Source organism: Neoarius graeffei, chromosome 3 (assembly GCF_027579695.1).
Source record: "Neoarius graeffei isolate fNeoGra1 chromosome 3, fNeoGra1.pri, whole genome shotgun sequence".
Classification (NCBI taxonomy): Eukaryota; Metazoa; Chordata; class Actinopteri; order Siluriformes; family Ariidae; genus Neoarius; species Neoarius graeffei.
In genome coordinates, this window is record NC_083571.1 from 58454140 (window position 1) to 58742497 (window position 288358).

The 288358-nt window shown below is 42.3% G+C and overlaps 4 protein-coding genes and 1 non-coding gene across 5 annotated transcripts; 3 read left to right on the forward strand and 2 right to left on the reverse strand.

The window, feature by feature from the left end:
* Positions 1-9106: 9106 nt before the first annotated feature.
* Positions 9107-58211, reverse strand: drap1 (DR1-associated protein 1 (negative cofactor 2 alpha)). The gene is made up of 7 exons (XM_060917051.1): positions 57976-58211; positions 39977-40049; positions 30299-30392; positions 30097-30219; positions 26840-26930; positions 14902-14993; positions 9107-10567 (listed from the first exon to the last, which is right to left on the reverse strand). The coding sequence occupies exons 1-7, from the start codon at positions 58015-58017 to the stop codon at positions 10399-10401; spliced, it is 684 nt and encodes a 227-aa protein (XP_060773034.1). The 5' UTR covers positions 58018-58211; the 3' UTR covers positions 9107-10398.
* Positions 57834-61954, forward strand: c3h11orf68 (chromosome 3 C11orf68 homolog). Its single transcript, XM_060917050.1, has 2 exons — positions 57834-58441; positions 60896-61954. The coding sequence occupies exon 2, from the start codon at positions 60938-60940 to the stop codon at positions 61658-61660; it is 723 nt and encodes a 240-aa protein (XP_060773033.1). The 5' UTR covers positions 57834-58441; positions 60896-60937; the 3' UTR covers positions 61661-61954.
* A 5248-nt stretch (positions 61955-67202) lies between these two features.
* Positions 67203-112298, reverse strand: rela (v-rel avian reticuloendotheliosis viral oncogene homolog A). The gene is made up of 11 exons (XM_060917052.1): positions 112132-112298; positions 105915-105950; positions 104898-105034; positions 95266-95411; positions 92321-92412; positions 85788-85922; positions 85529-85633; positions 78350-78565; positions 70900-70977; positions 70715-70798; positions 67203-70353 (listed from the first exon to the last, which is right to left on the reverse strand). Exons 1-11 carry the CDS (start codon positions 112136-112138, stop codon positions 69569-69571), a joined length of 1821 nt encoding a protein of 606 aa, XP_060773035.1. The 5' UTR covers positions 112139-112298; the 3' UTR covers positions 67203-69568.
* Positions 112299-153741: 41443 nt separating this feature from the next.
* Positions 153742-244400, forward strand: LOC132883422 (serine/threonine-protein phosphatase PP1-beta catalytic subunit). The gene is made up of 8 exons (XM_060917053.1): positions 153742-153869; positions 224348-224479; positions 232550-232780; positions 233034-233138; positions 234506-234577; positions 236361-236512; positions 241768-241902; positions 243711-244400. Exons 1-8 carry the CDS (start codon positions 153818-153820, stop codon positions 243813-243815), a joined length of 984 nt encoding a protein of 327 aa, XP_060773036.1. The 5' UTR covers positions 153742-153817; the 3' UTR covers positions 243816-244400.
* Positions 205183-205297, forward strand: LOC132883911 (U5 spliceosomal RNA). The gene has a single exon (XR_009654412.1). It is a non-coding gene; the product is annotated as a U5 spliceosomal RNA (small nuclear RNA).
* Positions 244401-288358: the final 43958 nt, after the last annotated feature.

Sequence of the window (288358 nt, forward strand, 5' to 3'; positions counted from 1 at the left end):
AAGAGATACAGAGAGAGAGAGACACATTGTGTAATCCAAAGAGATACAGAGAGAGACACGTTGTGTAATCCAAAGAGACACGAGAGAGACATTGTATAATCCAAAAGACACAAAAGAGACACAAAAGAGAGAGACGTTGTGTAATCCAAAGCGATACAGAGAGAGAGAGACGTTGTGTAATCCAAAGAGACATGAGACATTGTATAATCCAAAAGACACAAAACAGACACAAAAGAGAGAGACGTTGTGTAATCCAAAGCGATACAGAGAGAGAGAGAGAGACGTTGTGTAATCCAAAGAGACATGAGAGAGACATTGTATAATCCAAAAGACACAAAAGAGACACAAAAGAGAGAGACGTTGTGTAATCCAAAGCGATACAGAGAGAGACGTTGTGTAATCCAAAGCGATACAGAGAGAGAGACGTTGTGTAATCCAAAGCGATACAGAGAGAGACGTTGTGTAATCCAAAGAGATACAGAGAGAGAGAGACGTTGTGTAATCCAAAGAGATACAGAGAGAGAGAGAGACGTTGTGTAATCCAAAGAGATACAGAGAGAGAGAGAGACACATTGTGTAATCCAAAGAGATACAGAGACAGACACGTTGTGTAATCCAAATAGACACACGAGAGAGAGAGACGTTGTGTAATCCAAAGAGACATGAGAGAGACATTGTATAATCCAAAAGACACAAAAGAGACACAAAAGAGACGTTGTGTAATCCAAAGCGATACAGAGAGAGAGAGAGAGACGTTGTGTAATCCAAAGAGACATGAGAGAGACATTGTATAATCCAAAAGACACAAAAGAGACACAAAAGAGAGAGACGTTGTGTAATCCAAAGCGATACAGAGAGAGACGTTGTGTAATCCAAAGCGATACAGAGAGAGACGTTGTGTAATCCAAAGCGATACAGAGAGAGACAGACGTTGTGTAATCCAAAGAGATACAGAGAGAGAGACGTTGTGTAATCCAAATAGACACACGAGAGAGAGACACGTTGTGTAATCCAAATAGACACACGAGAGAGAGAGAGACGTTGTGTAATCCAAAGAAATAGAGAGAGAGAGACGTTGTGTAATCCAAAGAGATACAGAGAGAGACAGACGTTGTGTAATCCAAAGAGATACAGAGAGAGAGAGACACATTGTGTAATCCAAAGAGATACAGAGAGAGACACGTTGTGTAATCCAAAGAGACACGAGAGAGACATTGTATAATCCAAAAGACACAAAAGAGACACAAAAGAGAGAGACGTTGTGTAATCCAAAGCGATACAGAGAGAGAGACGTTGTGTAATCCAAAGAGACATGAGAGAGACATTGTATAATCCAAAAGACACAAAACAGACACAAAAGAGAGAGACGTTGTGTAATCCAAAGCGATACAGAGAGAGACGTTGTGTAATCCAAAGAGATACAGAGAGAGAGAGAGACATTGTGTAATCCAAAGAGATACAGAGAGAGAGACATTGTGTAATCCAAAGAGATACAGAGAGAGACATGTTGTGTAATCCAAATAGACACACGAGAGAGAGAGACGTTGTGTAATCCAAAGAGATACAGAGAGAGAGAGACACATTGTGTAATCCAAAGAGATACAGAGAGAGACACGTTGTGTAATCCAAAGAGACACGAGAGAGACATTGTATAATCCAAAAGACACAAAAGAGACACAAAAGAGAGAGACGTTGTGTAATCCAAAGCGATACAGAGAGAGACAGACGTTGTGTAATCCAAAGAGATACAGAGAGAGAGAGACGTTGTGTAATCCAAAGAGATACAGAGAGAGACAGACGTTGTGTAATCCAAAGAGACATGAGAGAGACATTGTATAATCCAAAAGACACAAAAGAGACACAAAAGAGAGAGACGTTGTGTAATCCAAAGCGATACAGAGAGAGACGTTGTGTAATCCAAAGAGATACAGAGAGAGAGAGAGACATTGTGTAATCCAAAGAGATACAGAGAGAGAGAGAGACATTGTGTAATCCAAAGAGATACAGAGAGAGAGAGACGTTGTGTAATCCAAAGAGATACAGAGAGAGACAGACGTTGTGTAATCCAAAGAGATACAGAGAGAGAGAGACACATTGTGTAATCCAAAGAGATACAGAGAGAGACACGTTGTGTAATCCAAAGAGACACGAGAGAGACATTGTATAATCCAAAAGACACAAAAGAGACACAAAAGAGAGAGACGTTGTGTAATCCAAAGCGATACAGAGAGAGAGAGACGTTGTGTAATCCAAAGAGACATGAGAGAGACATTGTATAATCCAAAAGACACAAAACAGACACAAAAGAGAGAGACGTTGTGTAATCCAAAGCGATACAGAGAGAGACGTTGTGTAATCCAAAGAGATACAGAGAGAGAGAGAGACATTGTGTAATCCAAAGAGATACAGAGAGAGAGAGAGACATTGTGTAATCCAAAGAGATACAGAGAGAGACATTGTGTAATCCAAAGAGATACAGAGAGAGACGTTGTGTAATCCAAAGAGATACAGAGAGAGACACGTTGTGTAATCCAAAGAGATACAGAGAGAGAGAGAGAGACATTGTGTAATCCAAAGAGATACAGAGAGAGACATGTTGTGTAATCCAAAGAGATACAGAGAGAGAGAGAGACGCTGTGTAATCCAAAGAGATACAGAGAGAGAGAGACGTTGTGTAATCCAAAGAGATACAGAGAGAGAGAGACGTTGTGTAATCCAAAGAGATACAGAGAGAGAGAGACGTTGTGTAATCCAAAGAGATACAGAGAGAGAGAGATGTTGTGTAATCCAAATAGACACACGAGAGAGAGAGACGTTGTGTAATCCAAAGAGATACAGAGAGAGAGAGACGTTGTGTAATCCAAAGAGATACAGAGAGAGAGAGACGTTGTGTAATCCAAAGAGATACAGAGAGAGAGAGACGTTGTGTAATCCAAATAGACACACGAGAGAGAGAGACGTTGTGTAATCCAAAGAGATACAGAGAGAGACGTTGTGTAATCCAAAGAGATACAGAGAGAGAGAGACGTTGTGTAATCCAAAGAGATACAGAGAGAGAGAGAGACATTGTGTAATCCAAAGAGATACAGAGAGAGAGAGAGACATTGTGTAATCCAAAGAGATACAGAGAGAGACATTGTGTAATCCAAAGAGATACAGAGAGAGACGTTGTGTAATCCAAAGCGATACAGAGAGAGACGTTGTGTAATCCAAAGAGATACAGAGAGAGAGAGATGTTGTGTAATCCAAATAGACACACGAGAGAGAGAGACGTTGTGTAATCCAAAGAGATACAGAGAGAGAGAGACGTTGTGTAATCCAAAGAGATACAGAGAGAGAGAGACGTTGTGTAATCCAAAGAGATACAGAGAGAGAGAGACGTTGTGTAATCCAAATAGACACACGAGAGAGAGAGACGTTGTGTAATCCAAAGAGATACAGAGAGAGACGTTGTGTAATCCAAAGAGATACAGAGAGAGAGAGACGTTGTGTAATCCAAAGAGATACAGAGAGAGAGAGACGTTGTGTAATCCAAAGAGATACAGAGAGAGAGAGACGTTGTGTAATCCAAATAGACACACGAGAGAGAGAGACGTTGTGTAATCCAAAGAGATACAGAGACAGACGTTGTGTAATCCAAACAGATACAGAGAGAGAGACGTTGTGTAATCCAAATAGACACACGAGAGAGAGAGACGTTGTGTAATCCAAAGAGATACAGAGAGAGACGTTGTGTAATCCAAACAGATACAGAGAGAGAGACGTTGTGTAATCCAAATAGACACACGAGAGAGAGACACGTTGTGTAATCCAAATAGACACACGAGAGAGAGACGTTGTGTAATCCAAAGAGATACAGAGAGAGAGAGACGTTGTGTAATCCAAAGAGATACAGAGAGAGACAGACGTTGTGTAATTCAAAGAGATACAGAGAGAGAGAGAGACACATTGTGTAATCCAAAGAGATACAGAGAGAGACACGTTGTGTAATCCAAAGAGACACGAGAGAGACATTGTATAATCCAAAAGACACAAAAGAGACACAAAAGAGAGACGTTGTGTAATCCAAAGCGATACAGAGAGAGACGTTGTGTAATCCAAAGAGACATGAGAGAGACATTGTATAATCCAAAAGACACAAAACAGACACAAAAGAGAGAGACGTTGTGTAATCCAAAGAGACATGAGAGAGACATTGTATAATCCAAAAGACACAAAAGAGACACAAAAGAGAGAGACGTTGTGTAATCCAAAGCGATAGAGAGAGACGTTGTGTAATCCAAAGCGATACAGAGAGAGACGTTGTGTAATCCAAAGAGATACAGAGAGAGACGTTGTGTAATCCAAAGAGATACAGAGAGAGAGAGACGTTGTGTAATCCAAAGAGATACAGAGAGAGAGAGACACATTGTGTAATCCAAAGAGATACAGAGAGAGACACGTTGTGTAATCCAAATAGACACACGAGAGAGAGAGACGTTGTGTAATCCAAAGAGACATGAGAGAGACATTGTATAATCCAAAAGACATAAAAGAGACACAAAAGAGAGAGACGTTGTGTAATCCAAAGCGATACAGAGAGAGACGTTGTGTAATCCAAAGCGATACAGAGAGAGAGAGACGTTGTGTAATCCAAAGCGATACAGAGAGAGACGTTGTGTAATCCAAAGCGATACAGAGAGAGACGCTGTGTAATCCAAAGAGATACAGAGAGAGAGAGAGACGTTGTGTAATCCAAAGAGACATGAGAGAGACATTGTATAATCCAAAAGACACAAAAGAGACACAAAAGAGAGAGACGTTGTGTAATCCAAAGCGATACAGAGAGAGACGTTGTGTAATCCAAAGCGATACAGAGAGAGACGTTGTGTAATCCAAAGAGATACAGAGAGAGAGAGACACATTGTGTAATCCAAAGAGATACAGAGAGAGACACGTTGTGTAATCCAAATAGACACAAGAGAGAGAGAGACGTTGTGTAATCCAAAGAGAGACAAAAAAGAGAGAGGGATGTTGTGTAATCCAAAGAGACACGAGGCATATGAGAGACAGGAAGACACACACAGAAAGACACACATGTAATCCAAAGAGACACGAGAGAAAATAAACACTTCTCAGCGTGTTACTCTTCTCACACAACATTGTTTACCAACTATTTCAAGTCAATAATTCCTATTCATACTTTTAGTTACATAGAAAATTATTACTACGTCCTGAAGACAGCTTTACTTGTTATAAAGCACGCACACTGGATGTGTTACACATGAAAAAATTATTTATCAAAAATCGGTTTATTATTTGACTTAAACTCCATATGAATGAGCTTTTACTACAGAAACAATCACACATCAGAACAAGCACATTAATACAAACCTGCTATTTAAATTACAGCCAGAACTTGCATCTGAGCTGCGGTTATAGAAAACGAAAATCATCCTAGCAATCAGATGTGAGAATTTACCAGCACTGTGGTATAACTGTCCTCCTGCTTCATCAAGAAGTAAAGAAAACGATACACGAGCCTTCTAATCAGCCCGGTCCTGGCTGGAAGTCATACATGGGGTTAGTGATGAAGTGATATTTTGAAGTGTCCAAGATCAGAACCGTCTTCAACACATCTTCACTTGTGCTGGAACATGACCTGCATCCTGCATTTGAAGCTGTATTATAAAATAATACTGGTCATGTACAACTACCGTTATGAAATTCTCCATTTCTGCTTAAAATTTTACAACCCCGAGTCCAAAAAAGTTGGGACAAAGTACAAATTGTAAATAAAAACGGAATGCAATGATGTGGAAGTTTCAAAATTCCATATGTTATTCAGAATAGAACATAGATGACATATCAAATGTTTAAACTGAGAAAATGTATCATTTCAAGAGAAAAATTAGGTGATTTTAAATTTCATGACAACAACACATCTCAAAAAAGTTGGGACAAGGCCATGTTTACCACTGTGAGACATCCCCTTTTCTCTTTACAACAGTCTGTAAACATCTGGGGACTGAGGAGACAAGTTGGTCAAGTTTAGTGATAGGAATGTTAACCCATTCTTGTCTAATGTAGGATTCTAGTTGCTCAACTGTCTTAGGTCTTTTTTGTCGTATCTTCCGTTTTATGATGCGCCAAATGTTTCCTATGGGTGAAAGATCTGGACTGCAGGCTGGCCAGTTCAGTACCCGGACCCTTCTTCTACGCAGCCATGATGCTGTAATTGATGCAGTATGTGGTTTGGCATTGTCATGTTGGAAAATGCAAGGTCTTCCCTGAAAGAGACGTCGTCTGGGTGGGAGCATATGTTGCTCTAGAACCTGGATATACCTTTCAGCATTGATGGTGTCTTTCCAGATGTGTAAGCTGCCCATGCCACACGCACTAATGCAACCCCATAACATCAGAGATGCAGGCTTCTGAACTGAGCGCTGATAACAACTTGGGTCGTCCTTCTCCTTTAGTCCGAATGACACGGCGTCCCTGATTTCCATAAAGAACTTCAAATTTTGATTCGTCTGACCACAGAACAGTTTTCCACTTTGCCACAGTCCATTTTAAATGAGCCTTGGCCCAGAGAAGACGCCTGCGCTTCTGGATCATGTTTAGATACGGCTTCTTCTTTGAACTATAGAGTTTTAGCTGGCAACGGCGGATGGCACGGTGAATTGTGATCACAGATAATGTTCTCTGGAAATATTCCTGAGCCCATTTTGTGATTTCCAATACAGAAGCATGCCTGTATGTGATGCAGTGCCGTCTAAGGGCCCGAAGATCACGGGCACCCAGTATGGTTTTCCGGCCTTGACCCTTACGCACAGAGATTCTTCCAGATTCTCTGAATCTTTTGATGATATTATGCACTGTAGATGATGATATGTTCAAACTCTTTGCAATTTTACACTGTTGAACTCCTTTCTGATATTGCTCCACTATTTGTCGGCGCAGAATTAGGGGGATTGGTGATCCTCTTCCCATCTTTACTTCTGAGAGCCGCTGCCACTCCAAGATGCTCTTTTTATACCCAGTCATGTTAATGACCTATTGCCAATTGACCTAATGAGTTGCAATTTGGTCCTCCAGCTGTTCCTTTTTTGTACCTTTAACTTTTCCAGCCTCTTATTGCCCCTGTCCCAACTTTTTTGAGATGTGTTGCTGTCATGAAATTTCAAATGAGCCAATATTTGGCATAAAATTTCAAAATGTCTCACTTTCGACATTTGATATGTTGTCTATGTTCTATTGTGAATACAATATCAGTTTTTGAGATTTGTAAATTATTGCATTCCATTTTTATTTACAATTTGTACTTTGCCCCAACTTTTTTGGAATTGGGGTTTTATATATATATATATATATATATATATATATATATATATATATATATATATACACACACATATATATATACATATATATATATACACACACACACACACAGTGGTGCTTGAAAGTTTGTGAACCCTTTAGAATTTTCTATATTTCTGCATAAATATAACCTAAAACATCATCAGATTTTCACACAAGTCCTAAAAGTAGATAAAGAGAACCCAGTTACACAAATGAGACAAAAATATTATACTTGGTCATTTATTTATTGAGGAAAATGATCCAATATTACATATCTGTGAGTGGCAAAAGTATAGGAACCCTTGCTTTCAGTATCTGGTATGACCCCCTTGTGCAGCAATAACTGCAACTAAATGTTTGCGGTAACTGTTGATCAGTCCTGCACACCGGCTTGGAGGAATTTTAGCCCATTCCTCCATACAGAACAACTTCAACTCTGGGATGTTGGTGGGTTTCCTCACATGAACTGCTCGCTTCAGGTCCTTCCACAACATTTCGATTGGATTAAGGTCAGGACTTTGACTTGGCCATTCCAAAACATTAACTTTATTCTTCTTTAACCATTCTTTGGTAGAACGACTTGTGTGCTTAGGGTCGTTGTGTTGCTGCATGACCCACCTTCTCTTGAGATTCAGTTCATGGACAGATGTCCTGACATTTTCCTTTAGAATTCGCTGGTATAATTCAGAATTCATTGTTCCATCAATGATGGCAAGCAGTCCTGGCCCAGATGCAGCAAAACAAGCCCAAACCATGATACTACCACCACCATGTTTCACAGATGGGATAAGGTTCTTTTGCTGGAATGCAGTGTTTTCCTTTCTCCAAACATAACGCTTCTCATTTAAACCATAAAGTTCTATTTTGGTCTCATCCATCCACAAAACATTTTTCCAATAGCCTTCTGGCTTGTCCACATGATCTTTAGCAAACTGCAGACGAGCAGCAATGTTCTTTTTGGAGAGCAGTGGCTTTCTCCTTGCAACCCTGCCAACACCACCATTGTTGTTCAGTGTTCTCCTGATGGTGGACTCATGAACATTAACATTAGCCAATGTGAGAGAGGCCTTCAATTGCTTAGAAGTTGCCCTGGGGTCCTTTGTGACCTTGCCGACTATTACACGCCTTGCTCTTGGAGTGATCTTTGTTGGTCGACCACTCCTGGGGAGGGTAACAATGGTCTTGAATTTCCTCCATTTGTACACAGTCTGTCTGACTGTGGATTGGTGGAGTCCAAACTCTTTAGAGATGGTTTTGTAACCTTTTCCAGCCTGATGAGCATCAACAACGCTTTTTCTGAGGTCCTCAGAAATCTCCTTTGTTCGTGCCATGATACACTTCTACAAACATGTGTTGTGAAGATCAGACTTTGATAGATCCCTGTTCTTTAAATAAAACAGGGTGCCCACTCACACCTGATTGTCATCCCATTGATTGAAAACACCTGACTCTAATTTCACCTTCAAATTAACTGCTAATCCTAGAGGTTCACATACTTTTGCCACTCACAGATATGTAATATTGGATCATTTTCCTCAATAAATAAATGACCAAGTGTAATATTTTTGTCTCATTTGTTTAACTGGGTTCTCTTTATCTACTTTTAGGACTTGTGTGAAAATCTGATGATGCTTTAGGTTATATTTATGCAGAAATATAGAAAATTCTAAAGGGTTCACAAACTTTTAAGCACCACTGTGTGGATATATATACCCACTCAAACATAAGGTGGGAAAATAAATAAATAAAAAGATCAAGGACATTATACCGAAATTTGCACTTTATTATTTCACTCATACAAAATAAGAATGTTAAAAGTTTCACATACAGCCTCTGAGCAGCCAAACTTTACACACCTGAAGAGAGACAGCCACAAAAAAAAAAAAAAAAAAAAAAAAAAAAAAACACAGGTAGGAGGAAGGGAGAGAATGTTCCGGCTCGTCTCGGACCTCGCAAAGAACATTAAAACAATTTAAAAAGATACAAGATCACGATAGACAGCGCTGATACAAAGGTGCATTTGGTTGTACGGTTGGTTTTTAAAGACAACGAGGCTCATGATTCTGTTGTTTGCGCGAGTTCGATTTTTCGAGAGCTTTCGATCTCAGCCAAGAGGAGCGCGATTATGCAACGAGGTCAAAAACAGAACTAAAGTCCACATGGGGTGGGGGAAAGAAAAAAAAAAAAAAAGTGAATAGTCTTGTGCATTATTAAAATGTTCTAAGATAAGTTTAATGGAAAAATCTTGGCTTGGTAAAAGTTGTGTTACATGGTTAAAGGAAATAAAACTTGAATTTTTAAAAATGGTGTTCAAAATGGAGGGAGGGTGAAAAAAATTTATTTATTTATTTTATTTTATTTTTTTACACAGCTCTACAAAAAACCTGACACAATTAGCATGATTGTTGACCCAAAGTTAAACGTGCAGTTGATTTCCTGACTCATTTTCTCTTTTGACGGTTTTCATACACGACATGCGTCACGTTTCTTCATGGTGCATACGTCCTTCATCTTTCTGTCGCAGTGATGGATCACCGAGATCAATCGGAAGAGTTTCTAACACCACAAATCAAACTGAACGAGTGAACGGCGGAAAGAATTTGTGCTACGTCGGACTGAACAAAAGAAGAATGACAGCCTAAAATGACAAAAAAAAGTGCAAAAAAAAAAGACTACAGGGAATATCTATTTTGGGTTTTTAATTTAAAAAAAAAAAAAAAATTAGGGCTATTTTCCAAATGAGACTGCGAGCCAAGAATGCAACAATTTTTGTTTTTCTGTTTTTTTTTTAAAAATAGCCTAAACCAATTGTCCCATTTTAATCTGGACAGTAAAATAAGAATTCTTAAAAAAAGAAATTAAAACACAGAGCTAATATACAACTCATTCTTCTTCTTGCGTTGTGGCTGCAGCCTTGCTAACGCCCTTCACCGGTATCTGGACGTTAACTCGTCAAGTTCTGTGGGTTTCCATCCATTTGCACTCTGCAGCTTAACAAGAACAACTTAAGAAAACGAATGTAAAATGGTTCGACCGGGGGTGGGGGACAAGGAGCTAAGAGTCATAGTCTTCGTCGTCGTCGTGTTCTTCTTTGTGCAGCGCCGTGGCGGGAGGAGGTGGGATCATCCCCATGACTGAAGGCTGGGAGCTGAAAGCGCTGATGGGCATGGAGATTGCAGCCTGAGGGGCACCCATGGGCATGTATGGAGGAGGCATGTCTGGGCTGGTTTGAGCGGGGGAGGAAAAAAATAAATAAATAAATAAAGTTAGAAGTCATCTCTGCGTTAAATCCAAGCTAACAGCTATTGATTCTTCTCCTGGGGATTTACACCTTAACAGAAAAGCGCTTAATCTAACTCAGTCTGATGTAGTGGATATGTAGGGGGGGGTGTAAATATTACATCCATCAAATATACCATGCACCTAGAGGCTCCAGCTGAAATTATGGATTCCCTGAGGTGACTGGCACCCCGAAGAAAATCCATAATTACTGGAGCCTCTCAGTGCATGGTATATTTCATTTTTATTCTATCCACATTCTCTGGATATGAGCAATCACACACTCTGATTGGCTACTCTACTACTAGGCTATCAGCTCATATACCGTAAGTAGAATGGCGGAGCGCATCAAGTCAGATAGATCACTTTGTTATGAAGTATTTAAACGAAACAGAAACAGCTAAAAGCAATATCTCCTGTTTGTTCCACGCTCCAGCCCAGTCAGTGGCGGTAATACACCTTTAAGTTGGTTTGCCAACCACCAAGAAGAAGAAAATGGCGACGTGTGTTGCTGAACCAACCAAGGACGAAATAAAAACTCGACTCGAAAACAAAACCCCCAAAATACAAACAAAATACGGAATGAAAAGTATTTGATGGTAAGAACATAGCGTTTTTTTATTTTTCAAGAATTATTATTGCCTTTTTCGCAAACTGCCACAGTCATGTCGCCGGTTTGTTTACGTTCTAAGCGGAAATTATTTTGTCATACGTTTTGTATAAAGTTTTTAATTTATGGAATTTGCAAGCAAAAAAAAAACCCCTCCGTTTCTCAAAATCCAGTGAATGTGGATAGAATAAAACAGTTATTCCACTCACTCATCGTACGTGGCTTATAGCCAACTCGTCGAAACGTGCCGCGTCGGCCATCAGCTCCTGTACGACTTGATTTCGTGGAATAACTGTTGTTAAATATCGCTCATCAAAAACTTCCAAACCACAAGTGTTAAGTTTGAACCTTGGCATAAACTCACTGGAGGCAACCATGTTTGTTGTGGAATCAGGACACTTCGTCCAGTGACCGTTTGGTCCAAAGCCTTTTTCATACGCACCATCAATTATTTTATAAGTGGTGACAATATGTGTGAGACAAGATTTGGAGAGGAAAAAAAAAAAAAAGAGCAGGAAACAGAATCGGAAAACCAGGGAATCTACACGGGAGAATAAGGCTCGGTAATGCGCGCTGACGTGGTGCAATACTTTGCAATGAACGTGCCTTTTCGCAGTCTTTATATTGGCACGCTGATGCCTCTTGATCATGTGCAGGCGAGCCTCATTAACAACGCGTGTGCGAGAGTCCGCTCGGCGTGTGCGTGCAGTCCGGAGCGCGCCCGGGACTCCTTCGGATGCGCATAGGACTGCCGCCCACATAAAAGTTGGAGCCCCAAGAAAGGATATCTGGCAAGTGCGAGTATGCACGAGGAAGGAGTTTTTGTCGAATACTTCTTGGATTTTACACGAATACTAGGTAGGAACCCATCGTTTTGAACACACTTGCTGAGAAAGGAGAGTCTGGGGGCGATCTTTACTCGGCATTAGATTTCACAGCTCGCGTTTGGCGAATGGTTAAACTACACGCTGCAAAAATGTGCTTTGCTTTGGTCAAATTCCATTGAGAATTCCTCCTTTTTTCGAACAAACAAATACCTGAAATATAAAATAAGTCAAGTTTATTTGTATAGCGCTTTTAACAATAAAAATTGTCGCAAAGCAGCTTTACAGAATTTGAACGACTTAAAACATGAGCTAATTTTGTCCCTAATCTATCCCCAGTGAGCAAGCCTGTGGCGACGGTGGCAAGGAAAAACTCCCTCAGACGACATGAGGAAGAAACCTCGAGAGGAACCAGACTCAAAAGGGAACCCATCCTCATTTGGGCAACAACAGACAGCCTGACTATAATATTAACAGTTTTAACATGAAGTCAGTTTTGTTGATGTTGTAACTCTTCATTGATGGAAACTTGAGTGCAAAATTGATGGTGCGTATGAAAACGGCTTTGGACGAAAACTATCGGACGAAAAAGCATTGAACAAAATGACCTGTGCATCCTTTGTTGTTTACGTCAGCGCGACCTTCAACCTGCGCATGTGCAATGCACCATGCTATCGCCTGCCTCTCTAAGCACGATCATGATACGCGGATCTACACACAGAAATGCTCGCGGAGCCACAGCTGTGACTCGAGTCGGCCGTGTAGCTTGAAATTGTGACGCCAGTTCATGGTATATCCAGGATACACCATGACTGACTCACACCATATCCTTCTTTTTTAATGTCACGATATACATTGCTTAATCAATACTGGAGCTATTTTCGGTCATGTGAGCCACCCTTGGTCAATCCCTGCATGGAAATTTTTTGATGAGGGATATATTATTAAAAAAAACAAAACAAAAAAAGCACTATACAAAATTACATCTCTAAACATTTATTCAAGAAGTCGTTTAAGAGAATTTTGCTGGACTGTGGTTTACTGAGGAACAAATCTTTGACAGGAAACGTATTCTAGCTATAGATGGAAGGTAATTCGTATTTCACCGTCATTTGAACACCTCTGCTCAGAGCCGTTCTCTCACCTGGAAAACTAAACACCATCACGGAGTCCTATTAGAATGGACCGTGCACATTTCTTAAAGGGGTACCAAATATAACATATAGAGTTGCTGATGTGACAAAGTAACGTATTCTTAAGTATTCTATCAAATTTATATACTAGAAAACAACGAAATATCTTGGTAAATATAATACTTTATACGCTAAACCGCACAAGAGTCACCATTTTTAAAAGACCGTGACGTCAGCGCTACCCACTGCACTAGCGGAACTCTCCGAAATAGAGGCGATAAGCATGTAATCATGGCGTCGGGCGCATCAAGTGAAAGTGACAGCTCTGTCGAATCATACGACGAGACCCCGCAAGACACACTGCAAGCAGGCTATGGCTTAGAAGGGTACCAGTTTGAACCTAGGAGAGGTACTATGTAGTGGAAGTTCATTATGTCTAACTATTAAAGCCATTTTAAGTTCGTTTCTTAAGACAAGGATTTTTTAAGATGTTACCTTGTTGACAGTTTCGGCGAGAATCTTCCGCCTTCTTCAAAACAGTCACCAGATGTCGAGTGGTGACGTGCCTTATCAGCTGATGTTGCGCTACGGAGGCGTGAACGTCCCGCCCAATTTGACAGGTAGTTCACGCCTCCTGCTGTCAGGTCGCTCCCCCAGGACACATCTGGTGACTGTTTTGAAGGCGGCGGAAGATTCTCGCCGAAACTGTCAACAAGGTAACATCTTAAAAAATCCTCGACTTAAGAAACGAACTTAAAATAGCTAGGAGAGGTACTCTCGACTCCGGTGATGAAATAAGAGAAGAAAGCTCGGATGACGGCGAGGATGAGACTGATGCTGACCATGGGCATGGCGAGCGTGGGGCAGAGCGTCTGCGTGCAGGTGACACGGCGTGGTGCTCGTGCGGAAAATGTAACGTGGAGTTGCTCACGAGTCCAGCAGAATTTATTTGCTGCAATGAGATAGGCGCCACCCGTGGACTTGCGAAATCGTCGCAAGAGGCAGAAACAGGTATTTCACACGTGCTATTCCCAACCTCAATGAGCCGACACAACTGGGCACATACATACGTCATGAGTGTTACGCAGAGAAAATGAACGTGCATTCTGATTGGATAAAATTAATATCATGGCGGGCTGTTCAAACTGCGGAAATAGTTTGCTCGAGCTACTTTCAAAACACTATAACTTTCCAACCTTAGAACAAAAAACTTTTGTAAGTCTTGAATAAGGTTCGTTAATGTGCGTTTTATTGTTATATTTACTCTATATATTGCCCTCTGTTCCCCTTTAAGCCTAAGTCACAACCGGCCGTACGTGCTCCTATGGCCGGTCTACGTGCAAAAAACGCAAGAAACGCACGGAGGGCGTGTGTGTGACGTGCTGATTACGTTTTTTTCAGGTTGCAAGACAAACTTACGGCCAACGTGCGTCTTTCTCCATGAACAAAAAAAAAAAAAAAAACGCAGCGATTTGGGAAACGCCAAAAACCGCACGGCCAAAAAAGAAAAAAAATCGTACATCCGGTTGTGACCTAGGCTTTAAGCACTACCCTTAGGTTAATTATAGTGTTTGGGACACTTCCAGCTCAACTTCATTTATGAACCAAACTGAGCACATCTGCTGCTTCGCTTCTATCCTGCTGCTCAAGACTGGAGCTATACCATGAAACACAGCAGAGAGTGAGCAAGTGTGTGTTTACACACACACACCTGTGAAAATGGGGCGCTGCCTGATGGTGTGTGTTGCTGGGCTGAGAGATGTCCTCCTCGTCTCCATCTGTCTCGCTGTCTTCAGAGTCGTCCTGACAAATGAAACAGAAACAGCCTTTATTTGTCACATGCACACTTGAGCACAGTGAAATTCCTCCTCTGCGTTTAACCCGACTGTGGGGGAAACCCACGCACACATGGGGAGAACATGCAAACTCCACACAGAAAGGCCCCTGTCGACCGCTGGGCTCAAACCCAGAACCTTCTTGCTATGAGGTGACTGTGCAAACCACTACACCACCGTACCACCCAATTTTTTTTTTTTAAAAGCTCAAACAGCAAGCTCACGCTTAGTGAGCAAGTCCTCATACTAAACCATTAAACAGGATATACGTTAAATTTCTATTTCAAATCCATAGATGGGTTTGACATCCAGTACATTCCCAAAGCTCCGCCCCCAGGATCTACTACAGCCCATAGAGTGCTTCTAAAACGACCGACAGGAGGCGTATCCGAACACGAGGTCCGTTTTCCAAACAGGTTTTCACAGCAACTTCAGAAATCCTGACTGTATCCCACAACTCTTAAATCATCACTTCTGACTGGTCAGAGCGTGTTGATCACCTTTCCATGAACGCACTTATTTTTATAAACCAACACATCGTGGTTTCTATAGCAACAACTTAACCACGGGCTTGGTCATACGGTGGTGAAGGACCGAGTGCAATCATGCAAACGATAACAGGAAATAAGTTGTTCCAGGAAATATTAAAATAACTAAACATGGATTTAAAAAAAAAAAAAAAAATTATATATATATATATATATATATATATATATATATATATATATATATATATATATATATATACACACACACACACACACACACATATACACACACTAGCTAACCACTGTGGTTTAAGAGGAATAAAACTGTGGCAGCGGGGGCGTGGTCAAGCGCCGGTCTGTGACCGCAGGGCGGAGTCAGGGAAGGTAAGTGGCAGAATCACTGCACCTGATGTCAGTTAACCTGTGTTTGTGTGTCTTCCCAGTGACCGCGCCCTATATAAAGAGAGAGAGTGCAGAGGAAGAGAGCTCTCTCCAGAACCAGACGACTTGTGTGTGTGCCTGGAAGAGAGTAAATATTGCATGTGAAAAGAGCAATAAAAGAGTATTGAACTTTATTCTGGCCTGCCGTCTTTCTGTGCTTCTCCCCCTCCTATGAACTGCTACAAAAACATTTACAGGGATGTGCTGTAACAGGAAATTAATCATCCACATCTCTTATAAATTCTTCTCATATTTCAATAATTTTCCTTAATCAACTTGCTCTACTATCGAGAAGTAGTTCATACTATGGTGTACGTCCACAAATTGAGAATTGGAGGCGAAAACGTTCAACAAAAACGTATCCAAAGCGACGAGAATCTTTCATTCAGACAGCAGCCTTAAAGGTCTCATTGCACCCTTTTTTCATTAATTGTGCGGCAGTGGCGGCTGGTAGTCTTTCAAACAGGGGAGGCTGGTCGGTTACGATATTTCCAGATTTTAAAAGAAAAAACATCAATTTTGCCCATACTCTTGCCTCTGATCTGGCTGATTGTCGGCAGCGTCACAAACTGTGAAATAACAGGTTCTTTTGGACCATTAGCCTACTGTCCAATAAACATGATGGTGGTGTTGGGGGGGGGGATATTTTAACATTTTATATTTTAAAATTGTGGCATGTTGTTTAAAAATTGATCATTATTGAAAGCAGCTCTTTGTCAGGAACCTCAGCAGTAGAGCTGGGTGCCACACATTTCATTCAATGACACTTTCCCTATATTTTACTTATTTTGACTGAGAAATGTTTTGTTGACAATTTTGATAACCCTTCACTTTTAATCCAGGTCTGTAGTGTGAAATGTTCTCGGCTGTGTTTTTGTTTAAAAATGTTTTCCAAATTGTAGCTGTGTTTAATTCATATCCAGAGAAATATATATTCCAATATAATATACTCAGCATAAACATTTTAAATAGATTCTATATTTTTGGTCCATCCATGACACATTACTAAAGTAGCCTATTTACTGTTGTTGATGTGGGTCACTTGCTGTTAGCCAATTCACTTTCTCGTACCAGGAGAGCTGAAAGGAACGAGTATTATTCCCTACCTTTTTCACCAAGTCAATTTGAGGCGTTGGTCTATCCTGCTCTTTAATTTTAATTTTTTCCTCGAAAGGAAGACTGGCAAATGGCTTCGCCAAAATTAAATCAGCAATGCTTGGCATCCGTGCGCAGCTTTCTTGCTAGCTGACTAGCCGCCTCAAGTTCAAGTTCAGTCACTCAAATAAACGAAATTTCTGGAACTAAGATAGCAAACTTGACAACACTATATTTACACTTTATTTACAATGAAAATATATACAAACTAAAAAAGCTGGTAGAAACCGTATGTAATGAATAAAATCGAAATGTAAGCTGATCTCTTACAATACACCACAGCACTTCCGAATCCACATGGGACTGAACTGAGATTCACCGCTGCCTGTCTATAGTTGAAACGAGCTGTCAATCAAAGAAAATATCCGGCCGCTTTCACCAATCACCAGTCTCCTCGCGGAAACTGCCATGTCCCTCCCATGCGAGGCTTGGAGTCCGTAGGCGGGCATTTTCACAGTATTTGTCCAATAATCGTCTTGCATTTTGAGATTGAAAAGCGCAGAGCTCCCAAATGCCATTAAAGTCCACTGAGGCTGGGAGTCCGTGGGAGTCCGTAGGCGGGCATTTTCACAGTATTTGTCCAATAATCGTCTTGCATTTTGAGATTGAAAAGCGCAGAGCTCCCAAATGCCATTGAAGTGCACTGAGTCTGCGCTGCATCGCGCTGTCACGAGGGGGAGAAACTCACACGCACATTAAAGTTATAAGGGCATTTTTAGAGGAGGCTGAGCCTCCCTCGTTGTCTTAGAGCAATCGCCCGTGTTGTGCGGTGGTCTCTAGTATGAATGAATGCCCCGTGAGCCGGTTTTGGTGAAAAAAATGCTGTGGTTCTCCTGTTTCAGGCTGTTCTAGTTTGGTGGAGGAGCGGGTGGCGGGAGAACGACAGGATTTCAGCTCTTACTCATTAATATTCATGACATGTAAACGTGTTACCTCTGATTGGCTAACAGCACTGTGACGCTACCTCCAGCGAGTCAGAACAAGCGGATGTGGGTGTCTTACTATGGCGAGAGAGAAGGAACAAACCGCGAAGTGAAAAATACCGCGCGCGGACGTCATTGAGGTGCGACGCGAGGAAATAAGAAAAATTCAACAAATGTTTGGGTTTTTACTGAACAAACAAACGAATAAAATGAACGAGTGACTTAAAAAAAGAATATGGGTGTCTTTGTAAAAACTGTTTTGATTGGCTATTATGGTCTCGACATCAATGTTTTGACCAATAACAATGGAGATAACACGAATTTTACATCACATTCAACGAGATTTAAAACGAGACTAAAGATGGCGACTTACAAATAATGTGTAAACATCGTTGGAGTTAATAAAGTTTGAACAGCATGAAGGAACATACCCCAACCCCCCGAAATTATTAATAATAATTAAAAAAAAAAAATTCTCAATGGATTTGGCATAATATAAAAAGGTCGTTTTTTACAGAATCAATTTGGTGCCAAAATATTAATACAATACTTTTGAAATATCAAACAAAAACGACAAATCAAAATACAAAAAAAAGTCAATTTTTTTAGACTGGCAAACAAATTATTCGTGTAATCGTGCAAAATATCAGTCTATTACTCTTCAGAAACCTTTTATTTTTGTTCCGCGTCTTTCTCAGTTTTGTTTGACGTAATTTATTTTGGTTGCGATTCCAGCTTTCTCGTTTGCGCTGCCTTTTTGGCACAAACATCCCATGTGGGCGGGCTGTCCAGGAATGCATTCCCATTGGCTAACTTGTGTTTGACTGACAGCTACGTTCAGCCATTCCCTACTCGGATTCTGGCGGACTGTTTGACGAGTGACCGATCCATTGACGGTAAACAAGGATCGAGTGGACTTCAGTGGCGACTATGATATTGAATTAATTCAACAAAGTGTAAATTCAATATCATAGTCGCCACTGAAGTCCACTCGATCCTTGTTTACCGTCAATGGATCGGTCACTCGTCAAACAGTCCGCCAGAATCCGAGTAGGGAATGGCTGAGCGTAGCTGTCAGTCAAACACAAGTTAGCCAATGGGAATGCATTCCTGGACAGCCCGCCCACACGGGATGTTTGTGCCAAAACTGCAAGCAAAAAAAGTCAGGGAGCGCAAACGAGAAAGCTGGAATCGCAACCAAAATAAATTAAGTCAAGCAAAACTGAGAAAGACGCGGAACAAAAATAAAAGGTTTCTGAAGAGTAATAGACTGATATTTTGCATGATTACACGAATAATTTGTTTGCCAGTCTAAAAAAATTGACTTTTTTTCTATTTTGATTTGTCGTTTTTGTTTGATATTTCAAAAGTATTGTATGAACATTTTGGCACGAAATTGATTCCATAGTTTTTTACTCAGAAAAAGTGGAAATCCGCCGAAAAGCGGAAAACTCTCATCCCTGCCTAGCTTGTGACCATGTCATGCATGCTAACGTGGAGAATATGAACATGCTATTTTGTAACAAAAACCTTCCAACAAAAAGTTCATGTTTTACTTATGGCTTGTGAGCTGGTGGTCGATCGTCCTGACAGCACAGATCCAGGGATTAAAAACAACCTCGAAGCAAAACCACTACTGAAGGCACCGAAGTTTGAAAAGTCACTGTGGTTGAAATGATCAGAACACAGTACTAACACTGCATTATACTTCATTGGTGGTGTTCCAAAGATAAATTCCAACCATTTCTTCTTCACCTCTTCTATCTTGGGCAAGAAATGCAACGATGTGTTACTGCCACAAATAACACAGGCATGAACTTGTTCAGACATGTTTTCAACTTGCTGTTTGGTCCTCTTCGTTAGCTACTGACGAGATGGGCTCTGCTCAGTGTTGCCAGATACTGCTGACGTCTTCTAGCTAAAATATGTTCAAAACCGCCAAAATGCACTTAAAACCGCCCAATCTGGCAACACTGGCTCTGCTATCTCTCCTTGCGCTTAAATCCAAACTTCCTTCCCGTGGGCGGTCGCAAGCCAAGGTGGGCGAGGCCATGAATACTAATTTACGAAGTGACGCAAGATCGTAGGGCTTTTTCAGATCCGCTCGTTTTTCCGACTATTTTCTTTCATAAGCTAATACAGGGAATGGGAGTAGAATTACATTTTCACATGCAGCATGCATATGCAACTTGGAGTGAACTACGGTATTTCAAAAAGAGCCAGTATTAAACGTTTTTGGTGGAAGGGCAACTTTAAGTATAGTGAAAGATTAACCAAAAAAAAAAAAAAAAGCCCATGGCTCTGAAGCATAAAGAGAGTTCGAGCAAATATTTCCCATGTGATTGATTACAATACAGCACTCATAACCGGAGAGTTAAGCCTCCCAGACTGTGGCTGGGACACAGCAAACACAACCCTGACACACAGGAGGCAACAGCACCCAAACTGACGTGACGTTTAAACAAATGTGTGTTTGCACTCGGCTAAAACGTCTGGCGAAGCACAATGTTAGGGACTGTCTTTACTGGGTGGGTTATTTGCAGAGCAAAAGGAATTTCTTGTTTGGTTTAAGCACTCCAGTTAACTGAGGTAGCCGGATTCAAAGTGTACACTCAGGACGGGACGCCAAGAGGCAGTCTGTGACTGAACACTGCGACTATACCAGCCAAGATCCACGTACACAAAACTGCACATTATAATGCAAACCGATAGGTCAAACCTCGTTTGTTTGTTGGTTTAATTATTTAATGCAAGATGTTCTGAATGTCAGATTAGTGACATGTAAATATTATAATAGTGGGAATCTTTTATTCATTAAAAGAAAAGTTTCTTTAGTCTTGATTAGAATCAACGTCACTTGAATTCTCATCATATTTACGTATCAAATGAAAAATACAAAATCAAATGTTTAAAGATTGCACATGCTTCTTTTAAAATCACTCAGAAAATGTTTCCTAATATTTTTCGATTAATAATTTGAGACAAGTTATTAATGAACATCAAATGGCATTCTTTGGAGCAAACAGTGCACACGGGAGGATTTTCAGATCTTAACTCACTTTAACAAGAGCGCTCTGAGAGCACAATATCCCCCGCTGGCAACTTGGCCATAACTCTGGTAAAATGCGACTGAATTGAACGAAATTACAATATGCGTATTATTGACATATAACAAAGAATCCTGCCAAGTTTCGTGAAATTCCTCCAAAAATTGAGAGAGGAGTTGATTTCAGAATGCGAGTGCCCTTCCCGGGACGGACGGACATCGCCACGACATAATCCCCCTTCGGACCTTTCAGCCAGTGGGGCATAAAAACTTTTTGCCAAATTACATAAAATTCCTCCAAAAAGTGAGGGAAGTTGATTTCGGAAAGCAAGCACACCTTGATGAAATTGCCAAAGTACAAGTTTGTTAATAATCAAGGGCATAACTCTGGGAAAATTTGACCTAGGGCTGTGCGATATGGGAAAAAAAATGAATATCCCGATATATTTTCTCCATTTCACGATATATATCTCGATATATTTAAATCTCCTCTAAAGGACCCCATGAAATCTAACTTTTACTCTTTACTGTTTTCACTACAATCCCTGCAGATTAAATAACATTCTTGGTTAACTTTACAGGTGGTTTTCAACAACACATTTTAAATTTTCATGTTAGTGATTAATCACAATTGAATTGAAATAAGACTATTTTTATTCAACAAAGATGTGGCACAAACTGCAAAAACAATCTTGAAAATTGCAACAAAGTGGCAATACAATATAGAGCTTACAATATGGGGTGGCTTTGGAGAACGAGGCCGCTATGGTCATTTGTTGCTTGTGGGGGGGGGGGGGGGGGGGGGGGGGGGGGTTTAGCTTGTGGGCAAGTAGTTGGGAGTTTAAGAGACTCTTCATACTGTACCGGGTGAGTTTTCAGGTGATGGAACATATTTGTAGTGCTGCTGCCTTTCGTGATGACAGTTTTTTTTGCACACTTTACAAACTGGCATTTGCTGTTCCACGTCCTCCTCACGATATCCAAAAAAATGCCAGATGACTGACCGCTTATTAGTTCTTTTAGGAACCAATTCATCCGCTTCCATTTTTAATTTGTCGCTGAAACTGACAGAGCTTACACGGTAGCCTATGCAGCACCAGCGATTGCACGAACTGAGTCAGCGCTGTAAACCGAAACTAGGAAATCTTTCCGCCGGCAGTGTTGCCGGATACTGCTGACGTTTTCCAGCCCAAAATATATTCAAAACCCGCCAAAATGCACTTAAAACCGCCCAATTGGGCGGTAAACTGCTCAATCTGGCAACACAACCGAAACTAGAAAATCTTCCTGGAAGTTCCTTTCAGCACCGAGATGTCGCCCGGGATTGGTTGGCGAGTGTGTGACTTTATTGTTTTTTTTACCCTTAGACAGCCTCTCACGTTACTGCCTGAGGGACAGGGAGAAAACCACCGGGAAATGTTTTAAACAAACACAACAAACACAAGTCGGAAGATGACCATAAAATACTCGATAGTTACGATATAATAATTTTATGTATCGTACACAGAATTTTCGGCGATATATCGAGTATATTCGATATATCGCACAGCCCTAATTTGCCCAAATTAAACGAAATCTCAATGTGTCTATAACCGTCATATAACAAAGCCTTTTGCCAAGTTTGGCGAAATTCCTCCACAAATTGTGAGAGGAGTTGATTTCAGAAGAACGTACACTCTCATGAAAGTCTCATCTCATCTCATTATCTCTAGCCTCTTTATCCTGTTCTACAGGGTTGCAGGCAAGCTGGAGCCTATCCCAGCTGACTACGGGCGAAAGGCGGGGTACACCCTGGACAAGTCGCCAGGTCATCACAGGGCTGACACATAGACACAGACAACCATTCACACTCACATTCACACCTACGGTCAATTTAGAGTCACCAGTTAACCTAACCTGCATGTCTTTGGACTGTGGGGGAAACCGGAGCACCCGGAGGAAACCCACGCGGACACGGGGAGAACATGCAAACTCCACACAGAAAGGCCCTTGCCGGCCACGGGGCTCGAACCCGGACCTTCTTGCTGTGAGGCGACAGCGCTAACCACTACACCACCATGCCGCCCTCTCATGAAAGTGTCAAAGTTATTTAATCAAGGGTCAAAACTCTGGTAACATTTTCACTAGTGCTGTCAAGCGATTAAAATATTTAATCGCGATTAATGTCGCGACTGTCATAGTTAACTCGCGATTAATCGCAATTTAATCGCACATTTTTGTCACATGAAAAACCATTGTAATTCTCTTATCAGCATAAAAAAGTGAATGGGCTTGCTTTGTACCAATGTTTTTTTTTTTTTTATTGCAGAGCATAACACATCTTGTCACAGCCACTGACATCCATAACTTCCATATTAGATGAGAAAACCAAGGGATGAAAAATAGAGTGCATATCACTGTGAAAATAAAAAAATGTTTTATTTTACTCTTCATTAGTTTCTTTTGAAGAGAAGTATTTGCCATAAAAGAAGAAAAAAACAGATAACAAAAATAAAAACATTCATCATACGTTCAAAAACGTTCATCATAGTGTGGCGCTGTATTATCTAATTCTCACTGCTTATAACTATACACCTACCCGGTGGAGATGAGCTGGGAAACTGAAGACTGAAGGAACAGTATTGAAAAGTATTTTTCCAGTCTCACCTGTGAAACGTAATCCCATGTGATCTCGTTTGGACGGTAAACCTGTTGGTACAGTTAAACGCAGCACATGAATGAGGCATCTTTATTCTCGGCTACTGTCTAGACGCTATACCAGAGACGGTTGAACAATCTCCACTTTGCCCCATCCAATATGGCGGCGAGGATGTTTATATGTCTATGTCTTTCTCCATCACTCACACATACTCTTATTGAAGCAGCGTGCGACAAGCCTCAACAGGAACTACGGGTGACTCGCAGGGCCAAATTAGAATTTGCGTTAACGGCACTATTTTTTTTAACCGCGATAAATTGAGATCGCATTAACTTTGACAGCACTAATTTTCACAAATGAAATTAAAAATCGCAATATGCGTATTACCGTCATATACCAAGGCCTTTTGCTAAGCTTCGAGAAATTCTTCCAAAAATCATGAGAGGAGTTGATGTCAGAAGGCAAACACACCTTCATTAAATTGTGAAAGTACAAGGTTGTTAATCAAGGGCCGTAACTCTGGTAAAACGCGACCGAATTGAACAAAATAATATGCGTACTACTGACATACAACAAGGCCTTTTGCCAAGTTTGGTGAAATTCCTCCAAAAATTGTGAGAGGAGTTGATTTCAGAAGGAAAACACACTCATGAAATTGTCAAAGTATAATTGTTAATCAAGGGCTGTATCTGGTAAAATGTGACCGAACTGAACGAAATTGCAATAATGCGTATTACTGACAGAGAATCCTGACAAGTTTCGTGAAATTCCTCCAAAAACTGAGAGAGGAGTTGATTTCACAAGCTGAGTACCCTTCCCGGGACGGACAGACAGACGGACATCGCCACGACATAATCCCCCTTCGGGCCTTTCAGCCAGCGGGGGATAAAAATGTAAGAGACCACGAATATTAACAACAGATTTAACCAATTAACACACCAGGCAATTCAGTCAAGACGCAGGACCATACACCTGGTGAATAGTATAGAATACTGAACAGAAAACAAAAGTAAGCTTTATTCCTCTAGTCTTTATGAAACCAATAACATGGTTCTTTACATTTTTTTTAATGAAATCTCGTGTTGAACGAAAGCCAACATTCCCTCACTTTGAGGTAGTAAAGAAATCAGTCTGCCTTAATCGACAGTCTTTAATTTTCAGGAGAGATTTTTCATACTGCACGTGTACAGTATACACACTCCCCGGCCACTTTAAAGGAACAGTCCACCGTACTTCCGTAATGAAATATGCTCTTATCTGAATTGAGACAAGCTGCTCCGTACCTCTCTGAGCTTTGCGCGACCTCCCAGTCAGTCAGACGCAGTCAGACGCGCTGTCACTCCTGTTAGCAATGTAGCTAGGCTCAGTATGGCCAATGGTATTTTTTGGGGCTGTAGTTAGATGCGACCAAACTCTTCCGCGTTTTTCCTGTTTACATAGGTTTATATGACCAGTGATATGAAACAAGTTCAGTTACACAAATTGAAACGTAGCGATTTTCTATGCTATGGAAAGTCCGCACTATAATGACAGGCGTACTAACACCTTCTGCGCGCTTCGGCAGCACATTGATATCTGAGCTCCGTCTCAATGCGCTGCCGAAGCGCGCAGAAGGTGTTAGTACGCCTGTCATTATAGTGCGCACTTTCCATAGCATAGAATATCGACACGTTTCAATTTGTGTAACTGAACTTGTTTCATATCACTGGTCATATAAACCTATGTAAACAGGAAAAACGCGGAAGAGTTTGGTCGCATCTAACTACAGCCCCAAAAAATACCATTGGCCATGCTGAGCCTAGCTACATTGCTAACAGGAGTGACAGCGCGTCGGACTGCGTCTGACTGACTGGGAGGTCGCGCAAAGCTCGGAGAGGTACGGAGCAGCTCGTCTCAATTCAGATAAGAGCATATTTCATTATGGAAGTACGGTGGACTGTTCCTTTAACCAGGAACTTCTTGTTGATTCTAAGGTTCCTGTTCTTGGCTGCAGGAGTGGAACCCAATGTGGTCTTCTGCTGTTGCATGCTGAGATGCTTTTCTGCTCATCACGGTTGTAAAGAGTTGCTGTGAGTTACTATATCCTTCCTGGCAAAAAAAAAAAAAAAAAAGCTCGAACCAATCTGGCCATGTTCCTCTGACCTCTTATCAACAAGGCGTTTGTTTCCATCCACAGAACCGTCGCTCACTCAGTGTTTTTTTTGTTTTTCGCACCATGCTGTGTAAACTCTCGAGACTGTTGTGTGTGAAAACCCCAGGAGATCAGCAGTTTCTGAAATACTCAAACCAGTCCATCTGGCTCAAACCAACACCCACAGTACCACAGTGAAAGTCACACCTTGAGACCGCAGTGTTTCCTATTCTGATGTTTGAAGTGAACATTAACTGAAGCTCTTGATTTGTATCTGCATGGTTTGATGCATTGTGCTGCTGTCAAGGGATCGGCTGATAAGATCACTGCATCAAACAGCAGGTGGACGTATGGGTGTTCTTAATAAAAGTGGCCAGTGAGTGTAATAGCTGCGCATCTATTAGACCAGGGCTTTTCAAAGTGTGGGGCGCACCTCCCCTAGGGGGCGCCAGAGTTCTTCAGGGGGGGCGCAACATGAGGCAAAATAAATCAGAATAAGTTACTATTGCGGACATTTAGCGAACTTCAGCTAGCCTTTGCCAGAGACAAACTGGATTGATTTTTAGTACCTAAAGCTACAGTGAGTGAGGAGACAGAGTCTGGGCCAGGCAAAAAAAGAAGGAAGTATGACCACGATTATTTAAAGTTTGGATTTTCATGGACTGGATCTGAAGATGCTCCACTGCCACAGTGTGTTGTCTGCCAAGAGGTGCTAGCTAACGATGCTATGAGATGTTTAAAATGTGTAAAACAAGATGTTTTAAAAAAGCACAGATGAAAAAAATAATGAAAAAAAAAATGTGTACAACAACCATTTTTTAAAAATACGAATGGAACATTAAGTATAGCAACAACAAAAATTGTAAGGGGGGGGCGCTGTTGTTTATTTGCTCTCTGAGGGGGGGCTGACTCTCCCACACTTTGAAAACCCCTGTATTAGACAGTTTTTTCTCCCATGTACATCACCACTTCGATTGATTATCCAGACTCACCTCTTGTTCAGACTCCGTGCCCGACAGCTTCTTGTCTTTGCCTTTGGCTCCTGCTCCTCCGTTCTTGCGTCCTGAGCCAGGCTTTCGCCCTCTGCGCCAAACACACCACAATCCTTGCTCACAAAAGCTGTTGGCTGTTCCAAGATCATGAATAAAACTGAACTCCCGAACACTTAGACAAATCTGCTCTCGTTCAGAATTCAAATCTTGTCTTCCACCCTCATGGCATTTAATCAGCTTTGACAGGCGATTTAAAACAAACAAACAAACAAACAAACAAACAAACAAACGCTCCATGTCCGACTGCGTTTTATATTTTGTATGTAATTTTATTTCTTGTACTGTCTTACTCAAGCGAGTTGTTTTAAATTTGCTTTACACAGTAGAAAGAAGCCCTATGCGCACCAACTCGTGTAATCACTGTTCCGTATCTGCACTGTTATAGAACACCACAGGATGTGAAACACAAAAGCTCTGGATTACAGATCCAAAAACTCGCCACATTAAAGAAAGACAAGATCAAGATTAACCATCAGGACATCGGTTACATCACCGTGCACATCTGTCACTCTAGCATTATGTACATACAAACAGCGAGGATTCCAGGTCTGAGTATTGGAGGGGGGGAAAAAGAAAAAAAAAAAACTTCTTGGACACAAATTTAGAAGACAATCAGATAATTTGGAGATTTCAGAAGACAACGCTGTGCATATTAGACTGGTACCAAAATTCAAAAAAGTGCTTATTTAAGGAGTTAAAGGCATTTTTGAGACAAAGTCGGCAAACAGTCTTATTTTGTCAATTTGGGTGTGCCGAATTCAAATCTGCAATATGCCGAGCTCTATCTGACCTCTGTTGACCTCTAGAGGTCATTGAACTTTGGGCCTGTAAACGTCTCAGCTGAACCCAGTTTCTCAGCTTTCTAAGGAATGAAATGTACTAAAATGATTAATGAAGTTAGCAAATGGCCTTGTTTGTTAAATGTTTGGGTGCTGAATTCATTTTTCATTTGTAAAACGACATATGACCTCTGATAACCTCAAGGTCATTAAACTTGGCCTATAGGCCTATGCATTTAACGGCATTTTTAAACTGACTTTACTCCCCCAAAAAGAATATGAACAGACAAAAAACAAATAGAAAGGAACAAATACAACATTAAATGCCAGTCCATGTACATGTGACTTACTTTTCACAATGAGAATGCCTCGGCGATCACCTTACATAACATTGCATTACATTTAGCGGTTATTGTTTATACAAAGCTACTGAAAAAAGGACAGATTCAGCAGCATACAAAATGTGGGGGCATACAGGGTATAGAGATCTTGCATGTGACGTCACAGCCGATCCAGATTGTGACAGACGCCATCTTGTAGGTCAAACGCCATATTCCGCCTTCTACTTCTGCTTTTACTTCTACCTTTTCTTCTGGAAAACCCTACTATATACAATTCTACTACAACGGCTGCGGCTACAAGCTCTCCCTACCTGTGCACGTTTTTTATGTTTTTTGTGTGTATTTTTGCGTGTTGTTCGTCTGTACCGGACTTCAATATCCACTACAACCGTATGGACTTACTGGACATTGGTTTCCAGCGGAAAGTGACGGTTTGCAGCGATTTCCATCGCATGCACAACATTCCGGACGAGAAAAAAAAAAAAAACATTCCGGACGAGATTGCGAGACCAGCGGGGTCTCCGTGGATTGTTATCGGAAGCAAAGCGAAGGAGGCGCGCCGGGAGCCGAAGCAAAAGCGAGGCTGTAGAGCCGGCCTGTTGACTAAGCTCAGAAAACAGCTACTCAAACCTCCACTGCCAAGCCTCTACCTCTCCAACGCCAGATCCATGTAAACAAGACGGACGATTTGGAATTACAGCTGGAATTACCTTATTCTATTCTATAATCGGCTGGTCAGTGCTATACTCAATACTTACTTACCCATCCAGTGAGGATCATTTTCTTGTTTACAAGATGCCACATCTGAGTCGCTGACAAATCCTGAATTTCTGTAAAGATAACGGTCCAGAGATTCATAAGCACGCAGTGCTTCACCACTGAACAGCGAGGGAAAGTTGATGAGGTAATCATACACGTCCGGGTATTCCGCTGGCAGTTCAAAATCCGGTCGTGAAAACTCCGTCCAGAAAGCCATAAGGGTCACAAATCTGTAGATCGTTTATTTTAGACATATATCTAGTTATCTGTTCATTAGAAAAATGAGCCGTGTAGTCCGTCGGCTGAAATTGATCCATTCTGCACACGAGTGCAGCAGTATTCAGCGGTGTTTTTGACCGACATGATGGCGGTTGTGTACTTTCCAGTCACGTGACTGCAAGATCTCTATACAGGTTAATCAGGGTTAGTATATATGAGAGTTTTTTTCTTTGTTTGTTTTTTGTTTTAAACAGGGTAAAGCCTTTACAAAAAACAAACAAAGAAAAAAACTCTCATATATACTAACCCTGATTAACCTGTATACCCTGTATGCCCCCACATTTTGTATGCTGCTGAATCTGTCCTTTTTTCAGTAGCTTTGTATAAACAATAACCGCTAAATGTAATGCAATGTTATGTAAGGTGATCGCCTAGGCATTCTCATTGTGAAAAGTAAGTCACATGTACATGGACTGGCATTTAATGTTGTATTTGTTCCTTTCTATTTGTTTTTTGTCTGTTCATATTCTTTTTGAGGGAGTAAAGTCAGTTTAAAAATGCCGTTAAATGCATAGGCCTATAGGCCAAGTTTAATGACCTTGAGGTTATCAGAGGTCATATGTCGTTTTACAAATGAAAAATGAATTCAGCACCCAAACATTTAACAAACAAGGCCATTTGCTAACTCCATTAATCATTTCAGTACATTTCATTCCTTAGAAAGCTGAGAAACTGGGTTCAGCTGAGACGTTTACAGGCCCAAAGCTCAATGACCTCTAGAGGTCAACAGAGGTCAGATAAGAGCTTGGCATATTGCAGATTTGAATTCGGCACACCCGAATTGACAAAATAAGACTGTTTGCCGACTGTGTCTCAAAAATGCCTTTGGGTGTCACAATTCTGGATTTTGGTACCAGTCTATTGTGCTAGATCATACCACCCTGCTTGGATTTTCATCTCCCACCATCGTCTTATTCCTTACATACTCGCGCTGAATCGTCCTTTAAATCCTACTTCTTTATACACGGCCTAATTCCATCACTCATACTTATGGAACGCAATACTTCAGTAAGAGCGACAGGAAGTGTGCGTGTGTAACCTGCGTGGGATCCTCTCCGCTCCCTCGGCGTGATTCTCGTCCCCCTCCCCCTGCATATCCGGCACTGTGGCCACCAGATCCTTCAGGAAGTCAAACTGCTGCTCCAGTTCAATGCACTGTTTCCTACACAAACACACACAAAGTCAAGCGCAAACATCTGCAGAACCATTTCTAGTATGCCAGGTCGATACTAGGTACTTACAAATGTGACGTCGTCATGGTTTTGGCGTTGCGCGACTGGGTAACGTGGCACGCTTTTGTCAGAAGAGACTCCAGGAAGAGTTCCAGTGCCCGCGCTCATACAAGAGTCAAGGACGCACCCAGAGCATCGTTAAAGGAGACATTACTTCATGCGAACGTTGCCGTTTTGAACGATAACTTAAACATGGATGTGTGTGGTGGACACGACACGTTATCCAAGTCTCATAAGAGGCTAAGTGTCCGTGTGGTCAGAGGTAAAGCAGATCCTTTAGGGTTTCCATCACAGGAAAGTCGAAGGACAGAGGATGTTTTTTTGTTTGCTTTTTTTTCCATTTTTTTGTGAAATGTTCCACGACATTAAATGTAACTAAATGGATAAACTGCACAATGTCATTCTTTAATAAAGAGGACGAAAACGCATTACGTCACATCACTCCCAATTCGTCATGTTTTATTCTTTACTTACTGCCTGAAAGGCACCTCGTACCTACACTGGGGGTGGGGTGGGGGGTTTGGGTGAAGGAGACAGGCATTAACCCATGTTTTTTCTTACAGAGCCACCCTAGATGGCACATTTTGTTGCACACTGGAGCACCTAGAGGCCAATTAATTCCATTTCCTTGCATGTAAAGGAACCTATAGGGCACTGCATCCCTTTTCCTCCAATGGAAAGGCACCCTAGAGGGCACTGCATCTTGTTACATCCACTAGAAGGGCATCTCTAGTAAAATTTTTTTCAAAAGGAGACCTTAAGCCTAGGTCACAACCGGACGTACGACTTTTTGGCTGTGCAATTTTTGGCGTTTCCCAAATCGCTGCGTTTTTTTTGGTCATGGAGAAAGACGCACGTTGGCCGTAAGTTTGTCTTGCAACCTGAAAAAAACAGAAGCGCCCGTAGAGTTTGTTTGACATGACAAAGAACCTCTGCGGCCGGTCTACGGCTCGAAAATCAGCACGTCACACACGCGCCCTCCATGCGTTTCTTGTGTTTTTTGCACGTAGACCGGCCGTAGGAGCACGTACGGCCGGTTGTGACCGAGGCATTACACACCCCATTTCCTGCAATCTGAGCTGTAGTTAATTAAAACACCTGATGCCTATTTTCATACTTACTGAAATAAAAACACTATTATATAGAACAATATGTATCAAAATTCAAAATAATATCTACATTTTATGGGGACTGGTTATTACTCACTGTCAACATCACTTGTTTTTCCTAAAAAATGTCCATTAAAATTCAGTTACTTACAGTTCCATTAATAATTCAAATTTTCATATATTTAAATATATTGAATTAAATAAAAACATTTATATATGTATATCTTAGGGGCGGCACGGTGGTGTAGTGGTTAGCACTGTCGCCTCACAGCAAGAAGGTCCGGGTTCGAGCCCAGCGGCCGGCGAGGGCCTTTCTGTGTGGAGTTTGCATGTTCTCCCCGTGTCCACGTGGGTTTCCTCCGGGTGCTCCGGTTTCCCCCACAGTCCAAAGACATGCAGGTTAGGTTAACTGGTGACTCTAAATTGACCGTAGGTGTGAATGTGAGTGTGAATGGTTGTCTGTGTCTATGTATCAGCCCTGTGATGACCTGGTGACTTGTCCAGGGTGTACCCCGCCTTTCGCCTGTAGTCAGCTGGGATAGGCTCCAGCTTGCCTGCGACCCTGTAGAACAGGATAAAGCGGCTACAGATAATGAGATGAGATATATATCTTATCGAGACTGACCTTTTCCTAATGTCCACATTACCTGTATATGATTTCTTCACAATGTCTATTTAAACTTTAAAGTTATACAGTTATCAACACTGTCAGCTATAAGTCAAATTATCATATATTCAATGTATTGAATCAAACAAATGCATATTTTATGGGGACCGTCTTTATCTTACTGTCCACATCACTTGTATGTTTTCTTCAAAAGGAAGAGCATGTGTCTATTCACACTTTTTACAGTTAAAGTTGTTTACAGTTCAGTTATTTTTGAAACAAATTTTCATTTGATCATTTAGAATTCTTCTTCAGCTTCTTGGCCAAAGCCAAAAGCTCACCAGTCCTCTCTTTTTTCCTTTTTCTTTCATTAGCCAGCGCCTCCTGGGTTTTTACATGCTCTAACCTGGCTCTCTTCTGCTCTCTCTCACACTCCTCTCTTGCTTTCCTTTTGCTTTGCTAAACTTTATACCAACATCAATTTCACGTACCTTCACTTCATCTCGCTTGTCAATAGTATTCGGCATCTTGAGAAAAAACGCCGATTAGAGGAGCGTATTTTTGATATGCAGCTCACGAACATGTGCAAGTTTTGATAAAAGAAAACGGATGTGGGTGTCTTTGTAAAAACTGTTTTGATTGGCTATTATGGTCTCGACATTGAAGTTTTGACCAATAACAATGTAGATAACACGAATTTTACATCACATTCAACGAGACTAAAGATGGCGACTTACAAATAATGTATAAACATTGTTGGAGTTAACCAAGTTTGAACAACATGAAGGAACATACCCCAACCCCCCGAAATTAATTAAAAAACTTCTCAACAGATTTGGCATAACACAGCCCTCTCAATATATTTCTGAGAAAGGGGCAAGTAAGAAAGAGTAGTAGGCAGAGGTTAAGCCAGGGATCCCAGCAGTAATTGAAAAAAATAGAGGAATGTAAGAAACTATCAGCAGGGGTCAAGGGGGCTGCAAGCCTTTTGCAGGGTGCAGGGGCAGCGCCCCTGCTGGGGGTACAGGCGAAGCCCCCTGAAGCTGTTGAGATTTTACCATTTAAAGATGCTATAGAACACATTTTTTACACAGATTTAACATAGAAAAGCAACAGAATTTAACAATAATGTGCATCTATTTGATGCCATATTTTGTAATCTATGACATAAGTGGCAAAAAAAAAAAATAGGGCTGTCAAACAATTGAAAAAAATTAATTGCGATTAATCTCGGAATTTCATATAGTTAATCGCGATTAATCGCATTTTTTTTTAAATCTATGTAAATGAATAAGGCTTTTAAAGTGGAATGTTACAATTAAAATGGTGAACACATTTTATGCTAAAAGTACTTGTTAAAAACTGCTGGGATGAGAGAAAATGGTAAGGGAGTTTATTCACTCACATACTAGGCAGTACTGAACATACAAAACACAAAATTGGATTTTGTGATGGATTAGGGAGCTGTAGTCTCAAATATAAAACAGGTAGTCACGTACTACTGTGTCTCAGTTCAGACATGCGTGACAAAAGAAAATAAAAATGAAATAAAACTTCAATTGTGCTGGAGTTGTATTCAGTCACAGCCTATGGACCCTTTTCACGTGACGTCACGACAAACGCGGCCGCCATTTTGGACATGAACTACCAGTAGTCTACCACAGCCAACAACGAGGAACGACGGCGAAGCATCGAAAGGAATATAGCCATCAAAGAAAGTTTTTACTTTCAGCAAGACTTCCATCATGCCGTTATATTGTTGTGCACCTGGATGTAGTAACCATCAACACACAAGGCAAGATTTATCATTTTATCGGATCCCGACAGATGCTGACCGACGGAGAAGATGGATGGTCTCTAAAATATTGGCAAAATGATGTTTATTGACATAGCAATCGTGTGTAACGGGAAGCATTTGCATATCCGAAGTGTTGTGTTTACATCAAAGATAAAATAAACCGATATGACAACGACTGCTGCTGCCAGGTTGGGGGGACAAACTAGTAGAAAGGAAGTGTGCCAACAGACTTCCTTTGTGGTCGATTCTGCTTTAAGGTAAGATGCATTTAATTATTCGTCTGCTGTGGGTTTGGAATCGGTAGCCTGACCGAGTCGTTCATGTTTGTGGTGCCATTTGTTTGACGACATGATTTCCAGTGATGCTTTGGTGCTGCTGTGGATCAGATGTGTTGAGTAGCCTGACTGTTTTTTTTTCTTGCGTGTGGTATCATTGTTGACGCGAGGTTGTTTTTTTGAACATGCCAATGCGGACACGATTTCCCCTGATGAGTTATGACTTCAGATGCGATGCGTGTGTGGAGTCCGTGTGATATGTGCGTAAGATAGGCTTCTCATGTGTTTGGAGATCCGCGCTCTGAGACAAGCGCAAGCACCCCCCCCAGGGAAAAAAAAGGGACCCCCCGAAAATATCGGCATAGTTCGAACACTGGGTTGGAGAAAGTAATGGCAAATAGTGAGTGCACAAACCATAGAAGGTAAACTGTACACAGCGCCAGGGCAGTGTGATGGTATGTCTACTTTTAGATTGTGTTAGCTTATCAATGAACACACTCGTCACTCGACGAGTTTCACGTCTTTACGACGGATACTTAAATGTGTGTTCGGTATTATTGTTGCAGTCTAAGCAGTCATTGTAGCAGCTAGATGAGCGAGAACCGAAAGGGTCTGCGCCATACACCGTTATTTCTTCATGTCCAAAATGGCAGTTGCGTTTACGAAGGTCACGTGAGTGAAAAGGGTCTATACACCCCTTCGCAGTAAACGTCATTCATACGCAAGAGGAAATTGCACGCACAGCCTGGACTCAAAAAAGACTCAGCGATGCCTAGTTGTTGTGTTGTCGGGTGTCAGAATCGTAGCAGTGATGGGGTTAAAATGTTCAGAATTCCAGCAGGATCTCACCCATTCCAAAAAAATCACCGACGTCTATGACTACAAGCCATCGAACGTGTAGACTGGGATGAAAGCACCATCAAAAATGCAGCGCCCACTTCATCACAGGTAAGATCAGGCTATTTATTAAATCTTTTTTTTTTTTTTATTCTTTCTAGTCTGCATTTATTGATGTAGCAAAACACTTTGGTAACGTTTGTCTGATTAGCTGGGTCATAGTTACACAATGTAATGAATATTGTTAGCATGCTAACTTAGCTTTGCATGCAATTTTGTTTGTAGGAGAGGTCTCGCTTGACTCAAGCAGTCCAGATTTTGTGCCATCATTATTTGTGTATGCCGAAAATCACAATTTTAAAGCAAGGATGGAAAGGTAAAATTGTGTGCCCTCACTCTAAATGCCAACTTACGTTGACTGCTCTAACCTACTGTAGCTCCCGCCCCGTTCAGTTTCATTTCTGCTCTCTGCCTCTCGCTTTTTACGCAGCTCTGATTTCTCTTAGCTGCACTCTTTACACTATCATTCCTTTCATGCCATTACCTCCTGCAAATTGCTGTTTAGTGTTGGGATTTGCTGTTGTAGCTAAAGCCACATTGCCATCACATCACTGGCATCATTTGATTAAAACAAAATGAATATGAATGTCCCATTGTTAATCAAGTTGTACATGCCCGCACATAATCATATGCGTCTAAAGACTTGTAGGCACGAAGTTTTTCGTGGGTGTACACTGAAGTCTTGTCAATAAGGTACGAGTATATATCTGGCCACTGTATACCAGGGAACTTACTAACATCGTCCGTCCACTCTTTAATTAAATACGGATCCGGTAGGCGATGTCCACTTGTTAGAGTTAACTTATTTATGTAGCATTCTCGATCTTGTAACGACAATTGTTTGGCATAATCTGACAGCTCATAATGCCGGTCTATGGGCAGCGCCATTGTTTCTGAGTCCAGGCTGCGCGCGCATCCTGGCAACCGTCCGTTTGTTTAAAGAAATGCGAAGGGGTCTATAACAAAATCAGTGGAATATTTAGGCAAGTATATTCTTCAAAGCTACATTTTCGTCTAATTTTTATAAATTTTTTTAGGGCCGTCGAAGTTAACGCGATAACGCATTAACGCGATCTCAATTTATCGCGATTTTAAAAAATGGTGCCGTTAACGCAAATTCTAATTTGGCCCTGCGAGTCACCCGTAGTTCATGGTGAGGCTTGTCGCGCGCTGCTGCAATAAGAGTAAGTGATGGAGAAAGGTCTGTTAAACGGGAAGTTTCATTTGAAAAGAAGAGTGTGACTGAGTTGGTTTTCGTATGCAATTTGCAGTTCTAAAATGCTTCTGTAAAGTGAGATTTCAGTATGCTGTAGCACTGTGATAGGACACTAAATGTCTTTATTGAAGTCCAACTGCAATTTATTTTTGTTTGCACAGCACTGTGAAGTCCTGTAGACCCCTTCGCATGTTTGTAAACAAACGGACCGTTGCCAGGATGCGCGCGCAGCCTGGACTCAGAAACAATGGCGCTGCCCATAGACCGGCATTATGAGCTGTCAGATTATGCCAAACAATTGTCGTTACAAGATCGAGAATGCTACATAAATAAGTTAACTCTAACAAGTGGACATCGCCTACCGGATCCGTATTTAATTAAAGAGTGGACGGACGATGTTAGTAAGTTCCCTGGTATACAATGGCCAGATATATACTCGGACCTTATGGCCCTTTTCCACTACCCTTTTTCAGCTCGCTTCAGCCCGACACGGCTCGCGTTTCGACTACCTCAGAGCAGCACGACTCAGCTCGCTTCAGCCCTGCTCAGCACCCAAAACTCGCACAGTTTTGGAGTGGGGCTGAAGCGAGCCAAACCGAGCCGAGTGAGGCTAGGGGCGTGAGCAGACACTCCCCTGTGCACTGATTGGTGAGGAGGAGTGTCCTCACATGCCCACACACGCCCCGCGAGCACGCTGGGATCTGTAAACACCGTAAACCCGGAAGAAGAAGAAGAATTAAGAATTACGGAAGCCTTATGTGCCTCGCCTCATCTATACGCTCTTGCCAGTATCTGTTGGCGTTGTCGGTGACAACAAGCCACAGCACCAAGACCAGCAACACTAACGACTCCATGTTTATCGTTTACTCTCCGGGTCGTGAGACTACCGCTTAAAAGCTCACTGATGTCACTGTTTGCGCCGCTTAACAACATCGCGTGACGTCCACCCACTTTCGCTAACTCCACCCAATGTGTCCACCCACTTCCAGCCAGCATGGTTCAGCGCGGTTGTATTCGAAATGCAACTCCAACAGCCCCACTCAGCTCAACTCAGCCCGACTCAGCACGGCACGGCTCAGCCCAACTCAGCCGCGTTTGTAGTGGAAAAGCGGCATTATTGACAAGACTTCAGTGTACACCCACGAAAAACTTCGTGCCTACAAGTCTTTAGACGCATATGATTATGTTATGTGCGGGCATGTAGAGAACGTGTTTTACACTGAAATTGATGAAAACTTCTGTGCTCTGAAGTCAAAAAACCTTACCAAGTCAGCGTCAAGGTCAGAAGGTTGCTATGTATGAAGCCTGGGTGGTATACAACAAGCTGGAAGGCTACGTTTTGACAGACAATTGCACATGTATGGCAGGGTAAGTAATCTCCTACAAACAAAACTGCATGCAAAGCTAAGTTAACATGCTAACAATATTCATTACATTGTGTAACTATGACCCAGCTAATCAGACAAACGTTACCAAAGTATTTTGCTACATCAATAAACGAAGACTAGAAAGAATAAAAAAAAAAAAGATTTAATAAATAGCCTGATCTTACCTGTGATGAAGTGGGCGCTGCATTTTTGATGGTGCTTTCATCCCAGTCTACACGTTCGATGGCTTGTAGCCATAGACGTCGGCGATTTTTTTGGAATGGGTGAGATCCTGCTGGAATTCTGAACATTTTAACCCCATCACTGCTACGATTCTGACACCCGACAACGCAACAACTAGGCATTTCTTCCAAATATTTCTTCTCGTCTCTACCGTCGCCAAAAGTCAGTCTGACCGTCGCTGAGTCTTTTCTGAGTCCAGGCTGCGCGCGCAATTTCCTCTTACGTATGAATGACGTTTACTGCGAAGGGGTTTATTTTTTTCTTTTGAGTTAATGTCAATCCTAGTCTAATATAAGCCACATTCATTTTTCAAAAATCATGAATATGAGCAGAAATCAGTGTTTCAGTAATATTAGATATATCCATATGTACAGCAAATACTGGAGATATTTGATTTAAACCTCTCTCTTTTTGAAAGGTTTCACTGCAGAGGAGTTTAATGCTCTTTTCTGGGGTGCATTCTGAGAGCTTTCCTCCAGTTTTCTCTGCTTTTGTTTCTCTGATCTTTCCTTCTGCTTTTTCTGATCTTCCTGCAGTGCTCTTTTGGATCGTTTCTTGGCTAATCTGTTCGCATGAGCTCTTGTTTCAAGTTCTGTATTCATCACATTCATTAATCTCTTCTTGGATCCAACTTCCTCTCTGGCTAAGCGCAACTACGCTTTCCACGACATACTGAATTAAGTTCAACGCGTTAGAAACAAAAGCACGAACGGAGTTAAAACACGTTTTCTAGCAAATGGGCGCAGCCATATTGTTTTCTCGTTCTATCGCGTACAGTCTCGCGGTATTTACATCAATTTAACTTCCGAGTGTTCCCGAATGTCAACGAGAACAAACGAAGCCGATGAAAACATCGCTAAACAGGCAAACCAAATCAGAACGTATTCTGCTGGTCAATTTACTTAAGCATATTTTAAAAAACAACACTTTGGCTAGAAAAATAGCGGAATTCCACTAAATAGCGGACGTCTGGGATCCATGTTAAGCGTAAGCTGAGCGGAGGCTGTGTTAGCTGCCGCCGCGATGTATAAAAGAAAAAAAAAAAGAGGGGGGTCCGGGGGTCCTTCCCCGGAAAATTTTGAAAATGTAGATGTTAAATGGTGAATTCTGAGTAATCCTGAATGCAAAATTTTATTTTTATGAAGTACAAATTTCAATTCTTTAAAAAACCACTGTGAGTAGCCGGCAATGGAGCGTTTGTAGGCGGCAAAATCGCCGGTTGCTGGCAGTTATTGAGAGGACTGATAATATAAAAATGTTGTTTTTTTACTCAGAAAAAGCGGAAATCCGCCGAAAAGCGGAAAACTCTCATCCCTGCCTACTACGAGTTTAAAAAAAAAGAAAAAAAATTACTTCAACTTGAATGAATGAATACATAAATAAAAATTGATAATAATAATAATAATAATAATAATAATAATAATAAAGTGGCCCACTAGATGGCAGCCCAGTGGTTGAGAAACACTGCTTCATGGTTTCTCCACTGGACGCACACCCTAGATGGCATTTTCTCATCTCATCTCATTATCTGTAGCCGCTTTATCCTGTTCTACAGGGTCGCAGGCGAGCTGGAGCCTATCCCAGCTGACTACGGGCGAAAGGCGGGGTACACCCTGGACAAGTCGCCAGGTCATCACAGGGCTGACACATAGACACAGACAACCATTCACACTCACATTCACACCTACGGTCAATTTAGAGTCACCAGTTAACCTAACCTGCATGTCTTTGGACTGTGGGGGAAACCGGAGCACCCGGAGGAAACCCACGCGGACACGGGGAGAACATGCAAACTCCGCACAGAAAGGCCCTCGCCGGCCCCGGGGCTCGAACCCAGACCTTCTTGCTGTGAGGCGACAGCGCTAACCACTACACCACCGTGATGGCATTTTGACATCATGAATTATTATTTGCAATAAAACATCACAGTTTCTTCCATTTGATGATCAGCCATGAGGGCTACATCACTTTTTCGCCAGAGTAAAGGAGCCTAATGGGCACGTCGTGTTTATCTCTAGTCAGGGCACTTTTACTGCAATCTAACAGGAGTAAGAAAACATTAAACATGATGCATCGATGCCAGTCTTCTCAATAGTTGGTGCTTAACTTCAGCTGGAAAATACAGCAAGAGAGCCAATAGAGAGAATTAAAAAAAATAACTGATTGCAAGGATACAGATTATGACAGGAACTGCAGCAGCTACTTTGCCTATTTCTTCATCCGTCTGCATGATCTTCTTAATTCTTGCCTGAAGCACGAGAGAGAGAGAGAGAGAGAGAAAGAAAGAAAGAAAGAAAGAAAGAAAGAGAGGGGGGGGGTCAGATAACATGATTTCAGTTAAGTTTCAGAAGCAAGGCAATATTTCAGAAAACTCTACCAAGACTCAGAGCCAATTACAGCACTGACAGAGCTTTAAACATCAGAAACATAAGAGAAATGTTAAATCTACTTGGTCGTTACTGCCAAGTCACGATGAGATGATGTTAAAGTGCATATCACGGGTAAATTCAGGAGCAAGATTAATGTAATTCTCCTATTTTATATTAAACTTTGGTCAACTATCGGTCACATTTTGCGCAATACCAGAAAAATTAAGTTGAAATCAAGCCATTTGAGGCGAATTGGTCCGCCTCTGAAAAAACTTGGCGTTTGGATTTCCTGGGAAACACTGATTTTCGTGACGTCGCGTGCGGGACGCCTCCCTCTGAATCCTACGTCAGCGCTGGTTTGTTTATGAGAAAACAACCTGGTGGTTTTCTGCAAATTTCTTCAACGTTATCACGTAATTATTAAAATGGTTAACAGATGTATTGTAGGAGGGTGTAGCAACACCAATCTTGATGGGATTAGTACTCATCGATTTCCATAAGACCGGACAATGAGAGAGAAATGGGAGCGCTTGGTCTACACAGGCTGTGCACTGAAACCGTGCAAAGCTCTCGCAGCCTGCTGGCGCTTCCGCAGGTGACATCACGAATCTGGCTCCAGACTCCCTTGGGATTTTTCCAGATGCGTTTTGTTATTTTATTTTTTTCTGCTGTAGACAGATGGCCTTGTGCAAAATTACCCTTCTGGATGAGTGTGTAAAGGGACATTCTTTCATATACATTGGTCCAGAATATGGACTTTAAGGGCATGCACTGAACAGATGATGCAACTGAATGCAAGAAAAGTTCACCTGTCATTAGTTTGTTGTAGGGGTCGACCGATAATCGGCCTGGCCGATATATCGGGCCGATATTCTGCATTTTTAGGGTTATCGGTATCGGCCATAATTTCCGCCAATAACATGCCTTTTTGCAGCCATTTCGCTCCTAACGCGACTGTCACTGCACGTCCTTTCCTGCACTCGCCTCTCTGAGTTCAAGAACACGGTCCCGCCCACCACAACATCCGATTTGTTTGGCACAAGAGATATAGCCAATCGACACGTGTAGCTAAACGCTGTGAACTGTTTCAAGGCGGCCATACGGGCACTCGGGCAGAAGCGGCACAAGGGATACAGCCAATCAACACGCGTAGCTAAACGCTGTGAACTGTTTCAAGGCGGCCGTATGAGCACTCTGGCAGAAGCAGATCCCACTTCAAGGTAAGGACACGCTGCTTTTGCCGCAATAAGTCACAAACACAAATTGCAAAAGCACAACATCATTATATGTTTACATTCTTCATCTACTACTTGTTAAAATTGTCCATTTGCATCTGTGAGCCAGGCAAACTTAGCTTACGGAAGGAAGCACTTGAATTAGCCTACAACCAACTAGTCTCGCTGAAACTCCATGTAATGCTTCCTTCACTACAGTATAATCCTCCTAAATTGGGAATATTAGGCTTGGGCATTAAAAGCATTAGAATGTAGATGGTTACTTGTTAAGTTGTTACATAATAGGGAGTGATAGCCTACTTTATGTTTGATTGTACTTTTTAAAAAATGCTGCAGGCAGCTCCCTACACTTGATTTGTTATTTAAAAACTACTTGAAGTTGGTAAGTCTTACTTAGTTCTTAGTGTAGAAGAATCCAGAGTGTATTTTCATTTATTTTCCACTGAAAATGGTGAGCTGTAATATAGTAGGGAGTGATTTATTTTTTTTAATCGGTGAATATTTATTTCATTATTATTTTATTTCTCATTTTATTCTAACTAATGTTTGACTTTATTGTACAAATGCTGCTGGCATCTCCCTGCACAAAATTTCATGTTCAATTTTACAATTAAACATACATTTCATGGATATGAAGGTCTGTGTCAGTGTGTGCTATGTTTAATTTCATGTGAATTATAATGCTTACATTTATCGGTTGCACATATCGGTTATCGGCATCCCAATTCCATAATAATCGGTATCGGCCCTGAAAAAAACATATCAGTCGATCCCTAGTTTGTTGGTTCTACCCTACATACACGCTGGCCTTGAACATTCATTTTACATGGTCTCCTGGAGCAATGTCCTATTTCACAGGATTTTACAGCGATTTCATTTCCACCCAGATCAGCCATGCCAACGTTTTCCTCCCTCCTTCCTCGTCCTCTGAGAAAATTACAGGCCTACTGTTTTTCACCAAACTCGGTTGTCATGTTAATTTTAGTCTGGATACATGTGTCCATGATTTTCTACACAGATGTCTTCTCACGATGTTGTTGTATTTAATCTCATCGTGCAGGCATCAGTGGCCTCCAGATATGAAACACTTTCCAAAATGGGAAACACAAAATGTAATATCAGTCTCCTTATTTGTTCCATTCAATTACTTAATAAAGAATAATATTAGAAATATTGAAGACGGATTTTGCGGGCTAAAGTTTTGAAATGCTACGAAGAGTCATATTCAGGCAAGCCACATTTAAATGAACAATTTAGACCAAAAAGGTATTTTAGTCTTTTTTTTTTTTCTTAAATACCATCCTGCCACCCTGCACTCCGATAGTTCTACCTCCACGAACCAAACTAGCGTTGCGTCTCAAATCACATACTTTGTATGTACTATTCTAGATCGCTACTGAGTACTAACACGAACTCAAATTCATTTTCCTATTAGGGTCAGTGTTTGAATTTTAAAAATCTCGTCACCAAAATGGCTGCTTTGCATAAGTGTCTTGTGCTTCTTCGAGATTAGTTTATGGGTCCGTCTCAGAAACCGGTCTCTCATTTGGGACATTATGGTCAAAAAATACATTTTCTAATTTTACTATTTTTTTTGCATTTCCCTAACACTCAGTGTTTCTTTTGTCATGTTTAATAAGAATAAAGATAGCATCTTGCTTTATCTGGCCTCCACTGTGGAAAATGTTTTTGATTACAATCCAAATGCTTTTGCAAAACTGATTTACATATAAAATAATTACATCATGAAGAATTAAAGCCCCTCCTTCACAGAGGAGTGAAAATATTAAATAAATTTCCTCTTTTTGATTGCTTGGGTTAAAAATGCCAAGTCATGATGACTGAATTGATTATTCACTTAAATATGATACATTTTGGGTATTTGATATGGCGAAATAGGACACAATGGAAAAATCAAGAACACACCGGAAAGATGAGAATAACGGCGGTGGTAAAAGAACAGTGACTGTACCGGCTGAAGGTCGCGCAACGGGACATCACTACCGCACCGGACGGAGCGCGAGGCGGGGGCGGGGCAAAATGACTGACTGTAGATTCTATCAAAAGTTCGATCTAAATTGACCATGGTTGCAAAATACTGGCCAAAAATACGCAAACACTACGATATATGAAAGTAAGATGAAAAAGAAACATTCTATTGCCTTATACTGCAGGACTAAAACAAAATAAAACTCTCAAAACTCACCTTTTCAGTGATAACGTCCGAACAGATCACCCGCGTAACAGAAAGACCGCAAATAGAAGCGCGATCAACTTCTAACTGCTGGAGTGGAAAATTTCATTCTACACATGCAAATTGTTAATGTGTGTCCTTCCCCGCACACAAATAACACGCTACGGTAAAAAATAGACCACAACTCATTTTATAGCTCAGAAATTCATACAAGACCAGCTACCATCGGAACATTCTGGAAGAAACATATTCTATACCTAACTTTCAGCTTTCGTTTTAAAAAACAAAATCGCAGATTTATAACTAAATGTTTATATGGCGTAGTGATTTTAAGTTCCTACTTTTGGTGAGGTAGTGACCTCGACCCTGAGGCTTTCTGTTTAGATCAAAACACACGATCGTATTGGTTTTGGGTTTGCGGAAAATGGAGTTACAACGGTGATCAAATATTTTGCATGATGTTTTATTACGGTTATGATTATTCTGTGAGCGCACCAATCCTTAGGTGTATAAAGTTACAACTTAAAATACAATTAGTGATAACTGTAGACTTTTCAGTGGACTACAACCTTTTTAAGGGAATGCGATGTAGTCGACCATTTATCATGTCCCAGATCAAGCCGCCATTTTTCCACAAATTTGCATAATTTTTGCCAAATTCTGAAGAGTATTCACATCAAAGATTTAGTTTTATCTGTATTATTTCTTTCATCATTTTATTTCAAATTAAAACCAACATCACCATTCAAAACCATATACCGTATTTTCCGCACTATAAGGCGCATCGGATTATAAGGCGCACCTTAAGTGAATGGCCTATTTTAAAACTATTTTCATATATAGAGCGCACCGCATTATAAGGCGCATAGAATAGAACCTACAGTAGTGGCTGGGGTTGCGTTATGCATCCACTAGATGGAGCTGCGCTAAAGGGAATGTCAACAAAACAGATAAGTTAGCAGTCAAACTTTATTAATATAATACAGACCAGCGTTCTGACAACTCCGTTCACTCCCACAACGAATAAAGTTTTATTGTTTTCCCCGAGGTAATGTCAGTGACGTAGTATATTCGCAAAACAGATTCTCTCTTAACAACAGCATGGTATAACAAGTAGTGCAACTTTTTTTTAATCACGTAGTGGAGGGGAACTTTTCCTCGATTCAGTAAACATGTAAAAGAAACCGATACCATTACGGTAAATCAAACGTTAGTGCAATCACAATATAGTAACTCTCAAAATAGTGCAAAGCAATAACAATACAACAATAAATCAATAACTCAACGTTGTTGAAACGTTAACGTTCATATTCACAATATGACCAACCTTGTTCAGTTGTGAACACACAAAAGAAACACGTAAAGCTCACTTTATCATTTCACTTTATCAGTTCATTCCTCATCCACGAATCCCTCGAATTCTTCTTCTTCAGTGCCCGAATTCTATTTCCATGTTCTACTGCGTGACTGATAGCCTTGAGTTTGAACTCTGCGTCGTAAGCGTGTCTCTTCAAAGGAGCCATTTTGGGGTCTTCAAACACACACAAAGTCAGCCTGTGTATATATATATATATATATATATATATATATATATATATATATATATATCCTCAAATAAAATCTCTGACACACACAAATGGTGTGGGACCGTTACCGCGTTCTTACCGTTGTTACTACGGTGACGCCCCCTGACTACGGTAGCCGTGATTAACCAATATTGATCCATATATAAGGTGCATCAAATTATAAGGCGCACTGTCAGCTTTTGAGAAAACTGAGGGCTTTTAGGTGCGCCTTATAGTGCGGAAAAAAACGGTAGTTTATTGACTGAGTATATTGAATGTAAGGTCAGAGCTTTCAATTTGAAACACAGTTCATGACGACAATCAAGACGATGGCGGAAATGTTTTAAGAGAGACAGAGCTCGTCAGTGTGTTGGACGTTGCTTTGCATGAAATTATTAACGTTTTACAGTTCGAATTGGGAACCTGACAAACCCTGATGCTTTGGCTTTAACATCTTGCTACTTTTAAATTTCCCAAATGTCGGGGCGAGTGTGTGAACAATTCTACTTCTACGCATGCGTAGAAAAACCATGCGTCCGGTATAAAATCAGGCTTCTCTGATTAACATCGGTCTGCATTACACCACCCCAGTGTGGATTATTTTCCTATAACACCTCCACCACAAACATCCTATTAAATTGGAAAGCCAGTGAAATGAATATTCACTTGGGTCATTATTAAAAAATGTTCTGTTTCCGGTCCACCGGCCAGGTGAGTGCTGTTTGTGCGGTTGAAATTTTTTTTTTCTTTTAAACGCCGGTTTTTCAACATTTTTAAGATATTTTTTGGGGCTTTTTTCACCTTTATTGGATAGGACAGTGTAGAGACAGGAAATGAGTGGGAGAGAGAAACGGGGAGGGATCGGGAAATGACCTCGGGTCGGAATCGAACCCGGGTCCCCGGATTTATGGTATGGCGCCTTATCCACCTGAGCCACGAGTGCGGTTCAGTTTGCCATTACTGTCAGTCCGTTAGATAAACATTTAATTTTATTAAAATCGAAAATTAATATTTAGAGCCTGTGGGCTACAAAAATAATAGTCATTAAAGTAGCCGGCTGGACTTAATTGTGTAGTCGGCTGTATGCCGGCAGCCGGCGCTTGTGGAAAGCCCTGCATTCCGCGCAGAATATAGAATCAAATCAGCTCTGCGCATGCGGCACAAAAAAATGTCAGCCACCATGAAGGAAGGAGATCTGGAGTTTTCAAACATTTGCTTAAGGCCCGGTCCCACTGCACTTACGGATGCAAAGAGGATGTAAAACGTAAAAAAATCTTTGCCATCCGTTGGAAAACGCTATGCATCCGTTGTGTACTCATTGCATACGTGCTTCATACGCTCTATCCATCGAGCATCCGTCCACTGTGATTTCATCCGCGCAAAAAGTTTTGAGCTGCACAAAACTTTTAGAACGGATGAACTTTCCGCCGTGTACGATGTAAATCCGCGACATATACGAGCAACAAACGTTCTATGTCCGTTATCATCCGTTAAACGTCTGCTGTATCCTCTCTGCATCCTCTGGGCATCCTCGCAACTCACATCCGCTGCAGCTGAAAACGGAAAGAGGGAGGAAAGATAAGGTACATGAAACGTCTATTCATCGTTAGTAGCACGGAAATAGAAAGGATGTAAGCGTATGCATCTCGTATATAAAGTATTCAAAACGGACAAAGCGTTTATATCTGGGATGTATCTCGTATATTTAGGATGTCTGGAGTATGTCTAGAGTATGTAGAAGGACACCTAGCGGACAATCGATATTTTGTATAAAAAGGGGGAGAAAATCATCTAGTAGTAGAGATGTATCGATGTAGCCGCCAGCACGTCTTTCCGCTTTATGCTGACGGCGTGCGTGCTGCATCCCTTTATATCCGCGGAGCAGACGCAATTCATACCCTCCGCATGCGCAGTGAACGGTCTGCATCCGATATACATCCGCGCAACATCCCCTTTGTTTCCGTTAGGCGTACGTGATGCATCCTCTTCATCCGCTATGCATCCGCTCTTTCTGCTATGCGTCCGCTTCTCAGTTATCACCGGTAACCCCTTCGGAGCTGTCATCCACTTCCATCCGCTAGGCTTCCTATGAACATGCGTTTAACATCCCCGCTATATACTACCCACGTCCGTTCTTTTCCGTTCTGTTTTCGCAAATTTTCGCCATTTTTGTCCATTTCTGGAGCGGATGAAAACGGATAGAGCCACCCCCGAAATTTTGCTCGTCCGCTGTGTCCTTTTTGCATACGTTTTGTGTCCATCGGCCAGTGGGACCGAGCCTTTAAGTGTGAAATCGCAAAATGGTATTCTAGCGAACAACAAAGTAGTAAAGATTCAGAAAAACAAATCATTCAGTGATCAGTTTAATAGTGTAATTTCATCCGAACTAGGCCTAACGGTCGATTTAGAACGACAAAAAGTCCGTGTGTCGGACATTTTAAGTACCTTTGTAAAAAAAAAAAGTTTTGCAAATGTTGCAGTCAGCATTTAAAATGCAAACTTAAAGTTTTTGTACAAGTTTCAGTTGATTAAATTGTCATTTTATTAAATGTGTCTGCTTTTGTAATAAAAAAAGTACTGAAAGAAAAAGCAAACACATGTACTGTAACACAAAAAAATGTTACAGTATTTTTATATATATACACACACACAGTATATTTAACAGTTATTCACCGAGGGGGTGGCATGGTGGTGTAGTGGTTAGCGCTGTCGCCTCACAGCAAGAAGGTCCTGGTTCGAGCCCCGTGGCCGGCGAGGGTCTTTCTGTGTGGAGTTTGCATGTTCTCCCCGTGTCCGCGTGGGTTTCCTCCGGGTGCTCCGGTTTCCCCCACAGTCCAAAGACATGCAGGTTAGGTTAACTGGAGACTCTAAATTGACCGTAGGTGTGAATGTGAGTGTGAATGGTTGTCTGTGTCTATGTGTCAGCCCTGTGATGACCTGGCGACTTGTCCAGGGTGTACCCCGCCTTTCGCCTGTAGTCAGCTGGGATAGGCTCCAGCTCGCCTGCGACCCTGCAGAACAGGATAAAGCGGCTACAGATAATGAGATGAGATATTCACCGAAGGTGAAGTGAATAATATCCGAGATGAAGTTGAGGTTATTATTCACCGATATTCACTGAGCCTGAGGTGGATAATTGTTTTAGTACACAGGTGATTATGCAAAAAAATCATTTATTTCAATCTTCAAAAAGCAGCGTGCAAATGTAATAATGGCACAGCACAGATGTGTCACTTATCTACACCGAGTCACATGAAATACTTCTGTTTTGAAATGGATAAAATAAAATCACGATTCCACCTTCCCTTTGAATAGTTTTAGACCAAACTTCATACCGTTTTTAGTGCTTTTAAGAACATTTTCCTTCCATAATTCCTAATTCTTCCTCACTTACGGTGACGAAGCGATTGGCTGCCATTTTGCCGAGTCGCTCGAGGTGATTCTCGAGAAACAATCCGAATTTCACGACCAATCGACGCATGCGAGTTTCTATAAATCGCCTCCGTATTTATACCCATAGACATTATTCAGTTCAGAGTGTGACTGGTCACTCGTCCAAAGCTTCAACAAGTCATTGCAAGTTTATCAGTAATATCAGTCTGGACCGAACTCACGTGCTCGTTAGTATAGCCAAAGATGTTTTGTTGAGTTTGTTACAGTTGTGGAAATCACAACTCGCAATATATCCAAGTTATTAGACGTGTTTTCGGGGTCCAAGCACCACAGTGGACCCAGACCTAATGTGCAAAAGAATAGAAAGTGCGATGGCTCGAAATATATTTGAAGATTTTAAACAATGCTTGTGAAATAAAACCAACACGGGGATCTGTGGATTTTTTTTTTTTTTTACACTTTAGCAAAAATAAATAAATAAATAAATAAATAATATAAAAGTCTTAAGCACCCTTCCACCCCCCCAAAACACACAAACTCATCTCATCTCATTATCTCTAGCCGCTTTATCCTTCTACAGGGTTGCAGGCAAGCTGGAGCCTATCCCAGCTGACTACGGGTGAAAGGCGGGGTACACCCTGGACAAGTTGCCAGGTCATCACAGGGCTGACACATAGACACAGACAACCATTCACACTCACATTCACACCTACGCTCAATTTAGAGTCACCAGTTAACCTAACCTGCATGTCTTTGGACTGTGGGGGAAACCGGAGCACCCTGAGGAAACCCACGCGGACACGGGGAGAACATGCAAACTCCACACAGAAAGGCCCTCACCGGCCACGGGGCTCGAACCCGGACCTTCTTGCTGTGAGGCGACAGCGCTAACCACTACACCACCGTGCCGCCCAACACACAAACTGTTACAGATTCCTATTTTATGACTTGTACATTATCTAGTCAGTACAGAAACATTTTAGAGTCCAAACATTCGTTTTCCAGCACAAAATTAAATGTTAGAGGGAAAAAAAAGTTTGTATCTGAGCAGGATATTACACAAGAGACGACTGTTCAGATTAAAAAAGAAAACATAATGAAGGCCGCTGGGTTTTGGTGCAAAATGAAGAAGCGAGTGTGACAGTTAAAGTGTCCAGAAGAACTGCGGTTGGTTCTGTAAGATGCTCAGTAAAACCTACAGCTCATTTCCGCATCAAACTGCACTCACTGTACCTCAGACTATTTTAAAGCAAAGGGTCGTCTCGCACCAAATATCGACTTTGTTTCATTTATTACAGCTTACTGCTGTTTATAGTATTTAATATTGAAACACTTAATTTTTAAGCCATTTTGGGTCGATAGCATTTCTTTACATGTGCCTAAGACTTTTGCACAGGAGTGTGTGTGTGTGTGTGTGTGTGTGTGTGTGTGTAGAGAGAGCTTTTTCTATAGCTTCAAGCCAAAATATCATATGAGTGATTCCACGCTTATGGGTACTGAAATGGGGACATGAACTTATTTTTAAAAATTCACCTAAAACCATTTCTTTTTTTACCATCAGGTCACAAAACATGTAATCTTTAATGAATGATATGTTAAAAGATAACTTAAATTTTCTGAGATGTAATAAAAACATATTTATATGCCAAAGTCAGAACGTAACAGAAGTGTTGTGGACATATATATTCTCAATTTTAACAATGTAGAATTACTTTTTGAAACATAGGAAGGTGATGTTTTAGCAAATATAATTAATAAACATGTGTAGTAGAATAAACATACACATTCTTTCAATAAGATTAACATGGTATAGAGCTAGATTGTAATTAATTTGTAACAGACGCGAGATGGACAATCGTAACAGAAGTAATGGAACAGACATCATTTTGGAACTCATAGGCTTGACTTTGGCATATAAATATGTTTTTATTACATCTCAGAAAATTAAAGTTATCTTTTAACATATCATTCATTAAAGATTACATGTTTTGTGACCTGACGGTTAAAAAAAGAAATGGTTTTAGGTGAATAAGTTCATGTCCCCATTTCAGTACCCATAAGCGTGGAATCACTCATATATAAAAAACAAACAAATAAAAAAGTCTGAGAAAACCTAGTGTTGTAACAACAACTTTGTATTTATTTTTAACTCTTTGGCTTTTAATGGACTATAATAAAAGTCTTAAGGTAGTTAACTTTGGTAGTCAATATGCTGTGTCTCGGACCGGAAGGCACTGCAGAGGGTGGTGAAGATCGCCCAGCGTGTCATGGGAACCTCGCGTCCTCCTATTGAGGATGTCTACAGGAAGCAATTGATGTCAAGTCAAGTTTATTTGTATAGCGCTTTTAACAATAAACATTGTCGCAAAGCAGCTTTATAGAACTTGAACGACTTAAAACATGAGCTAATTTTATCCCTAATCTATCCCCAACGAACACGCCTGTGGCAAGGAAAAACTCCCTCAAGGCCAATTTATGCTGACAACCCAGTCCTCGCAGATAGCGTCGCAGACAGTGTCTGCGTAGCCCCCCACCTTCGCAGATGCTCTGCGCGCACCTCCCAAAAATTGTGACCACCGCAGAAGCCTCGCAGACAGCGTCGCAGACAAGAGGGCTCTGATTGGTCCACTCTACATCCGCTGTACACGCACTTCCGCTTCCCTACTTTCCCGGTTTGGTTTGTTTTCACGACCGCCATTTTTAAAAACACGAGCGAAGATGGAGCAGCACGAAGAGCGGTTGATCGAGGAAGTGAGGAAGTACGTACATCTATACGACTCCAGTTCTAGTCATTATAAGTAACCGGAGGATAAACACTCCACTAACCACACCCACCAACTACTCCTAGCGATTTCGCGCCCCCTTGCGTTGTGGCGGTGAATAACATCGCGCACGCCTATTACTCCCCGCTCAACGATAAATTACAACTGTCTGCGAAAAGCTATCTGAGAAAGCCTGGTCGCAAGAGCATGCAGAGGCCTTCAGACGACATGAGGAAGAAACCTCGAGAGGAACCAGACTCAAAAGGGAACCCATCCTCATTTGGGCAACAACAGACAACATGACTATAACATTAACAGTCCGAACATAAAGTCAGTTTCGTTGATGCTATAAACCCCCTCACCGACGGAAACCCGAGCGCAAAACCGTTCATGACAACCGCAGTCCCAAAGTCAGCAAGTCAACTGCAGTCCCCAGCCACAAAAGCACCACTGCAAGAGTCCAGAGCGTCCTCCAGGCGCGACCCCCAACTGTCCACGTGGGGCCGTCCTCCACAGGAGCGATGCGATGAGACTCCAGACACATACCCCTTTTCCACCAAATCAGTTCCAGGGCTGGTTCGGAGCCAGTGCTGGTGCTGGTTCACAACTCGTTCAACTTGCGAGCCAGCTGAGAACCAGTTTGCTTTTCCATCGCTTGCGGTGCTAAGAGAAGACACGTCATCACGTCACTGTATACGTCAGTTACGTCGTTACGTCGCTGTATACGTCAGTTACGTCGCTACGTTTCATAAACCTTGGCGTGAATATCGAAGCAAAAACAACGTGGAAGAAGCAGCAACAACAACAACAATAATAAATGACTTCGCGTTTGTACAGCTGCTGCTTCTCGTCGCTTAAAAATGGCGATCTTTCGTGGTCTTGTTATTGTTGTCAGTCTTAACAACTCCGCCCCCCCGCTGACGTAAGCGGTTCTTTCCTCTGGCCCAGCAGAGAGTTGGTGCTAGCCTGGAACCGGTTTTTCTGGCCCCAGAGCCAGTTCTTTGTCAGTGGAAACAGAAAACCCGGTTCCAAACTAAGCACTGGCCCCGAACCAGCCCTGGAACTGCTTTGGTGGAAAAGGGGCAACAGAGCACCAGGATGGATCAGGCAGGTCCGAGGAGCAGAAGAGGTCAGCATCTCGATCCCAGGACCAACAATGTCTCAGGAGAGCCATAAACATCAAAGACTCCTGCCATCCAGCACACAAACTGTTGACTCTCCTGCCCTCTGGAAGGCGCTACAGGAGCCTTCAGACCAAAACCACCAGGTCCAGGAACAGTTTTTTTTTTCCTTCCGCTGTCTCACTACTGAACTCCGCCACCCAAAAAACACACACTCATCAACAAACACCCCCCAGAACTGACTTCACTGCACCATCACTATCTGCACTACTATTTATTCATATCGTGTTTTGTATCTTCTTTTGGCTGCTCCCGATTAGGGGTCGCCACAGCGGATCTTTCGTCTCCATTGCTCCCTGTCTTCTGCGTCCTTCTCTACCACACCTGCCACTTTCATGTCCTCTCTCACCACATCCATGTATCTCCTCTTTGGCCTTCCTCATTTTCGTGTGCCTGGCAGCTCCATCCTCAACATTCTCCTTCCAACATGCTCTGCATCTCTTCTCAGGATGTGCCCATACCATCTCAGTCTCATCTCTCTTAGCTTCATTCCCAAGCTCTCCACGTGTGCTGTCCCTCTGATGTGCTCGTTCCTTATCCTGTCCAACCTCGTCACTCCCATCGCAAACCTTAACATCCTCAACTCCACCACCTCCAACTTTGCCTCCTGTCTCTTCGTTGAGGGTACAATCTCCCATCCATACATCATAGCTGGTCTCACTACTGTCTTATACATCTTACCTTTCACTTTTGCTGGGACTTTCCTATCACAAATGACTCCCGAAATCCTTCCCCAACTGCTCCACCCTGCCTGCACTCTCTTTCTCACCTCACTATCGCAGCCCCCATTTTCCTGCACATATCGTGTTTTGTATATACTGCAAATATCTATGTATCATACCATTGCACTACAGAAAGAAAGAAAGCACAACTTTATTCATTCATCACACACTTGTGAAATTTCCTCTCTGCATTTAACCCATCTGAAGCAGTGAACACACACACACACACACGTGAGCAATGAGCGCACACACACATACATACCCAGAGCAGTGGGAAGCCATGCTAACAGCGCAGTTGGGAGTTAGGTGCCTCACTCAACGGCAGCTCGGCCCAAGGCCGTCCCATATTAACCTAACCGCATGTCTTTGGACTGTAGGGGAAAACGGAGCACCTGGAGGAAACCCACACAGACACGGGAAGAACATGCAAACTCCACACAGAAAGGCCCTCGCCGGCCGCTGGGCTCGAACCTGGAACCTTCTTGCTGTGAAGGTGCTGCCCAGTTTGTTCAGATTGCACATTTTGAACATACTGTAAATGTCCATCATCTCGTTCTACCATTCCATACCCTGTAATTCCTGTACATTTATGTATATTACACTTATTTACTGCTATGCACTTCTGGTTAGATGCAATCCGCATTTCGTTGCCTTGTACCTGTGACATATGCAATGACAAAGTTGAATCTAATCTAATGCTGTTTATTTTTACTATACTATATTCTTTTATTTCTCACTTTGCAGTAAATCCTGTGTCAGAATCAGAACCAAGTTCATTGCCAAGTCTTTACCATGTATACTAACTCAGGTGCAATATATGTATATAGGAATCAGTCAGTGCGTTTACATGCACATCCAAATCGAGCTAAGGGTCCCAGCAGGGGTGCCAGAGAAATCCAATCCTACATGCACACAAGGAAATCGAGCTATTGTGTGAGGTAAATTGTGCACCCGAGCCACAGGTGGCGCTACACGCCCCATCGTGTTGGTACACTTCCGGTTGTCGTCATGAAGAGCTATTCAAGCGTATAAACCAAGTTATCAGTTCCGTGTTCGTTCGTTCTCCTTGTTCCTCCTGACCTCTTCTGCTGCTCGCTACTACTACTGTTGTCATGCCGACCGAGGCTGTTGTGTTTCCCGCTTGTGGTCTCGTCACTTCCGGAAGGGGCAGTGCTGAAGTAAGTAGCTCGATAGGGTTTACATGCACTAAGTAGCTCGGCAAAAATCGCATAATCTAGGTCGCGTAGCTCGATTCCGAGAAATCCAGTTCGGTTCGATTTCAGCCGAGCTAAGGTGTTTCCATGGCATTTAGAACTTCGATTTCAGTCGAGCTACGGCAGAAATTCGATTGTGCATGTAAACGCACTGACTGTGTATAGAATCACTTCATTTTGCTTTTACTTAAGTTATTGAACTTATTTATATTTATTTTATTTTTTCAGACGATTTTATCTTCTATTTTTACACATCTTCTAAAACCTGTTGTTAAAAAGTGTGGTGAAGCAGCTTTTAGCTACTATGCACTACAGCTATGGAACCAACTCCCAGAGGACATCAAAAATAGCCTGGCTAACGCAACTTCAAAGCTCTGCGAGCATTTGGTCTGGCAAAGATATTAAGCCCAACCGTTTCCCAAAGCGCGTGGTTGACCCGCCTCCCTGAAATGCCTCAGTTTGCTACTGGTCGAAGCCAGAAAAGGCTGTGACGAAGCTTAAACCAATCACATCACTCTTTCCTCTGACGTATGTGACGCGACGGAAACTGCTTGAGTAATAGGAAGAAGATAAATACCTCCAGGGCTGCTCTTTGCCCCGTTTTCAATGAGAACTTCCCGTTGAATGCTTTCAATACAGCATCTACCGCTGTGTCAAAGGCTTGCCGCTGCTCCATGTTCGTAATGTTCCTAGTGAATGAAGCGCTTCCGGCATAGATTCTGTAAACAATCTATGGCTTCCGGTCGCAGTTCTACTACGTCACTGCCTTGAACACGCCTCTACCCAGGGCCGTTGGAGATGCTCAAAGGTGACTGGCTCCTGATTTTTCGGGAGCTTGGAAGAGCTGGAGATAGCTTGCCTTGCCAGACTAAAGGCCTCTGCATGCTCTTGCAACAAGGCTTTCGCAGATAGCTTTTCGCAGACAGTTGTAATTTATTGTTGAGCGGGAGTAATAGGCATGCGCGATGTTATTCACCGGCACAACGCAAGGGGGCGCGAAATCGCTAGGAGTAGTTGGTTGGTGTGGTTAGTGGAGTGTTTATCCTCCGGTTACTTATAATGACTAGAACTGGAGTCGTATAGATGTACGTACTTCCTCACTTCCTCGATCAACCGCTCTTCGTGCTGCTCCATCTTCACTCGTGTTTTTAAAAATGCCGGTCGTGAAAACAAAACAAACCGGGAAAGTAGGGAAGCGGAAGTGCGTGTACAGCGGATGTAGAGTGGACCAATCAGAGCCCTCTTGTCTGCGACGCTGTCTGCGAGGCTTCTGCAGTGGTCACAATTTTTGGGAGGTGCACGCAGAGCGTCTGCGAAGGTGGGGGGGGGCTACGCAGACACTGTCTGCGACACCGTCTGCGAGGACTGGGTTGTCAGCATAAATTGGCCTTAAGCTCGCAACAGCCCCCCGTGTTGCGTCACGCTTAGGATGGGCGGGCCCAGGCTACATCAAAAATGCTCCTGCTGTTGGCAGCTGCTTCAAATCTAGACTAAAGGGCCCCATACACGTTCAAAAAAGTCGTCAAAATTTTGTATCAAAATTTTGATAGCAAAATTTTGATAGCAAAATGTCCACACACGATTCAATGTTTTTTCTATCAAAAATTCAGTATTGTCAAAAACTTTGACATGGACGCAGCAGTGGCCGTAGCACTTGTGTTCGCTTTGGACAATGAACCGCCTCGGCATCGACGGAAATGGTCGAAAGACTGGTTTTTGAAACGGCAAATGTACGGTCACGTCAACCTCTTCAGAGAACTTCGTCTCAAAGAACCAGAGGACTTCCGTAATTTCCTTAGGATGGATGCCCCATCCTTCGATGAATTATTAACCCCGCCGACAGTAGTCGGAGGAGTTATTATTTTCACCTGCGTCAGTCTGTGTGTGTGTGTGTGTGTGTGTATCTGTCTGTCTGTGTGTCTGCAAGATATCTCAAGAACCAATGGATCGATTTGGACCAAATTTTGTACGTGTTGCCAATCACCCAGGAAGGAAACCATTAAATTTTGGAGGTCAAAGGTCAAGGTCATGCCAGAACTTCGAAATTTTCGCCCAATGTATTTTAATAGGGAAAAGGCGGGGTTTGCACTCGTTAGAGTGTCCCTGTCTAGTTGGACCTTATCAAGCCATTGATATTGAAAGAAGACACTGTGATGCGTTCATCTATACCACCAAGTGAACGCTCGTCCATCACACTGAGGTGCCTGGCATCTGGAAATTCTTTTGAAGACTTGAAATTCCTGACTGCAACGTCTCCGCAAGCAATTGGAAAGACAAGCCCCCCACACACGCATCAATAATTTGACGACTCTTCAAAAAATATCAAAGTGATTCGATATGTCAAAATTTGGGTTCAAAATTTTGACATCAAATTTTTGACATCAAAACAACCTACACACGATCAAACTTTGTATCAAAATTTTGATACAAAATTTTGACGACTTTTTTGAACATGTATGGGGCCCTTAAAGACCAAGCTGTTCTCAGATGCTTTCTGCTAACTGATAAATATCGTCATCTTGACATGTTTTAAACTTGACTTAACTTTTACAGTCTCTGCATGTTTTAAACTTTACTTAACTTTTATTCTATTTTATTCTGCTGTTTTTTTACTGAACTTTTACTTCATTTTATTATTAGTGATGCAGCGCAAGGCGCATCACTTATTTTATTTCTACTATTTAATTCTTTTTTTCTCTCTCTTCTTCCCCCTTTATTTTATTTTCTATTGCTTACTGTTTTGCTTTTACCTCTGTAAAGCACACTGAACTGCCACTGTGTATGAAATGTGCTATATAAATAAACTTGCCTTGCCTTCTCTGGTTCAGGAGCTTGGTAGCAAATTTGAGTTTCCTTCCAGGGATTAATAAAGTGATTCTGATTCCTGTTCTCACAGAATGTAATAAAAGTTATCTGCTGTGCTGCTTGAACAGTTAAGAGAGAAGAATTTAGCAAAAAGACAAAAGTGCATTTTGCGTTACAGAAATAAACTTAGCAACAATAATTGAAAAAAAAAACTCTGCTTGTCATGACAAATCTCTCATTTAACAGTGTATTAATAGAATAATAACAATAACAATACACCGAGTCTGTTAGTACTGTGTGTGTGTGCGCTTCCTAGCCAACTAGCTTAGCTTCCTCCTAGCTTAGCTTGCTCCAGCTAACTGCATTTCCTGAGGCAAAAAAATCCTAAAAATAAACCCCTTCCATCCACCAGGTGTATTTTTATCACCTAATAACTGCACTGTGAAACGAAAATAAGCAGCTATCTATCGAAAGTGTCGCTGGTGTAAATAGTTAGCATCGGCCTTGTCGAGCTCATTTGCATTGGTTTGCTAAACTGACGTCAAACAGCCATGTTGGATTGGAGCTCCAGGGATAAATGAGATATTAGTCGCACTAACTAGACAATAATAAGATGTTTAAACGCACTGATTGCTTTAAAAAAAAAAAAAACCCGGAAACTGACTATAAAGATTAAGCTTAGCTCGCTAATCCTGATAAAGCTAGCTGTCGGTAGCTAAAGCTAACCAACTTACCGGAGGAAACCTGGCGTTGTATTTCTTCTTTTTGCTTGGCATTTTAAAATTATTTTTCTAATCCCAGATTGAATTTATTTATTTATTTATTTACGTCTTATTATTATTTACAATCCTTCTTCTTTTCCCCAGGTCACTATTTCGGTCTGTGCGGCTTCTTTTTCCTCTTCCAGCCGAATTCACGCTAGCGCCGCTCAAGCCACATTCCAATACACTCACTTATCCACTCAATTGGGAGAAAAGTCCGTCTTCTGATAAACACAGAATCATGCACTAGCTAGGCGCCCTAGGCAGGACACACGCATGCGAATCGCAACACCACCCCCAATTCCGTTTTCCAGTGATTCTGAATCAAGCAAGTAGTGGGAGTGTTGTGGATTTTTGTTGTTTTATTTAAGTCGGCGGCTAATTTCTGTCTACAAATCTTGAGCAGTATGTAGAATCGGTTTCATATCGGTTCACTTGTGTAAGTTTTTTTTAAAATGAATATTAACGCGAATTTGTTTGTGACATGAAATAAAGTTTGGTATTGGAACTGTAGTGTGCTAGCCGTTAGCATTTAGCATAGTTAGGGGAGCTAAATGTAGATATAATGTAATACAATAAGAGCGCTTAGATTAGTGATCTCATAAACGTCTTTTTTAAGTATGTAAGGAAAGAAAAGTTGTACTATGAAATGAGTTGTTTGTTGTCTGTGACCTGTAACGGAAAATAAACATAGGAACGCAGTTTGTTAGCCGGTTGCTAAATCTCTAAAGTCCAGTTAGAGTTGTTTGTTTTGGTGACTTCCGTTTTCCTGTTTTAATATTTTTCTTTTTGTGTTGTATGTTTATATAAATCAAGACAGCTTAATGTTTAGCAATGAACTAGTCACCAGCATTGTATTCTATTGTATTGTTTGGCAGCATGTTGTTAATTTGTACCAAAATTAAGGCTGCATCGATACCGATACTGATCTCAGGTATTGTTTCGATACCGGACTAACTTTCTCAAACTCCGATATCAACACTTTTTACTATGTGGCAAATCTGGTCTAGGTTGTCATGCAAATCAATGATTTATATTCATAGATTAGATAGAACTTTATTGATCCCTTTGGGAGGGTTCCCTCAGGGAAATTAAGATTCCAGCAGGATCATTACAGATAAACAGAGAATAGAAAATAGAGAAGAAACTTCTAGATAAATTAAGTATTTACATATACAAATATAAAAAGAATAAGATATGGGGGGGCAGCAGGAGAGATATTGCACTTTATATTGCACATTGTCCGGTATTGCTTATTGTCAGGCTAGGCTACTGCTCCTTCCCGTCCTCTGTCCTCCCTCAGAGAGGAGTTGTACAGTCTGATGGCGTGAGGGACAAAGGAGTTTTTAAGTCTGTTCGTCCTGCACTTGGGAAGGAGCATTCCGTCACTGAACAGGCTCCTCTAATCTAATCTGTATCTCATCTCATTATCTCTAGCCGCTTTATCGCAGGCAAGCTGGAGCCTATCCCAGCTGACTATGGGCGAAAGGCGGGGTACACCCTGGACAAGTCGCCAGGTCATCACAGGGCTGACACATAACCATTCCCACCAGTTAACCTAACCTGCATGTCTTTGGACTGTGGGGGAAACCGGAGCACCCGGAGGAAACCCACGCTGACACGGGAAGAACATGCAAACTCCACACAGAAAGGCCCTCGCCGGCCACGGGGCTCAAACCCGACGGTTCAGCTTCTTGCTATGAGGCAAAGCGCTAACCACTACACCACCGTGCCGCCTTGTTGATTTGTATTTTGCAAAATATACAGAATCAATAGCTTTAATAGACTAGGACGAAGGCAAACCTGACAGCAGTGACCGTAAAAACTAAAAGGGCGCTCAGTAGAGCGATTACCTCCGCCAAGTCAAGTGTTCTCAACATCAAATCACTTGAACCTAAACAAACAGGTGAAAGCATACGTGTTGGGCTTGAGAGCAGTTCAGTTCTGTGAGCACTGAGACACGTGCTTCTTTTTCCCCCTCAAGGTGCAACGAATGATATCTTGCCCTCCCTTTTAAGGCCTATACTTGCTGATGCTGCTTTGCTCGTTCAGGTTGGCGACACTCAGACGCTCTGTTATGGATAACAAAACATTTTCTGGCGAGTACGCACAGAGTGATTTTGGGCTGACCAAATTTGGTTGCAGCTCCAAATCGGTGGCTCGACTGTGAACGTTAAAAACGAGGAAGGCTGTTGAAACAGTCTTGTGACCAAAGATGTCCTGAAAGCGGGGAAGCCATGGCTTAATGGTTAGAGAAATAGCTTTGGGACTAAAAGGTTGTTGGTTTGATTCCCTGGACCAGCAAGAATGCTTGCTTACTAACTAACTAACTGCTCCCAAGGCTGCTCTGTGTGTGTTATAAGTTGCTCTGGATAAGAGCATCTACTAAATGCCTGTAATGTAAGGAAAGTGTCAGAAATTTAAGATGACCATCTCACAACTGAAGTCGACAAACCAACCAATAGGAATGCAGCATGAAATGATGCACTGATCAACGTGATACTGACACTAGACCCCAGTGCTTCATTGTTGACCACTACAGCAGTGCGGATTGGTAACACGCACTGAACTGATGACGTTTTATTCGTATATATCGACTTGCGTTGTAGCCTATGATTCACTAGGTGCTCTCATTGTACGTTCTACATACATCAAATGTCCAAGTTCATTAGATCCATCCATGTTGCACAGTGTGGCATGCGGTAAACGTATCCGATTGCTGAGATCTGACCGTCTATAGGCGCCGTTAGACGTACAAAGCTAATTGATTGACTCGAAGTACTCCTTTTGGTATCGGTATCGATGAGTAACATCTTGATATCGCTGCATCCCAAAATTCACGTTAAGGAAAAGAAAGCCAAAAGGTGATTCCTGGAGTATTTGTTGTTCACAGGATTAAACGCCGCAGTCCACCAAGTCGCATCCAGAACAGAAGATGGAGGAAGAAGACGACCATCCTCAAGCTCTTTCAGCAGAGGATTATGCAGCCGAGGCTATGGCGGCCGATCTATGTCCTTGGATTGAATTCGACGCCCGTAAAACTCCCAGAGCCGAGTTCCCCAGTTGGTTGGAGTCCAATCGTCCCTCACAGGTGAGCCGCTTCGGGGACGACGTCTCGGGTCCTGTAGGGTGGATCGCCGTGTATGGCACCAGCCACTGCCCGAGCAACGGCGACGTCTTGGGCTTGCAGGAGAGCTGGGAAAGACTTCTCTCCAGCGGCCGAGCTGTCACTTTCCAGACCATTAAAGAGCTCGCTCTGAACCACAACGTGCTCTCGGGGAAATGGCTGATGCACCTGGACACAGGTTTCAAAGTGGACCACGCGTGGGAGTGTGTAGCAAGAGCCATCCTGGACGAGAAGATCTCCAACGCCAAAGTGAGCCCACGCGAGCCCAACTCGGACGGACGGCACGTCATTTGCGTCTACAACGATAACTTCACCGATGAAGAACAGGTGATGCAGCTGGACGCAGCCATCAGGGCGACCGGCATCAAGTGTCCTCTGTCTTACAAACCAGACGTCTACACCTATCTGGGGATTTACAGGAATAACCGCTGGAAGCTGTGCCCCACCATTTACGAGAGCAAGTTCGATCTAGAGTGCGTGCCCCGGCGCTCACACATCATCAACAAAATCACCAACTTGGAGGTGACATAAGCAGATGAAGAAAACTCCTCCAGCATTGAGGACTGTCCTGATGGTACTGATGCATGTGTGGGTGTGTGTGAGTGACCTCAGAACAACGTGAATCTTCTCTCTTTCACCTAAAATAGTTCCCTGTTTCTTTTTGTTTGGCTTTTGTTTTAAGCCAATTTTAAAGAGATTGTAGTAATTTACAAATAACTTCATCTCTTCCTTACCATGATGCCAATTACCATTAATCATTTGTGTTGACTGATGAGGAACAAAAAGATTACACATGTTATGTTCAATAAACAGGTGTGAAACACTGTTTGGAGAATGCTTCCATGAATTCTTCTTGAAGGTACTTCTATGTGTGTTTGAAGACACGATCACAGGAATACTGGCAGAATTCTGTAACTGAATAAATGCTGAAAAACTAAAAGTCCATGGGGTGGAGTCAGCTGATCCAGCTCCTCCTTCCAAGACAAGAGCGAAGCCAGAAGTCAAGGGGTGAGGTGTGTTTCAGGCTGGAGAAGTGTGTTCAGTCGGTTAGGGCTTAAGGCCAATTTATGCTGACAACACAGTCCTCACAGATGGCGTCGCAGATGGCGTCTGTGTAGCCCCCCCCACCTTCGCAGACGCTCTGCGCGCACCTCCCAAAAATTGTGACCACCGCAGAAGCCTCGCAGACAGCGTCGCAGACAAGAGGGCTCCGATTGGTCCATTCTACATCCGCTGTACACGCACTTCCGCTTCCCTACTTTCCCGGTTTGGTTTGTTTTCACGACCGCCATTTTTAAAAACACGAGCGAAGATGGAGCAGCACGAAGAGCGGTTGATCGAGGAAGTGAGGAAGTACGTACATCTATACGACTCCAGTTCTAGTCATTATAAGTAACCGGAGGATAAACACTCCACTAACCACACCCACCAACTACTCCTAGCGACGTCGCGCCCCCTTGCGTTGTGGCGGTGAATAACATCACGCACGCCTATTACTCCCCGCTCAACGATAAATTACAACTGTCTGCGAAAAGCTATCTGCGAAAGCCTTGTCGCAAGAGCATGCAGAGGCCTTTAGGCTTGTACTTGGTATTGGAGCAGATCAAGTTCCACCCCTTAGACTTTTGGTTCTCAAATTTGGAAGGTTTTTTTTTTTTTTTTCCATTTACTGTGGTGCTTGAAAGTTTGTGAACCCTTTAGAATTTTCTATATTTCTGCATAAATATGACCTAAAACATCATCAGATTTTCACACAAGTCCTAAAAGTAGATAAAGAGAACCCGGTTAAACAAATGAGACAAAAAACTGTGGGTGGTAAGAGAGAGCAACTGGACTTGCTTGAAGATTCTTGAAGACGTTTCACCTATCATCCGAAAGGCTTCTTCAGTTCTGTCTGACTGGTAGGGAGCATCAGATATTTATCCTCTCATGGATGAAAAGCTCATCTAAGGTGTCATTGAGTCATCCTGTTGGTGTGGGTCACTGGGGGCTGGTTGTGAACGGTCTCGAGAGTCGTTATGATGACCCACACCAACAGGATGACTCAATGACACCTTAGATGAGCTTTTCATCCATGAGAGGATAAATATCTGATGCTCCCTACCAGTCAGACAGAACTGAAGAAGCCTTTCGGATGAGAGGTGAAACGTCTTCAAGAATCTTCAAGCAAGTCCAGTTGCTCTCTTTTACCACCCACGGTTTACTATGACCTGGATGACTGAGAATCTTCACAGAAATGAGACAAAACCATTATACTTGGTCATTTATTTATTGAGGAAAATAATCCAATATTACATATCTATGAGTAGCAAAAGTATGTGAACCTTTGCTTTCAGTATCTGGTGTGACCCCCTTGTGCAGCAATAACTGCAACTAAATGTTTCCGGTAACTGTTGATCAGTCCTGCACACTGGTTTGGAGGAATTTTAGCCCATTCCTCCATACAGAACAGCTTCAACTCTGGGATGTTGGTGGGTTTCCTCACATGAACTGCTCGCTTCAGGTCCTTCCACAACATTTCGATTGGATTAAGGTCAGGACTTTGACTTGGCCATTCCAAAACATTAACTTTATTCTTCTTTAACCGTTCTCTGGTAGAACGACTTGTGTGCTTAGGGTCGTTGTGTTGCTGCATGACCCACCTTCTCTTGAGATTCAGTTCATGGACAGATGTCCTGACATTTTCCTTTAGAATTCGCTGGTATAATTCAGAATTCATTGTTCCGTCAATGATGGCAAGCCGTTCTGGCCCAGATGCAGCAAAACAGGCCCAAACCATGATACTACCACCACCATCTTTCACGGATAGGATAAGGTTCATATGCTGGAATGCAGCGTTTTCCTTTCTCCAAACATTTAAACCAAAAATGTTTGCTTCTCATTTAAACCAAAAAGTTCTATTTTGATTTCATCCGTCCACAAAACATTTTTCCAATAGCCTTCTGGCTTGTCTATGTGATCTTTAGCAAACTGCAGACAAGCAGCAATGTTCTTTTTGGAGAGCAGTGGCTTTCTCCTTGCAACCCTGCCATGCACACCATTGTTGTTCGGTGTTCTCCTGATGGTGGACTCATTAACATTAGCCAATGTGAGAGAGGCCTTCGGTTGCTTAGAAGTTACCCTGGGGTCCTTTGCGACCTCGACGATTATTACACGCCTTGCTCTTGGAGTGATCTTTGTTGGTCGACCACTCCTGGGGAGGGTAACAATGGTCTTGAATTTCCTCCGTTTGTACACAATCTGTCTGACTGTGGGTTGGTGGAGTCCAAACTCTTTAGAGATGGTTTTGTAACCTTTTCCAGCCTGATGAGCATCAACAACGCTTTTTCTGAGGTCCTCAGAAATCTCCTTTGTTCGTGCCATGATACACTTCCACAAACATGTGTTGTGAAGATCAGACTTTGATAGATCCCTGTTCTTTAAATAAAACAGGGTGCCCACTCACACCTGATTTTCATCCCATTGATTGAAAACACCTGACTCTAATTTCACCTTCAAATTAACTGCTAAGCCTAGAGGTTCACATACTTTTGCCGCTCACAGATATGTAATATTGGATCATTTTCCTCAATAAATAAATGACCAAGTATAATATTTTTGTCTCATTTGTTTAACTGGGTTCTCTTTACCTACTATTAGGACTTGTGTGAAAATCTGATGTTGTTTTAGGTCACATTTATGCAGAAATATAGAAAATTCTAAAGGGTTCACAAACTTTCAACCACCACTGTACTTATTGTCGACAGCAATCAGATACTGAGATTTTGTCGAGATTGGGTAACCAGAATTGTACCACAACCGTATTTTTAGCCAATGTTTGGCCACATCAAAAATGATAAACAGCACATCTTGCATGTATCTAGTTTGTTTTAACCCCGCCTTCCTATTTTCTGTTGACTCACAGGTCACTTGACTCGAACCAAACGTCACCTTTATTGCAAGCAAGGCTTTTCCACTTAGAGAATGTTAGTCACGTTTGTTCGGATGACCGTTTTAGCCACACACACAAAAAAAAATCAATATAGAATAACGTTTGTGTACCTCTTGTCAAATCAGAAATGCTGCAGCTAGGCTGTAAAATATTGGCACCTCTGTTCTCTGTCTTTACATCACTGAACTCCATGTCCATTGTATAGTTTTGCAAACAACAGAGAATACCTCGAAGTTAAACCAAAAAGCCAAGGAGGTAATACTGTTGATGAGGTTGGTTTTTCCATCTTTAGGCAGAATCATACAAAACCTACAAACCTGAGTTCCATGAAACTTGGTGGAATGGTGTAGCATGGGCCAAGGAAGGGACCCGGCAATTTATTTTCGTTTTCGCGATATAGCATTTGCCAACCATCTTAAAATCCAGTGACAAAACATAACCAGTGTAGAAATACCATGACTTCATACCACGTTCACAGGTACCAGTATTCCTCTGTGATACACATGCAGGCATGTCATTCTATACTAAGTAACTTTAAAAACGCACAATGGAATTCAACACGATATCACTTTAGATCCATGCATATATTTGAAATTTATGATATTGTATGTAATGCACACACATCTTGAAACATCGATGAAGGACATTTATTGTCAAACTCAAGAATTAATTCACAATAAAAAAATTCAAAGTGACAGTTGGTCCATGTTCGGACCGTCATGCTGGAGATTCTGGGTCTGTGTCGTCCAGGGGTCTCAGCAGCAGTGACTGAGGGTGTCAGGAATCTGTCACGGAGGTGAGCTAGCCTGATGTGCTGATCCTGAACTGGTGTCGTGACTCGAGGCTGACCAGGGCGTGGACGATCCCTGGTGCTCCCTGTCTGTCTGTAACGCTGACTCAAACGGGAAATGGTCGAATGATGAACACCGAAGTGCCGGGCGACCTGTCTGTCTGTATACTTCCGGCACGCAACATCCCGATGGCCTGTTCACGTTGATTTTGGCTTAGGCGTGGCATCTTCAATAATGACAATTTTCCCATCATTTCCCCCGGGTATTTATAGGCAAGATTGTGTGTGTACAGTGTATGCAAAATTTGTTTGAAAATTAAAGCCTGTCCATGTCATTGACTACCCGAGTCATATTGTACGTTATTGAGTACAACTCCCTTAAATTCTGATTTGAGCACAGATTTGGAACTTATTCGGGCGGAACGAAGTTATTTTTCCATTGTGATACATTTCTTTTCTTCTTGAGATAAACTCAGCACGAATTCAGCAAGTTTTATCAATGTGCATTTTAAAGTTACTTAGTGTAATAATTTTGGAAACATATCCAGACATATTAAAGTACATATCACGGGTAAATTCAGGAGCAAGATCAGTGTAATTCTCTTATTTTAAACTTTGGTCAAATATGTCACATTTTGCATTTTGTGCAATTTTTTTACCTTGCGCAATACCAGAAAAATTCAGTTGAAATCAAGCCACTTGAGGTGAATTGGTCCGCCTCTGAAAAAACTTGGCGTTTGGATTTCCCGGGAAACATTGATTTTCGTGACGTCGTGTGCGGGACGCCTCCCTCTGAATCCTACGTCAGCGCTGGTTTGTTTATGAGAAAACGACCTGGTGGTTTTCTGCAAATTTCTTCAACGTTATCACGTAATTATTAAAATGGTTAACAGATGTATTGTAGGAGGGTGTAGCAACACCAATCTTGATGGGATTAGTACTCATCGTTTCCCAAAAGACCGGACAATGAGAGAGAAATGGGAGCGCTTGGTCTACACAGGCTGTGCACTGAAACCGTGCAAAGCTCGCGCAGCCTGCTGGCGCTTCCGCAGGTGACGTCATGAATCTGGCTCCAGGCTCGCTTGGGATTTTTCCAGACGCGTTTTGTTATTTTATTTTTTTCTGCTGTAGACAGATGGCCTTGTGCAAAATTACCCTTCTGGATGAGTGTGTAAAGGGACGTACTTTCATATATAAAAAACACAAAATTGGTCCAGAATATGCACTTTAAGTGGTTTTGCACGTTAGAAGAGTGCCGCCCTAGTTTTCATGAATTTCGATGAATAATTCACCACCGTGACCAGTGCATGGTTTAAGTCCCAGACCAAACAATTCTATAAATAACACCAACACCAGTTTAGTATATTTAATGGAAATATATTTGTTTCTTCAGTGTCTACTTGATCAACGACACGAGTATCAAATCTACATACATCTTTTTACACATACGGATTACAAGTCAGTAGGTAATTATAAAAACATTTGACTATCAGAAATAATAGGAAAGTGAGTGGAAACAATCCCTTCATATTCTCATCACTAAACAACGATATAAACAAAAAGGATATTTGTATTCAATCGTAGAAAACTTGTATTGTAACGAGAATGGGCAAATTATACCAGTTTCAGCATTTCTGATTCCTTTCACGCTTACACATGTACTACTGATCGCATACTCAATCTGTGTGTGACAGAAAAACCTATACACTGCTGTTATTTAAGTGTACAAAATCTAATTTGGCAGAAGGTGTTGATTTTGTTTTCTGTAACATCCAGCATCAGTCGGTGCTGCCGTTATAAAAGTCAAATACAAAGAAAAAAACCTGACACGCTCATTTATTAGCCCTAACAAAAAAAAAAAAAAGATTCAATCTTATGCAAACTGCTGTGGTAGATACCAGAGGGGTAACTATAACTCTGCTTCATCACACCACCATACCGTTGCCTATTTTGCTATAACAGCACACCGCCCAGTGTTTCTTATTCCTTCCTTCTTATTCCTTATTCCATCGTCACGGCGTGTTTCGGACAGGGCGTCAAAACTTCTGCACACAGCCCACTTGGTATCATATGGCTTACTACATAATACCATGATATAGGCTATGTTGTGATATACTTCTGCTATATCACTTTCCTTTACTCACTATATACACACACCTTGCTTACCCTCGTTTCACGACGCACTTACTGTTTTGTCCAAAAGTATTGGCACCAGGCCTCGTCCTGTATCACAATTTCCAACATGCACCATTCGCCTGTATCTCATTTAAAGGAACCGACTTATGCGTAATTAGGATGCGATTTCAGGCAGCATTGCAAGAAACCCTGCTTATCGAGAACTACGTTAAAAGTCTGACAAAAATGGCAGCCAAAATAACTGTTCCACCTTTCACAATGTATTATATTATTTTAGAATATACATTTATCAAAAAGCGTGATAAAATAATATTTACGGCACCATGAAAATATTCCTCTTTTTAACCGTTTATTCATCTTTTGAAAATCAGACTTTGTAAGTCTTGGTGTCCAAAAAATAAAATTCTCAACCGTAATTTGACTCCTGTTCCATTTCTATGTCTTTCAGACAGAGACTGGACACTGTTCGATCTAACGAGTCTAAATGCAGGACGCGCGGGAGGCTGATGAGAATCAGACCTCGCCTCAAACGATAAAATCAAATCGATCATCTCTTCAGATAAATCGCTTGGACGAAGGCTAAATTTCGAACCGTTAGGTCACGTGATGTTTAGGCTGGAAATCGCCTGGGGTGCCATTACATTTGAGTAACACTGTACAAGCTGTTGATACGTCGTAAGATTGGATATATTGCCATAATCTGTCTTGCCTAACCTCTTTTTCTAATAAATATGGCAATATTTTATTACAAGCAATATATTCCCCTTCCACATACACAATCATTGTCAGCCAATTGTTTAAAAATAAAATAACAAGAACGTAAATTTTCTGACAAGTCCACGAAGTAGTCGAACAGCTCTGAATTATGGTTGTGATTTAAATGAGAACCGAACCCCAAAATCCCAACCACATAACCAAAAAACAAGCAAAAAAAAAAAAAATCACCATACTGCTCGACTTATGTCGATTACTGAGTAACCACTAATCACATGAACAGTCACATGGCTTTGCATCATATATGAAGAGGAACTAATGCCAGTGCCACGTCAGGGATGATTCTCCATCGTTATGACGTCAACATTTCCAAACCCATCAGCTTTCGCATGTTTTTCCCCTCAGTATTTTATAACATGTAACAAAAATACTTGAACTTGGTGGACCTTTAATGTTTACCAAGGTCTGTTTCGAAGGCTGGATCTAATTTGGATGACTTCATTCCGTTTTCGAAGAAAGGAACGGTCCGTCGAGTGGGTGTGGCCGATCCTTTACCGCGGCTCTGGATCGCTTTCAGAGCCGAGGCTCTTTACAAAACGCGAGCTATGCTTTCATCAAAGAGAAGTGGAACTGGAAAGAGCGAGGTCAATTTTAAAATGCTGTTAGGTATGCGTGAAAATGTATGTGTTTTGATTGGAGGAAGAAATAAAAGACAGGCATGAGATAATGAATGTGTGTGCGGAGATGGCCTCAGTAGGCATTGTGAAAATCTGGCCTCCATTTTGTCTTCTGTCCCACTCTTCCTTATTCTTTTTTAGTTCCAGTCTTGATATAAGGATGGTGCAGCAAACCCAACTGTCTAGAACCTCTAAGTGGAATGCCCGGACAGGAAGTTGGCTTGGCTGCTGCTGTTAAGGATGGACATGAGACGATCTTCATCCATGGAGTTCAGCATGTCCATCTCGTCAAGGCCGAGGGGAGGGGCGGATGTGCTGGGCAAGCCGGTATCCGTCATCTGCTCGTTCTGCAAAAGGTTGACGATGCTTGGTGGGAAACTCATCATCCAGTTCCCGTTGCCCACGTTTCTCGCCACCTGCTCCGCACCATTAGAACCCAGTATGTTATCGACGGTCATGTTTCCTGCCGCGCTGGCGTGACACACAGAAGCAGCCGAAGTGCCGTCTCCAGGAAGTCCGCTTTGCCCCAAAAGCGCCTGAAACTCGTCAGTGTTGATGTGCTCCATATCTGACGACTGATTTTCAGAAAAACTCGGGAACTCCGGAATCTCGTGCTCATCTATCAGGCCCATGGGAGTTGCGAACGGGGTTTGGGTCTCTGGGGCCACCGCAGTCCCAACCGCGTTAGCCCCGGTTCCATCCCTCCTGCTACCCGAGTCGGACTGATCTGGAACGGCGGGAGAGAAAGAAGAAAAGGTGGAGAAAATGTTGTCGTGCAGGTCGGAGAGGTTGACAGTGCGGAAATCTTGAGCGACGGATGCAGCCGGAGCAGCGGAAGGTTGCACGGTGACATTGCTGAAGAACTTCCATCCGTCTCCATTGGATGGCGCCGGTTCGGTTTTGGGCTGGGTGAACAGATGGCCTGGAGCAGGAGTGCTGTACAAAGGGGGCTTCACGCATGACACAGGATTCACCACTAGAGGGAGACACACAACGTCAGAGTTCGGAGAAAACTTTGCATACAGACACTGACGTATTTCAAAGTTTGGAGAAAACGAATGCTTTTTATTTATTTTTTTTTAAACAACACTCTGCATTTTTTCTGAAGAAAAAAGCAGCACATAGCAATAAAACCAGGAAGATAAAATGTAATACACAGCACCCCAACGTGTCATTTCAAGTCATTATAAATAGCCTAGACATTGTTTAATATAGTTCTAATGCCCCCCAAAAAAATACTAAAACTGACCCAGGAACATCTCCGTACCTCACACTCGGTTCAGTGTTATTGTCAATAAACTGGGCGCTTGTGTAAGGTGAGTGAAAGGCGTGTTTACCTGGTGGAGCGCTGGCAGAAGCTGAGGGTTTTGAAACTGTAAGTGTTCTTCTGGCAGGATTGAAAGGCCTCTGAGGGGTGGGATCTAAACACACACACACACACATTATAAAAAATGAAGGTTTAATCGTGAGGTGTGACTGATGTATTGCTCTTTTATTCCAGTGGACCACATGCACGACTCACCTGACATGATGCTGCCCAGTTTGAGGTTTTGGAGCATTCCCTCTGTTCGCTTCCTCTTCTCCATCAGCCTGTACTCATCTGCTCAACGGGCGATAAACAAATTACCCAGTCTGTCTGTTCAATTTTACTCAATCATCATTCTGTTGATTTTTGAGACTCAGCAGGAAACTGGAGGATTTTAATAATAAAATTGTCATAATATATAAGGACATACTTAGATCAGGCACAGACGACACACCCCTTCACCGCACCTGACACACACACAGAGGCCACACCCCTTCACTGCGCCTGACACACACACACAGGCCACACCCCTTCACTGCGCTGGACACGGACACACACACAGAGGCCACACCCCTTCACTGCGCTGGACACGGACACACACACACAGGCCACACCCCTTCACTGCGCTGGACACGGACACACACACAGAGGCCACACCCCTTCACTGCGCTGGATGGACACACACACACAGGCCACACCCCTTCACTGCGCTGGATGGACACACACACACAGGCCACACCCCTTCACTGCGCTGGATGGACACACACACACACACAGGCCACACCCCTTCACTGCGCTGGACACGGACACACACACACAGGCCACACCCCTTCACTGCGCTGGACACGGACACACACACAGAGGCCACACCCCTTCACTGCGCTGGATGGACACACACACACAGGCCACACCCCTTCACTGCGCTGGATGGACACACACACACAGGCCACACCCCTTCACTGCGCTGGATGGACACACACACACAGGCCACACCCCTTCACTGCGCTGGGGACACACACAGACGTGCAGAAGCCACACCCCTTCGCTGCGCCTGACACACACAAAAGCCACACCCCTTCGCTGTGCCTGACACACACAAGCTACACCCCTTCACTGCACCTGACACACAAAAGACACACCCCTTCGCCGCACCTGACACACACGCGCCACACCCCTTCACTGTGCCTGACACACACACACACACACACACACGCGCGCCACACCCCTTCGCTGCGCCTGACACACACACACACACCACACCCCTTCGCTGCGCCTGACACACACACACACACCACACCCTTTCACTGCACCTAACAGACACACACACGCGCCACACCCTTTCACTGCACCTAACAGACACACACACAAGCCACACCCCTTCACTGCACCTGACACACACAGACACACACACACACGCGCCACACCCCTTCACTGCACCTGACACACACACACACACAGGCCACACCCCTTCACTGCACCTGACACACACACACACACACACAAGCCACACCCCTTCACTGCACCTGACACACACAGACACACACACACACGCGCCACACCCCTTCACTGTGCCTGACACACACACGCGCCACACCCCTTCACTGTGCCTGACACACACACACACACGCGCCACACCCCTTCGCTGCGCCTGACACACACACACACCACACCCCTTCGCTGCGCCTGACACACACACACACGCGCCACACCCTTTCACTGCACCTAACAGACACACACACAAGCCACACCCCTTCACTGCACCTGACACACACACACACACACACACACACAGAGGCCACACCCCTTCACTGCTACTGATGGGCACAGTAGCCACACCTCCTTGTTTTAAACGTATTTATTTTCCATGTTAAACTGGTAATGATGATTATCAGCTACATTATCTCCAGCACAATTTTTTTTTAAAAGGCTAATCAACTACATTTGGGGTTACATTGAATTTTTTTGTCCCCACTATCGCTTTAAGTGAAGGAGGGAACAAAAAAAAAACAAAACACCACAATGCAAGCCTGTCATTCTGTTCGAGTGAATCACTGATGCCACTGAATCACTCCAGTGTTTTTCCCAGCATGAAAAATCCCATAACAAACAAAGCTCCGACTTCACACAATCCCAGAAAAAGAAGTGCTTACGGAAGTCTCTGTGGTTACCGTCGAGGTCAGTGGAGTTGTGCAACATTCCTGAAACATTACGTCTTACTCACAACATTAACACTGTGATCACAGCCTGCACTCTACACACTGGGGCTCGGAGAGCTGACCCGGTAAGACCACCGCTACAAATTCTGTCCCTTTGCACCCTTTCAGTCACCTATTTAACCAACACTAATCAAACCAGTTTAAACTGGATTTGTCTATCAGTGAGTAACTTGTCTAGGTCATGACTCAGGACGTGACACAGCAGTCACCTTTGCTGTAACAGGAAATACTGCTTCAACTCGTGCAATCACACTCGACCCCAGATCAGTTCTGCTCACTGGAGAACGTCACACACAAGCAACATCGCTGAACAGTCATGCTGTGCAGCTGCGCTCTACTACACACAGTTTGCATATTTGAAACACATGGTTAGCCACAGGAATTTAGGGTGTAGTTTAGAAATGTGATACAGTAACACACACACACACACCTACAGGCTGCATGTACACACAGACCACATGAATACATCTTAAATGACTGGTATAATTAATGGTTCTTCTGATACTTTGGCCTACTAGCTTTATTTAGCTTTTTTCTTTTAAATAAATACTGTAATTATTTTACAATGACAGTAACTAACTAGCAAGCTAAACATCGTTTATGTTCAGCTACTGCAATGACAATCCTCTGAGGTAAACCTAGTCAGCTAGCTATATTTAAAACTTTCTCTCCTCTCACTCTCTTTCCAGTGATAGAAGCTAACTAGCTTTGTTTCGCTATCCACCCATTCGTGGAACATTAACCAGCTAGCTTTATTTAATCTTGTTTTTCCAAATATGTCAAAAATAAACTTTCATTTTTGCTGAACTATGGCAAAAACGATCCTCTGAGGTAGCTCTAGGCAACTACAGTGCTGAGCGTAAATGAGTGCACCCCCTTTGAAAAGTAACATTTTAAACAATATCTCAATGAACACAAACAATTTCCAAAATGTTGACAAGACAAAGTTTAATATAACATCTGTTTCACTTATAACGGGAAAGTAAGGTTAATAATATAAACTTAGATTACACATTTTTCAGTTTTACTCAAATTAGTGTGGTGCAAAAATGAGTACACCCCACAACAAAAACTCCTACATCTAGTACTTTGTATTAGCCTGGGCCCGCCCATCCTAAGTGTGATGCAACACGAGGGCTTGTTGCGAGCTTAGTCTGGCAAGGCAAGCTGTCTCCAGCTCTTCCAAGCTCCCGAAAAATCGGGAGCCAATCAACTTTGAGCATCTCCAACGGCCCTGGGTAGAGGCGTGTTCAAGGCAGTGACGTAGTAGAACTGCGACCGGAAGCCATAGATTGTTTACAGAATCTATGCCGGAAGCGCTTCATTCATTAGAAACATTACGAACATGGAGCAGCGGCAAGCCTTTGACACAGCGGTAGATGCTGTATTGAAAGCATTCAACGGGAAGTTCTCATTGAAAACGGAGCAAAGAGCAGCCCTGGAGGTATTTATTGAAAGGAAGGACATTTTCGCCTTGCTCCCGACCGGCTTCGGTAAGAGTTTAATCTACCAGTTAGCCCCGCTGGTAGCCAAATCAGTGGGGCTCAGCGAGAATCCTATCGTTGTGGTCGTCTCACCTTTGATCGCGCTATTATCGTCCTCTTCCTCTTCAGCTCCTCCTTCTTCTTACTGTTACTCAAGCAGTTTCTGTCGCGTCACATACGTCAGAGGAAAGAGTGATGTGATTGGTTTAAGCTTCGTCACAGCCTTTTCTGGCTTCGACCAGTAGCAAACTGAGGCATTTCAGGGAGGCGGGTCAACCACGCGCTTTGGGAAACGGTTGGGCTTAATATCTATGCCAGACCAAATGCTCGCAGAGCTTTGAAGTTGCGTTAGCCAGACTAACTTTGTATGGCCTCCATGATTTTTAATGACAGCACCAAGTCTTCTAGGCATGGAATGAACAAGTTGGCGACATTTTGCAACATCAATCTTTTTCCATTCTTCAACAATGACCTCTTTTAGTGACTGGATGCTGGATGGAGAGTGATGCTCAACTTGTCTCTTCAGAATTCCCCAGATGTGTTCGATTGGGTTCAGATCAGGAGACATACTTGGCCACTGAATCACTTTCACCCTGTTCTTCTTCAGAAATCCAACAGTGGCCTTAGATGTGTGTTTAGTCATGTTGGAAAAGTGCACAACGACCAAGGGCACGGAGTGATGGTAGCATCTTCTCTTTCAGTATAGAGCAATACGTCTGTGAATTCATGATGCCATCAATGAAATACAGCTCCCTGACACCAGCAGCACTCATGCAGCCCCACATAAGGACACTGCCACCACCATGTTTCACTGCAGGCACCAGGCATTTTTCTTTGTATTCCTCACCTTTGCGATGCCATACAGTTTTGAAGCCATCAGTTCCAAAAACATTTATCTTGGTCTCATCACTCCAGAGTATAGAGTCCCAGTAGTCTTCATCTTTGTCAGCATGGGCCCTGGCAAACTCTAGGCGGGCTTTTTTGTGCCTGGGCTTTAGGAGAGGCTTCTTTCGTGGACGGCATCCATGCATGCCATTCCTCTGCAGTGTACGCCGTATTGTGTCACGGGAAATAGTCACCCCAGTTTGGCTTTCTACTTGTTTAGATAACTGCAGTGAACTTGCATGCCAATTTTCTTCAACCCTTCTCATCAGAAAACGCTCCTGTCGAGGTGTTAACTTCCGTGGACGACCTGGACGTCTCTGTGAGATGGCTGCAGTTCCATCCTTCTTAAATTTTTGTACTACTTTTGCTACAGTATTCTGACTGATAAGTAAAGCTTTGCTGATCTTCTTGTAGCCTTCACCTTTGTGGTGGAAAGAAATTATTTTCTTTGGGGAATTCTGAAGAGACAAGTTGAGCATCACTCTCCATCCAGTCACTAAAAGAGGTCATTGTTGAAGAATGGAAAAAGATTGATGTTGCAAAATGTCGCCAACTTGTTCATTCCATGCCTAGAAGACTTGGTGCTGTCATTAAAAATCATGGAGGCCATACAAAGCACTAGATGTAGGAGTTTTTGTTGTGGGGTGTACTTATTTTTGCACCACACTAATTTGAGTAAAACTGAAAAATGTGTAATCTAAGTTATATTATTAACCTTACTTTCCCGTTATAAGTTAAACAGATGTTCTATTAAACTTTGTCTTGTCAACATTTTGGAAATTGTTTGTGTTCATTGAGATATTGTTTAAAATGTTACTTTTCAAAGGGGGTGCACTCATTTACGCTCAGCACTGTGGCTTGATTTAAAACTAGCCAACTAGCATTTAATACTTTCTTTATAACGCTAGTCAGACCGTCAAGTGTGTCTTGTGTAATTAAAAATTATTTTTTCTAATATATTTTAGCATGGGGCGGCACAGTGGTGTACTGGTTAGCACTGTCGCCTCACAGCAAGAAGGTCCGGGTTCGAGCCCCGTGGCCGGCAAGGGCCTTTCTGTGCGGAGTTTGCATGTTCTCCCCGTGTCCGCGTGGGTTTCCTCCGGGTGCTCCGGTTTCCCCCACAGTCCAAAGACATGCAGGTTAGGTTAACTGGTGACTCTAAATTGACCGTAGGTGTGAATGTGAGTGTGAATGGTTGTTTGTCTCTCTGTGTCAGCCCTGTGATGACCTGGCGACTTGTCCAGGGTGTACCCCGCCTTTCGCCCGTAGTCAGCTGGGATAGGCTCCAGCTTGCCTGCGACCCTGTAGAACAGGATAAAGCGGCTACAGATAATGAGATGAGAATGAGATGTTTTAGCATGATCGTAGCTAACTGTTTAGCCAACTAGCTATTTAGCTAGTGTTTTGCTGCTACATTGAGAATGCCTTAGTGTAACACCTGAAAACGTTTCACCGCTCATTCGAAACACTTCTTCAGTTCTGTCTGACTAGTGGGGAGTTCCAGGTATTTATCCTCTAGTGGACCAAAAGCAACCCTAAGGAGTGTCGTATCTGCAATGTATCCCAACTAGGCTTTCTTCAAGACCAGAAAAAGAAACAGAATGGACGACAGAATACCCAGACACAAACAGGACCAATGTAGTGTACGCAATTCAGTGCAGTGAGGAATGCACAGACCTGTACATTGAGGAAACGAAACAGCTGCTTCACAAGCGCATGGCTCAACACAGGAGAGCCAGTTCCTCAGGCCAGGACTATGGAGTCTCTCTTTATCTCAATAACAAAGGACACTCATTTCAGGACTACAATGTATGCATTTTAGCCACAGAAGTCCGGTGGTTTGAAAGAGGAATAAAAGAAGCCATCTTCGTCAACCTGGAACGACCATCACTGAACAGAGGAGATGGTGGTCTGAGACACCACTTATCAGCCACCTACAATGCAGTCCTTGGCACACTTCCCAGAAAACTGAATACACATCCATACCAAGACTCAGCTGACTTCAATGACTCACATGATGGCAGAGAGAGCCAAAGACCCACAGATCACCCTAACGACCCTCTAGGCTGTTAACACCATTCACACCCGGCCTCCAGTGACCCTAACACCCACAGGGTGACTGTTGCTCCTTTTCCACCAAAGCAGTTCCAGGGCTGGTTCGGGGCCAGTGCTTAGTTTGGAACCGGGTTTTCTGTTTCCACTGACAAAGAACTGGCTCTGGGGCCAGAAAAAGCGGTTCCAGGCTAGCACCAACTCTCTGCTGGGCCAGAGGAAAGAACCGCTTACGTCAGCGGGGGGGGGGGGGGGGGGGGGGGGGGGGGCGGAGTTGTTAAGACCGACAACAATAACAAGACCACGAAAGATCGCCATTTTTAAGCGACGAGAAGCAGCAGCTGTACAAACGCGAAGTCATCCATTATTATTATTGTTGTTGTTGCTGCTGCTTCTTCCGCGTTGTTTTTGCTTCGATATTCGCGCCAAGGTTTATGCAAACGTAGCGACATAACTGACGTATACAACGACGTAACTGACGTATACAGCGACGTAACTGACGTGGCTTCCCTTAGCACCACGAGCTATGGAAAAGCAAACTGGTTCTCAGCTGGCTCACAAGTTGAATGAGTTGTGAACCAGCACCGGCCCCAAACCAGCCCTGGAACTGATTTGGTGGAAAAGGGGTATCAGAGGGTCAATGACCCATGTGACCTCAATGACTCTCCTTAGGGTTGTTTTTGGTCCACTAGAGGATAAATACCTGGAACTCTCCACTAGTCAGACAGAACTGAAGAAGCCTTTTGGATGAGAGGTGAAACGTCTTCAAGAATTTCAAGCAAGTCCAGTTGCCTTCTTTAGCACCTACGGTTTGCAATGACCTGGATGACTAAGAACCTTCAGAGATATGATTTAGCTAGCTTATTATGTTTAGCTACCATTAAATACAAGCTAATAAAACCTTACTCATCTTTTGTTCATGATTAAGAAATATTTTTCAGTTCACTTCAGGTGTGTCGAGTTATCAGTATATTACACAATGAAAACAACGCCTCAATTATGGAAATGACAGGAAACATCATAGGTCACCTGGGTCAGCGGGGAGGTACTGGAAGTCTATGGGCTCGCTGACCTCGCGGTCTGATGGCCTGCGGAGCTGCATCTTCACTTTCACGGGCTCCTTCAGGTTTGTATCACAGTAGGGCGGCGTGCGGAACACGATGGCAACCTGCCTGTGGACATCAGCCTGCGAGAACGAGCCTTTACTTTCCCAGGAGTCTCGGAAGAAGCGTACCTCGATGTCCTCTGTGGGGACATGTTGGGTAAAGGGAACCAATGAGCAAAGTTCTTACAGCATTCCACAGATGCCATTTCATGTGACCTATAAAGATACTATAATTGCACATTATCCTATCCACATTCACTGGATAGGAGTCATCGAGTGCTCTGATTGGCTACTCTACTACTAGGCTATCAGCTCATATACAGTGGGGCAAAAAAGTATTTAGTCAGTCACCAATTGTGCAAGTTCTCCCACTCAAAAAGATGAGAGAGGCCTGTAATTTTCATCATAGGTATACCTCAACTATGAGAGACAAAATGAGAAAAAAAATCCAGAAAATCACATTGTCTGATTTTTAAAGAATTTATTTGCAAATTATGGTGGAAAATAAGTATTTGGTCAATAACAAAAGTTCATCTCAATACTTTGTTATATACCCTTTGTTGGCAATGACAGAGGTCAAACGTTTTCTGTAAGTCTTCACAAGGTTTTCACACACTGTTGCTGGTATTTTGGCCCATTCCTCCATGCAGATCTCCTCTAGAGCAGTGATGTTTTGGGGCTGTCGCTGGGGAACACGGACTTTCAACTCCCTCCAAAGATTTTCTATGGGGTTGAGATCTGGAGACTGGCTAGGCCACTCCAGGACCTTGAAATGCTTCTTACGAAGCCACTCCTTCGTTGCCCGGGCGGTGTGTTTGGGATCATTGTCATGCTGAAAGACCCAGCCACATTTCACCTTCAATGCCCTTGCTGATGGAAGGAGGTTTTCACTCAAAATCTCACGATACATGGCCCCGTTCATTCTTTCCTTTACACGGATCAGTCATCCTGGTCCCTTTGCAGAAAAACAGCCCCAAAGCATGATGTTTCCACCCCCATGCTTCACAGTAGGTATGGTGTTCTTTGGATGCAACTCAGCATTCTTTCTCCTCCAAACACGACAAGTTGAGTTTTTACTAGTGCTGTCAAGCAATTAAAATATTTAATCGCGATTAATGTCACGACTGTCATAGTTAACTCGCAATTAATCGCAATTTAATCGCACATTTTTGTCACATGAAAAAACATTGTAATTCTCTTATCAGCATAAAAATGTGAATGGGCTTGCTTTGTACCAATGTTTTTTTTTTTATTGCAAAGCATAACACATTTTGACAAACCTAAGCCGAGCACCGGGGCTAGCAAAAGAACCATGAGTGAAGTGATCTACTGCTTGAGTTAGTCTACAACTCTAATCAGAGAGACAGGTTACACAGTGACGGTAGGCTTGACATGCTTGATTATAATATAAAGTACACTATTATATTAACTTTAAGTTGTTCGTTGATAAATATGGCATTGAATCTGATCTTTACTGTTTCAGCTCACTTAACACATTTTGTACTTTTACACTTTCTGCCTGTTGATGCGTCGCGCTGTCCAATCAGAGGCGGCCAAATTTGCATATTACAGGAAGGATTTCTGGGATAGCATTGAGTTTACAGTTCAGAGGGATCTGGCTTCTTTAGATGCTGTCTTCTTAAAACTGAATAAATATTTAAAAAGAGCCAAATGAGCCAGTCTTTTGAACGGCTCTTTTCAAAGAACGGATCACAAAGATGCGGATCCCATCAAAGAGCCATAAATCCCATCTCTACTAGCGCGCACTGCCCGCGCTGATTCTTTGGGGGGGAAAGGAGGGCAGAGGACTCTGGCTGTGCAGGGTGTGGCATTACAGTCTAGCTGCTATCGTTTTTCTAAGCAAAGTCTCTGTTCCAAGTTCCTGGCAGTTTCAAAAGCTTATGAAAAACCTACATCATGTCACAGAGCATTAATCTCACGATAAAAAAATTATCGCCATTAAAATTGAGTCAAGTTAACACGTTAATAACGCGACATTTTTGACAGCACTAGTTTTTACCAAAAAGTTCTATTTTGGTTTCATCTGACCATATGACATTCTCCCAATCCTCTTCTGGATCATCCAAAAGCTCTCTAGCAAACTTCAGACGGGCCTGGACATGTACTGGCTTAAGCAGGGGGACACGTCTGGCACTGCAGGATTTGAGTCCCTGGCGGCGTAGTGTGTTACTGATGGTAGCCTTTGTTACTTTGGTCCCAGCTCTCTGCAGGTCATTCACTAGGTCCCCCATGTGGTTCTGGGATTTTTGCTCACCGTTCTTGTGATCATTTTGACCCCACGGGGTGAGATCTTGCGTGGAGCCCCAGATCGAGGGAGATTATCAGTGGTCTTGTATGTCTTCCATTTTCTAATAATTGCTCCCACAGTTGATTTCTTCACACCAAGCTGCTTACCTATTGCAGATTCAGTCTCCCAGCCTGGTGCAGGTCTACAATTTTGTTTCTGGTGTGCTCTGACAGCTCTTTGGTCTTGGCCATAGTGGAGTTTGGAGTGTGACTGTTTGAGGTTGTGGACAGGTGTCTTTTATACTGATAACGAGTTCAAACAGGTGCCATTAATACAGGTAACGAGTGGAGGACAGAGGAGCCTCTTAAAGAAGTTGTTACAGATCTGTGAGAGCCAGAAATCTTGCTTGTTTGTAGGTGACCAAATACTTATTTTACCGAGGAATTTACCAATTAATTCATTAAAAATCCTACAATGTGATTTCCTGGATTCTTTCCCCCCATTCTGTCTCTCATAGTTGAAGTGTACCTATGATGAAAATTACAGGCCTCTCTCATCTTTTTAAGTGGGAGAACTTGCACAATTGGTGGCTGACTAAATACTTTTTTGCCCCACTGTATCATGAGTAGAGAATAACAAATTGGCGGCGCGTGTTGCTGAACCAACCAAGGACGAAATAAAAACTCTACTCGAAAACGAACCCCCAAAAAATACACAAAAAAAAGCAACAAAATATGGAATGAAAGTATTTGATGGTAAGAACATATCTTTTCTTTAATTTTTCAAGAATTATCATCACATTTTTCACAAATTGCTACGGTCATTTCTCCGGTTTGTTTACATTCTTCATCTTCAAGCATTAAAATTTGTTGACATTGTTTTAGACTGATCCGAAAGAAGCTTGAAAATTACAGAACTGAAATGTCCAAGGAAGAATTAAATAAACGTCTAAAGCTATTCTACACCTTGGCACGACAGCAAGATGGCACTTTCTGCGCAAAAAAAAAAAAGCCCCGCTCAAGTCAATTCGTGCAGCCATCGATAGGTTTTATAAGAAGTCCGCCTAAGCGGAAATGATTTTATCGGATGTTTTGTATCAAGTTTTTATTTATCAACTTTGCAAAAAAATACAAATAAAAATGCTCTGTTCCACAAAATCCAGTGAATGTGGATAGAATAAAACAGCTACTCCGCTCAATCTCGCCGTACATGGCTTATAGCTATTGGCCCATGGACGACTCAATTTCGTGGAATAACTTTTAATTATCCTGTTAACTACAGCGATAGTGCATGGGTTGAGCTTTTTACTCTAATACTAGTTTGTGGGTTAGCCCGTTTACTATAATACTAACTCCTGGTTCAGGCTGTTGACTATAATACTAGTTCCCAAGTTAGCAACTAGTTAGCTATAATAATAATAAAAAATGGATCAACCTGTTTACTACAATACTAGCTTAATTAACCTAATTACTATTATACTATGATATGGGTTAGCACAAATACTCTGATAACTCGAGTTAGCATGTTTCCTTTTTTTGCAGGTCAGTCTGGTCAGTTCTTGGGTTAGCCTGTTTACCGTAATGCTAATTCATGGACATGGGTTAGCATGTTTACTAGAGGAGTAGTTCTTGGTTTTGTGCGAGCTTGAGTTTGTCTATTTACCACAATGCTAGTTTGTGACCAGTTTACTACAACACTATGTCATAACCTGTTTTCTGAAATCATGTAGTCATATCTCTCATCTGTACACGAAGTCCAAAGTCCCGAAGTCCAAGTCAAATCCGGATTCTGGTGACCTTAATTCATACAATTTCAGTTGAGCAGGGAGTAAATGTTATTGAACGTGTTTAAAAAAAAAAATCCAGCATCTTTAGGCGACTCATTTTAGATTTTTCGGATCACGGATCCGCCGACGGCAGTTAAATACTACTGCTAGAAAAATAAAAATTCTGTGCGTATTTTTATTTAACCGCCGAAACGTACAAAAAGAAATGTAAAAAAAAAAGTCACATATTTTTCTTGTAACAGCACTGTATCCCTGGTACTAGGTCATATTTCTTTAAGTAAAAAGTATTAGAATCGCAAATACAAACGACAGTGTGTGTAGTATATATCCACTTCAGCCGAGTCCAAAAACGAAACTATTTACGACATTTTCACTTGAATGTTTTTATGGTATTTACGATCGCTTTACGACAGTGTCAACCTCGTGCTGACCATGGCTGACGCTGACAGCATGGATTCCGAGCTATCGCCGCAACTGTACGTAAGCATAAAGTGTGGTAAAGAAAAGTCTTTTCACTGTCTCACTAACCAAAACGTGGGCGATTTCGTCTCTCAAGCGTTGAAAGTAAACAATGAAAAGATGAAAACGATCTTTGGTTCTCAGAAAGAAGGCGGTGATGTAACGAGCGCGATGCCGAATATGCCTGCCATAACGTTAGTTCGTGATTTTGGCTGCAAGTATCTGACTGTGGAATTAGAAGAGGATGGTGCCGCAGAGAGTCCTATCGAATCAAGTAGCACGAACGTATCAGCCTTCGATGTGCTCATGAGAGCTCAACGGTTAGATGACCACATACCTTCAGAGAAGTAAATACTGGAATGCTAGTCCGTGTTATAAACTTATACAGTGGGGCAAAAAAGTATTTAGTCGGTCACCAATTGTGCAAGTTCTCCCACTTAAAAAGATGAGAGAGGCCTGTAATTTTCATCATAGGTATACCTCAACTATGAGAGACAAAATGAGAAATAAAAATCCAGAAAATCACATTGTCTGATTTTTAAAGAATTTATTTGCAAATTATGGTGGAAAATAAGTATTTGGTCAATAACAAAAGTTCATCTCAATACTTTGTTATATACCCTTTGTTGGCAATGACAGAGGTCAAACGTTTTCTGTAAGTCTTCACAAGGTTTTCACACACTGTTGCTGGTATTTTGGCCCATTCCTCCATGCAGATCTCCTCTAGAGCAGTGATGTTTTGGGGCTGTCGCTGGGCAACACGGACTTTCAACTCCCTCCAAAGATTTTCTATGGGGTTGAGATCTGGAGACTGGCTAGGCCACTCCAGGACCTTGAAATGCTTCTTACGAAGCCACTCCTTCGTTGCCCGGGCAGTGTGTTTGGGATCATTGTCATGCTGAAAGACCCAGCCACGTTTCATCTTCAATGCCCTTGCTGATGGAAGGAGGTTTTCACTCAAAATCTCACGATACATGGCCCCATTCATTCTTTCCTTTACATGGATCAGTCGTCCTGGTCCCTTTGTAGAAAAACAGCCCCAAAGCATGATGTTTCCACCCCCATGCTTCACAGTAGGTATGGTGTTCTTTGGATGCAACTCAGCATTCTTTCTCCTCCAAACATGACAAGTTGAGTTTTTATCAAAAAGTTCTATTTTGGTTTCATCTGACCATATGACATTCTCCCAATCCTCTTCTGGATCATCCAAATGCTGTCTAGCAAACTTCAGACGGGCCTGGACATGTACTGGCTTAAGCAGGGGACATGTCTGGCACTGCAGGATTTGAGTCCCTGGCGGCGTAGTGTGTTACTGATGGTAGCCTTTGTTACTTTGGTCCCAGCTCTCTGCAACTCATTCACTAGGTCCCCCCATGTGGTTCTGGGATTTTTGCTCACTGCTCTTGTGATCATTTTGACCCCACAGGGTGAGATCTTGTGTGGAGCCCCAGATCGAGGGAGATTATCAGTGGTCTTGTATGTCTTCCATTTTCTAATAATTGCTGCCACAGTTGATTTCTTCACACCAAGCTGCTTACCTATTGCAGATTCAGTCTTCCCAGCCTGGTGCAGGTCTACAATTTTGTTTCTGGTGTCCTTTGACAGCTCTTTGGTCTTGGCCATAGTGGAGTTTGGAATGTGACTGTTTGAGGTTGTGGACAGGTGTCTTTTATACTGATAATGAGTTCAAACAGGTGCCATTAATACAGGTAACGAGTGGAGGACAGAGGAGCCTCTTAAAGAAGAAGTTACAGGTCTGTGAGAGCCAGAAATCTTGCTTGTTTGTAGGTGACCAAATACTTATTTTACTGAGGAATTTACCAATTAATTCATTAAAAATCCTACAATGTGATTTCCTGGATTCTTCCCCCCATTCTGTCTCTCATAGTTGAAGTGTACCTATGATGAAAATTACAGGCCTCTCTCATCTTTTTAAGTGGGAGAACTTGCACAATTGGTGGCTGACTAAATACTTTTTTACCCCACTGTATACAAGAACACACATACATACACACACACACACACACACACACACACACATATATATATATATACACATATATATATATATATATATATATATATATATATATATATATATATATATACACACACACACACACATATATATATATACACAGTATATACATACACACACACACACACACCGGTATGTATGTAAAGTGTCTCTTGAATTTAAATTATTTTATCATCTTAATCCGACATTGAAATTTTGCCATGCAAAAAAAAAAAAAATTGGACAAGGACACTTTTATTTTTATTTCGACCGACATCAAAAATATGTTGAAAAAAATCCGTGAACCTAAAGATAAAAAATGGGTGGCCTTATACAGTTTCCTGCACTATTCAGTAAAATGTTAAAGTCTAAGTTCAAGTCCGAGTCTCAGAAGCTGTAAGCCATGTCCATTCTCAAGTCATGTGGTTCCAAGTCAAATTACAAGTCATGACTCAAGTCTTCCATCACTGGTTTACTGTAATTCTAGGTTCAGTGAGCCCGTTTCCTGGCTTTCAAATGAACTAGGGGGAAAAAAAATGAATGGACCCAGTGATGGCTAGTACGATCTGTACAGCATCTGATCAAACACACACCTTTTTGCACTTTGTCACACAGTAGGAAGATTTCATCTCCGCCCCGACATATGCCGGAGTTCCTGTTCACGCGACAGATCTTGAGCTCGGCTGTGTTCGGAGCTCCTGGAGTGAGGAGGATGGACACACAGGGAAACAGAGAGAGCAGTTCAGCACTCATTTCTCATTTGGAAAGTCAAAAGGAAACACGCCTGGGCTGTGTGTGCGTATCAGTATGTAAAATAGCTACAGATGAGTAGTGTTGCTTCTGCAGACTCACTGTTGTCATAGATTGGCTGAGAAACGACAGGCTCCAGGGGGTACAGCTCGCCAGTTGCCAGGGTGATGGTTGCTTGGAAACAGAGGCGGACAGCGTTCAGGTCGTACTCTTCCTCCCACACTTTGGCTTCGGGAACTGCAACACGAGACGATGGATGGGGAGTGAGACAAACAAGAATGTGTACACACACACTTTCGACAAACATAACACTAGAAACTAGGTCATAAGGAAGAGACCCAGTGGATAAAATCTAATCTTTAAACAGACTACTATATTTCCTGTAAGAGACAAAGAAACCAGTGTTCAGAGAAACAAGCAAATTACAGTTTCTTAGGGTTTCATCTCCTGCTGTGTTCTCTCTTCTCATGGACATACAGCTTTATGGCTTTTGTTTAGAATGTCTGTCTAAACGCATATAATTAATTCACTGACTAATTGGTAATTTGTTAAAATATTCGGACCAGCCATAGAGAGAAGAAAAAAATAAATAAATATGGATTAGACCATAAAATTGATGAAAAAAAATAAAAAATTCTCTCTGTCATTCTGTCACACATACCCACACACATCCACAAAGAAAGTTACAATCATGGTTAGCAGTGTTGTGCGTGTTTTTTTTTTTAATGCTGAATTGGACTGGTGAAAAAAGCAAGTCTGTGGGCCGGGTTAAAACCAGTCCACGGCTATGATGATGTTATTTTAAAGCAAATAATCTGGAATTACATCTAAACAAGTTTTTTGCAAATAACCACCATACTCTGTAACCAAATAACGTCCGTACGTTTTGCTGACAAAACGGAGCACCAATAAATGATAAATAAAAAAATAAAAATAACTTGTTAGTAACTACCTTTTCTAGCAAACACTAGCTAACAAACCTACTTACTTACAAACCAATATATTAATAACTAACTTACAAACTTCGTATGCTAATTGATGAACTTACATTTTAACTTAGTAAATAACTTAATAATTAACATAAAAACTACTACTTTGAATGAACCTACTTACCATTTACCTACTTAAAAACTAACATTAATTAATTTACTTATTAACTATCTTACTAAGAAATTTCATAACTAACTTTCAAACATACTAATTAACGAGTTTATGTATTAACTTAGCAAATAGTTTATTAATTAACCTACTTCACAAATGCTATTACTTAGAAATAACCTATTTGTTTACTTACAAACTAATATTCATTCATGAACATGGTTATTAACTTAATAACTAACTTACTGACAAACGTAGTAACTTTACTTACTCACTGAAGAATATAAATAATAACTAATAAATGTTAACTAACTAAATGATGAATAACTAAAATGGCAACTTGTTAGAAACTACTTTTGTTAGCTAGTCTTTGCTAGAAAATCTGCTTACTTACAAACTAATATATTAATAACCAACTTACAAACTTAACATACTAATTAATAAACTTGCATATTAAGTAAGAAATAACTTAATTATTAACATAAAAACTAGTGCTGTCAAGCGATTAAAATATTTAATCGCGATTAATGTCGCGACTGTCATAGTTAACTCGCGATTAATCGCAATTTAATCACACATTTTTGTCACATGAAAAACCATTGTAATTCTCTTATCAGCATAAAAAAGTGAATGGGCTTAAGCATAACACGTCTTGACACAGCCACTGCAAAGTGAAACCTAAGCCGAGCACCGGTGCTAGCAAAAGAACCATGAGTGAAGTGATCTACTGCTTGAGTTAGTCTACAACTCACAGTGATTTGACATGCTTGATTATAATATAAAGTACACTATTATATTAACTTTAAGTTGTTCGTTGATAAATATTGCATTGAATCTGATCTTTACTGTTTCAGCTCACTTAACACATTTTGTACTTTTACACTTTCTGCCTGTTGATGCGTCGCGCTGTCCAATCAGAGGCGGCCAAATTTGCATATTACAGGAAGGATTTCTGGGATAGCATTGAGTTTACAGTTCAGAGGGATCTGGCTTCTTTAGACGCTGCCTTCTTAAAACTGAATAAATATTTAAAAAGAGCCAAATGAGCCAGTCTTTTGAACAGCTCTTTTCAAAGAACGGATCACAAAGATGCGAACCCCATCAAAGAGCCATAAATCCCATCTCTACTAGCGCGCCCTGCCCGCGCTGGTTCTTTGGGGGGGGAGGGCAGAGGACTCTGGCTGTGCGGGGCGTGGCATTACAGTCTAGCTGCTATCAGTTTTCTGATCCAAGTTCCTGGCAGTTTCAAAAGCTTATGAAAAACCTACATCATGTCACAGAGCGTTAATCTCACGATAAAAAAATTATCGCCGTTAAAATTGAGTCAAGTTAACGTGTTAATAATGCGACATTTTTGACAGCACTAATAAAAACTATTACTTAGAACTGATTTACCCATTTACCTACTTACAAACTAACATTAATTAATTTACTTAATAATAATCTTACTAAGAAATTTAATAACTAGCTTTCAAATTAGCATACAAATTAATGAACCATTTATTGGTTAGATTTCTGAAACGTAGTTCGCTTAGAAGATTTGCGACAACCCTGGTTATAACTTGTACACCAGCAACGTGCAAGACATGCAGCAAGTACGTACAACTTGCAAGGTGACTACAGAAGGAACTGACTGAATTTGGTGGGTTTGAAAATTAAATGGTGATTATTATAATTTATTTATTTTACTCTGAAGCACTGTTCATTTTGCCTGATCATGTGACTAATGCTGCTTTTCCACTACAAACGCAGCTGAGTTGGGCTGAGCTGTGCCGTGCTGAGTTGGGCTGAGTCGAGCTGAGTGGGGCTGTTGGAGTTGCATTTCGACTACAACCGCACTGAACCGTGCTGGCTGGAAGTGGGTGGACACATTGGGTGGAGTTAGCGAAAGTGGGTGGACGTCACGTGATGTCGTTAAGCGGCGCAAACAGTGACATCAGTGACTTTTTAAGCGGTCGTCTCACGACCCGGATAGTAAACAATAAACATGGAGGACATGGAGTCGTTAGTGTTGCTGGTCTTGGTGCTGTGGCTTGTTGTCACCGACAACGCCAACAGATACTGGCAAGAGCGTATAGATGAGGCGAGGCGCATAAGGCTTCAGAAATTCTCGTAATTCGTAATTCTTCTTCTTCCGGGTTTACGGTGTTTACAGATCCCAGCGTGCTCGCGGGGCGTGTGTGGGCATGTGAGGACACTCCTCCTCACCAATCAGTGCACAGGGGAGTGTCTGCTCACGCCCCCAGCCTCACTCGGCTCGGTTTGGCTCGCTTCAGCCCCACTCCAAAACCATGCGTGTTTTGGGTGCTAAGCAGGGCTGAAGCGAGCTGAGTCGTGCTGCTCTGAGGTAGTCGAAACGCGAGCCGTGTCGGGCTGAAGTGAGCTGAAGTGAGCTGAAAAAGGGTAGTGGAAAAGGGCCAAAAGCTTGCAAAAGCTTTGTTGTTCAGGCACTTTTCATATTAAACTTGATGAAAAGTTGTAATCAGGGCCAAACTTGATCAAGCAGTCTCGCCTCCTGGTTTTTGATAATCAATAGAAGTTTTTCCTCAGGTCTAAATTAAAACAAATTGTGCTTATTTTATTCAAAAACAAGTGGTATAATATGTACAGAAGCTTATTCACCATAAATTCCAAATATACAATCAATCAATCTTGGGATAATGACAAGGAACTGGTGGTTGCCTAAAAGGTGAAATGCGACAACTGGTGAAAAAACATATTTTAAAACTGTTTTAAAAGTTATAATTTATTTATTTTTTTAATTTTTTTTTTTTTTTTTGGGGGGGGGGAGGCGGCACGTCATGGCCTGAAGGTTAGAGAAGCAGCTCAGTTCAATTCTCAGGACTGGCAGGAAAAATGTGAGGGGAGTTGACTGAACGAACAGCACTTTCCCCTCCCTCTGTATCATGGCTAAAGTGCCACTGAGCGAGGCACCTAACCCCCAACTGCTCCCTGGATGCTGTAGCATCGCTGCCCACTACTCTGGATATGTGTGTGCACTCATCGTTCACTTGTGTACGTTCACTGCTTCAGATGGGTTAAATACAGAGGAGGAATTTCACTGTGCTTGAGTGTACATGTGACAAATAAAGGCCCCTTCTTCTTCTTCTATAATTTATGCTATGCCCACACAGATCCATAAAAGGCAAAGTTCACAGAGTTGAAAATGACAACTCAATGGTCGAAAAGTGTTTCCCAAGCACTGCAAGCAATGCAGCTCAGGCTTACAGTGGTGCTTGAAAGTTTGTGAACCCTTTAGAATTTTCTATATTTCTGCATAAATATGACCTAAAACATCATCAGATTTTCACACAAGTCCTAAAAGTAGATAAAGAGAACCCAGTTAAACAAATGAGACAAAAATATTATGCTTGGTCATTTATTTATTGAGGAAAATGATCCAGTTTTACATATCTGTGAGCGGCAAAAGGATGTGAACCTTTGCTTTCAGTATCTGGTGTGACCCCCTTGTGCAGCAATAACTGCAACTAAACGTTTCCGGTAACTGTTGATCAGTCCTGCACACCGGCTTGGAGGAATTTTAGCCCATTCCTCCATACAGAACAGCTTCAACTCTGGGATGTTGGTGGGTTTCCTCACATGAACTGCTCGCTTCAGGTCCTTCCACAACATTTCGATTGGATTAAGGTCAGGACTTTGACTTGGCCATTCCAAAACATTAACTTTATTTTTCTTTAACCATTCTTTGGTAGAACGACTTGTGTGCTTAGGGTCGTTGTCTTGCTGCATGATCCACCTTCTCTTGAGATTCAGTTCATGGACAGACGTCCTGACATTTTCCTTTAGGATTCGCTGGTATAATTCAGAATTCATTGTTCCATCAATGATGGCAAGCCGTCCTGGCCCAGATGCAGCAAAACAGGCCCAAACCATGATACTACCACTACCGTGTTTTCACAGATGGGATAAGGTTCTTATGCTGGAATGCAGTGTTTTCCTTTCTCCAAACATAATGCTTCTCATTTAAACCAAAAAGTTCTATTTTGGTCTCATCTGTCCACAAAACATTTTTCCAATAGCCTTCTGGCTTGTCCACGTGATCTTTAGCAAACTGCAGACAAGCAGCAATGTTCTTTTTGGAGAGCAGTGGCTTTCTCCTTGCAACCCTGCCATGCACACCATTGTTGTTCAGTGTTCTCCTGATGGTGGACTCATGAACATTAACATTAGCCAACATGAGAGAGGCCTTCAGTTGCTTAGAAGTTACCCTGGGGTCCTTTGTGACCTCGCCGACTATTACACACCTTGCTCTTGCAGTGATCTTTGTTGGTCGACCACTCCTGGGGAGGGTAACAATGGTCTTGAATTTCCTCCATTTGTACACAATCTGTCTGACTGTGGATTGGTGGAGTCCAAACTCTTTAGAGATGGTTTCATAACCTTTTCCAGCCTGATGAGCATCAACAACGCTTTTTCTGAGGTCCTCAGAAATCTCCTTTGTTCGTGCCATGATACACTTCCACAAACGTGTTGTGAAGATCAGACTTTGATAGATCCCTGTTCTTTAAATAAAACAGGGTGCCCACTCTCACCTGATTTTCATCCCATTGATTGAAAACGCCTGACTCTAATTTCACCTTCAAATTAACTGCTAATCCTAGAGGTTCACATACTTTTGCCACTCACAGATATGTAATATTGGATCATTTTCCTCAATAAATAAATGACCAAGTATAATATATTTGTCTCATTTGTTTAACTGGGTTCTCTTTATCTACTTTTAGGACTTGTGTGAAAATCTGATGATGTTTTAGGTCATATTTATGCAGAAATATAGAAAATTCTAAAGGGTTCACAAACTTTCAAGCACCACTGTATTTGTCTTTGGACTGCTTTCTTGCAAGTCATTGATGTGAAACGACCAAGTTTTATTTTAAAATAAATCATTAAATAAGTAAACAGCAGTTTAAACTTGACACCATAATAAACAAACTGAAGCCAATCAATCGACTTTAACTTTCTTGAGTCTCCTTATGTGAATATGGAAATTTATACACTCAGGAGCTCTTGTATAATATGAAAAAGTTTTTTCCCCTCTAAAATTCACTGGATTTGAAAGAATACAACAGATTTTTGTGTAAATGCTCCTGCAAACAATTTACCATCTATATATATATATATATATATATATATATATATATATATATATATACATATATATATATATATATACACACACACTTTATATAAGCCTAGAATACTAATATCGAATGTACGAGAAAGTGTATACAAGATCCAGATTAGATCTAGATTACCTATTCCTTTGATCGTCTAACTATTCAACATGCATATTTCTTAAAATTTACCCAAAAATGTTAATACCTTTTTCTAAAAAGCATTTCTTTATAAACATGGAACAAATTTTGTTGTTTGTGCGATTGTTAGTGGTTACTATGACGATCTATATACAGTGTGGGGAAATGATGTGGGCTGTATGAGTCACACAGGGAAGCTTTCTTCTGCATGTTTGTGGGTGTACGTGTGAGCGCGAGTGTGAAAAGACACGAGTATCTCACTGTTATAAGGGTTGTTCTGTGTCTGCAGGCGACAGGAAACGGCTTCAGCGACATCCTTCTTCTTCACACACTGAATACCAAGATTCTGGAAACTGAGGGTGAGACAGAGAGGAAAAAAAAAAAAAGAAAGTGCCGTAAGAACGCAAATGCCGTATAAGGGCAGGCTGATGTGAAAAGTAAAAGTAAAAGCAAAATGTGACCATGTGCAGGAAAAGGTCCTGAACTCGAGACCTTTCTGCAATCTCTCAGACAGGAAGTTTGAACTGGACCACATATCCATATCATAATGCCATAGTATGGATTAAAAATATGGAATTGAAATGTGTTGTGAATTTTAATTATTTAGCATGAGCATGTACTTATAATGGTTATTAAAGGTGACATATTGTACCCTGTTTCCACAAGTGGACATACTTCCCTGAGGTCTTAATGAAATGTCTGTGACACGCTTTTGTCAAAATGCCACAAGGATAAAGCCCCACCGCTCCCTTCTCACCCTGCCTAAACAGCCCTGTCCAAAACGGCTGATTTGAGGAACGGCCTGTTCGTTTAAATGATAATGAGCCACTCATGAGCTCAGCCCTCCCCCTTCTTCCACCAGCCAATCTGGTAGCACTTTCCTCATGAATATTCATTCTCAAAAAGGTAGTCTCACGTTCTCGGAGATGCTGAGATGAGAGGGTGGGATATGTAATTTTAATGAGCTCCACTTGTCACATAGAAAGGGGAGGCAAATCTGAACGGCTCGTTGAGGCAGATATTTTCTAAAATTGGTGGCACCGGGGGCGTCGTGGCTCAGGTGGATAAGGCGCCATACCATAAATCCAGGGACCCGGGTTCAATTCCGGCCCGAGGTCATTTCCCGATCCCTCCCCGTCTCTCTCTCCTGCTCATTTCCTGTCTCTACACTGTCCTATCCAATAAAAGGTGCAAAAAGCCCCAAAAAATACAACCCAGATTCCCAAAAAGTTGGGACAAAGTACAAATTGTAAATAAAAACGGAATGCAATAATTTACAAATCTCAAAAACTGATATTGTATTCACAGTAGAACATAGACAACATATCAAATGTCGAAAGTGAGATATTTTGAAATTTCATGCCAAATATTGGCTCATTTGAAATTTCATGACAGCAACACATCTCAAAAAAGTTGGGACGGGGCAATAAGAGGCTGGAAAAGTTAAAGGTACAAAAAAGGAATAGCTGGAGGACCAAATTGCAACTCATTAGGTCAATTGGCAATAGGTCATTAACATGACTGGGTATAAAAAGAGCATCTTGGAGTGGCAGCGGCTCTCAGAAGTAAAGATGGGAAGAGGATCACCAATCCCCCTAATTCTGCGCCGACAAATAGTGGAGCAATATCAGAAAGGAGTTCGACAGTGTAAAATTGCAAAGAGTTTGAACATATCATCATCTACAGTGCATAATATCATCAAAAGATTCAGAGAATCTGGAAGAATCTCTGTGCGTAAGGGTCAAGGCTGGAAAACCATACTGGGTGCCCGTGATCTTCGGGCCCTTAGACGGCACTGCATCACATACAAGCATGCTTCTGTATTGGAAATCACAAAATGGGCTCAGGAATATTTCCAGAGAACATTATCTGTGAACACAATTCACCGTGCCATCCGCCGTTGCCAGCTAAAACTCTATAGTTCAAAGAAGAAGCCGTATCTAAACATGATCCAGAAGCGCAGACGTCTTCTCTCGGCCAAGGCTCATTTAAAATGGACTGTGGCAAAGTGGAAAACTGTTCTGTGGTCAGACGAATCAAAAGTTGAAGTTCTTTATGGAAATCAGGGACGCCGTGTCATTCGGACTAAAGACGAGAAGGATGACCCAAGTTGTTATCAGCACTCAGTTCAGAAGCCTGCATCTCTGATGGTATGGGGTTGCATTAGTGTGTGTGGCATGGGCAGCTTACACATCTGGAAAGACCCCATCAATGCTGAAAGGTATATCCAGGTTCTAGAGCAACATATGCTCCCATCCAGACGACGTCTCTTTCAGGGAAGACCTTGCATTTTCCAACATGACAATGCCAAACCACATACTGCATCAATTACAGCATCATGGCTGCGTAGAAGAAGGGTCCGGGTACTGAACTGGCCAGCCTGCAGTCCAGATCTTTCACCCATAGAAAACATTTGGCGCATCATAAAACGGAAGATACGACAAAAAAGACCTAAGACAGTTGAGCAACTAGAATCCTACATTAGACAAGAATGGGTTAACATTCCTATCCCTAAACTTGAGCAACTTGTCTCCTCAGTCCCCAGACGTTTACAGACTGTTGTAAAGAGAAAAGGGGATGTCTCACAGTGGTAAACATGGCCTTGTCCCAACTTTTTTGAGATGTGTTGTTGTCATGAAATTTAAAATCACCTAATTTTTCTCTTTAAATGATACATTTTCTCAGTTTAAACATTTGATATGTCATCTATGTTCTATTCTGAATAACATATGGAATTTTGAAACTTCCACATCATTGCATTCCGTTTTTATTTACAATTTGTACTTTGTCCCAACTTTTTTGGAATCAGGGTTGTATCTTTAAAAAAAAAAAAAAAATTGGTGGCACCAAAGAAACTGCCTGGGTGTCTTATTTCAGAGTTTGTAGTTTGTAGCTTAATAGGCACTCTAGATATCTATATGGAAAAAAAGTGAATTTTCATCATATCAAGTAATTATAAGTAAATGTTGTGTTTTTGCGGGATTTTAAATATCTCCAGCAAAATATGATCAATATTTCAAAACGTCGCTTCATTTCTGAACAGGAATTGCAGATCCGACTGCGAGGTTTGTGAAATGTGAGCAGTATGAAAATCTGCATCAGAAAATCTTGATTATTTGTTTTATCATGCTGCTTCTCTCAAATCGAAAGTAAACTGAGTGCAATGTCATAACCTTGTGTTAAACACCACACACATACACACACACCTGTGAATCCGTCTCTCGGGCAGATCAGCTTCGTAGTAGCCATGTTTACAATCTTTTCCCACCAGCTCGTGTGGGTGGGGCTTGTGCGGGTGGCTCTTGGTAACCAAGGAGATCCTCACTCTGATTGGGCCGCTGTAGTTATGCACCTGTCAGAATAAACACACCTCGGTTGTGATTAATATCTAACGTACCAGATGTAGCCGCACTGGTTCTGTGCTCGCGTCTACAACTTATCCGGAGTCCGCTCGGTCCGAGATTTATAGCTGAGTAAATTGAAACGCTTTTCAAATGCGGAATTTGCTCTGGAGTTGGAAGCGAAGTGACACAAAATTAAAGAAGCTCTTAAATACATGGTAATTTTTCTGTTTGGAGATGACTGACCATTCTGTTTGGAGATCGGAAATTGTTTTCCGGTTGTTTTGTATACGATCTGTGAGAGCGAAAACATGCAAATGAAATGAAAGCTGTGTAACTATCAGCACAATAAAATGCTTTTATAGGAAAATAATCCAAGACAGGGAGGTGTGATGCAATCCGACACACTGAAGTGGAAAAACGTTCTTTTTAAAATCTTTAGTTACATTCATTGTAAACAAGTTTTACTTACATTGTAACAACAAGGAAAGTCCATGTGCTGCTAAAATAAGGAAAATAATTTTGGTAGGGGGCGGCACGGTGGTGTAGTGGTTAGCGCTGTCGCCTCACAGCAAGAAGGTCCGGGTTCGAGCCCCGTGGCCAGCGAGGGCCTTTCTGTGTGGAGTTTGCATGTTCTCCCCGTGTCCGCGTGGGTTTCCTCCAGGTGCTCCGGATTCCCCCACAGTCCAAAGACATGCAGGTTAGGCTAACTGGTGACTCTAAGGCCAAGTTTACATTAGACCGTATCTGTCTCGTTTTCTTCGCGGATGCACTGTCCGTTTACATTAAACCGCCTGGAAACGCCGGGAAACGGGAATCCGCCAGCGTCCACATATTCAATCCAGATCGTGTCTGATCCGGTGCTGTGTAAACATTAAGATACGCGGATACGCTGAGCTGAGCTCTAGCTGGCGTCGTCATTGGACAACGTCACTGTGACATCCACCTTCCTGATTCGCTGGCGTTGGTCATGTGACGCGACTGCTGAAAAACAGCGCGGACTTCCGCCTTGTATCACCTTTCATTAAAGAGTATAAAAGTATGAAAATACTGCAAATACTGATGCAAATACTGCCCATTGTGTAGTTATGATTGTCTTTAGGCTTGCCATCCTTCCACTTGCAAGTGGTAAGTGACGCGCATGCCCGATATGCACTGAGATCACACACACAGCGGCTCAGTCCCAAATCACTGCTCGTGTGCTCCACTCGCGCGCTCTGTGAGCTGCGCAGGGCCGGAGTGCGCACCCTCCAGAGGGCACTCGCTGTTCAGGGCGGAGTGATTTGGAGCGCAGGATGCCTGCGGAGCCGAGCGTATCCGTGTATTGGTGTTGCTGTGTGCACGCAAATCATGTATTGGTGTTGCTGTGTGCACGCTAATCGTTTTAAAAACGTTAATCTGATGATCCGCTGATACGGTCTAATGTAAACATGGGCTAAATTGAGCGTAGGTGTGAATGTGAGTGTGAATGGTTGTCTGTGTCTATGTGTCAGCCCTGTGATGACCTGGCGACTTGTCCAGGGTGTACCCCGCCTTTCGCCCGTAGTCAGCTGGGATAGGCTCCAGCTTGCCTGCAACCCTGTAGAAGGATAAAGCGGCTAGAGATAATGAGATGAGAGATTTTGGTAGCTAACTGACAGATTTTTTTTTTCCAGTAGCTTTAGAAAGGCAAAGAAACTGTCCAAATGAGACAAAACTATGAGGAATACCGACATTTATGGCAGATATGTTGTTTAAATCACTAAAAAAAAAAATCTGGATAAAATAAGTTTAAAAATTCAGCTAGCTAGCTAGCAAATGGCCATTAAGGCATTTATAAAGGCAGAGAGACATTAGAAATGAGACAAAACTGTGAGGAATAACAACATTTACCTCATATATTGTTTAATTACAAAATAAATATTTTTTATGGCTAAAATAAGGTTAAAAATTCAGCTAGCTAGCTAGCGAATGGTTGTTGAGGCTTTTATAAAGGGAAAGAGACAATGTAAGTGAGATAAAACTATCAGGAATACCAACATTTACCTCAGATATGATGTTTAATTCCTTAAAAAAAAAAGATTATTTACGGCTAAAATAAAGGTTCAAAGTTCAGCTAACTCGCTAGCATATGGTTGTTAGACAATGCAAATGAGACAAAACAATGAGGAATTGCAACATTTACCTCATATGCTGTTTAATTACTAAATAAACATATATATTTTAATGGCTAAAATAAGGTTAAAAATTCAGCTAGCTGGCAAGCAAATGGCCATTAAGGCTTTTATAAAGGCAGAGAGACATTAGAAATGAGACAAAAGTATGAGGAATACCAACATTTACCTCATATGTTGTTTAATTACACTCTCTCTCTCTCTCTCTCTCTCTATATATATATATATATATATATATATATATATATATATATATATATATGGGTCCGTCTCAGAAACCGGTCTCTCATTTGGGACATTATGGTCAAAAAATACATTTTCTAATTTTACTATTTTTTTTGCATTTCCCTAACACTCAGTGTTTCTTTTGTCATGTTTAATTAGAATAAAGATAGCATCTTGCTTTATCTGGCCTCCACTGTGGAAAATGTTTTTGATTACAATCCAAATGCTTTTGCAAAACTGATTTACATATAAAATAATTACATCATGAAGAATTAAAGCCCCTCCTTCACAGAGGAGTGAAAATATTGAATAAATTTCCTCTTTTTGATTGCTTGGGTTAAAAATGCCAAGTCATGATGACTGAACTGATTATTCACTTAAATATGATACATTTTGGGTATTTGATATGGCGAAATAGGACATAATGGAAGAATCAAGAACACACCGGAAAGATGAGAATAACGGCGGTGGTAAAAGAACAGTGACTGTACCGGCTGAAGGTCGCGCAACGGGACATCACTACCGCACCGGACGGAGCGCGAGGCGGGGGCGGGGCAAAATGGCTGACTGTAGATTCTATCAAAAGTTCGATCTAAATTGACCATGGTTGCAAAATACTGGCCAAAAATACGCAAACACTACGATATATGAAAGTAAGATGAAAAAAAGAGACATTCTATTGCCTTATACTGCAAGACCAAAACAAAATAAAACTCTCAAAACTCACTTTTTCAGTGATAACGTCCGAACAGATCACCCGCGTAACAGAAAGACCGCAAATGGAAGCGCGATCAGCTTCTAACTGCTGGAGTGGAAAATTCCATTCTACACATGCAAATTGTTAATGTGTGTCCTTCCCCGCACACAAATAACACGCTACGGTAAAAAACAGACCACAACTCATTTTATAGCTCAGAAATTCATACAAGACCAGCTACCATCGGAACATTCTGTAAGAAACATATTCTATACCTAACTTTCAGCTTTCGTTTTAAAAAACAAAATAGCAGATTTATAACTAAATTTTTATATGGCGTAGTGATTTTAAGTTACTACTCTTGGTGAGGTAGTGACCTCGACCCTGAGGCTTTCCGTTTAGATCAAAACACACGATCGTATTGGTTTTGGGTCTGCGGAAAATGGAGTTACAACGGTCATCAAATATTGTGCATGATGTTTTATTACGGTTATGATTATTCTGTGAGCGCACCAATCCTTAGGTGTATAAAGTTACAACTTAAAATACAATTAGTGATGACTGTAGACTTTTCAGTGGACTTCAACCTTTTTAAGGGAATGCGATGTAGTCGACCATTTATCATGTCCAAGATCAAGCCGCCATTTTTCCACAAATTTGCATAATTTTTGCCAAATTCTGAAGAGTATTCACATCAAAGATTTAGTTTTATCTGTATTATTTCTTTCATCATTTTATTTCAAATTAAAACCAACATCACCATTCAAAACCGTATAGTTTATTGACTGAGTATATTTAGTGGGGAACCCCCACAGTACCCAGTTTCTGAGACAGACCCATATATATGTATGTATGTATGTATGTATGTATGTATGTATGTATGTATGTATGTGTGTGTGTGTGTTTATTTATTTATTTTTTATGGCTAAAATAAAGTTAAAAATTCAGCTAGCGAATGGTTGTTGAGACTTTTATAAAAGGGAGAGAGACAATGTAAATGAGATAAAACTATCAGGAATACCAACATTTACCTCAGATATGATGTTTAATTGCAAAAAAAAGATTATTTATGGCTAAAATAAGGTTAAAAGTTCAGCTAACTAGCTAGCATATGGCTGTTAGACAATCTAAATGAGACAAAACTATGAGAAATTGCAACATTTACCTCAGATACTTTGTTTAATAAACAATCAGTCTATCATTAACCTGTTTTTTAACTTCTGAATTTTAATGAGATTAAAAAAAAAAAAAGTTTGTCATGTTAGCGAAAAAACCCAGAAAGCATAATCTTAAGACCGACACTGGAGCCTCCTTCCATAAAAGTTAAATAAACACTGCCTTCACTGTTAAATAATACATTTTAACATGTTTATTCTTAGCCTTAGTGTCCACCATTACAATTCCAATTTAATGTGAACGACTTGCTACGATAGAAAAATTAATCCACCAATCAGAATCGAGAATTAAACAGTGCTGTGGTATGAATTATAATAAACCACCGACGGACTGAATCGCTCAAAGCTGTTGAAAGCTAAATGAAACACAAAACAAGCCTAGCTAAAAACAGCTATGTTTTGGTGTTTTGAAAACTGTGCACAAACTTTGAATAACATGTCTTCATATCGCCCACTCCTAACTGCAGCGCGTCTCAAGATGATCAAAGGACGATGACGTAAGAAATACAAACTGCCAAAACAGTCGAGCGGATTTTGAGTGCGTGTGGGAAGCCGTGTGGTGTTTCCATATTCCTGTCCTGTATCTTGGGCGAAATTAACGTTCAGAGTGCAAAAGAGGACTTCTTCTAAAATCAGTGCCAGAAGACGCAAGTCTCGCGCCACAGACAGAAACTCAACAGACTGCACAGGAATCGACTGTTACACTTTCTTCAAAGAATGGAGGGAAGAATGAGTCATTCAGAGCAGAGGTTCATGACGTTCTATTTGTCAAACACGTCAACTCCTGTATCAGTGAGGTTTCAAAGAAAGCTGGCAATCAAGTGATAACTTATCGTGAATGGTGTGAGTTAATGTATGACAAAGAGAGACTGCTCTGTTTATGGTTTTCACACTTTTAGACCAATCTCCACACGCAGACAAGGAACTTACACCATGGCCTTCAGAAATAGTCATTTCTGACTGACTAATATGCTTATTATTGACTAATGTGCTTATATTAGGACATCAAGTATATTCAGAATCATGGATATAAACTAATCTTCTTGATACAACAAAAGAGCATAATAGTCTAAAAGTGTCATCATCAAATTTGAGCATTGGTGGAACATTTTGTTTTCATGACCTGTTTCAGTACTGTACGTATGCAACCAACAAGAGGAAAAAAAACCCAAATGATTGAGATCTGAGATGACTTTTACTTTTTTTTGCGTGCTTGATTGCTTCATTTGTCCTCACCTATTATTTTATTGAATAAAATGTTACAAGTGAACTATGCAGGGAATAATAACACACCGTACTGTTATGCAAAAGTAATCCACACCACCCTGAAGTCAGATCTGGAGTGTGTTAATCTGCTTATAGTGCTGTCAGAATCAAGTATTCGACTGGTTAGTTACAACATTCTACAGTCTGTTATTTCTATCTAACAGACCGTTGCTATGGAACACATCATTAGTGGAAGCAATAAGTAAATCATTATTTAAATCAATATTTTGCACCAAATTACTGATTTCTCAAAGTTTGACTTGGCACGAGATGCTTTTCTTATCAACACGGGTGTAAAGAGTGGTTATTAACCGTTCTATCTAATTGAACCAGCCAGGCTTCTGCTTTACGTCGGAGTCCTGCATCACCCTGTCAAGATTTATTTCACACCAAGGTAAGTAAAGGAAACAATTCACCTCCATCTCATCTGTTACTTTGTTATACTGGGTGTTTAAAACCACGTTTTAAAAAGTCCGCATTTCACGGAACACCATCACACTAGATGTTCTCAGATTAAATATAGCATACACGGACAGGAAATATGATTTTTAAAATTACTTCCTTTTCTGTCCTAAAGTAACAATGTATTAAAACTGAAAAACAAATTTTGGATTCTGATTTGTCAAAAGGTTGTTCATATTAACCTGTTTGGCCAGTTTACCCCAATTCCAAAAAAGTTGGGACGCTGTGTAAACTGTAAATAAAATCAGAATGCGATAATTTGCAAATCATGGAAACCCTATATTTCAATGAAAATAGTACAAAGACAACAGACCAAATGTTGAAAAAAATACATGATCGTTTTGAATTTGACGTCAGCAACACATTTCAAAAAAGTTGCGACAGGGGCATGTTCACCACTGTGTTGCATCACCTCTACTTTTAACAACTCTGTAAACATTTGGGAACTGAGGAGACCAGTTGCTGTAGTTTTGAAAGAGAAATGTTGTCCCATTCTTACCTGATATACAATTTCAGTTGCTCAACAGTTCAGGGTCTCCTTTGTTGTATTCTGTGCTTCATAATGCACCAAATGTTTTCAATGGGAAACTGGTCTGGACTGCAGGCAGGCCAGTTTAGCACCTGGACTTTTTTACTACGGAGCCATGCAGTCTTAATATGTGCAGAAAGCGGTTTGGCATTGTCTTGCTGAAAGAAGGAAGGCCTTCCCTGAAAAAAATTTTGTCTGGATGGCAGTATATTGCTCTGAAATGTGTATACATCATTCAGCATTAATGATGCCTTCCCAGATGTACAAGCTACCCATGTCACATGCACTAATGCACCCTCATACCATCACAGATACTGGCTTTTGAACTGTGCACTGATAACAACTGATGGACCCTCTCCTCTTTAGCCTGGAGGACATGGTGTCCACGATTTCTAAAAAGAATTTCTACTTTTGATTCGTCAGACCTCGGGATAATTTTCCACTTCACCTCAGTCCACTGTAAAAGAGCTCGGGCCCAGAGAAGGTGTTGTTGTTTCTGGATACTTAGATCAAAAGGTGCAGGCTATCTGCTGGTACCTCGTATAGTGAAGGGTACATCAGGGGGGCAGAGCCTTTTCTTACAAAGCCCCACAGTTATGGAACAGCCTTCCAAGTAGTGTTCAGGAATCAGACACAATCTCAGTGTTTAAGTCTAGGCTGAAAACATATCTGTTTAGTCAAGCCTTTTGTTAATAGTGTTTATGAGGTAAAGGTGTAGATCTGGAGGGTCCTCAGACATAGTGTGTTTTGGTAAACTGGGATGTATGGATGCTGTCAGTCCCCCCTCGCTTGCTCACTCGAGTTTGTTGACGGTGTAGTGGCTGCTGCTTTATGTCCTGGGGCTCCCTCATGCCTGTGTTACCTTCTGGCTCTCCCCTTTTAGTTATGCTGTCATAGTTAGTTGCCGGAGTCCCTGCTTGTACTCAGTGCAATATGTATACTGTTCCTACTTATTCAGGAGACATTGGGCATGCCTAACAACCTGTGTTTTCTCTCTCTTCTCTCCCCCCCAAAATCTGTCCCTCTGAGTTACACGTCGGTCCTGGGATTGAGATGCTGACCTCTTCTGCTCCTCGGACCTGCCTGATCCATCCTGGTGCCCTGTGTCTGGTTGGAGTCTCATCGCATTGCTCCTGTGGAGGACGGCCCCATGTGGACAGTTGGGGGTCGTGCCTGAAGGACGGTCTGGACTCTTGCAGTGGTGCTTTTGTGGCTGGGGACTGCAGTTGACTTGCTGACTTTGGGACTGCGGTTGTCGTGAACGGTTTTGCGCTCGGTTTTCCGTCGGTGGGGGGTTTATAGCATCAACAAAGCTGACTTTGTTAGGACTGTTAATGTTATAGTCATGTTGTCTGTTGTTGCCTGGATGGGGATGGGTTCCCTTTTGAGTCTGGTTCCTCTCAAGGTTTCTTCCTCATGTCGTCTGAGGGAGTTTTTCCTTGCCACAGGCGTGCTCGTTGGGGATAGATTAGGGATAAAATTAGCTCATATTTTACGTCATTCAAATTCTGTAAAGCTGCTTTGCAACAATGTTTATTGTTAAAAGCGCTATACAAATAAACTTGACTTGATATCTGGTTTTAACTTGCATGTGTGGATGCAGGAATGCACTGTTTTCACAGACAATGGTTTTCTGAAGTGTTCCTGAGCCCATACAGTGATTTCCAGTACAGACACGTGTCTGCTTTTAATGCAGTGTTGCCTGAGGGCCTGAAGATCACAAGCATCCAATGTCAGTTTTCAGCCTTGTCTCTTGCATACAAAGATTTCTCCAGATTCTCTGACTCTTATATTATGTACCCTAGATGATGTGATCGCCAAATTCTTTGCAGTTTTACTGTACATTGAGGAATGTTATTCTTAAATTGTTGCACTGTTTGCCCACACAGTCTTTCACAGAGCGGTGAACCCGTCCCCATCTTTATTTCTGAGAGACTATGCCTCTCTGGGATGCTCTTTTTATACCCAATCATGTTACCAACCTGTTGCCAATTAACCAAACTAGGGTTGGTTGGGGTTTTTTTTTTTTTTAGCATTACACAACTTTTTGAGTCTTTTGTTGCCCCGTCCCAACAAAATTAAAACATCCCGACATCAAATTCAAAATGAAAATATATTTTTTTAAAAACCCAATAAAATTCTCGGTTTCAACATTTGATGTGCTTTTATTGTATATTTTCAATGAAATATCCATGATTTGCAACTTATCACATTCTGTTTGTATTTATGTTTTACACAGTGTCCCAACTTTTTTGGAATTGGGGTTGTATGTTTCTCCAGTAACAGCTTGAATAAGGAAATAAAAAGGTTTGTAATTGCTGATGAAGTTTTCTTTGAGGAAATGTTTTTGGAAGGGCTTTGTAGCAGCCAGCAGTAATACAAATCACTAAGTTTTCCCGATTCTTCATTCAAGCTGCCCTTTTTTTTTGGGACTTCTTAACAGAGAGAGAATAAAAGAAAGCGGCTATCAACAGTTGTCTAGCCTATCAATATAACCGATAACAGAAACTATGCATGTTCATGGATGTTTGCAACATATATATATAAAATCACGTCAAAATAGCTTGTGTGGTATAACTGGAGTAAAGCACAGGAACTCTTCACATGTACACACTGAGCGCGACAGCTTTACACTGCGACCATGGTCACAAATACAGTATTTGATTCTCATTAACTGATACGTTTGTGTTGTGAATGTGAGTAATGTTGCCTGGCGACACCCCTCACATAACCATGCAACTGAACGATAATAAGATAAAAGAATGATATAGATTTACACAGAAGACCAGGATACGGTCTTCTGTTGCTGTAACCATAGGGACAATTGTCCAAAGAATAATAGAAGTGTACATGTGTGCGTTGAGTAATAACACACAAAGTGGCAAGACCTGAATGGAATTAGTGTCACCACAACAACGTGAGTGTTATGGGAAGGGTGTGTCACAGTTTGTAGGAAGGTCTATAGGCAGCACACACGGCGAGGGCCGCACCTTGATGGCTGGGTGTGTTTTGGTGGAATCATTGCTCTTTTCTCCTGGAATGCTGCCAGCTGATCTCCCTTCACATTTGTAACGAAAGCGCATCCCTCTTGCCTTGGGCTGCTCGATGATCTCGATGTACGGTGTGCCTGGAGGGACAAAGCAGGAATGCAACGATGGAATAAAGATCGATCTTCCTGAATCTTACGTTTGTGCAAAAAAAAAAAATTAAAATACAATGACACAAAATATAAATGTTAATGATAAGATCATAAACTGTGCTGCAAAGTGATGTATGTAATCTAACATTGGCTCATGCCCAAATCAAGAACACTGAATAATTTATATGAATGATAGTCGCTATCAGTGATGTGAGCTCATGACTTAAAAATGCAATTCGTCATGTGTTCATAGATTTGTAATTATTAGAGATGTACCCATAAATACAACTATTTCGAAAGTATTCATATTATGTTTCACACCTAAAATGTTTCTCAGTATTATTTGTGGTCATCGCCTCAACGTAGGCGTGTGTGGCTGCCTGCACATGATGCATGCTTTTGCTCTTTGCTCATGTTGGTTTATCTGCAAGTCTAAAACCTATTCATTCAGACAGTTAGTTTATATTTCCGGATGCATGATCTCCATCCAAGATAAAAAGGCAGTTTTCAGGGTATCCTGCCATATCGGTTTTACTGCTAGCAGTCCGGTGTTACAGTAATCCTCTACTCGCTGACCGGCAAAAGTGGTCCGAATAAACAGGTATAGTCTTAATCCAAGGGGTGTGAAAACTTATGCAACCTATCTGCTGCATTGTTTAATTATAATAAATAAAAAATAAAGATGTATACATATTACACCTTCAAAATGTTAGATATATTGTGTAACTCAGATGGGAGGGGGATCCCAGATATGTCTATTTCATTCCACATTACAAAACGTGGAATTGTTCGGGGGGGGGTGTTAAATATTTACACAAGATCTCACAGCAGACAAGAAAAATCAATGGCAATGAATTTATACACCCACCTTGGGGCACGGTGGGCTGTCCCCAGCCGAACATATCTGAAAAGTAAAAGAGAAAGAAACAAAAAATTAATAACGCATTTTAATTTGTTGTACAATATACAGCAACGAGTACTTGTATTATTTTTAATACTGATACTCAGTGGCTCTGGACTTGATCTGTCCTCTCATCGTAATAAAAATATATTTCTAGCCAAACAACTAACATTCACTTACTGCCCAATTTATACGTCTGCATGAAAACATACCTCCTATTTATTCAGCCTATTTGGAATAATGCCGGTAGCAAGCATCATTCGTGCAATCAGCCAATCATATGGCAGTGATGATGTGAAGTGCGTGAAGTCATGCAGATACAGGTACAAATACTTTAGTTAATGTTCACCATTAAACATCAGAATGAGCGGAAACAGGATGTCAGTGCCAGACGCCATGGAAGCCGAATGATTACAGAAGCAGCTTTGGGACCAAAAGGTTGCCAGTTTGATTCCCTGGACCAGCAGGAATGGCTGAAGTGCCCTTGAGCAAGGCACCTAACCCCCCCACCCCCCCAACTGCTCCCTGGGCTGCTCTGGGTATGTTGTATGTTACTCTGGATAAGAGTGTTAAGATGGCCTAGTTCAAGTATTTCAGAAAGTCAGTGCGGTTACATGCACATAGAGAAAATCAAATTTCTGCCATTGCTCGACTGAAATCGAAGTTCTAAATGCCATGGAAACACCTTAGCTAGGCTGAAATCGAACCGAACTTGATTTCTCGGAATCGAGCTACACGACCTAGATTATGCGATTTCTGCCGAGCTACTTAGTGCATGTAAACCCTATTGAGCTACGTATTCGAGCTACTTACTTCAGCACTGCCCCTTCCGGAAGTGACGAGTGACGAGACCACAACCGGGAAACACAACAGCCTCGGTCGGCATGACAACGAATCATGACAACGGCATGAATCTTTTCTTTTTGTGGCATTGTTTGCACTGTTAAAACTTAGCTCACTTACTGTATCACCAAATACATCTGTACAGCTGTTGCATAGCTGTGAATTGTGTACATAAACAAGTCATTGTATTTGTGTGTGTGTGTGTGTGTGTGTGTGTGTATATATATGTCCAACATCTGAAGAATGTCAATAAAAACAAATCAATTGAACTTTTTGTGTTTATTAAGACACAAGTTAAATTGTAAGCAAAAAAAATAATTTTTTTGTAAGCAAAAAATGGACTTTAGAAAAATATACAATTGTGCAAAATAAGTTGTCTTACAAAACAGTGGTCTGCGCAGGACAGTTTGTAGCCATACAGTCTGTTAGAGCAAGCCGAACAGCTTGAGCACGGAACTTGTGAACACAGAACTGCCAGTGTTGCCAGATTGGGTGGTTTTAAGTGCATTTTGGCGGATTTGAACATGTTTTGGGCTGGAAAACGTCAGCAGTATCTGGCAACACTGCTGATAACTTTGTTTTTCTCTTGAATAGCTCTTCTTCATGATGACAACCGGAAGTGTACCAACACGATGGGGCGTGTAGCGCCACCTGTGGCTCGGGTGCACAATGCACCTCACACAATAGCTCGAGTTCCTTGTGTGCATGTAGGATTGGATTTCTCTGGCACCCCTGCTGGGACCCTTAGCTCGATTACCGACAGTAGCTCGATTTGGATGTGCATGTAAACAAACTGAGTGATGATCATCTGGGATTTTCTCAAGTATTTAAACAGAATGCTGCAGAAAAACTAAAAACATCCAGTGAGTGGCAGTTCTCTGGACAGAAACACCTTTTTGATGAAAGAGGTCAGAGGAGAACAGCCTGGCTGGATCAAATAGCTAGGATGACCGCAGTAACTCAAATAACCACTCTTTACAAACTTGGTGAGCAGAAAAACATCTCAGAACAAGTCAAACTTCAAGAAGGATGGGCTACAACAGCAGAAGACCACATCAGGTTCCAGCCCCGTCAGCCAACAACAGGAATCTCAGGCTACAGTGGGCACAAGTTCACACAAACTGGACAGCTGGGAGACACCATGGTCATTCTGGTGTTTGATGTGAAGCTTTTCACCCAGAGCTTCCATAGGATTTCTGTAAATTAATTGTACGCTTGCTCTCGAGCTGTTTTGCCTTTAAAAGCAGAAGAACACACGATTATGGCCTTTGTGGCAACAAGGGTTGTCGTCACAACGTTTACTGAAATGGAACTGCATATACAGTAGATGTTTTTTCTTCTTTCAGTCCTCTCTTCTTCCAGCAGTGATCATCAGCCCTGTTCCTGGAAATGGAGTGCAACCAATCAGGTGCATAAATCTAAAGCAGGAGTGTTATTTGGGTTGGAACTGAATTCTGTAGAAAGGTGGTCGCTGCCTTAATGAGAAATAACCACCTATGATCTGTTCTGTTCCGTCCCTTCTGTCAATTTGAAAAGTATGCTTCTTGGGAAGGGTTGCATTCGGGGGGGGGGGCATACAGGATTTAGTGTAAAAAGAGCTACTGATCTGAAAGTACTACCATTTCCTAAAAACATATCTTGTAGAAAATTAAAGGGCTGTCATCCAAGTACATGCAATTACACTGCAGATTCAGATTTTTCAGCCAACAGAACATCATGATTTGAGTAGTCAAAAAAAGTCACAATTTTCTTAAAACTCATTATGCATTGCAATATTAAAGTGGCTCTTCATCCTAAGCCATCATCTGAGCCTGACTCCACCCTCTATATAATTTTGGAAATATGATAAAATGTGGGCAAGGGGCCGCTTGGGGGCGGCGCAAGGAGGAGTTTGAGGAAGGGGGCGGGGTGGGGAAATAGCGTAAACTCCTGTGAATGAGAAGTCTCGATTTTGGAGGATGGGGGAGGTGGGCCATCCACCTTTGGTTAGAGGGTGTTAACATTCTTTTTTTTTTTCCCCAATAATTTAATAATGTAGAAAAGTCCCAAATGGTGACATCAGCAACAGCCTTGCAAGGCTCAGAATGATGAACCAGTAGATGGTGATTTCAGCCATTTTTCCACCCATAAAATGACGACATTTGTTTAAAAAAAAAAAAGGGTAGTTAATTTTGTAAATATTAACATGAGCACTGATGCGTTTCATTACAGTACTGTCATATCGTTTCATTAACAGCTCAAAAATCACATTTAAGTGGGCAGGGCGTCTAAAATTTTCAAACAATTTTTTTAAATTATTGCAAAGGCACTTAGAGCTCTGCAATTTGACATGTCGCGGGCGTGTGTCCGCCCGCGACCGGACAGCATTGCGGGCGTGTGTCCGCCCGCGACCGGACAGCATCGCGGGCGTGTGTCCGCCCGCGACCGGACAGCATCGCGGGCGTGTGTCCGCCCGCGACCGGACAGCATCGCGGGCGTGTGTCCGCCCGCGACCGGACAATCTTGTCGGCACTCAATGCTTTGTGGTTGAATGATATTGTAAGGTTTCTTCCTCACGTCGTCTGAGGGAGTTTTTCCTTGCCACCGTCGCCACAGGCTTGCTCAATGGGGATAGATTAGGGATAAAATTAGCTCATGTTTTAAGTCGGTCAAATTCTGTAAAGCTGCTTTGCGACAATATTTATTGTTAAAAGCACTATAGACCCCTTCGCAGTAAACGTCATTCATACGTAAGCGGAAATTGCGCACGCAGCCGGGACCCAAAAAAGACTCGGAAATGCCTAGTTGTTGCGTTGTCGGGTGTCAGAATCGTAGCAGTGATGGGGTTAAAATGTTCAGAATTCCAGCAGGATCTCACCCATTCCAAAAAAATCTACGACGTCTATGGCTACAAGCCATCAAACGTGTAGACTGGGATGAAAGCACTATCAAAAATGCGCGGGTTTGCAGCGCCCACTTCATCACAGGTAAGATCAGGCTATTTATTACAGCTTTTCTTTTTTTATTCTTTCTAGTCTTCGTTTATTGATGTAGCAAAATACTTTGGTAACGTCTGTCTGATTCGCTGGGTCATAGTTACACAATGTAATGAATATTGTTAGCATGTTAACTTAGCTTTGCATGCAGTTTTGTTTGTAGGAGAGGTCTCGCTTGACTCAAGCAGTCCAGATTTTGTGCCATCATTATTTGTGTATGCCGAAAATCACAATTTTAAAGCAAGGATGGAAAGGTAAAATTGTGTGCCCTCACTCTAAATGCCAACTTACGTTGACTGCTCTAACCTACTGTAGCTCCCGCCCCGTTCAGTTTCATTTCTGCTCTCTGCCTCTCGCTTTTTACGCAGCTCTGATTTCTCTTAGCTGCACTCTTTACACTATCATTCCTTTCATGCCGTTACCTCCTGCAAATTGCTGTTTAGTGTTGGTATTTGCTGTTGTAGCTAAAGCCACATTGCCATCACATCACTGGCATCATTTGATTAAAACAAAATGAATATGAATGTCCCATTGTTAATCAAGTTGTACATGCCCGCACATAATCATATGCGTCTAAAGACTTGTAGGCACGAAGTTTTTCGTGGGTGTACACTGAAGTCTTGTCAATAAGGTACGAGTATATATCTGGCCACTGTATACCAGGGAACTTACTAACATCGTCCGTCCACTCTTTAATTAAATACGGATCCGGTAGGCGATGTCCGCTTGTTAGAGTTAACTTATTTATGTAGCATTCTCAATCTTGTAACGACAATTGTTTTGCATAATCTGACAGCTCATAATGCCGGTCTATGGGCAGCGCCATTGTTTCTGAGTCCAGGCTGCGCGCGCATCCTGGCAACGGTCGGTTTGTTTACAAACATGCGAAGGGGTCTATACAAATAAACTTGACTTGACCGCCCGCGACCGGACGGCGTCACCGGCGCTCAATGCTTTGTGGTTGAATGATATTGTAAGTGTTTAGCGCTCTGAGACGGGGCGACTCGGCGCGCCCTCAGCGCTCTGAGACGGGGCGACTCGGCGCGCCCTCAGCGCTCTGAGACGGGGCGACTCGGCGCGCCCTCAGCGCTCTGAGACGGGGCGACTCGGCGCGCCCTCAGCGCTCTGAGACGGGGCGACTCGGCGCGCCCTCAGCGCTCTGAGACGGGGCGACTCGGCGCGCCCTCAGCGCTCTGAGACGGGGCGACTCGGCGCGCCCTCAGCGCTCTGAGACGGGGCGACTCGGCGCGCCCTCAGCGCTCTGAGACGGGGCGACTCGGCGCGCCCTCAGCGCTCTGAGACGGGGCGACTCGGCGCGCCCTCAGCGCTCTGAGACGGGGCGACTCGGCGCGCCCTCAGCGCTCTGAGACGGGGCGACTCGGCGCGCCCTCAGCGCTCTGAGACGGGGCGACTCGGCGCGCCCTCAGCGCTCTGAGACGGGACAAGTGTTTATCCCTCCGTGATATAACAATGTCATACGCATTTAACATGCTGTGATTTCTCAACATTTTTGATCTGTGATTGGGCAACGTCATCAGCATTTAATGCTCTCTGGATGACATCATCAGTATTCGGTACTGTGATTGGACGACGCTGAAGGCGCTCTTCGAGTTGTCATGACTCATCCCCCGCTCACGGACAGAAACAACCACCAACAAGAAACTAGCACCATTTTGTGTCCCGTGTCCCAGTCGCTTCTGCGCCACGCATGCGCCGATCGGGTTACAACCCAGCCTGGTGGAAGCCCTTTCTACGTCACATCCGTTCGACTGGAAAACAAGCTGGAAATACAGCTTTACTGTTTGCTTACTTTCAAAAATAACTAGAGTATTTTGAAAAATTTGCTTTAATTAATTAATTAACGTGTATCAAAATATTTCGTATATATCAGAAATAAACTCATTTACAAGACGATTTATTCACAGCCATAAAACTACGTAGTCTAAAATAAATAACGCCCATTTTACCGAGACTCCAGGGCCTGGATAAACTAAAACACAGACCATTGTAAATGTTTACGAAGGACTATTAATATATTTGTACAAAAATAAAAATATCCTACTGCCTTTATATATATATAAAATAAAAACTTTAGCATTCTGCTGCTAAATTTGTAGCCTTACTTCCGACAAGATATAGCAGCACCAGGTCTGCAACCCAAATGACTCCTGTTTGAATAAGGAGTGCACTAGGTCAGGTGTGGAACGCTATTGGATATAGTGCGCCTATGTAGGGAATACAGTGCCGTTTGGGATTCGCACGCTTGACCTGTACTGAAAGCGTTGACGTTTGGGGGCTTCCCCCCCCCGGTAGACAAAAACAACAACTTAATTGAACACACACGGAACACTTTCAGCGAAACTTACCAGCCATTTCGGCTCCAACTCTCACTGGGAAAAAAAAGCGTGTAAAATCCACAGAAACGCAGCAATCCGTCCGTTTTGCACTGTTTTTTTATACTGTAGAGTATTTGTTGCCAGGTTTTGTTCTTCCTCGCTTCACCAAGACGAAAGTAAGTTTACGGACCGCCCTCTTTCTTGCAAAGCGGAAATGACGTGATACAGTTTAAAGAAACAACGTTGTGTTTCGCATCCCATGATGAAACCAAACCACAGGTTGACTGTAGCATAGAGTCTTTTCAGAGTAAAAAAAGAAACCATGAATACTTTTAAACTGGGACATGGGTAATGATAATTATCAGGATTATCACGTGGAAACATTATTTAAAGGTGTAATCATTAATTTTTTTTTTATTTTAATGTGTGTGTGTGCCAGTCAAAAGTTTGGAAACGCCTCTAATTCAGTGGTTTTCCATTATTTTAAAATTTTCTGAATTAATAGTTAAGTCATTGACATTATGAAGAAATATATAGAGAGAATTATTTGGTAAACAATTATTATGTGCAATAATATAACCCCTAAACTATTTTTATGCATACTTATATATAAAATTTATGTATATATACAGAGTCTACCTGTAATGTGCAATTTTTCCGAGCCTCTCAATAAGGCAATTTTTCTATATTTTTTCACGGTAGATAATGCAAATAGCCCTCTGTATTTCATCCTTCGTTTGTTTAATTTTTATTTCAGTTTTATTTGTTATCTGTTTGAAAAGTGTGGCAGCATGGTGGTGTAGTGGTTAGCGCTGTCGCCTCACAGCAAGAAGGTCCGGGTTCGAGCCCAGCGGCCGGCGAGGGCCTTTCTGTGCGGAGTTTGCATGTTCTCCCCGTGTCCGCGTGGGTTTCCTCCGGGTGCTCCGGTTTCCCCCACAGTCCAAAGACATGCAGGTTAGGTTAACTGGTGACTCTAAATTGAGCGTAGGTGTGAATGTGAGTGTGAATGGTTGTCTGTGTCTATGTGTCAGCCCTGTGATGACCTGGCGACTTGTCCAGGGTGTACCCCGCCTTTCGCCCGTAGTCAGCTGGGATAGGATCCAGCTTGCCTGCGACCCTGTAGAACAGGATAAAGCGGCTAGAGATAATGGATGGGTGGATGGATGGCATTGAGTGGTATATCGGATACATTCCATTCAGCTAGCATGATATTGAATGAGTTGAAGACTAGTTGCTAGCTGAATGGAATATATCTGATATACCATAAAAAAAGCCAGCCAATATTATTATTATTATTATTATTATTATTATACATACACATTCCTTTCAGGTGTTCAGCACATATTTCTCTTTCAAAATTCTCTCAAAATTTTCCGTATTTAATGAAGCAAACCTGGCGGCCATGTTTGTTTACAAATCGTCACAGTCGCTCGCTAGCATGGAAGTTTTACGTCTCCGACGTGTGACATCATGTTGCCTTGACAACCATGCAATATCCTAAACCATATTCAACACTCATTCTTCATCAGGTAGAGTGATGCAATCCACGTAGGATAAATGATATGTTAACAATATTGCATGCTGTCAAACCAAATGAATGAAACCCACTAGAAGGGAATAGAACACATGTTTTTATCCCATCGAAAAAGTGTCCTGTATGTATAATAATCACCGATGTTCACTGAGCCTGGGACGAATAATTGTTAAATAATCCACACCGTGGTGGTGTGATACAGCCCGACGTGAAGCTGTCTGCTTTATATTTGACATGAAGTGTGTGTTTGTGCAGAATCAGTGGTAACACTATCTGCATTATTATTCAGACACTTGCTGTATATCTTATATACTACATCAAGAAGCTGAAACATCCCCTTTTGTCAGGTTTCCAATTCAAACTGTAAAATGTTTAGCAATTTCATGCACAGCGAGGATAAATGGACCCACAAACATTTTGCAGTCACCTTGATTGTTGTCATGAACCAGATCTCAAATAAAAAATTTGGCCTTACATTATAAATAGATTTATTCATCTCATCTCATTATCTCTAGCCACTTTATCTTGTTCTACAGGGTTGCAGGCAAGCTGGAGCCTATCCCAGCTGACTACGGGCGAAAGGCGGGGTACACCCTGGACAAGTCGCCAGGTCATCACAGGGCTGACACATAGACACAGACAACCATTCACACTCACATTCACACCTACGGTCAATTTAGAGTCACCAGTTAACCTAACCTGCATGTCTTTGGACTGTGGGGGAAACCGGAGCACCCGGAGGAAACCCACGCGGACACGGGGAGAACATGCAAACTCTGCACAGAAAGGCCCTCGCCGGCCACGGGGCTCGAACCCAGGACCTTCTTGCTGTGAGGCGACAGCGCTAACCACTACACCACCGTGCCGCCCTAAATAGATTTATTACTGTAGAAAATCCAGGAGACTGGTACACAAAACAGACCTTTTGGCAGGTTTGAAGGTGACATGAGAGGTTCTCAAAATTCAGTTAATAACTGTAATCGGAGAATCGGAAAGTGTTAGTGCTCAATAACAATCGAGAATTGCATTATATTCTAGGCAGTATATAAGGATGCTATTTGAGACTCAACACTAGTTCATTTAATGGAGGTAAATGGACAGGGAAATTCCCCCCTTTTAAAAAAAAAAAGACTAAAGTACTGTAACATCTACCCTGTTATTTAAACGTGGCTTGTCCGAATGTGATTCCCAGTAACATTTCAAAATATTAGCATGCAAAATCAATCTGTCTTCGATATTTCTTATATGACTTTTGTAAAATTACTGAATGAAACAAAGGAGATTGTGAACTTGTAAATCAAATGACCCACATATGGCATCATGACTTTTAGTTTGGGAAACCCTGTGGTCGAAGTGCTCAGAAGAACATCCTGATTCAGAAAGCTCCAGAGTGGTTTCGGAGATTTAGCTTCAGCATCGCTGTGAAATGCCATTATTATATGAAAGCTTTGAAAGATAATCTCCTGTATGATCTTACATCTGAATCACAAGAAGCAAATTATATTCAGGTAAATGAGAAAAAAAAAAGCTCAGCAGAAACCACGAAGAAGAAAAAGCTTTAGCTGAAGAAACAGTCGAATCACATTGCACTCATTTTACACTTTTGAACTGAGATAAAGGAAACTCAGGGAGATTGAGTGTTGTTTTAGGGAATGCTTTTTTATCAGAATGACTGAAGAACTTTATCAGGATGCATCATGTTCATCATAAACAACAGTGGTGATGTAGCTATAATATTTTAACATGGTAGGAACATGATTAAGACTGAAGAAATTCAAAGTTGTTATTTTCAAGCTGTGTTGGAAGAAGCTTGTCATTAGCTTCTCGTACACGTTTTGAGTCATTTGTCGACCCTGCAATGAAACACCACTCCTGTTCACTTTCGTTTGTATTTCTCCATCTAGTGGATGATTAGCTTTCAGCATGAGCAAGAAAAGAAATAGGAAATTCTGATACATTTATTGTGGTTAATATGTTCCTACTGTACATCTCAGAGCAAATCCAAATATTTCAAATACGAATAATATTTCACCAGTTTTCATGTAGTCACATTTTCCTCCAGCACATCTTCCTAAGATGGCTGAAATACTTTTCTTTGCAAAACTATGATGAGTTCAAATATCTGGGGTCAACTGTACAAAGTAATGGGGTGTGCAGAAGAGAAGTGAAGAAGACAGCGCAAACGGGTTGGAATGGATGGAGGAGGGAACCAAGAGTGATTTGTGACAGAAGGTTGCCAGCAAGAGTGAAAGGGAAAGTGTACAAGACAGTAGTAAGAGCAGCGATGGTGCACGGCTTGGAGACAGTGGCACTGACAAAAAGACAGGAGGCTGAACTGAAGGTAGCAGAGTAGGACGACTTGGAGACAAAATGATAGAGGCGAGATTGAGATGGTTTGGACACGTACAGAGGAGAGATCCAGGGTATACTGGGAAAAGAATGCTGGAGATGGAGTTGCCAGGTAGAAGGAAAAGAGGAAGAGCAAAGATGAGATTTATGGATGTGGTGAAGGAGGACATGAGGATGATTGGTGCTACAGAAAAAGATATGAAGGACAAGAGGAAATGGAGGGACATTATCCGCTGTGGTGGCTCCTAACAGGAACAGCTGGAAGAAGAGGAAGTAGTTGTTGTTTGTAAAACTATTAATTAAATGAAATTAACTCGATACTGTTCAATTTCTGAAAACTGAAATAGAGACATGGTACTTCTCACAGACCTGGTGGATAAAATGTGTAACTTTCCAGACCATTCATATCCCAGCCTAACTCTAGGTTACATTTATTTCAACATGTTTGTAAACTGCATCATAAATCCTCAGGTGGATGGATGGATTAACATACAGAAAGATGAATTCAAAAGAAGAAACATGAAGCTTTTCCTTCCATCCCAGAAGCCTTTTTTTCTGCCCTGATACTCAAAATACAATGGTGCTTAAAAGTTTGTGAACCCTTTAAAATGTTCTAGGTTTCTGCATAAATATGACCTAAAACATCATCAGATTTTCACACAAGTCCTAAAAGTAGATAAAGAGAATCCAGTTAAACAAATGAGACAAAAATATTCTACTTGGTCATTTATTTATTGAGGAAAATGATCCAATATTACATATCTGTGAGTGGCAAAAGTATGTGAACCTCTAGGATTAGCAGTTAATTTGAAGGTGAAATTAGAGTCAGGTGTTTTCAATCAATGGGATGACAATCAGGTGTGAGTGGGCACCCTGTTTTATTTAAAGAACAGGGATCTATCAAAGTCTGATCTTCACAACACATGTTTGTGGAAGTGTATCATGGCACAAACAAAGCAGATTTCTGAGGACCTCGGAAAAAGCGTTGTTGATGCTCACCAGGCTGGAAAAGGTTACAAAACCATCTCTAAAGAGTTTGGACTCCACCAATCCACAGTCAGACAGATTGTGTACAAATGGAGGAAATTCAAGACCATTGTTACCCTCCCCAGGAGTGGTCGACCAACAAAGATCACTCCAAGAGCAAGGCGTGTAATAGTCGGCGAGGTCACAAAGGACCCCAGGGTAACTTCTAAGCAACCGAAGGCCTCTCTCACATTGGCTAATGTTAATGTTCATGAGTCCACCATCAGGAGAACACTGAACAACAATGGTGTGCATGGTAGGGTTGCAAGGGGAAAGCTACTGCTCTCCAAAAAGAACATTGCTGCTCGTCTGCAGTTTGCTAAAGATCACGTGGACAAGCCAGAAGGCTATTGGAAAAATGTTTTGTGGACGGATGAGATCAAAATAGAACATTTTGGTTTAAATGAGAAGCATTATGTTTGGAGAAAGGAAAACACTGCATTCCAGCATAAGAACCTTATCCCATCTGTGAAACATGGTGGTGGTAGTATCATGGTTTGGGCCTGTTTTGCTGCATCTGGGCCAGGACGGCTTGCCATCATTGATGGAACAATGAATTCTGAATTATACCAGCGAATTCTAAAGGAAAATGTCAGGACATCTGTCCATGAACTGAATCTCAAGAGAAGGTGGGTCATGCAGCAAGACAATGACCCTAAGCACACAAATCGTTCTACCAAAGAATGGCTAAAGAAGAATAAAGTTAATGTTTTGGAATGGCCAAGTCAAAGTCCTGACCTTAATCCAATCGAAATGTTGTGGAAGGACCTGAAGTGAGCAGTTCATGTGAGGAAACCCACCAACGTCCCAGAGTTGAAGCTGTTCTACACGGAGGAATGAGCTAAAATTCCTCCAAGCCGGTGTGTAGGACTGATCAACAGTTACTGGAAATGTTTAGTTGCAGTTATTGCTGCACAAGGGGGTCACACCAGATACTGAAAGCAAAGGTTCACATACTTTTGCCACTCACAGATATGTAATATTGGATCATTTTTCTCAATAAATAAATGACCAAGTATAATATTTTTGTCTCATTTGTTTAACTGGGTTCTCTTTATGTACTTTTAGGACTTGTGTGAAAATCTGATTATGTTTTAGGTCATATTTGTGCAGAAATATAGAAAATTCTAAAGGGTTCACAAACTTTCAAGCACCACAGTACATCCCTAACTGAAGCATATCCCTCAATATTATATTGACACGAGTGTTTTACTGGGAAATACACCACTCATATTTCTCATATGAGCTACATCCGGGACATGGAGAACCAATACCGTGGCATAAATCTCTATGTGTCACTTGTGAGGAAATCAATGAATTGTTTTGATAAATTTGGGTACTTTTTGTTTGTGAATGTGTCTATATAATAAAATAAAAATCACACATTGGCTAGAAGATATGAAGTTTATCTTCTCATGTTGAAAAACTTGCATTTTTCAAATGAAATACATCGCGGATCTGAGTGACATATATAAATAATATTGGCTGGCTTTGAGTGGTATATCAGATATACGGTATTCCATGCAGCTAGCTCGATACTGAACAAATTGAAGATGAGTAACTGAATGGAATATATCTGATATACCATGAAAAAAGCCAGCCAATATTATTATTATTATTATTATTATTATTATACATTTCTTTCAGGTGTTCAATGCATCTTTTTCTTTCAAAATTCTCTCAGAATCTTCCGTATTTAATGAAGCAAACCTGGCAGCCATGTTTTTTTACAAATTGTCACAGTCGCTCGTTAACGCGGAAGTTTTATATCTCCAACATGTGATGTCATGTTGTCTTGACAACCATGCAATATTGTAAACCATATTCGACACTCTTTCTTCATCAGGTAGAGTGACGTAATCCACGTAGGATAAGCGATATGCTAACAATATCGCATGCTATCAAGCCAAATTAATGAAACCTGCTAGAAGGGAATAGAACACATATTTTTATTCCACTGAAAAAGTGTCTTGTATGTATAATAATTAAATAATATTGGCTGGTGTTGAGTGGTATATCAGATATATTCCATTCAGTTTGCATGATATTTAATGAGTCGAAGAAGAGTTCAATATCATGCTAGTGTCAGATACAAGGTAGATGGACGTATGTGGAGAAGTGATGCTTATTTACAGTGATGAAAACCCACACAGGCAAACAGTCCAAATTGGCAGGCAAAATCCTAATCGTGAAACAAACAAAAGGTCAGGCGAGGCGCAAACGGGATATCAGAGGCAGAGCGAAAATGGGAACGAGGAACAGAAACAACAATCAGGAAACCAGGAAATCAGACTCTGGTAGAAAGGCTCGGTAATGTGTACTGACATAACGTAAAACTTCGCACCGATACTGAACAGTCCTTATATAGGTGCACATATAGCTCCTTAATTATGTTCAGATGCGCATTGTTAATGGTGTGTGTGCTAGAGTCTGCTCAACGCACGTGCAGCCCGGGACACACCTTCAGGTGCACGCGCCACAGTGCACGGGACTGACAGCTAGCTGAATGGAATATATCTGATAGACCATGAAAAAAGCCAGCCAATATTATTATTATTATTATTATATACACACGCTGTATTCATATCAGCATTCTCAAAGGCCAACGCTAGCTTACCTGTGACTTGGTGCTATTAGCACGGCAGTGCAGTTACCTTCTAGCCGGTGCATTGTTAGCGAAGGCCAATGCTAGTGCAGTCAAGCTAAATATTATTATTATTATTTTTCCTGTGTAATTTACTTAGTTATTTTTAAAATCAACATCGACAACTACACACAACGGAGCGACCTCGCAGCCAAAATTCTCTCAAAATCTTCTGCTTTTAACAAAGCAAACCTCACGGACATGTTTGTTTACAAACTGTCACAGTCACTCGCTAGCGCGGAAGTTTTACATCACCGACATGTCTCTTTTCCAGTTTTTCGATGTCCGTTGATGTGTTTTTCTCTTGTAAATATGCGTGAAGAATATATAATTAAGTTTTGGTAGCCTTTCAGGTGCTCCGCGCATCTATAGTTTCAGTTTTCAGTTTATTTCCTTAGTGCTTAAACCTAGCACTGGATTAGCCTCGTCTTCTCTCTTTCCCAGCCGACAAAGAAATGATTGTGCGCATGCACAGCAGAAAAGTTTTGTCATTGGCTCTTCGCATGAGCTCCTACATGTGACATCATGTTGTCTTGACAACGTACAATATTATAACAGTATTGCATGCTCATTCTCCATTGGGGAGAGCGGCATAATACATAGAGGATAAGCGATATGATAACAATATTACATGCTATCAATAAATCCACTAGAAGGGAATAGAACATGTTTTTATTCCATGAAAAAAGTGGCCCGTATGTATAATAATTCCTGATATTTCACTCCGATGACATCACTCCCAGTGTTTTCCCACTAACTAGACGTGCTGTCAAAATGGCGAACTGGTTCAAAATTAAAATTCATTTACCTGTATTTATTTATTTATTTATTTGTGGATGTGTCCACAAAATAGAAAGAACACTACACGGTGGTGTGAAGATATGAAGTTTATCTTGTGTTGAAAATATTTTCATTCATTCGTTTCACTCTAATCGTGAATATGTTCACCACTTGAAGATAAACTTCATATCTTTGCATACTTTTCACAACCATGTAATATCCTCTATTTACTGCACACTTTTTTTGTTTTTAATACCAAATCTTTTTGAATCATACATTCATTCGGTGAGAATGCAGACACTTACAGATGTATGCGGGGAGGAAGACAGATTGCAGAAAGTTAACAAAGCCAAATCGAGGGACTGGAATCAGTGTTGGTAAACTACCGAGGGTCGGGTGATCGGCAAACAATGTAACGTAGAAAAGACAGAGTGAGAAACCGAGGAGGAAATAGCAAGGATCAGAAATCTAAGAGGCAGTCAGAAAGATATAAAGCTTGGTATGAACTGGATAATCAGGACAATGGCCTCAGTGCATGCATCACTTCCTCGTTTGGTGTAAAGATGGTACGATATTTCCGGTCGGTATGCGGAAGTGCCGGTGTTATGGCTGAGTCCATGAAGTTCACAAGGTGCCTCTTGGAGTTACTGAAGTTTACTGTTAACGATGTGCGTCGTATCGTCAGAGCATCAAGTACAACGCCGCAGAGTAAACTTGAAAAAGGTTTCAAGTTCTACGTTTCGTCCTACCTCTGCAATTTTGAAGGTAAGTCGCTGACGCTAACGTTAATTCTAGGTAGCCTGAGATGGCAGCCTAGTGATGTGACTATTGTCTTTTGGTCACAAGGGAGAGATCAAGCGCAGCAGGCTCAGTACTGGCGCAGTAGTCATGTTCATGACACGGCCATGGGTCATCATCATCAGGGTCAGTCTGCATCTCTGTTGGGTCGGTGTTGGGTGGACGCTCTGTTCTTTCCCATACTTCAGGTCATGGGGTTGGGATCTTATAGTTATTCCAATGAAAAACCACAGGAACAGCTCCAGGTCTCAGTCATCGTCGTCCAGCAGGAGTGGGAGGCTCGATCAGATCATCAGTGACAAAGTGTCTCAAACACACTCGGGAAGTACTTGTGACGATAAAATGATCTCTCCTGATCTTAACAACCCACTGTTTCTGCAATTCTGAGTCCTTTGGAAAGGTGTGGAAGCTCAAGTGAGAATTGGACCTAGTTGATGCTGTGCAGAATGGCACACAGCAGTGGTGGTTAGACCTGCTGTCCGCACGTTGTTGAAAGGATAATTTTGTCCATTTACATGTCATGTTTCGTACATGTAGAGATGGGTCTGAAATATGGGAGAAACCCGGAAAAAAATGGGAGTGTTGGCAGCTATGGACAGCACAGTGTGCACTTTCAATGGCTATCGGATGTTTACAACCATCCTGACATTTTAGCGGAAATTACGTCACGTTCCGGCATGCACATAGGGTATACTTCGCAATGGTGTGTTTGTGAAGTGAGCTTAAATAGAGGGACCAGTGATTGAGGAAATGAGCACCAGCTGATTCAGTAAGCGGGAGACAGAGGGCGCTGTTCATCTGGAGTGTCCATGTTTGTAGTTTGCTCAGTCTCAGTGGGTTTACTGACAGAGCCCCCCACCAAGGAGCTACCTCCAGGAGCTACACTCTTTCTGTGACGACCCCTACCTCTGGGTGCTGGTTTGTTAGGATGCTGAGCATGGAATTCTTGCTTAAGAAGGGGGTCGAGGATGTCTCTGGACTTGACCCAGCTTTGTTCTTCTGGCCCGTATCCTTCCCAGTCTACCAGGTACTCAACCTGACCTCCTCTTTGTCTTGAATCAAGGATCTTATTGACCTGGTAGATGGGCTCTCCCTCTAGATTAAGCAAAGGGTGTTCTTGGGTTGGTGTGTTGCTGGCAAGGGGCCCCGGGATGGCAGGTTTTAGGTTTGAGACATGAAATCTGGGTGACACACGGCTGTGAGGGAGAAGTTCAAGATGGTAAGATATTTCGTTGATGCAGCATAAAACTTTAAATGGCCCAATGTAGCGTGGCTGGATTTTTCTACAGGTGTTGGTTTCTCTCAGATTCTTAGTGGCCACCCATACTCTGTCGCCAGGGAGGAAGTTGGGAGTCTCTCCTCTATGCTTATCTGCATATTCTTTGTACTTGGCACAGATTGATTCTAGCCACTGGTGAACCTCCTCCCAGATGGTTTGACTGCACTTGAACCAATCATCAACGGCCTGCACTTGGCTGGGTGCATCGTCTCAGGGGAACAAGGGCGGTTGGTAGCCAAGTATGTACTGAAACGCTGTCAGTTGGGTGGCAGAGTGTTTTAGCGAGTTTTGTGCATCTATTATTGTGGTGTTGTTTTGAGATGGAGGGAGATCTGTGATAAAGTCGATCGCAAGATGTGACCAAGGGCTTTGGAGAATTGGTAGTGTTAGGACAGAGATCAACCGTCTCTCCCTCTTACCCCAACCGGAGCGATTACCATCTCGCAGATCGGTCCCCATCGTGTCACCCAGAGCCGCTCTGGGGTGAATCGCGAAGAAAGACAGGAACCCCATAAGTTCACAATCTTTATTCACAAGTCCCCAAAGACGAAAGAGTACAGAGGGCTTTTATATGTCTGTGTGTGTGTGTGTGTATGTGTGAAGACCTTGGCGATGGTATGCAATAATAAGATGTACAGCCTGTTCTTAAGATAGAACACAAAATATTTGATGCACAGCCTGTTCTTATGATATGATATGATAATAGTGTTCAGACAGATATCAAAGGCCATTTCTTATCAATAATAAGCAGACTGTTCCACATAAGATTAAACACAAAATATTTGCACATGTCAGTCTTGGTTAAACTGAGATCAAGAATAAATCCTTACAATTAAGAATAAATCCTTTACAATTCCCCTCTTTGATACTAGAGATTACAACTAGTATCACACCTCGGTATTCTGATCATATATGTGATTACATCGAGAATTAGGATTAGATGTATGCTTGAGTTAATCCTTGCTCTTCTTGACGTGTATTGGTGCTCAAAGGGCGGGCATGCCCTATCAGCCCTCGTCCCACCTCACCGGAGCTTAGAGAAACTCGAAACCTCTTAATTTGTCCCAAATACACGCTACTTCCTTCAGAGTAATTTGTTCTAAAACAGTGAGGGAAAATGAAATTAGAGGGCATATCGACCTGCAGAGTAGTGAGAACAGAGTCCTGTAAGAATACAGATCTTCAGAGCATGGAGGCAAAGGTGGACGTGTAATAATAGTAGAAGATGGCATCAGATGAAATACATAACAACTTTCATTCATGTGCGCTCGTGCAGTCCAGTTAGCGAATTGCCAAAAGATGTTGTCTTGAGGTCCAGCTCGAGCAGGTAACCCTGCTCCAAGCAGCAGTAGAGTGGCCATGAAGCTCGTGATGAGGATTTTCATGGTTGCAGTGAGGATGATTGGTCCCAGACGGGGTGCGAGATCTCTTCCCCTCTTTGTTCACGGCTTCTTGCAGGAAGTGATCTGAAAATCCTCAGCTCCTACTTAGTCCCTGTACAGAGTTTAAAGAGGAGAGAGACTAGAGAGGGACACAGAGAAAATGTTAGTGGCAAACATATCATTGCAACACGGCTTTGTTATGGAGCCTTCTTCAATCGCGTGGCATGGATCCACTGTGGAAAAAGATCAGTTAGAACAGCAGTACGAGTAATGGTGACTATTTCTGCAGGCCCACTATATCTAGGTTCTCCCAATTGTCCAAACCGTTTAAAAAGTCGTACCAGCACATTGTCTCCCACGTGAAAGGGGTGTGTAGGTGCTGATGGTGGAGATGATATTGTACTATTGACCTTGGTACAAGTTTATGCAACTTATCTATAAGGGCTGCAGAATACTCATCCATATGTGTTTTCAAATCAGAGGTACCCAGAGACGGAGTTCCCTTCTTCCAGGGGAGAGGGAAAGGTCTTCCAAAAATAATTTCATAGGGGGAGTATCCCCCTAGGCTAGGTCTTGGTGTCATATGAATTTCAGCCAGAGTGGCTGGCAATAAGTCTACCCAATTCTTCGAACCTGTGGCCTGCATGGCCTTAGTTAGTTTGTCTTTCAATGTTCGATTAGTACGTTCTACGATACCAGAGGATTGAGGGTGGTACGGAATGTGAAAACGCCAGTTTAGTGAGAGATACTTGCAAAGGTTTTGTGTGACTTTCGAGGTAAAAGGGGTACCTTTGTCTGAGTCTATGGCGTCTGGAACCCCATAACGAGGTATTATTTCTTTTGCCAGAATATGAGTAACTACCTTCGTGTTTTCTCAAGAACAGGGAAAGGCTTCTACCCATTTAGAGAATTTGTCCACAATCACCAGGAGATATTTAAACGGCCCGCAGGGAGGTATGTGTGTGAAGTCGATCTGCCATTCTAAGAATGGAGATGGCAAGAATCAGTGAGATTTTGTACTAAGGTAGAGTGAGAAATAGGCTTCCCGTCTGCGGCGTGGAAGCCTCGAGACTGCCAAATCTTCCCAAAATCATGAGCCACACCAAAGGCGTAACGAGAGTCTGTGTAGATTGTGACATCCTTACCCTGAAACAAAATACAGGCATGTGTACAACTCAGCTGCCTGAGCCGAGGAGAAAGGAAGAGCGTATGCCTCATGCACAATATCAGGCAGTGAGCACACAGAGTACCCACAGAGGAAAACACTGTCTGAGGGTTTAGAACAAGAGCCATCAACAAAAAGTACTTCCCCCATTCCTAGAGGGCTGGAGGAGAGGTCAGACCTGATACTAGTAGTATATACGATTTCAGACAGACAATCATGGTCAATGTCATCTAAAGTGTCATCCTGAGAATTAAGGAGGCGTGCGAGAGCGTGACCTACAGTATCGAAAGAGGATGTGGCACGAATTTCAAGATTGTTAATAGAACAGAGAATGGTTTCGTATCTGGAACGGGCTGCGCAGTCATATGTTAGGTCTGTAAATTTTGCAACACCTGTTTAACTTGATGTGACGAGTGCAAGATCAGTGGGTGAGACAAAACCAATTTTTTTGCATCTAAAACCATCAGAGCACATGCGGCGACAGCCCTTAGACACGCAGGTAAGCCTTGAGCAACAGTGTCTAACGTTTTGGATAAAAACGCACAAGGACGCATCCCCCCCATGCTCCTGGACCAACACTGCAGAGGCTGTGCCTTGGTGTTCACAGGCATAGAGATGGAAGGGCTTGGAGTAATTAGGTAAACCCAGGGCCGGGGCGGAACAAAGAGCGCTTTTGAGGGAGTGATAAGCGTCCACCATAGCGTCAGTCCAGGTCAAAGGGTGTTGCAGTGGATCGTGATGAGAGATTGCAGAACGGAGAATCTTGTCATATAAAGAGCAGTCAGTTTTGAGCAGAAGACAAGTAAGTGTAATCTGTTAAATCTAAAATTTGTTTTGTTCAGACTATATTTTGTGTTTAATCTTATGTGGCACATTCTGCTTATTACTGATAAGAAATGGCCTTTGATATCTGTCTGAACATTGTTATCATATCATATCATAAGAACAGGCTATGCATCAAATATTTTGTGTTCTATCTTAAAAACAGGCTGTACATCTTATTATTGCATACCATCGCCAAGGTCTTCACACACACACACACACACACACACACACACACACACACACACACACACACACACACACAGACATATAAAAGCCCTCTGTACTCTTTCGTCTTTGGGGACTTGTGAATAAAGATTGTGAACTTATGGGGTTCCTGTCTTTCTTCGCGATTCACCCCAGAGCGGCTCTGGGTGACACGGGGGGACCGATCTGCAAGATGGTAATCGATCCGTTTGGGGTAAGAGGGAGAGACAGTTGATCTCTGTCCTAACAGGTAGACTCCAATTCTCAAAGAACTAGAGACCAGAGGTTTAAGCTGTGACACGTGGAATGTGGGGTGGATGTGTCACATGGTGAGTGGTAGTGCCAGTCTGATGGAACATGGGTTGATTACCTTTTTGATGAGGAAGGGTCCTAGGTATCTGGGAGCCAGCTTATGGGAGACGGTTCTGAGTGGCAGATGGCATGTGGAGAGCATGACTCGTTGCCCCTCCCGGTAAGTGGGTGCCTTATAGCGGCGTTTGTCAACCTGCCTCTTAGATGCTAGGGCGGAGCGAATGAGTTTTCTCTGGGCCAATGCCCACATCCTCCTGCAGTGGCGTTTGAAGGTCTGGGCTGAGGGTACGGCGACCACCTCCTCTTGGTTGGGGAAGAGTGGTGGTTGGTAACCTAGGGAGCACTGGAAGGGTGAGAGACCTGTGGCAGATGAAGGAAGAATGTTATGAGCATACTCGATCCAGGGTAGGTACTTACTCCAAGAACTGGCATCCCTGGACGCCATGCACCTGAGTGCAACCTCCAAAGCCTGGTTTGCCCGTTCTGCCTGGCCATTGGTCTGTGGGTGGAAGCCTGAGGTGAGACTACAGGTGGCCCTGATGAGTTTGCAGCAGGCCCTCCAGAACTGTGCAGTGAACTGAGGGCCCCGGTCAGAAATTATGTCGGTGGGTAGTCCATGTAGGTGGAAGACATGGTGGACGAGTAATTCTGCAGTTTCTTTGGCTGAGGGGAGCTTGGGCAGAGGAATGAAATGGACAGTCTTGGAGAAACGGTTAATGACAGTGAGGATGCATGTGTTGCCACCTGAATTGGGGAGTCCTGTGACAAAGTCCAGGGTGATGTGAGACCAAGGTCGATGTGGAATCGGGAGGGGTCTTAGCAAGCCGGTCGATTGGTTGTCTTGTTCCGGGAGCATGTGTCGCAGGCTGCCATGAACTCCTGGATGCCCTCCTTGATGGATGGCCACCAAAAGCGCTGCTGGATGAGTGCCTGGGTTTGGGCGGCTCCCGGCTGACAGGCCAAGCTTGGAGCCATGACCCCACTGCAGCACCTGGGTTCGCACAGGACAGGGAACAAACAGATGGTTAGGAGGAATGTTGTTGGGGTTACCTTCACCGGGGTCCTGCTCCAGGGCCTTCTGCACGAGCGTCTCAACCTCTAGAATGGCGGCTCCCACCAGGCAGCGTGGAGGAAGGATGGTCTCGGGCAGCTTAGACTCCTCTTGTTGGGAAGAAAACATCCTGGACAGGGCATCGGGTTTGCCGTTCTTGGAGCCTGGGCGGTAGGAGAGTGTGAAGTTGAACCGGGAGAAAAAGAGAGACCAGTGGGCTTGATGGGAGTTAAGGCATTTGGCGGACTTGAGATACTCCAGATTCTTATGGTCGGTCCAGACTAGGAAGGGGAGCTCTGACCCCTTGAGCCAGTACCTCCACTCCTCCAAGGCTAGTTTAACAGCCAGTAGTTCTCGGTCACCGATGTTGTAATTCCATTCAGCTGGAGATAGCTGGCGGGAGAAGAAGGAGCATGGGTGGACCTTGTCGTCACTGGTTCTCTGGGATAGTATAGCTCCAACCCCTGACTTGGAAGCATCGACCTCGACAATAAACTGCTTGGTAGGATCGGGTATGGTGAGAATGGGTGCTGTGGTGAACCTGTGCTTGAGTGTGGAAAAGGCTTTCTCTGCTTCCTCCCCCCACTTGAATTGGGTCTTGGTCGAGGTCAGGGCTGAGAGAGGTCTGGCCACTGTGCTGAAGTTGCGAATGAAGCGCCTGTAGAAGTTGGCGAATCCTAGGAAGCACTGGAGCTCTCATCTCGAAGATGGGGTGGGCCAATCGGCAACTGCCTCGAGCTTGAGGGGTTCCATCTGGATCCTTGCCGGGGAGATGATGAATCCCAGAAACGAGACAGAGCTCTGGTGAAATTCGCTCTTTTCCGCCTTGATGAACAACTTGTTCTCTAGCAGGCGCTGGAGGACCTGCCGGACGTGACCCCGATGTTCCTCCAGTGTGTTGGTCAGGCTGAAAGGGACCACAAGGTACTCATAGTGACCAGTGGTGGTGTTAAAGGCCGTCTACCACTCGTCCACCTCCCTGATCCTGATGAGATGGTATGCATTGCGTAGATCTAGCTTGGTGAATACCTTGGATCCCTGGAGTAGTTCAAAGGCCGTGGCCATGAGCAGTAGTGGGTAGCAGTTTTTGACCGTGATGGTGTTGAGACCCCGATAGTCAGTGCAAGGGCGGAGTGATTTGTCCTTCTTTTCCACGAAGAAGAATCCCGCCCCTGCTGGGGAAGAGGAAGGACAGATGATCCCAGCTGCCAAAGATTCAGAGATGTACTTCTCCATGGCTTGCCTTTCGATGGGAGAGAGGGCGTAGAGTCGTCCTTTGGGTGGTGCTGTCCCGGGTAGGAGGTCAATTCCACATTCATAGGGTCTGTGAGGAGGGAAGGACACTGCTCGGGTCTTGCTGAAAACAAGTTTGAGATCCAGATATTCCAAAGGCACATGAGAGAGGTCGGGAAACTCATTGGCTGAAGGCTGCGGTGGTTGGGTGGGAGGCAGAGCGGAGTTCAGACAGGAAGCTAGGCAGGACTGGCTCCAGCCTAAGATGGTGTTATTAGTCCAGTTAAGGTGGGGATTGTGCTGCATTAACCATGGTAATCCTAGGACGATGGGTATGTGGGGGTTGTTCATGATGTGAAGCTGGATGGTTTCTGAGTGGCTACCGGAAATCCTTAGGGTGAGTGGGGCGGTAAGGTGGGTGATGCTGGTCAAGCCGGTGCCATTGAGTGTCAGGATAGTGAGAGGGACGTCAAGAGCAAGTAGCGGGATTCCCAGACTCTTGGCAGTGGCAGAGCAGATCAGGTTCCTGTCCGCCCCTGAGTCAATGAGGGCCTGGAGGTGCTGATGCTGGTTGTCACGGATAATGATGACAGGAAGTAATGGATGATTAGTGAGGGACTGGTTCTGAGCGTTGCCCACCAGGGCCCCTTGATTCACTGGTGGGCTCGTCCTTTTAGCAGGCAGGCTCGGCAGATCTGTCCCAGCTGACCGCAGTAGAAGCAGGCCCCCGTGCTCTGCCGGTGATGTCATTCCTCTGTTGACACCTGAACCCGGTCTACCTGCATGAGTTCGACGGATGCAGCGGGAGGTGGAGAAGAGGTGAATCTGGGGCGGTTCTTCTCTCTCCTCCATTGCTGGATCCGAGCATCGATGCGGTTGGCGAAGTCCATGAGGCTGGAGAGGTCTGACGGCAGTTCCCGTGATACCAACTCATCCTTGATGGCATCGGACAAGCCGTGCAGGACCGCATCGATCTGGGCATTCTCGTTCCAACTGCACGAAGCCGCCAATGTCTGGAACTCAATGGTGTAATCCGAGGCAGACCGGGACCCCTGCTGCAGCTCCATGAGCTCTCTGGCCGCCTCCCGGCCGGACAGAGAGCAGTTGAAAGTTTGCCTCATCTCCTCGGAGAAATCCTTGAAACTGGAACAAAAGGGTGCATTGGCATCCCAGACCGCAGTTCCCCACTCTCTGGCCTTGCTGGTGAGGAGCATTATTGTATATGCTACCTGGGAGCTTTCTGTAGGGAAGACCAGAGGTTGCAGTTCTAGGATCAATGAACATTGAGACAAAAATGATCTGCAAGTACCTGGTTCTCCGTTGTAGGGCTGAGGTGCTGGAAGTCTCGGTTCGTGGAGAAAGGCGGTGCCAGGAGCTGAAGTAGGAGAAGGCTGAGCAGGGGTAAGCATGGCTTGACAACACTGCATCTGCATGGTGAGAAGGTTGAGTGCATTGGACAGGGTGGCAAGGTTCTGGGTAATTTCTTGTAGGTCTTGTTGGTGGGTCCTGAGGAGAGTCCCTTGCTGCTGGATGGCCGTTCTCAGATGGGCGAGTTCCGCTGGATCCATGTTGGCCAGAACATACTGTTAGGGCTGGTGGAGGTATGGTAAAGTTAGGATCCAAAAATAGAACACAGACAGTAATCCAATAAATAAGATGATTTAATACAGGGAAGAAAGGGTGTGGCAAAAGATAAACAAACACGGAAAACAAATAGCGAAAATAGTCCAGACAAAATGAGAACAAACAACTTGACAAAAACATGATAGGCAAAGACAAAAACGCTAGCGCAAAAAACATAAACAAGAAAAGACCCTGAGTGCAAAAACCATGAACCAGAAATTACCCTTAGTGCAAAAAACCAAGAACCATAAAAACGCTCGTGCAAAAACCATGGACAAGAGAAAATAGCTAGAGAGGAAAACCATGAGGGCGGCACGGTGGTGTAGTGGTTAGCGCTGTCGCCTCACAGCAAGAAGGTCCGGGTTCGAGCCCCGTGGCCGGCGAGGGCCTTTCTGTGTGGAGTTTGCATGTTCTCCCCGTGTCTGCGTGGGTTTCCCCCAGGTGCTCCGGTTTCCCCCACAGTCCAAAGACATGCAGGTTAGGTTAACTGGTGACTCTAAATTGACCGTAGGTGTGAATGTGAGTGTGAATGGTTGTCTGTGTCTATGTGTCAGCCCTGTGATGACCTGGCAACTTGTCCAGGGTGTACCCCACCTTTCACCCGTAGTCAGCTGGGATAGGCTCCAGCTTGCCTGCGACCCTGTAGAACAGGATAAAGCGGCTAGAGATAATTAGAATGAGATGAGATGAGAAAACCATGAGGAGCAAGAGAGGCACAGAAACGGCTAGAGAGGCAAACGAGATGTTCTGGCAAAAACAGAGTCTGAGAATGGCCTTTAAATAAGTAGCAGTGAAAACCAGGAAGTGAGTACAGGGGAGAAGGAAGTCCTGTCTCTGATCCGGATCGGCACTGGTGTGAGAGATCTGTAATCTCCGGAGTGGATGTCTGGGGTGGAGCATGACAAAGAATCGTTGAAAATCCTTGATTGATCTGGGTGTCGGCCAGAATGTTACAGCTGAGACCTTGGATGAGTCCATACTTACTCCTTTAGCACTGATTATGTAGCCTAGGAAGGAGATCCTGCTTTGATGAAACTCACACTTCTCAGCCTTCACGTAGAGGTTGTTCTCCAGTAATCACCTGAGAACTGCCCTGACATGTTCCTGGTGACTGTGGACATCTGAGGAGTATATCAGGATGTCGTCTATGTAGGCGATGACCTATTTGCCCAGCATGTTCCTTAGCACGTCATTGATGAAGCATTGGAACATGCTGAGTGCCAAAGAAAGGCCATATGTCATGACCCGGTACTCAAAGTGACCAGCGGTCATGCTGAAAGTGGTCTTCCACTCATTGCCCCATTTAATCCGGATCAGATTGTACGCACTACACAGATCAAGCTTGGAAAAGATCTTTGCGGATCGGAGTTGTTCCAAAGCTGCTGGAACCAAGGGAAGAGGATAAGGATACTTGATGGTGACCTCGTTTAAACCTCTATAATCAATGCAGGGCCTCAGTCTGCCCCCTCATTTCTCCACAAAACAGAAACCAGCAGAGACAGGAGATTTGCATGGGCGGATATATCCCTGTTTGAGAGCCTCCTGAATATACTCCTCCATGGCAGTGTGCTCCTTTTGGGACAGGGGATAGATGCGACCTCGGGGTGGAAACATACCTGGCAGTAAGTCAGTGGTGCAGTCGTATGGCCTGTGTGGTGGTAACCTGCAGGCCTTCCCCTTACTGAAAACTTCAGAGAGGTCCCGATAGCAATCAGGAACATTGTCCATGGAGTCTCGTAGAGGACTTTCTACAGAGGTGAAGGATACCTGGACCTGGGGATGAGAGAGACAGCTCTGAAAACACGTGGGTGACCACTGGAGGATTTCCTTGCTTTGCCAAGAAATGAGAGGGTCTTGAAGTTGTAGCCAGGGATATCCAAGAATAATGTCATGATTAATGGTTGTCGTTACATAGAGCGAAATGAGCTCCTTATGCAATGCTCCTACTTGTATGTGTACTGGTTGAGCACGTGAAGTGACCAGCCCGTCACCTATGGGTCCTCCATCAATGGTCCTGATGCTGAGTGTGCTGTACAGAGGGGTGATTGGCAGGTTGAGCTTCTGCATGATGGTCTAATTGATAAAGTTCCCCTCTGCCCCTGAATCAATAAAAGCAGACAGAACATGAATGGAGGATGCAACCTTTAGTAAGACTGGTATCTTGAAGGACTTTGAGTTGAGCTCTCTCACCGGACTTATAGATCTTATGGGTTTCTTTGCTGGGGATTCACGGGCTGGTCGGATCGGACAGTGCTGGATGTTATGTTCGGAGCTCCCGCAGTAGAAGCATAACCCCTCCTTGCGTTGTTTAGTGCGCTCAGCACGGGTTAACCTAGTGCGTGAGACCTCCATGGGTGAGCTGTCCTCCGACGGCTGAACAGGCCTGGCACCATCATGGATAGAGGGTCCATACTTTAACAGTTGGTCGAGACAAATCGCCAGGTCTATGAAGGAGTCTAGAGAGAGGTTCTCATCTCTACAAGCCAGTTCAATGATGATCTCCAGACATAAACCTTGGCAAAAGACTGCTTTAAGAGCTGGATCATTCCATCCACTGGTGGCTGCTAGCGTCTTGAAGTCCAAGGCATATTCAGTGACACTTTGAGTACCTTGAGAACTGGCGAGTAGGCTCTCTCCAACCTCTATCCCCTCAGGTTCATGGTCAAACACTCTCTTGAATAGAGAGAGAAACTGTTCGTACGATTTATTTTGTTCACCACTCCTGTTTCAGATAGCAGTTGCCCAGCAGAGTGCTTTGCCAGTGAGAAGAGATAGAAACTTAGCAATCTTATGCTCATCTGATAAGTTGGGCATGGTGGCGATATACAAAGAACATTGCAGTAAAAAAACTTTTCCAGCAAACTTCTCCGGAGTGGGGAGTTGCAACGCCGGGCTTGGAGGAGACTCAGGGCGTGCTAGGAGGGCCTGCAACATCACAGTTGCGAGATGTGTCATCCTGGTGTTGAGATTGGCGAGCATCTGTTGATGTTCTCCCAGCAAATGCCCCTGCGCATTGAGAGCAGTCTGTTTAGAGTCCTCTGCTACATCCATGTCAGCGAAGTATCCTGTGAGAATGCAGGCACTTGCAGATGTATGCATGGAGGAAGACAGATTGCAGAAAGTCAACAAAGCTAAATTGAGGGACTGGAATCGGTGTCAGTAAACTACCAAGGGTCGGGTGATCGGCAAACAACGTAACATAGAAAAGACAAAGAGCAAGAAAACGAGGAGGAAATAGCAAGGATCAGAAATCTAAGAGGCAGTCAGAAAGATACAAGGCTTGGTATGAACTGGATAATTAGGACGATACTTTGCAATGGTGTGTTTGTGAAGTGAGCTTAAATAGAGGGACCGGCGATTGAGGAAAGGAGCAACAGCTGATTCAGTAGGTGGGAGACAGAGGGTACTGTGTGTTCTGGGTGCTGTAATCTGGAGTGTGCATATTTGTAGTTTGCTCAGTCTCAGCGGGTTTACTGACACATTCAATATACATAAAGTTATCTGGAATTGTTTTCTCTATGTATAAATAATGATCTATAAGTACATATAATGATGTGTAATTGTGTGTAATTATAATTGTTTATAATGTGCATCATTGTGTTTCTTTTTTTCTAATTAGGATCCCAAGCACCGATGGTATAGTAGACATATGGTTGGATATTGGATATTTATCATAAAAGTCGTCCAACAAATAGCCCTTTAGTGTTTTATTTGTGTCTGTCTGTCTATCTATCTATCTATCTACGTTCATCAGCCACTTTAATAGGAACTTATTGATTCTAAGATTCCTGTTCTTGGCTGCAGGAGTGGAACCCAATGTGGTCTTCTCCTGTTGCATGCCGAGATGCTTTTCTGCTCACCACGGTTGCAAAGAGTTGCTATGAGTTACTATATCCTTCCTGGCAGCTTGAACCAATCTGGCCATTTTCCTCTGATCTCGCTTATCAACAAGGCGTTTCCACCCATAGAACTGTTGCTCACTCAGTGTTTTCTGTTTTTCACACCATTCTGTGTAAACTCTCGAGACTGTTGTGTGTGAAAACCCCAGGAGATCAGCAGTTTCTGAAATACTCAAACCAGTCCATCTGGCACCAACACCCATGCGACAGTGAAGCCACAGTGAAAGTCACAGAGATCACAATCTTTCCCATTCCGATGTTTGAAGTGAACATTAACTGAAGCTCTTGATTTGTATCTGCATGATTTTGTGCATTGTGCTGCTGTCAAGGAATCAGCTGATTAGAGAACTGCATAAACCAGCTGGTGTATGGGTGTACCTAACAAAGTGGCTGGTGAGTGTATCTATTGAATAGCCTCCATATCTATTTCTCATTTCAGCAATATTGCATGAACAAGAGTGTGGTTATACAAAATATCAGAAAGGCTGTGATCCATCGTAGACACAAAGTCACAGGCTGAGTGCCGTAGCGAATCATGATGATAATGCCACCAGGGCTTTGAACCAGAATTTTTTTCCTATTGGTTCGTTCCGAACAGAAACGGAATTTTAACGTTTCCGGTTTTGGGTTCCACCATTAAATAGAAGTTCCCGAACTGGTTAGAACAAAAAAATTTCGTTCCCGGAATGGTTAATTACGTTCCCTGTCAGCTGTTTAACAAATGACTATAAAATTATGTCTCTGTCTCATCCAGCTTAAGCCAAATGTAGGCTAATTCTATTACAACCTTCATTAAATAAGACAAGAAATAATTAAAAACAATTATTATTTCAAATGTTGGCGATTTGGATTCTCAGTATGTCTTCCCATCTACACAAACAGAAAAAGTGCCAAAAATGAAAGATAATTCGTTTAGTGTGTTACCAAAGGCTAGTCAGGCCCTATAGAGGGCTCCTGCATGACGTCACCGCGCCGCGAGATTTTGTTAGGCGCCATATTGGAAGACCAAGTACACATCTATGCAAGTACATACATACATAAAACAAACTACACCTGAAATGTAGCCAGGGCCGGTTCTGCCCTAATCTGGACCCGGGTGCAACATCGCGCAACCCCCCACCCCCACCCCAAAAAAAAAACAGTCTAAATCAGGACAACCATCACATAACTATAACTATAAACATTTTATATCAACTATTTTAACTAAATGGGCTATAATAAATAAGCCTGCAGGCAGCCACAGCGGGCTGCCTCAGAAAAGTAACCATTCAATGACACAACTGAAAGCCTGCAGCCACAGCGGGCTGCCTCAGAAAAGTAACCATTTGTCCTACCTTAAAACTCGTTTTGCATTTTCTGCCTCCTTTTTTGTATTTTCGACCCTCCGTTTATTTTCTTTCCTTTTCTGAAAACCCGATTTGTGTCCAGATATTTTGTTCTGCTACCAACGAACTAACTCGTCAGGTCTTGTCTCTCGAGCCCACGATGATTCCCGTGGGAAGGGCAACAATTGATACATTTTTACAAACAACCAATAAACAGCCAATAGGGAGATTGCAACGTTCAGGCTCTTCTTTGCTCACAGACACTCAGTAATGCACTTACTGAGTAATGCACTTACTCACTTATTATCACGTGGAGACGTGATAGTAGTCCACCCTCCCGCTCTCTCCATTCAGTCAGCGAACGTCACACAGGAAGTGAACCCCAGCGGGTCATAGAAACTTGCGCAGGAGAAGAATGACTTTTTTATTTGTAGGCTACGGAAACTTTGAGGAACGAAATAAAAACCGGTATTAACCGGTTACCATTATTTTTAATAAGCATTTCTGTTCCGGAACATAAAAAATAATAAAGTTTCTGGTTTCGTTTCTGTTCCATGTGAAATAGAAAAAGTTCCCGGTTTTCGTTTTCGTTCCTTGAACCGGTTCAAAGCCCTGAATGTCACTAACTCTGCTGTAGTCAGCTTCAAACTAGGAAGTGCAATTTTATATGGTGAACAAACATGAGTGGAGTGATACACACAGTGAAATGTCCTACTGCGTATATACTCAATACATTTAAACTTTGCACATTTATTTCTTCGGTCACATGACAAGTTGCATTTTTTATTCCTAACAACCAATCACTAGGGCGGCACGGTGGTGTAGTGGTTAGCGCTGTCGCCTCACAGCAAGAAGGTCCGGGTTCGAGCCCCATGGCCGGCGAGGGCCTTTCTGTGTGGAGTTTGCATGTTCTCCCCGTGTCCGCGTGGGTTTCCTCCCGGTGCTCCGTTTTCCCCCACAGTCCAAAGATATGCAGGTTAGGTTAACTGGTGACTCTAAATTGACCGTAGGTGTGAATGTGAGTGTGAATGGTTGTCTGTGTCTATGTGTCAGCCCTGTGATGACCTGGCGACTTGTCCAGGGTGTACCCTGCCTTTCGCCCGTAGTCAGCTGGGATAGGCTCCAGCTTGCCTGCGACCCTGTAGAACAGGATAAAGTGGCTAGAGATAATGAGATGAGAGATGAGAACCAATCACTAATCATCATTGTTCCCAAAATTATATCACTAATCACATTTGTTCTCAGTAACAAATCACTAATCACCACTGTTTTCAACAAACTATCAGTACTTATCATTCGCAACTGACAATCACTAATCATCATTCTTCCCAAAAACATATAACTAATCATCATTGTTTCCTGTAACCTATCACTATTCACTGTTTTCCCAATAACCTATCACTAACTACCATTATTCCCAATGACAAATCACTAATCACCAATATTGTAAGTAACATGTTACTAATCGCATTATTACGGGTAACCTATCACTACTTGTCATTATTCCCAATGGACAATCACTAATCACCAGTGTTATCAATAACCCAGCACTAATTATCATCATTCCCAATAACCAATCACTGATGACCATTCTTCCCAAAGCCTATTACTAATCACAGTTGTTTCCAGTAACCTATCACTACTCAGTGTTCCTAAAAACAATGACTAATTACCATTGTTTCCAATGACCAATCACTGATCACAATTGTTTCCAATGACCAATCACAGATCACAACTGTTTCCAATAAACAATCACTAATCATAGTTGTTCAAATGACCAACCACTAATCACGATTGATCCAAATTATCAATTACTAATCATAAATGTTTCCAGTGTCCAGTCACTAATCACAAACGTTTCCAATGACCAATCATTGATCACAATTGTTTCCAATGACCAAGCACGGATTATCATTGTTTTCAAAGACCAATAACTCAACACCATTATTCCCAATGACCAATCACTAATCACCAGTGTTATCAATAACCGAGCACTAATTATCATCATTCCCAATAACCAATCACTGATGACAATTCTTCCCAAAGCCTATTACTAATCACAGTTGTTTCCAGTAACCTATCACTACTCACAATGTTCCTAAAAACAATGACTAATTATCATTGTTCCCAATAACCAATCACTAATCACAATTGTTCCCAATGTCCAGTCTCTGATCACCATTGTTCCCAATGTCCAATCACTAAACAACATTGTTCCCAATGACCAATTACAGTAATCACAATTGTTCCCAATAACCAAGCACTAATTATCATTGTTTTCAAAGACCAATCACGAAACACCATTATTCTCAATGACCATTCACTAATCACCATTGCCCCCAGTGACCAATCACTAAACACTGTTGTTACCAATGACCAATCACTATTCACAATTGTTCTCAATGACCAAGCACTAATTATCATTGTTATCAAAGACCAATCGCTAATCACCATTGCTACCAGTGACCAGGCACTAATCATAATTGTTCACAATGAATAATCACTAAACACCATTGTTGCCAACAATTACTTATCACCACTGTTTGTCTCACTTGTACATGTTCTCCATTTTAAACTTTTTTCTTCTTTTTTGTGTTTCCCAGCTGCTCACTACAACTTATTTTTGTCTGTGTTTTTGAAATAAATTATAGTCTAAATACTTGTTTTGGTAAGCTCAAGTTCAAAGTGTTTATTGTCATATCCACAGTAAGGACATGCCCTCTTGCACAATGAAATTCTTAGTTTGCTGTCCACCATGAATGCCAATTACAAATACAAATAAATAAATAGGTGGAAGAAATAATACAAAGTAAAGGCAATGTAGTGCAAAATAAAAGCAAAAAAGGGCAGGAGTGTGTAATTTTGTTAGGTTAATATGGAACAGCCTTGGGCTGAGATGCCCTTGAGCGAGGCACCTAACTCCCAGAGGTGGACAGTAGACACATTATTATTGTTATTTACTTGAGTACCTGTACTTTACTTGAGTCTTTTTTTTTTGGAAACTTATGGCTTTAACTTCACTACATTTGAAAGACAAATATCGTACTTTTTACTCCACTACACTTGTGTCAAGGTCCTCGTTACTTGTTACTATGAAACAGCTTTGAAAGTGGATGTTTTTCTTTTCTAAAATGTGACACTGAGAGCCTATCAGTAATCACTAGGGTCACATCCATAGACTGTATAAAATCAAGTTCACTGATTTCTCAGCAGTATTATTTTAACACGATCAGTCAATGGCAGAATGGAAGGAGGCAGTTCTTCTGGGGAATGCACACACACCCATGGCCATACCTAGAACCCATGTTTCAGTTTTCTGAAAGGATTAAAGATTCATTTCATTTTAAATGTTTGCTTTGTTTGCCTAAAACGAACCACATCACGGCCTACAAAAACTCGCCGTTCAACCTGCGGAAGCATATTGAGGCATGTAAATGTTTTATTCCAAGAGAAAGCTTGCAATGAAGTTGTCTGTGCTTTTAGAGCTAGTGATAATGTTGCAATAGCGATGCAGTCTGGTTAGTCACATGACTTTCTATGGATTTGCCCGCCAAGTTGCCATAGCCTTGTCCACAGCTAACATTACCACATAGCTAGTTAATGTGGACATTGTAAGTTAGCATGTAAAAATGGAGTTGCACTAACATGAATAATGTTAACTTATCCGAAGTCCTTACAGAAATATGTTTTAGCATAATCTTGCCAAATAAACAGAATATAGAAGTCTTTCTTTTCTAGTAGCATTAGCTACCCAATATGATTTCCAGTTTGAAAAGAGTTTGCTAGCATGTCAGGTGGAGTTTCACTGACTAGCTAGCTTAACATTAAACCACCATGATGGCACAGCATGCGTTCATTTTGTGAATTCATATTTCTGTCTTTGGTAACGGCATTAGGTTTTGTAAGCATTGTGTCAATAATACAACAATGCGTTGACAGAAAATGTACTTTTAGTACTTAAGTATTTTTAAAAGCAAGTACTTCAGTACTTTAACTTAAGTAAAAATTTGACTGGAGAACTTTCACTTGTATCGGAGTACAGGGGCATAGCTGGGGGGGGTCCTGGGGTGCCTGTGACACCCCCCCCCCCTTGTCAGACCATACATTTTTTCAATAGCTGCATAAGAATATTAGAAAAGTGCCCACTGCAATTTATCTAACATTTTTTTTAACTAGATTGTCACCTCAGCCTCATTAGGGTTTCTATAACCTTGTATGGACTTCCTGTGGTTTGGGCGCAAAAAAAAACGGTTCTGTGCAAGCGCAACACGATCGCACTAGAAAGCATGGTCAAGCTGCCAGTGTAGCTGCAGTCTTTTTAGTTGCGAATTACAAGCATTTCCTCTTGTGTTAATAATTCACCATGTCAAAACAAGCGAAACTTTCCTCCTTCTTTTGACGTGAAGAGAGGTAACCAATTTATTATATTTTTTTTTCCATCAAAGTTGCATTTTGTGGCTTTGAAGCTAAATTTTAGTGTGCCGTTTCTAGTACTCAGTTCTAATGTACTCAGTCAGTGTGTGACCCCCCCCCCCCCCCCCCCCCCCCCCCTTTTGAAAAATCCTAGCTATGCCCCTGGAGTAACATTTGACCAGTGGGATCTGTATTTTGACTTAAGTAATGAAGTTGGGTACTTTGTCCACCTCTGCTAACTCCCAACTGCTCCCTGGGTGCTGTTAGCATGGCTGCCTACTGCTCTGGGTATGTGTGTGTGCTCATTGCTTGTGTGTGTGTTCACTGCTTCAGATGGGTTAAATGCAGAGAGGAATTTCACAAGTGTGTGATGAATAAAGTTGTGCTTTCTTTCTTTTTCTTTCTCGTTGTGGCAACAATACAATGATGCATTGAAAGAAAATGTACTTTTAATACTTAAGTATTTTTAAAAGCAAGTACTTCAGTAAAAATTTGACTGGACAACTTTCACTTGTATCGGAGTAACATTTGACCAGTGGGATCTGTATTTTGACTTAAAGTACATATTCTGGACCAATTATGTTTTTTATTTTATTTTTTATATGAAAGTATGTCCCTTTACACACTCATCCAGAAGGGTAATTTTGCACAAGGCCATCTGTCTACAGCAGAAAAAAATAAAATAACAAAACGCGTCTGGAAAAATCCCAAGTGAGTCTGGAGCCAGATTCGTGACGTTACCTGCGGAAGCGCCAGCAGGCTGTGCGAGCTTTGCACGGTTTCAGTGCACAGCCTGTGTAGACCAAGCGCTCCTCTTTCTCTCTCATTGTCCGGTCTTTTGGGAAACGATGAGTACTAATCCCATCAAGATTGGTGTTGCTACACCCTCCTATGATACATCTGTTAACCATTTTAATAATTACGCGATAACGTTGAAGAAATTTGCAGAAAACCACCAGGTCGTTTTCTCATAAACAAACCAGCGCTGATGTAGGATTCAGAGGGCGGCGTCCCTCACATGATGTCACAAAAATCAATGTTTGCCGGGAAATCCAAATGCCAAGTTTTTTCAGAGGTGGACCAATTCACCTCAAGTGGCTTGATTTCAACTGAATTTTTCTGGTATTGCGCAAGGTAAAAAAATTGCAGAGAATGCAGAATGTTACAGATATTTGACCAAAGTTTAATATAAAATAGGAGAATTACATTGATCTTGCTCCTGAATTTACCTGTAATATGCACTTTAAGTAATGAACTTGGGTACTTTTTGTCCACCTCTGCTAACTCCCAACTGCTCCCCGGGCGCTGTTAGCATGGCTGCCCACTGCTCTGGGTATATGTGTGTGCTCATTGCTCATGTTCACTGCTTCAGATGGGTTAAATGCAGAGAGGAATTTCACAAGTGTGTGATGAATAAAGTTGTGCTTTCTTTCTTTTTCTTTCTTGTTATTGTTTTTTTTTTTTACCTCAATACATCTTCCATCTCCATGTAACACGTTTTGATATCCCCCATGCAGAGTCAATAAATATCTGAATAGAGTCTGTGGCATCATCTGGCGACTTTTTGAGTAAACATCCAGTGATTAAGCGGCACAGTGGTGTAGTGGTTAGCACGGTCGCCTCACAGCAAGAAGATTCCGGGTTCGAGCCCCGTGGTCGGCGAGGGCCTTTCTGTGTGGAGTCTGCATGTTCTCCCCGTGTCTGCGTGGGTTTCCTCCGGGTGCTCCAGTTTCCCCCACAGTCCAAAGACATGCAGTTACGTTGACATGGGGCGGCCTTGGGCTGAAGTGCCCTTGAGCAAGGTACCTAACCCCTGACTGCTCCCTGGGTGCTCTGGTGTGGCTGCCCACTGCTCTGGGTGTGTGTGCGTTTGTTCACTGCTTCAGATGGGTTAAATGCAGAGGATGAATTTCACTGTGCTTGAAGTGTGCATGTGACAAATAAAGGTTTCTTCTTCTTCTTAAGCTCCTTTCAGCTGAAAAGAGCCTCCCAGCACTGCTGGATACAGTCACGATTTGATTACAGATATGTAAATATATAACCAGAGGCTCCAACTCTCCCGCCGTGGGCGGGAGATCTCCCACTTTAGGGAACATTTAGAAAATACTCCCGACCTCCCGCTGACAACATATAAATCTCCCGCCCGCCCTTACTACACATGATTAGTTAAAAAAAATATAACTTGATCCATTTACTGTATGTTGATGAAAATTAATAGTTGACTTTCTGCTTTTCATGTGTCTGACATTGTATGGGTGGAGAAGTGTGTACCCCGTGATATATGCCAATTCCCCGGTCGGTAGACCGACCGGCGTAACGGGGAGATTGGAGTGAATGCCGGAGGCATGCGCTCGCAGATCAAGTGCGCACAGCTCGAGGGGAATTCGGTACGCCGCGAGGTACACGCTTGAGCCCACCCAGTGTCTTAGCAGTTACTGATAAAGCATACAGATATGCGCGAGAGAACGAGAAAACCCACGACACTCAACCATTTTGTTTGTTTTTTCGCGTCTGCATTTTGTCTGCATTTATCACCTGCTCCTCTTTAACTTTTATGTTCTCTTGAATGAGATAATGAAACGAAGTTCTGTTGGTGGAAATGGCGAAAGCCAAACTATGAAGAAAAAATATCAGAAAATCACCAAGATAAAGTTCGGATCGCCTGTCGTGATGGTTGCCAGGGACAAATGGTGGACTATTTTGGACGGCAGCAAGACGACCCTATATCTGACGAGGTTAGATCACCAGGCCAGACGTTAGATTCTCACGAACTTGTCTGACTTTTACTAACTTAGACTTAGAAATAAAATTATTAGAAGAACATTATCATCAGAGGGTCTACCATTGGCAATTTATAATAGTCATTATTGACATTAACATTGACTTTAGGCATATTAAAATTTGGTCTATAGTCACTGGATTTATCTAGATCTGTTACTGTTAATAAGATTTAATTGACACAAAATTGACACGAAATGTGGTGAATCATTCATATACAGTAGCAGTTAAACGTTTGGAAATGCCCTCTAATTCAGTGTTTTTTCATTATTTTAAAATTTTCTGAATTGTAGATTAATACTAAAGTCATCGACATTATGAAGAAATATATATGGAATTATTTGGTAAACAAAAAAGTGTTAATCAAACCAGAATATGTTTTATATTTTAGATTCTTCAAAGTAAGCACCTTTTGCTTAGATGACAGCTTTGCACATCTTGGCATTTTCTCAGTCGGCTTTACGAGGTAGTCACCTGGAATGGCTTTCAGTTTACAGCTGTGCCTTGTCAAGAGTTAATTTCTTGAATTTCTTGACCTCTTAATGTGTTTGAGACCATCAGTTGTGTTGTGAAGAGGTAGAGTCAGTATACAGTGAATGGCCCTATTTGAATACTGTTCTAATCCATATTATGCCAAGAACTACTCAACTAAGTAAAGAAAAACGACAGTCCATCTTTACTTTAAGAAATGAAGGTCAATCAGTCTGGAAAATTTCAAGAACTTTGAAAGTATCCCCAGGTGCAGTCACAAAGACCATCAAATGTTATGATGAAACTGGCTCTCATCAGGACCACCCCAGGAAAGGAAGACCTAGGGTTACCTCTGTTGCACAGGACAAGTTCATCAGAGTTACCAGCCTCAGAAACCACAAGTTAACAGCACCCCAGATAAGAGCCCACCTAAATGCTTCACAGAGTTCAAGTAGCACACGCATCTCAACATCAACTGTTCAGAGAAGACTGCTTGAATCTGGACTTTATGGTCGAATTGCTGCAAAGAAGCCACTTCTAAGGAAGAACAACAAGAGGAAGAGAATAGCTTGGGCCAAGGAACACAAGGAATGGACATTAGACCAGTGGAAATCTGTCCTTTGGTCTGATGAGTCCAAATTTGAGATTTTTGGTTCCAATCGCCAGGTCTTTGTAAGACGCAGAAAAGGTGAGTGGATGGTTCCTACATGTGTGGTTCCCACAGTGAAGTATGGAGGAGGAAGTGTGATGGTATGCAGGGTTTCCCATACATAGACCACTGTGTGGCGCTGCGCCACACAATGGATTCCTATCGCCACACAATCAGACTCGCGATTTTGAAAAAAAAAATTCTGTTGCGTATCGTTCCGTTCATTCATAGTGCTCTTTCTTCTTGTTCACGCGCATGCACACCCCCACACAGAGAGAGAGAGAGAGAGAGAGAGAGACATGTACACAGGCCTGCCATTGCGCATATACCCGGACTGCAAGTAGGCCTGTTAGGCTAATTAAAAATAACACAGCCTTCCGACCCCTTATTTTAAAAGGTAGCCTATGTCATGCTCGTGATGAGCTTTATCATTGCCTTCTTGGCTTACATGAAATGGGCATCCCTGAGTCAGGCTATAAACCAATTTTGATGCATACAGTAGCAGCTTGACACGAGGAACCGGCCTTATTGCATTATCCCGTTTATCCCGCTTCAGCATTCATGCAAGTTATTAATAATGGCTTGACATTCACAATAAATAAGGACTTCCCACTAGCCTAAATAAAATGTTGTTATACTCGCGGGGATGCCTAGGTGATGCTATCTGAAGCATAAAATCTGAATATTTTAAGAAACAGCTTTATTGGCGAAGTAGATAAACCATCACTGCATCACTGATACGCACACACACTGGCAGCTGATTCGCCCACTCCTCCTCTCCACGCATACTGCTCGAGGGCTATCAAGAGGAAAACCCAATGCTGCGTGATATTTAGCACAGAGAAGACGGTCAACGATATCTGGTCTACCAAAGGTTAGTATGATGTACTGTGCTCAAACACACCTGCCCAGTATGTAACTCAGAAAAGGTAGCCTTATGCTAGCTTTATGAACTGCTAGCCTTATAACGTTATCAATATTGAACATCCAGCTGTCAGCCTATAACGTTGGAAACGCAGCAAACAATGTGATAAAGATCAAATGCGGTAGTTGAGATAGGCTACTGTAGGATGCCCATAGGCTAATAATAACTTCGTATTTATTTGACTATTATAATTTCATTGACTCTCAATGTTTGCTGCTTTAACCCAGATGAGTATTGAACCTCCAGCTTGTTTTTTGCAATTTATTCCTTGAATGTCAACTAAAGAATGATTGAAAGATTGCCACCAAAAAGGCAAAAAACTAAGGTAAAAACTAAATTTTAACTTCAATTTTGGTGAGTAATTTTCATAAATTTAAAAGACAGGTTTTCCACCAACATCAAGCCCAGCAAACTAATGGCCTGCCCTGTAATGTAAAGTTGGGTCGAGGAATGAAACCAGGCAGGGTTCTGGTAAAAATTGTTTTAGCTGTCTTCTCTTAAAGAACTTAAAAGAATTTAGATTGAATTGAATAATCTCAAATGCTTCTTGTAGCTTTAAAATAGTCCCAGCAGGTGACTCTGAAGAAAAATACTATGTGTTTGAACACCACCCGCTGTAAACACTTTGCATACACCCCAATGACCGACTCCACCGACCGCCACGACACCACCGCGCACGATTCCCTCATTGGCACAGTGGAGCACCACGAATTGCTACCTGGTCTGTGGGAAACACTGGTATGGGGGTGCTTTGCTGGTGACACTGTTGGCGATTTATTCAAAATTGAAGGCACACTTAACCAGCATGGCTACCACAGCATTCTGCAGCGACATGCCATCACATCTGGTTTGCGCTTAGTGGGCCCATCATTTGTCTTTCAACAGGACAATGACCCAAAACACACCTCTAGGCTATGTAAGGGCTATTTGACCAAGAAAGAGGGTGATGGAGTGCTTCGTCAGATGACGTGGCTTCCACAATCATCTGATCTAAACCCAATTGAGATGGTTTGGGATGAGCTGGACTGCAGAGTGAAGGCAAAGCAGCCAACGAGTGCTCAGCTCCTCTGGGAACTCCTTCAAGACTGTTGGAAAACCATTTCAAGTGATTACCTTATGAAGCTGATTGAGAGAATGTCAAGAGTGTGCAAAGCTGTAATCAAAGCAAAAGGTGCGTACTTTGAAGAATCTAAAATCTAAAACATATTTTGGTTTGATTAACATTTTAAAGTTTACTAAATGATTCCTTACGTTTTGCTGCATAGTCTGGATGACTTCAGTATTAATTTACAATGTAGGAAAAAAATTAAAAAATAAAAACATCGAATTTGGGGGGCGGCATGGTGGTGTAGTGGTTAGCACTGTCGCCTCATAGCAAGAAGGTCCGGGTTTGAGCCCTATGGCCGACGAGGGCCTTTCTGTGTGGAGTTTGCATGTTCTCCCCGTGTCTGCGTGGGTTTCCTCCGGGTGCTCCGGTTTCCCCCACAGTCCAAAGACATGCAGGTTAGGTTAACTGGTGACTCTAATGCCGCTTTTCCACTACAAACGCGGCTGAGTCGGGCTGAGCCGTGCCGTGCTGAGTTGGGCTGAGTCAGGCTGAGCGGGGCTGTTGGAGTTGCATTTCGACTACAACCGCGCTGAACCGTGCTGGCTGGAAGTGGGTGGACACATTGGGTGGAGTTAGCGAAAGTGGGTGGACGTCACGTGATGTCGTTAAGCAGCGCAAACAGTGACATCAGTGATCTTTTAAGCGGTAGTCTCACGACCCGAATAGTAAACAATAAACATGGAGGACATGGAGTCGTTAGTGTTGCTGGTCTTGGTGCTGTGGCTTGTTGTCACCGACAACGCGGACAGATACTGGCAAGAGCGTATAGATGAGGCGAGGCGCATAAGGCTTCAGAAATTCTCGTAATTCGTAATTCTTCTCCTTCCGGGTTTGCGGTGTTTACAGATCCCAGCGCGCTCGCGGGGCATGTGAGGACACTCCTCCTCACCAATCAGTGCACAGGGGAGTGTCTGCTCACGCCCCCAGCCTCACTCGGCTCGCTTTGGCTCGCTTCAGCCCCACTCCAAAACGGTGCAAGTTTTAGGGGCTAAACAGGGCTGAAGCGAGCTGAGTCGTGCTGGTTTTTGGTAGTCGAAACGCGAGCCGTGTCGGGCTGAAGCGAGCTGAAGTGAGCTGAAAAAGGGTAGTGGAAAAGGGCCATAAATTGACCGTAGGTGTGAATGTGAGTGTGAATGGTTGTCTGTGTCTATGTGTCAGCCCTGTGATGACCTGGTGACTTGTCCAGGGTGTACCCCGCCTCTCGCCCATAGTCAGCTGGGATAGGCTCCAGCTTGCCTGCAACCCTGTAGAACAGGATTAAGCGGCTACAGATAATGAGATGAGATGAGAAAAACATTGAATCTGAAGGCGTTTCCAAACTTTTGACTGGTACTGTAAAAAAAAAAATATATATATATATATATATATATATATATATATATATATATACAGTACCAGTCAAAAAAATTGGAAACACCTTCAAATTCGATGCTTTTATTTTGTCATTTTTTTTCCTACATTGTAGAACAATACTGAACTCATCAAAACTATGAAATAACATATGGAACACATGGAATTATATGGTAAACAAAAAAGTGTTAAAAAACAACGTTTCATCTTTCAGGTTCTTCAAAGTCATCACTATTTACCTTGATAACAGCTTTGCACACTGTTGTCATTATCTGAACCAGCTTCATGAGGTAGTCACCTGGAATGCTTCTCAATTAACAGGCGTGTCTTGTCAAAAATGGAATTTCTTGCCTTCTTAATGCATTTGACACCATCAACCAGTAAAGAGTAAATAATAAAAATACAGTAAATAGCCCTGTTCAACAACTGTAGTAATCCATATTATGTCAAGAACCACTCAACTAAGTAAAGAGAAATAACAGTCAGTCATTACTTTAACCTTTTGATGCAAAACATGGGTCAAAAGTGACCCGGCTGAGTTTTTAGCTTCTATATCTTTGCAATAAATTAATTCCATCATTCAGTATTCAAGGTATTCCTCAATTAACTTGTTTTTGATCATCATACATCCTTATTTTATTTTTTCCTTTCTTACTTTTTGAATAAAAACCCTTTTTGTATCACTACCCTTCTAATGCACAACATGGGTCAAAAACGACCTGCATTCATTTTCCAGGTTATTTCATGTATGGCTGAGTGTTTCTGTGATATACTTTTGAAATAAATTCATTTTGTCATTTACTTTTCCAAATATGCAGTAAAGATCTTGTTTTTGTTTAGCACAAATCATTTTTATTTTTCCTTTCTTAAGTTATGAACAAGCACAACTTTTGTAATTCTACATCAGGTTGTTCAGAACCGACCCGCATGCATTTACTACAGCGTTTGGTGGGAACTGTGAATTGTGCTTGTGTCAGACATTTCACAGCTCAGCACAGCGCCCTTTGCCCATCTAATACATGTAAGTAATGTTTTTCAATTGTTCTAACATTACCTTAGAAAAAAATTGATGATGTTTAGGTTACCTTGAGAGTGAGTAGATTACTTGTCAGAAAGTTACAAGTAATTACTATTAGCTACCGACATATTCTTTTTTTTTTTAAAGATTTTTTTGGGGCTTTTTTCACCTTTATTGGATAGGACAGTATAGAGACAGGAAATGAGCAGTAGAGAGAAACAGGGAGGGATCTGGAAATGACCTCGGGTCAGAATCGAACCTGGGTCCCCGGATTTATGGTATGGCGCCTTAGCCACCTGAGCCACGACACCTCCAGCTGTTGACATGTTCTACTTTAGTTAGCTAATATTATTGTAGTTCGCTTAGCTAACTACATAGTTAATAAATAAATAACTGGCCCCATTCACTGCTAAAGTAATTACTTGAAACAAATTATTATTATAGTATTAAGACATTTAATTTTAAATCACACTTGGATGACTCATGTGTAGTAATATAAAAAGTATTTTTGTTCATAAAGTAGGAAAGAAAAAATTAAATTAATGATTTGTGGTAATTAAAAACAAGATATTTAAAGAATACTTGGAATATTCAATCATAAAATAAATTGATTTCAAAAGATAGAGCAAAGAAAAACTCAGTCAGCATGAAATAACCTGGAAAATGAATGCGGGTCATTTTTGACCCATGTTGTGCTTTAGAAGGGGTGTGCATATGTTTTGCATCAAAGGGTTAAGACAGAAAGTGTCTTTTAGTTAATTAAAATAAAGAAAAAAAAAATCGAATTTGAAGGTGTTTCCAAACTTTTGACTGGTACTGTGTATATATATATTTATATACACACACATTTTTAGATATATACAGAGACTCAGATTGTTGGCGTGCCCGCATCTAAGATGCACTATTTCGAATAATGAACGCATTGTCAAGAGGGGCAGGGGCCAATATGGACGCGAGCATTTTATACCCTATTTGGAACGTTTCGTGGCGTATACTTGGCTTCATGGTCTCAATATTGAAAATCTTGCACAAATATGCAACTTCCAACATAATTATTTGGATATTCAACAGATTTCAGCATCGGATGAATTTGTTTTGACTGCCGCCATATTGAAATACGTCGGACCCGTTCGGACCCGTTCGTAGATTTACGCTGCCCCATTTGTAGCGTCCCAAGCGAGTAAAACCTGATCCAAGTCTTTCGCTAGGTGGCGTCTTACGGTCTATGTACGAATATTCGAAAGAGACAAGAAAACATGGATAAGAAAAAAAAGAAAAATACATCTATTTTGTCATTCTTCGGCAGAGAGTACAGTGGTGCTTGAAAGTTTGTGAACCCTTTAGAATTTTCTATATTTTTGCATAAATATGACCTAAAACATCATCAGATTTTCACACAAGTCCTAAAAGTAGATAAAGAGAACCCAGTTAAACAAATGAGACAAAAATATTATACTTGGTAGTTTATTTATTGAGGAAAATGATCCAATATTACAGATCTGTGAGTGGCAAAAGTATGTGAATCTCTAGGATTAACAGTTAATTTGAAGGTGAAATTAGAGTCAGGTGTTTTCAATCAATGGGATGACAATCGGGTGTGAGTGGGCACCCTGTTTTATTTAAAGAACAGGGATCTATCAAAGTCTGATCTTCACAACACACGTTTGTGGAAGTGTATCATGGCACGAACAAAGGAGATTTCTGAGGACCTCAGAAAAAGCGTTGTTGATGCTCATCAGTCTGGAAAAGGTTACAAAACCATCTCTAAAGAGTTTGGACTCCACCAATCCACAGTCAGACAGATTGTGTACAAATGGAGGAAATTCAAGACCATTGTTACCCTCCCCAGGAGTGGTCGACCAACAAAGATCACTCCAAGAGCAAGGCGTGTAATAGTCGGAGAGGTCACAAAGGACCCCAGGGTAACTTCTAAGCAACTGAAGGCCTCTCTCACATTGGCTAATGTTAATGGTCATGAATCCACCATCAGGAGAACACTGAACAACAATGGTGTGCATGGCAGGGTTGCAAGGAGAAAGCCACTGCTCTCCAAAAAGAACATTGCTGCTCGTCTGCAGTTTGCTAAAGATCATGTGGACAAGCCAGAAGGCTATTGGAAAAATGTTTTGTGGATGGATGAGACCAAAATAGAACTTTTTGGTTTAAATGAGAAGCATTATGTTTGGAGAAAGGAAAGCACTGCATTCCAGCATAAGAACCTTATCCCATCTGTGAAACATGGTGGTGGTAGTATCATGGTTTGGGCCTGTTTTGCTGCATCTGGACCAGGACGGCTTGCCATCATTGATGGAACAATGAATTCTGAATTATACCAGTGAATTCTAAAGGAAAATGTCAGGACATCTGTCCATGAACTGAATCTCAAGAGAAGGTGGGTCATGCAGCAAGACAACGACCCTAAGCACACAAGTCGTTCTACCAAAGAATGGTTAAAGAAGAATAAAGTTAATGTTTTGGAATGGCCAAGTCAAAGTCCTGACCTTAATCCAATCAAAATGTTGTGGAAGGACCTGAAGCGAGCAGTTCATGTGAGGAAACCCACCAACATCCCAGAGTTGAAGCTGTTCTGTACGGAGGAATGGGCTAAAATTCCTCCAAGCCGGTGTGCAGGACTGATCAACAGTTACCGGAAATGTTTAGTTGCAGTTATTGCTGCACAAGAGGGTCACACCAGATACTGAAAGCAAAGGTTCACATACTTTTGCCACTCACAGATATGTAATATTGGATCATTTTCCTCAATAAATAAATGACCAAGTATAATATTTTTGTCTCATTTGTTTAACTGGGTTCTCTTTATCTACTTTTAGGACTTGTGTGAAAATCTGATGATGTTTTAGGTCACATTTATGCAGAAATATAGAAAATTCTAAAGGGTTCACAAACTTTCAAGCACCACTGTACATTCACCTGAAAAAACTGATACCCCTGATACCCAAGGTAATTAGTCATACTAGATTTACAACTGTTGTATCATTAGTGTCAGACATTATTAATTTTCAAACTTTATAGCCTGAATTTGAACCCAAGATTGAAGATTCAGCATCCCATCTGATTCTCTGAAATTAGAAGTAGAGATAATTAGAGATGAGCAGAATTAGACCGTCACAGCATGCAAAAAACAAACCCATTCTTGTGCTATAATTTACAAGGAGGAGATAATATAGATGTGATATATAGTGGCCTGTGGTTGAATTCCAAAATATTGCCACTGATTAAACAATATCTCAACATATTTGGTTGAAGCATTGATTTTTGTCATCTACACTACCATTCAAAAGTTTGGGGTCACTTTGAAATGTCCTTATTTTTGAAAGAAAAGCACTGTTCTTTTCAATGAAGATCACTTTAAACTAATCAGAAATACTCTCTATACATTGCTAATGTGGTAAATGACTATTCTAGCTGCAAATGTGTGGTTTTTGGTGCAATATCTCCATAGGTGTATAGAGGCCCATTTCCAGCAACTCTCACTCCAGTGTTCTAATGGTACAATGTGTTTGCTCATTGCCTCAGAAGGCTAATGGATGATTAGAAAACCCTTGTACAATCATGTTAGCACAGCTGAAAACAGTTGAGCTCTTTAGAGAAGCTATAAAACTGACCTTCCTTTGAGCAGATTGAGTTTCTGGAGCATCACATTTGTGGGGTCGATTAAATGCTCAAAATGGCCAGAAAAATGTCTTGACTATATTTTCTATTCATTTTACAACTTATGGTGGTAAATAAAAGTGTGACTTTTCATGGAAAACACAAAATTTTCTGGGTGACCCCAAACTTTTGAACGGTAGTGTACATTGCTTCATATGGCTTCTAATACCAAAAAAAAAAAAAAAAAAACCCAGAATTGAGAAGAAAAAAACAGCCCCTGGGCTGCCCCAGCTGTTCATTGGGCTCGCTTCGCTCACTAGATTCGCTTCAACTGAAGGATAATCACTGGGCCCCCCATTGTAGAAATGGGCCCCTGTTTTTTCCCAGGATTGTTTTGACCTGCAAAACAATCTGAGTCTCTGTATATAAGGGTGTTTTCACACTTGGTCCCTTTCAGCCATCTAACCGATCTCAGATCGATGACTCAGCATTTTTTGCGCATATGTGAACACTCCAACCATACCCAGACCCCTTTAAAGCGAACCGAACTGAGACCACCTCAGGAGGTGGTCTCAGTAAGGTTCGCTAAAAATCAACGGTACGGTTCGCCTAATCTGCGCATTGTGAACAAAAAGCGCACCGGGTTCACTTCGCCTTTTTCACTGTAGTTTAACCTTCTTCGTTTGCCATAGTTGGTCACGTGACTGTAGCAGGGAAACTCAACTTCCTTTTGGAACTTACCACAGCCGCTTTACAGTTCTCTGAACTTACTGTTATTTTCCTTAATCCGCACTATCTTGATCAAAGAATACAGCAGGGCAAGCATGGCAGCAGACATTTTGGGTGTTTTCACACCTGGTCCCCTTTAAAGGAACCAGACTCAGTGGACCAAAAAGTGGACCAACAGAAAAAGATCTCAGTTCTTTTTGTGTTCACACTGTGAATTTATTACAAAGAGGACTGGGTTCTCTTTCTGGTCCAGTTAAGCTTTGATGGGGCCTCAGTCCTCTTTCTGTTCACACCAGGTCCTCTAGAGCCCTCAGACCCCCAGTGCACGGAACTCTGGGTAATTTTCTCTTGAATCAAAATGTCTGCTGCCATGCTTGCCCTGCTGTATTCTTTGATCAAAATAGTGCGGATTAAGGAAAATAACAGTAAGTTCAGAGAACTGTAAAGCGGCTGTGGTAAGTTCCAAAAGGAAGTTGAGTTTCCCTGCTACAGTCACGTGACCAACTATGGCAAACGAAGAAGGTTAAACTACAGTGAAAAAGGCGAAGTGAACCCGGTGCGCTTTTTGTTCACCATGCGCAGATTAGGCGAACCGTACTGTTGATTTTTAGCAAACCGTACTGAGACCACCTCCTGAGGTGGTCTCAGTTCGGTTCGCTTTAAAGGGGTCTGGGTATGGTTGGAGTGTTCACATATGCGCAAAAAATGCTGAGTCATCGATCTGAGTTCGGTTAGATAGCTGAAAGGGACCAAGTGTGAAAACACCCTTTGATTCAAGAGAAAATTACCCAGAGTTCCGTGCACTGGGGGTCTGAGGGCTCTAGAGGACCTGGTGTGAACAGAAAGAGGACTGAGGCCCCATCAAAGCTTAACTGGACCAGAAAGAGAACCCAGTCCTCTTTGTAATAAATTCACAGTGTAAACACAAAAATAACTGAGTTCTTTTTCTGTTGGTCCACTTAAAGAGGACTGAGTCTGGTTCCTTTAAAGGGGACCAGGTGTGAAAACACCCTAATACCCATCCTCGGTGCAACACACTTTCCCTGGTGCATTTGCAAAACATGTCCTGGGACAGGCGTAGCCCTCGGGAACGCGCACGCTTTGCTTTCCAGCTCGGTACGTGCGCGTTCTCGGCTCCATAAGCGTCAGGCGCGTGAGCGAGTGGGTGAGTGCGCGCGCGTCCCTGCTCTAGCAAAGGCGCAAAAAAAGCCTGACTAGCGAACAGCCTTCAGACATGGCGGAGGGGGAACTGGACGTCGATTCTCTCATCTCCAGGCTTTTAGAGGGTGAGTTTTATTTCCCTGTATCTGTATTTAACCGCTTTAACGTCTTTCCTAAGCAGTGTTTGAGGAACTATATGTAGAAAATAGGTAATTATCTCGTGTGTTGTGGATGTTTCTTTCTCTTTTTTTCCCTCCAAGAGGCCTGTTTCTGAGAAGAGCAGCTAATATGTCGGTCACACCTTTCACCTCAGACACCTCTGCTTTACAGCTCGAGGGGCCGGGGCTTTACTGATTTAATTTATTTATTAATTTAGTCCTTTCTTTAAAAACTCCTCTCCAGAGAAAGCAGTGTCGTTGTTATTGTGGCCTTGCGGCTGAGTGAGTGTCGGTGGTTGTGTTTGTAGAGACACACAGCGCTGCACAGCAGCACAGCTCACTGCACACTCCAGGCTTCTCATGGATTCTGGACCCAAAGTGTTTATTACACTCAGAACCAGCCCAGGGGATTATTAAAGCTGGACAGAAGGATTGGTGTTTTATAGCTGATAAATCGACATGAACATGTACAATCCTTATCAGATCCTTTATTACGAGAACATTCATGAAACACAATGAGTTCACTGGAAACTGGAGATAATTATTTATAATTTATTGCTTAAGGAACTCCACTGTTCAGCTTTCATCCACTAACAGACAAAGCAAAATCCCAGTACAGCCAGTAATCCACATGACTGGGATTACTGAATACACTTATAACTGGTGAAAGGGGTGGTGTTGGTATAACCAGTGTTAGTGTTGTTATAACTGGTGTTCGTGTTATCACTGGTGTTAGTGTTATGACTGGTGTTAGTGTTGTTATAACTGGTGTTAGTGTTATGACTGGTGTTAGTGTTGTTATAACTGGTGTTAGTGTTATGACTGGTGTTAGTGTTGTTATAACTGGTGTTAGTGTTATGACTGGTGTTAGTGTTATGACTGGTGTTAGTGTTGTTATAACTGGTGTTAGTGTTATGACTGGTGTTAGTGTTGTTATAACTGGTGTTAGTGTTATGACTGGTGTTAGTGTTGTTATAACTGGTGTTAGTGTTATGACTGGTGTTAGTGTTATGACTGGTGTTAGTGTTGTTATAACTGGTGTTAGTGTTATGACTGGTGTTAGTGTTATGACTGGTGTTAGTGTTGTTATAACTGGTGTTAGTGTTATGACTGGTGTTAGTGTTATGATTGGTGTTAGTGTTGTTATAACTGGTGTTAGTGTTATGACTGGTGTTAGTGTTATGACTGGTGTTAGTGTTATAACTGGTGTTAGTGTTATGATTGGTGTTAGTGTTGTTATAACTGGTGTTAGTGTTATGATTGGTGTTAGTGTTGTTATAACTGGTGTTAGTGTTATGATTGGTGTTAGTGGTGTTATGACTGGTGTTAGTGTTATGACTGGTGTTAGTGTTGTAACTGGTGTTCGTGTTATGATTGGTGTTAGTGTTATGACTGGTGTTAGTGTTATGACTGGTGTTAGTGTTATGACTGGTGTTCGTGTTATCACTGGTGTTAGTGTTATGACTGGTGTTAGTGTTGTTATAACTGGTGTTAGTGTTATGACTGGTGTTAGTGTTATGACTGGTGTTAGTGTTGTTATAACTGGTGTTAGTGTTATGACTGGTGTTAGTGTTGTTATAACTGGTGTTCGTGTTATCACTGGTGTTAGTGTTATGACTGGTGTTAGTGTTGTTATAACTGGTGTTAGTGTTATGACTGGTGTTAGTGTTGTTATAACTGGTGTTAGTGTTATGACTGGTGTTAGTGTTGTTATAACTGGTGTTAGTGTTATGACTGGTGTTAGTGTTATGACTGGTGTTAGTGTTGTTATAACTGGTGTTAGTGTTATGACTGGTGTTAGTGTTATGATTGGTGTTAGTGTTGTTATAACTGGTGTTAGTGTTATGACTGGTGTTAGTGTTATGACTGGTGTTAGTGTTATAACTGGTGTTAGTGTTATAACTGGTGTTAGTGTTATGATTGGTGTTAGTGTTGTTATAACTGGTGTTAGTGTTATGATTGGTGTTAGTGTTGTTATAACTGGTGTTAGTGTTATGATTGGTGTTAGTGGTGTTATGACTGGTGTTAGTGTTATGACTGGTGTTAGTGTTGTAACTGGTGTTCGTGTTATGATTGGTGTTAGTGTTATGACTGGTGTTAGTGTTATGACTGGTGTTAGTGTTATGACTGGTGTTCGTGTTATCACTGGTGTTAGTGTTATGACTGGTGTTAGTGTTGTTATAACTGGTGTTAGTGTTATGACTGGTGTTAGTGTTATGACTGGTGTTAGTGTTGTTATAACTGGTGTTAGTGTTATGACTGGTGTTAGTGTTGTTATAACTGGTGTTAGTGTTATGACTGGTGTTAGTGTTATGACTGGTGTTAGTGTTGTTATAACTGGTGTTAGTGTTATGACTGGTGTTAGTGTTATGACTGGTGTTAGTGTTGTTATAACTGGTGTTAGTGTTATGACTGGTGTTAGTGTTATGACTGGTGTTAGTGTTGTTATAACTGGTGTTAGTGTTATGACTGGTGTTAGTGTTATGACTGGTGTTAGTGTTGTTATAACTGGTGTTAGTGTTATGACTGGTGTTAGTGTTGTTATAACTGGTGTTAGTGTTATGATTGGTGTTAGTGTTGTTATAACTGGTGTTAGTGTTATAACTGGTGTTAGTGTTATAACTGGTGTTAGTGTTATGATTGGTGTTAGTGTTGTTATAACTGGTGTTAGTGTTATGATTGGTGTTAGTGTTGTTATAACTGGTGTTAGTGTTATGACTGGTGTTAGTGTTATGACTGGTGTTAGTGTTGTAACTGGTGTTCGTGTTATGATTGGTGTTAGTGTTATGACTGGTGTTAGTGTTATGACTGGTGTTAGTGTTATGACTGGTGTTAGTGTTGTTGTAACTGGTGTTAGTGTTATGATTGGTGTTAGTGTTGTTATAACTGGTGTTAGTGTTATGACTGGTGTTAGTGTTGTTATAACTGGTGTTAGTGTTATGATTGGTGTTAGTGTTGTAACTGGTGTTCGTGTTATGATTGGTGTTAGTGTTATGATTGGTGTTAGTGTTATAACTGGTGTTAGTGTTATGACTGGTGTTAGTGTTATAACTGGTGTTAGTGTTATGACTGGTGTTAGTGTTATGACTGGTGTTAGTGTTATGACTGGTGTTAGTGTTGTTGTAACTGGTGTTAGTGTTATGATTGGTGTTAGTGTTGTTATAACTGGTGTTAGTGTTATGACTGGTGTTAGTGTTGTTATGACTGGTGTTAGTGTTGTTATAACTGGTGTTAGTGTTATGACTGGTGTTAGTGTTGTTATAACTGGTGTTAGTGTTATGATTGGTGTTAGTGTTGTAACTGGTGTTCGTGTTATGATTGGTGTTAGTGTTATGACTGGTGTTAGTGTTATGACTGGTGTTAGTGTTGTTGTAACTGGTGTTAGTGTTATGATTGGTGTTAGTGTTGTTATAACTGGTGTTAGTGTTATGACTGGTGTTAGTGTTGTTATGACTGGTGTTAGTGTTATGACTGGTGTTAGTGTTGTTATAACTGGTGTTAGTGTTGTAACTGGTGTTCGTGTTATGATTGGTGTTAGTGTTATGACTGGTGTTAGTGTTATGACTGGTGTTAGTGTTGTTGTAACTGGTGTTAGTGTTATGATTGGTGTTAGTGTTGTTATAACTGGTGTTAGTGTTATGACTGGTGTTAGTGTTGTTATGACTGGTGTTCGTGTTATGACTGGTGTTAGTGTTATGACTGGTGTTAGTGTTGTTATAACTGGTGTTAGTGTTATAACTAGTGTTAGTGTTATGACTGGGGTTACTATTGTTATAACTGGTGTTAGTGTTATGACTGGTGTTAGTGTTGTTGTAACTGTTGTTAGTGTTATAATTGGTGTTAGTGTTATGACTAGTGTTAGTGTTATAACTGGTGTTAGTGTTGTTATAACTGGTGTTAGTGTTATGATTGGTGTTAGTGTTGTTGTGACTGGTGTTAGTGTTGTTATAACTGGTGTTAGTGTTATGATTGGTGTTAGTGTTGTAACTGGTGTTAGTGTTATGATTGGTGTTAGTGTTGTTATAACCAGTGTTAGTGTTATAACTGGTGTTAATGTTATAACTGGTGTTAGTGTAACTGGTGTTCGTGTTGTTGGAACTTGTGTTAGTGTTGTTGGAACTTGTGTTAGTGTTGTAACTGGTGTTAGTGTTATGATTGGTGTTAGTGTTGATATAACCGGTTTTAATGTTATACTTAGTGAAAGGGTTAGTGTTATAACTGGTGTTAGTGTTATAACCAGCGTTAGTGTTATAACTGGTGTTAGTGTTGTAACTGATGTTAGTGTTATGATTGGTGTTAGTGTTATAACTGGTGTTAGTGTTATGATTGGTGTTACTGTTGTAACCAGTGTTAGTGTTATAACTGGTGTTAGTGTTATGATTGGTGTTACTGTTGTTATAACCAGTGTTAGTGTTATAACTGGTGTTAATGTTATAACTGGTGTTAGTGTAACTGGTGTTAGTGTTGTTGGAACTTGTGTTAGTGTTGTTGGAACTTGTGTTAGTGTTGTAACTGGTGTTAGTGTTGATATAACCGGTTTTAATGTTATAATTAGTGAAAGGGTTAGTGTTATAACTGGTGTTAGTGTTATAACCAGTGTTAATGTTATAACTGGTGTTAGTGTTATAACTGGTGGTAGTGTTGTTATAACCGGTGTTAGTGTTATAACCAGTGTTGGTGTTATGATTGGTGTTAGTGTTATAACCAATGTTAATGTTATAACTGGTGTTAGAGTTATAACTGGTGTTAGTGTTGTTATAACCAGTGTTGGGGTTATGATTGGTGTCAGTGTTACAAATTGGTGTTAGTGTTGGTGTTGTTATAACTGGTAATAAGGATTGGTTTTATAACTAGTAATAAGAATTCTTGTAACTGGTGAAAAGGATTTGTGTTGTAACTGGTAATAAGGATCGGTGTTCTTATAACTGGGAATAAGGATTCTTGTAACTGGTGAGAAGGATAGGTGTTAGAACTGGTGAGGACTGGTGTTGTTATAGCTGGTGAAAATTCTTATTACTGGTTATAACAATACCCATCCTTCTTACCAGTTGTAACTGCTGAATATGTGTGGTATAGTACTTATAACAAGTGAAATGGCTAGGTATTGTTATACCAATTGAAAACTGATTATAACCATACTAAAACTGGTCAGATTTGTTGGTAAATGTTGTAACTGGTAAAAAGAATTATTATTATTATTATTATTATTATTATTATTATTATTATTATGTTAACTGGCCAGAAGTATTGGTGTTATAACAGGTAAATATGACTGGATTTGTTATAACCTTTAAAGCAGATATGCAGAAGCTTTATTTTTAAATAACTTTCTGAGTGGATAGTATCTCCATCCTTGACTCTTGTATGCTGCATAAATGGGAATTAAAAAAAAAATATTTTTGAGAGTTAAAATCGACCACAAAGTTGGTATTCGAGCTGCCCTGCTGAGCCAGCCAGCCCTGAGTGCGTGACGTCACAGCAGGAACCGGTTTTAAGGCCGAGGCCTTTTACAGCTATAGACCAAAGTCATATCAATAAAAATTGATGGTGAAAGTAAGAAATCCCGTTACCGACTTGCTCAACTAAGACTGATTTGACTTCGCTGATTGTGGATTGACTCTCATTAAAACAGGATGGGCGTTATAACTTATGCAACGTACATGTACATGCATGCATTTTCACTGATAAAGCGTAAAAGGCTAATTAAATAATCAGATGAACTGAGACAATCACATTCTGAAGCAAATTAAATAATCTTATACCGGTAACTTAAACACACAGTACAGTTACATGTATTGAGGTATTTCACCTGACGTCACAGGGTCACGTGACGCCCCGGTGTCCGCCATTTTGAAGGTCAAGCTAGCTAATGTCAACAACGTAGTAGCTAGTATGTTACTGTAGCAATGTTTACGTTCAGTCATTTGGATGACTGTTAAAACCTTTCAGTCTCAAGTTTTTCCTTTACTGTATTTACTAGTTTACTGTAATTATGATCCGGCAGCTATTTACACCGGATCCAGTGTAAATAGCTGCCGGAGCGCGCTCCGGCTTGCTCCCCCTCAAATTAAGCAGCGTGCTCCGGCTTGCTCCTGGAGTGCTGCGGCCGAGGTTCCGGAGCGTGCTCTGGCTTGCTCCCCCTCAAATTAAGCAGCGCGCTCCGGCTTGCTCCCGGAGTGCTCCGGCTGAGGTTCCGGAGCGCGCTCCGGCTTGCTCCCCCTCAAATTAAGCAGCGCGCTCCGGCTTGCTCCCGGAGTGCGCTGCTTAATTTGAGGGGGAGCAAGCCGGAGCGCGCTCTGGCAGCTATTTACACTGGATCCGGTGTAAATAGCTGCCGGATCATAATTACAGTAAACTAGTAAATACAGTAAAGGAAAAACTTGAGACTGAAAGGTTTTAACAGTCATCCAAATGACTGAACGTAAACATTGCTACAGTAACATACTAGCTACTATGTTGTTGACATTAGCTAGTGCTAACAGCTAGCTGCTAGTACACTGCTACAACACAGACACTGACCCTAATAATACAGTTCTTGGTCATTGCCTGGTAACAGCAAATTTATAATGGGCCATGTCTCAACAGACTAAGAAGTTATTTCAATGACATTTAATAACATTTTGTTTATCCTGAGGACCGAAAGTAAATGAAAATGTGAACAAACCTTAGCTGTAATCAGATGGCGACCACCGGCTCCAGGGACGACCCGCTGATGTAGGCATGTTACCCAGCCTGACACAAAATATTTGTAGGCATCCAAACTCTTATACGCTTTCAGATCAATACCTGTGTATGGCGATGGGTTTTTAACGACATAGGTATACAGATCATGTGGGCCGAAGTCAGGTAAAGACGAGGGCTTCGTGTACTTCCGTACGTCAGTGAACAATCCTGGTGGAAGCAGGTAAACGTCGTTCTCTAAGCCTGCTAACCTCAATTTTTGCAAATACCTCTCCCTCTGCTCGCCCTGTAAATGCCCTCCGTCGCTGGATAGTGAAGGTGTTTTCTGCATCTCGCTCCTTTTTCTTTTATGTTTTTCGTTTGTCGCCTTCCTCGCATTCAAACTGATTCAAGCCGTGACGTCCAAAATGGCAGCCTAACGATGCATCACATGACTTGGTCACGTGGGTGAAAATCCTCAATTCATCTAAATGCAGGTAAACAACGTGTTCTTGTTGTTTTTTATCCAAATGAAAATCGGAGCTTACCCGTCTGTGTTCTCGCTTCTTGAAGGCCGATCTTGTGGCCGATTGTTTTTGAAACAATCTGACTTTCAGTTGTTCGTTCAGTTCTCCGTTCATTCGCTTCTTCCACGTAAGGGTGAGATGGCAGCAAAATATCCAGTTTAGAAATCAGATGGCTGCTCCACTCATTCTCCATTTTCTCCATACTGAGTACTCCGCCATTACTGCTCAGCTCAGGCAATTACTAAAACCCGGGACGGGACGGGACATCACCGGTTTTTGCAACAACTGCGGGGAGGTCACTGCCCGAGCGATATGTCATGTCCCGTTCCGTCCCGGGTTTTACCAACAACCCTCGGCTCACACTCCAGGAGAACTGGTGCAACTGAACTTACTTTCCTTTTTTAATAAATAAATAAATAAATAAATAAATAAATAAATAAATGCTTTCCTTTTTCTTGTAGTTTTATTTAATTGTTGGTACTGCACCCTCTTTCAATACGGGCTTATAGCCAACGCTCCTCAACGGGTTTCGTACGAGTCTTCAGTAAAATGTGCAGAGCAGAGGAGAAACCACTTCATAGCTGCCCAATGTGCCCGTGAACTTCTCGCAAAACACGTCTAAATCTTTGCAGTTTGAACATTCTTGGGCCATGAATGCAGCGTAAATCCACCTTCTGTCGTGTTGCTGCACCGGCCAGGAACACATCTACGTGGCATGGCGATAAATTAGCTTAAAATGGAGGATCGGCGTTGCAGTCAGCTCTGTGTTTTAGTATAGCGGAAATAGCGACGAGACCGATAGACTTCCTGCTGTGACGTTACAGACTTCAAGGTCATTCACTAAGACCGCTACCTATATGAATCACTTTAATCGTAAAAATTACTATATTAGATTTATTGTTAACACTTAAAACTATTCCTGTGCCATTCTTGAGGTCTTAAGGCATTTATAAACGAAAGTGAGGCCATGGTTCTGCGTATCTGCTGTAAGTAGGATTAGTATTGTTATAACTAGTCATAAGGACTGTAACTGGCTGGTGTTGTCAAAACAAGTGAAAAAAGCATTATAATTGGTGAACAGAATTGACATGAGGATTAAATTGATTATTTGACATTTCTTTTTGGACATTTATTTTTGGACATCTGTCGACATTGCATGTAGTTATAACTAGTTATAATCTTATGTCTAGTCATGAGTGGTGAAAAAGTGTGATGAGCTCTGAGTGTTATTAATTCGACTCACATTATTAAAGCTTGGCTTTATTAAAGATGGTGAAAAGGTTCGGTACTCTGAGTACATGCGTTCATACGGCCTTTATTACATGTAGTAAAGGATTCAAAATAGAGAAATCAGTGTTTTTGGGTTAGTAATACTCTGATATTTGAGATTTGACCTTTGACTTGTGAACTGTGGCGTGCTTACTGCATTAAAGAGCCTGAGTAGAAACTTATTTTTAGTTCCTGACGATTAGGCAGTTATGAAGCTGGAAATGTAGTGTAATAACTGCCGTAAGTCTTACAAGTACAATATGCACAGCTGTGCGAGTACATCAAGTTCATGTAAGTTTATATGCTTTGAATGGATTTATCTCCGGAGATGGCAGCCATGCTCTGAGTGCAGGTGTTACATCGTGCACGGAGAGAGAGAGAGATGGGTTCTTTATTGATGCGATGATGGAAAGCATATTGTCATGATAAAATTTGACGTATGCACATGCGGAAGGTAAATGTCAATGTGTGAAACTCACAAAATAAAAAAAATTAAAATTAAAAACCACGACAAATATGACAGATGAGGAAAAATTAATCAGTTAACCTTTTCCTTTGTATTACATATTATTTATTTGTATTCTTGTATTATTTAAGTATTATTTGTCTTGTTTTTTCTTCCATGAGCATTACTGATCCAAAATATAGTCCATGTCTTCAAAACAGACGTGCTGTTATATTCAGTGACCAGTTATTGATTTAAAAAAAGGAATGAAATAGTTATGGATTATGCGGTCGGATGCAGGATGGTGGCTCCATTGGATGTTTAAAGAATGATACGTATATTTTAAAAATGTATAATAATGAGACAGAAAGTCGGAGGGTCTGGTATAATCTAAATAAGTGAAGAAAGCCAAAAATGTTTAAAAAAAAATTTGTCAACTCTAAGTGTGTTTGTGAGTTTTTTCTGCTTTGGTTTTTTTTTTTTGGGAAACAAAGTCTGAGTTGTGTTTATATTTAAAGAGCTAATATTGGCTGGCTTTTGTTCGTGGTATGTCAGATATATTCCATTTAGCTAGCATGGTATTGAACGAGTGAAAGAAGAGTTCAATACCATGCTGGCTGGATGGAATATAGCTGATATACCACGAATAAAAGCCAGCCAATATTATTATGATGATGATGATCTCATCTCATTATCTCTAGCCGCTTTATCCTGTTCTACAGGGTCGCAGGCAAGCTGGAGCCTATCCCAGCTGACTACGGGCGAAAGGCGGGGTACACCCTGGACAAGTCGCCAGGTCATCACAGGGCTGACACATAGACACAGACAACCATTCACACTCACATTCACACCTACGCTCAATTTAGAGTCACCAGTTAACCTAACCTGCATGTCTTTGGACTGTGGGGGAAACCGGAGCACCCGGAGGAAACCCACGCGGACACGGGGAGAACATGCAAACTCCGCACAGAAAGGCCCTCGCCGGCCACGGGGCTCGAACCCGGACCTTCTTGCTGTGAGGCGACAGCGCTAACCACTACACCACCGTGCCGCCCCGATGATGATGATTATTATTATTATTATTATACATACACATTCCTTTTGGGTGTGCAGTGCATATTTCTCTTTCAAAATTCTCTCAAAATCTTCCGTATTTAACAAAGCAACCCTGGCGGCCATGTTTGTTTACAAATTGTCACAGTCACTCGCTAGCACGGAAGTTTTACGTCTCCGATGTGTGACGTCATGTTGTCTTGACAACCATGCAATATCATAAATCATATTCAACGCTCATTCTCCATTGGGTAGAGCGACGTAATCCACGTAGGATAAGCGATACGCGAACAATATTGCATGCTGTCAAACCAAACGAATGAAACCCGCTAGAAGGGAATAGAACACGCTTTTATTCCATCGAAAAAGTGTCCTGTATGTATAATAATCTAGAATGTACAGCAGTCTTTATTTCTTTTCATGCAACTCCATTTTAAACCCCTCTACATGTTTAAGCGTGACTTCAATGGCAGAAAAGAACAAATCAGAGATTATCGTAATCATGTAAGTCGAATCCTTGTTGACTAAAGTGTCCCCCAGGGTTTCTAAAGCAACGTATGAATTCCTGAGGACACACCTTGCTTCAGATGCCCAGTTTGGGTGTGTGTGTGCACTTTCCTAACAGCTTATTAAACTTTAATCATAATTTATCATGCTGAGTAAGGGGTTACATCATCCAGCAGTCTGGTGGTCTCTCTCTCTCTCTCTCTCTCTCTCTCTCTGATTTCCTCTGGTCTCTAACAGGACAGAATTCAGAAAGCTATATGATGTTAAAATTGTCAGAAAAGATACACTTACCAGAGTGAAATTCTCTTGGCTAGGATGTTATAATGTTATCGTCAACTTATTATTGTGATATAAAACGTAATCCTGACACATGACTAGTTGTTATAAGTGTTATGAATATATTCTTATTATCTGTACGTCATAACACACTTAGTTTTTGCCCTACGTTCTTCTTGTATCAGCTCAGAACGCTTTTTATTGTCAGATGTCTCTCAGTCGCGAGAGCCGCCGATGACTAACAGGATGTTTAGAAAGACCTCTGATCTGCTCCAGAAAGAATTCAGATTCATCAGCCAGTGCCTGTGTTACGTCTTTGCATGAGGAATTTCTCCATACTTCACCAGGGGGAACTTGTGCAAGAGGAATTATGACAAAATTTGTATTAGACATGGAACAATTCATACAGTTCATGGTGTGAGGTTTGCTATTTGATTTTCCTACAATATTTCTGAAAAAATATTAAAAGAAGCCATGGCCAAATGGTTAGAGAAACAGCTTTGGGACCAAAAGGTCGTTGGGTCGATTCCCTGAACCAGCCGGACTGGTTCAAGTGCCCTTGAGCAAGGCACCTAATTCCCAACTGCTCTGGCAAATGTGGTGGCGTACCTTGTGTCTGAGTAGGCAAATCAAAACTGATGTGATTGCCAGTTCGGGCAAGAACCCGGCCAATAAATAGACAGATAGAAAGAAATTTTTATTACCAGAAAAATGCCACATTTATTTTCTGATTGTTTACCAACTTAAATATGAGAAGAAGAAGAAGCCTTTATTTATCACACGTACACTCAAGCACAGACTTAATCACACAGTGAAATTCCTCCTCTGCGTTTAACCCATCTGAAGCAGTGAACACACACGAGCAATGAGCACAGTTCCTTTTGTTAAATAAAAAAAAAATCATTTTCATAATAACCAAAAATAATTATTTACCCACATTTGTAAAGATTGGAGTAAAATATAATAGCCTATTAATGAAAATATTCCTTTTATTGAAAACAAAGTTAATAACAAATAGGCCTTTTCTTAAAGGTCATAGGCAAGGGTCGGAGGTGAAACGTAGCATATCAACTTTATTGTCTAGAAGAATGACCCAAAAAGCAAATTCAATTGTCCTAGTGTCTAATTTGCACCCTAAAATTAAATAAAGCGGTTAAAATATACTGTTTTGCCCAATTTCCGAAGGTTTATTTACATCTCACTTATGCGCGCTTTCACCGCCAGGGGATCGTCGTCGTGACGTCATTTGAGCCAAACAGACTGGGAGCAGCTCAGTGTTTACCTGCGAACCGAGCACACGTGTACAGACTTTGGTCGTGAGAGGTTGTGTAAAATGTCTGAAAGCGATAGCGATTATGAAGTAGGAACTCTCCAAATTGAATATCGAGAGGTGAAACCATATATGTATGAACCTATGGCCGTTGCGAAGCAATTGGTGAATGTGTCTCACTGGTTTGACTGTGCGGCCTTGGAATCGGACAGCGACTCGGCCGACTCTGATCACGGTGACCCCGGACCTCAACAAGACTCGCGCCCAAATGATTTATCCTGGTAGTTATGATAAATTCTTACTTTTGTCGTAATACTAAGAGCCCTTTTGAAGAATAATTAACCCGCCCTCCCTAGTGGATAGAGGGAATGATTACTGGACAGTGCGCCGGTAGGCCACATTAGCCTGCCATCATTATGCTATTTATAGCCTACTCTAAGCGAGGAAATATCCCTTTGTCTCATTTCCACTATGATTGTACAGGATCCCTCAGGACTCTTGACTTGTCAATTGCAAGCAAAGGTAAAAATGTTTACCTCCAGTCTTCTCCTTTTTGCTTGAGTGTTGCTGCTCCGTTTCTTCTTTGACTGCTTGATTTTGTTTCACGCGCACAATCCACTCTCTCCACTTCGTCTCCTCTTGCGGAAAAAAACAACCCTCTGGCTTCACGCGCACAATCCACTTGCTCCGCCTCTTCTCCTTTTTCGGAAAAAGACAATCCTCTCGCTCCGCCTCTTCTCCTTTTTCGGAAAACGCCAATCCTCTCGCTCCGCCTCTTCTGCTTTTTCGGAAAAAGCCAATCCTCTCGCTCCGCCTCTTCTGCTTTTTCGGAAAAAGCCAATCCTCTCGCTCCGCGTCTTCTGCTTTTTCGGAAAAAGCCAATCCTCTCGCTCCGCCTCTTCTGCTTTTTCGGAAAAAGCCAATCCTCTCGCTCCGCCTCTTCTGCTTTTTCGGAAAAAGCCAATCCTCTCGCTCCGCCTCTTCTGCTTTTTTGGAAAAAGCCAATCCTCTCGCTCCGCCTCTTCTGCTTTTTTGGAAAAAGCCAACCCTCTTGCTCCGCCTCTTCTGCTTTTTTGGAAAAAGCCAACCCTCTCGCTCCGCCTCTTCTGCTTTTTCGGAAAAAGCCAATCCTTTCGCTCCGCCTCTTCTGCTTTTTCGGAAAAAGCCAATCCTCTCTCTCCGCCTCTTCTGCTTTTTCGGAAAAAGCCAATCCTCTCGCTCCGCCTCTTCTACTCTTCTGGAAAAAAACAATCCTCTCTCTGCTTCTTCTCCTCTCTCGGAAAAAGGTAAAAACTTCTTCCTGAACTGGTCCCGTTGTTACAATTCACTGCACAACAATAAGGCATCTTTGGAAATTCCTGAACGCACGTCTGCACTCAAGCCGAATGGCAATGTAAGTAAACGGAAGTGGACTCAACTCAAGCGGTTTGTTTGGCTTAAATGACGTCACGCACCGAGTGGTCACGAAAATAGCCGAACAGAAATTCGCCACGATCCGCGCTAACTTATTTTAATTGTTACTTATTAACAATACTTCTTGGGACCAGAAGAAAATTACAGAGGGTTTTTTTAACAGATATATTTTCAAATGTGCATAAAATTAAAACCGTTACCTATGAGCTTTAAAGTGCCCGTCTTACAAAAATGACATCACCTCCTTATAAAACTAGACATGTTAAATAGTTTACTGTCTGAATTGTATTTTAATACGAGACCGGGAACACGTTCTGCTTAGTTGGTAAAGTTTGGCTCTTTGAGTCTGCCATTACACCAATGCGTTCCTGGTAAGTTACTGCTAATTCAAAGGAAGTGAAGTCATATGCGCAGCGCTTGAAAGTTCGCGGCATTTCCGGCTTCGTCCGCTTTGCAAAGTGTATGACGTTTTTAACGATTTTTTTTTATTCCACAGCAAAACTAAAACTAAAGCATGTCTCCGAAGAGGTGTGTCGTTCAAGGCTGTTCAAGTGTAGCCAATAAAAAAGTGGAATCTTGATCCATTATAGCCCGAAGTCAGCAGGACACTTATGGAATAAATGGGCTCGATTTGTACGGACAGAGAAAGGTAACTTCAAGCCGACAGGACGGCTTGGCGTCTGCTCCATACATTTGTGAACCGGATTCAAATCGAAGGATTTGAGGGGCGTCTGGTAACGCAACAGTTCCTACCATCTGGAAACAGAAGTCCGAAGCGCCATCCCAAAGAGCTCACCGTCGCACAGGAAGTGTCAAGCTTGTGTTTAGCCTGTTGCTTGAATTTATTAGTTGCCCTCAGTCTTTTATTCTTTTCACTGATAGCAGTTCTGAAGTGTCAGCGTGCAATTACCGTTATTTATTTTTACTACAATCACAGTATCTCTGCAACCATAGCATACTTTTTTCAAAATTCCAAAACCTATGATCATCTTCCTGTCACACCTGCGCACTGTGGCGCGTGCATCAGGCGGACTCTCGGGCACGCTCCGGACCGTGCGTGCGCGCCGAGCGGACTCTCGCACACCTGTACAAGATGAAGGCGCAATCAGTGCCCCTGTATAAAGACTCTGGAAACACACGCTCACTGTGAAGTATTGCTCTATGTCAGTGGTTCTCAAACTGGGGGGCGTGCCCCGGACACTCAGCGAGTGGGGCGTGTGGTCACAGACCGCTCAGTGGCAAATCCAAGGCGCTGGTTTACAGTTGCACCAACAAATAATGAACGTCTTTGTCTTCAAAGAAAACAGAGAGTTATTATTTGAAATCTCAGCAAGGAACTTTTATAGACACACCTCAAGTACATAAGAGATCACAGACATCGGAAACACACCACTGTGGAATCGAGTCGAGCTCGTACCGTTGCAGCTTTCATATCCATCGCGAGGCACTCGCGGCTAAAAAAAAAAAATGCTGACGCGCTTCCAGTCTGTGCTTCAACAGGCAGTTCAGATGATGAATTACATTAAGTCGCGTCTATTGAACTCGCGGTTATTCGGGGGTCCTCTGTCAGGAAATGGGTTCTGGGCATGAACAGCTGCTCTTCCCCACAGAGGTTCGCTGGCTTTCCAGAGGGAGAGTGTTCCAGCGCTTGTACGAGCTGTGAGAAGAGGTGAAGTTGTTTTTGACCGAAAGCAATTCGGAACTGGCCAGGCACCTCCATGATTCCTTGTGGCTGGCTTCCTTGTCATATTTGGTTGATGTATTTGACAGACCAAATAGTTTGAATCTGTCTTTGCAAGGCCGAGATTCCAGTGTGTTGGTCCTTGCTGACAGAGTGGATGCTTTCATCCAAAAACATGCCCTCTGGCATGACTGCATAATTGTCAGAAATTGCGACATGTTCCCCAGCCTCGCAGACTTCATCACTGAGGCACGCGGCAGTGATTTCTCCTCTATTTTTCAATCAGCTGCAGATCACCTGTCTGGGCTTAAGCAGCAGTTAGTTTCTTATTTCAAGGAGGACTACCGGTCATTTTCACGGGTTCGGGACTCATTTGTTTGCACCGCAAACGATTTGTCACTGCAAATGCAAAAGCAGCTTATTGAGCTGAAGAGTGACAGCAGGCTAAAGCACCTTCTAAGCACCTCTTCTCTTCCATCCTTCTGGGTAACACTGATGCAGGAGGACCTCCAGCTCTGTGACCCTGCCTTAAAAATTCTCCGACCTTTCGCGTCAACATACTTGTGTGAGGCAGGCTTTTCAAAACTGACCACGCTCAAAACTAAGTGCCGCGATCGGGCACAGATTGAGGATGACCTGAGGCTGTGTTTAAAGCAGATACGCAGAGCCATGGCCTCACTTTCGTTTATAAATGCCTTGAGACCTCAAGAATGGCACAGGAATAGTTTTAAGCGTTAACAATAAATCTAATATAGTAATTTTTACGATTAGTGTGATTTATATAGGTAGCGGTCTGAGTGAATGACCTTGAAGTCTGTAACGTCACAACAGGAAGGGTATCGGTCTCGTCGCCATTTCCGCTATACTAAAACACAGAGCTGACTGCAACGCTGATCCTCCGTTTTGAGCTAATTTATCGCCATGACACGTAGATGTGCTGCTGGAGGGTGCAGCAACACGACAGAAGGTGGATTTATGCTGCATTCATGGCCCAAGAATGTTCAAACTGCAAAGATTTAGACGTGTTTTGCGAGAAGTTCATGGGCACATGAATTGGTCTCTCCTCTGCTCTGCACATTTTACTGAAGACTCGTATGAGACCTCTGATCTGTTGAGGAGCGTTGACTATAAGCCCGTATTGAAAGAGGGTGCAGTACCAACAATTAAAGAAAAGAAAAAACAAGAAAAGGAAAGTATTTTATTTTATTTTTTTTAAGTGAGTTCAGTTGCACCAGTTCTCCCGGAGTGTGAGCCGAGGGTTGTTGGTAAAACCCGGGACGGAACGGGACATGACATATCACTCGGGCAGTGACCTCCCCGCGGTTGTTGCTAAAACCGGTGACATACGATTCCGTCCCGGGGTTTAGTAATTGCCTGAGCTGAGCAGTAATGGCGGAGTACTCAGTATGGAGAAAATGGAGAATGAGTGGAGCAGCCGTCTGATTTCTAAACTGGATATTGCTGCCATCTCGCCCTTACATGGAAGAAGCGAACGAACAGAGAACTGAACGAACAACTGAAAGTCAGATTGTTTCAAAAACAATCAGCCACAAAATCGGCCTTCAAGAAGCGAGAACACAGACGGGTAAGCGCCGACTCTCATTTGGATACAAAACAACAAAAACACGTTGTTTACCTGCATTTAGATGAATCCATGTAACTGTATTGTGTGTTTAAGTTACCGGCATAAGATTATTTAATTTGCTTCAGAATGTGATTGTCTCAGTTCATCTGATTATTTAATTACCCTTTTACGTTTTATCAGTGAAAATGTATGCATGTACATGTACGTTGCATAAGTTATAACACCCATCCTGTTTTAATGAGAGTCAACCCACAATCAGTGAAGTCAAATCAGTCTTAGTTGAGCAAGTCGGTAATGGGATTTCTTACTTTCACCATCAATTTTTATTGATATGACTTTGGTCTATAGCTGTAAAAGGCCTCGGCTTTAAAACCGGTTCCCGCTGTGACGTCACGCACTCAGGGCTGGCTGGCTCAGCGGGGCAGCTCGAATACCAACTTTGCGGTCGATTTTAACTCTCAAAAATATATATTTTTTGAAAATTCCCATTTATAGAGCATACAAGAGTCAAGGATGGAGATACTATCCACTCAGAAAGTTATTTAAAAATAAAGGTTCTGCGTATCTGCTTTAACTAAAATTGAGCCAAGAATTTGAGAACTCTGCCAAACAAAGGAGGCTCATGTGTCACACCGAGACATTCATTAACACTACCGCCGGTACTCCGGAAGAGTTTGTTTGTTCGTTCATGTGTTTGTTTGTTAGCAACTTTGCAGAAAAAAAAAATGTACAGATGGATTTTCATGAAAATTTTACTAGATACGTGTCTTGGCCCAGTGAAGAAATTTTGGAGGTGATCCGGAACCGCGTCTGGATCCAGAAATTTTTAAAAGGATATAGGGCAAAATTGAACATTTTCAGTTTCGGACTGTGTTGTCTAACATTGTAATAATACAATAATATACAACAATAAAAAGCAGCCCAATAATAATAATAATAATAATAAGTAATAGCTTATCTATCTTTTTTCGGGGGGGGGCACAGAGTACACTTGCTACAGTCAGGGGGGCCCAGATCGCAAATGTTTGAGAGCCCCTGCTCTATGTTACATACACATTACTGAGCCTGATCTCCTGTTTTCCTGATTCCTGTTTTTTTTTTTTCGTGCATCCTTCCGTCTTTGCCTGCAGTGTGTGAAATATCCTGAAAATCAGAAATGGCCAACAGGGCTCTTAACTTTTCAATGTTCCTGGCCAGCATTAAAAGTTGGTGGCCAGTGTGAATGTATGACCCTCGGATGCCTGATGCACATCTAGTGTGTGTTTTTTGAAGTTCTGTGAGCCCAACACAAGAGGAGCATTCGCATACTTGTGATATTTGTCAGTTTTCAGTCCGGGTTTTCTAACAACGTACGGGCCATAAATTGAACGGCAAGGTCGGCAAAACATCTGTTTTTGTGTATTTGAGTACAACAACCAATTGCATGTCTGCAGCCAACCTGGTTTAAATGTCCTCTCCTGCTTTTCTTCCTCATATCGCTTCTTAGTAGCTTTGATTTCTTCTTCTGTTTTCTTCTGCTTCACTTTTTTCTCAGGCAAACCCAGAAACTTCCACATGATTGTCACGAAAAGGCGAAAAAGCGCACTCCTGTAGAATCTCGCGCCACAATGTCGGCAAAACGTAATGTGATAAACTGCTCATTTAAGAGATGGCAGCTGATTCGCTTTCGTTTTACAGATTTGTGACGTATCTGACAAAATAACCAATGAAAACAATCCTTGCAAAAGGTGGACGTGTCATGTTAGGGACATGGTAATACAAGCATGAAATCGTCAAAATGTACGTTCACGGGCGGGCCAATGTTTGTGGCATGACGGACTCGCTACTTTTTATAGTTTATGGCCCGACGAAAAAGTTGATAGCGTCGGGCTACCGGGCACGCGGTAATTTCGCACACTGTTTGCCTGTGCCAGTCTGTTTATGCCATCTTTTGCTTGCCCACCGTTTTTGATCTCTGGTCCCCGATTTGGATTGCTTGCTTGTTGTCACCTTTCTAAATAAAACCATCTTCTGCACACACATCCGTCTCCAGCCCTTCCTTGACACTTACGGTGTCCCTTTACAGCAGGGGTGGGCAATTATTTTTTCCATGGGGCCACATGAGAAACAAAATTTTGTGGCGGGCCGGTCCAAAAGGCTGAACTAAATTCTGCATAATATTAATTGTATTTCTTTATATAAAGCAGTAAATAACATTGTTTTTACAAGCTGCTAAGACTGGTAAGAGTATGGAAAAAAAGAGGTTGCCTTACAAAAAATGTCATTTATTCAATCAAATTTCCCAAAACAATGGTTAACAAAATGTGAACGTTTGTACCATTTTTTTTCAGTCACATTCACCCCAAAACACAATAAAGACATCACAATGTTGTCTTTCTACTCCAAATATCAAGCAAGATACATCATATTATAATAATGATGCCCACATTTGTAGTCTAATCACCTCATTTGGTGCTTTTCGCCGGAGATCGGCTCGGGCTCCGGCGCCTGCTGGTGACGTCACACTACGTGATTGGCTGGACCGTTTGAAGGATGACGTACAAGTTTGTGGTTGGTCTGGACAAATTACAGAAGTAGTTATCGCAGGATTAGGTTTCGTGGAATTTCATGTCATGTTCATGTCGCGCGCATTGCGTTTTTGTTGAACACAACTTCAAAATAAAAGCAATGCACATTCAGTCCATGCATGAGGTAAAATTAGAAAATACGTTTATTTTGTAATTTCTAATTAACCTTACGCGGGCCGGTCAGAATGAACCAAAGGGCCGGATGCGGCCCGCGGGCCGTAAAATGCCCAGGTCTGCTCTACAGAGAGCTGATTTTGAGGTGAATTGAACCTGTTTGAAATTTTAAGGTAAAGTCTCTACAGTAATCACGGAACTGACGCGAAGGAAAAGGCCATTGCAAGATTAATTTATAATCACTCTGTGATAAACTTCCCTGTGTATTTCTGAATCTTGTCGTTGGCTTTTTGTCCACCGAAACACGTCATATTGCATCTAAAAACATGATTTCAGTGTCAAATGAATGGACACGCCATCCTGTTATCTCTCTCAATTAACTCATCTCATCTCATTATCTGTAGCCGCTTTATCCTGTTCTACAGGGTTGCAGGCGAGCTGGAGCCTATCCCAGCTGACTACGGGCGAAAGGCGGGGTACACCCTGGACAAGTCGCCAGGTCATCACAGGGCCGACACATAGACACAGACAATCATTCACACTCACATTCACACCTACGGTCAATTTAGAGTCACCAGTTAACCTAACCTGCATGTCTTTGGACTGTGGGGGAAACCGGAGCACCCGGAGGAAACCCACGCGGACACGGGGAGAACATGCAAACTCCACACAGAAAGGCCCTCGCCGGCCCCGGGGCTCGAACCCGGACCTTCTTGCTGTGAGGCGACAACGCTAACCACTACACCACCGTGCCGCCCCTCAATTAACTCATTGTTTTTTTTTTTCTGTATTTATAGGCTCTGAAATAGATTCTCTCACAACATGAGTGAAATGTAAAAGGACCATAGGTTTCGGAATTTTGAAAAAATCTTATGGTCGCAGAGATGCGGTGATTTTAGTAAAGATAAATAACGGTAATAAGCAATTTAGTTTTGGAGGTGAAGCTTAAAGGGGTACCAAATATAATATATACAGTTGCTGATGTGACAAAGTAACGTATTCTTAAGTATTCTATCAAATTTATGTACTAGAAAACAACGAAATATCTTGGTAATTGTAAATATAATACTTTATACGCTAAACCGCACAAGAGTCGCCATTTTTAAAAGACCGTGACGTCAGCGCTACCCACTGCACTAGTGGAACTCTCCGAAATAGAGGAGAGAAGCGTGTAATCATGGCGTCGGGCGCATCAAGTGAAAGCGACAGCTCTGTCGAATCATACGAAGAGATCCCGCAAGAGACACTGCAAGCAGGCTATGGCTTAGAAGGGTACCAGTTTGAACCTAGGAGAGGTACTCTCGACTCCGGTGATGAAATAAGAGAAGAAAACTCGGATGACGGCGAGGATGAGACTGATGCTGACCATGGGCATGGCGAGCGTGGGGCAGAGCGTCTGCGTGCAGGTGACACGGCGTGGTGCTCGTGCGAAAATGTAACGTGGAGTTGCTCACGAGTCCAGCAGAATTTATTTGCTGCAATGAGATAGGCGCCACCCGTGGACTTGCGAAATCGTCACAAGAGGCAGAAACAGGTATTTCACACGTGCTATTCCCAACCTCAATGAGCCAACACAACTGGGCACATACATACGTCATGAGTGTTACGCAGAGAAAATGAACGTGCGTTCTGATTGGATAAAATTAATATCATGGCGGGCTGTTCAAACTGCGGAAATAGTTTGCTCGAGCTACTTTCAAAACACTATAACTTTCCAACCTTAGAACAAAAAACTTTTGTAAGTCTTGAATGAGGTTCGTTGATGTGTGTTTTATTGTTATATTTACTCTATATATTGCCCTCTGTTCCCCTTTAAGAAATTCCTGGCTTCTGCGCGTTCGCTGCGCACACTGCGTATGACACAAAAGTGAAAGTGCCTAATTACTGCCATTATTTAGCTTTGTGCCGACCACGTGAGGTTACAAAGATTGACATAAAGAGACACTGCTTGATCATAACTTTGAAAGTTGAGCACCAAATCAGTTAAAAAAAATGAATAAGCAAACTATGATTTGTACCATGTATTAATTTCGTGGGTTCCAGAAAACCGCTGGAGCAGTTGTGGCTCTTCTTCTTCACGAGCAACTTGGCTTGCGTATTCATCCACCTTTCTCACCGTGGCTATAGGTTCGAACTCATCCTCACACAACCAACCAAAGATTGAGGACGAATTTAAAGAGCTTTCATGTCTTTTTCAAAAGAATCAGTATCAAGAACGCGCGCCACTGCAGAGAATAGTATAGAGTCTGTGTGGACACAAAAGAAGGCAGCGGTGTATATGACGTCACACATGCAGCGGCGTGGACCTGTAAATCGCTGTGATCTAATAATGGCGGACAAGCTTTTAGTGATTTTTGGAACAGAATTCAGATGCAAAAAATTATTTTTCGAACCAGTTTTTTTTTTTTAAATTGGTGAACTTTACAATCTATTTGAGCATATCACACACAGAAAACTCGGGATTTTATGATGTAATTTTCGTTCGACTAGCACTTTAACAAACTTATGAACATTTGTATTTCCTTCTCTTTTCTTTATCTTTCAGCCTTCTGTAAAAAAGACAGCTCCGATTTATTGTTAAATCTATTTGTGCAGTCAATCACACAACAGCTGTTTCCCATTTTAGATCTGTTTCTTTTGTGCGTTTTCACTGGGTTAGAGCTGTGTTACTTCTGCCTATGGCGAAGTCATGCGCATTCCGACGATTGTACATTACAGGGCTTGAAATTGGCGATGGTCTGGTCGCCCGAGGCGACTTAATTTGTCATTTGGCGGGTAATTCCTGTCACTAGCCAGCCCGGCTGGCTAGTTGAAAATAAAAAATATATATGAAGCGAAGATTCAGACTAGGACTGTGCGATATATCGAATATACTCGATATACACTACCGTTCAAAGGTTTGGGGTCACTTTGAAATGTCCTTATTTTTGAAAGAAAAGCACTGTTCTTTTCAATGAAGATCACTTGAAACTAATCAGAAATCCACTCTATACATTGCTAATGTGGTAAATGACTATTCTAGCTGCAAATGTCTGGTTTTTGGTGCAATATCTCCATAGGTGTATAGAGGCCCATTTCCAGCAACTCTCACTCCAGTGTTCTAATGGTACAATGTGTTTGCTCATTGCCTCAGAAGGCTAAAGGCCTCTGCATGCTCTTGCGACAAGGCTTTCGCAGATAGCTTTTCGCAGACAGTTGTAATTTATTGTTGAGCAGGGAGTAATAGGCGTGCGCGATGTTATTCACCGGCACAACGCAAGGGGGCGCGAAGTCGCTAGGAGTAGTTGGTGGGTGTGGTTAGTGGAGTGTTTATCCTCCGGTTACTTATAATGACTAGAACTTTTTTTTTTATAATGACTAGAACTGGAGTCGTATAGATGTACGTACTTCCTCAATCAACCGCTCTTCGTGCTGCTCCATCTTCGCTCGTGTTTTTAAAAATGCCGGTCGTGAAAACAAACCAAACCGGGAAAGTAGGGAAGCGGAAGTGCGTGTACAGCGGCTGTAGAGTGGACCAATCAGAGCCCTCTTGTCTGCGACGCTGTCTGCGAGGCTTCTGCGGTGGTCACAATTTTTGGGAGGTGCGCGCAGAGCGTCTGCGAAGGTGGCGGGGCTACGCAGACACTATCTGCGACACCGTCTGCGAGGACTGGGTTGTCAGTATAAATTGGCCTTAATGCCTCGGTCACAACCGGCCGTATAGTGCTCCTACGGCCGGTCTACGTGCAAAAAACGCAAGAAACGCACGGAGGGCGCGCGTGTGACGAGCTGTAGACTGGCCGCAGACCGGCCGCAGAGGTTCTTTGTCATGTCAAACAAACTCTACGGGTGCTTACGTTTTTTTTTCAGGTTGCAAGACAAACTTACAGCCAACATGCGTCTTTCTCCACGAACAAAAAAACGCAGTGATTTGGGAAACGCCAAAAATCGCACGGCCAAAAAATCGTACGTCCGGTTGTGACCTAGGCTTAATGGATGATTAGAAAACCCTTGTACAATCATGTTAGCACAGCTGAAAACAGTTGAGCTCTTTAGAGAAGCTATAAAACTGACCTTCCTTTGAGCAGATTGAGTTTCTGGAGCATCACATTTGTGGGGTCGATTAAATGCTCAAAATGGCCAGAAAAATGTCTTGACTATATTTTCTATTCATTTTACAACTTATGGTGGTAAATAAAAGTGTGACTTTTCATGGAAAACACAAAATTTTCTGGGTGACCCCAAACTTTTGAACGGTAGTGTATGTGGAAGAGGGCAGATAGAAGAACTAAGCGATTACGCAGTTAATAATCGTGATTTGTTTTTTATTTCATCTTTTCAAATCATCATGAATTTGTAATCATGATTTATCGTCATATGATATATTGTGATATGCCTAATTTCTATGATTAGAGTTATTTTACTTTCCTCCGAGATTGTTCATATAGTTTTGTTGTGCCAAAGGTTTGAACCATGGTTCCTGCTATTTTGTTAACGCTACATGATCACGTTTTATCAGTTCACAGCTGTGAAGTTTATCACATTTTTGACGACCTTGGTTCTAACGGGCATGGTTTATTTAATTTGAATCATAAAAGCAAGCCTATACTTTTCCCCCCTACAACAACTTGCTGTCGGATTATTTTTCATTTCGAAAATCTGAACACTCGGAATAAATTATGCTTGAAACTGTTATAGTTCTCACTGTACTGTAAGGCTTAACGCTATATTCTTAAATCTAAAGCAGCACTAGTCACTTCTATCGATGCTCATGCTTGTTTTGGGTTTGCGAACATTAATCTGATCCCAGCCGATGGTATTGAGCAGTAGCACGAGTGCCAAAGTGACCTTCAGCACTACACAGGGACCCTTGAGACAACAGGAGCGCGCACAATCACTTTCTTTCACTCAGAGCCTTATTTGGACACAGCCTAGGCGTCAACCCGACGCTGTAACGAAACAGGTCTTAAAATAGCGACTTCTGTGTGTGCTTTTCCTTGCGATGGAAAAGCGTTTATTATGACTGCCATCATTAAAGGACGTCACGTTGAAGATAACACCGAGTCATAAAAACAACAGTAAATGCTTTTGTAGGAGGTCATTTATTGTGGATCATTTATTTTTGTTCTAGTCGTTTTAAAGACAGCACGCAGAGTCGTGTTAAATTTGTTAAACGCAGCTCGCTCGGGTAATTATCCTTGTTGAAAGCGAGGAGTCTCGGCTTCTGTTCGGGCATACACACAGAGTGGATAAGCAGTGATGAAGGTCCTTGGTTCACAAAGCATCTGATATCTATTGTACACTTTTCTGGCCACAAGCTTCAGAATCTCATGGGTTGCAAGCTCCAGCAGCATTCAGCCTGCATGTTTGTGAATACTGTGGCTCACTGAGCTTTCCACAGGAAGATGTGGTCACTGAATTGAAGAACAATGATTATGACGTGTATCACATTTAAAAATTTTTTTTTAGTTATTTAAAATTTTTTGTTGGAACAGGGATACCCTCGCAAATTTGCCGAAAAAGGCTGTGGGAAAAATGTGTGGCTGGTCGGGTGCAATATCAGTCAAATGACCTTGTTTTGTTCACCATATACTGAACAGGGGCGCGTTTCCCAAAAGCCTCTTGACTCTAATGCCGCTTTTCCACTACAAACGCGGCTGAGTCGGGCTGAGCCGTGCCGTGCTGAGTTGGGCTGAGTCGAGCTGAGTGGGGCTGTTGGAGTTGCATTTCGACTACAACCGCGCTGAACCGTGCTGGCTGGCTGGAAGTGGGTGGACACATTGGGTGGAGTTAGCGAAAGTGGGTGGACGTCACGTGGTGTCGTTAAGCAGCGCAAACAGTGACATCAGTGACCTTTTAAGCGGTAGTCTCACGACCCGAATAGTAAACAATAAACATGGAGGACATGGAGTCGTTAGTGTTGCCGGTCTTGGTGCTGTGGCTTGTTGTCACCGACAACGCCAACAGATACTGGCAAGAGTGTATAGATGAGGCGAGGCGCATAAGGCTTCAGAAATTCTCGTAATTCGTAATTCTCCTTCTTCCGGGTTTACGGTGTTTACAGATCCCAGCACGCTCGCGGGGCGTGTGTGGGCATGTGAGGACACTCCTCCTCACCAATCAGTGCACAGGGGAGTGTCTGCTCACGCCCCTAGCCCCACTCGGCTCGGTTTGGCTCGCTTCAGCCCCACTCCAAAACGGTGCGAGTTTTAGGGGCTAAGCAGGGCTGAAGTGAGCTGAGTCGTGCTGTTTTTTGGTAGTTGAAACGCGAGCCGTGTCGGGCTGAAGTGAGCTGAAAAAGGGTAGTGGAAAAGGGCCATAAGGGTGTATTCACACCTACGTTGTTTGGTCCGGACCAAACGACCAAACGAACCAAATTTCCCTTGGTCCGGACCTTTTGGGTTGGTCTGAATACAAACCACCGAACTCTGGTCCGGACCAAACAAGCGGACCGAGACCGAGCTGCAAGGTCGGACTCGGTCCGGACCAAAGGAACCCTGGTGCGGATCTTTTGGAGGTGTGAAAGCAGACCGGACCTAATCCGACAGTTTTGCTTTTTTGTACCTCGGGAGCTTCCGTCATTTGTCGAGCATTATGGGAAACAGAGTCTTGACACTCCACCGCAAAGTGCAAACACTGTTTCGGTTGTCAAGGGAACCTTACAACAGTCGTTCAGTCATTCAGACCAGTGGTAGGCTAGACTACAGAGTACAAAAAATGAGTAGGGGGCAAACGTGGGCCGAGGAAGAAACGTGCACCCTTGTGGATATATGGGCAGATGTCCACATATCTGAGCTTTTGGAGAGAACACACAAAAATGCCGACGTGTTTGCTGTATTCAGTGAGAAAATGAAGGAGAAGGGGTTCACGCGCTCCCCAGAACAATGTCGGCTAAAAGTGAAGAAACTCCGTCAGACCTACATTAAAATCAGGGACATTCTTTCAAAAAGTGGCGGTACTAGCGACGCAAAAAAGAAATTCATCTATTGCGTGAAGAGCCAGAACTGTCACAACATGATGTGCGCTCATCAGCGCTATCCTCCGTGACTACTTTTGAACTTAACGCTTTGTGCGCGTGTCGTCTCTGACCAATAGCTGAACGACCTCAGGGCGCGTGGCTTTGTTGACAGATTTTGGTCCGCTTACTAAAATGTACAGTGTGAAAGCGAACCGCACCAAAATGAAAAAATAAAAAAAAACATTTGGTTCGGACCAAAGCAAGTGAACTGTCGAACTATCCTGGTCTGAATACACCCTAAGAGCATCTTCGTAGGAGAGAGAGTGTTCATTGCGATGCTCGCTCTACCATTTAAGGATGATCTTTGTGCTACGACGCTTTTGGGAAACCCACCTCAGATCCTGAGATGCTGATGTTCTAAAAACATTTTTCATATTAAAGCATAGTTATGGTATTTGCACTAAAAGAGGAATCCAAGAAAGCACCCGAGTACACCGGAGAACACCACCGTTCCAGGATTTCAAATGTCACACCGCTGCTGTGCCGGTCCACCCACATCAGAGAGTACGCGCTCTCTCTCTCTCTCTGTCTGCCTCTGTCTGTCGGTCTCTCTCTTTGTCTCTCTCTGTCTGTCTCTCTCTCTCTCTCTCTCTCTCTTTGTCTGTCTCTCTGTCTGTCTCTCTGTCTGTCTCTCTCTCTTTCCCTCTCTGTCTCTGTCTGTCTCTCTCTCTGTGCTGCTGTGCCGGTCCACCCACATCAGAGAGTACGCTCTCTCGCTCTCTCTCTCTCTCTCTGTCTGCCTCTGTCTGTCGGTCTCTCTCTTTGTCTCTCTCTCTCTCTCTGTCTCTGTTTGTCTCTCTCTCTCTTTGTCTGTCTCTCTGTCTGTCTGTCCCCCTCTGTCTGTCTCTCTCTCTTTCCCTCTCTGTCTCTGTCTGTCTCTCTCATGCTCTCTCTCTGTGCTGCTGTGCCGGTCCACCCACATCAGAGAGTACGCTCTCTCGCTCTCGCTTTCTCTGTCTGCCTCTGTCTGTCGGTCTCTCTCTTTGTCTCTCTCTCCCTCTCTCTCTGTCTCTGTCTCTCTCTCTGTTTGTCTGTCCCCCTCTGTCTGTCTCTCTCTCTTTCCCTCTCTGTCTCTGTCTGTCTCTCTCGTGCTCTCTCTCTCTCTCTTTCTATCTCTCTGTCTCTTGCTCTCCCTCTCTGTCTGTTTCTGTCTGTCTTTCTCTCCCTCTCTCTCTCTCTCTCCCTCTCTGTCTCTCTCTCTGTCTGTTTGTCTCTCTCTCTTTTTCTGTCTGTCTGTCTCTCTCTCTCTCTGTCTGTCTGTCCCCCTCTGTCTCTCTCTCTTTCCCTCTCTGTCTCTCTCTCCCTCTCCCTCTTTGTCTCTGTTTGTCTCTCTTTTTTTCTGTCTGTCTCTCTCTCTGTGTCCCCCTCTGTCTCTCTCTCTCTTTCCCTCTCTGTCTCTCTCTCGTGCTCTCTCTGTCTCGCTTTCTTTCTCTCTCTATCTCTATCTATCTGTCTCTCTCTTTCTCGTTAGCCCGAGCCATTTTCCTTTCTGCTCTGTAAGTGGCTGCAGTAGTAGTTAAGCCTCAGCCCTCCTCTCCCTCTGTTCATTGTAATGAACACAGAAGTGTGTCTCATAGTTTTTCTGGGACTTTAACAAGACTCAGCGCCTCTCGGGGATAATAAGTGTCCAGCAACGGCTCTATCTGACACCACTGTTTACACTCTCAGCGCTCTCGACTGCTGAATAAATAAACAAGCCATTTTACAGGCCCTTGAGCAGACGCGTCACAGCACAGCACAGTGACGCTTCTCTGCGTTTGTAGAAACGACAGTATTACAGTGCCATCAGAAAGGTATCTAGGTATATAATATAAAGCAGGATGCGTTTACCTTAATTCTTTAACAAACATCAAATATCATCGTTAAATATCATGTAGGTAGTGTTTGTATTACAGAGATGTACTGATCTGAACGTGGACTGTAACAGCGGGACTGTAATTTTCTCAAAGGAGGACGAGAAACACCGACATCAAGAGGGGAATAAAATAACCAGTGTTGCCAGATTGGGCGGTTTCCCGCCCAATTGGGCGGTTTTGAATTCTACTTTGCGGGCAAAAAATGGCTTGGGCTGGTTGACAAAAATTGGGCGGGTTTGACGTTAGTTCGGCGGGTTTTTATCAGATGTTTATATAGTTTCACTACCACTAGAAAGCAGAGATGGGAGAGAATGTAAACCCCTAAGCTGAATGATGTTCTTGAATATGCGAAGGAAATCAGGAAAAACAGCTCTCTTTGGTCAGCTGAGGCAAGTCATAGACCTAGTTTACCCAGCACCCCTTAGGTATTTTACACAACCAAAATCAAGCATTGGCCTAAATTAATCATTAACAATAAACATTAATCTCATTAAGTATTATTTAAACAAAAATGTCGATGTAACTGTAAGACTAATATGAATGTGTGTAATGTAGTGCAGAAACTGAACTCATAAACTGGTAAATAAGAATGATGCAATCCATTCTCCATTTTCTCTTCTCATGTTACATTCAGCCATGCATCGCAGCCTAACTTTTTTTTTTAAGTGAAGTATATAAAACAGGTACAATCTAATCTAAAAAATCCACAAAAATCAGGATAACAGATGAAGAAAATACATGGATGTAGACAAAAATAAATTAAGCAGAATAACTAGGCCTATAAAATTAATAAAACAAACAGGATAAATAAAAAGATAAATAAATAAAAGACAAATAAAAAATAAATAGCCTCAGCAATGCAGATGTTGGGCGGCACGGTGGTGTAGTGGTTAGCGCTGTCGCCTCACAGCAAGAAGGTCCTGGGTTCGAACCCCGGGTCCGGCGAGGGCCTTTCTGTGTGGAGTTTGCATGTTCTCCCCGTGTCCGCGTGGGTTTCCTCCGGGTGCTCCGGTTTCCCCCACAGTCCAAAGACATGCAGGTTAGGTTAACTGGTGACTCTAAATTGACCGTAGGTGTGAATGAGAGTGTGAATGGTTGTCTGTGTCTATGTGTCAGCCCTGTGATGACCTGGCGACTTGTCCAGGGTGTACCCCGCCTTTCGCCCATAGTCAGCTGGGATAGGCTCCAGCTTGCCTGCGACCCTGTAGAAGGATAAAGCGGCTAGAGATAATGAGATGAGATGAATGCAGATGTTAGATATGCATCGTAGCCTAACATAGCCTACATAATATTATGCGTGTGCGCCACCTACTGGTGCATGTAGGATTCAGAACACAGCAGATGATTGCAGAGTTATAATCTGATTCAGCCATACATAGCCGAGTACCAGACAGCAGATTTTTCACCTCCAGCACTGACGGGCTCATGCTGCCATTTAGAAGTTGTTTGCATTGTTGTTCGATTTACAAATAGTATACTGGTCTTTAGCTGCATATTTTTACCTTACACGATAGGCATCAAGTACATTTTACATTTTGGGCGGTTTTAAGTGCATTTTGGCGGGTTTTGAACATATTTTGGGCTGGAAAACGTCAGCAGTATCTGGCAACACTGAAAATAACTGTAAAATAAGAATTTACCTCAGGACTCAATGTAAATTCAATCCTGTGTGGGTACAGCTTAAAGGCCAATTTATGCTGACAACCCAGTCCTCGCAGATGGCGTCGCAGATGGCGTCTGCGTAGCCCCCCCACCTTCGCAGACGCTCTGCGCGCACCTCCCAAAAATTGTGACCACCGCAGAAGCCTCGCAGACAGCGTCGCAGACAAGAGGGCTCTGATTGGTCCACTCTACATCCGCTGTACACGCACTTCCGCTTCCCTACTTTCCCGGTTTGGTTTGTTTTCACGACCGCCATTTTTAAAAACATGAGCGAAGATGGAGCAGCACGAAGAGCGGTTGATCAAGGAAGTGAGGAAGTACGTACATCTATACGACTCCAGTTCTAGTCATTATAAGTAACCGGAGGATAAACACTCCACTAACCACACCCACCAACTACTCCTAGCGACTTCGTGACTTCGTGCCCTCTTGCGTTGTGGCGGTGAATAACATCACGCACGCCTATTACTCCCCGCTCAACGATAAATTACAACTGTCTGCGAAAAGCTATCTGCGAAAGCCTTGTCGCAAGAGCATGCAGAGGCCCTAAAGGCAGGGCTCGAAATTAACCTTTTTTCTTTGTGTCTCCCAGTGGTCCCGAATTCTGTGTTGTATTGTCCCGAATGGAAGCAATAGTGTCCCCATTTTTTTCCTCTCTGAAATAACCAGTGGTTAATATTATCATATGAAGTTACTATTATATTTGTAACTATGTGATTTTGAACCCTTTATATCATTTAAGACACAAGCGACACATGTCCTATACATCATCTACTTCAAAATTACAGTTATTGCATTTTCAGTTTATTAAACTTTGGCGATCTCACTGTATGAATAGATACCCGTTTATTTAAAGGGGCCAACTAGCTCATTCAGAAAATGTTTCAACTCCCTACATCTGCAGCACACTTTAGTTGAAAATAAGACCCCTTTTATGTTCATTTCATCTACTTATACCTTGAATATCTGTTGGCACTTATAAGGCCAACTTATAATTTTCACCATTACCGTTATCCATAGCCCTGTGATGACCTGGCGACTTGTCCAGGGTGTACCCCACCTTTCGCCCGTAGTCAGCTGGGATAGGCTCCAGCTTGCCTGCGACCCTGTAGAACAGGATAAAGCGGCTACAGATAATGAGATGAGATGAGACCGTTATCCATTTTTATGAACTTTCCGTTATCCATTACCGTTATCCATTTTTATGAACTTTCCGTTATCCATTTTATGAACTTTCGCTGCCGAAACGTGGGTGCAAATGTTAGCAACATCAGCATAGTGGCAGGTCCGAGCCTAGTTGTGCTGCTGACTGACTAAACTTTCTGAACTAGAAAGACACCAAGAAAACTCACTTATTCTGTTGAACGGTATCTTCCGTCAATATCATCCACATCATTCCTGTTGTATTTTATAACGTGTCTAACAGTGTTCATTCAGTTCATTCAGTTGCTCGCGTTGCCTGCAGACCAGGCGATGACGCTTTGGATCCTGAAGGTCCCAGAGACGTTATGTCTGGGCTTTCAGTTTCTTCCCCGCGGTCGGTCCGCTTCAACCACTTAAGCATTTTTGTTCTGGCAAGAGTCGGCACAGCGTGTGCGGTAGCAATTCCATTCCAAGTCCATATAATGCGGACTCCGGCCGAAGATTCTAGAACAGAATGCGCTGCTCTGTAGCCTACGGATGCAGGTGCATCGAAAGTGTAGCTACTATGTATTTTTCGCTGTTAACGTTTTAAAATTAAAATTGACAAATTAGGTGAATGTCTACGTATGTGTTACGGCTTTGTAAATAATATTAATGTAGAACTTTTTTTCTAGATCTATTTTTTTCCATTGTCCCGGGATTGTCCCAGATATGATAATTTTGTGTCCCGATGACATTTTTTATGGTCTCCGGGACGTCGGGACACCGTTAGTTTCGAGCGCTGCCTAAAGGTGACATATTGTACCCCGTTTCCACAAGTTGACATACTTCCCTGAGGTCTTAATGAAATGTCTGCGACACGCTTTTGTCAAAATGCCACAAGGATAAAGCCCCGCCGCTCCCTTCTCACCCTGCCTAAACAGCCCTGTCCAAAACGGCTGATTTGAGGAACGGCCTGTTCCTTTGAATGATGATGAGCCACTCATGAGCTCACCCCTCCCCCTTCTTCCACCAGCCAATCAGGTAGCACTTTCCTCATGAATATTCATTCAGAAAGGTGGTTTTCAAGCCATGAGTGGAGATATTCAGATGAGGGGGCGGGATCAGTTGAATGATCTCCCCTTGTGACGTGGAAAGTGGAGCCAAATCTGAACGGCTTGTTGAGGCAGATGTTTGCTGAAATAGGCAGAAGAAAAGAAAGTGACTGGGAGTCGTATTTCGGAGTTTGTAGATGCGTAAACACTCCAGATGCACAAATGTATGTGCTTATTGAATCAATTCAATACGAAAGTTTTTTCACACTTCACAAAAGAGCGCAGTTTGCACTCAGACAGATGTAATGTCGAGTATTTGCGGCTCCTGTCAAGTTTTTATCATTGTGTTACTTTGAAATCCTAAGATTTATTCTTCAAATTCTTCAGTATTCACTGTTACCCCTTTTCCACCAACAGGGAACGGGTTCCGTTCTGGTTCGCGCAATCAGTTTTGAACCGTTCAGAGCATTTCGACCCAAAATAAATTGGCTCGGAGTCTGAAAAGTTGGTTCCCAGCTGGAACCAAAATATAGTTGCGTCTTCCAGCGTGAACCATGAATGACATCAGTGGGCGTGTCATTAGTTTGGAGAGGAACCGGGCGCAGTAATGGAGAACGCAACGGAAAAGGATCCATTTTCAGAAAAAAATGGACCGAAAACAAATATCTGCAATAACAGAACAAAAGCTCGGAGGTAATCAGTGCGCACCGCCATCTTGCTACTACTGTTTACTCATCTCCCATCTCATTATCTGTAGCCGCTTTATCCTTCTACAGGGTCGCAGGCAAGCTGGAGCCTATCCCAGCTGACTACGGGCGAGAGGCGGGGTACACCCTGGACAAGTCGCCAGGTCATCACAGGGCTGACACATAGACACAGACAGCCATTCACACTCACATTCACACCTACGCTCAATTTAGAGTCACCAGTTAACCTAACCTGCATGTCTTTGGACTGTGGGGGAAACCGGAGCACCCGGAGGAAACCCACGCGAACACGGGGAGAACATGCAAACTCCACACAGAAAGGCCCTCGCCGGCCACGGGGCTCGAACCCAGGACCTTCTTGCTGTGAGGCGACAGCGCTAACCACTACACCACCGTGCCGCCCCTCTACTGTTTACTCCCGTTGTGAATTGTGCAACGCCTTCTGTTCATGACGCAGCCTTGATTACAACGGTTCTGCTAAAAACTGGTGAAAATGCGAGCTGGTATGGTGTCTGGTGCAAAGGTTCAAAGAATCCTGAAAGGAACCGGGTCAAGAACCCATTTCCTGTTGGTCGAAAAGGGGTATGTATTGCCGCTTTTCCACTACAAACGCGTCTGAGTTGGGCTGAGCCGTGCCGTGCTGAGTCGGGCTGAGCGGGGCTGTTGGAGTTGCATTTCGACTACAACCGCGCTGAACCGTGCTGGCTGGAAGTGGGTGGACACATTGGGTGGAGTTAGCGAAAGTGGGTGGACGTCACGTGATGTCGTTAAGCGGCGCAAACAGTGACATCAGTGAGCTTTTAAGCGGTAGTCTCACGACCCGGAGAGTAAACAATAAACATGGAGGACATGGAGTCGTTAGTGTTGCTGGTCTTGGTGCTGTGGCTTGTTGTCACCGACAACGCCAGCAGATACTGGCAAGAGCGTATAGATGAGGCGAGGCGCATAAGGCTCCAGAAATTCTCGTAATTCGTAATTCTTCTTCTTCCGGGTTTACGGTGTTTACAGATCCCAGCGTGCTCGCGGGGCGTGTGTGGGCATGTGAGGACACTCCTCCTCACCAATCAGTGCACAGGGGAGTGTCTGCTCACGCCCCCAGCGTCACTCAGCTAGGTTTGGCTCGCTTCAGCCCCACTCCAAAACCGTGCGAGTTTTGGGTGCTAAGCAGGGCTGAAGCGAGCCGAGTCGTGCTGTTTTGAGATAGTCGAAACGCGAGCCGTGTCGGGCTGAAGCGAGCTGTAAAAGGGTAGTGGAAAAGGGCCATATGTGTTCACTACATAGGCTAGATAACACAAATCTATTGTAGGACCAACTTAATATCCAGTAGAATTTAATTTAAGATTCAGCTACTGGAAAAAAACCCAAACAAACTGGAAATTGTTCGTCACGACTCGCAAATCCATGGTCATTTTGCGAAGCGGTTTATTTTTTGTGTGTGTAAATACACAAATATTATTCGATAGCTAGAAGCGACTTTTCCCCCTCCTTGGCGACTCTCTTTCTCTCTGTGTGTGTGTGTGTGTGTGTGTGTGTGTGTGTGTGTGTGTGTGTGTGTGTGTGTAAATGTCAGCAGGCACAGCTGTCTCTGTTAGTAATAACTGCTGTACTGTTTAGTGACAGCGACAGCTCACTAAACCTGAGGGCCGAGCAAGCAAGAGTCACGATGTGCTTTTTGTACAGTATACACGCACAACTTTCTCTTTTTTTTTAACTTAGTTTTTATTTCAGTTTCATTCAGAATCATCTGTACAGAATCACATTCATCATAACTGCTGTTTTTCAAGTATTTCAATACACATGGTAACAACTATGATACAACAAGGGAGACGGAGACTATAATGACAGAAAGAAAAATATAAAACAAAATAAGGTAAAAGAAATAGAATTAGAAAAAAATCAGATTAATAATATAGATCGGATTCATACTGTAGGGGTTCCACACTAATGCCTCGGTCACAACCGGCCGTACGTGCTCCTACGGCCGGTCTACGTGCAAAAAATGCATGGAGGGCGCGCGTGAAACGCATGGAGGGCGCGCGTGATGTGCTGATTTTCGAGCCGTAGACTGGCCGCAGAGGTTCTTTGTCATGTCAAACAAACTCTACGGGCGCTTACGTTTTTTTCAGGTTGCAAGACAAACTTACGGCCAACGTGCGTCTTTCTCCACGAACAAAAAAACCGCAGCGATTTGGGAAGCGGCAAAAATCGCACGGCCAAAAAATCATACGTCTGGTTGTGACCTAGGCTTATAACAGTATACCCATGGCAGGGCTCCATACCTTCTAGTGGATATATCTTTTTGAAGTCTCAGGGAATATGTTATTTGTTCCATTTGATATATTTCCTTTATTTTTTCCGTCCAGATATTGCGTGTTGAAGGGTCAGGCTTCAACCACCTTACTGTAATGCTTTTAACTGCTGTTGCTAGCAGTAAAGGATATTATTTTGGCTCTTCCTTCGATGCCTCTTGGTAATAGACCTAGTAGAGCCACCACTGGGTCCATTGCAATATTTCCGCCAAATACTTTATTAAGTGTTTCAAACACTTCCTCCCAGAACGTTTCCGGTTTCGGGTATAACCAAAGTATGTGGGTCTGATTGCCAATGTGTGGGCCACAGTTTCTCCAGCATTTATTTGAGTGCGTAGTGCTAAATTTAGCCATAGTTTCAGGTGTCCGAAAGAACCTCATGATTACCTTCCATTTAAATTCCCTCCATACATTCGAATTAGTTACCAAATGTACTTCAGTACATATTTACAACTTTCTCATTTTGAAGGCATTAAGATCTCACACTGAGACTTGTAGTGTTGGGATTTTTCGGCTGTAGACCGCGCGATTCGTTTGCCTTCCTTGTTTCGTGAAGTCAGCCATGTTTTCACATTCACGCAAACGCAGGATGCGGGTTAACCTTTTCACGCAGCCACATTTTTATCGTAAAATTCTGCCGCCGTTTTAACCAGTAGTGTCACTATTGATGTTGTTCCAGAACTATAGATGAAAGTCTTCCGGATTTACCCGGAAATCCGGATATTTGACAAAACTCTTGAAAATCTCCGGTTTCCCGAATGGAGAAATTTATTTTTCGGATTTTTCGCGTTCCTAGACGCGGCGTAATACTTCACATCGTCCTTGCATGGGCGCAGTCCTTAAATAGCCCAAACATAGTTCATTGATTAAAGACAGGTGCTCTTTGTTAACGGCGCGCGTGCCGGAGCTCGTTAGGCGCACCTTCAGGTGCACGAGCTAAGGCGCGCAGGACTGACACTGTTCTGCGCAAGCGCAACACGATCGCACTAGAAAGCATGTTCAAGCTGCCAGTGTAGCTGCAGTCTTTTTAGTTGCGAATCACAAGTATTTCCTCTTGTGTTAATAATTCGCCATGTCAAAACAAGCAAAACTTTCCTCCTTCTTTTGACGTGAAGAGAAGTAAGCAATTTATTATATATTTTTTTCCATCAAAGTTGCATTTTGTGGCTTCGAAGCGAAGTTTTAGTGCCGTTTCTAGAACACAACATCAAGAAAACGTGGAAGAAACAGCAATAATGAAAGAGCCGGTTTCTAAGCTGCCTAAAACTAGCAATGGTAATTTATTTTTTGTTGCATAATGCACTCAGGCTGCCAGTCAGTGTGTGACACACACACACACACACACACACACACACACACACACACACACACACACACACACACACCCTGAAAAACCTAGCTACGCCCCTGATTTACATGAGAAATTTGTTATTCATTGGTGTGTTTAAATTTACAGACAATACGAACTAATGTAAACAATTGGCTTCAACTCGGATAAATATGAATTGGAAATGTTTAGTTCACTTTAGCTTCTGCAAACGCACAACTCTACTAAAAGATTGATAAACGAGGCTCAACGTCCCCAACATTGAAACCTGAAAGCTTTAGAAACTCTAACAGACCTTTACTTTTTAACAGGACTGGTTTGGGATTTTGCTGAGTTTACCTTCAACTGTCTGATTTTTTCCAAAGTAATGAACTGTGTAGCAGGAAAATCACCGCGTTTTCTAAATGCACTCCTGAAAATTACTCCTTAACTAGGGGAATTAAATGTGATATTTTTGACATGTTAATCATTCATGTACATGAAAGAAAAAGGCTTAAAATTTATAACTTGTTTTAGTGAAAATAAGTACTAAAATGCACTAGAATGCAGGGTTTTGCGTAGGGATCGACCGATATGTTTTTTTCAGGGCCGATACCGATTATTATGGAATTGGGATGCCGATAACCGATATGTGCAACCGATAAATGTAAACATTATAATTCACATGAAATTAAACATGGCGCACACCGACACAGACCTTCATATCCATGAAATGTATGTTTAATTGTAAAATTGAACATGAAATTTTGTGCAGGGAGATGCCAGCAGCATTTGTACAATAAAGTCAAACATTAGTTAGAATAAAATGAGAAATAAAATAATAATAAAACAAATATTCACCAATAAAAAAAAAAAATCACTCCCTACTATATTACAGCTCACCATTTTCAGTGGAAAATAAATGAAAATACACTCTGGATTCTTTTACACTAAGAACTAAGTAAGACTTACCAACTTCAAGTAGTTTTTAAATAACAAATCAAGTGTAGGGAGCTGCCTGCAGCATTTTTTAAAAAGTAAAATCAAACATAAAGTAGGCTATCACTCCCTATTATGTAACAACTTAACAAGTAACCATCTACATTCTAATGCTTTTAATGCCCAAGCCTAATATTCCCAATTTAGGATTATACTGTAGTGAAGGAAGCACAGTTGCTCTGCATGTTAAAAGCTCTGGTTAAAAGGAGCGGCTGCTCCTTTAAGAGTATATCGCTTTCCGAATCAGAAGTGCTAGCGAGGAGAATCACTTGTGCAAGAATTATAAATACCAGTGGAGTACATTACAGCGCAATGTGAAGTAGCATAAGAACATTTAAGTCAAGAGTTTAATTGATGTATTTCGTTCATTACCGTTTATCCAAGCAAGTGTGCATCCACGACGCAATTCATTACTGAGCCCACAACAAGTGTCCTGACAAACTCCCTACAGTATTACAGCCTACTAGCACCAGATCACACCTGGCGTGTTTAAATGTTCAAATCGCGCTTTATAAAGTTACCTAACATATACAAGTGCAATGCGCTTTCTGAGCACGAGTCACGTCATGAAGTTTACTCATCACCGTAACAAATAGCCAGTAGGCTTGCGCTAGCCTACAGAACACAAACACTACGTTTTATTTCGTCTTCCCTTGACCACCTCTCTGTATGGCTGTCATTCTACTGTTCGAGTAGAACTACTGACACATTCACAACGTTTCCAGACGGGGATTTAAAAATGACTGCAGCCTACGTTATGCTGGGGACTGCTTACTATGGACAACATTACATGTAGTTTCAGCGAGACTAGTTGGTTGTAGGCTAATTCAAGTGCTTCCTTCCGTAAGCTAAGTTTGCCTGGCTACACAGATGCAAATGGACAATTTTAACGAGTAGTAGATGAAGAATGTAAACATATAATGATGTTGTGCTTTTGCAACTTGTGTGTTTGTGACTTATTGCGGCAAAAGCAGCGTGTCCTTACCTTGAAGTGGGATCTGCTTCTGCCCGAGTGCCCATACGGCCGCCTTGAAACAGTTCACAGCGGTTAGCTACGCGTGTTGATTGATTGGCTGTATCCCTTGTGCCGCTTCTGCCCGAGTGCCCATACGGCTGCCTTGAAACAGTTCACAACAAATCAGATGTTGTGGTGGGCGGGACCGTGTTCTTGAACTCAGAGAGGCGAGTGCAGGAAAGGATGTGTGGTGACAGTCGCGTTAGGAACGAAATGGCTGCAAAAAGGCATGTTATCGGCATATCGGTGGAAATTATGGCCGATACCAATAACCCTAAAAATGCAGAATATCGGCCCGATATATTGGCCAGGCCTATTATCGGTCGACCCCTAGTTTTGCGTGTTATGTTATTCAAATATTTTCGGGGGACGTTGCTTCCCGACCCCCCCCATCTTAGTTTGATTTTCAAAAGTTCAGGATTTTTTTCTTTGCTCCACTTTCATCTCTACAGAACAAAAAAGTCCACAGGATGGAGTTGGACCTGATTTAGAGTAGCTCCTCCTACCTGGGCGGAGTCAACTCAGAGTGTGTTTCAGCCTGGATAAGTGCCGTGTCTGAGTTAGGGGTTGTTTTACAATCAGGGTACGCAAGCTAAAAATCACATTTAACACTTATTATCTTCAATATCAAAAGGCTTGACTAAATAAACTTGGTTGTTTATTGTAGCCCTGTGATCGCTCTATTTACCATGTAAAAAAAATTGGTGATAACGTTATTTTTGGTGAATGTATGGCAATATATGTCATATTTAGCAAAATTACTCGTGTCATTTAGAAAAAGTGCTTTTTTGACCACAGGTAGCTCCAAAAGGGATGCACTTACATCATTCTTTATAGATAGTTTTCACATGACGTCACAGAGTCGGGGATTCCCTGGTGGCGGCCATCTTGGAGGGCTAGCTTACCGTACGTGTCACTGAGCACACATTGTAGCGCGCGAGTTACATTCATTTATATATTATTTACATTTATAGTTACATTACTACTATTTAAAGCTAGCAATGGTGCACACCTGTTGTATTCACGGCTGTCGTAATAGGTCAGATGATGACGTCAAGCGGGGCTTTTATGGAATTCCCACTACGGGAGTACGAGGGCAAGCAAACAAACTCAGCATACAAAGGAGAAATCTATGGCTTGCGAGAATCAACCGCAAGGATTATCAGCCTTCCAAACACAGCAAAGTCTGCTCCGATCATTTTATAAGTGGTAAGTTGTTTAAATAAACAGTCAATTGTGTTTAAGTTTGTTTTTGGAAACCAAAACATCATGTGAACAATCTCTGGAGAATGCCTAACTGGAACCGCTGAGTGTACGTTTACATTGTAATGGACACTTAATATCGCTCGTTTGTCACGTTTCTATTTGAAACTTGTCACTTCACTCACGCAAGGGTCATTTTTGAAAAACATTTTAGGTTTATTCTGTATGATACTAAATAAGCAAATCCGTTACAGTCCATGAAACAGGAAGTATAAGGATGAGAAAAAAACAGTTTAAATCGGGAAGCTGCGCACATTTGTGCAGCCCGAGCGGTGTGCAGGACTGCGCAAATGTGCGCAGCTTCCCGATTTAAACTGTTTTTTTCTCATCCTTATACTTCCTGTTTCATGGACTGTAACGGATTTGCTTATTTAGTAATTTTAATACAGAATTTACTTTGAAATTATAATCAGACACTCCAACGCCCCCCCTAAAAAAAAAAAAATCGGATCTGCGCGATTCAGGCGGCATCCGCCAAAAGGCGCGCTGTGAATATATAAAGTTGCATATATCAGACAGCCTTTAAAGTTTGATGAAGTCAGTTTCAGGCTTTGGCAGTTTCAGGCTTTGGCAGCCCTGCATAGTCAATTGAAAATGCATCTTTGTCCACTTCGTAGGGGTCAATTCCCCCAATCAAGGCCAGTTTGGCTGCATACCGTGAGATGTGTATCGATATACTTCTGTTTGCTTGATTTTGCCGACATTGAGCTTTATTTTAGAAAACTGACTATATAACTTAATAAATTCGTCCGAGATAACGTAGCCAGTAGTGGCGATGGTCCGTTTTGTTTGCCCTCCAAGATGGCGGCTGGGGGGCGTTCCCCGGAATGCCGTGACGTCAGTAAAAACTATCTATACCATAAAACACATATTTGGTTCCATATCATTGGAAACATATTTAAGTTTTAATGTTGAATGCCAGTAAGTTTTCAGACTATCTCATCTCATCTCATTATCTCTAGCCGCTTTATCCTTCTACAGGGTCGCAGGCGAGCTGGAGCCTATCCCAGCTGACCATGGGCGAAAGGCGGGGTACACCCTGGACAAGTCGCCAGGTCATCACAGGGCTGACACATAGATACAGACAACCATTCACACTCACATTCACACCTACGCTCAATTTAGAGTCACCAGTTAACCTAACCTGCATGTCTTTGGACTGTGGGGGAAACCGGAGCACCCGGAGGAAACCCACGCGGACACGGGGAGAACATGCAAACTCCGCACAGAAAGGCCCTCGCCGGCCATGGGGCTCGAACCCAGGACCTTCTTGCTGTGAGGCGACAGCGCTAACCACTACACCACCGTGCCGCCGTTTTCAGACTATTTTGATCAAATTAGTAATTGTGTAAAAAAAAAATGTCCTCTCCGAGACAGCTAATTTTTCAAAATAAAATAACATATCTAAAATGATTATTTTCATCCTAAAATGTGGTCAAGATATTGGGACATAAATATTAGAGACAACTAACACAAAGCTTACAGCCTTATATTTAAAAGCACTATGGAAGTAGTGGATTCGGAATTGTCAAAAAAAAAAGTCCTCTCTCTCCGAGAATCACTTCATTCGTTTCTCCCAGCCCTGCTTAAAGCTACACTTAATCTTGTTATAATACAAACTATTCCACATGCCTATCTGTTCTTTAACTCGTCCTTCACTTAAAAACTGGTACGAGAACCCGTTTGAATCAATTTGAATTTTGGACCCCTGTGACACAAACTTTGTACCCTGATTGTAAAACAACCCTTAGGGGTTAAGGGTTAGACTTATAGGAGGAGTTGGATCAGGTCCGGCTCCACCCCCTGAACTTTTGGTTCTACAGTGAGGATTATAGTATCTTGATCCAGGACACGTACCGCTCCTCGTTCTGATCCGAATCCTTATACTCAACTGCTTTCATGTTTTTTTTTTTTCGAATCACTCTCACACACACACACACACACACACACACACACACACACACACACACACTTTCATTTGATAAAATTTTCCGGTATTTCTCTGTCCGATTAATCCTTTGACTTTCTGTATGGTGTGTCAAGTGGACTGAAAGGAAATTGCATCATATGTCCATCAGCTATTTGCAGCTCACACAGGAAACACCACGCTTCATCAAACCGCTGTGCTCTCGTTCTTTTATTCATGAAGTATCAGCAATGTCAGATTTCACATCCTGGACTTCAGAAAAACGATATATCATCATGATATGAAAACGGAGAACCATCTACTTCTATAAAACGTCAATAAAGTCATTGTAATGAAACAGCGTTGCACATTACAGTGGTGGTTGAAAGTTTGTGAACCCTTTAGAATTTTATATATTTCTGCATAAATATGACCTAAAACATCATCAGATTTTCACACAAGTCCGAAAAGTAGATGAAGAAAACCCAGTTAAACAAATGAGACAAAAATATTATAGTTTTTTCATTTATTTATTGAGGAAAATGATCCAATATTACATATCTGTGAGTGGCAAAAGTATGTGAACCTCTAGGATTAGCAGTTAATTTGAAGGTGAAATTAGAGTCAGGTGTTTTCAATCAATGGGATGACAATCAGGTGTGAGTGGGCACCCTGTTTTATTTAAAGAACAGGGATCTATCAAAGTCTGATCTTCACAACACATGTTTGTGGAAGTGTATCATGGCACAAACAAAGGAGATTTCTGAGGACCTCAGAAAAAGCGTTGTTGATGCTCATCAGGCTGGAAAAGGTTACAAAACCATCTCTAAAGAGTTTGGACTCCACCAATCCACAGTCAGACAGATTGTGTACAAATGGAGGAAATTCAAGACCATTGTTGCCCTCCCAAGGAGTGGTCGACCAACAAAGATCACTCCAAGAGCAAGGCGTGTAATAGTCGGTGAGGTCACAAAGGATCCCAGGGTAACTTCTAAGCAACTGAAGGCCTCTCTCACATTGGCTAATGTTAATGTTCATGAGTCCACCATCAGGAGAACACTGAACAACAATGGTGTGCATGGCAGGGTTGCAAGGAGAAAGCCACTGCTCTCCAAAAAGAACATTCCTGTTCATCTGCAGTTTGCTAAAGATCATGTGGACAAGCCAGAAGGCTATTGGAAAAATGTTTTGTTAACGGATGAGACCAAAATAGAACTTTTTGGTTTAAATGAGAAGCGTTATGTTTGGAGAAAGGAAAACACTGCATTCCAGCATAAGAACCTTATCCCATCTGTGAAACATGGTGGTGGTAGTATCATGGTTTGGGCCTGTTTTGCTGCATCTGGGCCAGGACGGCTTGCCATCATTGACGGAACAATGAATTCTGAATTATACCAGTGAATTCTAAAGGAAAATGTCAGGACATCTGTCCATGAACTGAATCTCAAGAGAAGGCGGGTCATGCAGCAACACAACAACCCGAAGCACACAAGTCGTTCTACCAAAGAATGTTTATAGAAGAATAAAGTTAATGTTTTGGAATGGCCAAGTCAAAGTCCTGACCTTAATCCAATGGAAATGTTGTGGAAGGACCTGAAGCGAGCAGTTCATGTGAGAAAACCCACCAACATCCCAGAGTTGAAGCTGTTCTGTACAGAGGAACGGGCTAAAATTCCTCCAAGCTGGTGTGCAGGACTGATCAACAGTTACCGGAAACGTTTAGTTGCAGTTATTGCTGCACAAGGGGGTCACACCAGATACTGAAAGCAAAGCTTCACATACTTTTGCCACTCTCAGATATGTAATATTGGATCATTTTCCTCAATAAATAAATGACCAAGTATAATATTTTTGTCTCATTTGTTTAACTGGGTTCTCTTTATCTACTTTTAGGACTTGTGTGAAAATCTGATGATGTTTTAGGTCATATTTATGCAGAAATATAGAAAATTCTAAAGGGTTCACAAACTTTCAAGCACCACTGTAGATGATGGACGGATGCGCAGAATAAACAAGCTCTTTTTAAAACCTTGTTGTGAAAGAGCTAGATTTTTTTTTTTTTGGAGCACACCTTAAGTTGTTTCTTCTTTTCACCGTCCTCGCCTCTGTATTTCATTACGTTTAATGGAGCTGTGTGTGTGTTGCTGGAGTGTTCAAATTGTAGCTCATTAGCCTTCACCATATTATAAAACAACGGCAACTCTGTCCTCTCTCCATCCTGAGAGAGAGAGAGAGAGTAACTGCGCCCACGCTGCATCCTGCCAATTAGCTATGGCTGTAAAGCCATATGATCATAAAACACAAATTGTAAATTACGCAGTATTTGTGTGTGGGTGTTTAGGATAATGAGCTTCTTAATTGTTTACCAAAATGAGTCATAATGAAAACAGTTAGGAAACTTAAGCGCACTGAATGAACCCTTAATCCATCTTGTTGGAGGATTGACTGGTTTTTTTTTTTTTTAGTAATTTTGCCACATCTAGAAGAGGCTTTCGAGGTAGACGGGATTTCTTTACAGACGTTATCTTTCCAGCAAACACTGCATCAGAAACACATCCAGTGTAAATCAGTGACTCCAGTGGAGGGGCAATATGACACACGCTATCTGCCTTCTTCCACATACCTGAGCTCACAGACGTCCACGATTGGCTAGTGTTTCTACCGATTGCAGAATATGCTCCTCCCACCCTGACAGAAACCCAACATGTCAACTTATCTTGACTCCCAGCCGCAGGATTCAGGATTCGAACTCATGATCTCCTAACTACAGCGAGCCAATCAAAAGCCTCGTTTTTATCCAGGCGACGAACACACACATGCGAATCATGGGTGATGAGGCCATCTGAAGTCGGTACTGTAATTACGACACAGCTCGATAAAAACGTGAGACATTGTGGATTATTTCATATAAAGTCCACTTCCATGTAGAAAGTGGAAGTTTGCACATAAGGTGTGATTTTAATCTCAAAATTTGAGAAGTCCTTCATTATAAAACGTGTATAATTTTTGGAAAACATGGCACACAGAACTAACCATGAAGACATCCTGAACTGAACATAATTCATTGTCAGGGATTGTCTGGTTTGAGAATAAAAAATAAAGAGTCCTGTCCTTGTCCTGCCTCCTGAACAGGACACACTTTAACCTCAGGAGCAGATACACGAGGTACAAATGCCGCATACTGAAAATAACAAAACTGGTGGTGACCATATTAAAATATATATATTTATTTTTTTCGCGGTCCGGTTTCCATCAAATCCTGCGCTCTGATTGGCTGGCGAGCGGGTCCGTATCCTACGATACAGACCCCAGTTACGGACCCCGGTTACGGACCTCTGGCGACTCGCTCGTTCACAACAACAAACGTAGTAGCATTTTTTTGTCAACATTTATCTTTTTTTTAAGAAGATTTATTTATAAGATGATCAAAAACCTTATAAATTTTTGCCAGCATTTCTCAGGAGAATAGCATTAATTTTACAGCAGGGATAGCAATAACGACAGTCTTCACAGCGAAAGCGAGTTTTACTACCCCGAGGAAGAAGAAATAAAAGAAAACATTTCAGGAGAAAGCTACAAACCTGTAACTGTTGCTAACGCCAAGCAAAAACATGGCTGAATCCTGAATGACTCCTATTTGTATAAATAGGGGACTACATAGGCGGCAAAATGTAGTTGTTTTCCTGCCATGGAAGTGCACTTGTATACTGAGGAGGAAGCAATTTGCATTACAGCCATGAATGAGGATTCAAAATGGCGGCTCGGCTTGGTTTTCCCTTTCGGGCGCTCTCGCTTAAAGTCGGTCCGTATGGTGAAATACCGTGACCTCGGCCCTGAATACTGACCTTGGCCCAGAGGGCCTCGCTCAGTACTTTCAAGACCTCAGTCACGGTATTTCACGATACGGACCTCCCAGCTGGTAAATCACATGTATATTTTATATATATATATAACATCATCAGATTTTCACACAAGTCCTAAAAGTAGATAAAGAGAACCCAGTTAAACAAATGAGACAAAAATATTATACTTGGTCATTTATTTATTGAGGAAAATGATCCAACATTGCATATCTGTGAGTGGCAAAAGTATGTGAACTTCTAGGATTAACAATTAATTTGAAGGTGAAATTCGAGTCAGGTGTTTTCAATCAGTGGGATGACAATCAGGTGTGAGTGGGCACCCTGTTTTATTTAAAGAACAGGGATCTATCAAAGTCTGATCTTCACAACACATGTTTGTGGAAGTGTATCATGGCACGAACAAAGGAGATTTCTGAGGACCTCAGAAAAAGCGTTGTTGATGCTCATCAGGCTGGAAAAGGTTACAAAACCATCTCTAAAGAGTTTGGACTCCACCAATCCACAGTCAGACAGATTGTGTACAAAATTCAATACCATTGTTACCCTCCCCAGGAGTGGTCGACCAACAAAGATCACTCCAAGAGCAAGGCGTGTAATAGTCGGCGAGGTCACAAAGGACCCCGGGGTAACTTCTAAGCAACTGAAGGCCTCTCTCACATTGGCTAATGTTAATGTTCATGAGTCCACCATCAGGAGAACACTGAACAACAATGGTGTGCATGGCAGGGTTTCAAGGAGAAAGCCACTGCTCTCCAAAAAGAACATTGCTGCTCGTCTGCAGTTTGCTAAAGATCATGTGGACAAGCCAGAAGGCTATTGGAAAAATGTTTTGTGGACGGATGAAACCAAAATAGAACTTTTTGGTTTAAATTAGAAGCGTTATGTTTGGAGAAAGGAAAACACTGCATTCCAGCATAAGAACCTTATCCTATCAGTGAAACATGGTGGTGGTAGTATCATGGTTTGGGCCTGTTTTGCTGCATCTGGGCCAGGACGGCTTGCCATCATTGATGGAACAATGAATTCTGAATTATACCAGCAAATTCTAAAGGAAAATGTCAGGACATCTGTCCATGAACTGAATTTCAAGAGAAGGTGGGTCATGCAGCAAGACAACGACCCTAATCACACAAGTTGTTCTACCAAAGAATGGTTAAAGAAGAATAAAGTTAATGTTTTGGAATGGCCAAGTCAAAGTCCTGACCTTAATCCAATGGAAATGTTGTGGAAGGACCTGAAGCGAGCAGTTCATGTGAGGAAACCCACCAACATCCCAGAGTTGAAGCTGTTCTGTATGGAGGAATGGGCTAAAATTCCTCCAAGCCGGTGTGCAGGACTGATCAACAGTTACCGCAAACGTTTAGTTGCAGTTATTCCTGCACAAGGGGGTCACACCAGATACTGAAAGCAAAGGTTCACATACTTTTGCCACTCTCAGATATGTAATATTGGATCATTTTCCTCAATAAATAAATGACCAAGTATAATATTTTTGTCTCATTTGTTTAACTGGGTTCTCTTTATCTACTTTTAGGACTTGTGTGAAAATCTGATGATGTTTTAGGTCATATTTATGCAGAAATATAGAAAATTCTAAAGGGTTCACAAACTTTCAAGCACCACTGTATCAGTGCAGCATTGATTCAGTTGATTCGACTCTGAATTGTGAATATGAATCAGTTGAAGCCTTCAGTGTGTATGAACATGTTTAGTAGTTTAGTCTGTTTAAATTCTTACTAAAGGTGTGTGTGTGTGTGTGTGTGTGTGTGTGTTTTGCTTGCTGTTTTCCTTTCCTGGCACCAGACCTGGCACCCTAATGTAATGTAATGCCTTTTGCCTGAGAAACTCCTATTAAACACACACACACACACACACACACACACACACACACACACACACACACACACACACACACACACACGTACAATGAGATGTATTCAGTGTGTCCTCCATAAACACTGAAAAGGCCTTCTGCATTTGCTTCCATTTTCAGACACCACAAGCTAGTCGACGGGTCACAGTTTTCCACTGAGTGTGTGTGTGTGTGTGTGTGTGTGTGTGTTTCTGCATGTGTGCTTATGTGTGTAAGCATACTTGTACTTATTGAATATAAATATTTACGAGGTCATCAGTAAAGGTTTTAGAGAAGCACGCACACACACACACACACACACACACACACACACACACACACACACACACACACTTAATGGTATAAGATGACTGAATGGAAACCGGTTTTAGTTTACATGTCCACAATGCTAAACTAGCACTCTGTGAGTAAAGATGAACTCTTACAGTGTTAAAATTAAAGAAGAAAACATAACTGGGATTGCTATTATGGGAAAATAATCAACGATGGATTGGGGTGATGTGGCCTGGCATGAAGCAGAGTTACTGTTTCCACCCTGAGGTTACTTATTTTCCAATAACACATGAATGAAAGTGTTTTATTCCTCTTTTACTTCAGCAGTTTGACACTGATGACTTACAATCAGGGTTCCCGCTGGCGTTCATCACTGACGAACATAATCCATCACTGACGAAGAGAAAATTACTAGCAGTCGTCTCAGTGACGAATGTCTTTGTCATTGTTACGATAAGTCATCTTTTCTAGAAATCCCTCCACAAACCCCTCCGTTTGCCGAAATCCAGCCGCAGTGAAGAGACTGTGGGAAGCCAGAGTGTAAACAATGAGCACGTGCTCGTGACCAATAAAAATCGACTACACATAATGACCAAACGGGTGCCAAGATTTTAACCAATCGCAGTGTGTGTGTTAATCGGCCTGGTGCGGTGGTGTAATTATGTCTGCATGAACCAAACAATGGCGCAGTCTAAACTGAAGAAGTTTTTGGGGCGGGCTTCTTCCAGCACTGAAGATGATTTAAGGGCTGAAACAGCCACAGGGGAGACGCACTCAGAGCCCCGACTGTCCCCGAGCACATCGGACAGGGTCAGTAATGCAGGGGTCCGTAAAAAATGCCAAAGTGAAACAAAGTGCCGTCAGTTGGCAAGCAACTGAAGGGAGCCAAGTTTGGGGTGGCGTGGCGTGTCGCGTTCCTCTGGGCTGATGCATTATGAAAAACATGATGTCATTCTGTGTTCGGTTCGTAAGTTGACGGGAAATTCAGATTCCTTGACTGTTGTTTGATCTTCTCGACTCTGTTCAGTTGTAAATCAAGTTTTGTGTTGACGTAAACGGTAAAGGGAGTCTGACTACTTCTTTTGAATAATTCCCTGCTAAAATAACCTTCAGTAAGTTCAAACTAAAGAGGTTTATTTTAGCCTGATGGTGCACAGGGGGCCCGAAATCAACCCTATGTCTGAAATCACTCACTCGTTCACTACTCCCTACTCCCTATCTAGGGAATTACTATATAGAGGACTATATAGCGAGCTCATTGGTAAAATGAAAAAACGCTTTCGGACACTAGTCCATTGCGCTGGTATTTACATCATTACTGTCGCACAATTAAAACGTGCCAGATCAGTCGGCTGGTGGGTTTTCAAAGTAATAAATACATGCATTTATTTTTTTCGCAGTCCGGTTTCCATCAAATCATGCGCTCTGATTGGCTTGCGAGCGGTCCGGAATTCTACGATCCAGACCCTGGTTACGGACCTCTGGCGACTCGCTTGTTCACAGCAACAGCAAACATAGTAGCATTTTTTGTCAACATTTATCTTTTTTAATGAGATTTATTTATAAGATTATCAAAAATCTTATAAATGTTTGCCAGCATTTCTCAGGAGAATAGCATTAATTTTACAGCATGGATAGCGATAACGACAGTGTTCACAGTGAAAGTGAGTTTTACTACCCTGAGGAAGACAAAATAAAAGAAAACATTTCAGGAGAAAGCTACAAACCTCTAACTGTTGCTAACAGTTTGATCTCATGAGTTAATGAGGCCCATTTTGGACCATGTTATCCTAATACATAATATTACATTTGATAAAAACTTTAAACCAGTACGATCTCTTCTTCAAAGTTTCACCAAATGACTATTTATGCAATATAAAGGTCATAATACTGTATAATTTTGGTCGAGCAAAAACATGGCTGAATCCTGAATGACTCCTGTTTGTATAAATAGGGGACTACATAGGCGGCAAAATGTAGTTTTTTTTCCTGCCATGGAAGTGCACTTGTATACCGAGGAGGAAGCCATTTGCATTACAGCCGTGAATGAGGATTCAAAATGGCGGCTCGGCTCGGTTTTCCCTTTCGGGTGCTCTCGTTTTCTGTTAGAATTTGGTAAAGAAAAAAATAAATATATTATTTACCAGCTTAGGGCGGCACGGTGGTGTAGTGGTTAGCGCTGTCGCCTCACAGCAAGAAGGTCCGGGTTCGAGCCCCGGGGCCGGCGAGGGCCTTTCTGTGTGGAGTTTGCATGTTCTCCCCATGTCCGCGTGGGTTTCCTCCGGGTGCTCCGGTTTCCCCCACAGTCCAAAGACATGCAGGTTAGGTTAACTGGTGACTCTAAATTGACCGTAGGTGTGAATGTGAGTGTGAATGGTTGTCTGTGTCTGTGTGTCAGCCCTGTGATGACCTGGCGACTTGTCCAGGGTGTACCCCGCCTTTCGCCCGTAGTCAGCTGGGATAGGCTCCAGCTTGCCTGCGACCCTGTAGAAGGATAAAGCGGCTAGAGATAATGAGATGAGATGAGATTTACCAGCTTAAGGTCGGTCCGTATGGTGAAATACCATGACCTCGGCCTTGAATACTGACCTCGGCTCAGAGGGCCTCGCTCAGTACTTTCAAGACCTTGGTCACGGTATTTCACCATACGGACCTCCCAGCTGGTAAATGTATTTTTGTGATAAATCCATATTATACGGAGCGTATTTCCCACATTAATCAATACAAAGGACCTGCATCTTTCAGTTCTTTTAAATCAAGGCTGAATACTTTCTCCTTTTATTAAATCAAATTTGAGACTTTTAATTTGATTTCTTTCAGCGCGACCGCAATGCATGATGGGATATATTGCTTTGGTTCGTGATCATCAGTTGTACACTGCTTTTCATGATGGATTGTGGGATACTTTGAGTGCACTATAGAGGGTGTAAATAATCCTCACTAAGGTTTCGGACAGCACAACAAAATATATAGCTAGTGCCCTATATAGTGAGCAGGGAGCGATTTCAGACACAGGGCAAGTGTTTCTTATTCGAGGCTGAAGTGGAGCCCAAATTTTATCTGTAATGGAACGGCCTGTCTCTGATTTGAATTGTGCCAGTTTGGTTGGTATAAACCTGCATTAAGTCCACTTTGGTAAGCCTGTCACTAAGAAAAAATACGCACGAAGAAATAGTGAATTAATTTTTCAAGGAAAAAAGTGGAGAATATTTTTCAAAATTCGGGGGAACGCTGGTCACTTACATGTCTAAACACATTAACTATGTGTGTGTGTGTGTGTTTCGTCTTTCTTCCTCTCCCTCTCTCAGCATGTCCATATATGGCAGTCAGTTTTTGGAAGGAGTCATTTGTATACATATATGCCCCTGTTTCTTCCTTCTCTCTCTCTCTTTCTTACTCTTCCTCCCCCACACACATATAACTTAAAATCTGCCGTGAATGTGTTTCCTGTGGAATGTCGGTGCACTCATTTAGCTTAACGCTGAGAGGTTTCAGTGCCTGAGTTACAGGCATCGTGCTCAAGTGCTCAGACTGTCCTCTTGTTGGTTTCGTTGGCTCTGCGAGACAGGGCTTGGTATTTTTTTCCCCTTTTGTGAATGACGAGTACATGATCTCACCTGCAGTGCCGGAAAAACACGCCACGCAGCCCATCTGTACCTGATTCCACACATGATGACAGTAGTGCTGCATTACTCAGGTTACTCAGGCAGCTCAGGTTTTTCTTCATTAATGCATAGATCTTTCACCTTTTGCTAAAGATTTCTGTGGAGAGAAATGCTAACGAGCTTAATGTATTTTTGCAGGCTTTGTTCTGGCAGGGCTGTACATTTGGGCGGCACGGTGGTGTAGTGGTTAGCACCGTTGCCTCACAGCAAGAAGGTTCTGGGTTCGAGCCCAGCGGCCGGCGAGGGCCTTTCTGTGTGGAGTTTGCATGTTCTCCCCGTGTCCGCGTGGGTTTCCTCCGGGTGCTCCGGTTTCCCCCACAGTCCAAAGACACGTGGTTAGGTTAATATGGGACGGCCTTGGGCTGAGGTGCCCTTGAGCGCGGCACCTAACTCCCAACTGCTCCCCGGGTGCTGTTAGCATGGCTGCCTACTGCTCTGGGTATGTGTGTGTGCTCATTGCTCACGTGTGTGTGTGTTCACTGCTTCAGATGGGTTAAATGCAGAGAGGAAATTTCACAAGTGTGTGATGAATAAAGTTGTGCTTTCTTTCTTTACTCATGTTTACAGTACACAGTCAGTAATTATCTCAGTCGGGTCACGTGGAGACTTTGCCCATGTTTACATTAGACCGTATCAGCGGATCATCACATTAACGTTTTTAAAACGATTAGTGTGCACACAGCAACACCAATACATGATTTGCGTGCACACAGCAACACCAATACACGGATACGCTCGGCTCCGCAGGCATCCTGCGCTCCAAATCACTCCGCCCTGAACAGCGAGTGCCCTCTGGAGGGTGCGCACTCCGGCCCTGCGCAGCTCACAGAGTGCGCGAGTGAAGTTCACAAGCTGTGATTCGGGACTGAGCCGCTGTGTGTGTGATCCCAGCGCATATCACTTACCACTTGCAAGTGGAAGGATGGCAAGCCTAAAGACAATCATAACTACACAATGGGCAGTATTTGCATCAGTATTTGCAGTATTTTCATACTTTTATACTCTTTAATGAAAGGTGATACAAGGCGGAAGTCTGCGCCGTTTTTCAGCAGTCGCGTCACATGACCAACGCCAGCGAATCAGGAAGGTGGATGTCACAGTGACGTTGTCCAATGAGACGCCAGCTAGAGCTCAGCACAGCGTATCCGCGTATTCTCAATGTTTACACAGCACCGGACCAGACATGATCTAGATTGAATACGTGGACCCTGGCGGATTCCCGTTTCCCGGCGTTTCCAGGCGGTTTAATGTAAACGGACAGTGCATCCGCGAAGAAAACGAGACGATACGGTCTAATGTAAACTTGGCCTTTGTCACCTTGGTTTCTCTCTCCTGTTACCTCTCCTGCCACTCCTACTTTATCCGACACAACAGCTGTCGAAGCTCAGAGGTGGACAGTAACGAAGTACGTTGACTTGAGTACTGTACTTAAGTACACTTTTTGAGTATCTGTACTTTACTTAAGTATTATTTTTTTTGGAAACTTATGACTTTAACTTCACTACATTTGAAAGGCAAATATCGTACTTTTCACTCCACTGCATTTCTATCAAGGTCCTCGTTACTATGAAGCAGCTTTGAAAGTGGGTGTTTTTTCTTTTCTTTTCTAAAAGAAAAAGTTTTTTTTTCATAGGTGACACTGAGAGCCGATCAGTAACCACTAGGGTCATTTCACGTCCATAGACTGGATAAAATCAAGTTCAATGATTTCTCCGCAGCGTTATTTGAACACGATCAGTTGATGGCAGAATGGAAGGAGGCGGTTCTTCTGGAGAACGCACGCACTCATGGCCCATGAACCCATGTTTCAGTTTTCTGAAAGGATTAAAGATTCATTTCATTTTAAATGTTTGCTTTGTTTGCCGAAAACGAACCACATCACGGCCTACAAAAACTCGCCGTCCGACCTGCGGAGGCATATTGAGGCATGTAAATGTTTTATTCCAAGAGGAAGCTTGCAGTGAAGCTGTTTGTGCTTTTAGAGCTAGTGATAATGTTGCAATAGCGATGCAGTCTGGTTAGTCACATGACTTTCTATGGATTTGCCCGCCAAGTTGCCGTAGCCTTGTCCACGGCTAACATTTACACATAGCTAGTTAACTTGGACACTGTTAGTTAGCATGTAAAAACGGAGTTATGCTAACATGACTAATGTTAACTTATTTGAAGTCCTTACAGAAATATGTTTCAGCGTAATCTTGCCAAATAAACAGAATGTAGAAATCTTTCTTTTCTAGTAGTGTTAGCTACCCAATATGATTTCCAGTTTGAAAAGAGTTTGCTAGCATGTCAGGTGGAGTTTCACTGACTAGCTAGCTAAGGCCTCCGTCACACTTATTCGGAATTAGCAGGAATCAAACAGAACTAACCAGAATGAAAAATGTTTCAAAATTCGTGCCACATTCGGGCAGGAATTTCAAACTTTCCAACATTCTTACAGCTTTGTAAGAATGCCGTTCGAATACTTAGAATGCGCTTCGAACCCGCCTCGAATGATTCTTGCACATTCCGGGTGTATTAGCTTTCGAATGCAGTTCAAATGTAGTTGGAACACAGTAGGAATACCTAGAATGCAGTAAGAATATTAAGAATGCACTTCGAATGCCGTACAAGTGCAGTTCGATTGCTACCCGAATACCACCCGAAGTCTGGTCGGAAGGTGCCTCGAATGCTGTATGAATTCACCTCAGATGCAGTAAGAACGCTAGCACAAGTGAAATATGGTCTGGAATCCGCCTATTGAATTTCTCGTAGGGGAGGTGTGGTTTACGATTGTCAACGGCCGTTTATTGGACGTTGCGAATGTCTATCATTTGGCGTATACGTAGCCCATGGCCAATCATGGCAGTTGTACCCGGTGACGTAGTTAGAGCGACGAAGAGGCGAAGAAAGACTGTAACGCCAAACGCTGTTCTTTTTTTAAAACAAACTTTCGCTCTAAACTATTCAGAACAGTGTCTAAAGCTTGATCGAAAGTTTGGTCCGTATCGCTCGCCGCCATGTTAAATGTGATCCGTAAACAGTCCCAAATAAACTACAAGCTTCCGTTTGTCGAGTAGTACGTGTCACCGTCTTTCCACCCCTCCCCACTCTCTGATTGGCTCCCTAACTCAGGCGAGCCTTTAGACCATAGTTTCCATGCTGTCTTTTCAGATCGGAACGATTGTGCAAAGCAGCATGGGATTTCCCAGGCTATCAGAACGCTCCCGGAATAGCCGCCGAATATGTTTCGAACGTCTAAGAATTCAAAGAGGATGCAGCTCGAATACTTAGAATGTACTTCGAATATCCCGGAATATACGAAGAATTTTCATTCCGACGGCATTCCGGCTCATTCGAGGCACATTCAGGACATTCTGGCAGTGAAGTGGCTTGCCATTTCGATTTTTCCCTCGAACGCGATCAGAATGTTTCGAATGCTTTTGGAATGCCGTAAGAATATTTAGAATGCAGTCAGAATGCAGTTAGAATACACTTCGAATACCGTTCGATATTTCTCCTCTTCGAATGCACCTCGAATGTTTTAAGCATAAGCAAAACATTCGGGCCGGCCACAAGAACGGGCCCGAATGTTTGGAATGCACTCAGAATGCAGTCAGAATTTTTAGAATGCACTTCAAATATCCCAGAATATACGAAGAATTTTCATTCCGACGACATTCCGGCTCATTCCGCCTCTAGTCTGACTGCCCTATTAACGTTAAACCACCATGATGGCACAGCATGCGTTCATTTTGTGAATTCATATTTCTGTCTTTGGTAACGGCGTTAGGTTTTGTAAGTGTTGTGGCAATAATACAACAATGCGTTGACAGAAAATGTACTTTTAATTAGGGCTGGGAATCAATCCAGATTTCCTGGGTCGATTCCGATTCATAAGGTCACGATCCGATTCGGTCTGCGATTCGATCCGATATCGATCTACTTAGATATTGCTGGGTCCAGCAGTCGCAGGTCAACGCCACCCTCTCGGCAGACTTCAGCGAATGTGCAAGTGTGTCTTTTGTTTTCGCATACATTTTTGGGATAACAGTTTCGCTCAAATGTTTGCGACTGGGCAGGACATAGCGTGGTTCCAGTCTCTTCACCAGTAGTTTGAATCCAGCATTTTCTACGACACTGACAGGGGCTTCAAAGTTTGGGAGAATAGCAGGGTACAAATAATTTACAGCAGGGTGCAAAATGGTAAAATGTCTGCCAGCGGCAGACATAATGCACGCAAAGCATGCAGGGATAGATAGATAGATAGATAGATAGATAGATAGATAGATAGATAGATAGATAGATAGATAGAGATGCAAGTACGAATTTTTCATGGGGCGGGATGGTTTGGAACAGGCCATCTAAAATTGGGATAACATTTACCTGGGACGGGTATTTGAGGCGGGTCGTCTAGCTTAAGCTTGATTAGCATTGTTACGCATGCCAGTGTTTCCCACAGAAATTTTGGAGACTATGGGGGAGGTGCGGGGGTTGTTTAAAATTGAGTGATATGTTAAATATTAAGTTATTACTGAAAAACTATTGATTAAAAAAACAGACACTGAGAAATGGTCCTATAAACAACTTTACCAATATAAAAGATTACCAGGACTACAAAAATGCAGAAAAATAGGCTTTACTTATCCAAATGCACCTGTTGGTTCAAAAGTTAAAGTGCAGAGAACCTCACAGCACAACATGAAGTTACCTTAAAATATAATATAAATGCCTCAGCTTTCATGTAAGAAAAAAACCTATTAATACTAGTGCTGTGTGCAGGCAGTCTCTCCTGAAGACTAAATTAAACAATAATTATAAACTAATAAAATAAATGGCTCAGGCTTCATAGAAGAAAAAAAACAATTGGAACAGAATCTCACAGTATGATGCTGAAGCTGCCTAAACAATGGAAAATAAAATACCATTTTGGCAAAAACATTGGCATCCATTAATTTCTTGTATTAAGTAAAAAAATATGTTGCCAGATACTGCTGACGTTTTATAGCCCAAAATATGTTCAAAACCCGCCAAAATGCACTTAAAACCGCCCAAATTGGGTGGGAAAATGCACAATCTGGCAACACAGGCGGCAGTAATGGCTGCACTCGTGTCAAGGATGTAAACACAGTTGACGCGGCAACGGACATACATGACATAGTGGATGTAATTTACGTTCACAACTTTTTTTGCTTTTTTTGTCAGAAATATTTAATATTAAATTTTGTGACTCGACTGACAATAGCCGGCGGCATAACAAGCCATAGCCGGCGATTTGCCGCCGGTGACCGGCTACTTTTGAGACCGCTGCACTGTAGGGACGTAGGTCTTTACTGATAAATATTCCGACACCCTCGGTTATGCTCAAGGCACGCTGAGAATTTGAAGGAAATTTAACACCAAATGCCTTCTCCAGTGCAGTTTGATTCGCCGTAGGTTTAGCTGAAACCGTGTCGGCGTGGTGCCTGGATAAGTGGTTGCGGAGATCGGTTGTATTGCCACTATATTTTACCTCTATGTGGCACAGTTTGCACACCGCTTTTGTTCTGTCGAGTTCGTCTCTGTCCTCGTAACGTTTGAATCCAAAGTAATGCCATACATCAGCTTTCAGGCCAGGCGGTGATTTTAGCTGTGCAGCTTCAGCCATCTCGCGTTCTTAAGTTTCGGTTTCGTTTGCCGGCACCCGCTTTTTATAGCGGTCCTTGCGCGGTCGAGAAAATAGTGCCTATAGCCACCTGGAAGAGATCGAGCCACACATTTTTGAATCGATCTCGTATTTTTTGAACATGAATCGATATCGGATCGTGGATCGATCTTTTGAACCCAGCCCTACTTTTAATACTTAAGTATTTTTAAAAGCAAGTACTTCAGTGCTTTAACTTAAGTAAAAAATTGACGGGACAACTTTCACTTGTATCGGAGTAATATTTGACCAGCGGGATCTGTACTTTGACTTAAGTAATGAAGTTGGGTACTTTGTCCACCTCTGGCAAAGCTACAGAAAATCTTTTCGTTGCTGATCAGAACTACACTCAATTATTTTGCACACTCCAGCACCGGTTCTTCGGGGTCCAAGCACTCAAGGAACTGTATTGATTTTGTGAAGATTTTTCTTATTTATTGTCATTATTATTGATTCCCTGCTAAAACCGTTTATTGCCTGATGTAATTTGACCAGAACTGGCCACTCGGGGTGGGGTGGGGTGGGGTGGGGTGGGGTGGGGTGGGGAACATGCTCGGACCCCAGTAATCGCCACTTGCGGCTGTATTTTGTATCGTTGTTGCTCAGTGCTACACTGCTCCTTATGAGCACTTTATCTTTCAGCATATAACAATATAGTAAATACTGACAGTCCAAAAGATTTTCAGATTTTCAGTTCTGATCAGCAACGAAACGATTTTCTGTAGCTTTGCCAGAGGTGGACAAAGTACCCAACTTCATTACTTAAGTCAAAGTACAGATCCCGCTGGTCAAATATTACTCCGATACAAGTGAAAGTTGTCCCGTCAATTTTTTACTTAAGTTAAAGCACTGAAGTACTTGCTTTTAAAAATACTTAAGTATTAAAAGTAGGGCTGGGTTCAAAAGATCGATCCACGATCTGATATCGATTCACGTTCAAAAAATATGAGATCGATTCAAAAATGTGTGGATCGATCTCTTCCAGGTGGCTATAGGCACTATATCTTTTCGAATAAATTTTGAGAAACTGTAAAATTTTTAGACGAGGCTACTGTGAGTATTTCAGATCCTTATTTATAACAAGTAACTTGTACCCTGTCCACACTAGGGATTTTGTACTAGAGGTCTGCGCGGGACAGAATTTTCAGTCCCGCTCCCGCCCGTGCCCGCATTGTGCAGTCCCGCTCCCGCCCGCTCCCGCAAAGAATTATGATTTTCAGTCCCGCTCCCGCCCGCGCCTGCCATATTTTGTCCCGCTCCCGTCCGCAAATCCCGCATGATGCAGACATTCGCGTTATTTCTCACGAAAGTTCTTGTCATTGGCTTGGGGAATTAAACATGCTGATCTTAGCTGAGCTCTCCACTGACTGATCCTTCATTTATTGTAAGTTTATTGTTTAGACTCTGACATTCTGCTGACACATTCCAAATTGAGCACTTCATGCGCTCATGATTGACAGCTCTCGCTTTGCGCACTCCCACTCCCACTTCCGAGTCTGTGGCGTTATGATTCCAACCGCGATTTCATTCTCCTCTCATATGAAGTGATGCGCAACCACAACCAGCTCCTCAGATTATACACTATTTCAGTCCTTTTTAATACTAGTTGATACTTTTTAATACTTTTTTTTTAATACTTTTTAATACTTAGGACTAATACTCTTGACTTAACGGTAAATGTACCTCTTTTTAAAGCAGCACTTACTTCTGAAGCACTGTGAGCTTCACTAGAGGAGCTCTGCTCTTCTGCCATGATCGGAGATCTCAAACACGGAAGAGCGGAAAGGACTCAGAAACGTACGCGAGATTAGACCACATCCGCAAATTTAGGCATCTTAAAATGTTTTTATTAATGCCAAATAAAATATCCAGCACAAATTATATACGATAGACATAAATTAATAATTTATAAATTTTATTTTAAACACGTTTTTAGTCAGCGGGACTGCAGCTTATCACCTCTCCCGCCCGCGCCCGCATTGTGCACTCCCCCTCCCGCCCGCGCCCGCAATGAGCTTTCAAAATTTGTCCCGTGCCGCACTGCTTTGCGGCGGGTCCCACGGGACTCCCGCGGGAGTGCAGGGCTCTATTTTGTACCGATACGATACTACTTTCGTACCGCAACACCTGTCCACACTAGCAACTATACCGGTACTGTAGCGGTATAACTGTATCAGTACGAAACCCATAAATGTATGGGTTTCGTACCGGTACAGTATCGGTACTGTAGCGCTTCGCTGTAGTGTGGACAGATGAAGCGGCTCTGTATCGATACAAATATAATGCGCAAGCGCAATGAACCATTCCTACTTCTTCTGGTTATTCATACAATACAATACGCACGTGCTTTCCAGCTGTAAATAAAACGTCAAAATGGCTCAAAACGACCGTGGAGCTACATGGAGCAAAGAAAGGGAGGGAGGGAGGGAGGGAGGGAGGGAGGGAGGGGGGAAAAGGGAGAGAAAGGGAGGGGAAGAGAAAGGAAGAGGGTGAAAGTGAGGGGGGAGAAAGGGAGATTTGTTTTCTTTGTTTCTTTCTCAACTGCCTCGCGTGTTTTATACAATTCGACTGAATAAATGACCACCAGAAATACAGACTGTACATTGACAACAAAAAGCACACACACGTTGTTTCATATTCTCGGAAGCAAGTTACTCGGTAACCATGGAAACATTTCGCGCACGCGCATTTCAACTACCGTGAAAGAAAACCGCAAACATTTCTCGCTAGTGTGGACAGATGCACTAAACTGTACCGGTATACTTTGTATCGATACAGTTATACCACTTTCGTACCGGTATAAGTGTGAACACAGCTATAGTTTTGTTGAGAGAAACAGTGTTCTCTGATCATGAACACAGAGAGAGAGAGAGAGACAGAGACAGAGAGGCTATCCAGATTAATGCATTTACACTTGGCATTCGTACTACTGCAGAGTTTTTCAGCCCCTACAACAGAGATGTTTGGAACAATGACGCAGACGCCCAAGTTCGCTTCCTAGTTCATCGAGTCTGATCAGTCGTAGTGTATACTTCCCTGATTTGTCCTGCTCCTATCACATGACCATTTTTGACAGTCTGCTTCCTGTTTATCCCGTCACGCACACGGCCAGCGTACGTGGATGGTCACATGATACGCGTTTTCTAGCATGTTCGTCCGGACAGAGATTATTTCCAATATAGAGCTAAAACGGGGCGGCACGGTGGTGTGGTGGTGTAGTGGTTAGCGCTGTCGCCTCACAGCAAGAAGGTCCTGGGTTCGATCCCCGTGGCCGGCGAGGGCCTTTCTGTGCGGAGTTTGCATGTTCTCCCCGTGTCCGCGTGGGTTTCCTCCGGGTGCTCCGGTTTCCCCCACAGTCCAAAGACATGCAGGTTAGGTTAACTGGTGACTCTAAATTGACTGTAGGTGTGAATGTGAGTGTGAATGGTTGTCTGTGTCTATGTGTCAGCCCTGCGATGACCTGGCGACTTGTCCAGGGTGTACCCCGCCTCTCACCCATAGTCAGCTGGGATAGGCTCCAGCTTGCCTGTGACCCTGTAAAGGATAAAGCGGCTACAGATAATGAGATGAGCTAAAACGCTCATCTGGATGGAGACTGTTTTTGTATTAAAATGCCGTTTTAAAACTAAAACGCGTTAATGTGGACGTAGTCAGAGAGATTAGCCAGCAGACTTACTGACGTGTGGCACGTCTTATTTTTAAGGCATTGTTCTTAGTCCTTATCATAAACCTCCAAGGTTTCCTGAGATTCCTGTTGAAAGCAGCTAAGAGAACCTCGAACAAATCAAAATACCTGCGCAGAATAAAACCTGACGTACTTTGAAGTGGTGCAATGGCCCAGAGAGAGAGAGAGAGAGAGAGAGAGATGGAAAAAAGATGGAAAGAGGAAGAGGGCAAGCAGAGGCCAAGGATCTGCACTGCAGTGTTTTAGTTTGGCAAAAAAGAAAACCAGAGAGGACACCATGTCCCTCCCTCCCTCCCTCTCTCTCTCTCTTTCTCTCTCTCTCTCCCCCTAATCCAGCCCAAATTTGGATAGATGTACTCTGCTGCCCTGTGGATAAGTATGTAGTGTCCCACACACACACACACACACACACACACACACACACACACACACACTTCACTCTTGACCTCAAACTGCATGATACATGATATGTTTCTCATCCTGTCCTTCTCCTAAAGACAATACGGAGATATCGGCTGTGTCTCAAATCTGTAAATCCTGTACTACGCCCTACATTATAGACCACACACACATACTCTTGCCTCTCTACCTCAGTATTTGTTCTGTCGCTTGTCTGAGGATCGAGAAACAGACTGATCCCGGATTTACTATATAGGGTCTGCGATGATATTAAGGTCTCTCCTATGGAGTGAACGAGTGCACATATATACTGAACTGGCCCAGATGTGTACTGGAGGAACAGATTTTAATCATAAAGGCTTAAGATTCAAGAACCTATTACTGTGTGATTAGCGCTGAGTATTTAATATGACCATTAAATATCAATATCGTGATCTTTTTTTTAAAGATATTTTCAGGATTTTTTTTTTTAATCACAAATGAATGTATTAAGTATTAATTCAAAATTTAGAATAAATTAATATTTATCCCAGACATATTCACTGTTAAAGTATTAATGTTATTATTTACAAAAAAATAATAATTTTATTTAAATATTAAAAAGTATTGTATTTAACTGAATACTAGTTTTTAGGTTTTTTTTTTTATGCAGCACGACTGTTTTGCAGGAAGTTTTTTTTAATTATTAGCAAAATGATGTATGCATATTTTTAAATTTATAATTAATTATTACATTTTCAATAATATTTAATATATATATATTTTTAAAATGTAATAAACATCAGGTATACTATTAATACTACTACTAATAATAATACTAATAATAATGATATGAAGAATTAAGAAATATATATGATAAAACAGTGTCGTGTGTTCATGGATCAGTCAGCTCGTCACATTTTGTACACAAAGAAAGCTGTCGATCGTCATGCCCCGCCCCCCACTCTCACCTCAACCGATTCTGTTGCCATGGAGATTTTCCTTTGTGGAAACACAGAGCAGAGTCCTGCGGAGGAACAGACGGAGAAACGCTCTGAAAGCACCAACCCCACCCCCCACCCCATTACTGTGGTACAGTCCAGAGCTGGGGGTCATCAGGGAACCGTGTTTCTGTGTGTGGACAGGGGTGTGTGTGTGTGTGTGTGTGTGTGTGTGTGTGTGTGTGTGTGTGTGTGTGTGTGTGTGTGGCTCTTTAGGTAAGAGTGAATTCACTTGCATTCGTGTGTGTTTGTGCTCTGCTTGCATTTTTGCTTGTTCATCATAAAATACATCTGTGCTTTAAATAGACTGGTGTCTTTCTGTGCTGTTGGATTTGTGTGTGTGTGTGTGTGTGTGTGTGTGTGTGAGTGTGAGTGATGTCAGCCTGCTCCAGCAGTGTGTACAGTCAGTGTAACCTTATCCAGGCGGTGTATAGTGCTGTAGGCTCTCTGTGCTATATCAGGCCCAGTTTACTGCTAACTGATCCTTAGACGTCCAGTAAATTCTCTTGCTTCAGTGTGTGTGTGTATGTGTGTGTGTGTGTGTGTGTGTGTGTGTAGACAGGTGCTGTAAATGTCAGACACACATAAATCCAGTACATGTTCATTTCAGGTTCATTCACTCTGAGAGCTCTGCTGGAGACGGGAAAATCAGAACCTGCTATATGATTATATAATATCCATATCATGATAAATTACTTTGCCACAACACATTTTTTTCTGAGATACTGTGATATCATTTTATGAGACTTAAAACTCATTAAAAAACACTTGCAACCTGGAAGAAGTGATGTTGAAATGTATTTCATGTTTCAAGCTTTAAAATAAAATAGGCTGTCTTTAAATTTTTTATATTACACACACGCACACACACACACACACACGACATATTCTAACTGTGTTTCATGTATTGTATAAATGCTTTGAGAGTTGTGATGTACTATTTTTGTCATGTTACCCACCTGTAGTTTTTTAAATCTATCGTTTTGAATAATATAATGTTTAAAGGCAAATCTTACTCCGAGAGAGTTGACAGACATTAGCAAAATGTAAATTTATTGCGTATATAAATACTTTTGCCTGTTTTCATGCTCCATATGATAAAGGCTGATGGCTGAAGCGTTCACGAGGCTCAAAACTCCATGAGTTAAAATCATCCTGAACCTTGCAAGGCCGCTACTGATGTAGAGTCGACTGCTTGGTACTTCTCTATGTCAGTAAATATTTATTAAAAAAAAAAAAAGAATGTTTATGCCCTCCAGTCAGAGAAGGGAGTTTCACAGGAGTTTACCCCACCCACCTCCCGCCCAACCCCGCCCCTGCTCTCAGCCCCTCCCTTCTCCTCCTCTCAGCCCCTCCCTTCTCCTCCTCTCAGCCGCTTGGCCGCCTTATCTGTGAGTGGAGTTAGGCTCAGAGCTGGGGGTGACATTACTTTAATTTTAATGATTTAAAAAAAAAAAATATATATATATATATATATATATATATATATATATATATATATTTGAACCGATGTTCTCCCCGTGTCCGCGTGGGTTTCCTCCGGGTGCTCCGGTTTCCCCCACAGTCCAAAGACATGCAGGTTAGGTTAACTGGTGACTCTAAATTGACCGTAGGTGTGAATGTGAGTGTGAATGGTTGTCTGTGTCTATGTGTCAGCCCTGTGATGACCTGGCGACTTGTCCAGGGTGTACCCCGCCTTTCGCCCGTAGTCAGCTGGGATAGGCTCCAGCTTGCCTGCGACCCTGTAGAACAGGATAAAGCGGCTACAGATAATGAGATGAGATGAGATATATGAACCGAATGAAAACAAGGCCAGTACCTCATCAACCACCTGAAGATCGAAACACACGGTTAATTTCATCAAGCTTCAAACAGCAACCTCTTACACTGCTTTATGTTTTTACGTGCAGTTTTTTTTTTCGTTTTGCGTGCTTTTTACGAGTAGAAATGGCGGCGAGCAGGAAAGTTTCACTGCTTTTTGTCCTTAGGAATACTTTTTTCACTCACAGAATGCCAAACCTGGAATTTATTTTCCCCTAAATACGAGTAACTAGGCGTAATTATATTGTGTTTTTAAGCTGCAGCATTCAATAACAAGGTAATAACATGGTGTATTGTTATTGTGGCTGCTTTAATAATATTGTCTCTCTGCTTACGTTCCATTTGGAGTAATTTGAAGAAGCAAGGAAAGTTTCCAGATGAAATAAAACACCATGATATTTGTTGTATTTATATATATATATATATATATATATATATATATATATATATATATATATAGAGAGAGAGAGAGAGAGAGAGAGAGAGAGAGTCTCAAAACCATTCAACAACGACATCTTAGATAAAATCTCAAGATTAAATGGGATGACTACAGTGGTGCTTGAAAGTTTGTGAACCCTTTAGAATTTTCTATATTTCTGCATAAATATGACCTGAAACAACATCAGATTTTCACACAAGTCCTAAAAGTAGATAAAGAGAACCCAGTTAAACAAATGAGACAAAAATATTATACTTGGTCATTTATTTATTGAGGAAAATGATCCACTATTACATATCTGTGAGTGGCAAAAGTATGTGAACCTCGAGGATTAGCAGTTAATTTGAAGGTGAAATTAGAGTCAGGTGTTTTCAGTCAGTGGGATGACAATCAGGTGTGAGTGGGCACACTGTTTTATTTAAAGAACAGGGATCTATCAAAGTCAGATCTTCGCAACACATGTTTGTGGAAGTGTATCATGGCACGAACAAAGGAGATTTCTGAGGACCTCAGAAAAAGCGCTGCTGATGCTCATCGGGCTGGAAAAGGTGACAAAACCATCTCTAAAGAGTTTGGACTCCACCAATCCACAGTCAGACAGATTGTGTACAAATGGAGGAAATTCAAGACCATTGTTACCCTCCCCAGGAGTGGTCAACCAACAAAGATCACTCCAAGAGCAAGGCATGTAATAGTCGGCGAGGTCACAAAGGACCCCAGGGCAACTTCTAAGCAACTGAAGGCCTCTCTCACATTGGCTAATGTTAATGTTCACGAGTCCACCATCAGGAGAACACTGAACAACAATGGTGTGCATGGCAGGGTTGCAAGGAGAAAGCCACTGCTCTCCAAAAAGAACATTGCTGCTCATCTGCAGTTTGCTAAAGATCACGTGGACAAGCCAGAAGGCTATTGGAAAAATGTTTTGTGGACGGATGAGACCAAAATAGAACTTTTTGGTTTAAATGAGAAGCATTATGTTTGGAGAAAGGAAAACACTGCATTCCAGCATAAGAACCTTATCCCATCTGTGAAACATGGTGGTGGTGGTAGTATTATGGTTTGGGCCTGTTTTGCTGCATCTGGGCCAGGACAGCTTGCCATCATTGATGGAACAATGAATTCTGAATTATACCAGCGAATTCTAAAGTAAAATGTCAGGACATCTGTCCATGAACTGAATCTCAAGAGAAGGTGGGTCATGCAGCAACACAACGACCCTAAGCACACAAGTCGTTCTACCAAAGAATGGTTAAAGAAGAATAAAGTTAATGTTTTGGAATGGCCAAGTCAAAGTCCTGACCTTAATCCAATCGAAATGTTGTGGAAGGACCTGAAGCGAGCAGTTCATGTGAGGAAACCCACCAACATCCCAGAGTTGAAGCTGTTCTGTATGGAGGAATGGGCTAAAATTCCTCCAAGCCGGTGTGCAGGACTGATCAACAGTTACCGCAAACGTTTATTTGCAGTTATTGCTGCACAAGGGGGTCACACCAGATACTGAAAGCACAGCTTCACATACTTTTGCCGCTCACAGATATGTAATATTGGATCATTTTCCTCAATAAATAAATGACCAAGTATAATATTTTTGTCTCATTTGTTTAACTGGGTTCTCTTTATCTACTTTTAGGACTTGTGTGAAAATCTGATGATGTTTTAGGTCATATTTCCTGTATGTAGAAATATAGAAAATTCTAAAGGGTTCACAGACTTTCAGGCACCACCGTACATCACAAGTGATGAAATTCTAGAGCGTGCAAAGACTGAAGATATTGAAAATACACTAATTAAAAACAAACTACGTTGGGTGGGGCATGTTGTTTGCTTGCCAGGTGACTGACCAGTCAAAGCATTATTCTGTGGTGAGCCAGCTGAAGGCTCTAGAAAGATCGGTTGCCCTCTTCTTAGACACAAAGACACTATCAAGGACATCCTGAAACACGGCGATGCATTGCACATATGGAAGGATATGGTGACCAGTAGATCAGAATAGCGGATGTGCACGCATAACATATGCCAAAAGATAGATAAGGAGAGAAAAGCTAACAGTGAAACAAGAAGGGCTAAGTGACGTCAGAAGAGAGCTCTGAACGCTAAGCGAACTGTCTAATGAACATTGATGTTTCGTCTTTTTTCCCGCATCAGGTCGAAGGCGTGTATAGATAGAGAGAGAGAGAGACACCCTTATGACTGACTGTGTTATGAAAATATCATTCAGCATCACAGTGTCACCCGACTGCATTTTGGCTTGTAAATCAGATATGAGCGCTTACACACTATCAAACTTCCTGCTCAGGAAGTTCACACACCACCTTGCATCATTCGCCGAGATACAGAGAACTTGACTCATGCTTTTACCTCATTTTGCTTACAGCACTGCAGTCTGCTCAAAACATACCAGCTGGAGGATCAGCCCTCGACTTTTTAACAGCCTGCAGTGCCTTTTATTATTATTATTATTTATTTATTTTTTTTTTTAGAAGAACATTCTTTGTGATTTATTAGCTGATATTTTACGAATGGTAATCAGATTTATCTCTGGACCTTGACTGATTGCTGACTGCAGTTCTGCAGATCTTTAGCCACTGTAGAACTTCACCTTCAGCCATTCGCGCATTGCTTCGGCCTGGTGTGAACATTGCCAGGCTCTACCTCTATTTTGCTTTGTCCTTTCGTCCTTCACTTTTGACAAGAAGCCCAGGTTCTGAGGATGAAAAGCATCCCCAGAGCAAGATGCTACCACCACCATATTTCACTGTACAGATGGTGTTCATTGATTAGAGAGGTTTCTATGGCTACGTTTACATTACGTCGAATCAGCAGATCATCAGATTAACGTTCTTAAAACGATTCGCGTTTACACTAAAACCGTTAGCCGTGCACACAGCAACACCAATACACGGATACGCTCGGCTCCGCAGGCATCCTGCGCTCCAAATCACTCCGCCCTGAACAGCGAGTGCCCTCTGGAGGGTGCGCACTCCGGCCCTGCGCAGCTCACAGAGCACGCGAGTGAAGTGCACGAGCAGTGATTCGGGACTGAGCCGCTGTGTGTGTGATCCCAGCACATATCACTTACCACTTGCAAGTGGAAGGATGGCAAGCCTAAAGACAATCATAACTACACAATGGGCAGTATTTGCATCAGTATTTGCAGTATTTTCATACTTTTATACTCTTTAATGAAAGGTGATACAAGGCGGAAGTCCGCGCCGTTTTTCAGCAGTCACGTCACATGACCAACGCCAGCGAATCAGGAAGGTGGATGTCACAGTGACGTTGTCCAATGACGACGCCAGCTAGAGCTCAGCACAGCGTATCCGCGTATTCTCAATGTTTACACAGCACCGGATCAGACACGATCTGGATTGAATACGTGGACGCTGGCGGATTCCCGTTTCCCGGCGTTTCCAGGCGGTTTAATGTAAACGGACAGTGCATCCGCGAAGAAAACGAGACAGATACGGTCTAATGTAAACGTAGCCTAAATTATTTGGAGCCATTTTGCCAAACAATCAACAACTTTTAATGGTATCTATTTCATTAACTGCAAACCTCACGGTCTAGAAAAGTCTCGAAGGAAAAGACTTCAGTTTGTCTGTAGTTTCTATAGGAAGTATGAATATCTCATTCGATGGCTTGGTCAGAGTTGCTGACTGTTACCACCCCAAAGTTCCAGTCACAGTGTGTTTTATTCCTCTTATGTCACAGCAATTTGCCAGTATTTACAGTATTTAATTTATGAATGAACACATTATAGGTTTTTTTTATCCTTTTATAGTTACATTTAACTGAGTTGCTGTTCTAACCTGCATTATAAACAGTCATTCCCTCACCAACCTCTATTAATAAGGCGACTCATTTTAGATTTTTCGGATCACGGATCCGCCGACGGCAGTTTAATACTACCGCTAGAAAAGTAAAAAGTCTGTGCCTATTTTTATTTTCACCGCTGAAACGTACAAAAAGAAATGTAAAAAAAAATAGCCACATATTTTTCTTGTAACAGCACTGTATCCCTGCTACTAGGTCATATTTCTTTAAGTAAAAAGTATTAGAATCGCAAATACAAACGACAGTGTGTGTAGTATATATCCACTTCAGCCGAGTCCGAAAACGAAACTATTTACGACATTGAGTATTCACTTAAATGTGTTTATGGTATTTACGATCGCTTTACGACAGTGTCAACCTCGTGCTGACCATGGCTGACGCTGACAGCATGGGTTCCGAGCTATCGCCTCAACTGTACGTAAGCATAAAGTGTAGTAAAGAAAAGTCTTTTCATTGTCTCACTAACCAAAACGTGGGCGATTTCGTCTCTCAAGCGTTGAAAGTAAACAATGAAAAGATGAAAACGATCTTTGGTTCTCAGAAAGAAGGCGGTGATGTAACGAGCGCGATGCCGAATATGCCTGCCATAACGTTAGTTCGCGATTTTGGCTGCAAGTATCTGACTGTGGAATTAGAAGAGGATGGTGCCGCAGAGAGTCCTATCGAATCAAGTAGCACGAACGTATCAGCCTTCGATGTGCTCATGAGAGCTCAACGGTCAGATGACCACATACCTTCAGAGAAGTAAATACTGGAATGCTAGTCCGTGTTATAAACTTATACACAAGAACACACACACCACACTATATATGTATGTGTATGTATGTGTGTAAAGTGTGTCTCTTGAATAGGGCTGCATGATATCAGAAAAATATGTGATATTCGATAACATGACTGAATATCTCGATATCGATATGTATCATGATAATTAAATATGTTTTTCTTACCTCTACTCACCGTTCTGCCCTGTATCTAGCATTTAAAAAAAAAAAACACCCAATGCATCGCTTCCATTCCAACATTACTTTTCCAACTTTTAATAACCACAATATATGTTTTAATAACTTTTTAAAATAACTCTTAATTTTGAATAACTCTTTCAATCCCCTATATGTTATTCTTTTAATCACGATGCACCCTTTATTGTTGTTGCATTGTGTCAAACCATGCACAGCTCATGTAATTTTCGTTGATTGGTCACTAGGTGGCAGTCAAAGCTCACTCACACGCCTCTGACTCCGAGCAGAGCAGTATGCGAGGCACCAGAGGCAAACTGTTGGCACTATCGCGAGTATAAAGCATTGTAGCTTTCTGGCGAACTTAGTTCAGTATTTTTTACACAACCTCGAAAGGCAAGGCATTTGCATAGTATTTACAAATACCAACTCATTCTTTGCTTGCAGAAAATGCAGGCACGCAATTCGAGTCACACGAGGTTGAGTGTTTACCTTTTGTGAGACTGTTCAAACAGTGCCTGTATGCCGCGAGTGCAGAACTAGCAAAGCTTGTAGCTTGGTAGTTCGCTCATTGTAGTGTCATTTATTTCCAAAGTACTTCCAAATAGCAGACGTGCATTTTTTTTTTTTGGAAACCAGTTCCTCCTCACACAAGTTTGTTTCACCACACTTGCTACCGGTTCCGCCATCACCACGAGCTTTTACTTGTTTTGCAATAGGGGGCGGAGTTATCCCACAGCGCTTGTTGACATTCAAATGTGATTGGACGGCACAGAAAAATGTGCCTTTTATCGAAATTTAAGTAATTTTTGCGGTGTGTGTATCGCAAACTATGATATCGCGATATCGATACTTTTTCGATATATTGTGCAGCCCTACTCTTGAATTTCAATTATTTTATCATATTAATCCGACATTGAAATTTTGCCATGCAAAAAAAAAAAAATTAGACAAGGACATTTTTATTTTTATTTTTATTTCGACCGACATCATCAAAAATATGTTGAAAAAATCCGTGAACCTAAAGATAAAAAATGGGTGGCCTAATGTACGAAAAAAGCGCAGCTTGTCCTGTTAGAGAGAAGTGCGAAAGCACAAAGTGCTGACACTGGAGACTCCTTCCACAAACGAATGACTTGTTAAATACATCAAAACAATAACGCTCGAGCGAGTTTTATCAGTTTTAGAATTTAATCAGTTTGAATTACAGCTGGAATTAGTCAGAGCTGCAGCTGTAGAAAATGGCTCGAAACCTTCCAGCCAATCAAAATGGAGAATTTGCTGCACACTTTCAGTTGAACCTTCTGTTAAAAATATCTCTTTCTATTACCTCTCATGGCCTGTAGTGTACAGACTATTATTATAAATTATTTTCATGTCTTTTGAAATTAACTTCTGTCTCTCTCTCTCTCTGTCTCTCTCTCTCAGTGCGAGGATGTCGCCCAGGAAAGATTGTGCAGATGACGGAGGCGGAGGTGCGAGGGCTGTGTATTAAATCTCGAGAGATCTTCCTGAGTCAGCCCATTCTGCTGGAGCTGGAGGCCCCGCTCAAAATCTGCGGTTGGTATCGCACGTCACGTTTGCAGCTTCGTATCATCACCCGAGGGGTTTCAGGAGTAGCGCTGGACAGCATGATGATATATGATATCGACAGCATCATTATGATTGTCATGTGTCAGCACTTTTATTACTCAAGTCCAGAAACTAGGGCTGTCAAAGTTAACGCGATAATAATGTGTTAACGCAAATCCCTTTTAACACCACTCATTTTTTTTGATGCCCCATTAACGCATGCACGTTCTGTGCCCCTCCCCTGTAATTTGGGAAATTAGGAAACGACGTAGCACGAGTGAGCGATGTAGCGAGTAGCTGGTCAGCGTAAGTCGTGATAAAGTGTATTCATGTACAGAATCAACTTATATTGTTGCATTCTGACTGTTTAGGTAAAATGTGTGTGTTTTTATATGCTTTTGATGGTCCACAGGAGAGAAAAGAAGACGTGTTAAGGTCCGTGTGTGTGTGTGTGTGTGTGTGTGAGCGCGCAGGCTGCACACTGGAGAGAGAGAGTTTGTTTTATTCTGAGAAATTTATTGTGGGTTATGTAAAAGTGTTTATAAATGCAGTTTTTGCTCCTGAATGTCCTGAATATTTACCAGGGATTTATTGCATTTTACTGGAAAACATCTTTATGAGCTGTTTGCCTTAACAAATGTATTTATTTGGGTTTCATATTTTTATTTTCTTTATTTAAAGATAGTCACCACTGTTGTCCAGAGTCCACGTCACCGAGTTTGTTTAATTTATTTTATTGCATAGTTTGAGGCGGGAAGTTCAGTCCAGCACTCGAGGAAAACAATACATAGTTTTGTTCCCATTGATTTGTGCTCAACCCTCAAAATTATAAAGTTAATGCTGCTTTATTTTTATTTTTAAAATGCACTGGGGGAATAAAATACCCACAATTTTTTTTTTTTTTGCTTTGTCCACCCTTATCAAAAAAAAGTATACTTAAGTAAAGTTAAAGTATATTTTAGTGCTGTCAAAAATGTCGCGTTATTAGCGCGTTAACTTGACTCAATTTTAACGGCGATAATTTTTTTATCGCGAGATTAACGCTCTGTGACATGATGCCACGCCCCGCACAGCCAGAGCCCTCTGCCCTCCCCCGACGAGCCACGGTGCTCGGCTTAGGTTTCGTTTTCCCATCGGCGGCTCCAGCCCCACTTTGCAGTGGCTGTGACAAGACGTGTTATGCTCTGCAATAAAACAAACAAAAAAAAACATTGGTACAACCAGTGTTCGAACTATGCCGATATTTTCGGGGGGTCCCTTTTTTTCCCTTGGGGGGGGTTGGGTGCTTGCGCTTGTCTCAGAGCGCGGCTCTCCATCGCACGCTCACTTCGGATATGCAAATGCTTCCCGTTACACACGATTGCTATGTCAATAAACATCATTTTGCCAATATTTTAGAGACCCCCCAACATTTCCCAAATCATGTTTTCAAGGGATCTCATGTCTGTTTGAGGGGGTCTCAGATCCCCCGAGTATCCCCGTAGTTCGAACGGTGAGCAAGCCCATTCACTTTTTTATGCTGATAAGAGAATTACAATGGTTTTTCATGTGACAAAAATGTGCGATTAAATTGCGATTAATCGCGAGTTAACTATGACAGTCGCGACATTAATTGCGATTAAATATTTTAATCGCTTGACAGCACTAATATATTTCCTTAAGTATACTTTTGTGTACCAAGTATACTGATATCAATGTACTTACGGTAATACTGTAAGTAAACTAATCTAATACTTCTTGGGACTAAATTGGCCCACTTTTAGTTTATAAAAAAGTATACTTTAAGTCTAAGAGAAGTCAACTCTGACAGGCAGATTCTACCGTAACTGGATCCATTAACCACTTGCCCACAAAATAAGAAATTTTTCTTGTCCTTTTTTCAGTGAGGTAATATTTCCAAGATTGAAAATATGGTATTTGGTCTTCTAAAACAGCACATGTCATTTAAAAATACACTGAGTCTATCAATAAAAGATTTTAAAGAATAAAGTTCTATTTCTTTGACATATCTGACAGACATATCTCCCATTTCAAAAATCCCTTTCATTATCCCTGTTGCTATCGTCAGTGAATTTCTGTCAGATGACCTGACGATAGACTCGGCCATTATGGATCTTTGGTAGTTATTGTGTGGAAGCAGGCTTTATCATTTTTGGGTGTCAACAGATAGAGTTGAAATAGATTAACAGCGAAAAAACTATTTTGTTCACGACGAGAAGCCCACAGTTATTTTTAAAAAATGCTATCGTCAGTCTGTCAGTCTAACGCACCTGACGATAGCAAAATTCAAGCCCTCACCACGCACATGTTGACTGACGCAAAGAGGAAATTCTACTGCGCATGATTTTTGTGACAGCAGACATTTACTTCCGGGCAAGACTTGGGCCGAATCCCATTTCACCCCTTGGACCAACCCCTTGGCCCTTCCCCTCCATTTTGCGCGTTCACGTGAAGGGGTAGGGGTATCCCAATCCCAGTTAACGCGGAGGGGTAGGGGAAGGGGTAGGGCTTCTGTACCCCTCCAAACGGAGATTTTCCTGGAGCTGACTCCGAACGAAGGGGTTTGAGTGATTTCCCACAATGCCATGCGGATTTCAGCGAGATTTCATGCGGATTTCAGAAAGATGGCGGTTCCCGCGGCGAAAGATTGTCATAAATGTATTTTCTCCATTATTTACGTGTTTTAAGTTGTTATCCAGAGGAAACACGCCGCTTGATTCGCTTTCGAGCTGAGAATGAGCAGCGATTTCTGAAATCCAAGCTGCTGCTAAAAAGCTTTGGGAGTGAGTATTGTTTTCGGTTGCTTTACTGCGTACGTTTTGTTCTGTTATTCTCGCTTTTATTGTTTACATGAGTGTTCTGACACCTCATTCTGTCGGATGTGGTGCACGAAGCGCCAAAGATATCCCATTCAGTGGTGTTAGTTAACAAATCACACCCTGCCAGCAGAGATCTCTGGCTCTGACTGTAGCGGCTGGTCGCAGCCAATGACGCATTTGGTCGCGTTTTGCTAACGTAAACGCTGACGGAGGTACGCGATGACGTATGCGATCGTTGAAGGGCTATCCCAATACGTAAGGGTTGAATTTCAAGCCTATCCCTTGTAGCTCAGTTTCAAGGAGAAGGGCCAAGGGGAAGGGGGAGGGGGAGGGGAAGGGGGAGGGGTAGGGGTAGAAATTAGAATTGGGATTGGGCCTTGGAGTTCTGACAGCTAGATTTCATCAAATAAATCAAGGTAAGATTTTCAGTCAGCTATCCTGACGATAGAAATTTTTGACGATAGAAACATTGAGAATATATTTGTGCATTCATATTTAAATTTTTCTGGAGGAAAACTATCGTAAGTTGAGATAAATCAGAGCCACTTGCGACCCTCTCAGCCGACAGGCCATTTCAATGTGTTATTTCCCCGCGAAAGTGACACAGTCGTGTCTATCGTCACTGTTCTGACAATTGTTGTTGATATTTCAATTTTGAAAATAAATTTTATCTTTTTTATTTCAATATTTTATTTTATTATTTGGGTCTAGTGATGAGATATTTAATATTATTACTAAATTTGTCAGATTAATAATGTAAGAAACCGTTTTGTTGCTATTGTCCTCTAGAGTGTCTGTCAGAATATGATGGTAGACGTTAGTTTGTCTGTCAGATTTTGATGATAGAAACCGATGTGTTTCTGTTGTCATTTAGCATGTCTGTCATGTCAGGCTTTTATTAATTAGTTACCAGGACTACTGTCCTAAAATTTACTGTGAATGTCCAAGACCCCAAATGCTACTAGAAAAACTTAATAGAATGATCAAAATAATCAATTCAGCAATTTAAGGAGATGGGACTTAACTGGCCTCTGTTATGGTAGAATCTGCCTACAACTAGTATTTTTTATTTTGTACTGCAAGTATACCACAAGTAAACTTATATACTAATAGTTTACTAGTTCTATACTTGTAGTCCACTCTTTAGTTTACAAAAGCGTACTTCATAGTGATACTGGAAATATACTATGAGTTTACTTGTTTTATACTTCTAGTCCACTTTTGAGTTGACTGAAGTAAACTTTATAGCATATTGGAAATATACTATTAGTTACTGGTTATATACATCTAGTCCACTTTTTAGTTTTGAAGTATACTGCAATTACCCCTCTAGGTATACGATTAGTTTTCTACCCGAACCCTTACCTCATGCACACTACCAGTAGACAACTTAAAGTGCATATCCTGGACCAAATTCTTTTTTCTTTTTTTTTTTTATATGAAAGTACGTCCCTTTACACACTCATCCAGAAGGGTAATTTTGCACAAGGCCATCTGTCTACAGCAGAAAAAAATGAAATAAAATAAAACGCGTCTGGAAAAATCCCAAGGGAGTCTGGAGCCAGATTCGTGACGTCACCTGCGGAAGCGCCAGCAGGCTGCGAGCTTTGCACGGTTTCAGTGCACAGGCTGTGTAGACCAAGTTTAGCAGCGAGCGATTTTGCATTGAAATATGGAATTGTCACCTGAGCGCAGTGTGGGAAATGATGAGTACTAATCCCATCAAGATTGGTGTTGCTACACCCTCCTACGATACATCTGTTAACCATTTTAATAATTACGCGATAACGTTGAAGAAATTTGCAGAAAACCACCAGGTCGTTTTCTCATAAACAAACCAGCGCTGACGTAGGATTCAGAGGGAGGCGTCCCGCACGCGACGTCACGAAAATCAGTGTTTGCCGGGAAATCCAAATGGCAAGTTTTTTCAGAGGTGGACCAATTCGCCTCAAATGGCTTGATTTCAACTGAATTTTTCTGGTATTACGCAAGGTAAAAAAAATGCAGAGGATGCAGAATGTTACAGATATTTGACCAAAGTTTAATATAAAATAGGAGAATTACATTGATCTTGCTCCTGAATTTACCCGTAATATGCACTTTAAGTGTTTTGTACCTTAAGTTACAGTGAAGTTATAAAGGTAAGAATTCACAAACTAACAGCAGATACTCAGGATTAAGAACATATTCATTTTCTTTAAAAATCAAAATTTAAAGCAACATTGTATTAAATGCCAAAGTATAAAAACATAGCAATGACAACTGAAACTGACATCCAAGCTCTAAAGATAAATAAATAAATAAATAAATAAATTTAATTATGGGGCGGCACGGTGGTGTAGTGGTTAGCACTGTCGCCTCACAGCAAGAAGGTCTGGGTTTGAGCCCTGTGGCCAGCGAGGGCCTTTCTGTGTGGAGTTTGCATGTTCTCCCCGTGTCCGCGTGGGTTTCCTCCGGGTGCTCCGGTTTCCCCCACAGTCCAAAGACATGCAGGTTAGGTTAACTGGTGACTCTAAATTGACCGTAGGTGTGAATGTGAGTGTGAATGGTTGTCTGTGTCTATGTATCAGCCCTGTGATGACCTGGCGACTTGTCCAGGGTGTACCCCGCCTTTCGCCCGTAGTCAGCTGGGATAGGCTCCAGCTTGCCTGCGACCCTGTAGAACAGGATAAAGCGGCTAGAGATAATGAGATGAGATGAGAAATTTAATTATCCAACTCAGGAGAAATTTAAAAACAAAACAAAAACCTTATATGGAACCACAGACGTACCTAAGAGTCAACAGTGCTGAAGCACAACTACAGGGCAAGCATAGACCGCAGAACGCATTTGAACAAGGGGGGGCCACAATCGCAAGAAGAGGGTGTCACCGAAATGTTAGGTTGGACATGATGCATATAGGCTACATTATACACGGACACGTACGTAATACTATCAGTCATGACAGCCAGCACAGAACCGCGCAGATTAAAATGCACAAGAAAAGCACCTCGGTGGTCCGTGGTAACTCAACTTAAACTGCTTGCTTGTACCAGTATTAAAGCACTATAGAGAGAAACACTGAACACAGAAGTGCACTCGGCGGTGCTCGGTCAGAGGAAAGTATGGGAATATGCCTGCAGTTTTGTCAGAGCTGCGGGTGTGTCCGCGCGCGCGAGTGCGCGTCTGTGTGTGTGTGCGTGTGTGTGCGTTTCCACAATCTGCCAGCACATAACTGCGCAGAAACTGTGCTGTGTACATTTTGCAACATTTCATGCACGACGTATACACGTTGCTCAACGTCAAAAAATATTGGTTTAGGAAATGTTTAAGCAAATGTTTGATTAAATTACAGCATGGGTTGGGTTTAACCCTTTGGTGACTGACCCCTTGAAAATCATTCCTCCAGGAACGGTGACGTTTCAGTTGTCAAGACAACGGAAAAACTAAAATACAAGAGCATTTTGTTTTGTGCACAAGAGCATTGTGATGTATCTTTCTGTTTTGTATTTTAGTTTTTCCGTTGTCTTGACAACTGAAACGTCATCGTTCCTGGAGGAACGATTTTCAAGGGGTCAGTCACCAAAGGGTTAAGTTCGATTTTGTCGACATGTTTTGAGTTGAAAAACACTCGCAGGCCAACATTTTATTTATTTTTTTAATAATTTTCAAAAAGTTAACCGGGCCACGGCCCCCCTGGCCCGGGCGGTTCCGTGGTCTATGAGGGCAAGTACACTTAAACATAAGGCACAAATATTTTAATACTTTATTACACTTTGGTTAAGTATATCTTGATCAAAAGTTTAAGTATAAGCTTAATATGCATAGACTTTTCGATACAGTTTTCAGCGTAAGCCGAGTATACTTATGTATAACTTTATTAAGTATATCTCATCTCATCTCATCTCATTATCTGTAGCCGCTTTATCCTGTTCTACAGGGTCGCAGGCGAGCTGGAGCCTATCCCAGCTGACTACAGGCAAAAGGTGGGGTACACCCTGGACAAGTCGCCAGGTCATCACAGGGCTGACACATAGACACAGACAACCATTCACACTCACATTCACACCTACGGTCAATTTAGAGTCACCAGTTAACCTAACCTGCATGTCTTTGGACTGTGGGGGAAACCGGAGCACCCGGAGGAAACCCACGCGGACACGGGGAGAACATGCAAACTCCGCACAGAAAGGCCCTCGCCGGCCACGGGGCTCAAACCCAGAACCTTCTTGCTGTGAGGCGACAGCGCTAACCACTACACCACCGTGCCGTCCCTAAGTACATCTCTGATCAGTAAATAAAAAGTAAACTGAAAGCATCCTCTCTTATTTTTAGTTTAAAAGAAGTATACTAGAAGCACACTTGAATAAACTTCTTTTTTGTCAGGCCAGCCTTATCCTTCCTGACCTGGCCACATATATTTGTATAAAGCAAGCATATTTGTCCACTCCCACGCCCCAAAAACTTGAAAAGTACCCATACATTTAGAACAGATTTTTCTTAAAAATGTGTGATTAATTTGCAATTAATTGTGAGTTAACTATGGACAATAATGTGATTAATTATGATTAAATATTTTAATCGATTGACAGCCCTACTTGAAACGCTTTCATTTTTCGAAGCATTGGACACAAATCTCTTAGCAAAACAACAGCAAAGTTATACATTTTATGGCTATCTCAGTCATTTATTGTGAAGAAGTAAGAAGTATAAGTCTGCCATCAGTCACTCAGGGTCATTCCGAAGCCTTTGCTTTGTTCGAGTTGGTGTGTTTTAATGAGGAAACACACTCTGGATGCTCAGAATGATCCAATTGCAGTTTTTTTTTTTTTGTTATGCAAGATACAAAATGGATGTCTGAAAACATCCCAGATATCAGAGCCAAAGATCCCTGAAGAAAAAAAAAACTGGAAACAATGATGATGATATCTTTAAATGATTATTTCTTTGACGTATTATTCAGCGGCAGCTCGGTTGCTTTGTGTGATTTCTCTCCAAGCTATAATTTTGTGGTAGAGACAGACTTTTGTGACTGTGAGGAGTTTTCTACAGTCCAGACAAACAGGCTCCTCGCTGACAAACCCTCCTCAGAACTCAGTGGCTCACTGAGATGTTGGCGCACACAGAGGCTATTGACTCGAATGGCTGACACCTTTATTCACATTCAGCTCACTTCATCAGACTTTCTGTCTCGTTCTCTCTCTCTTTTTTTTTAATCATGTCTGTTCTGTTGTGTGTGTGTGTGTGTGTGTGTGTACAGGTGACATCCACGGTCAGTACACAGATCTGCTGAGGTTGTTCGAGTACGGCGGATTCCCCCCGGAGGCGAACTACCTCTTCCTGGGTGATTACGTGGACAGAGGAAAGCAGTCTCTGGAGACCATCTGCCTTCTGCTAGCCTACAAGATCAAATACCCTGAAAACTTCTTCCTGCTGCGGGGAAATCACGAGTGCGCCTCCATCAACCGCATCTACGGCTTCTACGATGAGTGTACGCACACAAACACACGAGCATGCCTCTTCTAATATGACCGTCATGCTATTTTTACCTCTTCACAGTTCTGAGATATAGAAAGACTTGTGAGTGTAAAGGTTTGGGTTGGGTTTTTTTTTCCCTTAAAGTGCAATAGTGCCACCTGGTGGACACTACATGCTTAAAACTAAATGGCTTTCAGAAAGTGTACTTCTGTATTTATGTCTGTACGTGATTATAATTCTCTTCACAAATAATTGTGTGGTTTTAGGCAAGCGCAGGTTCAACATCAAACTTTGGAAGACCTTCACCGACTGTTTCAACTGTCTGCCCATCGCTGCCATCGTCGATGAGAAAATATTCTGCTGCCATGGAGGTGGGTTTCAGAAGAAACGATCAGCGAGGCAGTTTTCACTCCGTCTCAAATCTGAAAACTTGAAAGAAAATTAAATTTTCAAAATATAAATTTATCCATCCATCCCTTATCTGTAGCCGCTTTATCCTGTTCTACAGGGTCGCAGGCAAGCTGGATCCTATCCCAGCTGACTACGGGCGAAAGGCGGGGTACACCCTGGACAAGTCGCCAGGTCATCACAGGGCTGACACATAGACACAGACAACCATTCACACTCATAGTCAATTTAGAGTCACCAGTTAACCTAACCTGCATGTCTTTGGACTGTGGGGGAAACCGGAGCACCCGGAGGAAACCCACGCGGACACGGGGAGAACATGCAAACTCCGCACAGAAAGGCCCTCGCCGGCCCCGGGGCTCGAACCCAGGACCTTCTTGCTGTGAGGCGACAGTGCTAACCACTACACCACCGTGCTGCCCACAAATACAAATTATTATTATTATTACTATGGGGCGGCACGGTGGTGTAGTGGTTAGCGCTGTCGTCTCACAGCAAGAAGGTCCGGGTTCGAGCCCTGCGGCCGGCGAGGGCCTTTCTGTGCGGGGTTTGCATGTTCTCCCCGTGTCCGCGTGGGTTTCCTCCGGGTGCTCCGGTTTCCCCCACAGTCCAAAGACATGCAGGTTAGGTTAACTGGTGGCTCTAAATTGACCGTAGGTGTGAATGTGAGTGTGAATGGTTGTCTGTGTCTATGTGTCAGCCCTGTGATGACCTGGCGACTTGTCCAGGGTGTACCCCGCCTTTCGTCTGTAGTCAGCTGGGATAGGCTCCAGCTTGCCTGCAACCCTGTAGAACAAGATAAAGCGGCTACAAATAAGGGATGGATGGATGTATAAATTGTATTGGGTTGTTGTTCTGAACTGGTGCGCTGTTTGTGTGTTTTAATTTTGATTTTCATAGAATGTTATTGAGAGTTTAGGATCTTTATGAAAACACTAATTCAGAAGCGATTCTAACTAAGCACAGTGAGCTAATAAAAGTCATGGTGAGCCGAGCTCAAGAAGCCAAATCACCGATATAACATCGTGAGCTGAATTTTGCAGCTCGGATTGTGTTTCTTAGCGTTTTGGATGTTAGCTGTTGCTGATCACTTCAACGGTATTCTCTTGATTTAAAACACTGATAAAAAGACAGCAGATTTCTGATGGTGTAAGAGCTCTAAATTTGGCCTTTTCCACTACTGGGTGTGTCTAAAATATCTCAGTTCCTTTGTGGAATCCCAGTCAGGACTCATGTGATCAGTGTCGTTCCTTTTTAATTGACTTAATAGTTGTAACTGACTAACAGAGCTAACTGATTGACTGATTCACCGTGCCCACCTCTGCCCCAGGCCTGTCTCCTGACCTGCAGTCCATGGAGCAGATCAGACGGATCATGAGGCCCACAGATGTCCCTGACACAGGTACACGCACTCTCTGAAAGGAGGAATTGCAATGATTTGGAGCTTCAGCATTTAGAATTTTTGACTCATGAAAAAAATGACAAAAATGCCAGAGTTTGAGCTCTGACCACAGGCTTGTATTACAAGTGAGTGATTTACTGACAATTACAATTTTTTATTTATGTCGGTAATACGCATATTGCAATTTTGTTCAGTTCAGTCGCATTTTACCAGAGTTATGGCGTAGTTGCCAGTGGGGGATATTGTGCTCTCAGAGCACTCTTGTAATCTGTTACTAAACGATTCATAGTACTTAAGAGTTACATTAACGGTTTTTGAACATCTGCAAAACCAGTTAGTTCCTGTTAGTACCTAGTACCTGATGAAACAAAAACATACTCCAACAAGCACCTTAATAGAACCCTGTGATTTGTCAAAGCTGCCGATATAAAAATGAATCAACACCTTCACTGAGAATTTAACGACGCTGTGGTGTAACGATGTTTATTTTGTCCACATTCACTGGATATGAGCAATCGCATGCTCTGATTGGCTACTCTACGACTAGGCTATCAGCTCATATACTGTGAGTAGAGAAAAACAAAATGGCGGAGCATTTTGCTGAACCAACCGAGGATGAAATAAAAACTCGACTCGAAAACAAAACTCCAAAAAATACAAAAAACCCCCAAAACAACAAAATATGGAATAAATGTATTTGATGGTAAGAACGTATCTTTTTTTTAATTTTTCAAGAATTATTATTATTATTATTATTATTATTATAGCATTTTTCACAAATTGCTACTGTCATTTCATTGGTTTGTTTACATTCGAAGCGGAAGTGATTTTGTCAGTTTTGTATAAAGTTTTTATTTATCAAATTTGCCACAAATAAAAATGCTCCATTTCTCAAAATCCAGTGAATGTGGATAGAATAAAACAGATATTCCGCTCAATCTTGTCGTACATGGCTTATAGCCAGTTTGGCGCTATGTGTCTCGTCAGCTATCAGCTCATGTATGACTTGATTTCGTGGAATAACTTAATTATTTTTTTCGCGGTCCGGTTTCCATCAAATCCTGCACTCTGATTGGCTGGCAAGTGGGTCCGTATCCTACGGTATGGACCTCTGGCGACTCGCTCGTTCACAACAGCAACAAACATAGTAACAATTTGTCAACATTTATCTTTTTTATAAGATTTATTTATAAGATTTTTATCAAAAATCATAAATTTTTGCCAGCATTTCTCAGGAGAATAGCATTAATTTTACAGCATGGATAGCGATAACGACAGTCTTCACAGCGAAAGCGAGTTTTACTACCCTGAGGAAGAAGAAATAAAAGAAAACATTTCAGGAGAAAGCTAAAAACCTCTAACTGTTGCTAACGCCGAGCAAAAACATGGCTGAATCCTGAATGACTCCTATTTGTATAAATAGGGGACTACATAGGCAGCAAAATGTAGTTGTTTTCCTGCCATGGAAGTGCACTTGTATACCGAGGAGGAAGCCATTTGCATTACAGCCGTGAATGAGGATTCAAAATGGCGGCTCGGCTCGGTTTTCCCTTTCGGGCGCTCTCGCTTTCTGTTAGAATTTGTTAAAGAAAAAAATGAATATATTATTTACCAGCTTAAGGTCGGTCCGTATGGTGAAATACCATGACCTCGGCCCTGAATACTGACCTCGGCCCAGAGGGTCTCGGTCAGTACTTTCAAGACCTCAGTCACGGTATTTCACCGTACGGACCTCCCAGCTGGTAAATAACATATATATATTTTCCACTGCTTTGACCTGCAGGGCTGCTGTGTGACCTACTGTGGTCCGACCCGGATAAAGACGTTCAGGGCTGGGGAGAGAACGACCGTGGTGTGTCCTTCACCTTTGGAGCCGACGTAGTCAGCAAGTTCCTCAACCGCCACGACTTGGATCTCATCTGCAGAGCGCATCAGGTGACCAGCCTTCACTCAGACTCCATGTCCTTCTGTTCTAGATACGAAGCCAGGATTCCTCCACCATGTTGTCAGAGTCTGTATTAGAGATGAGAGTGAAAGTCAAGTACACCTACTTACAGTGGATATAAAGAGTGTGCACACCCCGTAAAATGACAGGTTTTTCTGATGTAAAAAAATGAGACCACTATAAATAATTTCAAAACTTTTCCCACCTTTAATGTGACCTATAACCTGTACAATTCAACTGAAAAACAAACAAATCTGTTCGGGAGAAAAACATAAAAAATAATAAATGTACAATAAGCTGGTTGCATAAATGTGCACGCCCTTAAACTAATACTTTGTTGAAGCACCTTTTGATTTAATTACAGCATTCAGTCTTTTTGGGTTCATGCCAGCCGTCAATTAAAATGACTCCTCTTCTTCTTTTGGCTGCTCCCGATTAGGGTTCGCCACAGTGGACCTTTTGTCTCCATTGCTCCCTGTCTTCTGCATCCTTCTCTACCACACCTGCCACTTTCATGTCCTCTCTCATCACATCCATGTACAGTGGTGTTTGAAAGTTTGTGAACCCTTGAGAATTTTCTCTTTTTCTGCATAAATATGACCTAAAACGTCATCAGATTTTCACACAAGTCCTAAAAGTAGATAAAGAGAACCCAGTTAAACAAATGAAACAAAAATATTATACTTGGTCATTTATTTATTGAGGAAAATGATCCAATATTGCATATCTGAGTGGCAAAAGTATGTGAAGATCAGACTTTGATAGATCCGTTCTTTAAATAAAACAGGGTGCCCACTCACACCTGATTGTCATCCCATTGATTGAAAACACTTGACTCTAATTTCACCTTCAAATTAACTGCTAATTTGAAGGATTAGCAGTTAATTTGAAGGTGAAATTAGAGTCAAGTGTTTTCAATCAATGGGATGACAATCAGGTGTGAGTGGGCACCCTGTTTTATTTAAAGAACAGGGATCTATCAAAGTCTGATCTTCACAACACACGTTTGTAGAAGTGTATCATGGCACGAACAAAGGAGATTTCTGAGGACCTCAGAAAAAGCGTTGTTGATGCTCATCAGGCTGGAAAAGGTTACAAAACCATCTCTAAAGAGTTTGGACTCCGCCAATCCACAGTCAGACAGATTGTGTACAAAATTCAAGACCATTGTTACCCTCCCTAGGAGTGGTCGACCAACAAAGATCACTCCAAGAGCAAGACGTGTAATAGTCGGCGAGGTCACAAAGGACCCCAGGGTAACTTCTAAGCAACTGAAGGCCTCTCTCACATTGGCTAATGTTCATGAGTCCACCATCAGGAGAACACTGAACAACAATGGTGTGCATGGCAGGGTTGCAAGGAGAAAGCCACTGCTCTCCAAAAAAAACATTGCTGCTTGTCTGCAGTTTGCTAAAGATCACGTGGACAAGCCAGAAGGCTATTGGAAAAATATTTTGTGGAAGGATGAGACCAAAATAGAACTTTTGGTTTAAATGAGAAGCATTACCGGTATGCTTGAAGAAAAGAAAACACTGCATTCCAGCATAAGAACCTTATCTCATCTGTGAAAGATGGTGGTGGTAGTATTATGGTTTGGGCCTGTTTTGCTGCATCTGGGCCAGGACGGCTTGCCATCATTGATGGAGCAATGAATTCTGAATTATACCAGCGAATTCTAAAGGAAAATGTCAGGACATCTGTCCATGAACTGAATCTCAAGAGAAGGTGGGTCATGCAGCAAGACAACGACCCTAAGCACACAAGTCGTTCTACCAAAGAATGGTTAAAGAAGAATAAAGTTAATGTTTTGGAATGGCCAAGTCAAAGTCCTGACCTTAATCCAATCGAAATGTTGTGGAAGGACCTGAAGCGAGCAGTTCATGTGAGGAAACCCACCAACATCCCAGAGTTGAAGCTGTTCTGTATGGAGGAATGGGCTAAAATTCCTCCAAGTCGGTGTGCAGGACTGATCAACAGTTACAAGAAACGTTTAGTTGCAGTTATTGCTGCACAAGGGGGTCACACCAGATACTGAAAGCAAAGCTTCACATACTTTTGCCACTCACAGATATGTAATATTGGATCATTTTCCTCAATAAATAAATGACCAAGCATAATATTTTTGTCTCATTTATTTAACTGGGTTCTCTTTATCTACTTTTAGGACTTGTGTGAAAATCTGATGATGTTTTAGGTTATATTTATGCAGAAATATAGAAAATTCTAAAGGGTTCACAAACTTTCAAGCACCACTGTATCTCCTCTTTGGCCTTCCTCGTTTTCGTGTGCCTGGCAGCTCCATCCTCAACATTCTCCTTCCCACATGCTCTGCATCTCTTCTCAGGATGTGCCCATATCATCTCAGTCTCATCTCTCTTAGCTTAATTCCCAAGCTCTCCACATGTGCTGTCCCTCTGATGTGCTCGTTCCTTATCCTGTCCAACCTCGTCACTCCCATCGCAAACCTTAACATCCTCAAATCCGCCACCTCCAACTTTGCCTCCTGTCTCTTCGTTAAGGGTACGGTCTCCAATCTATACATCATAGCTGGTCTCACTACTGTCTTATACATCTTACCTTTCACTTTTGCTGGGACTTTCCTATCACAAATGACTCCCGAAATCCTTCTTCAACTGCTCCACCCTGCCTGCACTCTCTTTCTCACCTCACTATTGCAGCCCCCATTTTCCTGCACAGTTGACCCCAGGTACTTGAATTCACCAACTTTCTTTACATCTACTCCTTGCATCTTCACTACACTCTCATCCCCATTCTCACTGATGGACATGTATTCTGTTTTGCTACTGCTCACCTTCATTCCTCTTCGTTCCAATGCATACCTCCATCTCTCCAAACCCAACTCAACCTCCTTTCTACTTTCACCACATATCACAATATCATCTGCAAACATCATGTTCCATGGTGACTCTTGCCTCACTTTGTCCATCAAGCTATCCATCACTGTGGCAAACAAGAAAGGACTCAAAGCAGATCCTTGATGGAGTCCCACCTTCACCTTGAACCATTCAGTCGTTCCAACTGCACACCTCAATTAAAATGACTCTGATTAACCCCAAATAAAGTTCAGACATTTACTCAGTTGCATCCTCCAGCAAAAGCCAGGGTTCACAGAGAGCTTACAAAGCATCAAATGGAGCTCACTGTTGAAAGGGATCAGTCAGGAGAAGGGTACAGAAAAAATTTCCACGGCATTAGATATACCATGGAGCACAGTGAAGACAGTCATCAAGAAGTGGAGAAAATATGGGACAACAGTGACATTACCGAGAACTGGACGTAACCCCAAAAATTGATGAAAAGACAAGATGAAAACTGGTCAGGGAGGCTGCCAAGAGGCCTACAGCAACACTGAAGGAGCTGCAGGAATTTCTGGCAAGTACTGGTTGTGTACTACATGTGACATCAATCTCCCGTATTCCCCATATGTCTGGACTATGAGGTAGGGTTGCAAGACAGAAGCCTTTTCTTACAAAGAAAAACATCCAGCCCCGGCTAAATTTTGCAAAAAAGATACATCAACTCTCCCAAAAGCATGTGGGAAAATGTGTTCTGGTCTGATGAAACCAAGGTTGAACTTTTTGGCCGCAATTCCAAAAGGTATGTTTGGCACAAAAACAACACTGCACATCACCAAAAGAACACCAAACCCACGGTGAAGCATGGTGGTGGCAGCATTGTGCCTTGGGGTTGTTTTTCTTCAGCTGGAACAGGGGCTTTAGTAAAGGTGGAGGGAATTATGAACAGTTCTAAATGCCAGTCAGTTTTGGCCCAAAACCTTCAGGTGTCTGCTAGAAAGCTGAAGATGAAGAGGAATTTCATCTTTCAGCATGACAATGGCCCCAAGCATACATCGAAATCAACAAAAGAACGGCTTCACCAGAAGAAAATTAAAGTTTTGGAACGGCCCAGACCTAAATCCAATTGAAAGTCTGTGTGGTGACCTGAAGAGGGCTGTGCACAAGAGATGCCTCGCAATCTGACAGATTTGGAGCACTTTTGCAAGGAAGAGTGGGCAAATATTGCCAAGTCAAGATGTGGCAGGCTGATAGACTCCGACCCAAAAAGACTGAATGCTGTAATTAAATCAAAAGGTGCTTCAACAAAGTATTAGTTTAAGGGCGTGCACACTTATGCAACCAGCCTATTGTACTTTTTTAAAAAAATTTTATGTTCTTCCCCCGGTCGGCACGGTGGTGCAGTGGTTAGCGCTGTCGCCTCACAGCAAGAAGGTCCGGGTTCGAGCCCCGTGGCCAGCGAGGGCCTTTCTGTGCGGAGTTTGCATGTTCTCCACGTGGGTTTCCTCCGGGTGCTCCGGTTTCCCCCACAGTCCAAAGACATGCAGGTTAGGTTAACTGGTGACTCTAAATTGACCGTAGGTGTGAATGTGAGTGTGAATGGTTGTCTGTGTCTATGTGTCAGCCCTGTGATGACCTGGCGACTTGTCCAGGGTGTACCCCGCCTTTCGCCCGTAGTCAGCTGGGATAGGCTCCAGCTTGCCTGCGACCCTGTAGAACAGGATAAAGCGGCTACAGATAATGAGATGAGATGTTTTTCCCCCGAACAGATTTGTTTGTTTCTCAGTTGAATTATAGAGGTTATAGGTCACATTAAAGGTGGGAAAAGTTTTGAAATTATTTATCGTGGTCTCATTTTTTTACATCAGAAAAACCTATCATTTTAACGGGGCGTGTACACTTTTTATATCCACTGTATTTGCTGTGCCACGCCCCCATCACCAAAGCTGCCACTCACTTCATTCCCAAGTGTAGCCACTTCATATCATAGAATAACCTTTTAAAAACTAATTTCTGGGGGGATAAAAATGTGCAAATATCAGCTTAAGGAAAAATAACTATGAGAATTAGACACTGTAGATGGAAAGATGGTTTAAATGAGAAACATGACATGGATAATACGCTGTTTTGTCACTGAAACACATGGGGATGGGTGGAGCTACATATTATACTGCAGCCGGCTAGTAGGGGTGCTAGACCTGCGGTTGCTTCAAATTATACTTCAAACTTCACTACCTTACTTGTTTGGGAAAGAAAAGTGCAGGAAAGTGTGTTGATATTTGATACTTAAATCTCCTGGCTCTTCCAGATGTGGTGTCGTGTACGCGATCTATTCACACAGCACAAAACGAGGAGCTTTTTCATAATTTCACATAGTGTGTGTATGAACGTATAATATAACGTGCATGTGTGTGTTGATGTGACTGCAGGTGGTGGAGGATGGATATGAGTTCTTTGCCAAGAGACAGCTGGTCACTCTGTTCTCTGCTCCGAACTACTGCGGCGAATTCGACAATGCCGGTGGCATGATGAGCGTGGACGAAACGCTCATGTGTTCCTTCCAGGTATAACACACACACTTACAGAGTTCATTTGGAGCCAAAAGTATTCATGTGAGAACCCCAGGGCTGGGGAATGTGATGATACAGTGGTGCTTGAAAGTTTGTGAACCCCTTAGAATTTTCTATATTTCTGCATAAATATGACCTAAAGCATCATCAGATTTTCACACAAGTCCTAAAAGTAGATAAAGAGAACCCAGTTAAACAAATGAGACAAAAATATTATACTTGGTCATTTATTTATTGAGGAAAATGATCCAATATTACATATCTGTGAGTGGCAAAAGTATGTGAACCTTTGCTTTCAGTATCTGGTGTGACCCCCTTGTGCAGCAATAACTGCAACTAAACGTTTGCGGTAACTGTTGATCAGTCCTGCACACCGGCTTGGAGGAATTTTAGCCCATTCCTCTGTACAGAACAGCTTCAACTCTGGGATGTTGGTGGGTTTCCTCACATGAACTGCTCGCTTCAGGTCCTTCCACAACATTTAGATTGGATTAAGGTCAGGACTTTGACTTGGCCATTCCAAAACATTAACTTTATTCTTCTTTAACCATTCTTTGGTAGAACGACTTGTGTGCTTAGGGTCGTTGTCTTGCTGCATGACCCACCTTCTCTTGAGATTCAGTTCATGGACAGATGTCCTGACATTTTCCTTTAGAATTCGCTGGTATAATTCAGAATTCATTGTTCCATCAATGATGGCAAGTTGTCTTGGCCCAGATGCAGCAAAACAGGCCCAAACCATGATACTACCACCACCATGTTTCACAGATGGGATAAGGTTCTTATGCTGGAATGCAGTGTTTTCCTTTCTCCAAACATAACACTTCTCATTTAAACCAAAAAGTTCTATTTTGGTCTCATCCGTCTACAAAACATTTTTCCAATAGCCTTCTGGCTTGTCCACGTGATCTTTAGCAAACTGCAGACGAGCAGCAATGTTCTTTTTGGAGAGCAGTGGCTTTCTCCTTGAAACCCTGCCATGCACACCATTGTTGTTCAGTGTTCTCCTGATGGTGGACTCATGAACATTAACATTAGCCAATGTGAGAGAGGCCTTCAGTTGCTTAGAAGTTGCCCTGGAGTCCTTTGTGACCTTGCCGACTATTACATGCCTTGCTCTTGGAGTGATCTTTGCTGGTCGACCACTCCTGGGGAGGGTAACAATGGTCTTGATTTTCCTCCATTTGTACACAATCTGTCTGACTGTGGATTGGTGGAGTCCAAACTCTTTAGAGATGGTTTCATAACCTTTTCCAGCCTGATGAGCATCAACAACGCTTTTTCTGAGGTCCTCGGAAATCTCCTTTGTTCGTGCCATGACACACTTCCACAAACATGTTGTGAAGATCAGACTTTGATAGATCCCTGTTCTTTAAATAAAACAGGGTGCCCACTCACACCTGATTGTCATCCCATTGACTGAAAACACCTGACTCTAATTTCACCTTCAAATTAACTGCTAATCCTAGAGGTTCACATACTTTTGCCACTCACAGATATGTAATATTGGATCATTTTCACAAACTTTCAAGCACCACTGTATATTGTAATAAACAATATCACGATGCACTTTCCTGAGATATCGCGCTACGTTTTGAATAACAATTGCAAACTCTGATGTTGCTCAAAATGCGCAAGTCCACTTGTTACGTAAATCATTTTTTTATATTTACTCACAGGGTTGGTGCGCTCATGTAGACACGTTCAGATGTAGATATTTTCAAAAGCGCCGTTGAATGACGTAGAAAGTTGTAAGCACGTAAATAAACAGCTTTTTATCATTTCCGATTTGTCCTCATTAGATCCTGAAGCCTTCAGAGAAGAAGGCTAAGTACCAGTACGGTGGGATGAACTCGGGGCGTCCCGTGACTCCGCCCCGCACAGCCACCCCACCCAAAAAGCGGTGAACGCTCGAACGAGCGAGAAAGAGAAGAGTGAACGAATCAGAGGATGAAGTACAAGGCAAGATCGAGTGTCAAAAATCCCTCTGCAGTTTCTACCATGACGGAAAAACAATGTAGTCATACACACAGCGAGAATCGACCCGTTCTGATTTTAAACACTTATTAAACTTTCCCCTTATCTCCTAAACTTTCTTCTGTACTCCTTTATTCTGTTCTTTTTTTCCATCTTTCAGTCCCAGTGTTTGTCTGTGTAACCATGTTTTTCACTGAAATGTTTTGGGGGGAAAAAATGTATACTTACACACACACATACATACACACTCGTACACACACACATACACACACACATACATACATACATACATACATACATACGCACGTACACATTAGTCTGTCTGCATATTGGAGTGTTACACTTTCTTTTTGTTTGGTTTTTGTTTTGGTTTACCTCCGACAGAATGATGTACATTGACTAGTTCTTTCTGTTTTTTAGTTTCATTCTTCCCGACCTGTTTGAAAGAAACAGGAATGCGTAAATAAACCAATAACTTTGTCTGGGTTTTCAGTAAATAAACCAGAATAAACTGAGTGCTGTGTGTGCATTTTTTATTTTTATTTTGTTTCATTAAAAAAGGTTGCAGTTACCAAAAAAGGCCAATAGATGTCGCAGTTTTCAGGAGAGCACACCATTCACAGGTAACTACTACAGATTCAAAATATTTAATAATAGCATGGTTTCGAAAAGGCTGTTATAGCGAAGAGAAGGCTGTTGTAGTGACTGCAGTGTTATAAAATCTAATAAATTATCTGCTGTAGTAATAGTTGGCTTAACAATATTAGAAGGTTGCTCACACAAATAAAATAAAGTTTGGAAAGTTTGGACGACAAAATATGTTGGAGCAATATTGTAGGAAGATTTAGCAAGCGTGATGTGAAAACATTTTCAGAAAACTTTACAAATTGAACTTTTTCATTTGAAAGTTTAAAAGTTTATAATATTGTAATATACACTCACCGGCCACTTTAATAGGAACTTGTTCTTGATTCTAAGATTCCTGTTCTTGGCTGCAGGAGTGGAACCCAGTGTGGTCTTCTGCTGTTGCATGCTGAGATGCTTTTCTGCTCACCACGGTTGTAAAGAGTTGCTATGAGTTGTGTTATCCTTCCTGGTAGCTCGAACCAATCTGCCCATTTTCCTCTGACCTCTCTTATATTGAGGTTTTTCACCCACGTGACCAAGTCATGTGATGCATCGTTAGGCTGCCATTTTGTTTGGACGTCACGGCTCGAATCAGTTTGAATGCGAGGAAGGCAACAAACGAAAAACATAAAAGAAAAAGGAGCGAGATGCAGAAAACACCTTCACTATCCAGCGATGGAGGGCATTTACAGGGCGAGCAGAGGGAGAGGTATTTGCAAAAATTGAGGTTAGCAGGCTTAGAGAACGACGTTTACCTGCTTCCACCAGGATTGTTCACTGACGTACGGAAGTACACGAAGCCCTCGTCTTTACCTGACTTCGGCCCGCATGATCTGTATACCTATGTCGTTAAAAACCCATCGCCATACACAGGTATTGATCTGAAAGCGTATAAGAGTTTGGATGCCTACAAATATTTTGTGTCAGGCTGGGTAACATGCCTACATCAGCGGGTCGTCCCTGGAGCCGGTGGTCGCCATCTTATTACAGCTAAGGTTTGTTCACATTTTCATTTACTTTCGGTCCTCAGGATAAACAAAATGTTATTAAATGTCATTGAAATAACTTCTTAGTCTGTTGAGACATGGCCCGTTATAAATTTGCTGTTACCAGGCAATGACCAAGAACTGTATTATTAGGGTCGGTGTCTGTGTTGTAGCAGTGTACTAGCAGCTAGCTGTTAGCACTAGCTAATGTCAACAACATAGTAGCTAGTATGTTACTGTAGCAATGTTTACGTTCAGTCATTTGGATGACTGTTAAAACCTTTCAGTCTCAAGTTTTTCCTTTACTGTATTTACTAGTTTACTGTAATTATGATCCGGCAGCTATTTACACTGGATCCAGTGTAAATAGCTGCCGGAGCGCGCTCCGGCTTGCTCCCCCTCAAATTAAGCAGCGCGCTCCGGCTTGCTCCTGGAGCACTCCGGGAGCAAGCCAGAGCGCGCTGCTTAATTTGAGGGGGAGCAAGCTGGAGCGTGCTGCTTAATTTGAGGGGGAGCAAGCCGGAGCGCGCTCCGGCAGCTATTTACACTGGATCCGGTGTAAATAGCTGCCGGATCATAATTACAGTAAACTAGTAAATACAGTAAAGGAAAAACTTGAGACTGAAAGGTTTTAACAGTCATCCAAATGACTGAACGTAAACATTGCTACAGTAACATACTAGCTACTATGTTGTTGACATTAGCTAGCTTGACCTTCAAAATGGCGGACGTGACCCTGTGACGTCAGGTGAAATACCTCAATAGATGAAAGTCTTCCGGATTTACCCAGAAATCCGGATATTTGACAAAACTCTTGAAAATCTCCAGTTTTCCGAATGGAGAAATTTATTTTTCGGATTTTTCGTGTTCCTAGACGTGGCGTAATACTTCGCATCATCCTTGCATGGGCGCAGTCCTTAAATAGCCCAAACATCTCATCTCATCTCATTATCTCTAGCCGCTTTATCCTGTTCTACAGGGTCGCAGGCAAGCTGGAGCCTATCCCAGCTGACGACGGGCGAAAGGCGGGGTACACCCTGGACAAGTCGCCAGGTCATCACAGGGCTGACACATAGACACAGACAACCATTCACACTCACATTCACACCTACGGTCAATTTAGAGTCACCAGTTAACCTAACCTGCATGTCTTTGGACTGTGGGGGAAACCGGAGCACCCGGAGGAAACCCACGCGGACACGGGGAGAACATGCAAACTCCGCACAGAAAGGCCCTCGCCAGCCATAGGGCTTGAACCCGGCCCAAACATAGTTCATTGATTAAAGACAGATGTTCTTTGTTAACGGCGCGCGTGCCAGAACTCGTTAGGCGCGCCTTCAGGTGCACGAGCTAAGGCGTGCAGGACTGACACCGTTCTGCGCAAGCGCAACACGATCGCCTTAGAAAGCATGTTCAAGCTGCCAGTGTAGCTGCAGTCTTTTTAGTTGCGAATTATGAGTATTTCCTCGTGTTAATAATTCGCCATGTCAAAACAAGCAAAACTTTCCTCCTTCTTTCGACGTGAAGAGAGGTAAACAATTTATTATATATTTTTTTCCATCAAAATTGCATTTTGTGGCTTCGAAGCTAAGTTTTAGTGCCGTTTCTAGAACACAACATCAAGAAAATGTGGAAGAAACAGCAATAATGAAAGAGCCGGTTTCTAAGCTGCCTAAAACTAGCAATGGTAATTTATTTTTTGTTACATAATGCACTCAGGCTGCCAGTCAGTGTGTGACACACACACACACACACACACACACACACACACACACACACACACACACACACACACACACACACACCCCCTGAAAAATCCTAGCTACGCCCCTGATTTACATGAGCAATTTGTTATTCATTGGTGTGTTTAAATTTACAGACAATACAAACTAATGTAAACAATTGGCTTCAACTCGGATAAATATGAATTGGAAATGTTTAGTTCACTTTAGCTTCTGCAAACACACAACTCTACTAAAAGATTGATAAACGAGGCTCAACGTCCCCAACATTGAAACCTGAAAGCTTTAGAAACTCTAACAGACCTTTACTTTTTAACAGCACTGGTTTGGGATTTTGCTGAGTTTACCTTCAACTGTCTGATTTTTTCAAAGTAATGAACTGTGTAGCAGGAAAATCACCGCGTTTTCTAAATGCACTCCTGAAAATTACTCCTTAACTAGGGGAATTAAATTTGATATTTTTGACATGTTAATCATTCATGGTGGTGTAGTGGTTAGCGCTGTCGCCTCACAGCAAGAAGGTCCTGGGTTCGAGCCCCGGGGCCGGCGAGGGCCTTTCTGTGCGGAGTTTGCATGTTCTCCCCGTGTCCGCGTGGGTTTCCTCCGGGTGCTCCGGTTTCCCCCACAGTCCAAAGACATGCAGGTTAGGTTAACTGGTGACTCTAAATTGACCGTAGGTGTGAATGTGAGTGTGAATGGTTGTCTGTGTCTGTGTGTCAGCCCTGTGATGACCTGGCGACTTGTCCAGGGTGTACCCCGCCTTTCGCCCGTAGTCAGCTGGGATAGGCTCCAGCTTGCCTGCGACCCTGTAGAACAGGATAAAGCGGCTACAGATAATGAGATGAATTTCAGTACATGAATAAAAAGCATCAATGTAGTAAATATTTTTAAATATTTACTTTTAGATGAACTAAAGGGTTTGCTGATGGATATTATACTTTTTAAGTTATTCATCATGCAAATAAAGGGTGGGATTCCTTGTTACAATGCTCGAATAAAAAGTGTTCCATAAATTATGACTCAACAAGCGACTGCCTCTTAAATCCTGATTGGTTATTTGTTGGTGGCCCACTTCATGTGTTTTTTCACCTGTTGCAAAGCCTGGGGCTCCAAAGAGACTGGAGTTTCTCCTCTGAACAAATATTTTATTGACAGCAGCTGGAGAACTTTGTCATTATTACAAAATGTGTTGATTTTCAAAATACCGACCCCATCTTTAGGATTAGCTTCAAAGCTTCCACTGCAATATTCAAATGACCAATTTTCAAATTCGCAGCCGCAGGTGGCTGGCACAGATGCTCGGAGCATGCTTGTGCTTGTACTTTCTGAAAAACAGCACATCAACATGCACAGTTCGGTGCCACTGAATTGATAGCTGCAGAGCTACGATATGCTACATTTGTCACTCATGTCTACACTTACTTAAGAGGCACTTTTTGGAATACATGAAACATGAAATTACATGAAACTTGTAGCTTTTATGATTTATGAGGGAGGACTTAGAGGAATTTTTGTCTGTTTGATGTCCTAGAGCTATGGCCTGCAACACTGATTAGAGGCCAAGGCCTTTTTCAGAGCATGAAGGGTGCAGGGCAGGAACATGCACATGATGTATTCGATGTATTTCTCAAGCCTGAGGCAGGAGGATGGTTGGGGCTGCATCCATACTTCTGCTGTAAATAATGTACCAAAGTAGTACCTCCGAAAGATTAAATGTATCTGAAACCACACTGTGTGCCATTACATATATACAGTAGGTGAGTAGAGATTCATGTAACACATCCAGTCCAGAGTACATTACTATGGTCTTCCTTCTTTCAGCAAGACAATGCCAAACTGTTTTGTGCACATATTAAAACTGCATGGCTCCGTAGTAAAAGAGTCCGGGTGCTAAACTGGCCTGCCTGCCAGTCTCCCATTTAAAACATTTGGCACATTATGAAGCACAAAATACGACAAAGGAGACCCCGAACTGTTGAGCAGCTGAAATTGTATATCAGGCAAGAATGGGACAACATTTCTCTTTCAAAACTACAGCAACTGGTCTCCTCAGTTCCCAAATGTTTACAGAGTGTTGTTAAAAGTAGAGGTGATGCAACACAGTGGTAAACATGCCCCTGTCGCAACTTTTTTGAAATGTGTTGCTGACATCAAATTCAAAATGAGCATACAATTTTCAAAAAACAATAAAATTTCTCAGTTTCAGTATGTGACATGTTGTATTTGTACTATTTTCAATGAAATATTGGGTTTCCATGATTTGCAAATGATCATATTCTGTTTTTTATTTACATTTTACACAGTGTCCCAAATTTATGGAATTGGGATTGTATTAATGGTTCTAGATTTGCATAAAAGGCTCAGATCCAGCCTTGGAGCCCTCACTAATGAAAAACGCTTACCTCCAGGGCTCTACATTGGACCTTTAAGGTGGACCTTATTGGTTTAATGGTTTTAAAACAAACATAAATGACTGCGATTCCAGCTCAAGTTCTTTTCAGATATTTTGTTCAAATCACTTCTTGTCACGTTTCAAATAAATGTTCTACTACATGTCCTCTATATTACTCATCGTCATTGAAAAGGGGTACCTTCATGGTTCTTTGACTGTGAGTTGGCCTAGCAGTTAGCGTGTCTGCCTCTCAACCGGGAGATCGTGAGTTCTACTTGTGGTCAGGTCATACCAAAGACCATCATAAAAATGGTACCTACTACTGTCTGGCAAAGCACGCTGCAATACAGATGCAAGTGGGGAAGTCAAACTCTCACGGTTACCAGAGGACTAGCCCCCCACTGTAACCCTAGCTGTATAAGCGAGAAGTTGAGGGCTATCGAAACGGAGATCAGTGCTGCACCCATACGCTTTAGGTGGTGTTTACATTAGACCGTATCCGTCTCATTTTCGTCGCGGATGCACTGTCTGTTCACATTAAAACGCCGGGAAATGACTCCACAGGCGGAACAACTTGAATCCGCCAGGGCCCACGCATTCAACCCAGTTCGTATCTGATCCGGTGCTGTGTAAACATTGAGATACGAGGAAACGCAGTGCTGAGCTCTAGCTGACGTCGTCATTGGACAACGTCACTGTGACATCCACCTTCCTGATTCGCTGGCGTGGTTCATGCCACGTTGGTCATGTGACGCGACTGCTGAAAAACGGCGCGGACTTCACTTCCTGCTATTGTTTCCGCCTTGTATCACCTTTTTGTTTTTCATTAAAGAGTATAAAAGTATGAATATAATGCTTTGCTTTGTCATTCTTAATGTTGTTCATGGTAAGATGCAAATACTGCCCATTGTGTAGTTATGATTGTCTTTAGGCTTGCCATCCTTCCACTTGCAAGTGGTGAGTGACTTGCGCATGCCCGATATGCACTGGGATCACACACACAGCGGCTCAGTCCCGAATCACTGCTCGTGCGCTTCACTCGCGCGCTCTGTGAGCTGCGCAGGGCCGGAGTGCGCACCCTCCAGAGGGCACTCGCTGTTCAGGGCGGAGTGATTTGGAGCGCAGCCGCTGAGGAGGAAGCGCTGAGCCGCACTGACACATTTCAACTTACGTGCCGTCTATTAGTCATGTGATTAGCGTATCCGTGTATTGGCGTTGCTGTGTGCACGCGAATCGTTTTAAAAACGTTAATCTGATGATCCGCTGATACGGTCTAATGTAAACACCACCTTAAAGAGTTGGTTAGTACTGGGACAGGAGACTGCCTGGGAAGACCAGATTCTGGCGTGAGAGGGACTTTGACTTAATGGTTCTTTGGGTGCTTAGGTGGGGATTCTTCACTTTCTATCGGGATAAACAATCTCTTGTAAGACTCTACACAGAACCTTTAAGGTGCACTCTCAGAGGGACAAGCAGAAGAACCTTTAATAGTTCAAGATCTTCCCTAGGTTATAAACACTCATCAAAAAGTGCTGCTTCAAGGGTTCTTTGGATAATTGAGAATTCCTCATGTTTAAACAGCTCTGCTTGGTTGGGACCTTTGCTAATAGAGGAGCACTTGCCTACAGGGGTCTACATGGAAATCTTATGATGTACTTGCAGAGGGACAAACAGAAAATCTTTTGATGGTTCTAGAGTCACACATTATTCTTAATGCAACACTATGTCTGTGAAATTATAGTCACAGTACTGAATTATGAATGAACGGTGGCTTGTGACTGATTTTACTCTGCATTAGTACAGTGGTGCTTGAAAGTTTGTGAACCCTTTAGAATTTTCTGCATTTTTGCATAAATATGACCTAAAACATCATCAGATTTTCACACAAGTCCTAAAAGTAGATAAAGAGAACCCAGTTAAACAAATGAGACAAAAATATTATACTTGGTCATTTATTTATTGATGAAAATGACCCAATATTACATATCTGTGAGTGGCAAAAGTATGTGAACCTTTGCTTTCAGTATCTGGTGTGACCCCCAGGTGCAGCAATAACTGCAACTAAACGTTTGCGGTAACTGTTGATCAGTCTTGCATACTAGCTTGGAGGACTTTTAGCCCATTCCTCCGTACAGAACAGCTTCAACTCTGGGATGTTGGTGGGTTTCCTCACATGAACTGCTCGCTTCAGGACCTTCCACAACATTTAGATTGGATTAAAGTCAGGACTTTGACTTGGCCATTCCAAAACATTAACTTTATTCTTCTTTAACCATTTTTTGGTAGAACGACTTGTGTGCTTAGGGTTGTTGTCTTGCTGCATGACCCATCGTCTCTTGAGATTCAGTTCATGGACAGATGTCCTGACATTTTCCTTTAGAATTCACTGGTATAATTCAGAATTCATTGTTCCATCAATGATGGCAAGCCGTCCTGGCCCAGATGCAGCAAAACAGGCCCAAACCATGATACTACCACCATCATGTTTCACAGATGGGATAAGGTTCTTATGCTGGAATGCAGTGTTTTCCTTTCTCCAAACATAACGCTTCTCATTTAAACCGAAAAGTTCTATTTTGGTCTCATCCGTCCACAAAACATTTTTCCAATAGCCTTCTAGCTTGTCCACATGATCTTTAGCAAACTGCAGATGAGCAGCAATGTTCTTTTTGGAGAGCAGTGGCTTTCTCCATGCACCCCTGCCATGCACACCATTGTTGTTCAGTGTTCTCCTGATGGTGGACTCATGAACATGAACATTAGCCAATGTGAGAGAGGCCTTCAGTTGCTTAGAAGTTACCCTGGGGTCCTTTGTGACCTCGCCGACTATTACATGCCTTGCTCTTGGAGTGATCTTTGTTGGTCGACCACTCCTGGGGAGGGTAACAATGGCCTTGAATTTCCTCCATTTGTACACAATCTGTCTGACTGTGGATTGGTGGAGTCCAAACTCTTTAGAGACGGTTTTGTAACCTTTTCCAGCCTGATGAGCACCAGCAACGCTTTTTCTGAGGTCCTCAGAAATCTCCTTTGTTCATGCCATGATACACTTCCACAAACATGTGTTGTGAAGATCAGACTTTGATAGATCCCTGTTCTTTAAATAAAACAGGGTGCCCACTCACACCTGATTGTCATCCCATTGATTGAAAACACCTGACTCTAATTTCACCTTCAAATTAACTGCTAATCCTAGAGGTTCACATACTTTTGCCACTCACAGATATGTAATATTGGATCATTTTCCTCAATAAATAAATGACCAAGTATAATATTTTTGTCTCATTTGTTTAACTGGGTTCTCTTTATCTACTTTTAGGACTTGTGTGAAAATCTGATGATGTTTTAGGTCATATTTATGCAGAAATATAGAAAATTCTAAAGGGTTCACAAACTTTCAAGCACCACTGTATGAGGTACATTATTTAACAGATTCCCTCACGCCCCCTACCTCGGGCTTCCACTGAAGGGACCTGAGATCATAGGTTAACCTACCCCCTTGCCCCCTCCTCTCCCTGACCATCTCATGGGAGACCAGGAAGTATCATAGCTACCTGGCTCACAAACTAGACTCAGCATACCATTCCGACAGGATTGGGCAAGATGCCCATGTAGCCCATGCCTAAATCTACCACTGGTAAGGTTAATTAAAACAGAAACCTTAAGGTGTCGACAGAGTGAAAAACTGAAGAACACTTTATCCCTTAATCTTCCAAAGGACATACATGCAATCAAGGGAGTTCTTGAACTCTGCACAGAATACAGTGTTCCTGCTTCAACACCACCTGTAATGCATGTTAATGAGCTGACAAGTTCAGACTGGTGTGTGAATTGTGTTGTGATAGATTTCTACAGCTGCTGGAGTGAATCATCCAATACAATGTGCTTTACTGGACAGCTGACGGAGCTCTGCCACCTGTTTTCCCTGACAGCTTAACAGGGTTAAAGGTCAGTGGAGCATGGAGGGGAAGGTTTAGAACTGACCTACTGCTTCATACACAGCCTGCTAATGACAGGTAGGCCTGAGTTTCTTCTGACACACACACACACACACACACACACACACACACACACACACACACACACACACACACTATCTTTACAGCCTGAAGTAAACCTGTATTACTATGGAGACACATCCAGGGACAAACACAAATATACAGTGGCTTGCATAAATATTCATGCCCCTTGAACAGTTCCACATGAACCTGAAAGGGATTTGACATCGTGAAAAAAAATCAATATACTTTCCAAAATTATTTTAAAAAGTTATGATTACATAAGTATTAATGGCTGTTGCTGTGAACTGTGAAAGACTTAAATTAGTCTTTGTTCAACCAGTTACCATGAGAAGTCACAATTAGTAGACTGAAATGCAATTCAAGTGTCATATGATCTCTGACATTCAAGAGGAGGGGGGAATATGTATGTAAAGCACTATAATAATAATAATAATAATAATAATACTTATTGAGCACAAAATTCATACAAATATGATCTAATGCGCTGTACATACACACTCATACACATACATAAAAAATATTTTATATATATAGGGTGGCACGGTGGTGTAGTGGTTAGCGCTGTCACCTCAGAGCAAGAAGGTCCGGGTTCGAGCCCCGTGGCCGACGAGGGCCTTTCTGTGTGGAGTTTGCATGTTCTCCCCATGTCCGCGTGGGTTTCCTCCGGGTGCTCCGGTTTCCCCCACAGTCCAAAGACATGCAGGTTAGGTTAACTGGTGACTCTAAATTGACCGTAGGTGTGAATGTGAGTGTGAATGGTTGTCTGTGTCTATGTGTCAGCCCTGTGATGACCTGGCGACTTGTCCAGGGTGTACCCCGCCTTTCGCCCGTAGTCAGCTGGGATAGGCTCCAGCTTGCCTGCGACCCTGTAGAACAGGATAAAGCGGCTAGAAATAATGAGATGAGATGAGATATACTATAGCAATGGGTGGTATATACAAAGGGAAGGGACCACAAGCTACAGTATGTATGTGTGTGTGTATGTATATACACACACACACCTGTGTTTCGGCACTGAGGAGTTAGTTATATGATCCTCTCTATAATCCTTTCAAATTAACCAAGGACATGCATGCAATTATGGGAGCACATGCCACATGTACACACTCCATACACACACACACACACACACACACCCATTCGCCTTTGTCCTGTTCTACGAATGGCCTAATAAGGTCATTTCAGCTGAAATGCCAAAACCCTGTCATTATAAGTCATTAGTTCAGCGTGCCACCATTTTATCAGTGAGCAAAGGAGAGGCTAAGCAAACAGAAACTCGTCACACGGAGAATGCAGCTCTGTGTTTTGTCACATGCCATGCATCATGACATCACACGAAAATCTCTCGCAGATCACCATTCTGTCACATTCCTGATGAGAAACCAAAAGTGTTTGAACAGTTTCATATGTGCCACAGCTCACCTTTTCATCATTCCATGCATTAAGGTTGCGATGTTTATCAGACGTCTTTGGCTCTTGAGTAAGTACTGCAAATTTGTTAAAAAAAATAAAAAAAGATTTAAGAAAAGAGTCGATCAGCGAAGATGTTTAGTTTTGCACTAAGGTTACAAGGTTATTTTCTAATGAACCGAAATGGCACCATGTTTGTATTGCTTCATCTTATGTTGTCCTATTGATTTTTTTTTAAGAAAAACATCATAGCAGCACTTATACCAACAATTTCCAGAAATCTACTATTAACTGCAGTGATGATGTGAATAAAAATAAGTATATACGTATAGTCACCGGTCCACTAGGAACACCCATATGCCTGCTGATTTATACAGTTATCTAATCAGCCAATCCCTTGACAGCAGCGTAATGCATAAAATCATCCATCCATCCCCTGTAGCCGCTTATCCTGTACAGGATCGCGGGCGAGCTGGAGCCTATTCCAGCTGACTACGGGCGAAAGGCGGGGTACACCCTGGACAAGTTGCCAGGTCATCGCAGGGCTGACACATAGACACAGACAACCATTCACACTCACATTCACACCTACGCTCAATTTAGAGTCACCAGTTAACCTAACCTGCATGTCTTTGGACTGTGGGGGAAACCGGAGCACCCGGAGGAAACCCACGCGGACATGGGGAGAACATGCAAACTCCACACAGAAAGGCCCTCGCCGGCCACGGGGCTGAAACCCAGAACCTTCTTGCTGTGAGGCGACAGTGCTAACCACCACAACACCGTGCCACCTGCATAAAATCATGCAGATATAAATCAAGAGCTTCAGTTAATGTTCACTTCAAACATCAGAATGAGAAAGATCGTGACCTCAAAGTGTGACTTTCACTGTGGTACTGTGGGTGTTGGTTTGAGCCAGATGGACTGGTTTGAGCGTTTCAGAAACTGCTGATCTCCTGGGGTTTTCACACACAACAGTCTCTAGAGTTTACACAGAATGGTGCGGAAAACAAAAAAAAACATTGAGTGAACGACAGTTCTGTGGGTGGAAACAAACGCCTTGTTGATAAGAGAGGTCAGAGCAAAATGCATACATGGCAACCTTTAGTTACCCATGCCCTTACAAAATCTGTACTTTTCCCTTACATACACCCACGAGCCCTTATACACGAGAAAAATTCCAATATATAATCCAAAGCACCGATTGTTTATTCCATATTGTACACTCCTAGTGTCTCATCTCATTATCTGTAGCCGCTTTATCCTGTTCTACAGGGTCGCAGGCAAGCTGGAGCCTATCCCAGCTGACTACGGGCGAAAGGCAGGGTACACCCTGGACAAGTCGCCAGGTCATCACAGGGCTGACACATAGACACAGATAACCATTCACACTCACACTCACACCTACGCTCAATTTAGAGTCACCAGTTAACCTAACCTGCATGTCTTTGGACTGTGGGGGAAACCGGAGCACCCGGAGGAAACCCACGCGGACACGGGGAGAACATGCAAACTCTACACAGAAAGGCCCTTCGCCGGCCACGGGGCTCGAACCCGGACCTTCTTGCTGTGAGGCGACAGCGCTAACCACTACACCACCGTGCCGCCCACACTCCTATTGTAATAGGCATATTTATCACACTGCATCAAGTTAAAGGGATCAAATAAGCATGTACAGTACTGAATAAAAAGAAATTTTAGATCCCAGACAAAACAACTGAATTAAAAAGGACTATATTTACAGTCAAGTAAACAATTATCTACTAAAGAGAATGACTGAACGATAAACTTAATTATTTAATATACATTGTATCAGTAATACCAGAATTATTGATGTAAATTTTGCAAATAAAATGTATTAATATTAAATATTTCATAAAAATTACACAAAGTTCTATTTGACAAGTGTTGACATCACCTACAATATTACATTCCACCAAAGAAAATTACTTGAACTATAACAGCAGTACTAAGTAGGTCTGTTAATTAAAATAGTTGGTTACATGTAATAAATTATATATAATCAGGTCAAACAGTAAATGAAGGTTAGTAAAAGTTCCATTTGAGAAAAAAGTGTTGACCCCACAAGCAGTGTTCGATCCAACTAAAGATGACTGAACCACATCAAGTATATTATGTAAAAAACAAGGATAAGTGAAAATATTAATAAATTATGAAGTTAAATTGAAAATCTTCCCAGTAATTTATAACAAGAATTGATATCTTATTCCTGTTTGGAGTGTTCTTTGCTGTACAAAGATGTTGCAGATTTGGCACTAGCTATAATATCACTGCTTGGGCAGCAGTTGTAGCTCCTCATCACAGTTCATTTTAATTTTCAGATATGCACTTAATGTGTCTGCAGCCAGATTTTTTCTGTCCTCAGTATGAATTTTTCTAACCAATGAAAAAGCCCTCTCACTGTCTGCATTGCTATGTGGGAGGCACAGCAAAGCAGTAAAAAGTTGTTTCAGCAATGGAAACCTGGCAACACCCAGAGCAGTTTTTACAGTGCCCTGAAAAAGTATTCATACCCCTTGAACTTTTTCACGTTTTTCCACCTTACAACCACGAACTTAAAAGTTTTTATTGAGATTTTATGTGATAGACCAACACAGAGTAGCACATAATTGTGAAGTGAAACGAAAATGATAAATGGTCTTCAAAATTTTAAACAAATAAAAATCTGAAAAATGTGATGTGCATTAGTATTCAGCCCCCCTGCGTCAATACTTTGTAGAGCCACCTTTTGCTGCAATTAAAGCTGCAAGTCTTTTGTGGTATGTCTCTACCAGCTTTGCACATCTAGACACTGAAATTTTTGCCCATTCTTCTTTGCAAAATAGCTCAAGCTCAGCCAGATTGGATGGAGAGCGTCTGTGAACAGCAATTTTCAAGTCTTGCCACAGATGCTCAGTGGGATTTAGGTCTGGACTTTGACTGGGCCATTCTAACACATGAATATTCTTTGATCTAAACCATTCCATTGTAGCTCTGGCTGTATGTTTAGGGTCATTGTCTTGCTGGAAGGTGAATCTCCTTCCCAGTCTCAAGTCTTTTGCAGCCTCCAACAGGTTTTCTTCCAGGATTGCCCTGTATTTAGCTCCATCCATCTTCCCATCAACTCTGACCAGCTTCCCTGTCCCTGCTGAAGAAAAGCATCCCCATAGCATGATGCTGCCACCACCATGTTTCACAGTGGGGATGGTGTGTGCAGGGTGATGAGCAGTGTTAGTTTTCCGCCACACATAGCGCTTTGCATTTAGGCCAAAAGTTCAACTTTGGTCTCATCTGACCAAAGCACCTTCTTCCACATGTTTGCTTGTGTCCCCTACATGGCTTCTGGCAAACTGCAAACGGGACTTCTTATGCTTGTCTTTCAACAATGGCTTTCTTCTTGCCACTCTTCCAAAAAGGCCAGATTTGTGGAGTGTATAACTTATAGTTGTCCTGTGCACAGATTCTCCCACCTGAGCTGTGGATTTCTGCAGCTCCTCCAGAGTGATCATGGGCCTCTTGGCTGCTTCTCTGACCAGTGCTCTCCTTGCTCGCTCTGTCAGTTTAGGTGGACAGCCATGTCTTGGTAGGTTTGCAGTTGTGCCATACTTTTTCCATTTTTGAATGATGGATTGAACAGTGCTTCTTGAGATGTTCAGAGCTTGGGATATTTTTTTACAACCTAACCCTGCTTTAAACTTCTCCAGAACTTTATCCCTGACCTGTCTGGTGAGTTCTTTGGTCTTCATGATGCTGTTTGTTCTTTAGTGTTCTCTAACAAACCACTGAGGTCTTCACAGAACAAGTGTATTTATGCTGAGAGTAAATTACACACAGTAGGACTCTATTAACTAATTAGATGACTTCTGAAGGCACTGGATTGTATTTAGAGGTATCAGAGTACAGGGGGCTGAATACTAATGCACACCACATTTTTCAGATTTTTATTTGTTTAAAATTTTGAAGACCATTTATCATTTTCATTTCACTTCACAATTATGTGCTACTCTGTGTTGGTCTATCACATAAAATCTCAGTAAAAAACTTTTAAGTTTGTGGTTGTAAGGTGGAAAAATGTGAAAAAGTTCAAGGGGTATGAATACTTTTTCAAGGCACTGTACATCGAAGACCTTTCCCCAATATACATCTATTATTTTCCTGGTCAATAAAAGAAAATCAGACCACCCTCCATCCCCTACTACACATTTTAGAGACAGGTTACAAACGGTCAATACCATTACTCAATACTTTTCCAGTTTACTGACGACTGATGGTAGTAACGAGTGTTGGTCATCTGTGTCTACGTATAATGTCTATCAGCAATTAAAATGTTTAGGGTAGCGAAAAGAGCTGGCAAGAGGTGTTGCGAGAAGATCTTAAGTTATCTGGACTAGATACCAGAGATGCTGCTAATCGCGATTTGTGGAGGGAAAGAATAAATACCATGTGCCGTCAAACCCACAATGGTGGAAACATTGACGTAAATGGATAGTGAGTGAGTGAGTGTGTGAAGCGAAACCAGAAATTGCTGGGTAACTACAGATGCCGTTGTATAAACGGTGCCTCCCAGTATCGCCTCCCGAAATTATCATGATAATGGAGGACGCTTTCCTACATGCAAACAGTAAAAACTTTTTTTTTTAAATGCTTACCTGTGTAGTCTTTGAACTGGGAAACTTTTTTTTTCGCTAGCTGCGAAAAATGGTCTGCCACAGTCGGGGGGATGTTGTGTTCCACGAGAAATTGGCAGAACATAACTTCTGCAGCCGTCGCAGAAGTCTGGGCAGTCTGAGCCGATGGACTTAAATGACCGAGAAAACCATGTGCAACTATAAAACCACATATATCAAAAATACTTCCGTTTCATTGGGCATGTGTGTTTGAAAAAATAAATGGTGGATGCTAAGAAAATTCTCGGCATAACGGAAAAAATCTCTGATACAAAACGTAATTTTCCTGTATGAAAATTACGTGTACGCCGTATTAGCCAAAAAATTGCATTTTCCCGTACAGAATACGGGGAAACCGTATAACTTGACATGTATGAAAATGGTCAGATTGGTTTGAGTTGCCAGAAAGGATAAAGTAACTCATACCGTAGCAACTCTTTACAACCGTGGTGAGCAGAAAAGCATCTCAGCATGCAACAGCAGAAGACCACACTGGGTTCCACTCCTGCAGCCAAGAACAGGAACCTTAGAATCAACAACAAGTTCCTATTAGAGTGTCTGGTGGGTGTATACTCACCCATAAAATAATGCATACGTATTTCTGTAATTATGTCCCTGTCAAATAATTTGGTGTTAATTTAACTCTGGGTACTTCATTATTCAGTCTGATGGTTTCCAATTTTGTGGCAACAGTTTGGACAATAGGTGTGATGGTCAGATATCCACAAACTTCTGGCCATATAGAGGTTTCTTTGCTGACGTCACGCATAAATTACCGCTTGTTTAAACCGCCATGTTGGAGTGAAAACAAACTGATCACTCAGCATGTCAGAAGGCAGTGCTGGAGACAGCAAGTTTTCGATTGTGTTTGTAAACCAGATTCTGTGCCACGGTTCTAAATTGTGTTGCTGTAGGGTGTCAGAATTATCAGGAAAAGAAACCTGGACTATCCTTTCACAGATTCCCAGCCGATCGCGACCGCCGTGAAAAATGGATTGCTGCATTACGGAGAGCCGACTTGTCCAACGCCAGGAGCGAATAGAGACCAGCTGCAACCAGTCGTATATACAATGAACACTTTGTCGGAGGTATGAATCATTACTCATTCGATAATGAGGATAATGTAGGATAAATGTAAAATTAATCTATAGAAGCAATCTATAGTTTTGACCCCCCCATAGTTCTGCTCAAAAACATAGTATACAAGTCTTTATATCATTGAAAGAAAACACAATCAATCCATACATTGTACCATATCAAATTATTAAGTACATGTTGAATAAAGAAACACATTTGGATGTACGCTCTAGAAATGCTTAGCAGCATGTAGCGTACAAAGTCAAAGGCCTACATGATTCAACAAGGTCCAGGATCAAACATGCAGACACAAGAAGTGGTAATTAACTAGGTTACAACTTTTAACATTACGTTTGAAAGGATCAGATGTCAGTCAACTCACAATTGCTACATCAAAATATTATAAGTGGTAGTTTTTATCAATCTGATTCTATTAGAAACAAAAATTGAAAAGATTAAATTACCTTTGCCATAACAAGCACTTTGGATTCGGCACATGGGGATACTTGCTGTGCAGGTCCTCGTCCCACGACACGCGTTCTTAAATGCGTGACAAATCCAGAAAAATAATAGTTATAAGCTTGCAAACTCTTATAACCCTTCGTTTTTTCATGTGTATAGTCTGAGGTTCGGTCTTTCAGGTAGTGGTATATATCTGGATATGCCAAACCAGGAATGTTCTCTGTCGCTTCATCCAAACAAGCAGTAAACATCGCCTCCGGTAGCAAGTAAGGATTGGTTGTGAGACCAGCGATCACCATTTTCTCCACATGTCTTGCCTTATGCATACTATCATAACTTTCCGCTAAATCTGACAGTGCTGGGGAAACGATCCCACTCGACTTCTCGTTTTGCGCCATGTTCAATGTTGCAGTCCTGATGGATCTGTTACACATTGTGAAGCACCGAGCCAGTTTGTTTTCACTCCAACATGGCGGTGTAAACAGTTTCCGGTCACATGACTAAGGCCCTGTCCACACGGCAACAGATTCAGGTGAATCTGATAAAATTGTTTATCGTTTCGGCCTGGCGTCCACACGGCACTGGTGTTTTGGGTGCCCCAAAACGAAATCTTTTGAGAACGGGTTCCAGAGTGAAAAAATCTGGCAACGGCGCCGTCGCGAAGTCGTCTGGATGAGTAGAACGGATTTGTTTACGATGACGTCACAACCACATGACTGTCAGTGCTTCATGCTGGGTAGAAGTGTAACGAACTCGATGCGAGTTGTCAACAAATCCTATAACTTGGTTCATGAAACGCACTTACAAAATATTTTCACTATGAATATTTATTGTGTAATGGTGCAAAGTGAGAGAGAGAGAGAGAGAGAGAGAGAGAGAGAGAGAGAGTGAGAGAATAGCCCTTAGGGCAGAGTCTTTAGTCCAAACACTGCGGAAGCAGTACCAAACCACGCACCGCCCGTGCGCTTTCCAAAAACAAAAACAATCCCGCCAGCAAACATAGGAAAAAAAAAAAGGAGTGATCTCACCTCTTCAGATGTTGGTTTAAGTCCGACAATACATTCCTCAAAAAGGGCGTAGAAGAACAAAGTAATCCATCAACGTGTAGCATTCAATTTATTCCGGACCATTAAAGAATTCTGGAGGATATCAGAATGTTGGCGTACCGGCTTCCATCTACCCCCATTCATTCCTCTTTCTGTGTCTTTCGTTTTACGCTACTGATTAATAATCAAAACTTTATGTGGCTAATGCTACAGAAGAAGGGGTTTATGCGCATGCGTCTACTTCTTCTATTGTTCTGGTGTCTCCGATGGGACCGTCTTACAGCGCACGTAGTGGTGTGGCATGTGTATTGCATCGTTTTCAGCAAGCGTTGCGTTGCCATATGGACCTGATATTTTACTGATCCGTTGCCCATGTGGACGCGATATTTAAAAAAAAATCTCGTTGCCGTTGTCGTGTGGATGTAGCCTAAAAAACCTGTATAGAGTATTTTACTCTCCAAGAGACATTACACACCCATAGGCACTGATATATAGAGTTATTTACTCCCATTAGGCCCTAATTAGGACTTGCTGCAGACTAAAATAGCAAGTAGTAGACTTTCAAACAACAATAATGTAGTGCCCCTTGCTGTAACACTCATTAGAAACACAATTTGCAGTTTTGCTGGTGGTAATACCTTGATGAGGGAGGTCAGAGGAGAATAGCCTGACTGGTTCAAGCCAACAGGAAGCCTTTAGTACTTCAAATAAGAACTCTTTACAACCATGATGAGCAAAAAGGTATCTCAGTCTGCACAACACATCAAACCTTTAGGCGGATGGACTGCAGAAGCAGAAGACCACATTGGTTCCGCTCCTGTTAGCCAAGAAATAAAGGAATCTGAGGCTACACTGCCAAAGGTTCACCAGAACTGGACAAGTAAAGATTGGAAAAACATTATGGTGCTTTGCACCAGTCTGTGTAAACTCACGAGAATGTTGTATACTCAGAATGACACGTATTAACAACAACAACAATATTCATCACACACTTGTGAAATTCCTCTCTGCATTTAACCCATCTGAAGCAGTGAACACACACATGCACACACATGTGAGCAATGAGCACACACACATACCCAGAACAGTGGGCAGCCATGCTAACAGCGCCCAGGGAGCAGTTGGGAGTTAGGTGCCTTGCTCAAGGGCACCTCAGCCCAAGGCCGTCCCATATTAACCTAATCGCATGTCTTTGAACTGTGGGGGAAACCGGAGCACCCGGAGGAAACCCACGCAGACACGGGGAGAACATGCAAACTTCACACAGAAAGGCCCTCGCCAGCTGCTGGGCTCGAACCCAGAACCTTCTTGCTGTGAGGTGACCATGCTAACCACTTACACCACCGTATTAGAGTGAAATGGTAGATCTGGGTCAGGGTACAACATGAACATACAGTCAGATCTTGAGATTTGCTTGTAGTCAATTGTGAAGGACTGCTCCCCTACCACAGCAACAGTGGAACACTCATTATTGGATGCGTAGGTGGATGATATTCTGCTAGTACAGACAGATGAAAGTTTTGTTCCAGGAGAAAGGCCATCTTTGCATCCAGTAATGGAAGTGATGACTTGAATGCTGAGATCAAATTTTGTGCTCACACCCAACGAATGAAAGATTATCAACAAAAGAAGTTTAAATTTCACAGGATTAGTATATGATTGCCTTTAAGTATTGACCATGTCAATCACTTAAAAGGTAACATCATGGAAAAAGGTAATAGACCTCTAGAGACATGAATCAACCAAGGGTGCTTCTGCATCATTAACATGCTCTTGGAAGGGCTGGGTCTTGAAGGTTGGAAGGTAACCTGCAAAAATATACCTGATTATGGGGAATATAGTGATTTTCCAGGTCACTTTGGGTGTGTTACTTGAAAAGTTGTTCTGCAGCATACTTGGTACTAGCAATCATGTAAAGTAGCCCAACCCCTAAAGCATCAGTGGGGTTCTCAGCTGCCAACTTTACAGATCTGGAGCCTTCAAGAAAATTAAAAACTATCCAAAACCATTAAAGGGTAAAATTCAAGGAATCTTGGAAGAGACCTTCCTCCAAAGGTTGAACAGACCAGCAATGAAGGATCAGCATACACAACAGAAGAGAAAACCAGAGTGTATCAGGAAGCACTTTTGGACCAGAGGAAGTTTTTCATAGTTCTTAGAACTGTCGGAGGAAGTTCTTCCTTTTTTGTGTATCCGCATCGCAGAAACTGAGAATAACAGTTGTTCTTAGACTGCCATTTTGAGGGACATTTTTAGCTCTTCCCGGCAAAAGAAGAATCATGAGTGATATAATGGCCCTTTTCCACTACCCTTTTTCAGCTCACTTCAGCCCACTTCAGCCTGACACGGCTCGCGTTTCGACTACCTCAGAGCAGCACGACTCAGCTCGCTTCAGCCTTACTCAGCACCCAAAACTCGCACGGTTTTGGAGTAGGGCTGAAGCGAGCCAAACCGAGCCGAGTGGGGCTAGGGGCGTGAGGAGACACTCCCCTGTGCACTGATTGGTGAGGAGGAGTGTCCTCACATGCCCACACACGCCCCGCGAGCACGCTGGGATCTGTAAACCCGGAAGAAGAAGAATTACGCATTACGAGAATTTCTGAAGCCTTATGCGCCTCGCCTCATCTATACGCTCTTGCCAGTATCTGTTGACGTTGTCAGTGACAACAAGCCACAGCACCAAGACGAGCAACACTAACGACTCCATGTCCTCCATGTTTATTGTTTACTATCCGGGTCGTGAGACCACCGCTTAAAAGGTCACTGATGTCACTGTTTGCGCCGCCTAACGACATCACGTAACGTCCACCCACTTTCGCTAACTCCACCCAATGTGTCCACCCACTTCCAGCCAGCACGGTTCAGCGCGGTTGTAGTCGAAATGCAACTCCAACAGCCCCACTCAGCTCGACTCAGCCCAACTCAGCACGGCATGGCTCAGCCCAACTCAGCCGCGTTGGTAGTGGAAAAGCGGCATAAGTGTACGGTGATTGGTCAAACATGAGCCAATGCAGAACCAGCAACCTCCATTTAAAAAAAATTCATGTAAAACCTTAGCCGTGTCAACAACAGCCCTTCACATTAGCATAAAAAATGGGACAAAAAAAAAACATGGAACAATGGACCAACAGAGAAGTCCAGGCTTTATTGAGCGTATATGTGATGGAGGAAATACAGAATGATTTTGATGCGTCAAAGTCAAATTTAAAATTTTTTGCTAGCATTTCCTATTAACCTCACGCTAGCAGCACTTCAGTGTTCCTACTGGCAGTATGAATACAGACAGACCAAAAGCCCTTGTAGGTATGTACTTCTCCAGGGAGCTCCCCAGTGGATAGTTCCTCTCAATAAATCCCTAGAACTGTTTGGTCTGAAAGCGCCTAATGAGAGTCTAGGTTCTTTATGATTCCCCTTACCCGGTTCTCTTTTGTAACAAAAGGCCACAGTTTTTCCTTCTCCATCTGCCTGGACTTTTCTGAATCAGGGAAACACAAGACCTGTGAGTGTTATAAATTGTAGCCTCTGAATGAGGGTTTTTTTGTTGTTGTTGTTTTTTTCCCCTCAGATAAGCTTCTTGCCTGAGCAGGTTAACTAAGACATGGAACATGAACAGAGCTTCCCAGGTTTCTGCCAGTGCAAGCAGTGGCATAGCCAAAAATGGTTTCCATTTTCAGTTTACATTTAGTTGAGGGGAAAAACATGTGGATTGTGTAAGAAGAGAGATGAAGATGCAATGAAGACTTGCAAACACAAGTAACCAAGCCTTGACAGCCACTCAATCAATTTCATATTAGGACAACGGCATCATGTGAAAACTTGCATAAAGCCTAAATATCAGCAAAACAAATTTGTCTCCAATCTCCTGCACTGACTCATAACGCCTACTCAGACATCAAGTCTTATCAGTTGTGCTTTGAATGGATGTTACTGAAAATGCACTGGTGCTGAAGCAGACTTGTCTGAACTCAATTTAGAAAAGTAACTAGAGTCAGGGTAGGAAGGTCATTTAAGGATACATTCAAGAAGATATGTAATGGCATATTTCAAATCTGCTATAGGCCTGAAATAAACAAAAGGAAAGCTCGCATAGAGCTGAAATGTATAACTTACAAAGCTAGCATAAAGATGAAATGTACAAAATGCAAAGCTCGTGGAGAGATGAAATGTACAAAATACAAAACTAGCATAAATATGAAATGTACAAAATGCAAAACTAGCATAGAGATGAAATATAAAAAATGCAAAACTAGCGCAGAGATGAAATATACATAATGCAAGACAAGTGTAGAGACGAAATATACAAAATGCAAAACTAGCATAGAGATGAAATAGATATGAAATGTACAAAATGAAAAATTAGCGTAGAGACGAAATGTACAAAATGCAAAACTAGCATAGATACAAAATGTACAAAATGCAAAACTAGCATAGAGATGAAATATACAAAATGGAAAGCTAAATTAAAATATACAAAATGCAAAACTAGCATAGACATGAAATAGATACGAAATGTACAAAATGCAAAGCTAGCATGGAGATGAAATATACAAAATGCAAAGCTGGCATGCAGAGGAAATGTGCAAAATGCAAAACTAGCATAGATATGGAATGTACAAAATGTAAAGCTGGCATGGAGAGGAAATATACAGAATGCAAAACTAGCATAGAGATGAAATAGATATGAAATGTACAAAATGCAAAACTAGTGTAGAGACGAAATGTACAAAATGCAAAGCTAGTACAGAGACAAAATAGATACGAAATGTACAAAATGCAAAGCTGGCATGGAGAGGAAATATACAAAATGTAAAACTAGCATAGAGATGAAATAGATACAAAAAGTACAAAATGCAAAATTTGTGTCGAGGCGAAATAGATACGAAATATACAAAATGCAAAACTAGTGTAGAAAGGCAATGTACAAAATGCAAAGCTAGCATAGAGATAAAATATACAAAATGCAAAACTAGTGTAGAGATGAAATAAATGCGAAATATACAAAATGCAAAGCTGGCATGCAGAGGAAATGTACAAAATGTAAAACTAGCATAGAGATGAAATAGATATGAAAAGTACAAAATGCAAAACTAGCAAAAATACAAAATGTACAAAATACAAAGCTGAAATGTACAAAATGCAAAATTAGCATAGATATGGAATGTACAAAATGCACAGCTAGCATTGAGACAAAATGTACAAAATGCAAAACTAGCATAGAGATGAAATGTACGAAATTCAACAAGCTATTTGTAGTGATGTTATATGATCAAACTAATACAAACAAGTGTACAAGCCACAGTTCATATGTTGTTCTGTTAAAATATCAAAATGTTGTTCTGTGGCCTTCGAGAACATGGAGTAAGTAACCACACATACTCACACGTGTACACACACCTATGAACTATGCAACGGGATTAAACAGAGCATGTCTTCACAGATCTGTCTGATTTTCTGAGATGGAATCTCGCTCCAATGCGCCATTATTACAGTGGCGACAAACCAGCACACCTTGGCACGATCGTTAGAAAGCCGAGGTGTTTCAGACAGTTTTACTTGCATGATGTGTCTCTTATCTGCCGGAGGATTAAATTTTAGAGAACATAAGAAGCCTGAGGGTTTCTGTCAGCACTGCAGCCAAAGTGTCTGCAGAGAAAAACATGCACACACATTGTATTGTAACCAGATGATCAGGTTTCGACTCACTTGTGCCAAGGTTCAGAGGTCAAATGTGACAAAGACATTGATATAAATGCAGGGAAAGAAATGACAGGAAAAGTTAATGAGCTACTCATTACGGTGAACATTTCATATGGGTGGTGTTGTGTCTGTCAGTGAAGGTTTTCATTTATATTTACAATGCTTTAATTAGTTTAACCTTCTGCACTCAGTCAATCTGTTCCTTTACATGCTGAAGGTGAAAATGTTTTACTGTGTGTGTGTGTGTGTGTGTGTGTGTGTGTGTGTGTGTAATAAAATGTCTTCACAGCATGAATCATTTCCGATATGTGACTCAAATTTATAAAGTTCTCACACATTTATATTTGACTCCAAAAGTATTAGCACCCTTCAAAACAAGGAAAAAAATCTGAAAATATTTACATCAAATCATTATTATAAGAAAGTTTATCTCAACATTTGTTATCATGTTAATCATTTGTTTTATTATATGATGTAATTCATTATTATACTTAATTTTAATGCAATCTTTTATTTAAGTTGGTGCTGTCTTCTGCTGTTAATTGCCAGGATTTTTATCTATCTATCTATCTATCTATCTATCTATCTATCTATCTATCTATCTATCTATCTGTCTGTCTGTCTGTCTGTCTGTCTGTCTGTCTGTCTGTCTGTCTGTCTGTTTGTTTATTTATTTAGCCTAAAAGCTGGTTATCTCTGTCAGGAAATGAAAACGTCTTGCTCTTTCAGCAAGGTAATAACCCCAACAATCATCATAATCCAAAACACACACATGGTCTTGTCTAAAGAACCCGACAAGCTCTGTGGCCTAAACTGAAGACATGCATGAAAAAAAAAATAAACAAGCTTAAAATATTCTTCAAGCTATAGTTCTCCTCAGGGAAAGCTTCAGCAAATATTTAATGACATGCTGATAATTTTGAAACCAATATACATAAAATATGACACAAGTGTTTTACTGGGAAATACACCACTCATATTTTTCACAGAAGTTACATTCGGGACAAGGAGATTCAAAACCGTGACATAAATCTCTATGTGTCACTCATGAGGAAATCAATGAATTGTTTTGATAAATTTGGGTACTCTTTGTTTGTGAATGTGTCAATATAATAAAAAGAAAATCATATGTTGGCTTTAACTTATGAAGTTTATATTCACGTATTGAAACAAACCCTTGCATTTCGATACAAAATACATCGTGGATCTGAGTAACATATTTAAATAATATTGGCTAGTGTTGAGTGGTATATCAGATATATTCCATTCAGCTAGCATGATATTGAACGAGCCAAAGATGAGTAGCTGAATGGAATATATCTACCACGAAAAATAAGCCAGCTATTATTATTATTATTATTATTATTATAATACATACACATTCCTGTCGGGTGTTCAATGAATCTTTCTCTTTCAAAATTCTCTCAAAATCTTATGTATTTAATGAAGTAAACCTGGCAGCCATGTTTTTTAACAAATTGTCAGTCACTCGCTAGTGCATAAGTTTTACAGCCCCGATGTGTGACGACATGTTGTCTTGACAACCATGCAATATCATAAACCATATTCAACACTCATTCTCCATTGGGTAGAGTGATGTAATCCATGTAGGATAAGCGATATGCTAACAATATTGCATGCTATCAAACCAAATGAATGAAACCCGCTAGAAGGGAATAGAACATGTGTTTTTATTCCATCGAAAAAGTGTCCTGTATGTATAATAATTCCCGATATTTCACTCCGATGATGTCACTCCCAGTGTAGATGCACATTGTCAAAATGGCAATCCGGTTCAGAATTAAAATTCTTTTGATTAACTTGCATATTTTTTGTGGATGTGTCCATATAATAGAAAGAACATTACACAGTGGCGCAAAGATATGAAGCTTATCTTCTCGTGTTGAAAATATTTTCACTCGTTCGCTTCGGTCACTTGTTCACCACTTGAAGATAAACTTCATATCTTCGTGCCCCCATGTAATATCATCTCATCTCATCTCATTATCTCTAGCCGCTTTATCCTGTTCTACAGGGTCGCAGGCAAGCTGGAGCCTATCCCAGCTGACTACGGGCGAAAGGCGGGGTACACCCTGGACAAGTCGCCAGGTCATCACAGGGCTGACACATAGACACAGACAACCATTCACACTCACATTCACACCTACGGTCAATTTAGAGTCACCAGTTAACCTAACCTGCATGTCTTTGGACTGTGGGGGAAACCGGAGCACCCGGAGGAAACCCACGCGGACACGGGGAGAACATGCAAACTCCGCACAGAAAGGCCCTCGCCGGCCACGGGGCTCGAACCCGGACCTTCTTGCTGCGAGGTGACAGCGCTAACCACTACACCACCATGCCGCCCATATATATATATATATATATATATATATATATATAAATTTGACATATTTTTGCTCATTGAGTCTTTGGTTCTTTATATACATCCACAACTATTCATAATTAGTGGTGTTTCTCTCACTTGGCTTCACCAAGTATGGAAATACAAATAATTTTGAAACTGCTGTTTTTCAGGAAAAAGATACAGTATTTCAGAAAATTTTATAGTTTGAAATCAAAGTGTTACCATGCGTTATGGATGCCAATAGTTATGGAGTTGGCGGTATATTGTCTCCTACCATGTCTTATTTTCCCAGCAACCGTTACACATTACAATATATTCAAACAAGGGCTCAAATAATTGGGACACACCCTTCACAAATTCCAGGGTGTATTTTTTTAATGTGATAATCAGGCAAACAAGTAACAGGTGATAGTACTCATATACACAGGCGCTCTCTCTCTCTCTCTCTCTCTGTTGTTAACAGTCACATTTAAGATAATACTCTGGTCTGCAGACCACATCCACAAACCACTGCATTGCTGGAGTTCATGAATAAGTGATAAATGTCTCTCAAACAAAAAGCTCTTTGAAAGCAACACCTCCTACAGATGAAAATGTCATGTAAAAAACAAACCCGTATTCAGTTTTGCTCTTTTCTCCTCCAACCAACTAGGACGTGAAGAAATAATTGCGACCTACATTTATATATAAAAAAAACAAACAAAAAATAACCTGACTGATGTAAAGGTTGGGATTTGCATGTTGTTCTTTCTACATTCAAAGCATTGTAATAAATTGCGGTTATAACCTTTAAGATATATATATAAGAGATACTATAAAGATAATAGCTAATGTCTTCCATGCTAATGAGATACTGTATAAGCCTGAGAGAAAGCACACCAGTAGCATTAAAAAATGATAAGCTACATGTATTTAAGCATTATGTCTGTATTGGTAGACTCTTTTTATTTTAGTTGTTCTGTGTAAGACATAATTATATTTAGTTAAATGTCATGTTTAGTGTTAAAAATTGATTGACAACTACAACCCTGATTCAAAAAAAGTTGGGACAAAGTACAAATTGTAAATAAAAACGGAATGCAATAATTTACAAATCTCAAAAACTGATATTGTATTCACAATAGAACATAGACAACATATCAAATGTCGAAAGTGAGACATTTTGAAATTTCATGCCAAATATTGGCTCATTTGAAATTTCATGACAGCAACACATCTCAAAAAAGTTGGGACGGAGCAATAAGAGGCTCGAAAAGTGAAAGGTACAAAAAAGGAACAGCTGGAGGACCAAATTGCAACTCATTAGGTCAATTGGCAATAGGTCATTAACATGACTGGGTATAAAAAGAGCATCTTGGAGTGGCAGCGGCTCTCAGAAGTAAAGATGGGAAGAGGATCACCAATCCCCCTAATTCTGCACCGACAAATAGTGGAGCAATATCAGAAAGGAGTTCGACAGTGTAAAATTGCAAAGAGTTTGAACATATCATCATCTACAGTGCATAATATCATCAAAAGATTCAGAGAATCTGGAAGAATCTCTGTGCGTAAGGGTCAAGGCCGCAAAACCATACTGGGTGCCCGTGATCTTCGGGCCCTTAAACGGCACTGCATCACATACAGGCATGCTTCTGTATTGGAAATCACAAAATGGGCTCAGGAATATTTCCAGAGAACATTATCTGTGAACACAATTCACCGTGCCATCCGCCGTTGCCAGCTAAAACTCTATAGTTCAAAGAAGAAGCCGTATCTAAACATGATCTAGAAGCGCAGACGTCTTCTCTGAGCCAAGGCTCATTTAAAATGGACTGTGGCAAAGTGGAAAACTGTTCTGTGGTCAGACGAATCAAAATTTGAAGTTCTTTATGGAAATCAGGGACGTCGTGTCATTCGGACTAAAGAGGAAAAGGACGACCCAAGTTGTTATCAGCGCTCAGTTCAGAAGCCTGCATCTCTGATGGTATGAGGTTGCATTAGTGCGTGTGGCATGGGCAGCTTACACATCTGGAAAGACACCATCAATGCTGAAAGGTATATCCAGGTTCTAGAGCAACATATGCTCCCATCCAGACGACGTCTCTTTCAGGGAAGACCTTGCATTTTCCAACATGACAATGCCAAACCACATACTGCATCAATTACAGCATCATGGCTGCATAGAAGAAGGGTCCGGGTACTGAACTGGCCAGCCTGCAGTCCAGATCTTTCACCCATAGGAAACATTTGGCGCATCATAAAACGGAAGATACGACAAAAAAGATCTAAGACAGTTGAGCAACTAGAATCCTACATTAGACAAGAATGGGTTAGCATTCCTATCCCTAAACTTGAGCAACTTGTCTCCTCAGTCCCCAGACGTTTACAGACTGTTGTAAAGAGAAAAGGGGATGTCTCACAGTGGTAAACATGGCCTTGTCCCAACTTTTTTGAGATGTGTTGTTGTCATTAAATTTAAAATCACCTAATTTTTCTCTTTAAATGATACATTTTCTCAGTTTAAACATTTGATATGTCATCTATGTTCTATTCTGAATAAAATATGGAATTTTGAAACTTCCACATCATTGCATTTCGTTTTTATTTACAATTTGTACTTTGTCCCAAGCCCTGTGATGACCTGGTGACTTGTCCAGGGTGTACCATGCCTTTCGCCCGTAGTCAGCTGGGATAGGCTCCAGCTTGCCTGCGACCCCGTAGAACAGGATAAAGCAGCTAGAGATAATGAGATGAATGAGATGAGATGAGACTTTGTCCCAACTTTTTTGGAATTGGGGTTGTACGTTTGTGGAAAAAAGAACTTTTGGCTGTTTCATGTTGAAGGCTGAAGTGTATGTGACTTTATGGACAGAAGACCTGTGAAAAATTTCAGAAAAGTGACTAAAGGGGGCGTCATGGCTCAGGTGGACAAGGCGCCATACCATAAATCCGGGGACCTGGGTTCGATTCCGACCCGAGGTCATTTCCCAATCCCTCCCCGTCTCTCTCCCGCTCATTTCCTGTCTCTACACTGTCCTATCCAATAAAGGTGGAAAAAGCCCAAAAAAATAATCTTAAAAAGAAAAGTGACTAAAACTGTGATTCTCCATGAAAACCTCAATGACAATGAAATTGTCTGAGAAGCTGGCGAGAAGTAAAGTTACCTAGTTGGACCAGTGTCCCAAAATGGTATCTAATATAGCCAAGGAATATTTACCTCCATCAACTTTGTTGGAGGAGGTTGTTTTCACCTGTTTGTTTGTCTGTTCCCAATGTAACTCAAAAAGTAATGAACGGACTTTGATGAAATTTGGAGGAAAGGTGGGCCATGGGTGAAGGGACAATTGATTAGATTTCGATGCAAATCCAGATATGTATGCAGATCCAGAATTTTTTGTCTCTTCCCAACGTAACTCAAAAAGTAGTGAATGGATTTGGATGAAATTTGGTGTCCAGCTTTAGTATTATCCTAGGTTCAAGTGATTTGATTTTGATGGTGATAATATGTAGCTTGGTGGAGGAATGCACTCTACCGAGTGCTCTTATAGTCTCACAATGGTTTCTCTGTTATCTGTAATCATTAGCCTGCAAACTAGCTAACCAGCCAGGTAGCCATTTTACTAGTTGTGCTTCTTCTAAGCTAGCTAAGTTATCTAACTGTCTATGCTGTTTATTCAGCATTGTTTATTAAATTAAATTTGAAGTCTACCCAAAAAAAAGACAAGCAATGAAAGATAATATCTTATTCATATATCTTGCATACATCTCACTGTTTTAAATATTTCTCAAAATGTCTGCCTTTCTATTAAGAACATGGACTAGGCAGGATGTGTTGCGAATTGTGAAAAATGTGGAGGGGAAAAGTCCGTGATACCCTTCATAGTGCCCTGTTACATACATGTCAACCTTTGGTCAATCAAACCTGTATAACCAACCTCCAAAATCCGTATTTCCCTTATAAAATCCTTATAAGATGCAAATTAAAATAATTTACCTAAAATTTGAATGATAATTAACAATGATATATCCAAGTTACTTTTTATTCAATATTAATAACAATAAACCTTCAGAATGAATACAAAGCTCCAATGTTCGACAAAAACACAAAATGTCACTCTAATGTTCTGAATTGTACTCCATGACAGCTTTTTTAGCAGTCTGCACCAATACCTCACTAGGCTACATGTCACAGCAAGTGTCTGTGTTGATCTTGCCGGAGTGCCAATTCAGAATCTTTTCAGTCGCTATTGAAAGTCGCTCAGGTGGAAATACGCTTTTCAAACAAAATGTTACTTCCCGGTTGGTGGGATTCTCGCAATGCGGTGTGCGCATGATCAAAAGTGGAACGAAGTCTCGCTACCACAAGATAACGCGCAATTTCATAAGACTCTTTACTGGCTGTTTGTGCTTTCTGTGGTGTACAGTACGTATGTAAATGTTATGCGATCTTTTATCATCGTGGGAATTGATTATAGCTCTAAATAAATATTGAAGTTTTTTAAAAGAATCCGTATAACTTTATTTGTGTGCCCGTATACTACGTTTATTGAATCAAATCCGTATAAAATACGGACATTCCGTATAGGTTGACATGTGTGCTGTTAAGGTGAAATGAATCCCTAATTAATGGCAAGCTGCTTCTGAGAAAATCTGACATTTTCCAAACAGTCAGGTGGAAGCCATTTTAAGCATGAACTAAGCAAAAGTGACCATTTTCACGTCTCCTTTTATATTTTAGTCATAGAAAAAAGTATTCTGTTTCAGAAACAACCTTACATTACCTCAAATCTAATCTGGAGTTTGAAGTTTACACAGACACCCTGAGGCTAAGGTTGCTAACAAAGTACAGCAATGAAGCTAATTTTCTTAGCATCAACTACAAACTGAAATCACACACATGCCTCAAACAGCTTTGAGAACTTGTTCAGTTCTTTGAAACAGACTGTATGGCACATTTGTTGTGTGTAAAACGAACAAAAGACTTCAGAGAGCAAAGCAACAACATCATCAACATCAACAACAACAACAAAACAGCCATTTTGGCAAGCAGCCATTTTGAAGCTCGAATGACATTCAGCAGTAGTTTGATTTCACTCCAGGAAAAGATGTGTTACTGAAAGTCTGAAGGAAAAATTGGTCAGTGGATGATATTTAGAGGCATTTTAAGAGTTTATTTTGTTCATCTCATCTCATCTCATTATCTCTAGCCGCTTTACCCTTCTACAGGGTCGCAGGCAAGCTGGAGCCTATCCCAGCTGACTACGGGCGAAAGGCGGGGTACACCCTGGACAAGTCGCCAGGTCATCACAGGGCTGACACATAGACACAGACAACCATTCACACTCACATTCACACCTACGCTCAATTTAGAGTCACCAGTTAACCTAACCTGCATGTCTTTGGACTGTGGGGGAAACCGGAGCACCCGGAGGAAACCCACGCGGACACGGGGAGAACATGCAAACTCCGCACAGAAAGGCCCTCGCCGGCCACGGGGCTCGAACCCAGACCTTCTTGCTGTGAGGTGACAGCGCTAACCACTACACCACCGTGCCGCCCATAAGTGTATTATCCTTTGTTATAATTTTAGTTTATGCTTAAAAGTGAGATTGAAGGCTGCACTATTATGTTTTCCAATATATTTATAGCCTATTAATTATGTTTATTGTGAGAGAATCCAAGCTATGAGATTTATCAGGCATTTTTTTTTCACCAAGGTGAATTTTTTTTCGTCGAGGTGTCCTGTGAGCCGTCTCACTAGGCTTGAGTCCCACACAGTCCCTGTTTACACACAGAGAGCAATTCAGAAATTTGTTTATGGCTATAACAAAACGTGGTGTAATTGAGAACTACAGTAATCTCTCTCACACACACAGATTACAGATTAACATATTAAGTTCTCGATATGCAACTAATGTATCTGTTAATGATAGCACTTTAAAGGCTAGGGATAAAATCTACCATAGCTAAGTATGTGTTTAATGGGCATAATGACTTCCCTTGGAGACTGCAGGCCTGATGAAAACAGCATGCATCCAGAGTTATAGTCTCACTCTCATTCTCCACCCTTCAGCACCAACACGAACCACAAGATTACTTACACACACACACACGAACGAGAAAGGCATTATAGGGCGTGAGAATGGTTCAAATGGTTTTCCAAGCTAAATCATGTTAAACTGACTCCTTAACTGTAACTTCACCCAAGAGTACTGTATATAAGATATCATAAATGCTCTTGCCCAAATTTTATGTGAATTTTCAGTAGGACTCTGACTCATTATCACAGACGTCTTGAACAACCACTTGCTTTCCTCTGCATTGATTCAGCTGAATGGATCATGTGTTGCTCATTACAATGAATCATTTGTTCTATAAAATATATGACACTGTAAAATGGGTATTGTGCTTTATATGTTTGTGTTGATTATTCTGTTTCAGATAATCAGTCCCACTGTATATAGAAATCCAGACAAATGGGACTTTCTCACAAACTAGTCATATATTTCAGTGAGACGTGGACTGTGTATTTCCAGTGTGTGTGTGTGTGTGTGTGTTCACTTGGAGCCACTCCTACAGTGATAAAACCCACAGTGTATAAAACTGAGTCAGTTTGTTTACGTGATTTATTTGTGTACTCATGTGCATGTGTCTGTGATTCATCAAAGCCAAAAAATAAAAGTTTTGTATATTTTTGCCAAGTGTTGTTGATTATTTTGATTATTACTGCATCCATCTGCAAATATTTCTCAGAGCTTAAACATTTTTCAAATAAAGCTGAATGGAACCTGCCCACTGCTGTGATTATATACATACAGTGGTGCTTGAAAGTTTGTGAACCCTTTAGAATTTTCTATATTTCTGCATAAATATGATCCAAAACATCATCAGATTTTCACACAAGTCCTAAAAGTAGATAAAGAGAACCCAGTTAAACAAATGAGACAAAAATATTATGCTTGGTCATTTATTTATTGAGGAAGATGATCCAATAATACATATCTGTGAGTGGCAAAAGTATGTGAACCTTTGCTTTCAGTATCTGGTGTGACCCCCTTGTGCAGCAATAACTGCAGCTAAACGTTTGCGGTAACTGTTGATCAGTCCTGCACACCGGCTTGGAGGAATTTTAGCCCATTCCTCTGTACAGAACAGCTTCAACTCTGGGATGTTGGTGGGTTTCCTCACATGAACTGCTCGCTTCAGGTCCTTCCACAACATCTCGATTGGATTAAGGTCAGGACTTTGACTTGGCCATTCCAAAACATTAACTTTATTCTTCTTTAACCATTCTTTGGTGGAACGACTTGTGTGCTTAGGGTCGTTGTCTTGCTGCATTACGCATCTTCTCTTGAGATTCAGCTCATGGACAGATGTCCTGACATTTTCTTTTAGAATTTGCTGGTATAATTCAGAATTCATTGTTCCATCAATGATGGCAAGCCATCCTGGCCCAGATGCAGCAAAACAGGCCCAAACCATGATACTACCACCACCATGTTTCACAGATGGGATAAGGTTCTTATGCTGGAATGCAGTGTTTTCCTTTCTCCAAACATAACGCTTCTCATTTAAACCAAAAAGTTCTATTTTGGTCTCATCCGTCCACAAAGCATTTTTCCAATAGCCTTCTGGCTTGTCCACATGATCTTTAGCAAACTGCAGATGAACAGGAATGTTCTTTTTGGAGAGCAGTGGCTTTCTCCTTGCAACCCTGCAATGCACACCATTGTTGTTCAGTGTTCTCCTGATGGTGGACTCATGAACATTAACATTAGCCAATGGGAGAGAGGCCTTCAGTTGCTTAGAAGTTACCCCGGGGTCCTTTGTGACCTCGCCGACTATTACACGTCTTGCTCTTGGAGTGATTTTTGTTGGTTGACCACTCCTGGGGAGGGTAACAATGGTCTTGAATTTCCTCCATTTGTACACAATCTGTCTGACTGTGGATTGGTGGAGTCCAAACTCTTTAGAGATGGTTTTGTAACCTTCTCCAGCCTGATGAGCATCAACAACGCTTTTTCTGAGGTCCTCAGAAATCTCCTTTGTTCATGCCATGATACTCTTCCACAAACATGTGTTGTGAAGATCAGACTTTGATAGATCCCTGTTCTTTAAATAAAACAGGGTGCCCACTCACACCTGATTATCATCCCATTGATTGAAAACACCTGACTCTAATTTCACCTTCAAATTAACTGCTAATCCTCAAGGTTCACATACTTTTGCCACTCACAGATATGTAATAGTGGATCATTTTCCTCAATAAATAAATGACCAAGTATAATATTTTTGTCTCATTTGTTTAACTGGGTTCTCTTTATCTACTTTTAGGACTTGTGTGAAAATCTGATGATGTTTTAGGTCACTGTAACAGTTTGTATGGGTGGGTGGAGCACAGAGGACGGCAGGACAGAGATCAGGTTTGTAACCAGGGGTTTTATTGCCACACTTTTCAGTGAACAACTTGCACTATACAGACACACACACACAACCGGCGTCTGGTTCGGGGATGAGTTCCTCTGCTCTACGCTCTCCCTCCTTAAGTAGGGCGCGGTCACTGGGAAGACACACACAAACACAGGTTAATTGACATCAGGTGTAGTGATTCTGCCACTTACCTTCCCTGTCTCTGCCCTCCTGTCACAGACCAGCGCTTGACCACTCACCCACTGCCACATACCCCCACCGCCCGACTCAGGCCGGGCGGCCATCCGGCCTGCAGCTGACTCCCCCCCCCCTTGACGGGAGAGGAAGTCCGCCACGACCATCTGCGCCCCCAGCCTGTGGACCACCTTGAAATTAAAGGGTTGGAGTGCCAGATACCAACGGGTGATCCGCGCGTTGGCATCCTTCATGCGGTGGAGCCACTGGAGGGGCGCGTGGTCCAAACAGAGGGTGAAAGGGCGCCCCAGCAGGTAGTAACGGAGGGCGAGGACCGCCCACTTGATTGCCAGACACTCTTTTTCTATTGTGCTGTAGCGCCCCTCACGCACCGACAGCTTCCTACTGATGTATAAGACTGGGCGGTCCTCCTCCTCCACCTCCTGGGACAAAACAGCCCCCAGCCCTCTGTCCGACGCATCCGTTTGTAACATAAAGGGGAGAGAAAAGTCAGGGGAGTGTAAAAGTGGCCCCCCACACAGTGCAGCCTTTACCTCAGAAAAAGCCCGCTGGCATTGCTCCGTCCACTGGACTGGATCTGGTGCCCCCTTTTTAGTGAGATCAGTCAGCGGGCTGGTGACGTCCGAATAATTAGGTATAACCTCCGATAATAGCCAGCCAGCCCCAGGAACTGTCTCACCCCCTTTTTGGTCTTGGGCCTCGGGCAGGCCGCAATTGCTGTGGTCTTGTTAATTTGGGGACGCACCTGCCCGTTGCCCAAGTGGAAGCCCAGATACCGTACTTCCACCCGCCCAATTGCACACTTCTTCGGGTTGGCTGTGAGACCCGCTCGCCTCAGCGACCTAAGGACGGCCCTCAGATGTTCGAGATGCCTCGGCCAGTCATTACTATAGATGATTATGTCGTCGAGGTAGGCGGCCGCATAGGTGGTGTGGGGGCGGAGGACCCTGTCCATCAGCCGCTGAAATGTAGCGGGCGCCCCGAACAGCCCGAACAGAAGTGTGACGAATTGGTGTAAACCGAACGGTGTGGAAAAGGCCATTTTTTCTCGGGATAGTGGAGTCAAGGGGATCTGCCAGTATCCCTTCGTTAAATCCAGCGTCGAATAAAAGCGAGCAGTGCCTAGTCGATCGAGCAAGTCATCAATACGAGGCATTGGGTACGCGTCGAATTTAGACACTGCGTTGACTTTTCTATAGTCCACAAAGAACCGGACCGACCCGTCGGCCTTGGGTACCAAGACCACCGGGCTGCTCCAGTCACTGTGGGACTCCTTGACGATGCCCATTTCGAGCATGGCCTCGAGTTCTTCCCGAACCACTTTTTTCTTGTGTTCAGGTAGCCTGTAAGGGCGGCTACACACTACCACCCCCGGGGGCGTCTCAATGTGGTGCTCTATGAGGTTGGTGCGGCCGGGCAGGGGCGAGAACATGTCTGAAAACTCGGTCTGCAACTGGGCGACCTCCGCGAGTTGGGTCGGGGAGAGGTGATCTCCACAGGGGACCGGAGAGGTATGCGATGTCAATGCGCCTTTTTGAACCTCCGGCCCCAGCTCCCCCTTCTCCGGAACCACCGACACCAACGCTACGGGGACCTTCTCGTTCCAGAGTTTGAGTCGATTGAAGTGGTAAATCTGTAGCGCCTCACCCCTGTCCGTTCGTCTCACCTCATAGTCAACGTCCCCGATGCGCCGTGTGACCTTGAAGGGTCCTTGACACTTGGCGACTAATTTAGAGCTCGATGTGGGCAACAGTACGAGTACTTTATCTCCCGGTGCGAACTCTCTAAGGCGCGTACCCTTGTCGTACAGGCGGGTTTGCCATTCTTGGGCCTGCCGCAAATTCTCCTGGGTTAGGTGCGTGAGTGTGTGGAGTTTTGTGCGCAGGTCAATAACGTATTGAATTTCGTTTTTACTTGGTGAAGGTCCCTCCTCCCAATGTTCTCGCAGCACATCTAAGATGCTGCGCGGCTTATGCCCATATAATAATTCAAATGGGGAGAACCCCGTAGAGGCTTGGGGGACCTCTCGCACTGCAATTAACAAGGGTTCGAGCCATTTATCCCAGTTATGCGCGTCCTCACTTACGAATTTTTTAATTATGTTCTTGAGGGTGCGATTAAACCATTCAACTAAACCGTCCATTTGTAGGTGATACACGCTGGTGTGGATCGTCTTAATACCCAATAACCCATACAGTTCGTTCAGTGTTTGTGACATAAACGAGGTGCCTTGATCAGTCAGAATCTCTTTCGGGATTCCAACTCGGGAGATGACGCGGAAGTGTGCCTCCGCAATACTGCGTGCTGAGATATTGCGAAGAGGCATGGCTTCCGGGTATCGCGTTGCATAGTCCACCAGAACTAATATAAAGCGGTACCCTCGTGTTGACCGATCTAATGGCCCGACGAGATCCATCCCAATTCTTTCGAACGGGGTCTTGATTAACGGTAGAGGGTGCAAAGGTGCTTTTGGAATGGCCACTGGATTTACTAACTGGCATTCGCGGCACGCCGTACACCACCTACGGACATCGCTGCGAATCCCCGGCCAATAGAATCGGGCCATTATTCGGGCTAGTGTCTTATCCTGCCCTAGATGTCCAGCCATGGGATTAAAGTGAGCCGCCTGGAATACTAATTCCCGGCGGCTCTTCGGAATTAAAAGCTGCGTGACTCGCTCTTTAGTTTGAGTGTCCTGCGTCACTCGATATAATCTATCCTTCATAATCACGAAGTAGGGGAAGGACGGGGTGATGTTCGGCTGGAGCGTTTGACCATCGATTACTCTCACTTGGTCAAACGCATGCCGCAGAGTCTCGTCTCGCGTTTGCTCTAATGGGAAATCCGCGAGGGATTCCCCAACAGAGAGAGGAGGGGCCGGCGGCTCCTCACTCTGACGCAGAGATGATGTAGACGGCTCTGTGACAGCTGCTCCCGCCAAGGCGACACCGGGACCTCCCCCTGTAAAATGGCAGGACCCACTCTTCACTAAGTGTGTCATTAAATCCCGAAATCCCGGCTAATCAGTCCCCAAAATTATAAAGTGGGTAAGGCGAGGATTAACCGCCGCCTTCACTATAAATTTTTCCCCACGGAAAAAAATGTGGACCGACACCAAAGGGTAGCTGTGAACATCCCTGTGCACACACAACACCTTCACCCCCTGTGCTCCTCCCAATGCCTCGTTTTGCACCAGGCTTTGGTGAATCGAGGTCTGATTACAACCAGAATCCACCAAAGCCTGATATGTATCCCCTTGAATACTCACCGGTATGCGATACGCTCTGGCCCAATCGAGGGCGGCTCCTGGCGTGTCGGGGATCCGAAACACCGCGCCCACCTCCATTACCGTGCACTGTTGTTGGAGGTGGCCCGGCTCCCCGCAGCGCCAGCAAACCGGCCCAGGCTTCCTCTCCGCACCGGTGATCTGGGGCTCACTCACCTGGGGGGGGGGAGAGATAGACACAGAAGGGAGAAACGGGAGGGCACCGCGGGTGTGGTGGGGGAATGGGGCGAGGACGAGACACAGGAGGAGAGAGAGGGAGAGGAGAGGAGAGGAGAGAAGAGGCTGTCTGCTGTCCTGCCGCTGGGACAGCCGCCATATGGTCCTCCACCAGCTCGATGGCCTGATCCAGCGACGCCGGGCAGTGGCACTGGACCCACTCCGCAGTTCCTGCTGGCAAGTGTGCGACGAATTGCTCCAGTACCACCTGGTCGATGATCCCCTTGGCGTCGCGGTTGTCGGCCCTCAACCACCGCCAGCAGGCATCCCGGAGTTGCTGGCCAAACGCAAATGGCCGGCCGACATCCTCCAAGCGCAAAGCGTGGAAGCACTGACGCTGCTGCTCCGGGGTGCGCCCCACACGCTGGAGGACGGCCCAGCAAAGGTCCGCGTAGGCCAGCTGGCGGTTGGCGGGGAGCTGTAGCGTGGCCAGCTGCGCCTCTCCCGTTAACAGTGGGAGGAGGCGTGCTGCGTGCTGCTCCATCGGCCACCCCGAGGTCTCCGCGACTTGCTCGAAGAGCGTGATGAATGCCTCGGGGTCGTCCTGCGGGCCCATCTTTGTTAGGGTGAGGGGGGACGGGCCCGCGGTGGGATCGTTGGTGGACCCCGCCGATGCGAGGAGGTGCCGGAACGCCTGGTGATCTTCTTCCTGGGCCAGCACCAGGGCCTCGAACCGCTCTTCCTGTTCCTTTCGGAGGGTGACTAGCACCTGGTGCTGGCTTTGCTGGGCCATGGCGAGGGCGTGGACCAGTTCAGCGAACGGGGAGGACTCCATGGGGCTATTCGGCTGCTGCACTCCAGATCCTGGGTTTCAGCACCACTGTAACAGTTTGTATGGGTGGGTGGAGCACAGAGGACGGCAGGACAGAGATCAGGTTCGTAACCAGGGGTTTTATTGCCACACTTTTCAGTGAACAACTTGTACTATACAGACATACACACACAACCGGCGTCTGGTTCGGGGATGAGCTCCTCTGCTCTACGCTCTCCCTCCTTAAGTAGGGCGCGGTCACTGGGAAGACACACACAAACACAGGTTAATTGACATCAGGTGTATTGATTCTGCCACTTACCTTCCCTGACTCTGCCCTCCCGTCACAGACTGGTGCTTGACCACGCCCCCGCTGCCACAGTCACATTTATGCAGAAATATAGAGAATTCTTAAGGGTTCACAAACTTTCAAGCGCCACTGCATATACGCTGATCAGCCATAACATTATGACCACTGGCAGGTGAATTGAGTAATATTATCTCATTACAGTGGTACCTGCCAAGGGGTGGGATATAGTTGTATAAGGCAGCAAGAGAACAGTCAGTTCTCAAAGTTGATGTGTTGGAAGCAAAAAAATGGGCAAGCGTAAGGATCTTAGTAACTTTGACAAGGGCCAAATTGTGATAGCTAGGTAATGCGGTCTGAGCCTCTCCAAAATGGCACATCTTGTGGGGAGTTCCTGATATACAGTGGCTAGTACCTACCAAAAGTGGACCAAGGAAGGACAACTAGTGAATCGACGACAGGGTCATGGGTGTGGAAGGCTCACTGATTCACATGGGGCACAAAGGCTAGCCCATATTGTCCAATCCCACAGAAGAGCTACTGTAGCACAACACCCCACTGAGTTTAACGGATATAGACCAGTGGCGCTGACCTCTCACCTGATGAAGGCTCTGGAAAGACTTGGATCCCCTGCAGTTTGCCTACCAGCCAGGCATCGGGGTGGAAGATGCAGTCATCTACCTGCTTCATAAATCTCTCTCTCATCTTGAAAAGGCAGGAAGCACTGTTAGAATCATGTTCTTTGATCTATCCAGTGCCTTCATCACCATCCAGATGACTCTTCTGAGGAGTAAGATGGAGAACGCAGGGATGGACCATCATCTTACCTCGTGGACTATGGACTATCTCACAAACAGACTACAGTATGTGAGACTAAAGGACTGTGTGTCAGACACCATTCTTTGCAGCACAGGGACTCCACAGGGGACAGTCCTGGCCCCATTTCTGTTCACACTTTACACTGCGGACTTTAGATACAATACAACTATCTGTCATCTACAGAAGTTCTCTGATGACTCTGTTATTGTGGGCTATGTCCTAGATGGCGATGATGGCGAATACAGAGAACTGACAAGGAACTTTGTGGACTGGTGCCAACAGAACTTCCTTCAGATCAATACAAATAAAATCAAGGAACTGGTGGTAGATTTCCACAGGACGAGGTTTTCTTCACCTACCCCAGTGAACATTCAGGGAAAGGACATTGAGATTGTTAGGAGCTACAAGTACCTGGGTGTTCATCTGAACAATAAACTGGACTAATCTGATCACACACACGCCCTGTACAAGAAAGGCCAGAGCAGACTCCACCTGCTGAGGAGGCTCAGGGCCTTTGAAGTATAGGGTCCACTACTGAACTCTTTTTATGACTCTGTGGTGGCATCAGCCATATTCTATGGAGCTGTCTGTTGGGGAAGCAGTATCACAACAGCAGAGAGGAAAAAACTTAACAAACTGATTAGGAAGGCAGGATCTGTCCTGGGCTGTGCACTGGACTCGGTGGATGTAGTGGGGGAGAGGAGGATGTTGGCCAAGTTGTCATCCTTAATGGCGAACACCTCCCATCCACTGCAGGAGACAGTAGCAGCACTGGGCAGCTCCTTCAGTGACCGGCTCCTCCATCTGTGGTGTGTTAAGGAGAGATATAGCAGCTCCTTCCTCCCTACTGCTATGAGACTGTACAACCGGCACCTCACCAAGCACAGCACCAGACACTCCTCACAATAATGAACAATACTGTCCACATCACTTCTACATCCATAGAAACCCCTCTGAACGTATACTGTTTGCACTGACTATCAGCATCAGTACTTTACAGCGAACTGCTAGCTACACATGGTTAAAATGGCTCTTGTGCAATATACTGACTTGTGCAATACTACCTGGGTAACAGTGGTAATAATACCTGTGCAATACTTACACATGCAATTCCACCTTTGTAATACACTTATGTTAACTGTATATCTGCAAACCTTTTAATTTATGCAAATTTGTTAATTTTTTTAATCTCTAAATTTGTATTAATATATATATATATATATATATATATATATATATATATATATATATATATATATATATATATATAATTTTTTTGTACACTTTTGTACTTTTGCACTACTCCTTCACTGCCTTATCTTTTTCTCTTTATATATTTTGTTGCTGTAACAATGTAAATTTCCCCTTGTGGGATAATAAAAGGCTATCTTATCTTGATAATAATAATAATAATAATAATAATTTGCTCCTTATCATATGTGTATATTCTCCATCCATTATCTGTAGCCGTTTATCCTGTTCTACAGGGTTGCAGGCAAGCTGGAGACTATCCCAGCTGACTATGGGCGAGAGGCGGGGTACACCCTGGACAAGTCGCCAGGTCATCACAGGGCCGACACATAGAGACAAACAACCATTCACACTCACACCTACAGTCAATTTAGAGCCACCAATTAGCCTAACCGCATGTCTTTGGACTGTGGGGGAAACTGGAGCACCCAGAGGAAACCCACACAGACACGGGGAGAACATGCAAACTCCACACAGAAAGGCCCTCTCTGGCCACGGGGCTCGAACCCAGGACCTTCTTGCTGTGAGGCGACAGTGCTAACCACTACACCACAGTGCTGCCCCCTGTGTATATTCTGCCCAATGTATTTATATTCACTTACCTCCCTAATCTATACTGTATGCTTATAGTACTACCACAAATTTTTATAAAAGCAGAAGAAACTGCTATTTCATTTGAACTAATTAGTTCTTTCTGTGGCCATGAAATGAGAAACTGACATCGAGTGGCATCAAGACAAACCTTTCAGCGGCAGCTGAATGTGTGACTCAGACCTGAACCCCAATAATGGTGCAGTGTTGTTCGGATGAGCCATGCTTAAATGGATTTAATATCAGTTGTCTTTTTGTGGTTTTGTACAGGGTAATTACATGGTGTAAACATCTCGTATAGTCCAACTAAAGATGCTGTCAAGCTATCAAAACAAGCATGTGTTGACACATGAACAAAAGAGCTGATGTCAGCTTATACAGCAACATGAACTGTGCTACTCAGATTAGCATGACAGTGTTCATGCCATGACAACGTCTTAATGATTCGTGATTAGCGAAGCTTCATGAGTCACGCAATGCTTAACATGTTACGATAAAATGACGTAAAAGGTGGCACGGTGGTGTAGTGGTTAGGACGTTCGCCTCACAGCAAGAAGGTTCTGGGTTCGAGCCCAGCGGCCGGCGAGGGCCTTTCTGTGTGGAGTTTGCATGTTCTCCCCGTGTCTGCGTGGGTTTCCTCCGGGTGCTCCGGTTTCCCCCAAAGACATGCAGGTTAGGTTAATATGGGACGGCCTTGGGCTGAGGTGCCCTTGAGCGAGGCACCTAACTCCCAACTGCTCCCTGGGTGCTGTTGGCATGGCTGCCCACTGCTCTGGGTGTGTGTGTGCTCATTGCTCATGTGTGTGTTCACTGCTTCAGATGGGTTAAATGCAGAGAGGAATTTCACAAGTGTGTGATGAATAAAGTTGTTCTTTCTTTCTTTCTTTCTTTCTTTCTTTCTTTCTTTCTTTCTTTCTTTCTTTCTTTCAATAACAAACAGGCGATCTCTCCAGATATGAAGATCTTTAGTCTACTTCTGTGATGTAATGTCCTGTGTATCAAATCCTGCATTGTGCTGTGATTTTACTAAACTGAACACTGAGATCTTTTCATCACAACATTCAAGTGGAAATCGATACAAACTCTGTGATTGGGTCGTGTCAAATCAATCACTGTCAATTAAGGGACCAGCAGCAGTGTCCTTTCTGTCATACTGAACACCAGTATAAATATGTCAGGTTTATCTATTATCATTTGCTCTGAGTGTTCTTACTACAAAGGGTAATCTGGGGGGTAAAAAATCGTGGAAGATGAATAGTGAAAGATTTCCCAGAATCTCCATGTCTTTGTAGTGTATTACGCAAGCCATTAAAACACCTATTAAAAGCAAGCCATGAAAACATGAAGCTTTGATGTGTTAATCAGGGCAGTGAAGTGTGTTCATGAACATGATCAAAGCCTTCCTTTGACCTGGTTTAAAAGCATAACGTAAGCTTCAGCTATGCTTGCCGCCCTGCCACTCTGATTTATTGAACATGTTGAAGTCCCCCCACACTGGTATTATTATCTTATCGCCTCAGCCAGGGCTTAGAAGCTTTATGATGTTTGGATGAATGGTCACGCCGGAACATTCTCTTCTGATGACGATGTTAGGGCACCTCAACCTACAGTCTGTATACGGTATGTGTTGGTCAATGCTTAAGTGTGGATGTGTCACATATGTACAGTTCAGTGCAAAAGTTTGCACCCCTCCCCTATTGTTTTTCAATGGGAAACTCTTGTAATTCTTGAATTCCAAGAAGTTCAGAATGAAATGTAGATCAATTCTAGAAAAAGTTATTTACTTTCCTAGAAAAAGTTATTGTAAAACTATCAGAAAGTATTTTCCCATGATTTAACCCTTTGATGCAAAACATGGGTCAAAAGTGACCCGGCTGAGTTTTTACCTTCTATATATTTGCAATAAATTAATTCCATCATTCAGTATTCAAGGTATTCCTCAATTAACTTGTTTTTGATCATCATACATCCTTATTTTATTTTTTTCCTTTCTTACTTTTTGAATAAAAACGCTTTTTGTATCACTACCCTTCTAATGCACAACATGGGTCAAAAACTACCTGCATTCATTTTCCAGGTTATTTCATGTATGGCTGAGTGTTTCTATGATATACTTTTGAAATAAATTCATTTTGTCATTTACTTTCCCAAA

Bases quoted from the DNA above. Each gene is read 5' to 3' on its own strand.
- drap1 (XM_060917051.1), bottom strand. From the start codon at position 58,017: ATGCCAAGCAAAAAGAAGAAATACAACGCCAGGTTTCCTCCG. The intron at 30,393-39,976 runs GTATCCTTGCAA...CTCTTGTATGAG, and splicing joins TGCAGTTCCTGTCATAATCT to CGCGGGCACTGGAACTCTTC. The intron at 26,931-30,096 runs GTTACACACGCA...TGTTTGGCGCAG, and splicing joins GCGGAGAGGATCCCACGCAG to AGGGCGAAAGCCTGGCTCAG.
- c3h11orf68 (XM_060917050.1), top strand. From the start codon at position 60,938: ATGGAGGAAGAAGACGACCATCCTCAAGCTCTTTCAGCAGAGGATTAT.
- rela (XM_060917052.1), bottom strand. The intron at 92,413-95,265 runs GTGTGTGTGTAT...TCTCACCCTCAG, and splicing joins CCCGAGAGACGGATTCACAG to TTTCCAGAATCTTGGTATTC. The intron at 70,799-70,899 runs GTGAGTCGTGCA...GTGTGTGTTTAG, and splicing joins ACTGGGCAGCATCATGTCAG to ATCCCACCCCTCAGAGGCCT.
- LOC132883422 (XM_060917053.1), top strand. From the start codon at position 153,818: ATGGCGGAGGGGGAACTGGACGTCGATTCTCTCATCTCCAGGCTTTTA. The intron at 153,870-224,347 runs GTGAGTTTTATT...TCTCTCTCTCAG, and splicing joins CATCTCCAGGCTTTTAGAGG to TGCGAGGATGTCGCCCAGGA. The intron at 224,480-232,549 runs GTTGGTATCGCA...GTGTGTGTACAG, and splicing joins GGCCCCGCTCAAAATCTGCG to GTGACATCCACGGTCAGTAC.